At 42.1% G+C, this 288,358-nt stretch overlaps 1 protein-coding gene across 3 annotated transcripts; it reads right to left on the bottom strand.

The window, feature by feature from the left end:
- Positions 1-54,684: 54,684 nt before the first annotated feature.
- Positions 54,685-253,802, bottom strand: WNK2 (WNK lysine deficient protein kinase 2). 3 transcript variants are annotated; one of them, XM_060239813.1, is made up of 29 exons: positions 252,971-253,802; positions 174,454-174,626; positions 172,924-173,144; positions 165,643-165,800; positions 150,745-150,833; positions 150,120-150,339; positions 144,980-145,268; positions 136,648-136,844; positions 134,236-134,388; positions 133,264-133,455; positions 123,266-123,814; positions 118,472-118,765; positions 114,841-114,890; positions 113,286-113,451; positions 113,093-113,209; positions 111,990-112,157; positions 111,842-111,887; positions 109,280-109,396; positions 107,230-108,266; positions 104,772-104,844; positions 102,426-102,481; positions 100,431-101,071; positions 98,529-98,743; positions 82,758-82,973; positions 81,609-81,707; positions 76,332-76,376; positions 73,018-73,271; positions 64,077-64,188; positions 54,685-54,929 (listed from the first exon to the last, which is right to left on the bottom strand). In XM_060239813.1, the coding sequence occupies exons 1-29, from the start codon at positions 253,778-253,780 to the stop codon at positions 54,901-54,903; spliced, it is 6,786 nt and encodes a 2,261-aa protein (XP_060095796.1). In that variant the 5' UTR covers positions 253,781-253,802; the 3' UTR covers positions 54,685-54,900. The 3 variants fall into 3 exon arrangements, with proteins under 3 accessions (XP_060095796.1, XP_060095798.1, XP_060095797.1); XM_060239814.1 differs by lacking the exons at positions 54,685-54,929; positions 64,077-64,188; positions 76,332-76,376 and having other exon boundaries at positions 73,145-73,271; XM_060239815.1 differs by lacking the exons at positions 54,685-54,929; positions 64,077-64,188; positions 76,332-76,376; positions 81,609-81,707; positions 82,758-82,973 and having other exon boundaries at positions 72,727-73,271.
- Between the last annotated feature and the right edge of the window lie 34,556 nt (positions 253,803-288,358).

Raw genomic sequence — 288,358 nt, 5'->3', positions numbered from 1 at the left:
GGTTGTGGGCTGGAGTACCTAGAGTATAGAAGACCTTCATAATGAGATTTTGTGGACATGCCTAAGGATTTGGTCATGGGAATTAAATGTTCGGAATACAGTTTCAAGTCCTCAGTTGGGGATGGCATAAAGGCATCCCCAACAATGTTGTCAGGTGACAGCAAGGACATGTTTTCACCTTCTGAGACCGATTACATTAATTCTTCTGGTACAGACAGAAGGTAAATAGAATTGCCCATGGATAAGTGGCTGGGTGCATATTTATCCTTGGACCTTCAGTGGTCCTGTGGGTTAAAGGCAGGCCAGGGAAATGATATGCATTGGCCCCGTTGGCCTCACAATGGCCACTGTGGTGACTTCATCAATGGAAATGGAAACCAAGATGGTTGTTGAGAAGGTTGATGAGAAAAGATGAATCTATCTGTTAAAAAGTAAATTAGGTGGACAAGAACATCACTATCCAATGTATTTCTCTTTTAGCTGTATTGACACACTCAAACAGGGATATTGGTTGTTTTTCCCATTACATATCTTGAACCATCTCTTACTATATTTTAATGTATTTTTCTTCTAATGACAAACTATATGTATGTTGCATGTTAAAAGGTAAATTAGTTGGATGTGAAAACTTCTGAGATAGAGATTCCTTCCTTTTGGCCCAGGTATAACAATAGTGTCATTAACAGACACTCTCACATTTTGACATACTACTGTTTTGTTGCTTTCACATGCTCATGCTACTCAGATCAAAGGTTTGCTCAATTTGTAAATTTTACTATTCTGTCATTGGATCTTATATTCATACCATTTTACATTCTAAATCACTGCCTACCAGATAATTTTACTATTCTGTCCTCGGATCTTAAATCTGTACCATTTTACATTCTGAGCCATTGCCTACTAGCTATGTGTTGCTTTGTTCACTGTGCCAGATTCCTCATCTGATGAAGTGTGCTTACAGCACACAAAAGCTTATGTTCTGAATAAAACTAAGTTGGTCTTAAAGGTGCTATTGACTCCTATTTTGTTCTACTACTTCAGACCAACATGGCTGCCTACTTGGATTTGTTCTCTATCTCGTCCATCATTCATTCAGGTTCTGCCTTTCATTCCATCACAAGTAATTTTCCCTTACTCCAATTTACAATGTGCATGTTTTCCTTAGCTGCAGATCTTTCCATCCACAAAGCTGGAGCTACTTAAACATTGTAAGGTTGACAGTTTCCCTAAGCATAAAAATGTTTGTGAATATTCTACAATAGCGGTGGCCAACAGTAGCTCTCCAGATGTTTTTTGCCTACAACTCCCATCAGCCCCAGACAGCATGGCCAATGGCTGGGGCTGATGGGAGTTGTAGGCAAAAAACATCTGGAGAGCTACCGTTGGCCAGCCCTGTTCAAACAGCATGACTAACATTCCATGACATCACGTTTCTCAGCAAATCAGTTCAACAAATGATCTGCCTAGGCTCCTTATAATACATTTGTATTATCCTTGAGCCTTTAAAGGCTCCTTCCTTGCTCACATGGGACTTTTCCCCCCTCAGACTACCTTTGGGTGCCAGGAAGGTAGTTTTGTAACCCGTTTGGTTATTTTTAAAAATGGTTGCACGGTCAGTTCAGCACTACTGCTTTATACATTATTTGAATTCTTTTTACTGTGGGCCTCTTTCCTCCATGAAAGCATGAGTTATAATGCTACAAATAAAGGACACACTCACTGTGATAAAATCTTAGAATGAGCTGGCCTTACAGACTACCATTTCTGACATACTGCTTGTTCACTTCTTCATTGGCAATAATCATCTGCTCATAAATCCGGTGACAGGGCTGGATGAACAATTAGGCCAAGTAGGGACTGGCCTATGGGCCCCATGCCTTTAGGGGCTTCGAGCCAGCTTCTCCCCTCGGTTTTCCCCTTGCTTGCAGCCCTCTCAGCCTACATTGGCAGTCAGCAACTGAGTTGCTCTTTGCCTGACTTGCCTGTTGTGGTGATGTTAGTGCCATAGCCAAGTTTGCCTCTCTCTGCCTCTCCCCTGCAGCTTTGTCAAAGGGGCTTTCGAGAAGGTGCCTGCAGACTGCAGTGGGGCTCTGACTCTGAGATGATTTGCAAGGGGGCCTCTGAGATTTTGACTGCCTAGGGGCTTCCACAGGATTTAATCCAGCACTGTCCAGTGACATCTATGGAAAAGTATTTGAAATGCATTTCCCATAGGGATATACATTCAGAAATTGATCATAAACTACAAGAAAACACCTCTATTTTTTAGCACAGGTTTTATATCTATTCCGAATTTTTTTTTTTTAAATGATACCTGGTAATCTCTGGAGATGTTTGAAAATGATTATTCTAGCACTTTTCACAATTGTGCTGAGGCAAGGCAGAGGGAATGGTAGCAAAGGAAAAGTAATTTAACTGACTAGCGTATTCCAGCCTGAAGAGAAAGATGTTCCTGTTGAACAGGATTTTGCCCACTGGCATTTCTTTGCAAAAGTGTCTCCACTGTCCACCAGCCATTGATGGCTTTCTCAGTTCTGTAAGATATAAACAGAAGGGGTTGTATCTTCTGTGGGCATTTGGTGGCTGTGGGGCAGAGGCAGAGGCTGAGGCTAGACAACACATGCCTATGATTAGCAATGTGGCTATAAGACAGAGAAGTTTGGCAGGGTGAGGGGGACAGAATACCTGAGAACTTTAGGCAGAAATATGTTTGTCATTCAAAACCTGAATTATTGCAGTAATAATAGAGAATAAAAACATTTTACTGAGCACACCCTCTCAACATATCTCTAACGTAGGGTTGCCAAGTCCTCTTCATCCCCCAGCGGGGGACAGTCATGCGCGCCCGGAAGTGACATCATCAAAATGGCAGCACCTGTCGCTCTAGGCGTTTTCAGGAAAACTCTATGGTTTTCCCTGGACACTCTAGCCATATGGGAGGTTAAAACTCTATGGCACCTATTGTACCATAGAGTTTTACCTCCCAAATAGCTAGAGCATCCAGGAAAACCATAGAGTTTTCCTGGAAATGTCTAGAGCGGCCCCGCATGGGGTGCTGCCATTTTGATGATGTCATTTCCAGGTGACATCATCATGCCAGTGATGTGGAGGGAGGTTTTCCCCGCCAGCCCAATGTGGGCCAGTGGGTTGAGAACCTCCCGGGTGGGAGATTCCCCGCCTGGATCGGGGGGTTGGCAGCCCTACTCTAACGCCATGAAGTAGGTTTGCTTTGAAATGCGCTTGCTACTGCCCTTCTCCATCGAGGTGACTGCATTCAGAGTTTTTCTAGGCCCCAGAGCACACTCAACTCTGAAAAATATCGTCAGACTAAATTAAAGTGATCCAAAGTAGATGTAGAATACATTTTTCACATCATCAAGTCATTTCAAAGAGTCCCTGTATGTTAGGGGGAAGGGCTTCTACACAAACTGAAGTGCCAATTATTGATCATAACTATTATCCATATTCCAGAGAAGGGTCAGCCAGTAATCACCCTCTGCTGTGCATTGCACAACTGAAGAACTTATTTTAGAGCTTATTTTGGTTTAGCATTTATTCCATGCTTTTGGTCTAGTGTGACAGTGTAACTTCAGCTTGTGGGGCAGAACTTGGAGTGAATCTTGCAATAATTTAAAAGGGTATAAAATATTTTTTAACTTTTCACTTAACATCATATCATGTAAGAAAAACACAGATCTTGGTAACACAATAGAAGTGACATTTTTAAAGTCCAAACAATTAACTTTTCCCTCCTTCACAGCTTGTCACCCCCAAAGTCCATCTGTTTCCTCTTGTTGGTGTTGGTGGTGAACACTGGCACCAGCTTTTACTGGCAAACTGGACATTATCTTAAATGCTAAATAAGGTAAGGTAAGGTAAGGTAAGGTAAGGTAAATTTATTTTTGTATCCCGCCCTCCCCCGCCAAAGGCAGGCTCAGAGCGGCTCACAGACATGGGACAATCATGATTTCAATAAAATACAATCGAGACAAAAGCAGATTAAAATACAATTAAGTTACCGTTATAGATTAAATTAAAATAGATAAAACAGCTGTTATAAGTTAAAAGTTAATAGTTAAGGTGCTACAGTTCACAGTCATGTATAAGATGGCTAGGTGGCTACAAGTCAATTTAGCCGGGTTCTATCTTAAAAGCAAGCTGAAAGAGGATGGTTTTGCAAGCCCTGCGGAACTGATTCAAGTCCCGCAGGGCTCGCACCACCTCTGGGAGTTGATTCCACCATTGGGGGGCCATTGCTGAAAAGGCTTGCTCCCTCGTTGTTTTCAATCTAGCCTCTCTTGGCCCAGGGATTTTAAAAGGTTTTGAGAACTAGATCTCAGTGCTCTCTGGGGAACATATGGGGAGAGGCGGTCCCTAAGGTAGGCAGGTCCTCGGCCATATAGGGCTTTAAAGGTAATAACCAGCACCTTATAGCGAACACGGTACACAACTGGCAGCCAGTGCAGGTCCCGTAGCCCAGGCTGCACGTGTTCCCACCGAGGTAGTCCCACCAACAGCCTGGCTGCCGCGTTCTGCACTACCTGAAGTTTCCGTATTCGGTATAAGGGCAGCCCCATGTAGAGGGCATTACAGTAGTCTAAGATGTTCTACAAAGTTATATATACTATAGTACTTTATGCACAGTAGAATTTTGTTATATGTGGAATTAATCTACTTGATACTGCTTCATTCAACAAAGTTCTGTACAACTTGGAAATTTCAGTAAATTTATCATATGCTTTAAAAAAATGGTCCCAAATGAACTCCCCATTAGATAACACAGCCCTGAAACAATAATTCTAAAATTTACAACTTAGAAGAAAAGTTTCCCTCCCTTGTCAGTCTCCATCCACAAATCATAGTTACCTTAAGCAAGGTATCAAGAGCCTGTGATTAAGGTTCAAGCTCCCCAGCAGGGCACTCTTGCTTCTCTCCTTTGCTTTCCACACAGTTTGCACTAGGGATTGTTTTGGTTTGTTGGCAGCCCTAGGCTTTCGGCACTGTAAGTTGCCTTTTCTACAAGCTAACCCCCCTTTACCTGGGCAGTCACAGTAACTCTACTCCCCCAACCCTTCTTTATATGCCACTCTCTCAGAGAGACAGAGACCTCTTGAACTGAAGTTGGGCCCTTGGAAAGCTGACTGCAAGAAGACTCTTCCCCCTCCTTTGTTTTGCACACTGTGTTAGGGAAGGCGAGAGAAGAAAGCAAAAAGGGGAAGGCTTTTAAGGAAGTGACTTTGGCACAACCCAGTGGGAGGGTGGCTGCTCGTCATCCTCCACCCTCCCTTGTTAATTTGTTGAGGTGCTCATCTTGCCTGGCAGCAGCTGCCTCCACCTCCAATGATGTGCCTAGGTCAAGAGGCATCTGGGGCTCTTCCATCTGGCAATTGCCAGGTCAGCACATGGGCCTTTTTCTCATTGACTGCCTTGGCCCCTTCCCTCTTCCACCTCCCCACATTGTTGTCTGCTGCTTGTTTTGACAGATGCGGCAGAGAGACCGGCAGCAATGCTACTCCTTGTTCAGAGTGGTTGTAAGCAAAGGAGACAGATTGGGGGCCCTCCAATGGAGGGGCCATATAGATGGAAGTTGAAAGGATGGAGTTGGAGTTGAAAGGATGGGGCTGCCCCCCCAGACCCCACTGTAGCAACAGGCCTGGCTTGGTGCCTGGGGAAGACAAGTGGGCAGGAACTGTCTTGAACCTTCAAAACCTCCCATAGGAAGTTTGAAGATAGTTTGTGGGAGACATGATTCTAAACTGAACCACGAATTTGCCTGATTAATGCATGAATTGTGGTTCATGGTTTGGTTCATGCCCATCCCTAGTCTGCAACCTTCTGTGTCTAGTGGCTCCACCCCTTCCTGGCTCAGTCCATTCCTAGCTAGGGGTTACAATTGTCATCACAACATACAGAGCATGGAAAGCAACTTGAGGTATGCCCTTGGATGCCTCATTCTGGCAGTCAAAGCAACAAACTCAGAAGTTGAAACACCTCATTTCCAGACAGCTCCTCCAGCCATCTTTATCTGCTGACACTAATGAGGCAGGTAACATTTGTCTCATATTATACATTGCATTTTGAAGGGGAAGAATTGGAAAGATGTTTCATTTATTGCAAGAGAACTGAAGTGTTTAGGAAGAAGTTTAGGATTAAAATTGTCTTGCAACCTGGATTTTGCTATTGTCTCATGACCATCGGAAGCGATGAGTGAGTTAAGAAATGAAGATTATTGTTTAGTCAGAGAGCTATAACAACTAATTTTTCAAAAGACAAGAAGTCTAACAGTGCCATCCTAATCAGAGTTACACCCTTAGAGTCATAGAATCATAGAGTTGGAAAGGACTTCTAGGGTCATCTAATCCAATCCCCTGCACAATGCAGAAAACTCACATACACCTCCCCCTTCTAAATCCATTTATTGAGGTGGGCTTAGAAAGATGTAATTCTGTTTAGGATTGCATTGTAATGCACACAACATGGAAGTAAATGTAAGCCAGCACAAAAAGCAGATTCCATTGTACAGATACTTGCCAGGAGGATATATATTTTAAAATGCTAGCATCATGCAGACATCTTTTTAGAGAGAGTTGCCATATGTCTAAGGTGATAATCCCCTTGATTATAGGAAAGAACACCCATGTAGCATTAAAACATCACATTTAACTGGGAATGAGATCTCAAGGGCAGGGACAAGCTGAGTTTATCTGGATGAGAATCATAGAGTTGGAAGGGACCTCCAAGATCATCTGGTCCAACCCCCTGCACAATGCAGGAAACTCACAAATACCTCCCACTAAATTCACAGGATCTTCATTGCTGTCAGATGGCCATCTAGCCTCTGTTTAAAAGCCTCCAAGGAAGGAGGGCCCACCACCTCCCAAGGAAGCCTGTTCCACTGAGGAACCACTCTAACGGTCAGGATGTTCTTCCTAATGTTGAGTTGGAAACTCTTTTGATTTAATTTCCACTCACTGGTTCTGGTCTTCCCTTCTGGGGCCATAGAAAACAATTCCACACCATCCTCTATATGCAAGATATGTCTGAACTCATTCTCCCACCCCCCACCCTCAGCCAGGGTTCCATACTTGGTGAGAGCATATGGGATAAATGTACCTGAAAGGAGAGGCTGTGTTGGTAATGAGGCTTTTACACCAGAAGTTTTTTGTATGTTTTCCTACAACTCCCCCTCCCTCCGATTTTTCCCTACCATTATAGCTCTGTAGCAAGTCTATACTGGCTCTTAGCAGTGTGGTCATGCCACTGCAGCAATTCATCAGCCCCCTTTAATTCACACTTGCATTGTTGTACAATGGAATAGTAGTAGTATAATACATCTCATCTTCTGCTGCTTGCAGCACTGTCATTACTTAGTACATGGTGAAACATCTGAATGGTGGAGTTTGCAAAAACTGGTTGCATAGTGTATTGTTGAACTGTTGTCAGAAAAAATGATCAGTGTCTAAACCCTGCTACTACAATCAGTTAGTAGACATTATGCTAATTACCATACCAAGCAGCTTGAAGCTTCGTCTTCTGCATAATCAGTTCAAGAGGTGACATGATATTGGAAATACCACCATGCTCTTTTGCCATAAAGCTCTCCAGGGCAAGAGAAGGCAGTCCCATTGCTCTGCCTGGTTTTTCTGGAGATGCACAGTAAGGGCACCCTGGTATGCCCCATCTGAAGTTGAGGTGCCCCCTTACTGGTAGGTATACCACAGCTGTGATGATTGGATTAACTTCTGTATAAGCCTTTTCTTTGAAATTGTGGAAGATCTCAAGCTACATATAGAGCACTGGCACACAGCCCAAACTCCATACTGAAGATTTGATGATGTGGAATTTGTGATCCATGACATTTACTAGGACCCTCTTGTCTTCTCTCACTTATTCTCTGTCTGCAAATATCTCTACCAGAATCTCTGTGTGCATCTCCTGCTGCTCCATTTCCACCATGTGCTCCCTTCTACACTGCACCATCATAGAATCTTTTTTGCACATGCATTGGCCATCCATGTTGGGGGAGAAAGCTGCTCCAGATGAGGCTGTGCCTGGACATCTGCGGATGGGAAAAGAGAAAGAGTGGTGTGGAAAATAGAATGTTTCATTGATGAAAGACACTGTAAGCTGTATTTGGTGACCCTAATCATCCCACATTGCAAAGGCGCACATACCTCCTCTTGCACCTACCATCAGGCTTGCGGGGGACCTGGAGCAGTCCTCCAAGTGTGTAAACTGGAAAAAGACAACAGTTTCTGAGCAGTTAACAACCTCCAACAAGGAGGAGGCAAGAACACCAGGTCATTAATAATAATAATAATAATAATAATAATAATAATAATAATAATAATAATAATAATAATAATAATAATAATAATAATAATAAACTTTTATTTGTATCCCGCCTTCCCCGCCGAAGCAGGCTCAGGGCGGCTAACAAGACATGGTATCCCACGATTTACATAAAACAATTTTAAAATACAGTTGATACATACATTTAAAAACGGTTACATAAAAGTTAAAACTACAATAAATTAAGGTGCTATGTTCAGTGGATATATTTCGATGGCTAGGTATCGTTTTCAGGGCTCCTTATATGCTTGCATAAAGAGGGTGGTTTTGCAAGCCCTGCAGAACTGACTAAAGTCCCGCAGGGCTCGCACTTCCTCCGGTAATTGATTCCACCAGTGGGGGGCCATTACGGAGAAGGCCTGCTCTCTTGTTACTTTCAGTTTGGCCTCCTTTGGTCCAGGGATCCTTAAAAGGCCTTGGGAGCTAGATCTTAGTGCTCTCTGGGGAACATGTGGGGAGAGCACTACTGTTACTGCTGTTGAGCATACAGAGCAGAAAAGGGAGAGGATTTCCTCCAACTGAGCAAAAACAGGAGAATTGCATCCAGGATTCTTCCCTTCAGCCTGTAGTCAGAAGTTATATGGCTACAGGAACACTGACAGCGAGTGGCTAGAATTTCAGGGACCCCATTAGTCCAAACTTTGAGACATGGGTGGCCTGATAATGTTATAGGTAGTGGTATCAGCAGTGTCATAGGATGAGTCCTTGTGATGTCATATTGAATAGTTGTATTAATAATAGTACTTCCATACATCAATAGGTATATTTCACTGATATGGTATCTGTGTGTAGTTACAATCAGGTGACTGGCAAGAAATTGACTACTGGACTAAAAACTAAGCATAGCAAGGAAATTAATGGGCTAAATGTAATACATAGCTGAGCTTTTCATATTGATAATTGACTGCTGTCCTCAGTTTACCTGTGCAGTAGTTATCACAAATAGGAAAGATATATGGAGGCAAGGTATGTCGAGAAAGCAGTTGTAACCATCAACCTACTTTATCAGCCTCTCTGACTTCAGATTTTCATCTCCTCCCCCTCCACCTAGGAAAAGGACAGTATTTCTCCTCAGTGGGAACCAAAGCAGCTGACATAATTTTCCTCTCCCCCTTTTGATCTGCACAACAACCCTGTGAGGTAGATTAGGCAGAAAGTATGTGGGGGGTCCTGGGTTTGGCAGACCATGCTCTGAAGCGCTGTCACATCATAGTGGCTGTCATAGGGGGGCTGCTGCTGAACAGGAGCAAGTAGCCAGGCCTAGTTCAGTCATGCCAGTCAGATGGCATGAAGTCATCAGAGGATGCTGCCAGGTCTAGGATAGGAAACCTCCCGGTGGAGGTTGAAGATCTCCTGGTATCACAATTGAACTCCATACAACAAATCTTTCTCCCCAACCTGGAGAAAATAACTGCTTTGAGAGTGGGTCCCCAGCTGGGGCTTCTCCCCTCCCCAAAGTGTTGCTTCCAAAGACTCCACCTCAAAATCTCCAGAAGTTTTCCAACCTGGAGCTGGCAACCATAGTCAGGAGTGACTCCAAAGAGTTCTCCCGCAAAGGCCAAGATAGGCCTTGAAAGGAACTCTTCCTCCACCTTTTACTGATAGAACCAAGTTGGTTGGCTAGTAATAGGCACTGAGGGGAAAGCGAAGCAGCTTCCCCAGTGACCCAATCTTAAACACAGGATGCCATATTTGGTGTAGTGGTTTGGTATAGTGGTTAAGTGTGTGGACCCTTATCTGGGAGAAATGAGTTTGATTCCCCACTCCTCCACTTGTAGCTGCTGGAATGGCCTTGGGTCAGCCATAGCTCTCACAGAGCTTGTCCTTGAAAGGGCAGCTTCTGGGAGAGCTCTCTCAGCCCCACCTACCTCACAGGGTGTCTGTTGTGGGGGAGGAAGATAAAGGAGATTGTGAGCCACTCTGAGACTCTGGGATTCAGAATGGAGGGCATGATATAAATTCAATATCATCATAATCTTCTCTCTTTCACTCTCTCCACTCCCCCACACCTAGAACAAAACATCATTGTTGTGTTGCCAAGGGATGCTATTTTTTCCCTATCTCTCTCTGGCTGTTTGGTTCCCTAAAGGATGAGGGGGGGAAGCCTTCAGTTAATTAAGAGAAGGCTTTCTGTGGCTGTGTCCCTACTCCTCCCTCTCTCCCTCAGCCAATCAAGGGAAGGCTTTTTTTAATCTCCTCTGCAAAGCAGTGCCAATCGAAGGAAGGCTTTCTGTGGCAGTTCCCTCCTTCCTCCATCAGCCAATTGAGGGAAGGCTTTCTTTCTCTCCTCTGCGAAGCAATTACTCAATCCTCAGCCAATGAAATGCAACAGACGTTGAGTGGTGGTTGGTGGGCCAATGGTTGATTCACACCCCTCAGCCAATGGGAGACCTGCATTTGGCCACCCCACATGGATTTTATTATAAAGAGGATACTGATTTTTTTTTCCATTCACCCAGACCTTATTTTTCTGTAGTGAGAGGTCATGCAGCTTAAGACTGTCTTGATATTATGACCTGAGCCCTTTGGACTTGTTCAGGTCAGGAAGGAGTTAACTAACTCAACTCCAAGTGTCTTGCAGCTTCCTCTCCCATTCCTTTCCAGGCAATATGGAAAAAACCCTCTGGCTAAAACTTCCACTGTCATAGGCCAGAGTATGTACTGGCTGATGACTCATAGGAAGAGGCAGCTGTGAGCTCCTAACACCAGTGCAGAAGGAGGCAGTTGAGACACCTCCAGGCATCTCCTTTGATGTGCAGGAGGAGCCCCAAGAATTTGAGTCAGCTCACTCACCTTAAGATATATCCCTGACTTCTTTCAGACTTGGAACTTGAATGCTCCACTGCAGATCCTGTTGCTGAAACAAGGATCTCTCTCCTAACTGCCACTCTCAGGCCACTCTAAAACCTGAACCATCTCAGCCGCATGACAGTACTTGCTACCTGGAGGGGAGGGGCCTGTATCTCCACCTCCTTGAAAGAGTATTTAAAGTTTTGTTTCAGTGTCAGCCCTTGCAGGAACATCTATGATACACTGTTGGCTCCAGCTGCGGGAACTTGAACCCTGCCTTCATTACTAGTTCTCATCTCTTCAATAAAAAGGACTGTTGACTTAAAAGTGAAATGGGAATTTATAGGTGAGCCAGTCATAGGGCTGCCAACTAGGGTTGCCAAGTCCCCTGAAGCCTCTGGTGCAGTGATGTCACCCGGAAGTGATGTTATCACACCAGAGACACTGCGCACTGGCCGCTCTAGGCAATTCCAGGAAAATTCTATGGTTTTCCCGAATGCTCTAGTAATTTGGGAGGGGAAAACTCTGTGGTAGCTATTGTTTTAAGTAGCATAGTTTACCTGCTGTACCATAGAGTTTTTCCTCCCAAATTGCTTGAGCATCCGGGAAAACCATAGAGTTTTCCCAGAAATGCCTTGAGCTGATGTGCAGCATTGCTGGCGTGATGACATCACTTCTGGGTGACATCATAGTGCCAGTGACATCAGGGGAGGTTGCCCCTGCCAGCCCAATGTGGGCTGGCGGGTTGGGGACCTCCAGGGTGGGAGAACCCCCACCCGTCCCAGGGGCTTAGTTGCCTTACTGCCAACTCTGGGTTGGGAAATTCCTGGAGATTTTGGGAATGGATCCTGGGAAGGGCAGAATTTAGGGAAGAAGTGGAACTGAGGGTTGTGATGCCATACAGTTTTCCCCTTCCAAAGCAGCCATTTTCTCCAGGGGAATTTATCTCTGTGCCCTGAAGATTGGTTGTAATTCTGGGCACCTGGGTTTTGGCCACAGAGTGTTGGACTAGATGGGCCATTGACCTGATCCAACATGGCTTCTCGTATGTTCTTATGAGATCTTCAGGCCCCACCTGGAGGCTGGCAGCCCTATTTCCCAGCATTACCAACTCACAGGACATTTGTTGTTATGAGAATAAAATGGGGGTTGCGCCACTTACTTGATCTTCCAGGTGGAAGGGCAGGATAAAAACATAGCACAGACATATATTGATGCAAACAATACATCATTGTAGTGCTGTAGCTATAAGACATTTTGGTATAGTAGCAGTCTAGGGGGGAAATGTTTTTTTAAAAATAGCATAGTTTTAAGTAGCATAGTTACCACTAATGCCAGTGATATCAGGCCACCTTTCCCCTCCCTCAGTTTTGTAATTCAGACACCTGCCATTGTCATGCAATTCCATTAAACCTTAGAGAAAGCTAGGGATAATAGCAAGACTGCCCCCTTACACACATACACACACACACAAAGTAGGACAATTGATTTGTAGTCAAGTGTAAATAATGAAGCCATTTCCCAGAGAAATAAAATGTGGTTTCTCTATCTCATTAGGCTGCCAATAGCAGGATATTAAATTGCATTACCAGAGTTTTCATAAACACCCCATGGCAGGGAAACTGTTTTCTTATGTACTTGCTTTTTAATGATCACTTTGTATTCCCAGACATTTCACATGGACAAATGAGTTGTGTTAGGAGGAGACAGTCTCTCGTTGTCATTATTGCTGTCTATGGGCTTTCACTCGGGTGTATGTGAGGGGCATTGACAGTGCAAGTCCTTACCCAGTGAATGTAGGAGCATAAAAACAACAATACTGCCACTATTGGCGCTGCTTATTCCAGAGAGTGACTGGGATTTTTTTAGTGTGCACAATCCTCCTCATGCATACTTCCAATTCTGCTGGCATGTTTGTATTGTACAAAGAATACATTGATATAGCAATAAGTGGACATTTCATACTGAAGGTGGTTGATGCAATGACTAGGATGCTATAACTTGGTGTGTATATATATAAAAATCAGGCCCCAATCACTAAATTTCTTTTTCCTATGTGTCTGCATTTTTGTGTCAGTCTTAGATCACAGCCTTCAAGGGACAATTTATGTACAAGGACATCACTGTCATAATTCTTGTGACTGCCAGTGCTATCCTATGTAGAATTATGCCATTTATTTCAATGGTCTCAGACTGGAGTAACTCTGTTTACAATTGTACTGTATGGTAGTTAGGAAAAGTGCTGCTCCATTACGGTTGGTAATGTTTGTGTACTCCTCTCTTGCAACATTCATTTATCTGTAAGATCAACAGTGCCAGCCTGAACAAGGCTATACACCCTTTTAGAGCCATTGACTTCAATGGATTTAGATAGCTGTAAACTCTGCTTAGGATAGCTCAAATTCTGCCCTTCTGCAAAAACACTTAGGGAAGTTTGCACCATCCAAAAATTTAACTCCTCTAATAGCAGTAATAAAATTAGCAAAATTTATAACAACCAACCTAAATCAACAACAACCAGAATTAAAATCTCACTAGAAACAAAACTTAAAATAATGGCAACAATAAAACCTTGTTATGGTTTAAAAAAAAACACAAAGCAAAGGCAACGAAGCCATGAAAAAAGTTTGGCATAAAGGCAACTAAGAGGACTGGGGAAGGTACACAGGCCCCTGATGCTGTGTGTTGCAGCCTCCCTTCCTCCCTGCCACAGGAGTGGTGGCACAAGGCAAGCAGGGGCAGGAAGGGGAAGATTGGAAGCAACCTCTCGGCGGTCTGGAGGGAATGAGCAGCCAGCTGGATCTCACCAGGGACCTGATCATGTGCGGGCCACTGAATTAGATAGGGGGCACCACCAGTGTTCTTTCTAAGTGGAGTTAGTGTGAGCTAGCTCACAGTTTTTTAGCCTTCAGCTAACATATTTCTGTCTCGACTCAGGAAAGATGGTCCCAAAGCACACTAATTTATGCAGTAGCCGAATTGCTTGTGCACAATTTTAATGCCAGTAGCTCGCAAAGTGGAATTTTTGTTCATAAGACTCCACAGTTTAGAGGTAGCAACTGCCTCCCTCAGCACCCCTCCCCACACACTGGCTATGAGACTAGAAGGTAGCCATTTTTAAGGCCCCACCCCAGAAGAGAAAAATCTTCATAGACTTTAAAAATCCATCAGTGAGAAGGCCAAGGGAGTATGGGAGAGAATAGTTCCAGTACTTAGGGATCAGAGAAGTGATGGCCCTGTCCTATGTGTTCATGAACCTCATACTACAGAAGACTGGCACATGGGAAGGCCATCTCTAGAAGATGTTGGAACTGTGAAGGTTTTGGGTACTCAGATTGCTTGACCTGATCTCAAGCACTTGCATGGTTAAGAATGGGTTAAGAATAGGTCATGTATGTAAGCATGATATCCCTGAAAAGAGCCAATCCCATGCTGAGCTTCCTCCTCAGTGACTTCCTGCATCATTGTGAATCATATACTGCCCTTGCTAAATCATTGTAATTCATATTGAGCTATCAGTGTACACAGTTGAGCCGTGGTGCAGAATGGTAAGCTGCAGTACTGCAGTTTGAGCTCTGCTCACAACCTGAGTTCAATCCCAGTGGAAGCTGGGTTCAGGTAGCCCACTCAAAGTTCACTCAGCCTTCCATCCTTCTGAGGTCAGTAAAAAGAATACCCAGCTTGCTGGAGGTAAACTGTAGATGACTGGGGAAGGCAATGGCAAACCATCCTGTAAAAAGTCTGCCATGAAAATGTCATGATGTGATGTCACCTCATGGGTCAGCAATGACTTGGTGCTTGCACAGGGGACTACCTCTACCTATCAGTGTACACAGTGCTTTTCAGGGAGCAAAAGCAAAAAAGACATCATTTCTGGAGAGAGATTCAAACTTTCTCCTTCAGCCAGGCATTGATATTTTAAACTATTCCCCCTCTCCATGAGTGTCTTACCCCAAATTTTAAATAAGGAGACAGGATATCAAAACAGAGATTGTAGAGAAATGGGAAATACTGTGATACCAAAGGATGAATGTGCACTTTGGTAGGCTTCCTGACAGTATGTGAGAAATTTTAAGGAAGAGGATGCCCAAAGACGGCTCTTCTGGTACACAGTGGAGAGGTGCACATGGAGTGAAGGGAGAAGCTAAGAGACTGGGGCAGGCTGACTGTAAGTTGAACTGTGTAAAGCCCTTCGCCATGCAAGTGATCTAAGTAGGCACCATATCACCAAGGGAAGGAAGCAACAGACATGGCTTGAACTTGCTGTTGCTTCCCAGACCAGGTCCAAAGTATGCTCTTCCTCCCCATTGCTGCCACTGCTATTGGGTTCCAAGGGGCAGCAAAGACTCCCCCACAACTGTCAGAGCTTGAGAGGCAAAAGTGGGTTGCAGCTGGTACGCAGGAGGAGGTGCAGGCTCTTCCTCCTTACTTGGGCAGCTGTCTCCTGTCTCCAAGATAGGCTGTTCTTAAGACAGACAGTGATGGTGTGAATGCAAGGAGGAGGGCACACACATTCTCATGTTTTTCTACTGCTTGAAGCTGGGGTGGGGGGGGGAGGTCAAGCTCAGTCTGAAACTATATCAACTCCACCCAGCAGTATGGGTGGACAAATAGCAGCAGCATGGTAGCAGTCAGTCTTTTGAATATTAAGCCTACGGGCTCAGATAATTAAGGCAGCCTTTGGGTGATTGTACACTTCAGCTGAGTCTTCACCATCCACACATCCTACCTTGTTTACTAGTGAATAGATTTTAATAGGGATAGATTTTTATATATTTATATATTTTAAAGATTATTTAGTGTGTCTTTGTATTTTTTATTGGTGTATTTTAAATGTTAACACTGCTGCATTGGATCTACTCCCCTCACTTCTTCACATGGATGGAAGATTACTGCCAATTCTCCCTTCCCACTGCAGCCTTCCATTTTTTATTTATTTATTTATTTATTTATTTGGGATTTCTATCCCGCCCTTCCCACGAATGGCTCAGGGCGGCTTCCAACAATTAATCAAACTTAAAAGTAAACAATTTCAAATATAAAACAGTTAAATAATTTAAGCAGTTAAAACATTAAAACAGAGTAATTCAGTTTCCTATGAACAGATGGCTGGCCAGTTTCCTCAAGTTGTTATCCTAGCTAAATGTAGGCTAGGTATAGGCTAGCCGGAAGAGGGTCGTCTTACAGGCCCTGCGGAACTGCGCCAAGTCCCGCAGGGCCCTCACCTCTTCCGGCAGCTGATTCCACCATACAGGGGCCATAACGGAGAAAGCCCTTTCCCTGGTGGCTTTCAGACGGGCTTCTTTTGGCCCGGGGATAGTGAGGAGATTTTGTGTTCCTGACCTCAGTGCTCTCTGGGGAACATGTGGGGAGAGACGGTCCTTCAGGTAGGCAGGTCCCAGGCCATATAGGGCTTTAAAGGTAATAACCAGCACCTTGTACCGGACTCGGTATATCACTGGAAGCCAGTGCAGAGTCCGGAGACCCGGCTGGATGTGTTCCCACTTTGGGAGACCCAATAACAGCCGGGCCGCGGCATTCTGCACCAGCTGCAGTTTCCGGGTCCGAGACAAGGGCAGCCCCATGTAGAGGGCGTTGCAGTAGTCCATACCACATCTCACCCATTTTAAGGGTTCCCCCATCTTTGGAGAAGCCTTTTCAAGGGTTGGGGAAGGAGGTACAGCAAGAATGGGGAGGCAGCAAAAATCCATTGTGTTATTGTTTGATTCAAGGCACTGTTGCTCATCACCAAAGCACATTGTCTGCAAAGAAATATATGGAGTAATGATGTAAGGACATGCAGTAAGTTTTATTTCATGTTGGGGAAGTGGAAAACTCATTACAGAGCTGCCATTTTTGGCAGCATCCCTTTGTTTCTTATTATTCTTGGCACTGCATGACCCACAACTTGCGATCTGGACCCATGCCCCTCCTGGCTAATTAAGGCTTGCCAGGAGGAGCTAAGATGTCCTATACGGGACATCATAAATAGATCTCTTTCAGAGGGCTTTTTTCCAACACCCCTGAAAGAGGCAGTGGTCCGCCCTCTCCTGAAAAAGGCTACATCAGACCCGGCCGAATTGGCGCATTACCGACCGGTCTCAAACTTGCCCTTTTTGAGCGAAATTATTGAGAGGGCTGTGGCGCGGCAGTTACAGGACTTTCTGGATGACGCTTCCACGTTAGACCCATGCCAGTCTGGCTTCCACCCAGGCCATGGGACGGAGACAGTCTTGGTCGCCCTCATGGATGACCTCCGGCGACATCTGGATCGAGGCGGCTTGGCGGTACTGCTGCTGCTAGACCTATCGGCTGCGTTTGATATGGTCAATCATTGGCTGCTGACCCGCCGTCTTGCCGATGCAGGAATTAGGGGGCTTGCCTTACAGTGGCTCTCCTCCTTCCTTGAAAGTCGGGGACAAAGCGTGGCAATTGGAGGGGAGCTGTCTCAAAGACACCTACTTAATTGTGGGGTGCCTCAGGGGGCAGTTCTCTCCCCGATGTTGTTTAACATCTATATGCGCCCTCTTGCCCAGATTGCCCGGGAGTATGGGCTGGGCTGTCACCAGTACGCTGATGACACCCAGCTCTATCTACTGATGGATGGCCGGACTGGCGATGTCCCTATAAATCTGGACCGGGCGTTACAAGCCATGGCTGGCTGGCTCAAGCTGAGTGGACTGAAGGTGAATCCAGCGAAGACTGAGGTCCTTTGCGTAGGTCGCGGCAGGCCAGGAGGGGAGATCTCCCTACCAGCCTTTGAAGGTGCATCACTGATACCAGATACCCAGATAAAGAGCTTGGGAGTGCTACTGGAGTCTTCCTTGTCAATGGAAGCCCAGATAGCTGCCACTGCTAAATCCGCCTTTTTCCACCTTAGGAGGGCGAGGCAGTTGGCTCCCTTCTTGGAGCGTAGTGACCTGGCAATTGTGAGCCACGCAACGGTCACCTCGAGGCTAGACTACTGTAATGCCCTCTACATGGGGCTGCCCTTATACCGAACGCAAAAACTGCAGTTAGTGCAGAACGCGGTGGCCAGGCTGTTAGTGGGACTACCTCGGTGGGAACATGTGCAGCCTGGGCTGCGGGAGCTGCACTGGCTGCCGGTTGTATACCGTGTTCGCTATAAGGTGCTGGTTATTACCTTTAAAGCCCTATATGGCCGAGGACCTGCCTACCTTAGGGACCGCCTCTCCCCATATGTTCCCCAGAGAGCACTGAGATCCAGTTCCCAAAACCTTTTAAAAATCCCTGGGCCAAGAGAGGCTAGATTGAAAACAACGAGGGAGCAAGCCTTCTCAACAATGGCCCCCCGATGGTGGAAACAACTTCCAGAGGTGGTGCGAGCCCTGCAGGACCTGAATCAGTTTCGCAGGGCTTGCAAAACCTCCCTCTTTCAGCTCACTTTTAAGATAGAACCCGGCTAAATTGACTTCTATATATGTCTGCGAATTGTAGCACCTTAATTACTAACACATAACGGCTGTCTTATTTAATTTTAACCTAATTTATAAATGTAATTTAATTGTATTTTAATTTGTTTTACTGTATTGATTGTATTTTATTGAAATCATGGTTGTACCATGTCTGTGAGCCGCCCTGAGCCTGCCTTTGGCGGGGGAGGACGGGATACAAAAATAAATTTATTATTAAATTTATTATTATTATATACAGTTTTGTTCTCAGCATGGCTTTTTTTTCTGGAAAAAGAGGTGCTGGAACGCTCAAGAGTAAAATGAAAGAGAAACAGCGGGTGGCCCTCATGAACTTTTAACATTTTTGAGAATTGTGTTTCCACAAAGAGGTTCCAGAACTCCATTCCACCACATTCCCCCAGAAAAAAGCCCTGGTTTTCAGTATGCTTTTTGGAAAATACTTTCTGTTAAAAAGGAGGAATATTATTCAAGCAAGCAACATACAAATGAATGGTGTTGATATAACTGTGGTTATAGATGAATACCTCAGAGGCATATGTATGTATATAATTGCTAATAAGTTGTAGTTGATTTATGGCAACCGCAGCAAGGGGCTTCCAAGGCAAGTGAGAAGCAGAGGTGGTTTACCATGGCCTCTCTCTGCAGAATCTTCTTTGGTGGTCTTCCATCCAAGTACTGATGCTGCTTAGCTTCTGAGAATTGACAGGACTAAGATATACCATCCTGCCTTTTCCCTCCTCAGAGGCATATAGTGGGAAATGCAACTCATAAATTGGTAAGAAGCAACTGAGTGTACATAAGTGTGGGGGGGGAGCAAAATGAGCTTTGGCTCTCTGTTTAAATGCAGATGCCTTTGTTTTGGCCTGATTGGTAACTGACAGGTTAAAGGATGTGGTTTTGAGAGAGAGTTCCCATTTGCAGGAATTCTCTGGTGTTTAGCATTGGTTCCAGGCCACCTGAACAGAATTATTTACTGGGAATTTCTGAATGGGATGGAATTTTAAAAAGGAGGCCATGGCATCATTACTGGGCATCTTGTTGCCGAGGCTTGTGATGTCAGCATTGATTAGTACTCTGCAGCACCCAGGCATTCATGCACAGCCACATCATGCATTCAGATCACCATCCACAGAACAACAAAGACCTTTCATGTCTGATTCTCAGTGGGGCAGTCCCTGGTTTCAATTTTGAATCTAGGATCCTGCAATAACCAGGTGCAGGAGAGAGAGAGAGAGAGAATAGCTCCTATTTATATTGCTATTTGTAACAGTGGCATCAAAGTTTTGGCAGTGGAACTAACGACCCCATTTCCATGCTATAGCTGCAGAGGACTCTGCCAAACACACTTACCTTAGCTTGTTAGGGAGAGAAATTAAACAGGCAGGAAGTGTTTTTCTTTTTTAATTCACAGACCATGAGCAGCAGGGATCCTTAGGGAGACATGGCAGGCATTCAGCAGTGCCTCCAAGGGCAGCTCATCGGCTTCAAAAGCAGTTAGTGAGACCTAGATGCTGTCAGTTCTTTCCTCTCTCCCTAAAAAACAAACAAAAAACCAACCAGTAGATTCTGCCACCAGCACCATAACTCCCAATCTGGTCTGTGATATTTGGGCAAGGAGTTCTGAAGAGCACTGTCACAGTTGGGCATTAGAATGAAGATCCAGTAGCCAAATCCCATACAATATATCAGAGTCCTTTCATAAGACCACCCATGTTCTTGGTCCAACAAATTATTTAGCACCTCTGCGATAGCTTTCAAAGCGATTCTCATTGTACAGGCAGAGGTTTTGTCCAAATGATTGTATGGTACTTCTTCACAATTGGTGCTTAGAAAGCTTAAGGTGGATTCCTGGCCAGATGGAAGTTATTGCTAACTTGCCTGCGAGCAAGTATCACTGACCACCCATTCAGAAATGCTGCAATAAGTCTGTTGGTGTCGCAGATGTCTTTATTGTGCTTGTTACATCAGAATAACATGGATGTTCCTCTGAAATATTGTCTGTTACAATTGATACTCTTTTGATTTTTTTTTATTAAAAATGATCTCTCTCTCCATCTTTCTTGTGCCAATGCCAAAAATTGTCTTCTGTTTGCACAGTTACCTTAAGTGTACTGCCAAACCAGGACATTAAGCATCCTTTAATAGCAACCATCTCTAATTTTCAGCTTCACATTTTAATGTGTAATTAGCAAATGAAATGATTAATTAATTTGCTCTGATTGAAGTGATTTGTTAAGAATTTGATTTTTCCGCCCACAGTGAACGTGGAATGGAAAACTCTGATTGTTGCCAGAGATATATGAGAACAGAATGACAAGGATAAAGGATTGGCCCACGCAGATGTGTTATTTATTGACCGTGGTATCAAATGAGGGTGTGCATCTGTAATATTCATATAATTTGCCATAAGAATGACAATATTCTTCAAAGGAGACAACTCACACATTGAGCTGAGTCATCAAGTGATCAGTGAACATGTTTGTGAGAATCCGCTCTCTGTGGACTGGAGTATAGATCCTTAAACTTAGGAAGTACCTCTAGAAAGCCTGTTGTATTCTTTCATGTATTTACATTAAACTTCAATATACTAGCAAATTCTTAATTTACCAAGAGGGAAGTGGTAGAATAATGAGGCTCGTTCAAACAAACCGGTGTCAAGCATAAGCCTGCTGGCATTAAGCAAGGGCTAAGAGGAGAAATTAGTTGTGGCATTTGACAAGGAGCTACCACCAAAAATAGCAGCCCTGTGCTATGTGACATTCTCCTCATGCCTGTAACTTTACCACATGCTCTAAGGCCAAAGTAGGCAATATGTATGACAGAGACTGGGGTCACCTACCCTGACACAAGGTAACACATAATTTTGGGGAACTAATGTTCTTGAGTGCTCTGGGGCCCAATTCAGCTTGAGAACACAGCATGGCGGGAGGAGAGGCTTCAACCTTTATTGCGGTTTTACTGAGCTGAAGTGGCCATTGGAAAGGGGTATTTTCTTCCAAATCTACCCACTGTAGCACACTGCATCCCACAGCAGTACAAACACCTCCCACCCACCTTTTGTGCTCAGGAAAACAGCTGAAGTATATAGGTTGATCCTAAATGTCCCTACTTATCAGGGTAGTCTCAATTTTCTTGTCCTTTTCCCTAATAAATCGCTCCCTCTATTTATGCCTTTGGTTGCTTTCTGAAAATGTTGACAGTGTGAGACACCGCAGTGACATAATATCCAGTTTGGTGTTGTGGTTAAGTGGTTAAGAGCCAGTTTGGTGTAGTGGTTAAGTGTGCGGACTCTTGTCTGGGAGAACTGGGTTCTATTCCCCACTCCTCCACTTGCACCTGCTGGAATGGCCTTGGGTCAGCCATAGTTCTGGCAGAGGTTGTCCTTGAAAGGGCAGCTGCTGTGAGAGTCCTCTCAGCCCCACCCACCTCACAGGGTGTCTGTTGTGGGGGAGGAAGATAAAAGAGATTGTGAGCGTCTCTGAGATTTGGAATGGAGGGCAGGATATAAATCCAATATCATCATTATCATCCTGGCACATGGGGAATGACAGGTAAGACCTCCAAAAAGGGGGGTGGGAACTAACCTTATACAGGGAATGACATCAGCAAATTGGGATGATTCTGACATTTTCCAATATCCTCCCCCCACCAGCAGCAGGAAGGGGCAGGGGGATGGCCAGCCTAGATCTAATTCTATGTAGGTAGTAGACAGAAGAGAGCTTTCAGCAGTGTGTAATAATGAAGGAAGATCAGGCAGTGATTACCTGGGGCCAAGAGGGCAGAAAGCTAAATGCCACATTAGTGCATATTGGAATGGATATCCCAAACTAGGACACCACTGGAGTTCTGCTGAAAGATATTTGTTCCTGTTGGCACAGTAATTAACACATCAATGGTGCACAAGAGTAGATAAATATTTATTTAGGAATTAACATACTTGATAGGAAAGAGGAGAGGCAGAGATAGATTCCATCTCTAGGTGAGAGAGAATGTAAGACTGAGTTTGGCACATCCAAGAAGGAGGAAATCGCCCTAAGAGTAGCAATCTGGATACAGAAAAGGAATGAGATTTAACACGAGAGCGAAGGTGCTGACCTCATTATCCTAATTGTCTTCTTGCTGCCCTCTGCAAGGTCTTCTTTTCTTCTTTGTACACCAGACATCGCCTTTTCCAACACCCCTTCTCAAGGTCCAGTGTACAAGATTCATCCTCTTATGTAGACTTTCAAACGTTTCTTGAGAAAGTGGCTTGGTGAGTACATCTGCAATCATCTAATCTGTAGGACAGTATCCCAACTCAACAAGCATTTCTTCTTGCATGTTTCTTACTAAGTGATGCTTCACATCCATGTGTTTAGTTCTTGAGTTGATTATCTCTCTGTGCAAGTTTCATGCGCCCTTGCTTGTCTTCAAAAAGTTGTACTGGCTTGGGTTCCTCTATCCCAAAGTCTTGCATTAGTTACAGTATCCATTTCAGTTGTCTGCACACTTCTGCTGCAGTGCAGATACATATTCAGCTTCAGTTGAGGTCACAGCTACAATTTCTTGCTTCCTACTGCTCCAGCTGACTGCTTCACCACCATAGAAGAATAAATCTACACTGGTTGACTTTCTGTCTGTAGTATATCCTGCCCAGTTTGTATCCACTTTAGTTTCAGATGTGCAGTGCCATACAGGTACTTAGCAAGTCTTTTGACTGCATTCCAGTCCCTTTTGCTTGGTGATTCTATCTTTCTGCACAACATGCTCACAGCTCCTATAATATCAGAATGTGTCAAAATGCTTATGTGTTGCTTGTTATCAGGCAGAAGTTCACTGCTTTTTTGATGATTAGTTTGTTTCCATAGGAGTGCTTGCTGGCTTAGCTCCTTTCATATTCATGTAGTCTAGAAACTCTTATGATTTTCTGCTTCCATCTTTCTCTCATTCTGCTTGTATTCCATTGTAGTTGATGTTTCCTGATTCTTTCACTTCTACTTCTTGCTGCAGATGTTGAACTATTTCATCACAGTCTTCCTTGTCTTCGTAACATAAAATCAGGTCATCCACATAAGTCAGAATGTAAGTCCATTTGTTGTCTCTATATCTTGAGTATAGGCATTGTTCAGCCTTGCCTTGCTCAAATCCTTCTTTAGTTAGCATTTGATGAAGCTTCTTATTGCAACATTTTGCAGCCTATTTCAATCCATATATGCTCTTTTGCAGTTTACAAACACATGTCTTTGGATTGTTCAAATCTTGGTGGCTGTTACATGTAAATATCTTCCTTTATTTCTCCATCTAGAAAAGCAGTCTTTATGTACAGATGTTCCACATGCATCTTCCTTGCTGCTGCTGGTATACTCAAGAGCATTGAATTAACAGATTTTTCATAAGTATTCTCATTGAACTGGCCTTTCTCCATGCTTCTGCTTCTTCTGCAGATTTTCTTGCTATGTCTTCCAATGTTGAATACTCAAGTATAGCATCTGCCTTCGTTATTTAAGAAAGTCTTCTTTGTGGTACTCCTTTGTTTGATCTGGTTGACCATCTCACACTTGGTTCTGCAGCCCCTTCTGGTTCTTTAGGCTCCTCAGCTGTGTCATGTGTGTTATTCACAGTGCTCAGATGCACTGTTTCTGTTTGCTGTGCTTCATTTTTCTATGTTGGTGCAGATTCACTGATGTCTACTTTTTCCATAATTTCTTGATTTCTTCCTTTCATCCATGATTGCAGATCTTGATTGTTTCTGTTTCTGGGTTGAGTATTTTCTATTCTTTGCACTCCAGTGCATAGTCTACAAAAATGCTTTCTTCTGCTCTAAGATCCATTTTGGTCAGCTTTTCTTTAAGAATGTAAGTGTAGGCCTTTGATCCAAACACTTTTAGATGATTCAGGCTCAGTTTGTGCCCATACCACAGTTCAAATGGTGAACTGCTTGCACCTTTAGTAGGTGATCTGTTTTGCAGGTAGGTAGCAGCATTGACTGTTTCTCCCCAATACTTGTCTGGTAGCTCTGCCTCAAGGAGCCTACATCTGCAATACTATTCTGCTCTGGAGTATGGAACTGTAAGCTGGTGCTCTATTCCTTGTTCATCCAATAATTCTTCATTTCATGTCCCACACATTCTTCTCCATTATCAGCATGGATTACTAATGGTCAGGCTCTGCTCCTGACCATTGCCACATATGCTTTAAATCAGATGTGTCAAACTCATTTGTTACAAGGACCAGATCATACATAAATGCCATTTGTTTGCCAGTTCTGGGACATAAAGGCAGTCTTGAACAAGGATGTCTTGGCTCTCTCAACTAGGAAGTTTGCATGTTATGGCTTCTGAACCAATACCTTCTGCCATTATAGGCTGTCCATCTGCAACACTTAATGTCTTTCTTTTTTTCATTTAAAGTTTCAAAGAAATCTTTATGAGCATGCAAGCCGGTCATGCAGGCACAGTCCAGATAACCAGTATCAAGGTCCGATGCCAGGTTTTCTGGTGCCCTAGGTCCTGGGGGGGGAGGCCTGCCCCCGTGGTAGTGCAGGTGGCACAGCAAGGGAGGCTCCAAGTGCCTCTGAGTGCTCTCGTCTTCACAAGCAGCTGGGCAGCGTGTGTGCACTACCTTCCAGGCAGGCTTCAAGAAGCATACTGTGCACATGCTACACAGCCACTTTTGCCTTCCCTAGGTCTGTGCTTCTGAAGCACAGACCCAGGGAATGTGAAAGCAGCCAGGTAGCACTTGCACAATGCACTCCATGTAGCCTGTCTTCCCTTGGTACTTCCCCCTAAGTTTACAGGATCAGCACACACAGATGGCCATCCAGCCTATATTTAAAAACCTCTAAAGAAGGAGAGCCCAACATGTCCCGAGGAAGCCTGTTCCACTGAGGAACCACTCTAACAGTAAGGAAATTCTTCCTAATGTTGAGCCGGAAACTCTTTTGATTTAATTTCAACCTGTTGGTTCTGGTCCTACGTTCTGGGGCCACAGAAAACAATTCTGCACCATCCTCTATATGACAGCTCTTGAAGTACTTGAAGATGGTGATCATATCACCTCTCAGCCACCTCCTCTGCAGGCTATACATGCCCAACTCCTTCAACCTTTCCTCATTGGACTTGGTCTCCAGACCCTCACCATATCCGTTGCCCTCCTCTGGACCCATTCCAGCTTGCCTATATCCTTCTTAAAATGTGGTGCCCAAAACTGAACACAATACTCCAAGTGAGTTCTTACTAGAATAGTGATTTGTTCTAAAAATACCATCACTTCGCATGATCTGGATACTATACTTTTGTTAATACAGCCCAAAGTTGCATTTGCCTTTTTAGCCACTGCATCACACTGTTGACTCATGTTCAGCGTATGGTCCACTAAGACTCCTAGATCCTTTTCACACATACTATTGCCAAGACAAGTCTCCCCTTCCTATAACCATGCATTGGATTTTTCCTACCTAAATGTAGAACTTTACATTTATCCCTGTTAAAATTCATTTTATTGGTTTTAGCCCAGTTTTCCAGCCTGTCAAAATCATCCTGTATTCCCTCTATTTCTTCATCCAAATCATTTATAAAGATGTTGAACAAAAAAGTCCCCAGGACAGATCCCTGAGGCACTGTACTTGTCACAATACAAGAACTCGTGGGCATTCGATGAAATTGCTGAGCAGACAGGTTAAAACGGATAAAAGGAAGTACTTCTTCACCCAAAGGGTGATTAACATGTGGAATTCAATGCCACAGGGGAAGGGAGGGAGGTGGTGGCGAGAGTGAGCAGTTTTAAAGGGGAGTTGCTCCCATCCCGTTTCTTTCCATTTTTCTTTGCCTTTCTTTTCTCTTTCCTCCTTTTGTCCCTCCTTTCTTTCACTCCTTCCCTTCCTTTTCCTTCCTTCCTATTTCCTTCATCTTTCTTTTTTCTTTTTTTCTATATTTGTTTCCAACTCTTTCTTTCTTTCTTTCTTTCTTTCTTTCTTTCTTTCTTTCTTTCTTTCTTTCTTTCTTTCTTTCTTTCTTTCTTTCTTTCTTCCTTCCTCTCTCTCTCTGTCAGTTTTTTCCTCTGTCTTTCTCTCTCCTTCCGTCCCTCCCTCCTTCCTTCCTGCTAATCTGAGTAGACCTGGGGGGGGGGGGAGAAGCTTGAAATGCCCTGCCATTTCATGTTTTCCCAGGCTGAGAGCATTTTATATTTTTAGTTTTCTGCTGTGTGGTCCTTGTGCTTTTTCTTAATGTTTTATTTTTAAAATTGCGTTGCAAAATCCCACAATTCTCCTACCTTTTCTAAACAAAATATTGCAAGAGTTTTAGGCTTCTTTGTACATTATTTCCTGTCTTCCAGCTTCACCCCCAAAGTCTCCTGGCTCCACCCCAAAATTTTAGTGGGCCATGAAGGAGAAGTGTAAAAATAACCGGGACACCGGGTGGGGGGGGGTGCGGAGTTTGGGAAACCCTGCTCTATGGCCCAATCGGTGGGAAATAGAGCTCATTCCACGCTTGGCCAAGCCGGTGGCAGCTCAAACAGACCATGGCTGAAAAGGGCGCATGGCTCCTCCCTCGCCGGCACTTCCTGGATGGGCGTGTGACTCCTCCCTCACCGGCACTTCCTGGATGGGCGGGTGACTCCTCCCTTGCTGGCACTTCCTGGATGGGAAGGAAGTGCCGGAGAGGGAAGAGTCATGCGCCCTTTTCAGCCATGGTCTGCTCAAGCGCCGCACCGATTTCCCACCGATCAGGTCATCAGTCGGGGGGGGGGGTGTGGAGGGCTTTACGCAGCATGAAATTGACCTGCCTGCGGTGGGGAAGAGAGGGAGAAGGAGGTGCAGAGGGGCACAACGCCATGGGGGGTGCAATGTGGGGGAGGCAGGGGGTGGCCAAGGGACGGGAGGCCCTGTGGCCTGGCATTGAGGGTTCTGTGGCCTGGTGCTGGGTCGCGACCCTGCTATTGGGAAACCCCACTATGGATCGCATTGTGCAGGCACTGCCTGGCCGCTTTCATCTTCCCCAGGGCTGTGCTTCTGAAGCACAGACCCAGGGAAGGCAAGAGTGGCTGTGCTGCAGTGGTGCGTGCGCTCCTCAGAGTGCACTCCTTGTGAATTTCCTGCATTGTGTAGGGGGTTGGACTAGATGACCCTGGAGGTCCTTTCCAATGCTACAGTTCTATGATTCTAGGTAACTCTTCATTTGTTTACTCCAAATTAGATAATAGTTCTCTGTGAATCTATCATGCTGTGCACCACAGGTCACCATCTCTGTTCAATTGTTCTTGCCTTCTCATGGCGATCTTTCTATCTCTTGTGATCTTTCTACCTTTAATCAGAGATGTGCTTTAACTGGGCTGTAATTCCTGTTTGGCGAGTAATTAACATGGCAACGGTGCAAAACCTGATTAAAGGGGAGATAAAGGTTTATTTAGGAATTAATATACCTGATAGGAAAGAGGAGACACAGAGATAGGTTCCTAACTGCATCTCTAGCTGAGAGAGAGGGTAAAACTGAGTGTGGCACTTCTGAGAAGAGGGGGGAAATTGCCCTGAGAGTAGCAATTTGGAGACAGGCAAGGAATGACACTTAACAGGAGAAAGTGCTGACCTCACTATCCTACCTAATTGTCTTCTTGCTGCCCTCTGCAGGTTCTTCTCTTCTTTGTAGACCAGACATTGTCTTTTCCAACAGCTCCTGCATATATTTAACAGCAAAAGGAAATATTTAATGGCCTGTCAGTCTAAATGAACAGCTTATAATTATGGCACTGACTCATTCTTTTGACATCATCTTGTTTGTTATTGTATTGTATTTATTTCATTTTGAACTAACAGGTACTTCAGAAGCTGCCTAATCAGAGCTATTGCTTTCATGATGCCATATTTTGGGCCTTTCTGAACTTTTGTTGCTTTGATTGAAGAGTTCCAACCTCTGCTGTGAAATATATTACAGGGGAGAGTTTCTCTATTGAGATATCCAGTGTAGTTCCAACACGGATTCTTGTTTTGCACATTTCTTTTTTTTGAGGTGATGGGGCAGGGGGACTATCTCTTGCGTATCATGTGACTGGCCACTATTTCCCCCCAAAGCATGCATGCTTAGAAACCAAACATTTTCACTGGGTGCCTGCCATCAGCAGAACAGTGATAAGAAATTCAACTTGTTTGAAAGCATTGCTTTTCTTCCAGCTCTTCAAAGGGGAATTTTTAGAAGTCTTTGCAATTCCATGAGTAATTGTGAGAACAATCAAATGCTTGACAAAAATTTGGCCCTGGTTGCATACTAACAGCTAGGGTTATCAAGAAGATGATGATGATTTCAAGGTTTGATTTCTTTCTCCTCCCTCCACAAATGTTCATCAATAATTCAGTATTCCAAAAACAAGGGCCTGAAAATAAACCCCTGTTTTTAGTCTTAGCTTATGCACTCACTCTACGAATAAGAAAGCTTAGCAAACTCGCTGGCTTCACATGGAACCCTGCAACCATGACAACAGGAAAGCATTACTGAATCACCATGACAAAGAGCTACAGACAACTGCTGCTGCCACAAAAAAAGCCAGATTTAGCTTATCAAAGTTTGGCACAAGTAGAAAAACAAAATGACAAAAATACATTTTTTTGCTTTCCTTTTTACATTAAAAGCTGGTTGTATCATGATCAACTAAAATTGCATGAAAATAACATTGTATTCTCATGACAGGATTATTTCCTTTCAGAGTGAAAGATACCTATATCTGTATTTAGTGATGTTCTTTTAAACAACTATATTTCCCAGTAATGGTAAACCCCACTGTAAAGTAGCTAGTTTTATTATACACATATTTATCCCTTACAGTCTACATAAGTACTATATATATAAACTAAAAATGGACAAGATGTTCAAAGATGTGTGCAGGGCTTTTTTTGTAGCAGGAGCTCCTTTGCATATTAAGCCACACACCCCTGATGTAGCCAATCCTCCAAGAGCTTACAGGGCTCTTACTACAGGGACTACTGTAAGCTCTTGGAGGATTGGCTACATTAGGGGCATGTGGCCTAATATACAAAAGAGTTCCTGGTACAAAAAAAGCCCTGGGCGTGTGGTTGTTGCTCTCTCTTTACAGCCTCCAATGAAGCCCTGTTTACAACTTACCATGAATGCGTGTACAATCCATGTCCTTTGATTGTTCTTTGTATGTGTACTGAGTAATTCTCATGTTATATTCAGTGCATGTACAAATCAGTTTGAGATTTAAACCCCGTATTTTTCCAGGTACTTGTCCCCAGATTCATTTGTAAAATGAACACGCATTGGCTGTTTCTTACATGCATTCGCTGTAACGTGTGAACAGATCTAAGTTTTCTATTCCATGTGACTGAAATCAGTATGAAACCAGGCAATTCTTTGCAACTCTGTGGTCTTCCACCAGGCTTTGCTCCTTCACACCCAAATCCAGATTCAAACTTGGAAAATCTACTTTTTGTCCAGTGGCAATGACATGTCTTCCTGTAGGCTTCACAATGAGCCAAGGTACTGACATATAACAAGTCTTAATGTCATTCTCAAGAGACATGGTAGACTCTTCAAGGTTCTCTCTTCTAGGCTTGCCAACTTCCAGGTGAATTTATACAAAAATAGACTGTCTTCAAATTACTACTAAGACTCTTTATCTTGCTTCCAAGAGATATTTTCAGAGTCAATAGCAGATTCATACAAAAAATAAGCCCAGCAATATATAATGAATTCCTGTATATTAATATAGTAATACGCTCATCCAGTTCAATAAAGTGCTTGTACAGGGTTTCTTCTTATTTCTTATTAGCGTTAAATCCAGAATCTTGTATAGGACACCTCAAACTGCCTCCAATGTCACTCGCTAGTTGGTCAATCCCTTGTGGAGGGATTGAAAAGTAGTCTATTTATTTATTTATTTATTTATTCCGGGATTTATATCCCGCCCTTCCCACGAGTGGCTCAGGGCGGCTTACAACAAACAATAAGACAATAAATAATTCAATAATAAGACAATTCTCATAAGTTCTGAACCACTCCAGTATATTTTTATTCATACCATGCACAAATCTTCTTATATGGAGAAAAAATATTTGTGCTTGATATGAATATGAATATACTGAAGTGGTTCGGAACTTATGAGAATTGTGGACAACTTTTCAATCCCCCTGAGGACTGAAACATCCTGACCAGCTAGCAAGTGACATCTGCCACTGAAGGCCTGAACTCTTTTCTTATTGGGGTTGCCAACAGATCTGGAGAAAAATGTGCTGCCCCTTTAATAGATGCTTAATGTGTGGAAATGGAAAGTTAAAGCTGTTCATGGCACAGAGATGAGTAACACCACCTGACAAATAACATCAGACATTTTCTCTCCCTTCAGGCAGCCAACAGTCTTGCCTCTCATTCTTTTTATATGGGTTTTCTGTTCCATAGGAGCAGCATACTGTGGGGGTATTTTGAGCTGTAGATGGAAAAGGAAGGTGAAAAATTGTACCCAACAATTACAAAGAATTTCCATCCTTGAAAATTTCTGGGTGATCCAAACTATTTTCAGTTTCTTTCAGAGATTCTCTGATAAAATATTATGAAGGGTTTGTATTTTTACAAAATGTGGGCCTATAAAATGATTCTTCTTTACATGTCCTACACAGTAAGTAGCTGGCTCTGGCACAAAATTTATCCCCCCCCCCCCCAACTTGAACTGAACAAATACTTTCTGCCCACAACACACAGCTGGGCAGCTATGGTTATCTGTTGAAGGATAATACTAGTAATGTCCAGAGCACTGATGCCAGTCCCATGACTCCCACAGTATGTACTGCCTTAACTAGAACTCAGTGTAGCTGACTTTCCCAGTAGCAACCACTTGCTGCCTGCCATCAGGACTGGGGAAATCAGCCTAAGCAGAAAGCAGGAGCAAACAAAATGAATCAATGCCAGAAATACCTGCAGAATAGGGAATAAAAAAGACCACAGCTGCCATCCATACTGATAAAAAGAAAATCAATTAAAAATACTATGCAGACACTAATTACATGTTATGAGCAAAGGTATACAGAGAAGTCACAATGCTGAGTTTTTAAAAAGAAATTTAAAGCATGGGGGATTTTGAGGAGAAAAGAAAAAAGTGAAAAAGTTTTAACTAGGGATGGCCACAAACCTGATTTCTTGACAAACATCACTGGTTTGTGCCCATCCCTATCCAGGCCCCTCCCACTCCCCTCCACATAGTTTCAGGAGTTAGCGGTGAGAAGTAAGAGGGATCCCTTTCACACACACCCTTCCAAGCATTCCCTTTAAACAGCTTTTGCAAGCCATGCATGAGTGAAGTCCGAGTGATGAGTTCCCTAGAAGTGGGGAACTTGCTGCTTGGACTTCTCTTGCACACAGCACCCACTTGCAAGCAAGCAGGCACAGCACACAAGTGACATCCAAGTGATGAGTTCACCCAGAAGTGGTGTACTTACTGCTTGGACTTAACTTGTATGCAGCACCTGCTTGCAAAACACATGTAATGGGAACATTCCCTTTAAATGGCTTTTGCAAGATCTCCCCCCCCCCTCTCCATTCTGCTGGCCTCGAGGAGCTGCTGATCCAGAGAGGAGGGAGGGAGTATCTCAGATCTTACCCCAAATCTCACAAACTGAACAGGCTCAGTAAACAAGAAGGTTCACATGACCTCATTAAACATGACCCAGGACAAATCTCCATTTTCCCAGTTTATGCCCATTCCTAGGTTTAACCCTTTTCCCCATCCCATTTATGCATTCAAAATTATTCCCTTCCCTCATTTCTCCTCCTCAGGGGCACCAAATGCATGTTCATCTAATTGACCTATGCAGAGCTTTTTTTGTAGCAGGAACTCCTTTGCATATTAGGCTCAGGCCTCAGATTCAGTGGGAGCTCACAGGAGCACAGCTCCTGAACCTTTCTGAGAGTTCCACCTCCTCCTTCTGAGAGTTTCACCTCATTGTCCATTGAATAGTGTGTGCAGCTGCATAACAATCCCTGGATGAGCTCCACCACCCATTTTTCTACAAAATGACCCCTGATTAGGCTACAGTCCCCGATGTAGCCAATCCTCCAAGAGGTTACAGTAGGCCCTGTAACAAGAGCCCTATAAGCTCTTGGAGGATTGGCTACATCAGGGGTGTGTGGCCTAATATGCAAAGGAGTTCCTGCTACAAAAAACCCCTGAACCTATGTGGGGAGATGAAAGAAAGCCAGTTCAGGTTGATTTGGGGGTATTGAAAGAAAGGGGGGACGCACCCTTCCTCTGCTGGTTTTTCACACAAGGTCTCCCCAAAGTTACTCTTTATGAACAAAAGAGAACAAACCCAAAATCAACTAATTTGGAAATCTGCAAGGTTTATATGGTTAGCTCCTCAGTCACACTGGAATGTGATATAAACTCCTCCATACTTTCATACCAGGAACAATTCAAAATCTGGGATTAAGATGAAAATTTTGTGGTCTCTTGTCCTCTGAGAAGATAATAACTCTAGTAAGATATCAGCTATCTGGACTCCCCCAGACCACTTATTGGTAAACCACTACCCATTCTACTCATTTAATCCTAAACAGAGTAAAACCCTTTTAAACCCATTTACTTCCATGGATTCAGAAGCATGTGATTCTGTTTAGGATTGTGGATGTGTCAGTCACAATCACCTATTGTCCCAAATCATGTGTGTATTATGAAGCGAAATAAATTTAGTCATCCTGCACAGTCACAGCCAATTCAGAAACTAGGTTTAAGTGCATTTGAAACTGCCTTTCCATTTTTCACATATGAAAAACCTGATACATTTAAAACTGCTTTTGTGTTAGGAAAAGTGCTGAAAATCACATTAACAAGTGGAATGGGTGAATTCAGCCTTACTACTACTCATTTAACTGATGCCCATAATTTTTTCTTGTTTCCTCCAAACTCAGACTGGAACAAACATTAGCATGAAAAAGATGTAATAGAGACCTTGAATTATACAAAAACTAGCACAAAAAAGCACCCTTCAGTGGTGCAGTTTCTGTAAAGTATATTACGCAAGGAAAGCAATGAAAGCAGCCTATTCCTTGCTCTGTTCCTAAAGGTTGACCTGTTCTCTCCAGTGATTCACTTACTCTCTTATACTGCACCAGGTGATATTTATCTCAAGGGTAAACCAGGATCACTTACTCACAAAGAACATGTCCCCTCCCCCCCTCAATCTGAACAAGCAAATAGTCATAAAAATACAGTTGTCATGGGTTACACACTTCTACACTGACCTTTTCCCATTGCTCAGAAGCAAAGTAAAAAGATAAAATTAAAGACGATGAATCTTAGCTGGATTTCTTTTCATATCTGACTGATGAATAAGGATTTACAATGATGTCTGTTTTTCACAGACACATAGATGACTCAATAGAATTGGGGGAAACCTCCTGGTCCAGCCGCATGGATATCCAAAAGTACCTGATTGTGACCGAAATATTTAGATTTAAGTGAAAAGTATTCTTTTGGGGATTTGAAAGGTTTGGTTAGATACTAAAAAGCTAGATGGAGAGATAGAAAATTCTGATTGTTCCCCTCCAATGTATTTGAAAAAGAAGTTAGAGTTAATATTTAAAAAGCTTGATGCTGAAAATGTTGTCTGTTAGCCACAAACAAGACTTTCATTTGGGGAAAGTGAACATTTCTTTCAGATTGTGTGCCAGCTGAATAAACAACAGATTGTGAATCAGGTAATTTTATGCATATATTGTGTTTCTCCCCTAAGACAATTACCTTACATTTATCTTAGTCATCCTAGTTGAAAATAACAGTCTGAAACAGATTCTCATTGAAAAATAGATGCTGTGAACAATTTCTCTGCCTAAAGACTTGACAGCTTACAGATCTATTTAAAATGGTGCATCAGCTAAAGATAGCAGGTATGGCAACCTTTGGGGATGCTGCAGTCATGTTTCACTGTTCCTGCATTGTGGATTGACTACATAGCCATTCTATGTGCTGTAAATATCGGGGTAGATATATGGTTTGCAGGACCTACCGTCTAATGGAAACCTATGTGAAGCTGAGCAATTTAAGTTGATTCATCTGTCATTTAGTACCTGACTGGACTTTGCAAGAACATTTTTTGTGGGGGGTGGTAAGGATACATGACTGGACTGCAGGTAAAGGCTGAGAAAGAGATTTTTTGGCTTTCAGTGGGGTTAGAAGGGTTTCACTCTGCTTAGGATTGCATTAGAACTAGCAGTATCTGGAGAAGTGAGCAGTGACTCATGTAAGCTAATACCCTGCCACAAATTTTGTTAGTCTTTAAGGTGCTACTGCACTGATTTCTGCTTGATTACTACTGTCCCTGTCTGTTGCTTTATCCTGTCAGCAGATACATTTGTAAACACAAAAAGACTATCTTAGTTTTGAAAAAAAAGAAATGTTTGGGGCCAACATGGGACATTCATATATTTTTGTTATTCATATAAATGGCAGAGCAAAGTAAGGTCTTTAAATTTGACTTTCCTGTTCAGCATTCCAAATTCAGATTGTCAAATGGTAATCAGAGTTACTAGAGAAGCTGTTATCTTTTTGTAATACAGTATTTTCTTTGAGAACTGAGACTAGAATGAAAGTTGCAGTCTAAGGCTGCATGTACACATCATTGGCTGTTGAAGTGGTATAGCAATAACAGAGAACAATCCAGTTTGTTCACACAAGAAAACCCAATTTTCAAGTATTGCTTTAACACAATATAATGTAATATCCTACAAGGTATGGTTGGTGTTTAAGGTCAAAACAACATTCTGCATGTCCAGAACAAATCTCCGTCCAATCTGTTTTCAGGGTTTTCTTTTAAAAAACCATTATGTGATAGTTTCCTTGATTGAGTTATAAGAATGAGTGTGTGTTTTCAGGAAACAAATTCAAACACTATTTTGATCTGCATTTTGAATGTCAAGAAAGATCCAAAATAGATTGTGCTGGTTTTTCTCATTATTGCCATTTGGCAATGTCTGATTGTCATGGCTTTTCTCATTATTGCCATTCACAATCTGAATTTTGTCTGATTGTAGTTCCATCATCAGTTATCAAATTGTTAGAAGTCACATATCAGACTTCTTAACCCTCTTGGTGGATAGTGAAGTGTGAAAAGTACACTGGGGAGTCATGACAATCAAGACTATTTGTTATGTCCTGAATTCTAATCACTATGTACAGCACAACGCATGCTACAGAGGAACCCCACTGGTCCCCGGATGTAGCTTGCTAATATGCACCGCCAATCAAGATCTGTGGCAGGAAGTTTAACTGACCAGGATTGGACTGGGCCTCATGGAAGGTTGTTCCGAGACATGTATATAATCAGGACCCGGCCCGCCATTCTCTCTCTTGTGATGTACCAGCTAATAAAGTATGTTGCCTTCAACACATCTCGTCACTGAGTACATTACACTGGCGACGAAGGTGGGATCTAGCTAGGAGGACTCCCCAAGTGGGAAGTCGCTGACCTGGATGGACACGAGGAAGGCATGGAGCCACAAGAAACAGAAGCGCCCGCCGCTGCCATGGCGAACCCGAGTGTAATGATGGGCCATCTTGCTGAGTTCAACCCCGCCAACCCCGAGAGGTGGGAGACCTACACGGAGCGGGTCGAATGCTACCTATGTGCAAACATGATTACCGACGACAGCCGCATGAGGGACGTACTCCTGAGTGTCTGCGGGGAGGCCACCTTCGAGATCGCCAGAGGTCTCTCAGCCCCTGCGAAGCTCACCGAGAGAACGTACGGGGAGATCGTCAGACTCCTCACTGGGCATTTCTTGCCCCAGCCTTCCATCATCGCCCACTGATTCCTCTTCCACAAGAGAGATCAAGGGCCCGGAGAAACAGCTGCTACCTGGCCGCTCTCCACCAGATCGCAAGGAACTGCAGTAAAGACAAGCGGGAGGAAGCCTTGAGAGACCGATTCGTATGGGGCCTCCGAGACGAAAGGCTGCAGCAAAAGCTCTTTGCAAAGGAGGAGCTCACCCTTCAACAAGCTTTCAATGAAGCAATCGCATTTGAAAGAACCACCAAAGCATACAACAACCCGCGAGGAGAAGTCCACCAGGAAGAGATGGCGCCCGGCGACCCAGAGGACAAAGAGGCCTTCCAGCTCCGCCGCCAACAAGGAATGGGCCCGAGAGCACCCACGCGGCAATGAGCCACAGAGAGACTGACCAACAGCAAGTGTGCCAGCTGTGGCGACCCCCACGAGAGACGGGACTGCCCCTATCGCAACATGGACTGCAGGAACTGCGGGAAGGTGGGCCACATAACGCGGGCTTGCTGGGCTAAGGCAACTCGCAGACGCCAGGCCGCTCACCATGACTTGACCGATGTTCATACAACAGCATCGACCAGCCTGCAGGTAATGAACTTGCCCCTCACTGCCCCCGAAAAAGTTAGACTGTCGGTCCTAATCGAGGGAGCTCCATGCAAAAATGGAGGTGGACTCAGGCTCCTCCGTAGCTATAATTTCGGAGGAGACCTTAAGAAAACTGTGCCCCTGTTGCCGGCTCCAATTGAGACCGGCTGATTTTATACTGCGGGACTTTCAGAAAAACCCCGTGCACATTTTGGGCTGAGCCACGGTACAGGTAGAGAGGAAGAACTTCAGGGGGCCACTGGACATTCTGGTGGTTAAGCGCCAGCTCACCACATTACTGGGGCTGGCCTGGTTTAGACCACTAGGTATTCAATTAGTGGGAGTGCATCAGATGCAAACGAATATCTTCAAGAACGTGTGCTGGGAATTCCCTGAAGTTTTTGATGGGGAGTTACAAGGGGCCGCCCATCACCTTACCTCTCGATCCCCTCATTAGATCGATCAGACTGAAGGCCAGGCGAGTTCCATTCGCTCTAAAACCTAAAATAGAAGCGGAGCCGGACCGACTCATGGCCCAGGGAGTGCTGGAATCGGTATCCTATGCTGCCTGGGAAACACCCATAGTCAACCCAGTGAAGCCGAACGGGGATGTGCGAATATGCGCTGACTACAAGTGCACTATCAATAAAGCGCTACAGGACAACCCATACCCCGTCCCAGTGGTCAGCCACATCCTGGCAGCCCTAGCGGGTTCCAAGGTTTTTGGAAAACTAGACCTGGCCCAGGCATACCAGCAACTCCCGGTAGACGCCAAGACAGCAGAGGCTTAAACCATTGTGACCCACAGGGGAGCTTTTCGGGTGCGGCGGTTGCAATTTGGGGTTAGTATAGCTCCGGGGATCTTTCAGAGCATAATGGACTCTCTTCTCAAAGGGACCCCCGGAGTGCAACCGTTCTTTGACAACGTTCTGATCGCGACCCTGGACACGGAGGAGTTCAGCAGCCGCCTGAGAGAGGTGCTCCGCCGCTTCCAGATGGCGGGCCTGAAAGCAAAAAAGGAAAAGTGTTCACTAGGGGTGCCGAGGGTGGAGTTCTTGGGGTTTGCGGTAGACGCCGAGGGAATCCACCCGACAGAGGACAAGATCAGGGTGATAGTCCACGCCCCGCCCCCCACGTGCAAAAGTGGAGCTACAAAGTTTCTTGGGATTATTAAATTTTTACCATTCGTTTTTGCCCCACAACGCGGCCATCGCAGAACCCCTCCACAGGCTGCTCGATAAACACGCCCCGTGGGTCTGGAGGAAGCAGCAGGCTGCCACTTTTCAGGCAGTCAAAGACCTCCTTGTTTCCAATACGGTGCTCCACCATTTTGATGAAGCCCTATCATTGATTTTGGTGTGCAATGCTTCCCCGTACGGGGTGGGTGCAGTCCTGGGGCACCAACTTCCAGACGGGAGGGAGGTTCCTGTGGCATATTATTCATGGACCCTGACCACCGCAGAGCGCAACTACGCTCAGATGGACAAGGAGGCCTTGGCAATTGTGGCGGGTGTGCATAAATTCAACAACTACCTGTATGGGAGGCGCTTCGCGATCGCCACAGATCACAAGCCACTCCTGGGCCTCCTCGCCCCAGACCGCCAGACCCCGCAAATTGTATCACAGCGAGTCCTGAGGTGGAACCAGTTCCTAAACTCATATACATATGCCCTGGTTTACCGCCTGGGCAAGACCATGGGACACGCTGATGCCCTCAGCCGCCTGCCATTACCCTTGACGGACACAGATCCTGCCCCTGCCCACCATGTGATGCTTATGGAGACTCTGCCCGAGCGCCCCCTTCATGCCGCTGAGGTGGCTTGGGCCACGGGGAGGGACCGTATACTCGCACGTGTTTTGGACTGGGTGGGAAGGGGATGGCCCGAGGGCAAACTGGACCCAGAGACGAGCTGTCCACACACAAGGGGTGCATACTCTGGGGTAGCAGGGTGGTGGTCCCCCCCTCACTGTGGAAACAAGTGTTAGAGGCTTTACATGAAACACACCCGGGAATAGTGCAGATGAAGGCCTTGGCATGCAGTTAGGTATGGTGGCCGGGTATGGATGACGAGATAGAGGGGTGGGTGAGAAGGTGCCAACCCTGCCAAGAGTCCCAGCCTGATCCACCTAGTGCCCCCGTCCACCGCTGGGAGTCCAACAGGAGGCCGTGGTCCCGGCTTCACTTAGATTTTGCGGGGCCATACCAGGGCCAGATATTCTTCATCTTGGTCAATGCATAAACCAAGTGGTTAGAGGTGATCCCCGTAGCTTCCACCTCCACAGCAGCAGTGGTCCGAGCCTTGCAAAGGGTCTTTTGCACACACGGAATCCCGATACCCTGGTCACGGACAATGGGACCGCTTTCACCTCCCAGGAATTCCGGGATTTCTTGAATAGATATCTCATTCAACACATTAGGTCGGCCCCCTTCCATCCGACCACCAACGGCCAGGCTGAGCGCATGGTGCGCACCACCAAAGAGGCCCTGGGGCGTATTGTACAGGGCGATTGGGACCACCGCCTGACAGCCTTCCTATTTGACAACCGAATCACCCCCAACCCCGTCACCGGGTCAAGCCCTGCCGAATTACTAATGGGGAGGAAACTGATCATGAGGTTAGATAGGGTACATCCCGACCGGGCCACTGACCTCCGCAGTTCCCCCGAAACCAGGGAAGCCGCCAGGGGGTTCTTCCCAGGGGACCCGGTGTACGCTAAGAACTTCGCAAGCGGCCTGGAGTGGTTAGCCGCCCGGGTGCTGCGCATGACAGGGTCCTGCTCATACGCGGTCTCGACAGAGGCGGGCCAGGTTCTCAGGAGGCATATTGATCAGTTGCACCGTCACACTTTGCCAGAGGAACCGACCGCCACGGGGGGCGGGGGAAGCAGGGAAGAACTGACAGCAACACCCCCGGAAAATACCCTGCCCATGCCGGCCGCACCGACTGCACGGGCGGAAGAGTACCACAGCGGCGGAAGCGACCCCACCAGAGAAGAGACTCTGGATGAGCAAAAAGCAACGGCCAATCAGTGTCCGGCAACACCTCAACAAGGGGAAATCACCGCCCCGCCAGCCGCAGCGGCCGCACCGACTCCCCAAGCAACCCCGAGGAGTTCGACCAGGGAACGCCGGTCACCGGCGTACTTGAAAGACTATGTGTCCTGAACTAGGGGGGGAGGAGTGTTATGTCCTGCATTCTAATCACTATGTACAGCACAGCTCACGCTACAGAGGTGACCAGTGGAACCCCACTGGTCCCCGGATGTAGCTCGCTAATACGCACCGCCAATCAAGATCTGTGGTGGGAAGTTTAACTGACCAGGATTGGACCTGGCCTCATGGAGGGTTGTTCCGGGGCATGTATATAATCGGGACCCGGCCCGCCATTCTCTTTATTGTGATGTACCTGCTAATAAAGTATGTTGCCTTCAACACGTCTCGTCACTGAGTACATTACACTATTGTTACCAAGCTAAAAAGAGTAGATTGAATAGATTATTCCCTACCTCCTCCATCTCTAAAAACCATTTTTGTACCAAATATTTTCTCTGAAAGTGAGAGAATTTTGCAAGCAAAACATACTCCAGTGTGAGATGGTGCAGGAATAAGGGAGCATCAAGTAGAATCCAAACTATTGCTGGCTTGCATTGGTGGCTTGCATTGATGAAGGGGGACACAGCCACTCACAACTAAAAAAAATGTTTCTTAAAAATATGTCACTGTATGCTATGAAATTCCAAGCTGGCAGCGTAAGCTGTGTGTGTATATATAAACATCATCACCTGGAATCTTAATCCTACATAAAAGTTGACATAAATCCTTACAGGATCAATTCCCAGACTGGTTCTTGCTTGATCTGTTTAAGGGAAAGTCTGTAGCCTGTTCAAGCAGAATCATCTGGTGAAAGTAGACCAGGGTGAGAAGCAACAAAAACAGTTGTTGTTGTTCAGTCGCACAGTTGAGTCCAACTCTTTGCGACCCCATGGACAAAGTCACGCCAGGCCCTCCTGTCTTCCACCATCCTCCGAAGTCTGCTCAAATTCATGTTTCTTACATCAGTAACACTGTCCAGCCATCTCATCTTTTGCTGTCCCCTTCTTCTTTTTCCTTCTGTCTTTCCTAGCATCAGGATCTTCTCCAGGGAGTGCTCCCTTCTCATTTGGTGGCCAAAGTATTTGAGCTTCAGCTTCAGCATTTTACCTTGCCCCCCCAAGTCGGAATAAAGAGATGGACACAATTACATTGGTGAAACTATGGGCCACTTTATTAAATAACACAGCAACGGCAAGGGCAACCGAACTGCGACCAGGTCAGGGCCAGGGGTCTCCACAGACTGCTCCCCTGCCTTTTTAAGCAGACGAGAGACCCGGCCCCCCAGCCGGAGCTGTGTGCCACAGCTCCCGCCAGGCAGGCCCAGCAGGGAGGCTCGCACCGGAGGGCCCAGACACCAGACGCGAGTCTCAGCGAAAGGCACCCATCCAATCGAGTTTCCAGGACAGTCTGCATTCACACACCTCGGGCCACACCCAAAGGTTGATCGTGCCAGACCCCTAACTCCCCAAAATGGGGAGGCTAACAGGTCCTCCCCAGGCCGCATGGTGCCATGAACCCCGTAAAACCTGCCACAACTAAGGCCAAGTCTCTACTTAGGGCTTAGCACCCACCGAAAGGCACAAAGCCAACACAAGCCCTTGCCGCAGATCCCTCAGGAAAAGCATATTACCCTTTTCCGAGAGATGCACCCCATCCCCTCAGTAGAGGTCAGGACATTCCCTAGAAATATCCGGATGGGGCAAATAGTGGCCCAAACCACCCTCCAAAACCTTGCGAATCTCCTTATTCGCTCTGTAACGAGCCCTCTCTAACCCTGCTGGATTCCAAGCACAGCGCCACACCAAGTGCGGAATCATGGACGACCACACTATAATGGTACCAGGACATCTGTTCCTTATGTACTTGAAATCATCTCGGGCTTGCAAGATCAACGCCTTGCCTTTAATCAGCCTGAGATCATTCCCTCCCAGGTGAACAATTAATACCTGTGGAGGAGGGCCCACACACCCATGAAATAAAAGGGGAAGCAAGCCAGGCCACTGAAGACCCCTGCGCCCCCGCCATTCAACTGTAACATATTTGCTGAGCCCCAGCTGGGAGCCAACAGCAGTTCTCCGAGCTTGATGTGCCGCCCAAAACACATAACTGTGCCCGCAGATGAGAACTCTGCTTCTCCGGCCAGGAACAACAGCATCTAAAAGGAAAAAACAGACAAGTTATAAAACCCAAACTTTAAACTACCCCAGCTCCTAATAAACTACTAGCGGAGCAAAGGGCGAATATAAGCTTTGTAAGCCTGAGACCGCCAACGGCCAAGGCGCTGAATGGACGAAGTAGGATAACCCAAGACAGCAGCCGTAGAGGCCGCGGCGATTCTAAAGGAATGTGTACCAAACCTCACTCCAGACAACCCTAACAAGGCTAAAGCCCTGGACGTTATGGCCCAAAATTGATGTTTTGTCAGAGGTCTGCCTCCAAAATGACAAAACAACAACCCTTCGCAGCCTCCCCGCACAGCCAAATAGTCAACCAATGTGGAAACTGGGCAAAGCTCCAACTCCGAACATGGACCCAACTCCAGCACAGTGCCCATGCCCGCTTGATCTGTTTTGGATCGCCGGATAGTAAGAACCGCCTTACCCCCCGACAACTTAATATCTCTCAGTAACAACGCCCTACCTGAAACATCACTCTTGGAGCTTCCCACCAATTCACTAACCCTCAGCGCCCCAAAAAAGGCCACCAAAGAGGCTGCGTGAAACAAAACTGCCTCGAAATGAGACACACAAACTGCGCTCCAAACCCCCTTCAAACCCCGAAGAATCACAGGAGACATAGGGGTCTTAGTATCAGGCTTAGGCCCAACCTCCCTGGACCACCCTTCCAGCATCTTTTGAATACGAAAATCTGCTGTCTCCTCCCTATACCCTAAGGCTTTGCTAGCAAAGGCCAGCGCAGACATGCGTCCCCTGATTGATTGCACTGCCAGTCCCTTACCTCTCAAGGAAACACAATAATGGAGCAACTGCTCCACTGGGAGGGGCCAAACAATGCAATACCCTACCTCAGCCCTAAAGTCCTCAAACTTCCGAACAGCACGTTCATAAGACTTCCTGGTGCTAGGTGCAATGGCTAAGCCTATCGCTCTGCAGGCCTCGACTCTCCAATCAGCCATAGCTCCTGGGGCATTGGCGCCACATCCAGATCGGCGTCTGGGGCCAGCTGATGAAACCTCTCCATCTGTTTGCGAGAGAGAGCGTCAGCCACCCCATTATTCACCCCAGGCACATGCTTGGCCAAAAACAAAATGTTAAGCCGCAGGCAACGCAGAGTGAAGGCCCTCTCCAACCTCATAACCCGTTGCGATTTGGACGAAAGGGAATTAATAACATGAACAACAGCCATGTTATCGCACCAAAATGAACTGTGCGATTGACCATATCGCTCCCCCACAGCCAAACTGCAACCAAAATAGGAAAAAATTCCAAAAACGTGAGATCCCGGCTCAAACCAGCCTGGAACCATGACTCCGGCCACACCTCCATGCACCAGTGTCCAGTGAAGTAGACCCCAAAACCTAATGACCCAGTAGCATCGGACATGACCTGAAGCTCCGCCTCAAGCCTCATGTCCTCCCTCCAAAAAGAAATCCCATTGAAGGATTCCAAAAACTCCTGCCACATCCGCAGATCATCCCTCATGCTGTTGGTAACCCTGGTCCTGTGCTGTGGCAAGCGAAGGCCCGCCATAGCATCACAGAACCTGCGAAGAAAAGGCCTACCCGGGGCAACCACTTTGCAGGCAAAGTTAAGATGCCCAACCAACTGCTGTAGCTCAAGCAGCATAACCTTCTTTTTGCAGAGGAAAGAACTAATCCTTTCCCTCAAGTCCTGCACCTTCTGCCAAGGAATCCTAGATGACTGCTCTAAAGTATCCAGCTTGATCCCCAAAAACACAAGGCAATGTGCCGGGCCCTCTGTTTTTTCCTCAGCCAACGGCACACCCAACTCAGCGGCCAACTCAATAAAGCCAGCTAACAACTGAGCGCAGCATCCAGAACCAGCAGGGCCCACAAACAGGTAGTCGTCCAAATAATTAACGACATCCTGTAAACCCACTTTCTCGCACACAGCCCATTCCAAAAAGGTGCTGAAACACTCGAAAGTGGCACATTATACAGAGCAACCCATAGGCAGTGCCCTGTCCATGTAAAATTGCCTTGCAAACGAGAAGCCCAAAAGCTCAAAATCATCCAGGTGGACACGGAGGAGGTGAAATGCAGATTTGATATCGCATTTTGCCAACTCAGCCCCCTGACCACAGCGTCAAACGATGCCCATGGCCTGATCAAATGAGGTGTACCGAACGGAGCATAGCTCCTCAGGTATGCCATCATTAGCAGAGGAACCCCTGGGATAAGAAAGATGGTGAATCAAATGAAAATCACCTGGTGCCTTCTTCGGCACCACCCCCAATGGGGAAACCCTAAAATTAACCACAGGAGGACTAGCAAAGGGGCCCAAAATCCTGCCCTCCGCCAACTCCTTAGCAATTTTAGCCTCAACTATGTGCTCTAAACCTTTAACTGAACTAAGGTTCCTGGACCAAGCTGGTACCTGAGGACCTTGAAAAGGAATTCTAAAACCCAACAAAAAACGTTTAACAAATATAAACTCTCCTCCCTACATGGGTACCTGCGAAGCCACTCCTCAAGAGGACCCATCCTTATCGGGCTGGGGCCCTTTTCCAGTTTGAGAAGAGCCCCCTCCTCTTTTCTGACCCTTGCACGGCCAGACTCTTGGACAGTTATTGAACGAGTGCGGGCCAGAGCACAGGGGGCATTCATGCTTGAACTGGCAAGCTTTACGACTGCATGCCCCCTGGGACCCAAACTCCCAGCAAAGCAAGCGGGGTTGAACCGCCTGCCCCGCAGAGCTGTGGGAGGATACTGAAGCACCGGAAGGAGAAGAGGAACCCTTAGATACAAGGTGACCACTGTCGGATAGGTCCCCCAAATTGGGCCGTGCAGGTGACATCACCTGCAGCCACAACTGTTGGTGAATCCGATCCCATGGGAGTGAAGGGTACAAAGCGGCCCTCATCCTGAACTCCTGGTCATATTGGATCCAGGCTGGGCCGCTGAACATCGTATACCCCTTGTATATGATGTCCATATATTGAATTAAAGCGGCGGACCGCCAGGGCTGCGCACGCACAATCACTCTCGCATATATAAAAAACCCCGGAAGCCAATTGGCCCAGGTCCGATCAACCTTCCTCTTCCTAAGCTTCTCCTTCTCTTTATCGTCCAGTTCCTCCTTGTCCTTCTTCTCCAATTCTCTAAATAAAAGGGAGAATACGTCCACATATTCCCCTTTTAGGATTTTCTCCCTTGTGGCAGGCAGCAGGTGATCGCCCAAAGGTAAGGCAATCACACCAAAAGGCGTAGCACCAAAGGGGACCGCCCCATAAGGAGATGGGAAACCCCAGCCGCCAGGCCAAGCCATTGCTGACCCCTGCTGCCCTACCCCAGGCCAATGTCCCAATGGACCGCAGTGACCCTGCGGCCACATCCAATTGCTCGGCTGCTCTAATCCTAAAGTTGAAGAAGCCCCTGACGGAGCACCAGCCCCACTAGGGCCAGCAGACCCCCAAGCCCCCCCAAGGCCACACAGGCTCAGTGTGAAGCAATGAGCCATCCCCAGACTTACCGGAAGGTAAAGCAGGCACCAATGCTGACCCGGCACCAACCGCACTGGACGACGGGCCAGCACCAACATCCGAGCCCCACAGCTCCTCCAGCAGCAGCTGCAGATCTGCCTTCTAAAAGAGACAAGCGGGTCAGTATATCTGCCTGCAAAGCCCGCTTAGAAACCCGCCCCTTCTTGGGCATCTGAGAAGGTGGAAACCCCGATGCCCGCTCCAATGCCTGCAGTTGCTGAAAAATGACTGCGTTAACTTCATCGTCCCCCTCCTCATCAGAAGATGAGGGAGGCAGCGGATGCTTCGGTGGCAGCTTAGGGGCCTTAGGGGCAGGCTGCTTCCCCTTTGATTTTCCAGTACCTTTACGGCCTGACATACTTGCTAAAGAGCACAGCACGAATCCAAATCAAAAGGGGGAATGGACTACTGTAAGGCAGCTAGCCCCTACAAGCCAAAAGGCCAGTCACCAAAACCCCCAAATCCTTTAATAGCTTAACAAGACAAAAAAAGGGGGGAAGGGCCAAAGCCTGCCTCTAAAATGTCCACCACCCCACAGCACTCTAAAATGGCCGCCGCTGCACCACCACAGAAAATGGCCGCCAAAGAGCAAGGTTTAATGAAGAAGAAGCGAGTCCAAAATGGCTGCCAAGCACCAGAGAGAAGCAAAAGCACAACCACCCCAGTGCCTATGACAAATGGCCGACTATCAAAATGGCCGACCCACCCTGCTAGTCACCTCAGCCATGCTCCAATAGCCACCTAACAACACTGACAGTATACAGGTCCCCAAACACAATGATCTGCACCCCCCAAAAAAGGGGGAGGCAAAGAAGCTCTGGCAACCAGGGGCCCTTAAAAAAGAAGCCTCCCACTGCCCAAATGGCACCCCTGTAAAGCAGACGAAACGTGAAGAGAGAAAATGCACGAGGGCACACAAGAACAGCCCTCGTGTAATACAATGCAGCAAACAAAAGACATCCCACGACGCTCCACGCTTCCCACTGCTACGATCCACGCTGCCCCAGCCTCCCGGCCCACACAAACCCGTTCGAACCAAGAGCATGCAAGCACGCTCCCTGCAGTCCAAACATGCCGAGAGGACTGTGAAGCCGGGGAACGGAGGCTTCAATAGCAGCGTTGAAGCCCCGCCCCCTCCAGATGCGCCCGAAAGCGCGCCGAAGAGTCCGCTCTCCCTCCGGGGGGGGCAAAATCTCCCCTGCAGCCACACCGCGATGTAGCGGGCTGCCGGAGGTTCTGTTCCAGTAAACAGTCTGGGTTGATTTCCCTTAGGACTGACTGATTTGATCTTCTTGCAGACCAAGGGACTCTCAAGAGTCTTCTCCAGCACCAAAGCTCAAAAGCATCTATTCTTCTGCGCTCGGCCTTCCTTATGGTCCAGCTCTCACAGCCATACATGTCTCTACTTTTTATTATATTGCCCAGGTTCACCATAGCTGTCCTCCCAAGGAGCAAACGTCTTTTAATTTCATGGCTACAGTCACCATCTGCAGTGATCTTGGATCCTAGAAATGTGACATTTGTCACTACTTCCATGTCTTCCCCTTCTATTTGCCAAGGTGTGATGGGGCCAGATGCCATGATCTTAGTTTTTTTGATGTTGAGTTTCAAGCCTTCTTTTGTGCTCTCGTCTTTCACCCTCAACAAGAGGTTCTTTAGGTCCTCCTAACTTTCTGCCTTTAGAGTAGTGTCATCTGCATATCTGAGGTTGTTGATGTTTTTCCCAGCAATCTTAATTCTGGCTTGTGCTTCATCCAGGTCAGCATTCTGCATGATGTACTCTGCATATAAATTAAATAAGCAGGGTGACAATATACATCCTTGTCGAACTCCTTTTCCTATTCTAAACCAATCAGTTGTTCCATATCCCGTTCTGACAGTTGCTTCATGACCTTTATACAGGTTTCTCAGGAGACATGTGAGGTGGTCTGGTATTCCCATCTCTTTAAGGACTTGCCACAGTTTGTTGTGATCCACACAATCAAAGGCTTTAGCGTAGTCAATGAAGCAAAAATAGACGTTTTTCTGATACACCTGTGCTTTCTCCATAATCCATCGAATGCTGGCAATTTGATCTCTAGTTCCTCTAACTCTCTGAAACCGAGCTTGAACTTCTGGTAGTTCCCGATCGACATACTGCTGAAGCCTAGCTTGTAGGATCTTTAACATGACCTTGCTGGCATGTGAAATGAGTGCAATGGTGCAATAGTTTGAACATTCCTTGGCATTATCCTTCTTTGGGATTGGAATATAAATTGATCTTTTCCAATCATGTGGCCACTGTTGCATTTTCCAAATTTGTTGACATTACGTGTGCATCACTTTAACAGCATCATCTTTTAGGATTTTGAATAGCTCAACTTGGATACCATCATCTCCGCTTGCTTTCTTGTTAGTAATGCTTTCTAAAGCCCATTTGACTTCACACTCCAGGATGTCTGGCTCAAGGTCATCGATTTCACTGTCATGGTTGTCTGGGACACTGAGATCCTTCTTGTATAATTCTTCTGTGTATTCTTGCCACCTCTTCCTGATCTCTTCTGCTTCTGTTACGTCCCTACCATTTTTGTTCTTTATCATGGTCATTTTTGCATGAAACGTTCCCTTGATTTCTCCAATTTTCTTGAATAGATCTCTTGTCCTTCCCATTCTATTATTTTCCTCTATTGCTTTGCATTGTTTCTTTAGGAAGGCCTCCTTATCTCTCTTTGCTGTTCTCTGGAAATCTGCATTCAGTTGGGTGAATCTTTCCTTTTCACCTTTGCCTTTCACTTTTCTTCTTTCCTCAGCTATTTGTAAAGCCTCATCAGACATCCACTTTGCTTTCTTGCATTTCTTTTTTTGGGGGGGATGGTGCTGATTGCTGCCTTCTGTACAATGTCATGAACCTCCTTCCATAGTTCTTCCTACAAAAACAGTAGGACCTTACAAATTGAAGGAAATGAAGGCTCAAACACAGAACAAAAAAAGAAAAAAGCCAAACCAAAGTATCTTTCTAGCTGGTACCTGAGCTTTTGGGGGTGAAAAGGGAAGGGAAATTTCTTTACTGGGTCTAATCGCTAGGTAGCTGCAAGGAGGTCTACAGTGGTATCTCGTTGAAAACAGTACTGGAACAATAGAGCCAAGTAGTCAGCCAAGTTGGTCTGAAGTAGTAGAACAAAATAGGAGTCAAGTTTCACCTTTAAGACCAACTTAGTTTTATTCAGAATGTAAGCTTTCATGTGCTCTCTAAGCACACTTCATCAGACGAGGAATCCAGTACAGTGAGTAAAGCCACACATAGCTGGTAGTCAGTGACATGCTGAGCCACTGACTACCAGCTATGTGTGGCTTTGCTCACTGTACCAGATTCCTCGTCTGATGAAGTGTGCTTAGAGAGCACATGAAAGCTTACATTCTGAATAAAACTAAGTTGGTCTTAAGAGTGCAACTTGACTCCTATTTTGTTCTAGTACTGGAACAAGTAAAGCAAGATATTCCAGATAAGACATTGAATCTAAGGTAGGTAGTAATCATGTGGGGTTTTTTTTGTTTGTTTGTGAATTAAACGTGACTGAAGTTCTCAAGGTGGAAATGAAAAAAAAAAAAAACGTGTATCGGTGTCCAGTTTGTAAAGTGTTCTTTTTCACCTGGCTGAACTTTTGTTACATTTTCCAACAAATTCAAAGAGAGCTAATTCAGGAACTGTATTTATAAGCAGCACCATATCTTGGGTTTCTTCATCTCCCAAATTGCAGACCCACTGAAAACCTGTCAATTGTGTTTGTACTGATACCATGGGCAGTTGTGCCTATTTGACAAAAACTTCACAACACTTATCCCTACTTCACCATATCCTTGAAACAGAAGCTGAATGCATTTTTTGCCTCCGTCTTCACTGTGGAAGATGAGAAGTGTTTGGAAGGGGTGTTTAAAGACCTGAGTCGGATTGAGGTGACAAGAAAGGAGGTCCTACAACTGATTGATGAATTAAAAACTAATAAGTCACCAGGTCCGGATGGCATACATCCAAGGGTTCTGAAAGAATTCAAAGGTGAACTTCTGGATCTCCTGACAAAAATATGTAATCTTTCATTGAAATCTGCCTCTGTTCCTGAGGACTGGAAGGTAGCAAATGTCACCCCCATCTTTAAAAAGGGTTCCAGAGGAGATCAGGGCAACTACAGGCCAGTCAGTCTGACTTCAATACCAGGAAAGTTGGTAGAAACCATTATCAAGGACAGAATGAGTAGGCACATTGATGAACACAAGCTATTTAGGAAGACTCAGCATGAGCTCTGTAAGGGAAGATCTTACCTCACTAACCTGTTACAGTTCTTTGAGGGGTGAACAAACATGTTAGACAAAGTGGACCAAATAGATGTTGTTTACCTTGACTTCCAGAATGCTTTTGATAAAATTCCTCATCAAAGGCTCCTTAGTAAGCTCGAGGGTCATGCAGTAAAAGGACAGGTCCTCTTGTGGATCAAAAACTGGCTAATTAATAGGAAGCAGAGAGTGAGTATAAATGGGCAGTCTTCGCAGTAGAGGATGGTAAGCAGTTGGTGCCGCAAGGCTCAGTACTGGGTCCCATGCTCTTTAACTTGTTCATTAATGATTTTGAGTTGGGAGTAGGCAATGAAGTGGCCAAGTTTGCAGAGGACACTAAATTTTTCAGGGTGGTGAGAACTAGAGAGGATTGTGAGGCACTCCAAAGGGATCTGTTGAGGCTGCGTGAGTGGGCGTCAACATGGCAGATGAGGTTCAATGTGGCCAAGTGCAAAGTAATGCACATTGGGGCCAAAAATCCCAGCTACAAATACAAGCTGATGGAGTGTGAAATGGCAGAGACTGATCAAGAGAGAGATCTTGGGGTCATGGTAGATAACTCACTGAAAATGTCAAGATAGTGTGTGGTTCCAATAAAAAAGGCCAACGCCATGCTGGGAATTATTAGGAAGGGAATTTAAAACAAATCAGCCAGTATCATAATGCCCCTGTATAAATTGATGGTGCGGTCTCATTTGGAATAGTGTACAATTTTGGTCATCACACCTCAAAAAGAATATTATAGCACTGGAAAAAGTCCAGAAAAGGGCAACTAGAATGATTATAGGTTTGGAACACTTTCCCTATGAAGAAAGGTTAAAACGCTTGGGGCTCTTTAACCTGGAGAAACGTCGACTGCGTGGTGACATGATAGAAGTTTACAAGATTATGCTTGAGATGGAGAAAGTAGAGAAAGAAGTACTTTCCCTTTCTCACAATACAAGAACTCGTGGGCATTCAATGAAATTGCTGAGCAGTCGGGTTAGAACGGATAAAAGGAAGTACTTCTTCACCCAAATATGTGGAATTCACTGACACAGGAGGTGGTGGCAGCTACAAAGAAGCCAGGCTATGTATATACAAAGAAGCCAGGCTATGTATAACGAGATCCAGGGCTTTTTCAGTGGCAGCACCAGAACTCTGGAACACCCTCCCATAAGCTATAAGGGCCCTGCGGGATTTGTCTGCGTTCCGCAGGGCCTGTAAGACCGAATTGTTCAAACAGGTTTTTGCGGTTTGATTGAAACAAGGCTGCCACCGGACATCCTACAGAATGCTGGCGATCTTGGTCGAGAAGTCAATACCGCCTATACTGGACTGAAATAGCGCTATAGAATGGTTTTAAAGATAATATATGTAAATTATGGTTTTATATGTTTTATTGGATTAATTGTTTTTATAATGTTGTAAGCCGCCCTGAGTCCGCTTGCGGAGAGGGCGGGATATAAATGGGAAGTAATAAATAAATAATAAATAAATAAATAAACAAGCATAGACAGCTTCAAGAGGGGATTGGATAAAAATATGGAGCAGAGGTCCATCAGTGGCTATTAGCCACAGTATATTATTGGAACTGTCTGGGCAGTGATGCTCTATATTCTTGGTGCTTGGGGGGATGCAAAGTGGAAGGGCTTCTAGACCCACTTGTGAACCTTCTGATGGCACTTGGGTTTGTTTTGTTTTTTTGGCCACTGTGTGACGCAGAGTGTTAGACTGGATGGGCCATTGACCTGATCCAACATGGCTTCTCTTATGTTGTTAACAGAAGAAGTCCCTGTATAATTGATCACACACACCTAGAGGATTATTTTAAAAAACAAAAATAACACTGGGGAATGTTTAACAGCAACATGACTGTGGCTTCCTGTAGGCATTATGGCAAACCTCTGTTCACAGCTGGGGCACCATGTGTAGAAGGGCCTCCTGGAACAGTAGCTCTTCCAGAGCAACTGTATCACAGTGATGCTGGTTTTGTTTTTGAAGACACTTCACTGCACAGATTGTAAAATTTGAAACATAGGATGGAGAACACCACCAAGGTATTCTCCTTGTTTGATCTTTGTGTGTGTGTGTGTGTGGGAAAGTAACTTATGACCAAGAGAGAGTTTTTAGATAATACTTGTACCCTTGTTAGCAAAGTATAAAATAGAACTTCTTCCCAAACATCCAGGTGCTCATATAGACCTCAGTCTCAGATTGATGAGATAAATGTATTTCTGAGGAATAATTCCAGCGGCTAAATCTTTCACATAATGTTGCTGAGGTAAATTTACATGATGGTGATGCATCAACTTGGATTGTTTCCCTGTGGAAGTTTTGCTCTAGTGCGGCAGCCAAACTGGGTCAGTTTTCCTTTGAGCATTTACATGTTGCCATCTCCCAAGTATTCACTTTCCAAGTCTTCCCCTGTCTTGTTCTGAACTTTCTGAATCCTGATTTCATACAATCTTTTGAAAAGACTGAAGTGCATTTGCAATCTGTGTGCCTGGGAAAGAGCACACTTTGGAAAATCCCGTCCACATTGGCAGGTCTTTTTTTGTAGCAGAAACTCCTTTGCATATTAGGCCATGCACCCCTGATGTAGCCAATCCTCCAGGAGCTTACAGTAGACCCTGTACTAAGAGCCCTGTAAGCTCTTGGAGGATTGGCTACATCAGGGGTGTGTGGCCTAATATACAAAGGAGTTCCTGCTACAAAAAAAGCCCTGCACATTGGCATCATTTCCTTGTCTCTGTGACAACCATTGTGCTCACCCCCTGTGCTGGCTTTTTATGGCCATCTAAAAAGAACCAGTAATGATAGAATGCTATAGAATTATAATGTCATAACTATCTACTGCCACAATGTACTTCTGAATTCCTATTTTTTTAAAAAAGTCTCTAGCAACTTTCTGTTGTGGAGATGTAACTTTTTCCCTTTAAATCTCTGCAAAAAAACCCTACAGGTTTCTTTTCTTAAATGAAAGCTGAGAATTAAGAGGAATGGGTGGACTGCAGCAATAGATACTGTTATAGTGCTACAGTACAACAGCAATTAGCATTTTTAAAAAGCCTCCCCAAGCCCTCTAGTGCTGCAGCAGGGAATAACTAAAGGAGAACTGGAATCTGAGGAAAATGTAAACAAAATTCCTTTGTGGACATAGTTGTCAATATGAGTGCCTCTGCATTTTCAGTTGTAATGTGGAGGAAATAGAGAATCCTCACCATGTGGATGATGCCTTTCTCATCATATAGCTCTTTAAAAAATCATATAAACTGATATGTTAGTATTGCAACACACTTTCTCCCTGGTTCAGTACACATTTCAATGAGTTTCCTGTTCAAGACTAAGCCTTATCACAAGCCAATAAACGTTGGTTTATACTCACTGGCTGGTATCCGGACTGGCATTTTTGTGGATGCAAGGATTTCTGCCCACTTCTGTTCTCCTGTGGGAGCTCAGAATGTCCCATGAAATGCTGTTTCTTAAGGGACATCACAAAAATATCTGGGAAAGCAGTTTGGACTGCTATGAGAAGGAGGTGGAAAAATCACACTACATGGGTGGAAGTCTTTGAGTGCAATAACACAAGAGATTTAGTGCAGCAGTATCCCAGCTCTGAAAAAGCTGGATCTCTTTTATCTGTACCCCGGCATCACAAAGCCCCCATCCTGCTGCTTGGGAAAGGCCAGGCCACATATGCACAAGAGGAGCATTCAGACTGCTCATGTGCATGCCGAGTGGGTGCAGCATGTGCCCAGCCATTCAGGCAGCCTGGAAATGAGCCCTATATACAGTTGGAGGTTAGCTACTAGGAAGTTCATGGTAGCTATTTAATCTGGCCCCAGCCTGTCCTTAGACAAGAAGAAGACTGCAGATTTATACCCGCTCTTCTCTCTGAATCAGAGACTCAGAGCGGCTTACAGTCTTCTATATCTTCTGCCCCCACAACAGACACCCTGTGATGTGGGTGGGGCTGAGAGGGCTCTCACAGCAGCTGCCCTTTCAAGGACAACTCCTGCGACAGCTATGGCTAACCCAAGGCCATTCCAGCAGGTGCAAGTGGAGGAGTGGGTTCTCCCAGATAAGAGTCTGCACACTTAACCACTACACCAAACTGGCTCTCCAGGTATGTATGGGTGGGACACAGGAAGCAGATGTGCCTGTGAGATCAAGCACATTAAATCTGGATGAGAGGCCTGGCTAGGTCGGGCCAAATCTCTTGTGTGATCACATCCCTTGTGTCTGCACAAACTAGTCTGGATTGAAACCAAAGCCACATAGTCCAAATAGTTATGTGAATCAGCTATCTTCTATATAAGATAATAATCAAAAGAATAGCCTACTGGGTGACCTTGGGCCAGTCACAATTAGGGTTTCCAGACCCCCTGGTGGAGGCAGGAGTCCCTCACTGACAGCACCCCCCTGCTACCAATCAGCTGGCCAGCCTGAAAAATAATAATTATTTGTTCAAACAAGATCTGTCTGAATCAGAAAAATGGGGGAGTAGCTTACTCAGTTTATATCATATTTTAAACTGAGAGCTATTTTGTGTCAAGGGAACTACAGCTTGCAAAACTAGAACAGCTAATGTAGAATTAGAACATGGTTAATCAGGCCATATACCATAATGACGTAAAATTCTTAACATGAAATCTTAACTCCTAAGATAAAAATGGAAACATTTAGGAAGAAAAGCCTTTCCCTCAAAATAATTATAGTTTATTTCTTTTTTGCATATTGTTTCTGTTTACAACTATAAATTAAAAAAAGCTTAGAAAGAAGTTACAAAATTATGCTGAGTGGGTCAGAATAGCCCATGGTCTCTCACACATGACATCATTTCACAGCTTCTTTCTCTTCCTCAGCTGAAGTACAATCTTGCCGTTGACCCTATCTCCCAACTTGGCCACATATCATTTGGTAGCACTCTCTTCCTCAGAATCTAAAAAAAAAAAAAAAATTAAAATTAAAATCAAAACCATGTATGGGAACAGATCTGAATAGATTAAATGCAAAGATTTCTTATCTCAGTGCCCTGTTCATTATTAGTATTTCATTACCTTAAAAAAATAAATAGAAACTCAGACTCCACATAACAATGGCATTCATTTTTGCCATGCCTTTTAAAAAGCAAACCAGAGGTTCCCCTGCAAAGCCATTCATTTTAGGCATAACACTCACTAAGCAAACAGAACTTTATTTTCTATCTGTCTTAGATAGAAGGGATGATCAACCCTCCTCCCCCACAACCCTGATGGATGATAAATGGGCATGGAGCATTCGCAGGCGATATAGATGTGTGCACATATGACAATGTGTGAACAACAGTCAGAACTGGTTCAAAACAAGGAAATAAGTAGAAGCAAAGTATGAATTGCTCCAAGGGCTGGGAAGACCCATGCTATATAATCAGGAGGAATCTCCACAATGCTTAAATAGCTCAACAGCCCTTAGAAGGGTCCTGGAAGCCATAGGTTAGACAATGCTGGTTTCTAACTGTGGACAAATTGGTAACCTTCTGGTGGTAGGAGTGATAATATGGGGCCAGAAAGAAATTATATACTTGGTGAGATAATAGGAATCTCATTTCCTTGAGCCCCTTGAGAAAGTAAATAATTAACAGTGAATCTTAAGCAGAGTTATACCCTTTTGAATTGGATAGACTCAGGAGGGTGTAACCCCTGCTTAGGCCTGCTCTGACCCATAATTAATTGCAAAGCAAGACACATATCAGAGTGAGACACATGACATGGGAAGCTGCCTTCTACTGAATCAAGCTACTGATCCACAAAGAGTAGTATTGTCTATTCAGACTGGCAGTAGCTCTCCAAGGTCTCCAGCAGAGGTCTTTCACATCACTTCCTACACAATGTTTTTAACTGAAGATACCCAGAATTGAACTGTGGACTCTCTGCATGGCAAACAGATGCTTTACCATTCATGGCTGCCATTAGTCTTTTCCAAGGGAAAACAATTCCATGTATTGCCCTTCATATCTGACAAAGGGAACTTTGACTCTCAAAAACTTACACCCTGAAAATCTTGTTGGTCTTCAAGGTGCTACTGCACTCAAATCTTTTTCATATATCACCTTAGCACACTACTTGCAGCAACCAAAATCCAGCTGTAATAGCACAATATTATTTCATATGTGATGGAAGTAGGTGAGGAAATAACCACAGTTCAGACAGTTAGTCTGATAAGCATACTTGAAATTGCAGCATTGGCTGCTTTTTTAATTAAGAGAAAACCATCTCTGCAGTCTCTAAAGATTAAAAAAACATCATCATATAAATGTCATGAAATTGTGTCTGCATGAGTGGTCTATCATTAACAATATCTATGAGAGCCCAGTACCACTTACCATAGTTCGGAAGACCATCTGAACTCATTGTTTGGCAAACCCTATACAAGATGCCTACAGCCTGATAATAGTTATTTAATTGGTCTTGATATACTTCAAGGGCATACAGTCATGATTTTTCTCATGGCTGCACGATAACAGAACTGCACAGTAAGAAATGGACAGGATCCAACCCATAGGACATTAGATGAAGGTGCCAAAATACTCTCAACATGCTCACACAGTCAAAGCATAGATTAACACAAAAGCAAATATACTTTTCCCCACTGCCAAATCATGCTATATAATTTACAGGTATAAATTATGAATGTCCAACTTTTTAAAGAGACATTAATCAATTTTTAGTCTGTATCCCTAAGGCATGCATTTTGGTAATTAGATCTGCAAGCATGTACTTTGTGTGTGTGCATGTGTGTGTACATGCATATGCTATGTGGTAAGCATTTTAGTATATTGTTAACAGAAAGGACCTTTTCTTCTACACTGCAAGATCTTCAGAGTGATGGTCTGGAGAGAAACTAAAAACACACTGTAAACAAACAAGGTTCTTCTACTAGTGTCAGGTATACACATTTCCATCATGTTTCCCCTTAAGTGGAGCATGATGCACATAAGCCTTTCCCCTTGCAGCACTTGCCTTTCTTTTTTTGCCTGTAGTAACATTTCCTAGCAGTTGATTCATTTGCCATAAGAATGCTAGTTCTATGTCACTGCTCAACCAGTACTAAGGTGGCCTATGATAGCAAGCAAAATAAATCAGGTGATCAAGAAAAAGTGGTTTCCTCAAGTATAGCAAATTCTCTGAATTGCAAGCCAATCTGTTGTTTGTTTTCTGCATAGCATCTTAAGATACAGCTTGTGCAGGTCTCCTGCTGGGAGGTGCTTAGGCATCGTCTTCAGCTGTAGCTCATAGATATCATGAGGCAAGAAGGGAGTAATGAACAGTTCCCCTCTTCATCTGTTACACTGGAGCCATGACAAGTTTGTGTACCTTTGACATCCACTTTTGCAATCCTCCATAATGTTTACATCCACCCTGGAACATCATTAACTATCAGTGAAGTGGAGCATAATTAATAATCACTCCTGCACATGCTTATTTTGCAGGGCAGATTCCCCCACCCCATGAGAATCACTTGTAGTTGGAACAAAAACAATATCCACACATAATAATGAGAAACTGAAGCCTTTTTTAAAAGTATAAATATTGTAAAACATTTACAAGTAGTTTAGAGAGGCAAGATTCACAAGAGCCACATAAATTCAAAACACTTTTTATTTTCAATCACAACTTTCATTTTAAAGCTTTTGTTTTTTACTTTTCATAGTTGCAGAAGTGCATTTTTAAAAACTGTGTGGGGGTCAGGAATCATAAAAAGAAATCCAAACTGAACAGCTCAGTCATACCATTGCCAACTAGAAATCTGTAAGATGCTCTGGGAAGAATTTCAAAAATTTTCAAGGTAGGGATAATTGAATGTTTGTCTCCCAAAGAAGATCTGTTGAGGTGTTTTGTGTGCAAAATGTCCTTCAAAATCCATCCTAAAATCCATCCCATCAGGTTTTTCCCCCATTGGCTATTGAAATACTCAGCATCATATTTAGTCGGAATATTTTATGATGGCAACCAATAAAGGTTTGCATAGTGAATGTAATGCTGTCACAGCACCTTGATGCCAACAGATTTGACTTGATGATATAAAAATCAAGTTCAGAATGAGGACAATGCTTCCTGCAGTCCTTTCTGAGGATAACATAGCGAATGTACAGAGGAAACTGTGTAAATGCCCACAGAGTCAATTCACAGAGAAGCTAGTGCTTTCTACCTCTCTCTGAGCGAATATTTTTACCCCTCTTTGCAGACCCTTGTGAAATTGCTCAACATTTTGGCAAACCTCACCCCCCAAAACCTTCCCCTTACAGACCAGCCATACCACAAGGGCTCTTAAACCCTTTTGAGTGACAAATTCAGTTCTACTATGTAAAGTGATTTAGGAGTTTACAGCTCTTGATGCATTTATTTGCCTGGCATTAGAGTAGATTCTCTACCAATGTTATCTAAGAGACAGTGAGGTTATTCAGAAGCATTGCTCTTTGAAACTTCAGTGCACACATCAAAAAAGGCATATGCTGACATTCTTGAAAGCTGACAAGACTTTTGGACCTCCATATCAAGCATGAGCCAATCATTAGTAACAATGTGCTCAGCAAAATGGATTTAAAGCTTTCCCCTCTTCAGCAGATGTCTTTTGGGGGAAATGTTATTGTCATAGTCATGACTAAGGGTGCAGCACAGCTTCAGTTTTAACATGTTGGAAATGCTGACCAGTTTGTGCTGTGATGATTTAAAACACATATACAGAAACTTACATTTCATTGTAAAAGTAGTTCAGTTTTCAAAACCAAAACCAACTACCATTAAATACTAATAATTAGACCAATTAAGGTTTTCCTTTGGGACTAGTTTCAAGAGGGTAGTTGTGTTGGTTTGCAGTAAAACATTTAGATTAGAGTCCAGCAGTGTCTGACAAGGGGATTTTGACTCTTGAAAGTTTATCCTTGTAAAATCTTGTTGGTTTCCAAGGTGGTCTACTGGAATTGAATCTAGGCCTTTGGGACTGGTGAGAAATATTACACTTTTATTAGCCTGATTGGGAACCTCTGATGATGGAGCAAAGCTGGATGCAGTAAGTTATTTGTAGCTGGATCTGAATTCAAAATAACTGAAGAGAGTGGTTGACAAGAAAGCTCCTTCTTTTAGATTGATTTATAGGGATGCAAGACTCCAGGTGGGACCTGGAGATCCCTTGGAATTTCAGTTCAACTTCAGACTACAGAGATCAGTTCTCTGGAGAAAATGGATGCTTTAGAGGGTGGACTCTACAGCAATGTACCCATTGAGGTCCTCCCCAGACTCCATCCCCAAATCTCCAGGAGTCTTTCATCCTGGAAATGGCAACTCTAGTTATTACCTAGGGCACTCATAGGCCAATGACTGGATTGCTGGAATGTACTCTTCACAGGGCTTTTTTTCTGGGAAAAGAGATGTTGGGAATCTCAAAAGGGAATGAAGGAGAAAGACACAGATGCTCCTCGTTAACTTTTAAACATTTTTTGTTCTCAAAGCTTTTTGTTTCTACAAAGAGGTTCCAGAATTCCATTCTACCACATTCTCCCAGAAAAAGACCCCTGACTCTTAATGTAACTGCCCTTGGTAACTGAGTGTACTTGGTGCTCAGTCCTTGGGAGAAGCTTGGAGCACATCACAGTACCTTTGTTTAACTTGTCACAATTTAGCTTAGGTGTCTGAATAAGTAAGACACTTTAAAATATGCTTTCTCCCATACATTATCATGATCTGAAAAATCAACCAACTGATAATTAATAATCCTATGTCTGTTATGTGTGGAGATGTGAAAGCATAGGAAAATTCTGGAAAAATTGGGAAGGGGAAAACATTTTCCACAGGTATTTTCTTTTTTCAAGTTTCCAATGGAGAATCTCATGAGGGAATGGTTTTAGTGGCTGGGTGTTAATATTTTTCATGCTGCTTGATCTCTTAGAATTTTTTCTTCCTAGAAACTTAAGATGAGACAATCTACAGCACTAGATAATTACAATTCCTATATGATGTAGGTTTGCATCACTCTCAATTTTTTTTGCCTGGTTCTTTAGCATGTGGGAAAAAAACAACGTAAAATGTTTTTAAAATACCTAGCAGTAAGTTGTATGTGCCTCAAGAAGGTTGTTTCATTTCCTAAAGAAATCAAAAGTTTAGACTGGATAATAAAATAGGTATGACACAAATGTCACCCCCCCATTCCCAATTTCCGTTTTCTTATCAAAACAGGAGGGCAACTCTGTGGAAATATTACATCTCTGGGATAAATTCAAATTGTAGAGAAATTTTAAAATGATAAAATACAATCTATGAGTGAACTCCTCACCAATTATATAGGCACTGGCTAAAATACCGGATAGAAACCACACACCAGTTCCTGTCCCAGTGGATTATAACAACGCTCTAACTACATTTATATAGGTAGAGACTTTCCTCTGCTAAGGGAAGAAGGAAACAAATTCAGTATATCTCTTTTAAAAGCCAGTATCAAGACCTGGAACCTTATTCTAAAAGCCAAAACAGAATTGATAAAGATAATACACTTGTAAAAGGCAGCAGAAGCAACAGACCAGATTCAGACTTGGCACATGTATAGTAATATAGAGCATGTTTTATTCAGGACTCCTGAACCATAAATGTCAGTGTCATTCCATTAGTACTGAAGTGCATGAGACAAGAAATAGTTTGGCTACCTTGATATAAAATGCTGAATTACTATAAATCCTTTATGGAGCCTTCTGTTGACATTTTCTTGTTGCTGCCACCATTACTGCTTAACCATTCCAGCTGCAAGGTGAGAAATAAGCCCTTCCACTTTAATAAATAAACTGCATTAGCAAGTAATCAATGGAAAGGATAAAGGATTGAATTTATATTTTAGAGTTAAAAGAAAAATGCACTTTGTTCTAGGTGTTGTGATAAACAAATAAGACTGATATGAAGGCTTTCTTGTAAGGTTACGTTTTCCCTGGTGATGGATATGGTTGCCAACCTCCAGGTAGGGCTTGGAGATCTTCCAAAATTACAGCTAATCTCCAGATGACAGACATCAAAATTTCCCTGGGAAAAATGGCTGCACATGACATTATACCCCACTGAGCTCCCTTCCTTCCCTGAGCTCTACCCCCAAAATCTCTAAACTGACAACCCTAGTGGCACACTCTATCACTGGAAACCTGCTCACATCCATGATGGTGTCTCCGTTGGACTTAGTACTAAAACTTTTCTGTTTGAATTTCATTTGCAGTTAATCCAAAAGAGAGGTGGAAAGACTATGAATGCTATTTCATCCTGTTGTCAATTTCTTTCATGTAGTGACATTTTTATATTGGTTTAAATTGTTACCCGTCCTAAAGTTTCATCCTAAAGAATAAAAAGCAACAAAACCAAATCCCACATCCTTAAATTAAGTGTAGCAATTGGTTTGTTTGTGAGCAATTCTTTTCTAAGAGAGATCCTGAGACCCACAGCTACTAATCAAGCAATATGGTTTGAATTTCATCTACAAGCAAGGAATGATACTCTGTGATCCCAGACTTCATTTCTTCATTCAAAACCAGTCCATGATTTCTTTATTCCTCCCTCCAGCATTCCTCCAGCTAGCCCCTATAGCATTTAACACCTTGGTTAAAATATTGGTCTGTTGATTGTTCACAGAATCTTTATCACTAGTGCTGTGAAAACCTGTAATCACAGAAATGCTTTTTGTGTATCCCAGTATTTTTAACTAGAGTCAATAATGGCTGTAGTGCCTTTAGTTAGGAAATACTGTCAACAGGGTTGACAACTTACCATGTGATATGCCAAATGTTTCTGTAAAAGAAATGTGCATGCAGTACCTCTATACTTGACAAATGATTTCATACTTCAACACACGAAACCCTGGTAAACTGGGAATCCATTACTATGACCGAAGTGCATATGAAAATGTTTGCCCTTTTAACTGGGGACAAATGGCAATGCCTCACTTTTAAACATTAGCTGAAGTTTGAAAGTCTGGGGAACCAGACATATAGTATCTGAGAATCTCAGCAACACACTGTTTTTTCTTGCAATTTTTTTCAAGCAAAATTTTTTTATTTTTCTTCTCTTTAATATATACAGACTCTTGGGTATGAAAGGGGTAAGTGCCACTGTCAGTATACAAATGGGCAATAGCAACAACTTGTAGTTCAGTGCAAGCCAAGGTGGGAGCAGTGCGAACAGATTTTCCATGTTTTACTCATAAAGCACACATACATGAAATCTAAAATAAAGTCTCAAATGAAAGAAAAATGCATGTTACAGAGAACAGAAATCTCTTACTACAGTTAAGTACTTTGCCCAAGCAGAGGACCCTGCATTGTGTTCTGCAAAGTTCAATTTTAACCAAATTAATGAACTATAAGCAAAATGGTACCAACAAAATATTTCAGTCCTTAATGCTCAAAGTACAACAGACTATATAATTCACAGCTCAACAGCTCTGCCTCTTCAGAAGACAGATCAAAGATATCATGAGAGAGAGAGAAAGAGAAGCAGCAGCGTGCCTTCATTAGTCTGTTGTCATAGTTTTGTCAGTTGTGCCATTATGTTTGTAACTTTTTCTCCTAAGTAAATTGAGAGTTACCACTCTGCAAATCACTCTTAGCAGTTACCTTTCACCTGTAGAATTATAGGTGATGATATAGTTTCTGTGCACAGTAAGGAAGACATTCCCTCCCTGCAAAGCACAAGTCACTAGCTATAGTGAAAACTGAGCTAAGATGTAAAGGCGGGGGGGTGTGTGTGTGTGTGTGTGTGGAATCAAGTGTAGCTAAATATCAAAACTACTTCTTGCTGTGTTTAAAAAGAAAAAAGAAGGGATGGTTGAAAAGAAAACTCCACATTTTAATTCTGGTTCAGAAGTCTGTAAGCACTTCAGTGACAAGTATTGTTCTGAACTAAGACCACTCATGGGACAAAGGCAGAGTACGTGCAAGGAAAATTCTGTACTTCACACAATTCTTTTAAGAACTTTGGGATTGGCTCTCCTATAACCAAGATTCTGGTTAGGTTTACTTCACATATGAAACATGCATGGACTTGTAATGCAACTTAATTACACTAATCTATTTAGAATAGAACAAACCTTACTGTTGAACAAGAGGGGAAACACTGCCTACCATTTTGCTATTTTACAGGAAAATATAAGTTCTTATATGCAATAGCTTTTCCAGAAAGACTGCATAACAAATTGCACTGCCCAAAGCTATTATCTGCATACATAATATACAATTTACTTTTAGGCTCCTATAAATACTCCTTTTTTAAAAAAAAAAAATCAAATCACTCATTTTATTACTTTTCATTCAAATAAAAGAAGACTTTGATCAGTAACCCCTCTTGTAAACACTGCAGCCACCAATTAGAATAAAAGCACTTACAGGAGAAAATAGAATAAAATTTCTTAAGAGTCCCAAATGTAAACTTTCAATTATATACACATATATTTATATATTGCAAATTAAAAATTTAATCTCACATAAGCAGACTGTAAATAATATACACCTGTCTGATTTTTTTTAACACCTTTCCAGATGAACCTGAAAAGCTTAAATTCAAGGCACTATACTCCTGCCGGATTAATACAGTCATCTAACCATCAATTCAAGTAAATGTATTTTAAAGGTTGCCGTTTCAAACACCAGAACACAATGACGGAGAAGCAAGTATTGCCATAACAACAAACTTATTTGTGTGAAATCATTTCACAGTGATTGCCTGATGCAGCTCATGGCTGTGTGCACTAGCAGGCCTGAACTGGCTGCCAACAGGTAAACAAGAGACTGCTTATGGGCTCAAACACTCGACACAATCATTCTCAGGCATTAAGAAGCAACAAGGCTAGGTTATTCTCAAATGAGGGCCTGATGGGCTGACAACAGATTGCTGCACTGGCATTGGAAAGAGTGGCAAGCCGTTTTTTTCCAGAGCCAGACAATGTGCCATGCTCTGACCTCCCACAATTCCAGGCTGTGCTGTCAGGCCTGACCACTGCACTCCAAAAACTGGTGTAGGGAAAAGTCCTCCATATTGACAAAGAGGCATCACAAAAGGTTTTACTGTGCCAGAAAGGGTAGTACCTGGCATAGGCACTGGTATAGATGATGAAACTCCAGGAGTTAATGCAGCTGGCACTGGGCAAGACACTGGAACAATGCACTTGTCCCCCATTCCTGTTCTGACTGAATTAACCTACAAAAACAAACATAAAAAAGCGCAGCTATTAAGCTTGTACTCTCCTAACAGTGCAATACTCTATTGCTTTATAGTAAGGTCCATTTTCAAATCAACAGTGTCATGCTCTAGTTTATTCTGAGGGTATGTGCTGGTCTTGCTCCCTCCAGTGGCTGAGATTGTGAATGAGGTGGTACCATTAAACTCTTCTATTTGCATATAATTTATTATTCTAATTCAAATCCCTCCAGATTCATTTGAATAGTAGGGGATAAATTTCCTGGCCACTCCACTTTCACCACATAGCTATACTAGTCTATAGACATAGGCAACAAATAAACTGCATTCCTTCAAAACAAAACAAGGAAGTTCTTTCTCCTATTCCATCCCCTTTGACATCAAGCAGGAAATTCTGTTTGCCTGTGCACATTGTAAGCAGTTTTGAGCAGAAGCCAGGCAGCCTATAATATGCTGGTCTGTAGACATGGACATTTTCACTATTTGTGCAAAAAAAACCCCAAACCCATTGTCCTTTAGCAATCTCCCCACATAATTGTTGTAGACATTAGAACACATATACACAAAAGGGGTTACACCAAGCAGTTAAGCTTCATTGCTAATTGAAAATACCTACACATTACAGAACTGGAGAAGGGAGCAGGCAAGCTTTCTTTTCTGAACATTGACTTCCTGGGAATTATGTTCTTAATAATAGACCCACTACCACAAAAGCAATTATTTTACAAGAGGGCTGTCTGGTCCCCACATGGCAGGTTTTAATTTCACATATAATTTACAGCTTCTGGCAGTGATTCTGTTAAGTCAGCACATTCTCTTGAATGATGTTTCTTTTGGGCAAATCCCACTGTCTAGAAGATCAGGGCTGAATTGATATTGAATTGAATTACATCCAAGAAATTAAGTATGGCATTTTAAAGGTAAAAAATGTACACAAGTTTAAGTTAGACTGCCTAAGAAGTTTAAAAAAAAAAGTCTCCATCATGTTTGTATATCTGAGGAATTCTGATCTCTGATATATTGGCTGAAAAAGACCACTAAATTATTCGGGTTCCAAGAATATCTTCTAAATATAATTTTAAAAAAACAACAACCTGGCAGGATGAATCACTTCATTAATAATATTCACAATAACAAGTTTCTTTGCAACATTTTTTGTTCTTCATTCCATAATTCATTCCTTAACAGAAGAAAGATGCTTAACAGAAGAAATAGTTAAAGGGAAAGCAGTATATAACAGAAGAAAGATGCAAACATAATGGAATACACAATTGTAATGGGCACACTAGCTCTAGAGACCTACAGTAGCTATGAAAGCACCGCCAATGGTTTCCACAAATTCTCCTGAGACATTTGATAAATGCTTGCAGAGCAGAGTTGGATCACCTATACCTCTAGTGGCCACTTGAGTATTTTCGTTATTCAGAGAATTATTCAGGAACTGGAAGTCTATGATGGAGGTGTCTGTGTGGGGGAGACAACCTGATCTCACAGGTAAAATCACTGTCAGCTAGCAATAAGGGATTCCCAGTTGCAGAGCACAAGCCCCTGTAAGCATGAAGAACATTGGGGGGAGAACGCTAAACATGAAGGGCAAATAATGTTTAAAAACAGATAACAACAATAGTCTTTTGCCCTTCCAGAACATTCAAGAAGAAGCAACACAATAACATGTATGCTATCCAGTTGTTTTTCTCAGTTAACTATTGACTGGGGCATTAAATTCATAGTCGAAAAAGAAATGTAACACAACAGTGTAGAATATCTCTGACTGCCAGAGCTTTTGAAGTTGATTTCCATTTCTTTGGAAGTAGCATGTTTCTACATTTGGCAAGCATTTAGCATAAATAAAATTGCTTTATGGACTAGATTTGGCTCAGGATCCTCTAAATGAGCATCATTCACCAAAGATCCTGCAATTTTTGTGCTTCCATAGTAGCTAATACTATCAACCTAATTGGCTGCTATTGTTCTACATATTAAACATTATTGAGGAAATAGTGAGGCTATCTTTCCTACATCTCCTACTTACTTAGGTGTTTACAAACAATGTACTTGCCAGCAATCTGAAATTGAATTTTTGTGCTTAAACATGCTTATGCATAAGTGTGCTTAAAGATCAGGGCTTGTATAACCTTCATATTTATTCTTGATGACCTCCCACAACCTCAATTCTGAACAACAAACCTATACATTCTCCCAGTCTCAGTGATGGATTACAGTCCAGTATGTGGGAATTATTACATGTATGTGTGAATCAGCATTTTCTCATGAACCATTTTGCTAGCCCTGGTAGGAAAGGTACTGCAATTAAACTTAAGAGGAGGCAAAGGTCATAGGTTGGATGTAGGACTGATCACTTTAAATCAATTTCCACCCACTGGTACAGAATAAGAAAAATCATTGGTCAATCTGCCATGCTCTTATGCTACCTGCCAATATACTAAACTTCTATCATCTCGTACTAATAAGTATAATTCTAACTCTTACCAGTAAGTAAACTAAACTTCAATCTCAGAACTAGCTTGAGTCATAGGAAAGGACAAAAACAGTTGAAGAGAAAGATAGTAGAGCCAGCCAAGGCATAGGAAAAGCAGCAGCAAACAAAGGTTAAGGGAACGGAGAAAGAAAGAGAATATGCCATGAAGGGGGCAAGGAAAGAGGATTAAACTGTGAACTAAACCGTACACTATATATATGCTACTGTTTCCATGTATTTATTTAAATGTTTTTATCTTGCTTTTCCCCTACACTGGGGATTCAAAACTGCTTACAAAGTAAAATCCACGTAAATAGTAAAAACTAAAACAAAAATATATGACACCAGGGCTTTTTTTGAGCAGCAATGCAATTCTGACTGGCTGGGTGTCGGGGGTGTAGCCTAATATGCAAATGAGTTCCTGCTGGGCTTTTTCTACAAACAAAAAAGCCCTGTGTGACACAATAAGCCTCCCCAGTCAAACTTAAAACAAGTGATGAACAAGGACATACTGGGCTGATACTGGTTCCACTGAACAGCTCACTTTTGATCATGGGTTAAAAACCATGGGTTAAAAACACTGTTTGCCCACCAAGGTCGGAATAAAGAGACGGACACAATGCATTGGAATAAAATTGGGCCACTTTATTAACTCGCAACATGAACAGCAAGGGCACCCCACCAGCGGCCTGGCCAGGGCTAGGGGTCACCGCGACCGCTCCCCTGCCATTAACGGGCGAGAGACCCAGCCCCCCAGCCAGAGCTGAGCGACTCAGCTCCCTCCAGGCAGGCCCAGCAGGGAGGCCCGCACCAGAGGGCCCAAACCCAGACGCACATCTCGGCAGAAAGGCACCCTCTAGCCGAGCCTCCTGGACAGTCTGCATTCTCCAAACCCCAAGGTCGATCATGCCAGACCCCAAAATTCCCCAAAAGGGGGATGCTTCACAGTCCTCCCCTAGCCGCATAGTGTCCTAAACCCCTAAAACCTGCCAACTAAAGTGACCACCTATTTAAAGGCACCTTCCCCAAGCCAATTCCTCAATCCACTGCACTGCTATGCAGGGTAGGCGAAAAACACACCCCAGTACCAGCCAATCAACCGGGGCATAAAAAATTCCTACCCGGCTCCTCAAATGAGGCAACCAGCAATGCCTACATAACAGACAGGGCGGGTGGGAGGGCCGATCGCCGAGGGACTGACAAGGAACGAGGAGCTAGCCGACAACGCGGCTAAACCCCGCCCCCAGCAAAGCGCGCCCAAACGGGTGAACTCCGTCCCTTCCCTCCCTGGTGGGCAAACAGATCCAAGCAGCCTAGCAGCTACGCTGCAGGCTGCAGGATCAAGATTTTGAGCCAAACATTGTATCTATTAACTTTCTACTAAAACCTAACTCATTTCCTGATGAACTGTTATCTTCTATTTCGATATATCTGAGGAAGTCTGCAGGCACACAACAGCTCATACCTTGAATAAACCTATGTTGGTCTTAAAAGTGCCGCTGGACTGTTGCTTCAGACCAACATGGTTGCCCACCTAGATCTATCAAGTTTCCTGACTGTAATAGGCATGATTCTATAGGCATGAATGAAACAGAAGGATTCTTTTGTTGCCAAAGCTTTGCATCTATTTCTGCTATGGGGTCACAGATTCTGGAGATCTTCAAGATCCTCTTGTAGTTCTTTTTTCCTTTTTTGTGGGGGAGGGAAAAGATACCTTTCACAATTTTCTTTTTAGAATCTGAAATTATATTTGATAGAGAGATTCTGCTCATTTGAACCTTCTTGATTCTGCTGTTTAATGATGTTAGCATCCTTCTGTGCTTGTTTTTGACTTGTCTAATATATGATATACATTCCATTGGAACTCAGTTTTTAATAATTATCCCTCAAAATGATTTCTATCTAATCCTCCCAACCAAAGTCTTGTTAATATCTTAGATATTCTCCATCTTGGGAAAATGTGTAACTCAATGTCAGACCCTTTGTCATTTGTGGGTTCCAGGAACCAACTGTGGTTGTCTGCAGGGTTGGCGGTGACATCCATGCCAGCTACAATAAGAACATTTCATCAATATATCAAGACTCCTTGGTGTATATAACAATATGTATCACTTTTTATGTAAAAAAAATCACCACACCTTCCTTTGCATTTCTTTTGAAAACCATTACTTCCTTAATTACCTGCACAATCAATTATTAAAATTCTGAAGGAGTTAAATCTGTAATCCTATGCACACTGACTTGGGACCAAATTCCATTAAAACAGCTATGACTGAGTGAATAGTTCTGAATGAATATGCCTAGGTTGATACAGTAAATGTGTTCATATCAATGGAAATCAGGGCTTTTTTTGTATCAGGAACTCCTTTGCATATTAGGCCACGCAGCCCTCATGTGGCCAATCCTCCAAGGGCTTTCAGTTCTTAGTACAGGTCCTGCTGTAAGCTCCAGGAGGATTGGCTACATCAGGGTGTGTGTGGCCTATTATGCAAAGGAGTTCCTGATACAAAAAAAGCCCTGGTGGAAATTAAGTGCTGAAATGATCTGTTAACTAAATTCTAATCCAGTGAGAGATCTGTATTTGTAAACAACCTTCAACATGTTACTGATGCAGATTTGAATGCACATCGAATTACACATTTCATCAGCCTCACAATGCTTAATTGAGTCCTGCTACATTGACTGGCTATATCTTTTGTTGACAGCAGGGATGCAGTATCTGCATCCCAAGCTCTCCAGTTGTTATACAACACTACTGCTGATTAGCCCATAATGTCAGCTAGATCAGGGTCCGTAATAAAAGATCAGGGTCTGTATTAAAATAGTAATTAAAGTACTGTCATAACATACTTTACTAAGTCTTCAGCATGTGATTCTTCTCTACTTTTCACTTGCCTTACGTTTCCTATGTCATATTACAGCTAGTATGACCATAAGAATCTAATAGTGGCCATACTGGATAACATCAATGGTCTATTTAATCCAACATCCTGCTTCACCCAGTGGCCTGCCAGTCACACCCCCTGAGGAGACTTACAATCATGGTATGGAATCCAAAGCCCTTCTGTTGTCGCCCCCAGTGCTAGTATTCAGGATCCAGTTAGTCCTCAGGACTAACTGTCACTGATAGGCCTGACTTTCATGCATTTGTATAAACCCATTTTAAAGGCATCTAAATTAGTACCCATTACTATATATCCTGGGGCAGTGAATTACACAAGTTTATAGCTGAATGGTAACCCACTTTCTCTCTTGTACTCTGAAGAGGACTATGATGAATGTCCAGTGGTACTTGAACATTATGGTACACTGTTCACTAAAAGCAACAGACATAAAATGTTCACTGAAGCAAGTGCAGACTTTACTCCCTCTTATTTTTAATTTATTTTCATCCTGCACCCACACAAAAATTCTTGCTTCTCAGCCAACTAGCTAGAGTCAAGCTCAAACAGATGCTTCATTCTACTATTCCCAGTATAACATATCACCTACTTGTCACTGAAACAAGACTACGCCCTTTATGTCGACTTCAGCATTTCTTCCTAACTCATTCTTTTTCCCTGTCTCCATTTCACACCTTATGGACTCTGACCAAATCATTGCAACACATGTCATAGGAGAAAAAAATAAAACATAGTTGTACAATATACTGGTTACAACCTTTCAAAGACAAGTTCTTCCATTTGATTAACTGTTATACATAGTATAAGGCAATATGCTATGTTAGGATATAGTTAGGAAACTATATCTACAGATCATTTGTAAACTATATGCAAAGTTTACAAATGATAAGCTGACATGGTACTGCTTATCTCCATTACAGTTTAAAATTATATTCCATGCACATTTCATGATGTGTTAAAAAAAAGATAAAATGGCCACCCTTGTAGATGATTGGCTTCAAAATGGAAATAAATTTATGTTAGCCATTCATGTTTCAGGACCAAACAGACATCATGTTATGTGGTACACTGTAGAATTGTCTATGCTAAAAAAGCAAATAGAACAGAGCAAACGAATTACTGTAGGCAACTGATCCAAGAGGAGATACCAGTTTTCTCCAGTATTAGATATGAAATTTTGTCTTAGAAGAAGGATGACAATAAGAACAACAGAACCTTGAATAAAATTAACCAGGATGAGCAGAGCAGATTGCATACTGTATGGCAAAAAAGGGAGAGTTACTATATTCCCACATGAACAGTATGCAATCACCTTTCAAAATTAAAGGTTTGTTTGTGAATCATCATGTATTAATATATACAGTAAGCATTTACAAAATGTAATACAAATAATAATATGGTGCCTAGCTTCTATGGTCTTTTCTTCTCTCTGGAAAGGCAATGAGTCTCTTAGGACTTGCAGAAGCTCAGCACCTGTTTTTATCCAAGGACATTTGATCCTGCTTCCTGCATTTTACTGTCCAATTTAATGGAAAGAAAAGATATTGTTGAGTCAGAATCTTCACTGCTTTGCAGCCCCTTCCTGCTCTACATGTGCTTCTGGATTAATCCTTTAACTGCATATATTTAGGAGCTCAAGCATTATAACAAGATTTTAATCAGCTGTACAGTTCTGGGGAAAATACTCAAATTGTATATAGGAAGTGAGTGCTGATTTGTAATAAATATTTATCCAGCTAACCTAAAGTGTATTAGAAGTACAATTTTGCAGGTAAGACACCTGCATGTAACCATTTGCAGACAGAATGGTAACCTGCCTAAGAAATAAGACCTAAGATTCAGAAAATGTATCTATCTAGTTGCCAAGGTAATCACCCATACTTCATTGCATTCTTTCTCTTGTTCTCCCATAACATGAAGTTGAATCTGGCTTTCACATATGGAACTCAGATTGAAGAAGTGATCTCAGCTGCTTTCCTCTTCTCTTTCTAGCTCCCTATACAACTGAAAAACTGCTCTAGAAGGATGGAGGACCGTTGCAAACAATGTGGGGTATGGTGCAGAGGGGGAAATGGGCAGAAGTTCTTTATTTTCTGGGAGGGGAAGGGCATTCCCACCAACTTAGTACTTCCCACTTCAGTTGGCCCCTGCCACATCCCACAGTTAAGGTCCGTTCCATGAGCTTTACTGCAATCTAACAATTTTTAAAAAATGTTATCACAATCCTATGAAAACAGCTACTATTAAACATATTTTAATAAAAATATTGTGATAATCAGCTACAATATTAATAAGAAAGTTTGTAGGTGTTACCAACCAATATTTTACAATGGTTTTATTACAGGCAGACACCTACACAGATGCATCCCCAGGTTTTTCCCCGAGTTCTAACTTTGTGCTTTCATTATTAGAACTTCGTTTACTACTTATTTTCAGTCTTTGTAGAATAAAAGTAAAACAGCAGTAATTCAATATGGAATCCTAACATCTAAGAAAGCACCAAGAAATAAAATCCAGTGACAAGTGAAATTTTGTGTAATATAATTCCCCTGTAGAATGGTGTTAGCTTCTATTTTCTGTTTGTCACCTATACTTGCATGTGGATCCAGGATATCTAGTAAGCTTTGCAGGGATATTTTCAAACATGCACAGTACTCTGTAGAAAAGAGCTGCCAATTCGCTTCAGTGACAAAAGAGGCTCCTCACTGCATGAACATAGCATGTATATATGGAATATTCAACATACTGGTAGAAAATGGAGGCAGCCCTGCTTGCTAATAACTGTGGGTGTACATTGTGGGGAGGGCCATAGGAACGCAAGTTTGTATTTGCATACTCTTATTTATCAACATGTACTCCATGTACCCTGGCTGAAGATAATCAACCTTGGAAATGGGTGGTGGTGGTGATGACAGAGGATCCATCTTTCATTTTTACCACACTGGCATCTATCAATTAGGCTTTCTGCTGGGAAATATATATCCATAATATAAATATTTAAAAAAAGAAAACTCCATCTTTCCCTTTTAAAAGGCAGATCACTGGCACAGCCTTTAGCAGAAGAACCTGCAAGCTGATGCTACCAAGCCTGTATTCCAGCAAAGTACTGGATATAGATTTTAATAATTTATATAAAATAACAGAAACTTCAGCAAAGTTGTTTAAATTTTTTTTAAAGACAAGCAACCTTTGATTACCAGTGAGTGTATTGCTGCATTTCCACTATTAAGTCACAATTCTTCATTTGTAAAAAACTTTTATGCTGAAATATACATTGTCAAGACCAAGTCCAGGGAGACAAAAAATAAGCTATTTTAGCAGTTATTGAAGTGAAATGGATATTTATATGGAGTATGCTCTTTTAAGCTTAGGTCCTCCAAACACCAGCTCTGCAATGGCTTTCAGACACAAACCAAAATGTAATGCTCTTCAAGGAGTGCCACTTACTCCACACATCTCATTCTGTGTCTGCATCGGATTAGCTTTAGGCTCCATGTCTTGCCGTTTTTGGTTCTGCTTCAGTTGATTTAAAGATGGTTTTGCTTGTACAGCTCCCACTGTTTTGCTTGTCCATTGATCCACCAACTTGTGGAGATCATCTGTGAAAGTTCCTTTCTTGTTGTTACTATTGTTTGCTTGTACCTGTAGTGTTGTTTGCGGTAGAGGGTCTGGACATGCTACAAGACTGTTTGTTGAAGATCCTAAGATATCACAAAAAGAAAAGAATCAAAAGCATGTCAATACTGGCACCCTATATTTTTCTCTGGGTTATATTCACTCTTTCATAAAATTTCAAAATCTCAGCTGCTGGTTTTCCTTCCAACTACTTCTTCCAAAGAACAGTTTTGCTCCAAAAATAGCCTAAGAAATTACACTTGCAGTTATTCTATTGATGATATGTATATAAAAATAGATTCACTAATTATGGGGAATTTTTTTTTAAATTACACTGAAAGTGCACAGTTTTTATGAATCTCTCACAAGAGTAAATATTGGACAAAGGCTCTATACAAAATGGAACATTAAAAAATTGATAGGAAATTAAATCCAGATATCCTTAAGATGTCCCTGGCATGCATCTTGGAAACAATGCTGGGAAGCCTTGTTTAGTACTTGGATGGCAGACCACCAAATAAGTCCAGGGTTGCAAGGAAGGAAGGGTTGCTAGAGAAGCAGGAAATTCAAAACCACCTCTGAACATCTCTTGCCTTGAAAACCCTAAGGGGTCACCATAAGTCAGTCTCAGCTGTGATAGCACTTTGCAGCAGGACCGGATCTACATGTTTTTTCAGGTGGGGGCAAAATTAAAAAATGACACCCCCTTATGAGCCATTCTATCTTATGGAATGGACTCCATACTGAATTTGGTGCCCCCCCTCCATCAGTGCCCAGGGAAAGCACCCCCCTCTGCCCCTCCCTAGATCCAGCCCTGCTTTACAGATACTTAATCCTTAACATGCATTAGGAGTCTTATGGCACCTTGAAATAACATATTTTTATTGCAGCATAAGCTTTTATGGACTATAACTTACTTCCTTAGATATATGCAAGAGGCCTGATTGCTCTGGAGAGCATTATAACTGAGTGAAAGAGATCCTGGAGAAATGCTGACAGTAAGGGCAGACAATATTGGACTGACTTCATAAAATAACTTCAGAAGTTCACCGTAGACTAACATGGCTACCACTCTGAATTTGCTATTCCAGGTGGAATGGCTGTTAGGGCTAAATGTTATATTTGTACTATGCAATCTCAGTATTGGCTTTAATGTTTGAAGTTAATGAAATTCTAGTGCACTTTCTTGGGAGTAAGCCCATTTGCTAATATGAAACTTACTTCTGAGTAGTTGCTTAGGATTTTAGTTCTGATGTCTGGGAATTATAGATCTCTCAATGAGCTCCCCTATTCTCTCTAGAGTACTAGAAGAACACCAGCTTTGTTTACTGTATTGTTTAGTTTAATTTATTGCAAAACTTTTCTGTGCCACCTTTCTACCCAAAGCAGTGAACGTCAAACATTGAAAACATGTTAAATTATATGTTGATAGCCACCCTCAGCCTGTTCACTGGGAGGGTGGGATACAAATAGAAATAAGTGAATTAAACAAACAAATGAACAAACAAATAAATAAATAAACAAACACAATAATTCAATAAAACCTATAATTACACAGAACACCAAAAACCAGGAAGGAGACCAATAACAGTTATCAGGTGTATGCCAAACAGAATAAAAAAGTTTTCACCCATTGGCAGAAGACAATAGAGGTAGACGAATAATCCCGGGAAGGGAGTTCCAAAGTTTTGATACCATGACCCAATGTTAACCATCTGGCCTTGGATGGCAGGGGCAACCAAAACAAAGGCTCCAAAGATGACTGGAATGGTCATTATGTGTATGAGGCGCCAAATACAGGATCAGGGCAGCAAAACTGTAGCTTTTTTTTTTTTGTATGCTCAATTTAGATAAAAGCTAAATTTTGTATGTGCCATTCTTGCCACCACAGCAAAAACATTTGGGAGACATCCACATTCGTCTGATCTCAGTGAACTCCCAGATGCTTCCATGAATTTGAAATGCAGTTTAAGGAAATTACATGACTATTTAAGCATTTTATTTGATGTTTAAGGAAATGTTTATGGAGAAATACCAAAAGACACCTGGAATTAATAATAAATTATATTTAATATCTAATGTAGCTTAACTGTGCCCTCACTTGGATAGCCCAGACTATCTCATCAAAGCTTGGAAGCTAAGTAGGATCAGCCCTGGCTAGTAATTGACTCAACTGGGAGGCCACCAAGGAAGTCAAGGATTGCTATGTAAAGGCAGGTAAAGATAAACCACCTCTGAATGCCTCTTTCCTTGAAAGTGCTATGAGGTTTCTATAAGTTGTCTGTGACTTGATGGCAAAAAAAAAAGCATGACTATGTGAGTACTTAGCACACTTATATTCTGAATCAAGGACAGCTGATATGAAAGAAATTACTCAGAATATATTTTGCTCATAGCAATAAAATCAGTATTCACCACAAACTGACATACAGATTCTAATACCAGAGTTAAAAGAATCTGGGGGAAAATATTTTTGAATTTTTTCAAGAACATTTAACTACTAAGCCCAAAGACCAAGATTTGGAGCAAAAAAGTTCATAGCTGTTGCTAAATTATATTATGATGAGCCAATGTATTAATTTCTGCTGCTGTGACTTTTCAAAGAAAGTGATGTGCAATATGAGTACATCTACTGGTGCTTTTCTCTCTATGCATAGAACACTCATACATTCTCTTACAAACTTTTGTGCTCAGTTTACTCTCTTGAAAAATGAACCAGTGAAATGATGTGCTATTCTCAAGGATTAAATCTCAACAACTGTTCAGAAATTCAAACATCTCAATAGGTGTAAGAAAGTGTTAAGCTATATTACTCAACAGCAGCAAAACAGCAATGTAAAGAAGCAGTGTTAATAATAATAATAATAAATTAGATAAGCACACTCCTCAGCTTTGTCTCATAAACACACAGGTACACTCTGAAAAAAGTACAGTGGTCTTGCAACATGCATGCATCTCAGAGCATCACCCGCATGCAAATCTAGCAATAAGATATTAACTATTAATTCATACACAGCCTGTATTTAATGCCAGTATGGATGCAATGTCTATTGTTTAAATAAACCACTAGATTATATTTAAAATAAAGCAGCCCATGCTTAGAAAGAAACATTAGAAAGCCAAAAAAAAAAGAGAGGGATAGTTACTACTACTGTGATCTTTGCCTAGACATAGTCGTTTCAGGGTGGACCCTACAAAGTAAAATGATACAAGACATACAAAGTTAGGCAAGACTAAAAGGGGAGGGGGAAGTCTGATGGAAAATCTTCGGAATTTTTAAACAATGAGAAGTAATCAGTTGGCAAAAAGGAACAGACAGAAAGTCAGCAGTTCAGCATGAAGACAAAAAATTACTGGGCAGCTCAAAACTGGAATAAATTTGCTGCTATCAAAATAAATGATTTGCAGTTTTTAATTTGGGACCTTCAATAAATACTGAGATGTGTTTTAAAAATCATACTACTTCCAAGTGTTTTGATTCCTATTTTATTTGTGTTGCTATCTATATTGAACTATGTTTATCTTGTTAGTAATTAATAGCAATAATAATTTCAGGAACAAACTAGCTTTACTATTAAATACCAGTTGCTTGAAGAGCTTCTCCAAAGTGTATTTTATAAACTGAAAAACACCCATTTATTTGCATGCCTGTGTTGCTAATTTATAAGCTTCAGTGACTGAAAATACAAAACACTGACCCTTCTATATTATCTTCAAGCAAGTTGATTAGTCAGATGCCAATATAAATTACAGTAAGTGGCATATTGAGTCACTTGTATGAAACATTCAAATTTCATTCATAAGTTCATTTGTATCTTTTCTTTAAAAGTTCCATGTGCAAACAAACAGTATGAGATTTGAATCTATTTTTTTTAAATCCTGAAAACAAAAATAATCTTCCAAGTATTGATAGTTAAAAAACAAGACTAAAATCTATGACGTGTGTGAATTACAATGCAATTGTAAAGACATTTTGTCATTAAGCCTCACTGAATACTCCTGAGTAAGCTTCTGAGTAGGCCTGTTTAGAATTGCTGTTTTAACTTAGGTTTGTTACTTCCTGATGAATCTGGATTCTAAACACCCCCTGCAGGCATCACCTCACCATCCCCTGAAGCTATAAATTAAAGCCCTTCATTACATATTTTTCTCAGTGATACAAAAATTGAGCATCTTGAAGTAGTCTAAACAAAAAGGAGTAGCAGATTCCATCTGCTTGTGTCCACAAACAAGACATTTTGTTTATTGCCTGAAAAACTTCAACCAGGCAACAGATTACTGCAAGTGCTTAAAGGAAATTTAGAAATGAAACATGTCAGTTGATATGGCATGTAAAATGGGCCTACAAATGTCCCAGGGATACAATAAAAACCCATTTTTTTATCCTCTAAGGTTAATAAAATATTAAATTATTATAAAATAGCCGATAGCTACTTAATACCAGAAACAATTTTGATAAAGAGAACAGCTTCCATGCCTGCTTAGACTTCACCCTTTATTCACCAAATACCCTCCCCTGGAAAGAACAGAATTTTTTGATAATGTGAGGGAGTTATGATTAAACATATGTTGTGAAGCTTAGATCAGATATAAAGTTCTTCTCACAGTGATAGAGGTTTGGGAGGAATATTTCATATTTTGGTTAAGGGTGTTCCAAATGGGACTTAACCACTTTATAGGCTTCTCTAACAAAAAACAGATTACAAATATTTCATATATTTTAAAGTAAATTAAATACACAAATAATTTAGATTTAAAGCTTCTGAAAGGAATGCCTGAGACACATTTTAAATGTATTAGTACTATATTAGTACTATGTGTGTGTATATATATATATATATTTGGCCGCTGTGTGACACAGAATGTTGGACTGGATGGGCCATTGGCCTGATCTAACATGGCTTCTCTTATGTTCTTATGTTCTTATATTAAACTGAATTATCATTTAAAAAAATCAAAAGCACTCTGATATTAACAGACTTTTATCAGATAACCAATGGTTACTCAAACTCCTATTGTTAGAAATTTTGCTAGATATAATGGTATTTCAATGTATCATCGGGGTGCTGCTGTAACTCAGTGGCTCAGTGCTTTGTATGCAGAAGGTCCCAAATTCAGTCCTTGGCATGTCTATAAAAGGACCAGGTAGCAGGTGATTTAAAAGACCTCTGCCTGGAGAACTGCTGCCAGTCAGAGTTGACAATACTGAACTTAACCCAGGATCTGACTCAGTAGAAGTCAGCTTCATGTATTCATGCGCACTTTGCTCCCACTTTAAAAGGCTGCTTATGAAACTTCTTGTGCACAGCATCTCATTCTTTTCAGATACACGTATTACCACAGAGAGCTCAGTTCTCCTTAGTTGTTCAGCTATTAACCATATTTTATCCCACTCAAAAGCAAAGGATGAGACAACCAGTTAGCTCACACTTCAGGTTTTGAACTTTTTTTCTGATTTTTATATACAAAAATGTTTCAGGGATACTGATATATGGAAGGTCCAGGTACCAGAGTTTTGTAAATCATAAATTTTAAAAAGGGGGAAGCTGCCCCAGACAGTGGTGCTGAATACTGGATAGGAAACAGTTCTCATTGGAGAAGGGATTCAGTCTCAGATAACTAGTTGAGACTTCAGGAAAAAACAAATTCTATGTAAGGTTACATTTTTTATGTCAATGTGAAGATATTGTAATGATCACTTCACTGTCTGGTGCGCCATAGGCAACAAAATCTGGTTAAGTACACTGGCTAGATGGCTTGAGAAACTGGACAATTTTATAAAATTATCAAATGTAACATCTGCCAGGAGAAAAATTTATTAAGAGATTTCAAAGTTTTGTAGTATATACCGCTAAAATCAGCCCCTTTTACTAAATTTTCAATCCAAATTACAGCATATTCAATTAACTTAGATTTTCTTTACATCACACAGTTCTCTTTGTCCTTTCATCAAAATCTATGGAGGGACAGGAAGTGTTAGAGCAATGTCTGGTAAAAATGGATGACTGGATGAGTTTTTTTTTTTTTTTTTAATGATGGTTAATCCCTACAGATGGAAGTGTGATGGCTGAGAATAAGGCTGATTTACAAACTGGGGCTATCCCAGTATTGGGTTAGAAAGATCAGGTGAGCAGCTTGGGAATACTTCTGGAACACCTTTTACAAATTTAGGTTAGTTTATCAGCTGTGATCTTTCCAGTCACACATGCCTTAGTAGCATCCACACTTGACTACTTTAATGTGCTCTATGCAGGGCTGCCACTGACAATGGTTCAGAAATTTCAGTTGGTCCAAAATGCCCATATGAAGTCAGTGCTTGACCATCCATCTTGTCTTCCAGTCTTTTCCAGGTTCAATGCCAGGGGCTGTTATTGACCTTTAAAGCGCTAAATGGTTTAGGCACATGGTACCTGAAGGACCACTACTAGCCTGAAACTTAAGTCAGCCCAGGCCAGGAAGCAGTCTTCTAGAACAAGCTTTAGCAGAGGTTCAGCTTGTGGGGACTCAGGAGAAGACTTTTTCAGTTTTGCCTCCTAACTTCAAAATGGAACAAAGTACAACTTCAATGCCACATCAGGATAAAATGGAGGAGAGGAGAACAATGTAAGCTACTTTGGATCCTCAGTGAGGAGACAAGAAATAAATGAAGTACATAAACTCCTCCCTTTGGAGTTGATACTTCCCTAGAGGCCTTTCAGATGGGTTGAAAGGCTAACCAAACTATTTTGTTGAAAGTATCCTTACTTCAAAATGTTGTCACAGTTATATTGCCTAGGAGACAAGCACCAAGAATTGGAAGACTTATATGAGCAGTTGAGCTACCTAATTTAAATAATGGGAAAGTTTCACATAATAACTTTGTATGTCCTCTGTTTCCTTTAATACATATTGCTATGGATCTAAAAAAGACAATGGCATTAGATGAAAACAGCAAATAAAGAAAACTATTCTGATACTGATGGTATAAAAAAGGTGACAGTCACACCAGACTGTAAATAAGAATTATATCCTAGTGCATTATCTCTGCATTTATAGATTAATGTTGAAGTAATATAATGAGTAATGCAATGAATATAATGAGTTCCATATTCTAAAACACATACCTATTAGTTCTCACCTCCCTTTGTAATTAGACTTTAGTGGAGTTTGAAAATTAGAAAAGCATTATTTAGAAATCAAGAAGGATGTATTGAAAGTAGTCTTGTGCCTTTGATCTGTACCACCTCAATAATGATAAAAATGTATAGGTCCAATGGGAAAAGTTTGATATAAATGAAAATGAATATTAAATTAGCTGAATGTTTAAGAGAACATTAGCTCTATTTTGGCACTGTATATAAGCATGCCCTAGACTACCTTGTCAGTACAATATAACTTATTAAAATATGTTTGATACATAGTATAAATATCCATTTTTTAAGAATACCTATGAGGTTTGGTTGAACTGCCAATTAGTGTTATAATACAATTCAGAAAAAGGTTATTTACTATTAGTTTCACCACTGTTTGAAATCAACCTAGACATGATACCAATAATCATTTCTAGAATGTCGTAAATTCTAGTTTAATTTTTTTTTCTGTGCTTTGATGAACTGCTTGTTGACTTCAACTCTTGAGGTCACATGAGGTCACAAGAAAAATAAACTGAGTAAAGTGCTCCAGCTAGGTGAGTTTACAGTAAAAGCCATACTGCACTTTATAGCAGATTAACCAGAAAAGTTTCATTTAACAAAATTCACTTGAACTAAGGCAAAGGGTATAATGATGAGGAGAAAATACTGCCTAGGATATTAAAGAACTAGCAGGAGCATTTCTCAGCATTTCCACATGCAAGGGATAGGAGAAAATAACAATAATAAAATAAATAATAATAATAAGTGGATATAAACAGTACTGTATATTGTTTGAATACAGCCCTTGTGCAGATGTTATACCCTTCAGTGACCTTCTAGATTTGTATCAGCTTGCTACATGCATGTCTTCATAGTCCAAACATGTGTGAAAGAGACCATTCGTCTACAGAAGGTTGGATTTCTTTTTGATATCGCTGGAACCGGGACAGCAGACATGTATAATTGCCACATTATAAATTAAAACGTAAAATCACATAAAAATACGTCCAGGATAAAGTTTAATACAAAGCTATAGAATAAATGATGAGATCTTCCACACATGCTTTTGGTACCCAGGCATGAGCCAAAAGCAGTGCACAAAAGCTTTCTGAATGAAACAAAACAAAATAAAAAAATAACGAGTGCCAATGATGATTAACTTCAAAAAAGAGGGAAGGGAAATAAAAGAGATTATTTAGAAAAAAGAGGGCAATCCTGCTGACCATGTTAGGTATATGTGAAAATGAGTTTTGAAAAAGGGAGATAAAAGAAAGATGGGTTGTGATAAAATACAAAAGAACAAATACAAACAGATGGACAAAGACACAGGTCCACTGAGGAATCTGGTACGAGGTTTGCTACTAGATTTATAGGTCACTCTCTCAGACGTTTGGTGGAAAACCGTCCAGCCTGCAAATGAATATAAAGGGAAGAAAACAAAGACACATAAAGTACAAATAGCTGAGATCAGTCGTCACCATCAGTCATATCAGCTTTGTTAGTTTATCATCCACATCCTTGCCAAAGTGGAGCAAGTTCATTGGCTATATGCAAAAGGATGCAAAACACAAGCAGCAGAAGAAAACAGATACTTTATAGAATTAGTTTGGGAGGACATGCAGAACTGAGTAAGGTATTTCTTTTTAATCATCATTACACTTCTGCAACAGATGTTGCTGTCCTATTATAATGAATCTTTGAAGCATCAAAAAGTACCAGCAATATAAGCTATATAAAAACATCCCCAAAACACAACTCTTGTAAAGCAAGAAAACAACGTAAAACTATCTTGCATGGTGGTGGACGATTATCTGCTTTATCTCTCTCTCTCTCTCTCTCTCTATATATATATATATATATAGAGAGAGAGAGAGAGAGAGTAGGCCACTAAAGCATTATAAATAGTAGGCCACTAAAGCATTATAAAACCAAAGCCTTATCAGTGGCAAAAGGTTGAAACTAGGGAGTATGAACCAAGAGAAAAATGCCATTTCCCCCCTGATATTAAACATCTTAAATCTGCCAAGGGGCCCCAATTTCCCCTCAAAACGTGTCATTCCCTGATAGCAATTACTTTAAGAATATGAATTTAAGATGTATAAAGCCTTCTTCTTTATGAATACTCTGCTCACTTTCCTAATAGTGATTTTCAGAATGACTTTCTCAGTTGCACTCAGACTTCCTGCAACTGTCTCTAACAACTTGCCAGTATATCACTGGAATTATCTCCGTAATTTCTATTGCATCCTTTGCCATTCTTACACGTTCATCCTTTCAACAGTTCTACAAAGCAGGTTAGTCTGAAATAAGCAGTGTGCCTCATGGCTGAGCAAATAACTGAACCTCCATCTCCCATAGATCCAAATTTAACACTTGACCATATTCATTTTCAGTGCTAAAATATTAAGTTACTAATTTCAGCATAGAATACAAATGATGGTCCTGAAAATACAGAATCACCTTGGCCAGAATTTCCATGGACATCACCTCCTTCAGTGGCTAATCCAGAACAGATGTCAGTGGACAAGGAGGCCTTGACAGAGCAGGGCTGCTGTGTCTGAACTGACTTTCCAAGTATGGCTGATGTGGATGAAGTTAGTGCAGTTGCTTCAGTAGAACCAGTCTGAGCTTTAGCATTTTCTTTAGCCAGTGTGTCTTTGCAGTCTGATACACTGCCTAAAAAGGAACACATAAAAATCACCATATGCCAATAGTGAAAGATGTGGTGCAACTATCAGCTCCAACTTTCTGAAGCACTGGATGACATCAACAAGTCTATGAACAACTCCATTGTTGAAATACATACACACAACCAACCGCAGACACCAAATCAGCTGTTCAGTATATGCAAGCACTACTGCCAATATGAAATGAAACACCAACACTAGCAAAAGATTTATAGTATACAGCCTTAGAGTACTTAGAGAGATTCAGCTGTCTGCTCAACAAAAGGAGGATGAGATCTACTTTAGGGCAATGATATAAGACTTGTGAAATTTTTGAAATTTGTTTTTGAACAGTTCATGTCTAATTGTCCATACCATATCCAAAAAAGCAGTTGCAGAAAGAAGGTTGCCTTTTTAATTTTGCAGAGGGCTGCCATTTGAGAAACACAAGTTCAAAACCCCAATATGCTGAGCACATATACTGTAGGTACAGATATTACAGGCACTGGATTCTGTGAATGGATTGGATCTAACCCTTCTATGAATATAGCATGTTTGCAGAAGGGATTTTTCCCACATCCCCATGCACCACTGAAAAGCCACTCCTGAGAACTGTAAGACCATTGGAATGCATCTCAACTCTCAGTCTCAACTACAGGAGAATGGAGGAATAGTAACACATTAACTTCTGCAACCTTTTCATGTATTTAAGACCTTGAGGGAAGAGTTTTCTGCCAATATCCTTTCCTTTCAGTTCCTTTTGCCATGTTCCACACTGCTTCCTTGATCTTCAAGAGTAGCTTTTCATAGATGCAGAGCAGCATATTGGAAAGGTAAAGCCAGCAGTTTCTCAGAAAGGTTGGATCCAAAACAATGCCTTTTAAGAATCATAGATCTGAGAGAGTTCTTTGAAGTCCTATCCTACCCATATTTATGAAGAAGAAAGTCTGAGTAAAATTGAACACTCCCAAGTACAGAATCAGTGTCTTTCCTGCCCTCCTGCCTTAAACCAAATCTAACAGATAATCATCTGGACTTGTCTTTAAAAAAATCTCCACGAAGAGAGACACCACATTTTTTTTGGTATAAGGTCATTTTATTTTCCAATAATCTGAATGAGCACTTTTACAAGAAAGAAGGACTATATAAAAGAAAGAAATAGAATTGCACTTTGGTTCTGACAGAACAGTCAGAACACCTCACCAATATTGCTCCATCTTGAGTAGAAATATCAAAGACATTATTTCAGGAAAACTATGCAGTTGGAAGAAACATAAAGGTATCAAATAGAATGATGTAGAATCCTGATGCTGAAATGGATCATATGCATAAATGTGTCCTCTCTGATTTTAAAATTATCCAAAGCTTACATAGGAATTAATGGAGAAGAATTTGCAGTACTAAATATAAATTTCACTATCTTTTATTCTTTTGATTCAGGTGAGGTAGCCATGTTGGTCTGAAGTAGCAGAACAAAGCTTCAGCCCAGTGGTACCTTTAAGACCAACCAAGTTTGCACATGAAAGCTTATATGATAAATACAACTTTGTTGAACTTAAAGGTGCCAGTGGATTCAAACTTTGTTTTATTTTTTTGGTGAGCAAGGTGTATCAGATGAATACTTCTCACCTATCAACTTTGATGTACCATGCACAGAAAGAAAGCATGTCATGGAATTTACCCCTTCGAGAAACAAGTTTCAATGTCAAGTAAATTCAAGAGCCCATAAAGCTGTCACAGAATACTCTAAGTAATCCATCTTATTTTTCTCCTGTCTCCAAGAAACCAATGGCTGAATTCCTGGCCCACTCCTTCTTTTCGCAGACTAGGAAGCAATTTACAATGAGACTTTAGCAAGTGTTCTCAATGATCCAGAAATCACTCAGCTTGTTTCGCAAAGTCTTACTGTGCATTCTTCATTTGCTGGTATTTAGCAACCTCAAATAGACATGAATGTCTCATTGGATATTTCCAACTCTTGACTGCATAGATAATTGTCAATATACTTTTATTTTTTCTTAATCCCTTCGCCTTTGCAACAAAAGCGATACTTAGCTTGCATGTTTTAGACAATCTCAAACCAGGATTTTTATTTCATAGCTCCTTTCTTGGATCCAGGTATGTGCTCACTCAGCCTTCCTTGCCTTTCACGTCCTAAAAGACTTCTTGTTTTCAACTTCCTACTAGCTTCAAACCCCACTTTGGGCTAACGTTTACTTTCCACAGATCTTGACTTAATTCTTCTACTTTTTCTTCTCAGAAAGTGATCTTCTAGTCCATCCTTTGCCCTGGAGACCAAATATCATGTTTATTTCTTCTATTCCAACTGATTGTTTGCCTTTACACTAGCCTGAATCTGAACTATACTTTTTATAAACCTTCAACAATTTACTCTCATTATTTCTGCTTTTTCTTTCCATCAAAACATTTGTCCCAGTCTTACCTCCCATTCCTCCCTTTAACCATAACTTGTATCTTCTGTTACAGAATGACCCCTGTGACTATCTCCAAAGAAATCTAAGATTTTGGTGACCTTGTTAAAAATGTTAATGAATTTATGAAGCAGGAAGAGGGGATAAATTAAATAACCAAACCTTGCATGACCATTTAAGACAGGGGTGTTGAACTCATTTGTTATGAGGGCTGGCTCTGACATAAATGTGACTTTGCCGGGCTAGGCCATGTGTGTCATAAAATGTAAGGCTTGGTAACAGAGATATTCCATTGGAGCCCCATATTAGGAGGGGTGTGTGTTAAAACTAATATTTCTCTGCAAAACTGGAGTTCCTTGAGTTTGTAGAACTCTATATTTACCTGTGGTTTGTCCCAAACCTCCCCTCTGCCCTTAAAAAAAATGCCTGCCTAAAATGGAAAGATTGGGAATATTGGAAGTTGGCAATGCAATTTTTAAAATAAAACATCAAGATAAAGCATGAGGATCACAGCAAAAACTAAAAATGCTCTGAGCCTAGGACCCTGAGGAAACATGAATGACTGAGTATTGACAGCTTCTCCTCCCCCCCCCCCCTACACACACACACTCAGAATGGGAATGGCTCTTTTGGTTTTCAGGGTTTTTTATAGGATGGTTTGAGATAATAGTTTGGGTTGTCCTCTTCAGCAGTTGTTATGCTATTCCAATCCAGCCCCACATTAGGATGGTGTATGTGTTAAAAGCAATACTGACATTCCTGGAGTTTGTAGAACTCTATAGTTTAACTGTGGTTTGTCCTAAACCTTCCCTCCCCACCCTTAAAAGATGTTTGCCTAAAATGGAAAGGTAGAGGAATACTGGAATTTGGCAATGCAATTTTTAAAAATAAAACACCAAGAAGAATCCCAAGGATCACAGCAGAAACTAAAAATATAACTTAGAAGTATAAATGCTCTGAGCCTAGGACCCAGGACCTCAGAGCCTAGGTTTGCTTGTTCCCAAACCTCCTCCTCCCTTAAAAGATGCCTGACTAAAATGGAAAGGTGGGAAACTAGAGGGATTTGGCAATGCAATTTTAAAAATAAAACAAGAAGAAGCACAAGGATCACAGCAGTAGGACACCCTGGAGTCCCTACCTGTGAGTAGGACAATGAAGGCTGGGAGTGGTGGATGGGAGGCAGAGATGAATACACTCTGATAAGCCCCACCTTCTGCTCCCTGCACTCAGAGGCAGCCCTTCCTACACTCCAGGTCAGTGTGGGCTCAGAAGGGTGAGCACAGGCAGGGGTGGGGGAGAAGACAACCCCAATCATGGGCCAGATTGAAGCCCTGGGTGGCCCAGTTCTGCCCTGTGAATCATAGGTTTTTGACACCCCTGATTTAAGCAATGAACCAATAACTTGTTATAGTTTTATAGAGCAGGGGTGGCCAACGGTAGCTCTCCAGATGTTTTTTGCCTACAACTCCCATCAGCCCCAGGCATTGGCCATGCTGGCTGGGGCTGATGGGAGTTGTAGGCAAAAAACATCTGGAGAGCTACCGTTGGCCACCCCTGTTATAGAGCAACAGAAAGGGATGAGTGAATTACAAAAGACGGAAATATGTGGGAACATAGCAACCCAAGCTGCTTAAACAATGGGCTATTTAAAATCATATACAGCATAGAAGGCTGTGGAAATCTCTCTTCTCACAAGACAATTTCTGTATACAATGAATAATCTTTGTAAACAGGAAGGGGGAAACCAGGGGTGTCGAATTCATTTGTTATGAGGGCTGGATCTGACATAAATGAGACCTAGTTGGGCTGGGCAATGAGTGTCATAAAATGTAATGCCAGGTAGCAGGGATATAAACTTTATAAAGGACACAAACACAATTAAAGATTTTTTTAAAAACTTAAAACATGTTTAAAACATCAGCATTTGTTGGTCTTAATGGTGCTTTCTTTGTATCTCTTCTGTGTGATCCAGGGAGCTGGGCAAAGAAAGCTAAGGCTCTTTCCTTCCTTCCCAAGGGAACCAGGAGGGGGAGAATCCTCAGGCAATAGAAGAAAGAGAGGCTTAACTCTAGTTCTGCTGTGTGATTAAGAGACCCTGGCAAAGCAAGCTGTGATGCAGAAGGGAGCAAGACAGGGGGAGAAGGAAGCAGATGGCAGCCAGTTGCTCGGGGGCCTAATAGGAGCTTTCTGGGGACCTCATTTGGCCCCCAGGCCACATGTTTGACACCCCCGCTGTATGCTCATCAGAGATGGGAACAAACAAAAAAATGACCCAGGCCAGTTTGTTTAATTACATTATTCCAAACCCAAAAGCCCATATGTGGGAAAGGGTGGAATATCAATTAATTAAAATAAATGAATGAATAAAAACTAAACCACTTTTTTTCTATGGAGGTACAGGTGATTTGGTTTTGTGGATCATTCTCCAGATAGCCTAGCACAATTCAATCAGTTTCTAGCCAGTGCTGGGAGTGGACTTGTGGAGAGCCCCAGAAACACCCAAAGCAGTTGTCCATAGACTGATTGGTAGCTCTGGCAGCCAGCCACTGAGCTCCCATTCTGCTCTATGGAAGCAGATTATATACCAGTAAAATACCACACTGTGGCTCAGCTGCTTTCACTTTGCAGCACAAAGAGAGAAGAGTTAGTTGTCATGACAGCAGAAAAAGATTTGTTTGCCGTGTGGCAGATTTAGTGGAGGCTTTTTCCCCTACACAGTGGGACAATTTTTTTTAACATCTCTCTGGCTGGGAAGGTGTTCCATGCTGTGATTTCAGGGACTGAACCTGAAACCGCTCACTCCCTTCCCCCTGGGGCTCACTGGCTAAAAGTAAGCTTTGCCGGCTTGGCAGCCCGCGCCTGCGCGTTTTTTTCCCTTTAAATTCCAGTGCCCTCTTCTTCTTCAAAGCCAAAAAGACTTGCTGCTGCACTTTTTCTCTTGTGAATTTGACTATTACTGGTCTCGGAGATCCTCCTGACCTTCTAGATCTAAGCCTATGGACTCTCTCGACCTGGTCAGCATTAATCATAACACCTGTTTGCTGTTCTGAGAGCCAATTTATTATCCCGTCTTCCAAGTGTCGTGAGTCAATGTCTTCTGAAATACCATGAATGATAAGGTTTGCCCTTCTTGCTCTGTCGGAGAGGCTTTTAATCTGCCCCTTTAAATAAACTATTTCCTTCTGATTTGTTGACGCTGCCTTATCAGCTTTGTTGGCCAGCTGCCTAATATCTTGCAGATCCTTGTTTATCCAGCTAACTTCATTTTTAATTTCAGCAACAGTCTCCTCTATTTTGTTCTGAGAATGCATCATTAAAGCTTGAAACTGTGCTATCTGTTCGGAAAGCTGTTTCACTGTAGTGGCAGCCATTTTAACGGTGCTAATCACTGCCTCCGGTTCTTATCTGTTTTCCAAAATACTCCCTTTTTCTCAGTGCTAGCTGTCTTCTGAGCACGCCTTTAACTTCTTTGACTCTCTAGCTTCACTGCCAAATATTATGACCCCAAAACTTCAATATTTACTTATCTTTCAGTCCTAATCTCTTTTCTTGTCCGGAGAGGGGCGAGCCGAGGCTGCTACTCTTCAGAGCGTGCACATTCCACCGCCGCGCCTGCGCGTTTTGTTAAGAGACAAAATGTGCAGGTGCGAGCTGCGAAGCCAGCTAAGCTTACTTTTAGCTGGCGAACAGGGGGGAGGGAGCAAGTGAGTGGCATGCCGCTGCTTTTAGCGGCAGCAGGAAGGTGAACAGAGTGCCTGGGGGCGGGATGCAGAGGGGCGGGAGGGGGCTAGCAGCAGTGGGAAGGGGTGTGAGAGGCAAGCTAAGCACTTGCCTGGGGCACCGGGGGGGCAGAGCCCAATTTGCCGTACCCCTGCCTCTTGGCGCCCTAGGCAACTGCCTAGTTTGCCTAGTGGGAGGGCCGGCCCTGATTCTTTGCCAAACTTGGAGGGAAAGTGGAGGAGAGCCTGCTGAAAACTTTCTTTGAGTTTGGTGTAGTATTTAGAACAAGATGTAATGATTGTCACTCTCACACTTGAAGGGAGGCAGATGGGCATCATAAAGTTAACTTTCCCATAATTAGAAAAGATTCTTTACGTACATATCTCCTATTTTGACACTTTTATTGTGTCAAATGTAATTTCCCCTTAATTGGATCCATACAGCTGTTGACCCTGTGTGCTTGGCTTGTCCCTGCTTTGTCTCAAAATGTCTACATCCTGTTATAGGCTAATTCATTTTTTTCCAGTCCTGTCTATAAATCTGAATGCTTTTCTCCCATTTAATTGTTACACATGAAAGCTCATACCTTGAATAAAACTTTGTTGGTTTAAAAGGTGCTACGGGACTCTTACTTTATCATTAAAGGCTGTTCTACCACCACCCCTAAACCAAATGAATCACAAACCAACATGAACCACCATTTCCCAGTTCATGCCCATCTTTCATGCCCATGTATTGTGTAATGTGGGAAATGCCACAGATATCTATTTTGCTAGAATCAGATTTGCTAAGATCATATTTGGAAGTCACTGCTTGCTGTGGATTGCAAAGAAACGATCATCATGGTAAAATACTTGTTAATATTATACATAATATTGTACTTCAGTATTCAGATTTAATTTCTAACATACATGTATATTCTATTTAGTAAAAACATTGCATATGAAGCCCTGATTTAAAATTAGAGCTCAAAAAGAGTGTAATACCATAAAATATGATATCTTGAGTTTAACAGCTATTGCTTTCAACCCATAAAAAAGCATATTAAAAATATTTGCATTTCATTACAACCCTCCTTCCTTACATATTCACACTGAAGTTAAGACCTCAACCCTAATTTAAACAGTTTAAACTTTGCCTTATTTATAGATCACCTTGTATGAAACAAACTACAGTACAGTCTTCACCAAAAATAGACCAGTAGCTAAAATTAAAATATAGGTTAAAGATTCTTTCTTCAAATAATTCTGTTATTTATAAGGTTTGTCAGAAGGAGGCATCTGTGGGACACAGCTTTATTTGGGAAGGCCACAAGCATGCTTAAGTAACATCCTTCAAGTTTAACACACAGCTAGACCTGACAGAAAAGAAGAAAAAAGGACAGAAGAGTACCAACATACCAGTCTTGTCAAGCATGCGGTTTCAATGACAACTCGAGTTTGATACAAAACTACATTTATTGATAGACTGATACTTTCAGTGTAACAGATTCTTGAGAGTGATGCTAAAGATACATTGATACAATACTTTTAAGGCTTACTTCAAAAGGATTCCAAAAGATGGGGGCGAGGGATGCGCTCTCACACATAAACTATCATAAATGTTTACATTCTCATGGGCGTTATCAGGACTTCGTCCTTGCTTTCACCAGATGTGTCACACTCCCTAACAGGAATGTATGGGAAGGTACTGATTACTCTTTCTCAAGTTAGTTTCATTTCTCTCTACTTCTACTTTGCAAGCAATAAAGTAAAAAGGGGGAGGGGGAAAGAATAACAGAGCTAACAGACTTTGGTCCTCCATGATATTTCACAGACCAGCTTTATGGAGGACCCTAAAACAATCAATTACCAATGGAATTTTACCATGCTTGACATACTGCCCCCCTTAACATCAACGTCGGGGTTTTTGAGGGAATGCTTTATAAAACTTTTTTACCAAATCAGGGGCTAAGACATTTTGTTCTGCTACCCATTCATTTTGGCTGGCCGGGAAATGTTTCCACTTAATCAGATAGTACAACACTCCACGTTTCATTTTAGCATCTAAAATTTCTTGTACTTCATGATGACTCTGATTCCCAATCTGGATAGGTTGTGGAGCTGGTGGTCAAGGGTGCTAAGGAGTACCACCCAGGTCTCTTCACAAAAGACTGCAATGGAAGATGGTGTATTTTACTAAACATCTTGGGTAACTCCAGTTCTACTGTCACTTTATTGATTACCCTTTTGATTTTGAATGGACCCAGAAATCTATAAGCCAGCTTCTTTGAAGGCTGATTCAGCGGAAGGTTTTTTGTTGAATCACAGAATCACCCACTTTGAAGTCCCACACGGACACATGGGATTTATCATATTGTTTCTTATAAGCTTCCTTGGCCAGTTCTAGATTCTCTTGGATCCCCTTCCAGCTGCCCTACAATTTGCCCCATCATTGCTCGAAAGAGGTGGGGTCCCAGGCTCGCTCTCCCCCCAGCAACAATGGGACAGGCTTGCCTTCGTATCCATTTACAATCTGAAATGGGGAAGCTTTGGTTGAGCTATGCACACTGTTGTTGTAACTATATTCAGCAAACGGCAAGAGGTCCACCCAATTAGACTGTTGGTGGTTCACATAACACCGTAAATACTGCTCTAAAAGCGCGTTCACCCGTCCGTCTGTGGATGGTACGCTGAGCTCAACCCCTGTTCTATACCCATCAGTTTGCAAAACTCCCACCAGAAGTTGGCAACGAACTGTGGGCCTCTGTCACTAATGATCTTATCAGGGAATGAGTGGAGTTTCACAATATGGTGGAAAAACAAATAAGCTAGCCTCTTAGCGGATGGCAATTGCGCACAAGGAATGAAGTGCGCCCGTTTGGAAAAGGTGTCCACTACTACCAGAATTATGGTCTTCCCTTGCGAAACTGTAGTTCGACTATGAAATCCATTGATGCTACAGACCAAGGGACGTGTGGCTGTTTCTAGAGGCTTCAACAACCCAGGTGGCTTTCCCCCTCTTATCTTAGCCATTAAGCAAATAGGGCAAGAAGCCACGAACTCAGAAATGTACTTTTTCATAGATAGCCACCAGAACTGCCTGTTAATTAGGTGCAGTGTCTTCACATACCCAAAGTGCCCAGCCAACTTGTTGGAATGGCAAAACTGCAGGACCTCTGAGCGGAGGCTCTTAGGGACGTAGGGTTTGCCATCTTTATACCAGAACCCATCCTCTCCCTTTTGTACTTCACTCGGGCGGTCTTCCCCTTCCTTTTTGGTCTCGGTGGCTAGTCATTTCTCCCCCCACTTCTCCGTCTGATGATTTTGCCTTGCTTTGGACCGTGTGGTTACCATGGCGGCTACTTGAGAGGGGGAGATCAGGGAGTCCACTACCTCCTCTTTCTGGCTATTGTGCTGAGGGAGGCACAAAAGGGCGTCTGCCAAGACATTTTTTGTCCCCGGGATGTGCTTCAGTACGAAATCGAATTTAGAGAAATACCCCACCCACCTAATTTGCTTTTCAGTGAGTTTATGGCGGCTGGAGAGCACCTCCAAATTTTTGTGATCCATCCAAATTTCAAATGGCAGTTTGGTGCTTTCCAGCCAGGACCTCCATGTTTTTAAAGCATAGGTCACAGCAAAAGCCTCTTTATCCCACACCGACCAATTTCTCTGTTCCTGGAAAAATTTCTTAGAAATATAGGCACAGGGTTTCAGCCTCCCCTCCTCATCCCTTTGCATGAGGATGGCTCCGACAGTGATGTCGGAAGCATCACATTGCACAATGAAAGGCTTTAATTCATTGGGGTGGCTTAAGACTGGCTCGCTTGTGAACAGCCTTTTGAGCTTATTGAACGCTTCCTGACATTTCGGCGTCCAATTTAGCTTCGCTCCCGGTTTTTGGGAGTCTGGACCCTTCCCCTTTGTTTTCAATAACTCAGTGAGAGGCAACATTATTTGGGCAAACCCTGGTATGAAGGTACGGTAAAAATTTGCGAACCCGAGGAATGATTGGAGCTGTCTGTGTGTCCTCAGGGGAGCCCAATCTAATACCGCTTGAACCTTACTTGGGTCCATAGCCAACCCCTACCCGGATACCCTGAAACCCAAATAGTCGAGTTCGGTTTTGTGGAACTCACATTTTGACAACTTAGCATACAACTTATGCTTTAGCAGTGTGCTGAGGACCTCCCTCACTAGTTTCACATGCGATTGGAGGTCTTGTGAATAGATAATTATGTCATCCAGGTACACCACCACCCCTTTAAACAAATATTCTCTCAGCACTTCATTGATAAAGTTCATAAACACTCCCAGCGCTCCTTGTAACCCAAATGGGCATCACTAGGTACTCAAATTGTCCCATTGGTGTATTGAACGCCATTTTCCACTCGTCCCCCTCTTTGATGCGCACCCTGAAATATGCATCTCTCAAGTCCAGCTTAGTAAAGATCTTCCCCTCCGACACAGTACTGAGTAAGACCTTGATGAGGGGCATTGGATATGCATTGGAAGTGGAAATCCCATTGATCCCGAAAAAATCAGTACAAAGTCTAAGCGAGCCGTCCTTCTTTTTCCTAAAGAGGACAGGGGCTGCATGGGGGGCTGTGGCGGGTCGTATAAAGCCTCTCTTCAAGTTCTTATCTAGGAATTTCCTCAGTTCCACCTTTTCAGCCCACCCCATTGAGTACAGCTTTGCCTTAGGCAGGGTCTGCCCCGTGATCAATTCAATGGCACAGTCCGTGTCCCTATGGGGCGGGAGTTCATCAGCTCCCTGTTCACTGAACACCCCCCCTTAAGTCTCGATAAGCCTTAGGGATCATCTGGACTTCCTCCATTGTCAAGCAAACCTTCTCATTTTGGGGCGGCGGATTGGGCCCCCACTCCTTATTCCAATGATGGGCTTGACACCTCGTATCATTGAACTCTATCGTCTGGTCTCCCCATCGAATGTCTGGCTGGTGCTTGGCTAGCCATCTTACTCCCAAAACTACATCGTAAGAGGAGGATGGGGCTATTACAAAAGCCTCCTGGTCCCAGTGGTCTTTAATGCCCACCGGTTCTAATTGAGTTTCTAACACGCATGGCTCCCCCCTCATCACTGACCCTTCAAACTGGTTTGCTCAAACTGGATGGGATGCGGCAAAGCCGTCATGGGAAGCTCCAACGTGTCCACCAGTTTAGGGGTCATTATGTCTCTCGTGCACCCCGAGTCAATCAAGGCTTTCACCTGCATGAATCTCTTGAGTCTGCTGTTTAACAAAATTACTGGCACAAAATATAGCGACCCCGTTATTCTCAGCCTGAGTGGTGCCAGTTTGTCGGTGACCTGCTGACTGGCACCATTTAGAGCAGGTCGTCCTCATTTCCTGCCAGCTCATCCTCCCAGGACATCTCACTCAGCTCATCCATGACGATGGTCTCCTCGTCAGGCATCGAGCTTACGGCTGCGCTGCTCTTCGCCGCATCTTTAGGGCAGCTGGTTTGCATCTTTGGAGTTGGAGTACTTGTCTTGGTGGTGGTGGAGGACGTTGGCCTAGAGGGGGTTAGAGCAGCCACTGGCCAAGTGGTTCGGGTCCCCGCAACGAAAACACTTGCGAATTGCCGAGGACTTCCCAGCTCCTCCCCCCACCTGGGTCTTCTTCACCTCTGTCTTCACCCCTGGTTTCTGGTCACGGCCCATCTTGCCGCTCTGCTGCTGGCGCTGCATGGCCACTCTCTTCATGTTGGTCTCTACCTCTCCTGCCAGCTGTATCCAGCCCACCAGGGTGGTTGGCCTCACTTGCTGAAGAGCTCGATCCAAGACAATAGCATTCAGCCCCCGGGTGAAATGCTTGATCTTCATCAGCTCACTGCACCCCCTCACTTTAGCCGCGTTGGTGCAGAACTCGGCCGCATACACAGATCGACTTAGAGCCTTGTTGTATGTCCCTCAGGGCGGCTAATGCATGGGTCTCCTGTAGGGGGTCCTCATACTGGGCCAGCAAGGCTTGGAGGAAAGTGGCCACGTCATCCAGTTCTGGGGTCATGGCCTCGTACAAACTCACGTACCATCTTTTCGCGGCCCCCTTCAGCTTCGATCCCAAATAGTCCACACGACCAAATTCGTCAGGGAAGGTGTTCCCCCAATAATGCATGCAGCTATTGGCATGGATCGTTAAGTACTCCACCTCTTCAGGGTCCCCGTCAAAGGTGGCCTCCAACTTCCTTCCTTGACCACCTTCTTGAGGGGCCGGGGGTGCCACTGGCTGCGCCCGGGGCAGTATTGTCGAGGGTCTAGCCACAGGCGGTTGCAGGGCTCTTCTCTGGTCAGTCGTCATCAGAATCCGGTCTACTTGCCTGTTGAATTCTTTGGCCATCATGGCGGTCATCGCTTGCATCTCATCCTGCAACCCCTTGGCGACCTCTTCGACTTCCTTTCTTACCATTGTTCAGAATTCTCGGGCAATCTCGTCTTCCTCCTCCCTCAGGTCCATTATCTCGTGGGTCCCAGCCGCTTCCATCTCTGCCAGAGGTGGATCAATTCCTGCACCGGTCGCTGCTGCGCTCCTCTCCTCTCCAGGCTCGGCCGCCTCGCCCTCTCCGTTGGCCATCTTCACCCAGAGCATGTGCCTGGTTAGGATGGCATCTGTGCGCACTGGTGCGTCATCCATCGTGGTGGTGGAAGTACGCGGTTGCCACTGGTGCGGGGTGACCAAGAGTTGTTGAATATGGAGAGGGGAGCCCTTCCCAGCGACTCTCCAGCAATCCAGCACGTGCCACGGCTGTGTTGGTGCTCTTGCCCCTTCCTCAGGTTCTGGAAGTCACTGGAATCTTTTCAGCCATTGGGTTATAAAGTTGCCAGGGCGGTTAAACTTCTTATAGGATCACTCTCAAAATGTCAAGCATGCGGTTTCAATGACAAGTCGAGTTTGATACAAAACTACATTTATTGATAGACTGATACTTTCAGTGTAACAGATTCTTGAGAGTGATGCTAAAGATACATTGATACAATACTTTTAAGGCTTACTTCAAAAGGATTCCAAAAGGTGGGGGTGAGGGATGCACTCTCACACATAAACTATCATAAATGTTTACATTCTCATGGGCGTTATCAGGACTTCGTCCTTGCTTTCACCAGATGTGTCACACTCCCTAACTGGAATGTATGGGAAGATACTGATTACTCTTTCTCAAGTTAGTTTCGTTTCTCTCTACTTCTACTTTGCAAGCAATAAAATAAAAAGGGGGAGGGGGAAAGAATAACAGAGCTAACAGACCTTGGTCCTTCATGATATTTCACAGACCAGCTTTATGGAGGACCCTAAAACAATCAATTACCAATGGAATTTTACCATGCTTGACAAGTCTTATCTGACCTTGAACTATGTCTTACTGTCCTACTGCATTTCTACTATGTTTCTAGGTAACAATAGAGAAGTATGAGGTTATTATAGGCCAAACTGGATTTATCTGATCAAGGTAGACACATGCGTATTGAATTTCTTGCATAGCCACACTGTTTAACCAATGGACTAATGCCAGGCTGGCAAAGTGTATCAGTAGTGTGTAGCTAGCTCTCGCAATGAAATTAGGAAGGAGGTTGAAGCCAGTTGGTATGTGTATATGATAACATGTGTCAGTGTGTCATCAAAGGTATAAAAAATTGTAATCATTTTGAAAAATTTAAGAGCAGCTTGTAATGGGCAGTTTTGTACAATACATCTGACTCCCAAGGGAAGCATACATGCTAGGTCAATCTGAGGAGTGGAAACACAATGTATGTATTGAATCTCTGTTGTTAGCCGCCCTGAGCCTGCTCCGGCGGGGAGGGCGGGATATAAATAAAATGTGATGATGATGATGAAACAGCCTATGTGGCTAGCATTAATTGAAATAGCTCTTGTTGTATCCAAGGTAGGTTAGACAAGGGACTGAAGCCCTGTGGCAGAATTCCTTTTGGGAACTTAGGATTTAAATACTTTCCACACATAAAGTGTACAAATTTATTATACAAAACAAACTGATTTCATTTTATTAATTAATAAATAAACATTATAAATATGGAGAAATGTATTTATTACCTGCTTCTCTGCCTTAACATATTCCAAGCCATTTTGGGAAACAAGGTCTTCTTTTCCTGGTAATGGTCCAACATACTGCAGTATGTCAAGGTGAGGCAAATATGGAGGAACTGCTCAACCAGGGGTGTCAAACTCATTTGTTACGAGGGCCAGATCTGACATAAATGAGACCTTGCCGGGCCTGGCCATGTCGGGCCGGACCATGTGTGTTTCTATTAAGATTATGTAGCAGAGATATAAACTTTATAAAGGATACAGACAAACCTAAAAATAAAACATGCTTAAAGCATTAGCGCTTGTTGGTCTTAAAGGTGCTTTCATTGTATTTCTTCTATGGGATCCTGGGAACTAGGCAAAGGAAACTCTGACTCTTTCCTTCCTTCCCCGGGTAACAGAGACTTGGCTCAGTAGCTCTGCTGTGCGATTGAGAGAATCTGGCAAAGCAAGCTCTGCCTCCCCCCCTTCCTCCCCAAGGGAGGAGCCTCATCTAATGGAGAAAATAGAGGTTTGGCTCTGTAGCTCCTGTGTGATTGACAAAGCCTGGCAAAGCAAGCTGTGATAGGAGCAAGAGAGAGGGAGGAGGAAGCAGATGACAGCCAGTTGCTTGGGGACCTGATAGCCCTCTAGGGGCCTGATTCCGCCCCCGGGCCGCATGTTTGACACCCCTGTGCTAAACCATATGTGAACTGTGCTCCTTGTAAAAAATAAAGCTGTAATGAGGGTGAGGCTACAAATGAGATGAGATGTGCTGTAATTCTGATACTGGCATATACCCTGAAATATCAGTAGCACTACTGTTTTTCAAATATTTGGGTGGATCCATATGGATAGCCATGTTGGTCTAAAGCAACTGGACAAAGTTAGAGTCCTGTAGCACCTTTAAGACCAACAAAGTTTATTTTAGGATGCGAGCTTTTATGTGCATTCACACTTTGTCAAACAGGATGGGCAAGTCTGATACTTTGATTCCGTCCTGTTTGACAAAGTGTGCATGCGCACACAAAAGCTCACATCCTGAATAAAACGCTGTTGGTCTTAAAGGTGCTATTGGACTCTAACTTTGTCACAAATATTTGGATGCACTGATGTAGTGTTGTTGAATGTGTTAACATTAGATGAATGTATTAATTTAAATTATCAGGAAAATGAAGTATAACCAGATCGACCCTAAAGGTTTGTCTCTCTAAGATCTTGGTAAAATAATGTAACTGTAAAACACAGAGAGAGATCTTTTCTCAGAAAATAATCAACAAGTTAAGTCATCATGAGAAGACATTCTGAGAATGATCCTCAAAAAAATTAAAGCAGAAGGATAAGCACTGGTGAAATTACCTATAGAAGAGAGTTTTATATCTGCTGAACGTACTTGTATGAGATGTTGTTGTTTTGAGCTGTTGAAGTACAGGGTTTAATAATTTTCCAGTTTTTAATTTATTCTTGCTGGTTCTCCTTCGACGGCCACTTGGTGGAGCAGAATGAAGGAATCCCACATTAGGTGGCAGGGGTTTTCCCAGACGAATGTACAGAGCTTCTATTTCTCTCTTTTGTTGAGTTTGGAGCTCAGCAATTTCTTTCAAATGTCTGAGAAATAAAAATGTTTGGTATGCATCAATTTTATGTACTAGCTGAGTAAAGTACATGAATTTGTTAGCAAGTGTCAGATGGATAGATATATATTTCATTTTTATTTTATTAATTCAATTTCTAGCCCACCCTTCCCATCAAAACAGGTTCAAGGTGGGTTACAATATAACAGATCATACAATAACCATGTCTAAAATCTAAAATTACATAAGTTTAAAACTACAGCAAACACATTAAGATGGCATGGTCTGTTCCAAGTTTTAGTAAATCAGGTCTGATCAGTGGATTTCCAGGTTGTCAGAGTCAAAGAACCAAGAAATTTCAAAGCAGTTTGTGTGAATAGTTGGAACAGGAAACTTGAGCAAGAGGGTCTGATCATACTGCACATCCACTGCCTCAACTTAAAGCCTGGCAGAACAACTCCATTTTACAGGCCCTGATCTCTGGAGAGCTGATTCCACCAGATCAGTGCCAGGGCCCAAAAGACCCTGGCCTTGGCAAAGGTTAGCCTGACATCTTTTGAGCTGGAGATTACCAGACAGACAGACATATATAATATTCTCTTGGTATATACAGTCAATTGTTTTCATTTGCTTTATATAACTGACATATAATAAACTCTAGGTTAAGCACATTTTTAATAGGGATCCAGCTATAAGGCATTACCTGGGCTAAGCTACCAGTTTATACCAAGTTTTTAATTATTTGATATCAGGAGTATTTTGTATTTTGCGCAAAAGCTGTATTGTAGCACATTGTGACATCTATAAAAATGGTGAATTTTATTACTCCCAGATACAAAAACTCACTCTTGACATAGCCAGCTTCAAGAAGGGGTTGGATAAACATATGGAGCAGAGGTCCATCAGTAGCTATTAGCCACAGCGTATTGTTGGAACTCTCTGTCTGAGGCAAGTGATGCTCTGTATTCTTGGTATTTGGGAGGAGCAACAGGGTGAGGGCTTCTGGCATCCTGGCACCACTGATGGACCTCCTGATGGCATTTTTTTTTTGCCACTGTGTGACACAGAGTGTTGGACTGAATGGGCCATTGGCCCTATCCAACATGGCTTCTCTTATGTTCTCATGAATGAATTCAGCCATAGTAAAAATATGACAAATGATCCAAAACAGTATGCAGATGAACCTGGCTATTCTTTTTGTGATCTACAAGGAAAGACAAGGAAAAACATGATATACAAGGAAAGATATACATTTCCTTGTATATCACTTGGCCACTTAAGCTATATGAATTTTGACACAGAAAGGTGGGATATAATTATTTTAGGGTGAAGATGAAGGCTTTATTTATCTTAGATCATGTCACACAGTCCAAGTAGCAAACTTTTTTTTCTGAGATTTATCACTTCACACTGTGTGTTGGCTCCCAGGATTAAATATTTCCCCAACATCTTGTTCCTGGTATGCAGGCAATGTTTTTTTAAATGGAGGAACATTCAATCATTTGAGTCCCCGTCAATAAGTGAATGCAAAGTTGAACAATTCAGACACAGATTTCTACTTCAGAGGGACATTTTTATGCTTGTAAAGTCTTACCATTCTTGTGATAAATGTGCACATAAAGAGAGAAAAAAGCATAAACCCTCTAAAATACAGCTGGGAATGTTGCATAAACGTAAAGGGAAAAAAGTATCCCCCATACTCTGATGTCAATGAAACATACTTTTCTCTAAGGTTCTGTAATTCTTTCTTCATGTCTGCATCTTCAAACTCTGAATCATTGTCACTGCTTACATATGATGACTGAGAGTGGAAAGAAGTTACATTGATAGTTGGGATTTTTGTTCCATGGCCATTAGGGGAATCAAGGCCTTGTGAATGTGACTTTCCAGATTTTTGCAGAAAAGATGAGGCTTTTTTTGTATATTCATTTCCTGCACTACTGCTTTGAGGTGACTGTGGAGGAGCAGCTGGTTTCTTTTGAAGAGACTCATCTCCAGTATCACTAGAATCATGACTGCAAAGGACATCAATAGAGGATGCTGTCTGCGCTCGCCAAAAACATTTCTTCATATCAGGACTAGAAGGCTGATCATCCAGATAAACATCTGGTGGTGCAGAGTACCTCAAGAAATGCAAGGATGGTAAAGTTAACTCATCCTGTGTGCTGATCACTGAAAATCTCCCAATAGTTTTTGCTGGTGTACTATTATGTGTTTCTGCCTGATTTCCACAAAAGCTGGAGTCTACAGAGTCATCTCTTTGAGATTTATTCTGCTCTTCTTCAAGTAATGTTACCACCTTTGCTTTCCCATTCATTTTACAAGCTTCTTTCTGGTCATTTAGATTTGATAAAAGAGCAACCTAAAACAAGAAAAAAAGAAGTCAGTATCTGGAGAACAACCACCATAATATTTGTTCTGGAAAGAGTTAAGAGTAGACATCGGCACAAACCAAACCCACAAATTGTGCATGAATTGGGCCGATTTGTGCTTTGTTCCAAACTGGTCTGGATCTTGGCGCTTTGTTGGTTCATTTTTGCAGTTCATTGTCCCAGACAGCCTGGCACTGATTCAATCAATTCCAAGCAATGCTGGGAGCAAATCATGGAGCTGTCATTCTGTAGCACAGAGTTGTAAGAGCTGACTGAGCTTTCTTGGGGGCGCCTGCTTTTGGGGACTATAACTTGGACATTCCAAATCCAATCTTTGTCAAACTTGGAGGGTGTGTGGAGGAGAGCCTGCTGAAGACTTCTGGTGAGTTTTACATCTCCTGAACCAAACAAACCAATGAAACACAAACTGAGTCAGAAATCAAGTGAATCTAGAGCGTGCAGCCTGCAGCGTAGCTGCTAGGCTGCTTTCGCTCCGTTTGCCTCCCTGGAAGGAGGAGGAGTTCGCCCGTTTGGGCGCGCAATTGGAGGGGCGGAGCATAGCCGTGTTAATGGCTAGCTCTATGCTCCCCCTTTGACGGTGATCGGCCCTCCCGCCCACCCTGTATGTTATGTAGGCTTTGCTGGTTGCCTCATTTGAGGAGCCGGGTAGGAATTTTTTACGCTCCGGCTGTTTGGCTGTTGCTGGGGTGTGTTTTTTGCCTATCCTGCATAGCATTACAGTGGATTGTGGAATTGGCTTAGGGATGGTGCCTTTAAATAGGTGGTCACTTTAATTTGCAGGTTTTTGGGGTTTAGGACACTATGCGGCTGGGGGAGGACTGCGAAGCATCCCCCTTTTGGGGAATTTGGGGTCTGGCATGATCAACCTTGGGTTTGGAGACCCAGGTTTGGAGAATGCAGACTGTCCAGGAAGCTTGGCTAAAGGGTGCCTTTCTGGTGAGACGTGCATCTGGGTTTGGGCCCTCTGGTGCGGGTCTCCCTGCTGGGCCTGCCTGGAGGGAGCTGAGTTGCTCAGCTCTGGCTGGGAGTCTGGGTCTCTCGCCCGTTAATGGCAGAGGAGCGATCGCGGTGACCCCTAGCCCTGGCCAGGCTGCTGTTGGGGTGCCCTTGCTGTTTATTCTGTTAAGTTAATAAAGTGGCCCAATTTTATTCCAATGTATTGTGTCCGACTCTTTATTCCGACCTTGGGGGGCAATCACGAAATGATGCACAACTCTAATTAACAGTGACCTCCATTAGTGCAAACCACTCTGAAGAATTAGATACATTTATTTATTTATAGAAACAAAAAAAGTAAAACTGTAAATTGTAAGTTTGCAATACCTGAGGGTGTCCTGATGTCAGGGCAACAGAATTTGAAGTTATGTATGGAGCTTGGCCTGTTTGATCAATTGGAAACAAATTTACATATGCATCTTGTAATAAAAATTTCAAAACAAAGCAACAGTTAACAAAATCAATCTTCACTTAATAAAATTGTATGGACTCTTTACAGGTTACAATCCTGGTACCCTGGGTGTGTGCAGGATAATAGTTCATATCTATATGAGTTAAATGTAAATTAAGATGGCAAATGCAATACCTGAGAAGTATTCAGTCATTCAGGGCAATGACCCATGCTTGAATGAAAAGAAGAGACCATTTATCTGTCCTACTGTGCATGTTCTATCCTCCTAGCCTGATGAATGTCCATACACAGATGTCTTATAGCATCATCCCAAGAACAGTTTCCTGGTAATTAGTCCCATTGAATAAACCTACAGGATTCTGTTTTATTTTACATATGAAATTTCATATGTAGGGTTTGGGTTTGCCAAGAAACTACTGAAAGGGAGATTTGTAGCATCACAGAAAAATCTGGAGATACCAAAAGGACAATATAGGGTGTGAAAATCCTCAACTCTGGATACAACATTATTATTATTTATTAAAGCATCCGTGAATGAAAACCAAAGCATTCTAAATGGGTGTATGATAACCATTCGAGAATGGTAAGCGCTAATGTAATTGGCAGTTAAAGAAAGTAAGTTGCCCCATCACAGATATTCTTCAGAATTAATGGACTATTCCATTTTAATAATACTGTGTGTGGGTGATGGGTATGATTCAAATATTCAATAAACTATTTTAATAACTATAAAATAACAAATGAATACTTCCAGTTGCTTGGGGTTACACCCAAAATGGAATTTCTTCTTTCAAAGGCACAAAATGTCTAAAAAAAATCCATCTAATGTTAAACCAACTTTCCAACATATTTCAAGTGAATTACAGTGAAAAAATATTTTTAATAATTGGGTAAGTACAATGCCCAACAAACGTAGAAATAAAAACTCCTCCCATTATGAAGTTTACTAAACATTTGTTAAACAACAATGTATTTCAAGTTGTGGATGGGAAGCTATTTCCAGATTTTTCAAAATTTAATTTAGTAGCTAAATGGTCTTTTATATTTCAGTGGACTGTATGTGCATAAAATCCAATGCATTCAGGCACAAATCACACAAAAAGAAGTGATCTTGTTAGCCTATCATGTGCTATTAGAGAACAACAAACAGAACTCAAATGTGTCATAATTTGCATCTCATCATTAAAATTCAAGTTTATCATTATTTATTTATTTGTGAATTGCCAATCCTTGTTATTGCAGGGCTCTGGGTGATGTACAGTAACATTAAAAACATTTGCCAGATAAAAACAATAAAAAGAATTTTATACATGAGAACAATGGCAAATACTAATACATCAATTATCCAAATTACAGATTGCCGTCCACTTCATGGGCAGGAGGGAAGGGAGTGATGAGAATATGAAAAACAGAGGAGGGTGCTAGCCAAGATGGAAACCATCACTGTCCTCAACCAAAAGCCTGGCGGAACATCTCACAGGCCCTATGTAATTGCTTAAAGTGCCACAGGGCCCTGATGGAATCTAGTAGTGTATTCCACCAGGTCAGAGCCAGGACCAAAAAGGCCCTAGCCCTAGTTGAGGACAACCAGATGTCTTTAGGGCTGAGGAACACCAGTAGGTTGCTGTCTGAAGACGTCCTCCTGGGGACATAATGGAGGAGATGATTCCATAGATATGTTGGTCCCTGACCACTCAAAACCTTATAGGTCAATATCAAACATTGAACTTGACTCAGTATTCCACTGGGAGCCAGTGTAGCTGGTGCAGCACTGGTGGCCATTCAATAACAGATATAGCTGGGTGTCATCAGCATATTGAAATTCTGTACCAGCTGGGAGTGCATATGCATTTATTTTGTATATATGTGCTGTTGAGTCACAACCAACTTATGGCAACCCCAGCAAGGGGCTTTCAAGGAAAGTGAGATGCAACAGAGGTTTGCCAGCACCTTCCTTGGCAGAGTCTTCCTTGGTGGTCCACCATATGAGTACTGACTTTGCTTGCTTCCAAGATCTGATGAGATTGGGCTATATCACACCATTCCAAGTATTCATGTTTTACATTATGAATTTGACATTCTGCAAAAGCTGCCAGATTATCCATTAGAAGCTGACACTCCCAACCACATATACTTTTAGATTTTCTGAAGACAAGATCTAGTAAACAATCTCACAATTGGTGCCGATCTGTGATGCCTGCTGGTCAGAAGGATACCTATTTAACATGAATAAACATCAGAGTTCTTGTATGCTTTATTACCTGCTCTGTTTGTTGACTCATGACTGTTTTCTGAAGGATGGATGCTGGTGCAAATATCTTCTGGTTTTTTCACCTTTAGGCCAAAGGACCAAAATATCAGTTAACTTTTCAAATATATCAACCAGAAAGTTTGACCTTATTTTATATATTATTCTATAATAAAAAACTATACATCAGTAAATTTCCATTTTTACTATTCTGAGTCCTTATTTTTCATATATATAGCAGAAGCTGCACATTCCCAAGTGGTTTAAGGGCAATCTTTTTAGAAATAAGCTTTACATTAGGGTATTTAGAGACTAGCAGAATAATTCCAATAGAAATCTGCAAGTTTCACAGAAATTGAGTCCCCAGATTCAGGGAACTGGGAATCATTAATAGAATATTCACTCCCCATGTTTGGGGTACACACCTGAAGAACAAAAGTTAAGTATTTCATGCCATTGTGGCCAGTGCGAGGTGCCACACAGAGCTGGTGATATTCCTGATCATAACATGGTTAATGGATACCTTGTCCCAAGTCTCTCACTTTGCTGATATGAATTTCCTTCACTATTCCACTACTCACCTTAACTATAGGCAAGGACACCATTTTAGACTTTGTGTGTGGGAGAAAGAATGGAGACAAGTTTTGGATTTTAAAGCCATGGGTGGTATTTGTGAAGATTCCTATCAAGCCTAAACTAATTTTGGTGTTTTAATAACATAAAATACATCAAATTTCTAATTTTTTAATCAGAAAAACTTTAAAAATCCTCTGATTTAATACTGTATAGTTTGAATGAGTAATACTGTGTCTTTAAAAGTATTTAACTCACTTCATAAGAAAAAAATAAGTTTTTTTCCGTGTTCCTTAAAAATGTTCTATTTTTTCCATTAGAAAAAATTTTTAAGCATAAGATATGTATATGTGGTATATATCTCAGCAATAATCAGATGTAGTTTGAAACACAATATGCCCTCATTAAATTGCAGCCCTGATTTTGATCTGTAGTGATCATATTTAGGGGGTCATCTCTTTATTTATGGGACTAACTACAGATAGAATACTTTTAATTTACCCTAGTAACTGAAAATAATGTATTTCACTTTGTAAGATTGAGCACAACATATAACAAGAGGGTAACAGTCTAAACTGTTCTTGATTCTTAGATTCCCAGCTCTGATGAAATGATGTCTGGAGGCAGTTTTGGCATACTTGAGGACTGACAAATGAAACCTATTCCTCACAAAATGGAAGTGTTGCTGTTGGGAGGCAAGGTCTGATCCAGGAACTGGGATAGCTCTTGTTCTGGGAAAATGTTACACACATCCTAGAGAAACAGGTTCAAAGCTTGGGGGACACTGGCCTCCTGTTGGATAAGCAGGCTGCAGTGATGGCCAGAGGTGTCATTTTGCAGTTTTGGCTAGTGAGCCAACTGCAGTCCTTCCTTGGCAGAAAAGATCCTGCCACTGTGTAATATGCCAGGTAACATCTAGATTAGCCACTGCAACGTGATTTACATGGGACTGTCCTTGAAGAGTGTTCAGAACCAACATTTGGTATAAAATGCTGCAGCCAGAATTGTAATTGGTGGGTCATAAGAAGAAGAAGAAGATATTGGATTTCTATCCCGCCCTCCACTCCGAAGAGTCTCAGAGCGGCTCACAATCTCCTTTACCTTCCTCCCCCACAACAGACACCCTGTGAGGTGGGTGGGGCTGAGAGGGCTCTCACAGCAGCTGCCCATTCAAGGACAACCTCTGCCAGAGCTATGGCTGACCCAAGGCCATGCCAGCAGGTGCAAGTGGAGGTGTGGGGAATCAAACCCGGTTCTCCCAGATAAGAGTCCGCACACTTAACCACTACACCAAACTGGCTCTCCTGATAAGGACCATATCACTCCAGTCTTGTTCCACCTATGCTGGCTGCCAATTTGTTTCTAGGCCTAATTAAAGACTCAATTGACTTTTAAAGCCTTATATGATTTGGGGTCAGCATACCTTAAGGATCACCTACGGTCATACAAACCTATCCTCTTCAGGGACTGTACTTTGGGTGCCCCCTCTGTCTGAAGCTAGACAGGAGAAAGGGCGTTTCCAGCTGTGGTGCCAAAACTCTCAAAATTACTCCCCAGGCATATTCATATGTCTTCTGCCAGCTGGTAAAGTATTTTTTTATTGTTCAATGACTCAAACTAACCTTCTTTTCTGTTGGTGTTTTTATGTTTTATTTAACTGCTTTAGATATTTTATATACCTTTTAAATCTGCATTTTAAATATTATTTTGATTATGCTCTGTCTTGGGGACCTTAAGCACAGTGGGAAAGCAAGGTACAAATGTTTTAAATAAATAAAATAAACAATGCCCACTATCTGCAGTTTCTTTTAAAAAACACTCTCCAGACAAAGTTGCTATTGCAAAGCATGAACAAGCTAACTTGCCAGAGCAGGAGAAAATGGTACTTCAGAAGTTACAGTGGGTGTAGACTGGTCCTCAGCAGTATTAACATCCATGCCAGTGCATGGGACTTTACTGCTTAGTTCTTTCAAATCCAGGACAAGTGTGGCCAAAGGCGCCAGATTAAATTCACCATCCCCCTGGTCTAAAGGGACAAAGTTGTCTGGTGTTGCTGCTGATGCAGAAGATGTTGGAACATACTCTTGGTAGAGAAGGTTACGCAGTTTCTCATCCAGACTTTTAATGGTGTTGTCAGCAAAATCAACCCTAGGTGGTCCTTCACCATCTGACTCCACTGCACAGGGTGGTTGGGGTGCACTGACGGCAAGGCCAGTGCTTGGAATAGACTGTGCTTGGGTTGGCATTATGTGCAGCTGGGATGAAGATACTGAAGCATGGGGAGGACTAGAAAGCTGAGGTGCTGCCACAATCAGAGGATCAGGAACAGCCGACACAGGAATAATTTGGCCTCTGAAAGAATGTTGAATTAGACTGCTATCTAACAAATGGGGGATTTGTGTTGGAGGCTGCTGTTCCAAAATAGTAGCATCAGAGACAACAGGGACTGGGCAGACTTCTGCTGCCTGTGCAGGAATAGTCTGTATCAGTTTTGGCAGGCCAGCAGTGCAACATTCAGCTTCTGCATCAGGGACACCCATGTTTTCATCTACTTGCTGGAGTGCCTGCACTGAGGTTTTTAGAGGAAGTTGAGCCTCAAAATGATCCTCAGTTGAAGTTGCCATATGGGAAGGACTGCTAGGCTGACTGCATAAAGCAGACTGTAGTGGAGGGCATTCTGCTTGCCCTATATTTTCAGCAGCCTGTTCTGGAGCAAATGGCGTTGTTGCTGGGAGAGATGCTGCTGCTGTTTCTGCCTGGCCCTGTGACAGGGAAGATGACACAGCGGCAGAGACTTGTGTCAGAGGAGAAGGAGGAGGTGTTCCTCTGGGGCTTTCATAGGCACTCCTTTGACTACAAAGCTGTTGATAAGCTAGGTTATTCTGTTTGTCTGTCACTGTACAGCTTTGCTGCTGATCATCCAGTTGCTCTAGATCTACAAACAAAAAGAGAGACAGGAGAACTCTAAATTTGGAGAATGACACTTTTCTTTGTGAGATCCAGCTGTTGAGAGATAAATATTGAATAACAATACATAGCAGAAAGATTCTATCCATTATTGTAGCCAATACCCTCTTTTAATCTGAAAACAATTAAAAACAAAGCAGGCTGTGATCCTTCTATCCAAATAAATAAAAGGAATGCTCATATTTTGATTTCTATCTGCATATTCAAATGAAATGTGACCCTAAAGAAAGACTATTTTCATTGACTGCGACAGCTTTATCTAGCAATTTCTAATGGGAAATGTACTGCACTTTATTGGCCATTAGCAGTAATCATGCACTGCCCCATTTCAGCCAGCTGGAAAATTGAGATTAATAATAAGGTGCTCTCAGTGTTACGTGGGTCTCTAAAATTCATTTAGGTAGCAAGGACTTCAATTAGTTTTACATCTGTAAAACAGAAAAGGGATCAATTTCAATATCCATAAATGTGTATTCTTTGGAGCAAGGTTTCTTTGCTAATTTGACTCACATTAGTTCTCACAACAGTATTGCCTTCCCCTAGCTTTTCTAATCATCCTGAGTAACAGATGACTAAATGTCCTTTTTTCCTGGAAAGATAATTGCTCTTTTAAAGGCAAGGAAGAGAGAGACATATTTCTACATGTCTTATTTCCATAAATATTGACGGTAGCCTGACAGATGCTTAATGACATAAAAGAAATGTGCCCAGAATGGCCAGAGATTAGAATCTTGGATACAGTTGCATATACTTTGACTGGTAAAAAGTTTAGTTTTAAAGGAACTCTTACTATATCTTTTATCTTCCTCTCAAGTGTTCCTTTCCAAAAAGATACACTGAAAAGTTTGTTGTTAATGTGCAGAGTTTTTATTGTACATTGTTCTTTTTGTGTAAAGCACCTTTGAGCTATTTGGTGAAGAAGGACCAAATGTTAAAAATCTATTATCTGTCCTTAATAAATCTGATAGAGATCACAAGTACCTGGAGCTTCAGCCTGTTTTGTAGGTTTGGGAACTGGCGGAGAGATTTCTGGCATTTCTACAGCAGGATTCTCAACAACAGGGCAAATAATAAACCAACGTTTTCCTGTATGTAGAACTATTTATAAAAGATAAACAAAAGGTTAATTTTTTCAACGTTTGGCAGCTATATATATTTACTTCAATTAATTATATCAAAGCTCCTCCACATGAAGCCTGTTGGGTGACCACAGGGCAGTCACAGTTCTCTCATAACCCTCTCAGCCCCAAGTACACCTCACAAAATGACCGTTATGGAGAGAGGAAGGGAAGGCAATTGTAAGCTGCATTGTGACTCTTTAGGCTAGAGAAAAGGAGTATGAAAGTCAAGTATTCTTCTTCTACTAAATTCTTAATTTATTTATCAAATTTATATCCCACTTCCTTGCTCCTGAGTGGGACTTGAGGTAGGTAACAATACTTGATAAAACAGTACACAATATACAATAAGTGAACTTTTAAAAATATAAAACAATTAAAAGTCTATCCCAGTTAAAATCTAGCCACTATTAACCAGAGCAGGATGCATGGATGGTGAAGACACAACTGGAGCATAATTTATCAACTGCCTGCTGGATCACCATCACCCAAAGGCCACCCAAAAAGAGCAGACTTGCATGCCCTCAGGAAACTAGAGAGGTCCCAAAAGCATGCACCTCTTGAGGCAGCCGTTTCCACAGGATGGGGCCACTACCAAGAAGGTCCTCATCCCTTGCTGACACAAGGTGAACACTAGTTTGTGGACAAGGGTCCTTCAGTAAATTCTGAGATGATGTTTAGAGAAAATGAGGAAGAACAGGCTGGGAGAGGCAGTCCCAAAGATATAAGGATTCCAGGGCATTTATGTATGTAACATGCATACATACGTACGTATGTACGTATTTATTTATTAATTATTTTAGTTTTCTATCACCGTCTTTCAAAAAATGGGCTCAGGGAGGTCAAATCAATAAAATTTACATAAATATAAAACAGCTAACTAAAACAGCCAAATGCAAAATCTAAAATTTTTAGAAGTGAAAAGTATGACAATGGCCAGGTCAAAAATCTTGGCTGGCACAGACAAATAGCAGCGATCAAAGGCAATACCTGCTCAACTAAGACTCACAATGAACCTGCATGTGGCAGGGAGGCCATGTTGATGTTTAAATGATGCCCACTGCCTCAACTAAAGGCCTAACAAAACACAAGGCACCACAGTCTCCAAACTGGACACAAGCAATGAAAAGACCATGCAATTCACAACAAACACATATATAAGTATATTACAGTGTAGAACAGTAAAACAATATAGATAAAGTACAGTCCATGAATGATGAAAAACCTTTTCAGTCCAAAAATAGGATTTGTACAAATATAGTCCCATAGAGAGTGCTTTCCTCCTCCTTTCTTCCACTAGCCAATGGGACTTCTCTTGAACAAGAGACAAGCTTCTGAGCAGGAGAAAAGGACCTATTTATTCAGTCTAATCTGTTCCTGCTAACATGAATTAAGGAATATGTAGAAAGATCCAAGTGGGCAGCCATGTTGGTCTGAAGCAGTTGAACAAAGCAGGAGTCAAGCTGCACCATTAAGACCAACCAAGTTTTATGCACGAAAGCTTACATTCTAAATAAAACTTGGTTGGTCTTAAAAGGTGCAACTTGACTCCTGCTTTAAGGAATATGTAGTTCTCAATTTTTTTTTCTTGGCTGTTAACACATCCTAAAATTAAGCCAAGGGCTGTTTCAGTAATCTGCAACATCCGAACAGGCTCGGAAGCTGCCATGGCGACTCAAGGAAATACAATCTTCTTTTCTTCTTGACTTATTTACTGAGATTATTTTTTTAAAAAACCCAAAACAATGTTTCCTAAAGTTCTTATTTACAGTGGATAGTTACAGCATGAAGCATTCATTGCAGGGAGAAGTACCCCTTCTGTAAGCCCTATCAGCTACAATGTTTAAAGGCAAAGAGAAACAAAAGCAGTAGAGGAGAGGGCTAGTGAGTCTCCCTCAGAGCAGATCTTCTCTGCCTTTGGAGGTTTTTTTGGAGGGGAGGGCAGAATTCTCAATCAGAATCAGTCTATTCCAAAGTGTGATGCATGGGTTTTGTAATCCCTCAGAAATCTTTGTATATTTCTAAAATTGAAACAATTATTTCTGTTATACAAGCAACTTAATCCTGCATGTTTATTATTAAGTTCCTTGCAGCTTACTATCAGGTAAGGAGCACAGTCTGGTTAATGAAACACACATATCAGCATCTGTACTTTTAAGTGGCTTAGGACCAAGTATGAAGCCACACCCAACTTATTTTCTGGCAGGAGTGTAAAGCCAAATAGTCACACTCTTCTAACTCTATATCAATGTGTTAGCATTTTATATATTGTACCGGTAGTAGATGGAAGACTTGCCCATGTGACACTAAAGTAGTTTAAAGCTTTGCATCTATGTTTCTTCCAGTGGCTAGCTGCTGGGTTGACAGATTACACATTTACAGGTTGTGATGACATTGTATATACTTCATGGAAAATATTTTTTACCATTCTGTTGATACACTGGCATTCTTGCTTGGGATTGCCCATTTTCCTGGTTAAAACAAAAGAGACTTTCAGTTCTCTATCCAACATTTATATTAGAAATATATGTGTCACTTCCTAATTTTTTCAAAGAACTCCACAAAATCAATACCTCATTGATTTTCAGCCTGAAAGCATCTTGCTGAGGGCTTGTTCCCTGATCTGAGCTTCGTTCTCCTTCTGTATCTTCACTAAGCATATCTTCTGCTTTGTCAATAATCTCTTTTAGTTGCTCAATAAATATTTCTTTCTCAGTTGGTAATATAAATTCATTTTCTACCTAGATGAATATGCAAAAAATATGTCTCTGTTTCATAGTTCTTTTGTGGCTTCAGTTAACGGTAATACGTATTTGTTCTCTTTTTAAACAACATTCAGTTGACGAGTGAAAAATTTGTATCTTTAAAATAACACAATAAAATATTTTTTACATAAGATTATGAGTAAATGGCATCTGGCACCTCTAAAATTGCACTACATGTGGCCCAATGCCTCAACTTGTGTTGAAAAACCTGCCTATCCGTTTTCCATTGTTGGTAGCACTGACTGAAAAACTTACAATTCTTGGGGAAAGTATTAATTCAGATGCAAAACATTACAGTCTATAAGACTGTATTAAAAACAGTTTTATCTTTTGCTAACAAATATTTCTGTGCAAGACAACTTGAAATCATTCATAACAATTATAACAACAGGGCTTCCCTAAGGAAGCTGAAAATGAATACTCCACTGTGCAATAAGCCTTTCAGAATATGCAAGAAAGGACTTAATGAGTCATTAGGAACTTTCAGATTGCCCTGCTTTTGTTTGAGCCTTTGATGATATCATGTGAATTAAAACTTTTTTCTGGGGGGAGTAATATAGTAGTAAGAGGCATTAATCATTCCGTGACCTTCTAGAACTAGACATACAGATGCAATTCATGGCTATTGGTTTGCAGAAAGGTCAGTGTGGTTTTATCATTCTACAGGCAAGCCACAGCAGTAGCTCATTCACAGAAATTGAATAAACCTTTGCTACCTTGTGCCAGCACTTGGGATATTCAGAAAAAGGATACCAAACAAAAATTATTCTGCACCTCAGTAGTTCCCTTCTAGATGAGCAGAAAATGTATTTCCTCATACATTTGTATGAATATGATAGTTATGTCAATTCATTTTGTGAAAACGAACTCTTTGTGATATCTTGAAAGTTCCAAGCCAAGCAAGGTCTTACCATGTACGTAGCAATTTCTTCTGGAGCATCACCATCTAAATCAAACTTAAATGTGACCATTTTGTGATTGTGTGTTTCAAGCTGACATTCTACCATCTTGTCCCCTGTGTTGCATACCTACAAAAAGGAACAACAATTATTTCTTAATATTATCAGAGATAACTTAATCCAAGATAAAAGAGAGTTGACTTACATTTAAAATTGTTAGTTTGGGCCTGTTGGTCTTTTCCTGCCGTGAACGAGTACGTGTTGATTTTTTGTGTTTTTTTGAAGGTTTAACCTCTTGCTTTCCACTTCCACTTGTTCCTTCAAAGCTGTCACTCATCTCTTTACCAGATGCAACATCGGCATTCATATAGCTTTGCAGCAAGGAGCGAAAAAAGAAATTTGCATCAAGACAAGACAAAAAGTACTAACATAGGGCAGCCCTGTTTTAATCATTGCTCCTCCCAGCACCTTACCATGTAGGTGCTCATGTTATGCTGAACACTACCAGCCTATATGTGGTTTATGACTTGTTGCCAATGATGTGGGTCGTGGTTTCTGTTAATTCTGTAATTATGATATTATTTCGTTTGGATCTGGTTTGTTTAATGTTTTTCTAAGGTGTTTTAAAGTTGTAAGCCGCCCAGAGCCCACTTGCGGGATAGGGCAGGGTATAAATTGAAAAGTTAAATTAAATTAAAATCACTGACAAATCCATTAGTACAGTTAGTCTTGAACTCTTTGTATCAGGACCCATTTCTAACCTTATTGTAAATTTTGGGGCCACTCCTAAATATTATTGCATGCTACTTCAATCCATCCCCAGCACAAAACACAGGAAACTTACATCTTTTAACACTGAACATGTTTGTTTATGTTACATTTCTTATGTTTTGTGTTCATAAATACAGTGTTAATGTACAGCAGGCTGTATTCTTGGCTAATGGTTCCCTAGATCTGCTACCTAGCCTCCCACTGTCTTTACTCTCATCTCAACCTGTTTTTCCTGGCAACCCACCTATGTGAAAGTTGCAGTCTACTTTTGAGTCTTAATTCACAGTTTGCATATAAGTTCCATGCAAGATAAAATCAAAAATCAAATGGAGGCTGTATTTTTAAATATCATTGACATTGCTAGATCTATTTTTAATCAATTTTTCTAAACTCAGTACTTCATTTAATTTCTTCAGAGCCTATTGAGTAGCAATACTTACATGATACTAGTCTCATAGCATGAAATCAAGCTGGTCTACCACAAATAGTTACAGCCTGCACTAGAAGTGAGAACAGTCATGATCCTCAGAGCACTGTCAATCTCGAAGGCATGTGCTTTGGAGACCAGTATCTTTGAAACCACTAAACAGTTTTTCCACTAGAAGTTGTTGTGTAGATGTGCAAACTGTTCTTCAAGGTTTAAGGCTTGTAAAAAGGTAAAGGTAGTCCCTTGTGCAAGCACCAGTTGTTTTCTGGAGTGATGTTGCTTTCACAACGTTTTCACAGCAGACTTTTTACAGAGTGGTTTGCCACTGCCTCCCCCAGTCATCTGCACTTTCTCCCCAGCAAGCTGGGTTCTTATTTTACCTCGGAAGGATGGAAGGCTGAGTCAGCCTAGAGCTGGCTACCTGAACCAGTTTCTGCTGGGATTGAACTCAGGTCGTGAGTAGAGGGCTCCGATTGCAGTACTGCAGCTTTACCACTCTGCGCTATGGGGCTCTTAACTTTAAGGCTGGTATGATACTATAAAACAGAAATAGAATGTATACCTTTCACAGCTCTGGGATAATGTTTGTTGCTTCTCCAGTACTGCATGCTCCTAAAACATAAAGAAAAAACCATAATAGAGATGTATTGCAACATTAACATCTCTGTACAAAATAAATGGGTCACTTTGTACATGCCATGGGCACAAATGAGAAAAAGCCACTCTTAATTCCTATTTATTTTATAAACAAGCTTTAAATATTTGCTTAAACAGCCCATTGAAATGAACAGTATATAAAAATATCTGTCAAATTAATCGAGATGCTTTTAAATTGGAAACTATTCTGAAAGAAAGTTTTTGTAATGTGTTAACCCTTTCAAAGTTTAGGTAGTTTCTAGAATTTTTACAGCCTTTATTTGAAAGGCTATATTAAACAGTGACTTAATGTCCTGGTATTTAAACATTTTGACTTAATTGTTCTGACATTTTAACCACACTGTAACCAATATTAAATTTCATCTTTATTTGCAAATACCAACATAAATGTCCATAGGTACAGCTTGATCATTAATATTTATTTGCAAATGTTTCCATAATTACAAAGAAATATAGGTAAATAATGTGATAAGATCCGGTATATCAGAAAGATGACATAAGTTATCTATGATACTACTGTTCAATAGTGAGTTATCCATGCATAAGTAACAATGCATTTTGTTCCTTAAAACAATCATGTTCATTGTAATTTATATTATTCATACAAAAAAATTGCACACATCAAATCCAAAATTAATATGGAAATCAATACATTTACACTGATGTAACATTGTACAAGATTTCTTAGTAAACAAAAAGACTATAAGAAAATGAGTAAAAGGAACATCAGAATATGCTCAAATTTCCTGTGCTAATGCCTTATAAATTTTAGCAATGTCCTGTAAAACCCATTAAATTACATTTCCAAGCTATTTAAAAAAAAACACCTTTAAAAAAGATTTTCCCCCCATTCAGGTATCCTGCCACTATCAATAAGAAGTCATTCAAAATTACAATTATTCTGTCCTTTCAATACATAGCATATATAATTTTAGCTTCTACCAGAAAATTGATCAGAAACACATTCTTTTGCAGTGATCTCTTGTACAAACATCAGTAGACATCTTATTGAATAATCTTTATAAACAAATTCTCAATAGGTTATAATGATCAACGAGATTCACCAAACAAAGACCATTACAAGTTCATACCCAGCAACCAAATATATTAACCTTATTCTGGTTTTCTGGAGTTATTATATATCATCGGTAAATTAAATAATGTGAAATCTTCTGATATTTGTAGTACTGTTCCATTCATGATCTGAAAATCCATACCCATTATGCAATTCCACTGTTGCTTTTACTAAATCAACCCACATTAATGCTAATGTTATAATATGCCAGTTATAATAAACCTGTGTCAATATCTTTTTTTTAACCTTCTAACAAAGAAGTTCCTAGTCTGGGAATATTTCTCAAATTATAAATAGGTGTTGAAACATCCCAGCTTGAAAATCTCTTCCCATTGAGGAAAATACTGAGGAGAAAATCTGAGATATCTCTTACTTTAACTAAAGGGTTAATATTTATTATTTGCAAACTATCTACTATATTTTTATCATGTCCTACCACCAGTGAATTCAGGTTGTATATAGAGATTCAATGTCATTCAGTTTTTCCTCATATCATTGCCAGGTAGGTTTAGTTGACAGTACATGGCCCAAGGTTATCTCATTAATGTAATGAGTGAATGGGGAACTGGAGTTTCTTAATTTAAGTATGATCTTCTAGTATGATACTAACCACACCACACTGGCTCATATACTAAGATATAATTGTGTTTAAAAATCTCTGAAATGAACATTCTTATTAAATTCAGAGTGCAATTGAGCTGACTTAAAGGGGAAGAGGCTTAGAACTATGTTTTCCCTATAAAGTGAGATGTAATAAATCACATGGTATCTTCCTTCTTCTATCAGATTATAACAGACTTTCTATGGCAACCAGATATTTTGCAATTGTGATTTTAATGACGACAAAAATACAAGCCATTAATCTATTTACCTAAGAAAAAACTGATAAGAAAAAACTGAAATGGGAACAGTTTTTGGTTTAATTTACATAGCTCGATTTTAACATTTACAGAACAACATTCAGCAGTGCATAGTGATAGTTAAAATATCAATCTACTAACAGCCAAATCAGCCCAATCTTTGTATACTTAAATTCGGTGACTGGAGCTGTGAACTGGCAAGACAGCTCTTTCTATAAAGCTGAAAAGCACCCTAGGTTTGCAGAAAAAATGTGAAATCTAAAAAAACTCCAAACCCTTTGGGTGTTTTTTTTTTTTTAAAAAAACCCTAAAAATGATAAAAGTAGCACCTGTAGCTTTAAGCTACAGATTCCCTCAGTGACTATTGCTGGCACCCACAATATTTCAAACTTGGTTCTGTCAGTAAAAGGCAGGAGGAAGGGGCAGTAATATTTCTGGGTCTATTCTGGCATTTGAGAGAGAACTCCTTGAGGCCAGGCCTGACTAGGGTTGCCAGTTCCAGGCTGGGAAATTCCTGACCATTTTATGGTAGAGCATGAAGATGACTGGGGAAGGCAAAGGCAAACCACCCCGTAAAAAGTCTGCCAAGAAAACGTCCTGGTGTGATGTCACCCCATGGGTTGGTAATGACACAGTGCTTGCACAGGGGACTACCTTTTACCTTTATGAAGAAAGCAGGGTTTGGGGAGGGGAGGCCTCAGACAAATATGGCATAAACTCTACCCTACAAAGCAGGTGCCTCCTGCAAGTCCTTGCGGGTTCCCATTTGTTTTATATATTAACTGCGTTGGAAATCCACTATGTTCATAGAATAAAGAATCCAAAAAGATAAATCATCTTACATTCATTGGCTCCCTCTTTCCCTTACTTATTTAACTAGGTACACATATATGCACACATCTCGAGAATACAATTTCTGCTAAAAAACTATTTTTTACATATGTGGAACCTTACACTACAAAGCATATGGGAGACTAGTATTGTGCAGTATTGCACTCATCTTTGTACTAATTATGCTGCTCACATAATCAAATTATCTTTTGGCTTCTAGAGTCCTCCCCTGCAGGAAATTGCTAGGCATATGTTCTCTGAAGCCATTGCCCCAGTTGAACAGATCATGTGGTGCCATGGTCAATAAGCAATACCTAAAGGGCCAGATATTAGCCAAAGGCCTGCAAAACCTCAATTTTAAAATACTAATGATTAAGTATTATTATTATTATTATTCATTACATTGTTGAGGATGAAAACAGAAAACAACTTTGTTGAAAGGAAGACACTTATAAGGCTGTGGTAAGAATAAATATAAGAAACAGATTCTGGGTTATTCAGAATTATTTGTATTACATGTACATGAGATACAGTTATTACGGATTCACAGAAGTGAGCAGTGACTCTTGAAAGCTCAAACCCTACCAAAAATGTTGTTAGTCTTGAAGGTGCTACTGGACTTTTGCTCTTTTCTAATACTACAAATTCATAGAATCTGAACTAACCTGTCTGAGACACTAGTACAAGATTATGGTAATAGCACTGTATCACCAAATGTTCTCTTAGTTATCAGAAACAATGATGAGTTATTAAGAAACAAATAGTTCTACCTCTTGAGAAGATTCTGGGATAACTGGGCATACAGCTGGACCCTGGCCCAGTGGCTGATTATTATCTGGCTGAGACTGCAGATAACCAGTAGGCTGGAGAGGCAGACCTTGATCTATAGGCATTGCTGCATTTGCTGTAGCAAGGATGTTTTGTGCAAGACCTTCCGGACCAATGCAGGGAGGCAATGATTCAGGTTGTAATTGCAAAGGTGGTGACATAACTGCAGAAGGCTGCAGTGGCAATGCAGGCACCTGGGCTCCAGAATCCACAGCATACTGAGGATGTCCAATGATCTGTTATAACATAGACTCCTGTTATTAATTCTGTTATGATATTAATCACTCATATGATTATGGCGATAAGATAAAAGCACCTTGTTAATGAAAGCCCTCAGTACATTCTAATGAAAAAATATTTCAGTGCTGTTTGTGTTTAGAAGAGCAGGAAGGCCCAATTCACTCAAGTAATGGTTGTCCTGAGGGCTTGAAATGCAACCATGTGTTGCAAGCTATTCATGTGCAACAACCCAGCATGATGAACAGTACTGTGGTGTGCTGTACAAATTCTCAGATTGAGATGGCAAGTTGGCTTAATCTCTGAAATAATGCCTATCACTCATTGGAGGGGCTACAGCTCAATAGCAGAGCATGAGCTTGGCATGCAGAAGGTCCCAGGTTCAGTCCCAGCATCTCCAGCGAAAAGAATCAGGTTATAGGGGATATGAAAAGACCTCTGTGTGGCTCTACTCACTGTACCGGATTCCTCATCTGATGAAGTGTGCTTAGAGCACACAAAAGCTTATGTTCTGAATAAAACTAAGTTGGTCTTAAAGGTGCTACTTGACTCCTATTTTGTTCTACTACTTCAGACCAACACGTCTGCCTACTTAGACCTTGCCAGTGACAGAAGACAATAGTGCCCTTGATAGAACAATGGTGTGATTCAGTATAAGGCAGTTTCATGCATTCAGCAAACACTTAGTGGCTTTTTTTATACATATTCTACTGCCCACACACCTGAATCTCTCTGTGATAAACAATTTCCTTACCACTTGACAGGATGACAGAGGTGATATAATACAAATGAAAGAGCCAGCTTACCCTGGAATTGTTTGGTTGTAAATAAGCACTAAATTTAGTTGCATTTCAAACCTATACAAGCCATCATTGTTTCTGTGAATTAGGACCAAGAAGAAATTAAATTCCAATGCTCAAACTCTGGATGTCGGACCTTTTATACGATGGAATTTTTGTGCTATAATTAACAAATGTTTTATACCTTCACATATTGTTCATGCAATATTTCTCTGTGATTTAGAGATTATATTTAAATCTTGTTAAAATAATAAAAATCCAATGATGCCTACTTCACAAAGTTTGTGTTGAAGAATGCTTGAAGGTCTGTAATATGGTTTCAAATCAGAAGAATACTTTACATTCTGAAACTTGGGTTCCTGTCAACATCTACATTTCAATCAGTTAGAACCCACATGTTTCTCCCCCAATTACTGGAGTCATTTGGGAGCAAAAGCTGGAATCTACATAACTACAGGAAACAAACAGCTCAAAGTATTTGTGTTAAAGGAAGATCCACTAACAACCCCATTTTTAATAATGTTCTACATCAAACAAACTACAGGTTTACAAAAAAGATTTAATTCACAATACAATACTCTGGACACATCATTATTTTCTTCTTAGGTAGAGAATTTAGAAGTATGTATATTTTAAAAAATATTGATTCAAGCTTTACCTGAGGGAGAAGGTGAAGCAGGGATGGGATGCAGAAGGCAGACAGAAATAGGAGGCAGCAACAAAAGAAAGTGTGGAAGACAAAGAGAGACACTTTTAGTATTGATAATCATACGTGTGTTTTGTGTGTGTGTTGCACCTAGAAAATAATCAGATATGATAAAATAGAAAAAAAGGTATATTCTCAGAAATTTGCAGAAAATAGCATTTGAGGGTTTTTTTTAAAGTTAAGCCATTTAAAGTAATGTTATCAGTGCTACAAAGATGCTACCAGGATACAATAAAATCATTTTTTAAAAAAAGATACATCCTTGCAAGGATTACAAGGATACAAAGGCTGTTTCACAATTTCTGCTCACTGCAGAAAGATTAAGATCATCTGAGTTTCTAACACTTATTTTAAAACACAATAGTTAATGCAGCAAACAACTATTTTCCAATTAGAAGAGAACATCTAACTGGGCTAAGGTACACTAGAAAGTCTATTTTTTACCTTCTCTGCCAATTCCTAAAAGGACAATATAATATGTTTTTAAAAAATCTTCAAGATAATGCTCCTCACAGGCAGCAATCCTATATTTTCTTCTAGTGGTGACGTGACTAGCAAAATCCCAGTGTTAAAGGGGGTTAAATAAGGTTGCGTACTGGGCCCGCATCTTTTTAATTTATTTTTAACTGACCTGGTACAATTTTTGAACCATATTAATGGTCATCCACCTAAACTAGCAGGCTGAGCGGTCCCCTTATTACTTTATGCCGATGATACTACCATCCTCTCTTGCACAAGTGTGGGCTGCAAAGGTATTTGAATGCCTTCTATGACTGCTGTAATTGTAATTCACTCTCTATCAATTATGCCAAATCTAAAGTAGTTGTCTTTTCAAATTGCTGCCGCCCACAGAGATGGTTTATTGGCAACTCAACAATTGAGCAAATAAAATTTTTTTAATTCTTGGGGATCACTTTTAATCACAAGTTAAGCTGGGTTTCACATTGTAACAACACCGTCAACTTGGCTAAATGTTTGGCTGCTCAAATTAAACAGTTTTTCTTTGCAAGGGGCAACCAATTAGTTTCAGCAGCAATTAAGGTGTTCAAAGCTAAAACACTAGCCCAAATTCTCTATGGTATCCCTATATGGATCTCAGCATTTACCAGGAAAGTGGAGGGCATTCAAGCCTCATTCTTTAGACAAATTCTTGGTAAGCCAAAATGTGTGTCCTATTTTGCTCTCTGCTCTGAAGTGGGTCAGTCTTTGGTGGAGACAAAAGCCTGGATTGCAGTGCTTAAATTCTGGCTCAAAATTCACTTTAGAATAGATCCTAACAGACTTCTTGATTGTATGAAAAGAGACCCATATATTTCATCCTGGACAGCAGTGCTTATGTCCAAACTTAACCAGTTGGGGATAGAGGTTGATGCTTTTTTTACTTCTGATGAGTCATATATCTTCAGATGTATTAAACTGAGACTGCGGGAGTTGGAAGAAACGAAACTATGGCAAACATACCCTTATATTTGCTCCCCAGCTTCCTTAGGTCTTTATGCTTTCTGCGGCAAAATGCCCCATTATCTATCAGACTTAACCATTCCAAGTCATGGCAGGGCATTTATGTTGGCTAGACTAAATGCGTTTCCTTCCAAAGTTTTACAAGGGAGATATCAAGTCCCTTTAGGCGACAGACTCTGTTCCTGTGGAGCAAATATTCCCGATTCAATTCAGCATATATTGCTTGATAGTTCCTTTTATCATAATCCCCATAAAGGTTTATTTTGCAAGCTTTCTTTCTCCCCAGATTTGTCTTATTCTGCCACCCTGTTATTATTTATTGAACAATACTGAGGGGGAGGTTAGCGAGGCTGTGGCAAAATTTTTGGCTGACATCCTTAAATTTAAATCTGACCATGTATGAATGCATCTGTAAGCTCAGTTTCATTTTGATTTTATCTCCAATGTTTAAATTTTTATATTCTTTGTATTTTTATTTGCAACTGTTATGCCATTAAAGGTTTGGTATGGCAGCAATCCTAGGCAGGTCTACTGAGAAGTCAGTCTCATTTTAATAAGTGGGGCTTACTCCCAGGAAAATGTTCTTAGGACTGCAGCTATAATGTAGCACTGGTATCTTCCAAGAATAAATCACAAATCTGAGTGATAGAGATATTTCACTGTTTGATATTTGACATGCTTAGAGGGCTAAAGGGACTGGGTCAACTACATGAAAACCAATGGAAATAATATCATTGGTTCAATGGGATTCAGGGATTGCAAATTCTTTGCAAACAATATCTTTGTACCAAATATATGGCTGATGACAGAAATTTAGACACAGTAAAGTCAGAGATACAGAAAAATAGGTTGAAATGGAATGTTATGTTAAGAAGGTGAACAATATGATAAAAATGCCATGGCTTCTTATAAAAATTCTCCTTTTTAGCAAGCCATTCTTGAGTAGTCTTCATATGCTCTATTTCTGCTCAAATCATACTTAATTTTGTATTGCATTATAAAGCTGGTTCATTAATGAATGCCTATGCATATCCATTTACAAAGACTAAAATGGTCTGAATATCAAATGTGTGCTTCAGGCCCTGTCTTGAAATCTGTAACTAATGACAATGCAGAATTTGCTTTTTAATATTATATAGAAACCCTCAATAATTTTGAAATTATTCATAGGAAGGATTTATTCCTTGTTGACCTCTGCATTAAAATATTTTTATGCACACATAATAATTATATGTGCTTAATTACAACTTTTTAATTTGATACTATAGAAATACCACATAAGAAGACAATGGACTATGTTGTACTTAAGTTGTACTTAAATTTGCAATGTTTCACTTCACATTTCAGGAACGTGTTTATTTTCCAGGTTTTAATTTTCTAGTTTTAAACTCCATGGGGCAAAAAAAAAAAAATAAAGCAAAAAATGTTTAAAAGCATGTTTGTATTTATAATGGAACATACTTATAGAACCACCACTTGGAGTAATACTCCTGTATTCTAGATCCAAGAAAATCCAATGTCAAACAGATTACCTGATTACCAGCCCCAGATGCAGACATAGTCTGTTCTGAAGGATGAATTATGCTTGGCTGAAGTGACTGAGGAAGTGGAGGCAGCTGCTGCTGCTGCTGTGAAACTGCTTGCATGTTCTGAGTGTGATGGGGAGAAGAAAGAACTTCATTCTGAATTATCTGCTGGAAAGTAGCCTGATATATTTGCTGTTGCGATAGCTGGGCTACTGCATGATGTTTTGGCAATGCTGACACTCCTGAGGGAGCGACAGCGAGTAATGATACTGGAGCAGATGGCATATTTGGCACAATTGTTTGGCAGGGCAATATTAAGGAAGCCACAGTAGTATGAGGGAGGTTGATTGCTTGCATGGGGAGGGCAGGAGAACTGGATGTCAGTGGCAGAGCAGGGTTCATGGGAAGGCTCGGTAAAATCACAGCTGGAGGAAAATACTGAGAAGGAGCAGGTATAGGGGGAACATTTGCAGCAGGCATATCAGATAGGTTTGGAGGATGGGTGTCAAGTCCTGCCAGAGGAGTAACTGCAGGAATGACAGGAAACTGAGGAATCTGAAAAAAAATATAATATTATATGAGTTGCAAGTGTTAATGGATGGCACCAAGTTAATTTCATTTGTCCTATTAGCAAAATGAGAATGATTAACTGTGACTTCCATCCATTTTTACGAGCCTGTATAAAAGCAAACAATCTTGTTTAAAAAACCTAATGCAGTAGTTCACTTCAAAGCAACTGTACTTTTTAAAATCTGAGAACTTGAAAATCATTGTAAAGGAAAGTTATTAATCATGCAATAATACACTAATAATAATTAATTCTAGGTACCTGAATTTAAGACATTTTAGATACTTGTTTTACACATCTATCAGAAAGAGGTTGCAGCTCATGCCCCAGATCAAGCATTCTGTAAGCTCTTCATTGTGCACATGGAACTCCTGTATGAGCAAGCTACTCTCTTCAGTGAAGTTCCATGTATGCAAAAGGATGCCCATGCAAAACTATCCCCCTCCATTACTTGTACATGCAGAAGCATTGTATCCATTTTTCAAGGATGCAAATTTTGCTTACATGCAGTTTAGGCTTTGCCACAGACTGATTTAATGCATGTTTCTCAAACCTGAGGTAGGAACAAGTTTGGAAGTTGTACTAGTAACAGTTTCATAAATGGTTATTTATTGATTTCATTTACAGCCCACCTTTCTCAATGATTCTGGATTACAGAGTCATTAGAAAAAAATGGTTGTAATGAAGAGTTGAGGGCCTGATTACTGAGGTTGGAGTTATGGTTGCTAACTACAGATTGGGAAATTCCTGGAGATTTGGGGCAGTGTTTGGGGAGGGCAGGGAGTTCAGTGAGTACAGAATAAGAAGATAAGAACATAAGAGAAGCCATGTTGGATCAGGCCAATGGCCCATTTAGTCCAACACTCTGTGTCACACAGTGGCCAAAATTTTTTATATATATATACCATGGGATACCATGGAGTTCACCCTCCAAAGCTGCCACTTCAGCAAGGAAAACTGATTTCTGTAGTCTGGAGACCTATTGTAATTCTAAAAGAACTTCAGGTCCCACATGGAGGTTTGCCATCTAGTTGGAGCTGATGTACTATGAGAAACAGAGGAGAGCAAAAAAGACTATGGTGTGCATTCAGATCTACCAGAGCCATATATATACACCTGAAAAATACCTTATCAAGTATATTTTAACATCCCAAAAGTATCTGGAATTTTTTCAGGAAGACCAGGAAAAAAATCCGCCCCAATCCCAGCTATATCCAGGAATTAGCAGGAAGATCAGCAAAGCTTGAAAAACAGCTGACCCAGTAGGGAGAAGTCTCCTTGCCATCTTGGTTCAGGCTCTCTTGTGCAGTCCCATTTAAAGGGACTGTACAAGAGACTCCACAACAGTTGAGTGGTGGGGAGCAGTCTTCCCACTGGCTCAGCTTTGGGCTCTCTTGTTAGTTATTTGTTTATTCTGTGCCCTCCCCACAAGCAGGCTCAGGTGGATCACAGAGTAGGTTATTAGGTCATTCGGCTCATCACAATGGATAAATACATTAATAGAGTAAAATTCTATTTAAAACACGTCCCATTGTTTTTTAAAGAAACTGCAGAAGAAAGCCGGAAAAGCTGTTCAGCTGTTTTTTGTGGCTTTGCCACTGCTTCCCCTCCCCCCTCATTTTTTTTCTTGGGTCTATTGGACCTGAAAAATTCAGAATTTCTGAAAAATCCCAGATCTGAATACTTTACCAATAATTGGGATCTGGGATTTTTCAGGAATCCTGAATTTTTTGGGGGTGGTGGGTCCAATAGACCTGAACTAAAAAATACTAAGAAAAAAATCTGCACACAACTAGAGAAGACAGCCTGCAGGGATCCAAGCAGTGCAGGGACTGGACAGCCTTGCAAGCATATCCAAGTAGGTTTTAAAATAAGAGGTTTACTAACTTCAGAAGGTGGGACATGATTTCATAAAAGTTTGAGAAACATTTAAATAATGTAACAAGCTTCCTTGATGAATTCAGTGCATGCAAGGGAGACACTATACAAAAACCAAGTATCAGCTTATACATATTTATTGCACACTATTTAGAAGAATACAGATATGTGTGACACTGTTCAGCATTAAAACAGCTTTTAGCAAATTCTCATTTAATGAATATATTTCCATATTATATACTGAACACGTTTCTACTGAATATGTTTCTACAGAAGTTTCTATTGAAGGTATCAGTTTTATATAATATAAACTGACATATATATGAATATTCAGCATAAAAAAATTTTAAGTTCTGAAACCTATTTGCCTTATTTCATCTATACATTTTACTACATGCTAACTTCTGTTATAAACGTGGCACTTCATTTTAAATAAATCTTGCACTATAGAATAAAGCTGTAGTCCCCATAGTTATGTTACATCCTGCAACAACAGCAAATTAAGAAGATATTAACAAGAATATACAGAGACTGCTGCTTGAGTCATCACCTGTGGTGACTAACAGTTGCTTGTAGGACAGAAACAGATCTCTCATCCAGTATTCAATCACACATTGAATGCTCCAGGATCTATGGCAGGGATGGCCAAACTTGCTTCACATGAAAGCCACATAGAATAAACATCAGATGTTTGAGAGCCAGAAGGAAGAAAGGAAAGAAGATGGCTGACTTGGCTTGGTGAAGTAATTTAAAGAGAGAAATGCCTTCTCCAAGCTGGCTGACTGGGTGGTGGGGGCTTTGAGAGCCACACAATATGTGTGAAAGAGCCACATGTGGCTCCTGAGCCACAGTTTGTCCACCCCTGGTCTATAGCAAGTTTTTGGGTTTTCAAAGCTCTAAAAGAACTAGGCCTCTACTATTGCACATTCCATGTTCCACCCTCAATCATTCTCTTTCCAGTCTCCTTCCCCCACAGCCAATCACTGCAGCGAAGCAATAGACCCATTTTAGGGTGAGCAGTGAGATTTATTATTTCTGTTGGTTGTATGCCTGTATGGATTTTTTTTCTGCACATGTTCTGCTCCCCCTAACTTCAATCTTTCCTTGCAGAGAAACAGCTGGGAAAGATTGACACCATCACTAGGGAGTAAAACACATGCAGAAAAGGGGGGAAATGATGCAGTATGGCCACACAACTGCTGAAACAACATGTATGGAAAAACCCTAAGATTAATGAGTGAACATAAACTTTAAGATAGCCAGTCAACTAGCATTTCAGGAGGCAAGACTTGCTAAGGAAGAGGAGAATGTGCTCTAATATGATCCAATATGAACTTGAGGAGCAAGCAGGGTTGCCATGCAATCAGTGGAAGTCCAGGGGATGGGGACATGGTAGGGTGCTGCTGTTGACGATGGTTACCTTTGGGGGGGGGGGAAGGATGTGACATCAGTCTTCTCTAGGAAACACCAGAAAACTATGGTAAAACCATGAGTTTTAACAAGATTCCCAGAGACAACTGACCACTTCTGGTTTTTCTCCCTTAAAGTGACCTCATGCCATTCCCTATGGTAATTTTATTTTTTTTCTCCTGCCAGCCACTGATGAGCTAGTAAGCAATGGCTACAGGATGTGGGAGATCAACCACCTCCAGCAGGCATATGGCAACCCTCGGAGCAAGTAGATTCACTGTGTTTATATATGCTACTGTTAGCCATGATCAAAGAATCAGAATGTAAAGAGACCTCTAAAAGATATGTATGATATATTTGCTTCTTTCATTGTCCTGGGTTCTGCACTACCTTTCTCTATTTCTGGGGAAAAGAAAGAAAATTAGGTTGACAAGAATGGATGATGATTTTCTGCTACCATTGTTAGTCCTACTGGCATCTAATTTTAATTGCCATCCTTCTATTAACACACTAGCACAGGAACATTAGTATATTTATCACTGGCTGTAGATCCATAGAAAGTCTGTATTATATAAAGTGTTTTGACGAGTGCATTTATGATTGCTCTTCCAGCTTCAGTTGCTATATAAAGTTCTGGAGATACCACACATATGAGGGTATATGTCAGTGTTGGGAAAGAGGATGTTGAAAAAAGCTGCAGGAATAATATATCAGATCCCAGCATTTGTTCTGATGTGAGGGTATGAATGACAAATAGCAGTTTAAATTCATGACACAGAATGCACCAGTCTAATGACTACCTATATCAGGTAACGAACATAATATCTGATAAAACTATTCAATAAGTACACTAAGAGGTATTATGAAGATACACAGTGAGTAGTTCATCTACATGCTGGTAAAAATGTATTCAGGCAGGTGGACTTAGAAAGAAATAAAATTAATAAGCTTGGACCTCATGGTAAATTTCCATTTCAAGTAAGAGAACAGAACTGGTTGTTCTTTCAATTTATTAATTATACTATTTTGGAATAGATTCTGACTTGGTACTATTTTGCATGCTTAATCACTGCCCACCGGCTACATGTAACTCTACTCACTGCACCCCATTCCATTGTCTGATGAAGTGTGCATGAACATGAAAGCTTACATTCTGAATAAAACTTAATTGGTCTTAAAAGTGCTAATGGACACCAACTTTGTTCTATTGCTTCAGACTAACATGGCTGCCCACCTGGATCCATTTAAAGTAAGGATTGCCATCAGCAGAACAGGACTTCCTCACCCTGTCTACTGCTGTAGCTCAAAATGGCTCTCCTAAAGTTGCTCTTCAGAAACAGAGAACCCCAGGGGAGAATCATATAGGGCAGGGGTGGCCAATGGTAGCTCTCCAGATGTTTTTTGCCTACAACTCCCATCAGCCCCAGCCATTGGCCATGCTGGCTGGGGCTGATGGGAGTTGTAGGAAAAAAAACATCTGGAGAGCTATCGTTGGCCACTCCTGATATAGGGAGTTATAAGTCTGTTGTGGGAGCGCAGAATTAGTAGAAAACTGCCCTCTCTTTCCATTAGCAGAAATGTGTTCACACTTTCTGAATGAAACAAAATTCATTTGGACATTACAAAGGGCAGAACTGATGACAGATATGTAGATTTAATAAAACAAAGAGCACAACAATCTCATCAGGTCCAGACACTTCCCCCCAGTTTGTTTAGGCATCTTCTATTCTGAGACAATCCATTCTATATTACTATAGAGCCTGAAAAAGATGCCATCCATCTACAACACAGTTCAGATAAGAACTCTTCTCCTACAAGCCAAAGAAAAGAATCCAATGAGGAGGTCACTGCTGCTTCCCTTATTCTCTAGCCTTCTGTAAACACACCCATCCTCAATGGACTTGAAGGAACAGTGTTGGGAACAAATTGGAAGTCTGAAGCAGAAGGGAGGAGTTGACAAAAAAACCCTCCCTCTCCTCCCCCACAGACTTAAATCATTCATAGTTGGAAGAATGGCTGCTGAGCATCCAAGCTAATATTTCTACTGCTGTACAAAAGGAACAATAAAAGAACTAGAAGAGGAAATAGGGAAGACATAGGTGATGGATATAAATAAGAGCTCAAGGGGAAAAGAGAGACATTCTGAAGAATGCACACCATGCAAATTATTTGTAATCCATTGATTCCATCATAATTAAATTAGTATGCATAAAGACGATTCAGGCTAGTTAAAAAGTAATGCTGAACTTGCAGAAATAAATAAGATAGTTTCCTCAAAGAGGCATAAACATTATTTTCCTTTGTTTGGATTTCTCTGCCTTTCTTCCTATATTCAGGATTTATATATTGCTTTGCTTCTTCCTATGACTAGATTCTCTTTCCCCTGTTCTGCACCTTGGTTCCTTATTTCATTTTCTTCTGGAAATGCACACATTTAAAAAATGTATTGCTGGCACCTTAAATACTAGTAATACAATCCTATAATTTAAGACTGGACTAATGCCACATAAAAATGTCCTGTAAAGCATATAATCAGTGGGGCTAAAAAGTAATGTAATTTTAAAATGGATAAAATGAAGTACTTCTTCACCCAAAGGGTGATTAGCATGTGGAATTCACTGCCATAGGAGGTGGTGGTGGCTACAAGCATAGCCAGCTTCAAGAGGGGATTGGATAAAAATATGGAGCAGAGGTTCATCAGTGGCTATTAGCCACAGTGTGTGTGTGTATTTATATATTTTGGCCACTGTGTGATACAGAGTGTTGGACTGGATGGGCCATTGGCCTGATCCAACATGGCTTCTCTTATGTTTTTATTAATTTAAATAACAATTAATCAGTATTTAGGTGCTACAAAACTCTTCTTTACTATTGTTTAACCTGGCTATTGTGACAAAAAAATACCATGTCCCCAAACTGTAGCCATCTAGTGGTTAAAAAATACTGCCTGCAAAGCTAACTGTAATGGTATTTAGATTCAAGTGGATAGCTGTGTTGGTCTGAAGCAAAAGAACAGAAGTTTGAGTCTAGTGGCACCTTTAAAACTGACAAAGTTTAATTCAGGTATAAGCTTTTGCATGCATGCATACTTTATTAGGTACTCATAGCCCTTAGCAATGGGTATCCGATAAAGTCTGCATGCATATGAAAGCTTATACCTAGAATTAAACATTGTTGGTTTTAAACATGCTACTGGACTCAAACTTTGTTGTAATGCTATTTGCAGCCCAAGCATTTGCCTGTGTGGTTGGGTGTGGCTCAAACTCTAGCTGGTACAGATTGATCGCTATGTGGAACTAGGTACAGCATGCATATTATTCTAATCCTGCAGTCACTCAATTGGTTACTGATTAGTTTCTGGGTTCAGTTCAAAGCCCATCTTCAGGACCACCTCTCCTCATATCATTGCAATAGTTTCCTTTATTTGAGTGAAGCCTTCTGAAGGTGCTACCCTGCAAAGCAACAGCTGCTCACACTGAATCATTCTTTGTTATGGCCTCCACCAGGTAGAATGGCCAGCATGACATGGTCAGGAAGGCTGTCATGCTCTTACCATCCCACAAGATTAATTAAAATGCAATTATTCAAGACAGCATTTTCTAGAATAAAGCTGTGGTAATATATGTGGAATTTTAGGCAGTTTTCACTGGTCTGTTCATTTTATAAATTATACTGTTTCATCGTATTGCTCTGCAGTCTAGCTTTATTGCAATGTTTGCTACATTTTATTTATTTATTTATTTTGGTAAATTTATATTCCGCCCTTTCCCAGACGGACTCAGGGCAGATTACATCCAGATATGTCTTATACAGTTCTACTGGATGCATTAATACCATTTTAATGCTTTTATTTCTAGATATAATCCAGCTTTACTCCACTGTTGGCTGTATGCAAAATGATCTTTTGAATTGTTTTTAATTGAAGGCTGACTATAAATGAGGTAAATAACAATTTACATGCTACACATTGTAGATTTAAAAAATAGGGACAGTACAATAAATTGTTGATGACAGGTATTTGTAACTCTTGTGTTTGTGCCTAAGCAGTCAGGAAAAAAATGTTACTATTGCCACCATTTGTCCTTTGCTTGAATAGTACAGAAAATATGGGGCTTAACATTTTTGAAAAGAAACACTATGTCAGCAGAATGGGTACTTTTGCAGGATTTCCTAGGGCTATAGATGTCATTTTAAAAGAGCTGAGCCATTGCTAAGGACTATGGGTATCAGAACTTTTAAAGGATTGTGTGTTGGTACTCATGAGATGAAGTTACTTTCATCTTTGGTTATTACTGAATTTGGTTGTCTCCTGAAGAGTGAGGAACCTGTCCTTGCTGCTTTCATCAATGAATGGCCAAGCTGAAATCCCTACTGGGGTGTATGCTTTTCCTTCCCTAGCACCTTTGCTGAGATGTCTTCCTGTGTGAGTGGTGTTTAGATTACCTGATAACCACTGCATCCTAAGACAACTAAGCAGGGCTTTTTTTTGTAGAAAAAGCTCAGCAGGATCTCATCTGCATATTATGTCACACCCCCTGACATCACCATTGTTTCACACAGGGCTTTTTTTGTAGAAAAAGCTCAGCAGGAGTTCATTTGCATATCAAGCCACACCCCCTGATATCAAGCCAGCCGGAACTGCGTTCCCGTGCGTTCCTGCTCAAGAAAAGCCCTGCAACTAATTAACAAGTGGAAAGAATATACAAACTTTATAAAGCGAGTACACAGTCTATGCATCTAAGAAGGGTATAAGAAATGCATCTATTCTCACCTGCTTGACCTGCTTTTCTTGTACACACATTCATGCAAACTTTTGCATGTATTAACTTCTGCATATACACATTCTCTTACTGTAATAAGGAAACTTGCAAAATGCAGGGCATTCAGTCATGCACTCCTATGCGCATACAAATTGTATTCTCAGGATATGCTATGATGCATGTGGGGATAAGCTGGCATACACAAGGCATGATTTCATTATTCCCATACATGTTACACACTTTGTAATGTGTGTAGTATCATATTAAGTCTTTGAAGAGTAGCTTGTGTTTGGCAAAGTTCCTAGTTTTTCATGTTTTTTATTTCTGAATAAATGAACTGGTACTACATTAATGGGAAAGCAGCTGTCCAGAGATATAAATGGGAGTTCCAGCCAATAGAACCAGCAGAAAGAACTTAACTCTTTGAATCTTTAATAGCAATAAAACAGTACATTGCTTTTAAAATATTCCTAAAGGCCTAATCCTTCTCTCTTAGATATTTTTCTGTTTTAATTTTTTTGGGAAAGAGTATCAATTTCCAGATGAGGAGTTGTGTTAATCTGTTGCAGACAGACACAAAGAAGTCATATGGCACCTTTGACTAATAGATTTAATTTATAAGCGTTTCTTAATAAATGCATGTATTATGACATGAGATTGTGATTCTAGACTTTTAAAATTCTAATGTGTTTGTTACCGAACATCCCATTTTGTTGACTGTATGACTGACTCAATATTTGTAAATCACCTTGAGACTGTGTGAAAGGCAGGCTATAAATTATATATATATATATATATATATATATATGAAATATAATGCCAGATATATGAAAAACCTATGTGTGAGTATGATATATGTAACCGGCGTCGGAAGTACATTCTAATCTACAGTAGTTTATGCCATAATAAATAAGTCTTTAAGGTGCCACAATATTCTTTTTTTGTTTTGTATCAACCTGCTGTACTTCATAAAATAAATACATATACTTACTTCTTTTACTAATGCCTTATCAATAACTGTATAACCTTTGAAGTTTTAATGTATTTTATGGGCATGAAAGGAGGGGATCTCGGATATCCCCCTGCCCTTTTCCTGCCCCTCGTAGACCATGCTCACATCCAACTTCTCTCAACAAAATCCTGAATGTAGCTTCTCTGATGCGGGGGAGGGGTAGCTTCTCTGATGGGATGCTTTGTTATTTTAAGTACTAACATGAATAAATTACTACTATTATACATTTCTGGAGCATTAATAACTTAAACATTCATAGAAGCTACATAAGAACTGCAAATTATAATCATATAATCTGTTAGCAATGAAGTGCTACCAATATGAAATATTCTGCAACAAAATGAAAAATATTGTATGAATTCTCAGATTAATTTACCTGACCAGGCTGGACTTGCTGAAGTGGCTGCACAGGGGGAATCTGCAGAGGAGCAAGTGATGCACTGGTAGCTGCCACCTGAGAAGTAGGGGGTTGGTACTGGGGCAACAGATGAGGTGCAAGCTGCTGCACTGCACAGATGGGCTGGCTGGCTAGGACCTGCTGTAGGGGAGCTGGAGGCAGGATAGATTGCTGATAAAAGAAAAAAAGAAACACACATAAGTCCCCCAAGAGGCTAATATATGCCATCAATATGCACTATAAAAAAACACTTTTTCAAAGTACTGGGAAACTCATAACACTAGTTTACCAAATACGTATAATGGCAACAGCAAAAAGCATATGCATGGTCTACAACCCCATCTCACCCTTTGGAAAGATACTGTCTGTGTCACAGTGACAGAGGTGGCTATGTGTGTGAGAATGCTGTCGTTCCGGGCACAGAACCATATAGCGCCATCCCTTTTGCTCACTGATTCTCTCTGCACTATCCACATAGGCTGAATTAGAGCACAGAGCCAGAGGGAAAGAAAAGAAAGGACAAATAATTGCAATGGGGTTCTTTGTAGCTGAAGTCACCTTTGCTTTCCACTCATTGTGGGTGTTTTGCACCATCTGCATTCATCTTAGAGTATGTGACCTGGCACTTGCTTCACCAGCAGTGAAGGTGAGCAGAATGGAAGCATGAGAAAAAGAACAGAGGTATATGATCAAGTGACTGAGAAGCCTGATGGGAGATAATCTGCACTAGTAGTGATGCTAGCCCCCCCTCCTCCCATCAGAGAAGCTACATTCAGGAACTGATATGAAGAAACCTAGAAGATTTAAGAAGAAAAGAAAAGCCTAGTAACCTTTTTCTAGGAAGGTTCCCTCACTCAGCTGATATGTTATAATGCACAAGCAAGTCTGAAATGCAAGTAAATGCCTCAATATTAATTCGGTATCTTCCCCTAAAGGCAGAGAAGTTCTCACCTGCTGGCTTGCTAACACAGGCTGAGGTTGTCTCATCTGTGCGGGGGCAACTGTGGTGGAATGGACAGCAGGGAATGGGATTGCTGGTTCTTGGTAATGTTGTGGTCGCTGAGACACAACAGCAGGTGGAGCCTGAACCACTGGAAGCCCAGACTGAAGGAAAGAAAAACCATTACTTTACAAAAACTATGTCCTACAAACGTTCCCAGCTATAAGGAATAGTAAGTTCTGTTCAGAGGATCGTTTTTCCAAAGGCAATAATACAGCTGTTCAAGAAGTGATGTCTGCTTTAATCAAAACAGTTTGAATTAATGGAGTGGATCTTTCACTATGGTAAGTAACAACAACAAACAGATTTGTTTTGCCATCCTAGCATGTGGGAAGTATAGAATATCCCAGGAAAACAAGCATGGGGTTCATGACTGCGGGGATTGAGAAAAGCAGCTGGAGACCTCAAGACCTGAGCTGCATCCCTGTGGAAATACAGAATATACTTAAAGCAACCCCAGGAAACAACAATACATTTCTAGTACACATCTGCCCTGGAGCCACCATCTGCAAACACAGCAAATGTTTTCCACAGAAACTTTGCACTTTGATTCATAATTGAGCATCCAAAAGAATCTGGCAGCCCACAGCTGGAATCTACCATCTGCACTTTTGTTTTTTTAAAACAGCTTTCATTCATGCAAACTCTAAACAACTCAGTTCACAACCACTGTGTACCCCATTGTCTTCCCTGAAGTATTTAATCCTACCATTTAGACTATTAGAAGCAAACAGGACAATGATCTTATGGACATTAAAGGAGATCACAGATATCCCCCTGCCCTTTTCCTGTCCCTCTTGGCCATACCCACATCCAGCTTGTTCTGCCCACTCTGTTGCTTCCACCATTTATCAGTGTGTCCCTCATTGTTTTACATTTCAGATTTTTTTTAAAAAAAAAGTAATACGAATCTAGCATTATGTGACTATTGCTAGTCTCAGATCACTGTTAAAAAATGACGCCCATCTTGGCTCCACTTTCCTGCCGCCCAGTTTAAACTGGATGGTGGGAGGAGACAGCACAGAGTTGCACCTGTGGAGAGTCATCAACTCTGCACACAGACAAGACAGGTGGCTAGGTTCTGTTCCCAGGTTTATAAAGAATGCAAAAAGTGAGACAAATAGGCCAAACTGTAAATCTTTTAACACATTTTAAAGTGACTTTTTAAAAGGTTTAAAGGGTTAAATAATAGTTATATTCTTTTTTACTGTTATAAACCTCATCAAATCTTAATATGTAGACTCTTTGTGGGACTTTTTACAAGGTACTTTTAGGGTTGTTCTAAATGACTTACATGTTTTGGTCAATGACTGTATTAATAAACTGACTGACTTTGGAGCTTCTACAACAGAAATGCTTTTGCTTCTCTGTGAAATATTACACCCAAAGAAAGTACCACAACAAAGAACTGAACAGATGCCTGGCCTTTAGCAGAGCTGGAATAAATATCTGACCTCCAAGGTTCTTGAAAAATGCAAGAACAATAGTATATGGCTACACAACAAGCAGGAAACCACAACAAATGAAATAATAATTCACACAACTATGTGGATGAATTTCCATCTAGTCACAGAAAAACTAACCAACTGAGTTGGGTTAAATATAATGCAATGTTACTATTTTCCTTGATATACTGGAAGAAATCTAATATTCTGTAACACATACTGTAGATTTTAATCTGCCTTGAATAGGGCTTTGAGGAGACAGCATAGAAATATTCCAAATAAACAAATATAGGCTGGGTCCAGGCGGGCAGCTTCAGGCACACCAGAAGTGTCTCAAATCAGGCTGATTCAAAATGGAGTGGCCGAATCCCAATCAGATGCTCCTGCACAACTCACCCATTTCCCACACGGGAGACACTTTGGCGTGGTAGGACAGATGTTGCACACTATTCCCTTGGCGTGGTTTGGGTTTCTTTTTTTTCATACATTTTTAGTGACCATGCGCATATGTGCTCATGCACCAGTGATTGCCTAGAATGGATTGGCGGGTTCACACCTTGCTTGTGCGCTCCCATGTTGAAATGCCTGGAAAGCCAGATGATGTGGGGTAGACAAATTTGAAAAGTGGTAGCTTTTTGAGCTGACTCAGAGACACTGGAGGACAGGGTGAGTACCGGAGCCAAATGGGCGGCAGCTATGCATGTTTGAACTTGTTTTTCTAATCCATCTGCGAGCTGTCTATGTGTCATTTTAAACTGCCTATCTGGACCCAAATATACATATGCATTTTAATAATACCACTACTAATACTAGAAGAAGTGCACACCCATTATCTAGAATCTAAAACAGATTTATTTTTAAAAGGTCAGATGTGAGGATCCAGAAATGCTAAAATGTTAGAAAAATCATTATACTTACTACTGAAGGCTGGTGGTAGGGTCCCAGCTGCTGAAGACCAGGTGGCAATCCCTGGTTTTCACTGAGAGGTGGGCTGTAAACCCTCTGAATAGCAGGAGGTATTGCGTCGGGCATAGATGAGTAGATGACACTTTGCTGGCTGCTCTGGGAGTCGGAATACACGGTGGATCCCTGACCGCTGTCAAATGTGCTATCAGCTGAAAAATGATTTAAAAAAATACAAAAAAAATATTTTTAAAAAATTTAATTTTTTTTTAAAATACATTTTTAAAAGTGATTCCTCTTCTATTTTAATACTACCTCTCAGACAAGGCTTCCAATGATGGCAGGGAACATCATCAACAACAAAAAGACCCATCAGAACATCATAAAAATCACACAGAGACACAAATAAATAATTCTCCTCAAAGCATGGATGAATGAGAACTTTTTAGCCTGACTCTAAAATTGAGAAAGCTGGAGGTTTCCAGTGGATATCTGCAAAGTTATTCCATAATCAAGGTGCCACGATAGAAGCTACCAACAGAAACCAAACCTGCAATAGGTCCTTAAAATAAAACTTCAATCCCAAATTTTAACAGTAAGTTTACCATCAAAAAGAGCCCCGTGGTGCAGAGTGTTAAAGCTGCAGTACTGCAGTCCTAAGCTCTGCTCACAACCTGAGTTCGATCCCAGCAAAAACTGGTTCAGGTAGCCGGCTCAAGGTTGACTCAGCCTTCCATCCTTCCAAGGTTGGTAAAATGAGTACCCAGCTTGCTGTAAGGAAAGCATAGATGACTGGGGAAGGCAATGGCAAACCACCTTGTAAAAAGTCTACTGTAAAACGTTGTGAAAGCAACGTCACCCCAGAGTCGGAAATGACTGGTGCTTGCAAGGGGACCTTTTCTTTCCTTACCATCAAATCTGCAACACTGTGGAAAAGAGACAACTAAAAAGAGAGACAACTAAAAAGATTATAACTAGTAAAGCAGGTAAAATAATATCTAGGAACACTAGGTGTTAATATTAGGGGTGTGTGTTTGGATTTACCTGAACCAAAAATAAACTGTGTTGCAGGAGAAGCCAGCCCCAGGATCTGTGTGCGATGGGGAGATAGTTCCTTGTGGCAGGCAGATCCTAGCTGGGATGGCTTCTCCTTCTCCTGCAGCCTGGTTTTAAACCACGCTGCAGGAGACACCAGCCCCAAGTATATTTCAGCTTCCCAAATGTATCAGGGATTTTGCAAGATAACTGAAAAAAATTCTCCCCCCCCCAGCAATCCCAGATATATTTTGAGATTACTGCTATATCTGAAAAGAGTGGAGAGGCAGTAGCAGATTGCTCCCATCTCTCAGCTGTTTGTTGGGTTTCTACTGCAGTCCCTTTAAAATTTAAAGGGGCTGCAGAAGACAGCCCAAGGATCAGTTGTGTTGAGGAGGCACACTGTTCCCGCTGGCTCAACTTAGGGATGGCTTCTCATGTAGTCTTGGTTTAAACCGGCCTACAAGAAAAACCAGCCCCAAGATCTGCTGTTTCTCGGGTAACAATGTGCTAGCTGCGGCACAGCAGATCCTGGGGCTAGCTTGTCTTATAGCCCAATTTAAACCAGGCTGCACAAGAAGCCATCCCAGCTAGGATCTGTGTGCTGTGGGGAACAATCTCCCTTCTGCATGCAGATCTTGGGGCTGGCTTCTCCTGCAGCGTGGTTTAAAACCAGGCTGCAGGAGAAGCCATCCCAGCTAGGATCTGCCTGCCACAAGGAACTATCTCCCCATCGCACACAGATCCTGGGGCTGGCTTCTCCTGCAACACAGTTTAAATCAGGAGAAGCCAAGCTAGCCCCAGGATCAGGTTGGCTGCTTTTTTTTTAACCAGTATTTTTCTTTGTGGGTCTAATGGACCCTCCATAATTCAGGATTTCTAAAGAATCCCAGATCCAAATACCACACCAGTATTGGGATCTGGAATTTTTTTTGGACTAATTTTTGTGTGTCTCATTGACCCAAACTGAAAAATACCAGATTAAAAAAAAAATCAGATTCCTAGTTAATATACTGGCTAAAAGACTATGAAAGCATTCCTAGGCAGGTCTATTTTTATTCAATGAATTTTATTCACTTTTTATTTTATGAGTCTTACTCTCAGAAAGAGTTCTTATGATTGCAATCTCAGGCAGCAGTTAGGAATTCACCTCTTCATATCTTGCCTGTACCAAGTATTTCACATTGGCCTTAAACAAATTGCTTTTTCTTGATAACCCATAGGGAAAGAGCCAACGTGGCATAGCAGTGGCATGTGGCAAGGACTTTCGATACCCAGGTTTGAATCCCCACTCTATCATAGAAGCTTGCTTCGATGAGCCCATTCTAAGCTTGTTGGCTTCCATGAACTTAGAAGGGTATAACTCTGTTACAAGGGCACTGGGATTGTGCCATTGTAATGTTATCTAGTAAGATTTACAGTGGAGCTTTTAAAGCAGATATTTATAGATCCATTCCAAAGCCATGTTCATGCTGAGACTGCCAGTCCTTTTCTATGAAGGTCAATACTTTGAATGAGCATGGGGATTTGTTAATCGGTGCATAGCATTCCTTTTGCTCATAAGAGAAAGTGAGGAAGCGTATGCATTTCAGAGCCACCAGAATGCGGTTTATGGGAAAGATAGCAGATATTATTATTTCAGTTCATATTAGCAGATATTATTTCAGTTTACTAATGTTTTTATGGTGTAACCCTGTAGATACTAGAAGTTAGAGGTGACACGCAATACCAAAAAAGGTCACTGAAATAATTTAAATGGTAAGTGTTACGACTTCTGTGCTGTCTTAGTAAGTACAGTACTTTGTTCTGTTGCTTATTAATTTTGTATTAAATTAAGAATTAAAAATTCAAATTACACTGACTCTTCTGTTATAATAAAGCCTAATGTAAATAATAGACAATTTATTTGGAACAGGCTGACTGTAATAACCATCACATAAATACTCTCAGTTCTTTATATACCTCCCCCAAAACACTTCAACTGTAAAGCAAGTAAGAAAATGAAATGGTATAATACAATCATACACTGACCCACAAGATCATTTACAATCTGGATAACAATTCTGCCATTTTGTAACTGACTTCTTATAAAGAAGATGTCTAATTAATCTGATGGAAAAGAAGCAACTTCATCAAATGGAAACAAAGATTATATGTAAAGGTTATCTTTAATATTTATTTTTCATCTATTTATTCTATTAATGTTGGCTTTTCTTGCTGAAATTCAAGATAGATTACACAGTATAAGTCAAATACAATCAACAGGATGAGAAACCCAGCGAACAGTGCAATACGGTTTGGACTCCAGGAATCTGAAGACTGACAGAAACCTAAAACAGGGCTGAAATAAATGTGAAACAAAACATAAGTGGTTTTGTTTTTGTTTTTTTGTTTAAGTGTTGAAATATGATACATTAAATGGTGTAGACTAGGGTTGGCACAAACTGGGGGAAATAGTGGTTTGTTTCATTTCATGATTCATTTGATCTCTGACCTGGTTTGTTGCTCATTTGGTTTGGGAGGTGTAAAACTCACTGAGAGTCCAAGTTTGTCAAAGACTGGAATTGGAGTGTCCAAGTTATAGCCCCCCCAAAGCAGGTGTCGCCCGGAAAGCTCACCTTCTTCTTTCAGAGCTGCCGATCAACTGCTATGAGTGTTTCTAGGGCTCCCAGAAGCCCACCCCAGCATTGCTTAGGAATTGATTGAATCAGCTCCAGACATTCTGGGAAAATGAACTGCAAAAATGAACCAAAAGAAGCACAAAGGACAAAACCAGTTTGGAATGAACCGCAAATCGGCCCAATTCATGCATGAATCACGATTCATAGTCTGGTTTGTGCCCATATCTAGCATAGATACTACATAGAGCATACCCACAGTCCCTATCCTTTCACTCATGCAGCTTGCTAAACCATTTCACTATAGCGCGGTCCTACTTACCTGTGCAAGAAAGTTCTTGAATAATTCTGTTTTGCATAGTTTGTGGAATGCCAGGAGAATGGGAGCCTTCCTCACTTCCTCAGACAGGCCATGCCATAAGGTGGAGGTTACAACAGAGAATGCACAAGTACTGGCAGTTGTTGATTTTTCCCATTTATCCACACTTATTACTTGTACCATGAAAAAGGCCTTAATGCCTAATATACAAACTGCATATTAAGGATTAAATGCTAACAGAATTAAGATGCAAGTACTATTCTGTTTTGCGTTCAGGGACACAAAATCTACTGTCCATCCCTGGACCAAAGGAGGTCAGGTTATGCTCTACAAGGGCTAGGGCCTTCTTGGTGGCAGCACCAGGAATGTGGAATGCCCTCCCGGAAGCTATAAGGGCCCTGCAGGATCTTTCTACCTTACACAGGGCCTGCAAGACAGAACTGTTCCAACAGGCATTTAACATCTGACCCGGGAGACTGCCACCCCACATCTCTAAAGAGCTATGATTACTGTATGATCACCATCACCATCAGGAAAAGAATCCACCTCTACTGAAGACAGCACCATAGAATGTTTTTTAGAATGTTTTAATTGTAATGGTATTTTATTGGTTTTTAAACTGTAAATGTAGATATTTGAATTGACTGTTAGCCACCCTGAATCCGCTTGCGGAGAGGGCAGGATAGAAATTTAATGTAAATAAATAAACAAATATAATAAAATAGATGGGTAATCTCTCTCTCTTTCCCTCTCATAGTCTCTCACAAACACACTAATAAACAAAAACAAAATCTTCTGTTAGGAGTTGAGCCAGGTTTTATAAATATATTTCTAATTTAACATGCTCGCTCCTAGATATCACAGATTCAAGCCAAGCACAACCCACAACCAATACATTTATAAGAACCCAATTAATTTTCTTTCTATATTTGGAAGAAAACTAAACAACAGCCATCTCCAGCTTGTCTGTGTTTTAAGTTAAACCCTGAATGTTTAGTAATGCAGGAAAGTTTATTGCATAGGTAAATTTCCCATCTCATTATAGGAAGCATTTGCAACCACAAAGGAAAAAAAAAGAGTAACTATACAAAGTTAAAGCAGCAATTGGAAGCCAAGACTCAGTTTTTATGGCTCATCAGTTGTATAGAGATACTAAATTATTAATCTACATTTCTGCCTTCTCTGAATATCACAGGCAGCATAAAGGAAATTATAGGGCTTTTAGCTAGAAAAATATCGTGCAAATATTCAAACTGTACGCTACTTAAACAGCTATACATCAAGTATAGCAAGAAAATATGAACTTGTTTTTAAACATGTATTTATCCTTTAGTCATAAAACTGAAGCCATGGTAGCAAATCCTAGCATCCTGATTTGTTGCAGTCACTGGGACTGTACTGTACCAACTATTGGTTGACACTCTATCTGTCACCACTTCCCACTACTATTGGGTAGCCTCTCTGTCATCCGCCCACTGCAGCCTTCCACACATTCTTGCAGGATTGGATCACAATCCATCTCTGCCATGCCATTGGCTGATTCTGCTCTCCCATGCCGACTGCCAGCCCCATCAGGCAAGAACTCCACCAGAAGGCCACTGACCTCTGAGGGAGACAGTTCGCTGCTGGGGGCCTACTGATCACTACAGCCTGTCCTCAGGGCTCTATCTTCCTTCTTATTTTTCTTTCTCTCTCTCCCCCTCTTTTTTCTACCTCCCCCTTCTGTTCTTTCCCTCATTCTTTCTCGGTGTCTCTTTCAGACTTTTTATTTCATTCTGTCTGTTTACCTTCCTCCCTTTAATCCACTCAAACAGTACCAGTTACATCTCTTCAACTGACAAGGAATGTTGATTCACAGCAGGGAGGGGCCACTTCAATACCAGCAGATAAACAGAGGAAGCAAAAGGGAGGCTTGCAGTGGCGTTCTTCACAGTGTCAGCTGCTTAATGCTATCAGCCATTTCCTCCCAGGGAACCACTGTTGCCAACCTCCAGGTGCTTGGTCCCCCCCCCACACACACTGTGAAGAAAGACTGTCCTTTTTCCATGTAGAGGCTGCAGGGTTGCCAACTTCAGGTTCAGAAAATCAGATGGCAGAGATCACCTCCCTTTCAGGTGTGAGGGGGAATAAATGCCTTCACTTGGGTGGGTGGGAAGACAGCAAGCATGGGGAGGGTACTCACCCAGAAGCTTTTAGTGGTACCTTTCCAAGTTGGTGGGAAATTCCTAAGATATCACTATAGGCCTCTGAGTGAGAGGCCTTTCCTCCTGGGAACCACTGTTGCCAATCTCCAGGTGAGGGCTGGAGATCACTCAGAATTAGAATTGCTCTGCAGATGTCAGAGATCAGCTCCCCTTAAGGGAGTAAATGCCCTCAAATGGGTGGGTGGGAAGACAAGAAGGCTGGGGGGGCACTCGCCCAGAGGTCTTTAGTGTAAACTGCTTTGGTCCTCCCCCACACTGGGTCCTCCCCCCTCTATGAAGAAAGACTGTCATTTTCCTGTATAGAGGCTGCAGAGAGGGGGGAGGCGATGGAAACCTGAAGTCAGAGGGGCAAATAAATGAAAGAAGATAGGTTGCCAACTCCAGTTTAGGAAATTCCTGGAGATTTAAGGGGTGTGGCCTGGAGAGGGTGGGGTTTGAGGAGTGATAGCACCTCAGACAATGCCATTTCCTCCTAGGGAACCACTGGAGATCACTCAGATTTACAATTGCTCTCTAGCTGGCAGAGATCAGCTCCCCTTGAGGTGGGAGGGGAGTCAATACCTTCACTTGGGTGGGTGGGAAGACAGCAAGGATGGCGAGCACTTGCCCAGAGCCTCCTTCTAGAGTCCATCGTATTTTTCTTCACAACAGACCTTACTCCTAGTGTTTTATAAACAGCAAAAGTTAAAAAAAATAGTAAAATTAATATTACATAGATAAAAATTTTAATTGGCTTAGTGCCAAGAAGCATGTAATGTTCACAACTTGTATTTGTCAGAATATTAGCCAACAGCTGCTTTAAATATGTAGTACTTTAAAAATGGCAGAAATTAAATATTATCTAATGTACTTTTGGCTAGAAGCATATCACCCCAACACATTTTGGTTCCATTCAGAAACGGGAATGTTGGAATCGGACATGGAGGGGGAGTGTGGTTTTTATCACAGTTTCACAAACTACTTTGTTTGAAAGCTCCAGTTAATGTGCTATTTACCTTCTTTTCCTACCATAAGCAAAATCCAGATTCTTTATTGATTCCCCTTGCATTGCTCAGATACTTGCAAAGCCTCACTATGCATGCAGCCCACCCTATATTTGCTGGTTGCAAAAAAAAAAAAAAAAAACCCAGTCAGGGAAAAGGCAAAGAAGCCTTTGATAACTCAGCCCTCCTTCACACTATTAGTTAAGATCATCAGCCATCGTGCCCCCTTCCATCTTCCACTTCACAGTACTTAAACCTTTTACTCTTAAACAAAATACAGATTTTTCACAGCATTCGTCTTTCTTTTTTCTTTCTTGCCATTCCCCTGCATCACTTAACATTATTTTATTTCAGAAATAAAAAATTTAAACCCTTCAGGAAAAAACCTTCGGGCAAATCATGCCCCAAGTCACTTGTTTACATGCTCCCTCTGTTGGGATATAAAAGGGGATCAGGAACACACATTATGGGAAAGAAGGAGGCTTGTGAACAACCATTTAAGATGGCTTGTAACACTCATTTTTAATGCACTGAGGGTTTGATACTGATCAGACCCTCAGCATGGTGCTCATTTCCCACAGTAACTTTTCAAATGCTGAAACAATTGTGGCGGGCAATTTCACAAGAAGTCCAAAGCAGAACTTTTTATCTTTGCATAATCTGTAGTCAGGTTCTCAGTGCCAGGGTTACCTTATAGATGGCTACAAGCTTATCTGATGTAATTTTAAATAGCTTTAACAATTTAACTTTTAATTTTTTTCTTTTACGTGTTTTTTAAATCTGTTGTCCTGACCTAGATAGTCCAGACTAGATCGATCTTGTTAGATCTCAGAAACTAAGCAGCATCGGCCCTTGTTAGTAATTAAATGAGAAACCACTAATGAAGTACAAAGTAGCTACACAGAGGCAGGCTATGGTAAACCACCTCTGAACATCTCTTGCCTTGAAAATCTTAAGGGCTTGCCATAAATCAGCTGTGAACTAATGGCACGTTCCACCACCCAACTCTATTATCCACCTTGGGTCTTAGTTATCTGGGAGAAAGGCAGGCTTTATAAATGTTCTGAATGAACGAACGAATAAACGAACAAATGAACGAATGAATGAACGAATGAATCATTGATTGTAGTCTCATTTACTTCGGCAATTAGAAATATTGACAGGAAGCAACACATGTACAAGACTTACATGCAAGTGAAGTAACGCTTGTGGGTAGATTCTGCTGAGAAAGGTGCTGGTCAGCTTCAGGTTCTTCTGGTTCTGACAAGATGTGGTGACCAGTGTGTGAAAGGTATGTAACCTGAACCTGTTGTGCTTGTGTAGCCTTCTGCTTTTCTGAACAGTCAGAATCCCGACGATCCTCTGATTGTAATATAGGCCAAATCCTCTCTCTTCTCCACAGTATTAATGCTACTCTATCACGTATTGACTTTGCAACTATTTTGACATCACTCTCATGAAAAAATCCAGCATCAACCTAAAATAAAAACAATTAAATAGGTGTTCAGGCATGAATCCATATTACATATGAATGCATAAATATATATGCATTGTAGAAGCTTAGAATGGGTTTGAAATAATATATACAGGATAGAACAAAACCATGGATACAACAAAAAATTAACTACTGTCACCAGTATAGAAACAAGCAATACAGCATGTGCAGAAAATTACAAACATTGGCAAACAATGAAAGTTTATATAAGTTGTTGTTTTATGTCTTCACCAGATTCATAAGAAACTGCAAGGCCAAAAACACTCCAATGTGTAACAAAACTGCTGCTGCATCTCCCTACAAATCCCCCGCCTGAAGCAGAGGAAAGTAACCCCAAAGGTAGGTCACAAAATTAGGTTTGTATCTTCCTATGTGGGTTGGCATCTGTATTTTCTCAACCTCTGCTACCAGAATCATAAAAGCAGAAAAGAAATAGTGGAAATAACCACCTTGCTTCTGAAGACTTAAATGCTATTGTCTTCAGAACTTCATGGCTGATCCATGCTAGTAAGCACAGATGTTGGTCCTACTTCAAAAAATTTGGCAATCACCCGCCTAAGGGCAAGGAAGGCTGCATTACTGCCTGAGTGGTAACTGCTTCTCTTATATAAATGTGATGATTGCATAGAAATGTCATGGTGCATTTCATGGTCTTTCTTAAGAACCTTCTGTGCAATTACTGTAATGGAAGCTGCTTGAAAAAAAGCCTTGAAAAAATTCATATGAAGGCACCGTTCTCTTTCTTAATTTATACTTCTGTTAGGCTTCCCAACCCCCGCCCCCGCCCTGGCAGGGGACCTCCAAATTTGCAGCCTCCTCCCCCGCTCTCCAAAAATCCAGAAGTGGGGGGGGGGGGGGGAGAGAACATGCGTGTAGGCATCATGTCGTCATAGAGCTCCTGCAGGTTTAGAAACCTGCAAACAGTTTTTAAAATGTGTGCCCCTTTAAGGCAGCACAGGAAACAGGAAGGGCTTCATGGGAAAGGGTCAGTAACAGTTTCCATGGAGAACGGCCCCTCCCTTTATTTTGCTTTCGTTTTCACAGCAAGCAGTTCTGCTGGAAGAAGACCAAGTAAGTATTTGTGTGTGTGAGAGAGGGAGGGGCAGGGGATTCCCTGGTATGGAGGCCCTCCCCCCCTTTAGAAAGTGTGGGGGGGAGGGAAATGTCTACTGGGTACTCTATTATTCCCTATGGAGAACGATTCCCATAGGGAAAAATAGGGAATTGATCCGTGGGGGATCTGGGGGGCTATTTTTTGAGGTAGAGGCACCAAATTTTTAGTATAGCATCTAGTGCCTCTCCCCAAAATACCCCCCAAGTTTCAAAACGATTGGACCAGGGGGTCCAATTCTATGAGCCCCAAAAGATGGTGCCCCTATCCTTAATTATTTCCTATGGAAGAAAGGCATTTAAAAAGGTGTGCTGTCCCTTTAAATGTGATGGCCAAAACTCCCTTGGAGTTCAATTATGCTTGTCACACCCTTGTTCCTGGCTCCACCCCCAAAGTCTCTTGGCTCCGCCTCCAAAGTCCCCAGATTTTTCTTTAATTGGACTTGGCAACCCTAACTTCTGTATACATTTGAATGTGGCCAATGTCTCTAGGATTGATTCCTGGTTAATTGACAGGGAATCTGAAGCTTAAAAGTTCAGTTCTTATAAGATTCTTCTGTCACTGCAGTAATATTATGCCAGACTTAAGGATAACACAATGTAAATTCTTTTACTAGGCCATGTTACATATCAGCTGAATGTCAGCAATAGAATGGATTTTTTTTCCATATGCATACAAAGAAAATAAATGTTGGGGATATATTTTAGCAGGCAAAGCATTACTATTAGAAATCAGGTTCAATAGTACTGCCAAAAAATTAAAGCTGAATCCAGTTGTCATTTTCTAGTAGTGCAAGGGCGCTTCCGCTAGTGGAAGAATATAATTTTTCAAGATTGTGACTGCCATTGCAAAACCCCAAATCATGCCCCAAGGGTGCTGGTTGAGGAGCTGTAGTGCATTATAGCAGGTGGATGAAGACAGGAAAATTCTATTCCTCAGGTACAGCTCTTTTCACAGATTGCTGGACACAACCCATGTAGCTTAATGGTAAAACTAGATTATAGGGAATTTCCAGGAATGGCTTGGAAATGCCACACTGTTTTACCACTGGAATCCCCTCTGCAGGAGCTCAGTTCTGCTTGGGACCATAACATAGTGGGAAGACTCCCACTCCCTCTCCCTCTCCCAGTTTTCAAGAACCCAATCATCCTGGGGCTTGAGCTCTTGAAAAGAGCATGGAGGACGAGGGAGGGGGGAAGGGAGAGCGAGGGAGAGAGAGAGAGAGATCCCATGCTTTGGATCAAGGCCAGTGTCATTTGAGAGAGACTCATCCATGAAATGGCAGCAACGTCCCCAAGAACATTATGGGCGTTTTTGCACTGACCTTCAAGTGGCGCGACCACCCTTTTCACACCGGAGGATCTGCGCGGATTTCGCACAAGAAGCGCTGGAGCACCCAAAAGAGCCGGCGACTTCCATCGCAAAAGCCGCTCAAACGTTTTCCTGCTTCTTGGCGGTTTCCGTTTGAGCGGGTTTCGTGACGGAAGTCGCCAGCTCTTTTGGGTGCTCCGGCGCTTCTTGTGCGAAATCCGCGCAGATCCTCCGGTGTGAAGAGGGTGGTCGCGCCACTTGAAGGTCAGTGCGAAAACGCCCTATATGATTTCGTTGGCCCTAAGAAACTTAGAACAAACAGAAAAAAGTTAAGCCACTCAAAGCTGTGTCTTATGTTACTTCTTCCAAAACAGTATACCTTGAATATTCATGATGGAAGAAAGGCAGGATATGAATGTAATTCGTAAATATCTTACACTGAAAACACATTCAAACAGCCTTTCGTATATTTTAGAATGCACACAATTCTCTTTACATGGGCATTATAATGTAACATGTGACTAAGCCATTACTGTTAAGATAGAAATGTAGATGGAAATTTTAGATGTTCCCCCCTTAAGTAGATTTTGAAAAACCTGAGGTAGTGTTTTGTTATGAATCTTGGGAATGGGGAGGGGGTTATGGAGATATATTCATCTTTAGAATACAGAGATCTATTTCATGTATAATACAAATCAGCATGACAAAATTTGTACTAAAGACATGTCTAATAAGCAGGACTAGCACCAAACCTTGCACATCTTTATTTCTAACTTTATACTAAGTATAACTTTGCACTATATACCCTTGGGTATCTCACTTTCACTTCAGGAAAAAAGAAAAATGTACAGATGCTAGCAATCCTAGCTCTTTACACACTTTAGAACGTGACATCAAAGTTTTAAATGCAGATAAGCTATCTTCTGTTTTTAAAAGAGACAAAATTTAAAGGTAGAGTACAATAGACTTTCATCAGCAGAATGTGACTTCCTTACTTCCCTATTCCTGCTGTATCCCAAAATTCTCATTGTAGTACTGCTTCTAGCAGTATTACAGAAAAGAGCAAAAGTCCAATAGCACCTTAAAGACTAACAAAATCTGTGGTAGGATATGAGCTGTATCTGAAGAAGTGAGCAGTGACTCACGAAAGCTCATACCCTACCATAAATATTGTTAGTCTTTAAGGTACTGCTGGACTCTTACTCTTTTCTGCTTCTATAGTCAGACTAACACAGCTACTCATTTTGATCTTCTTCTAGGAGACAGGGGTCTTCCAAGAACATCATGAGGAGGGAGTCAGAGGTTTGCAACAGGAGAGAGAACTGACAAAATTCCACCTCCTCCCATTTTATCAAGAGAAATTTCTGCTGGCTCCAACCAGAATTTATTTGCTTGTTTATCTATTTAGATTTATATCCTGCCCTTCCTGCAAGCAAGCTAAGGGCAGGTTCCATCAAATGTACAGTTAAAATCACATTTAAAATGCACAGATTAAAACATTTAAAATTCAACATGGTAATCAGTGCCTCAACATAGATCGTCAACAGATGCAGACAGTCATTTCAGGGCCCTAGGGGAAGGCCAAATATTAAGGGGACACTCGTTGCCTCAACTAAAGGCCAGGAGGAAGAGCTCCATTTAACAGGCCTGTGGAACTGTAACTCAGGGCCCTGATGATCCCTGACAGAAGTTCATTCCTCCTGGCAGGGTCCAGGGCTGAAAAAGCCCTGGCCCTAGTTAAGACAAGCTGGATGTCCCTGGGGATGGGGACCACCAGGAGATGTTTGTTCCCTGATCGTAGGGCCTTGCAGGGCTCATATGGGGAGAAGCAGTTCCCAAAATATGCTGGCCCCTGGCCCTACAGGGCTTGAAAACAGTCGTGCCTTTCTAAGTCCATTTAGAGAGCCAGTTTGGTGTAGAGAGCCAGTTTGGTGTAGTGGTTAAGTGTGCAGTCTCTTATCTGGAAGAACTGGGTTTGATTCCCCACTTCTCCACTTGCGGCTGCTGGAATGGCCTTGGGTCAATCATAGCTCTCACAAGAGTTGTCCTTGAAGGAGCAGCTTCTGCGAGAGCTCTCTCAGCCCCACCCTCTCACAGGGTGTTTGTTGTGGGGGGAAGAAGATAGATTATAAACCACTCTGAGATTCTGATTCAGAGAGAACAGTGGGGTATAAATCTGCGGTCTTCTTCTTACTACAATGCACTTAGAAGGGTGTAACTGTCCTTAGGACTTCAACAGACTTAAAATGGTACAAACTCTGCTTCAAATTTCACTGTTAATTTTTCACATTAGCTTTCCAAAATACCCTATGATTACCCTTCTGAATGCAATTTACTTTACCAGATTGGTTCCTGGTTTCTTTTCAGATCTATGTACAACTTATCTATCTCTCTGGAGAAGTTTATTTTACCATTTCTTGTGCAACATCATCAGGAGTTTCCTTCTCCAGATCAAAAGTAAACTCAATGGCTCCATTATCTTTGGGTTTTCCTTTCAGCTTCTTAGGATCTTCTACCCAGAGTCTTAAGGCAATAGAGGATTTCCTACCATCGTCTTCTTCTGCAAGTTCCACTCTTACCCCAGTATCTTCAGCAAAAAAGGCATGGCTTAGTAAATCTTTAATTTCATATCTACAATAGGGAAAAATTGCATAAACTCATTAAAGAAATGCAAAATTTTAAGATGATTTCTGCTTGCATATCTTGTAAAAGAAGAGTGGTCTTTATAGGGTATTTGTCTTACATGCTCACTACTTCAAAAACTAAAGGATAATGACATGAAAAGAGAAATGTCCATTCCTATGCTCTTTCAGTAATCCTTTCACATTTTAGTGATTATTATTAGTGATCCTCTATGGGAATCTGTGCTCTCTGATCTTCTGAACCATAATAGCAACACTGGATCTGAAATAATGACACATCATTCCTAAAAGATGTTAACTAAACTAGATGCTCTCCTGCTTCTGTGACTTTAAAATCCGCTCTCTTCATCATACTATGTTTTAAATACAAAAGAATTTGTCACTTGAAACAAACCTTTCTTCTTTATTTTTGCAAATACACTCTCCAATTATCTCCTTAATTTCAGGATCAGTAACCTTATCAAAACTTGCTGGCTTGACACCCTGAAAAGAAAAACACAAAATCTTAATAAACTTCTCTTGCTGTTTTTTTTCCTAAACATGTCTACTCAGAAACAGATCTCAGTTCTGCAGTAATTACTTACTACAGACGTGCATATTAAAACTTTTTTCTCCCCGTCATAAGAACGAGGCAGACACAAAGACAAGGTAAATAAGGGCAACTTTTATTAATGCAACAAATTCCAAATGGAATTTGACAGTGCAGGGTGGCAAGGCCAGGTGTCATCTTTGACACCTCCTTGCCACATTGGTTATGCCACCCTGTTCCTGGCATGAGACATGATATCTAGCTCAGACCAGGCCAGCATAGCAAGCAGACTATGCCACATACCTCCAACCCCCAAGCTGCACAGCTTAAGAGGCAGCACTGTCCAGGGCATTCCCACAGGAAGTCTGCATTCTCAGCCCTGAACCATGCTACCAAAAGTTGATCCTGACAGACCCCTTCCCCCAAAAATATGAGGGCACAAGCTGGTGCTCCCCAATCAGCTTCTCCTTCCCTTGCACTATCCTGGCCAAGTGTCCAACCTATTTAACAGGCACCACCAAACCAATAAACTGAAAACCGCTGCTGACAGTATAGGGTAGGCAAAAACATCCCCCAACTGGCCAATCAGGGAGGGGCAAAAATTCCTACCCAGCCCCCAAAGGTGAAGCCAACACTGTTCACAAGGTGGGAAAGTTTGCTGAACATGTGGCACGGTGGAGCATCCCTATAAGCATTCAGCTTTCCCCCCAGAATACCAAATAGCGTAGCACTACACCTGCCTGTCCTCCATTCCGTGGTGGCAAAGATGGCTCCCAGCTGCCACTGGAGTGTTCAGCAGCAAGGTAGAACTGGATTTTCTTCATTTTAGGTTCATTTTTGTTAAATTTTATGTTTTAAATATACTTCAATATTAAAGCTATCGTATTGGGTCCAGTGATCCACATTTCTTTTGCAAGCAGCTCTACCACTAGGAAAATTGATTCCCAGGACACACATGGTGTAACAGCTAGTAGGGATGCGCACATGAAAAATAAGCAACAGTATTTTTAGGAGTCGGATTTCTGGAAGGGCATAAATACTGATATTCAATGGTATTGCTGTCCCCCAGTACCATTTCAAGATTCAGGTTTGTTTGTTTTTCCTGGGATTTCAGAATTATTTGGGATCCATTATTTGGAGGAAGTGGCTGTATTGACTGTTTTCAACTGAATGACATTAAAATTATAGGGAGCTTGCGCTGTCTGCCCAGTAAAGAGCCCCAGAGTTTCAAGCAAATTGGACCAAGGGATCCAATTCTATGAGTTCCTAAATAAGTTGCTGACAGCCATCCAATTTGCAGAGGAAAGTGTCCCACCCCACAAAAGAGGGAAGGAAGGAAAAAGAGCCAGCTGACTCATAGTTCTGGCATTATTACTTATAGGGTACTCTGGAACCATAATCATGATTTTTCTACCAAATACTTGCCAAAACTGCAGGAGAGCTAGTGCTGGCTGTCCACAAAGAGCACCCTAGTTTCAAGCAAAAAAGACTAAGGGGGCCAATTCTGTGGGTCTCCAAACAAGATGCCCCCCAGCCATTCCAGCTGCAATAGGGGAAGGGGGGGGAGAAGGAGGGAGGTAACAAGAAGCCAGCCAGACTCATAGCTCTGCCAGGCTCTGTGATTGGCTTTCATGGCCGAAGCCACCTTCCCCAGGACCATGCCTGGGAAATTCAGAGAATCAAAGAAAAACAAGACACTGCTGCTGCTGCTGAACATGAAAAACTACAATTTGTTTTTGTGTGTGTGTGGGGGGGGGGGGGTTGTCCTTTACATAATGCCTAAGAATCTTGGATTTGTGTAACAGTTCCAGAAAGTCACAGTAACAATCCAAAACAGCAATTTTTCCTGTATATTTTCCATTCAGTTTGTAGTGAAGAAGGGGAAGTGGGAAAAATCAATCACTCATTGTTCTTCTGTCACCAGGGCTGCCCTGACAGAAGAGGCAGCCAGAGCTATGTAATGGGGGCACCTAAAATTTTAGGAATTCAGGAAACTCAGACCTAAGTCAGAAATGAATTCACAGTCTGCTGCAGAAAAAAGGGAAGATTTCCAGCTGAAAACCATTTATAAAGGGGATTTGCTAAGTCACAGGTCAGTACTGAAAAGAGCCAGCTGCTGAGTGGCCCTCTGTTAAATACTCAAAAGCAAGAGAAGAGAATTTAAGAAACATGTTAAGGTGACAATAAGATTAGCCAACTCAGTGTACTGAAGGGGAGAAAAAACTTTGGTTTTTTGCACACATGTAACCCATTCATTTGCAGTATGATCTGCATTTTACAGTAAGTAGTTCAGGTCCTTTGCTTCTCAAGGAATGCTTCAACACATTTTTGCTAAGAATATACTCTGAACAATCCCACTTTTATGATGCTTCTTGAGCGGTTCTCCTGTAGTATTTGCCCTGACTCAACTCCTGAATCTTAGTAAGAGTAGATATATCCATCAGAAGTACCACCTGGACTATTAATCCTGTAATCTGCTTCCCACCCAATAACAATTTTTTTTTAAAAAAGATCTTTTTTGCAGTATGTTTTGGCCAAAAACATCAGGAATCTCATCAGTTCAAAACGTTTGGAATACTGTGTACAATTCTAGTCACCACACCTCAAAAAAGGTTTTATAGCATTGAAAAAAGTCCAGAAAATGGCAACTAGAATGATTAAAGGGTTGGAACACTTTCCCTAAGAAGAAAGGTTAAAATGCTTGAGGTGCTTTAGCTTCGAGAAACATCAACAGAAGGGTGACATGATAGAGGTTTACAAGATTATGTATGGGACAGAAAAGGTAGAGAAAGAAGTACTTTTCTCCCTTTCTCACAATGCAAGAACCTGTGGACATTCGATGAAATTTCTGAGTAGTTGGGTTAGAATGGATAAAAGGAAGTACTTCTTCACCCAAAGGGTGATTAACACATGGAATTCACTGCTACAGGAGGTGATGGTGACTGCAAGCATAGACAGTTTCAAGAGGGAATTGGATAAACATATGGAGCAGAGGTCCATCAGTGGCTATTAGTCACAACGTTTTGTTGGAACTCTCTGTCTGGGGTAGTGATGTTCTGTATTCTTGGTGCTTGGAGGGACAACAGTGGGAGGATTTCTAAGTGGTAGGTAGGCTTGCCACCTGTTCCCTTCAAATTCTTTCCCCTTATTTATTTCACAAATGCTCATGGAAAAGAAAAGTTGTGGAAAACCTGTACACAGCAACTTGAATATGCTACAACGATAGTATTTTCTAATGAAATACACATCAAAACTAATAATGTTCTGAGATATGTAAAATATCATTTGCTTATGGTCTTGCAATGTGTTCTAGTCAAATTTCATTTGCCATGTAGACCAATATGAAACAATTCATTTCACTTCTGTCATCCTCCTTTTTTCTCATCAGTAATTTTGCCAACTACCCAATAGTCCAACTGGATATTTTACTAATTCTCTGAAGGCAGACTACCCAGCAAAAGTACACATTGGGAGTTCCAATAACAACATTTCAGTGTTAGCTGATATTGGCTCATATACTTAATGTATTTATAGTTTTATTGATTTTAGAAATATATTCCATAAATTTATTTTGCTTGTTTTAACAATCAACTTAGATTTATTTTGTTGAGATTTCATTTGTGTTCCTTTTCATTCTTTTCATTTGGTCTGTTTTAAAAGCTAAACAAGCCCTGCAGAAATTTAATCAGTATTTGAGGCAATACATGTAAATAAGGGTATGCTACATGGATTTCATTCAGCACATCAAAAAAATAGTTTCTAAAAATCTCTGTGGTCCCCTACAGTAAACTATGTAACATTATAGTTATGCTTCAGTTTCACCACCGTTTTGAATTCATCAGAATAATCCCATATTCTTGGTCATCTACTGTTATAGCTGACAGAACAGTTCAGAAAACTACACTGAAGGTCTTTGGGGTAAAAAGGTGGGAAAGAACTATCCAAGTGTGAAATATTTAAGATTAATAATAGCCTGATCCAACAGTTTAGAAAGCAGTGGTTCCTTGTGAAATGGGCTTTTGTGCACAAGTAACATGATCTGTTAAATCAGAACTGGTGCCTTCTGCATTCTCACTGTACCCCACATGTAAGCAAAGTGTGCAACAACATAAACAGCTTTGATAACCAAGCTAGAGGAATTCATATAATATCACATGTCTTTTACTAAAAGCCTGACTTTACCAAACATCTACACTTCTTCATTAAAGAACATTTAATTCTATATCCAGACTTCAGAGCATTAAATTTTCCACTGTGGATAGACTTAAAGGTTTTGAAAGCATACTTTGTTTCATGCAGATTTAATCATTTAATGAAAGAGATCCATTCTAGGTTTCTTACAAAGAACATTAATAGGAATCTGGCCTGACTGTAAGAAAACAGTGTTGACAAAACACACTCAAAAAGGCAAATATTTTGGTGTATGAAAGGGAAATAGTAATTATAATTATTAGTATTTATGTTGTACTTTTCCCTAATAGCTTCAAACATTTACATAAAATGTCTCAGTAATTCTTTCAATAGCTCTCTAAGTCAAGCAAATATTATTACTCTCATATTAGTGATCTGACTGAGTACATGGATGTTACACATCAGACAAGTTAACATTCTTCTAACTTTCTGAAATGGCCAAACTAAAGGGAAGGATCCAATATTTCACATCTAAATCAGGGAGAGGGGAGGTCTGTTTTTAATAAAAACAGAAAATGCCTGTGATGGGAGCTAAAAACCTGCTCCTTCTCCTACCTTGCCTTACTATGGTCTACTGCAGGGGTGTCAAACATATGGTCCACAGGCCAGAACCAGCCCCTGCAGGGCTTGTATCTGACCTGCAAGCAACTGGGTTCCCTCCTGCTTCCTTCTCCTGTACTGCTGCAGCATCCCGGCTTGCTTTTGCCCAGCTTCCTTTGCTGCTTCCTTCCAAACCAAGCCTCCCTTCCCTTCATTGGCTGCGACCTCTTCCTTTGGGAGGAAGGGAGGAGGAGGTAAAGAACATGAGAGAGCCCCACCCGGGACAGAGAGCAAAGTCTGAATCCCATGGCTCATTCAAGACCAGCAATGTTTTATTTCAAGTATAAGTTTTTGTACACAACTTATTCAGAGGGTGGGAAGGAGGGTAGATGAATTCTTCTGACTAGCACAATTTATACCAAGATCATCATGCTCTGTGTTTTCTTTGAGGCTTAATATCTCTGTCTTTCACACATACGCACAAATGCATGTATATGAAAAGGAAATGGAATGTTGCGATAAGGGTAAAGGAGAATTTAAAAGAAATTATTTTGGCTTATTCTGAAAAAAAAAAAATAGAATAAAATTCTCTGTGCCTATTTGGGATTTTATTTTCTTTCAAAAAATCCCTGATTAGGAATTGGAACACTTAGATTGGATTCCATTGTTTAATAATAGAATTCCATTGGATTCCATTGTTTAATAATGAAAGCAGATGGCTAAGTATTTTAAAATACATTTAGGGTTCCATATATTCCAATTCTACATGTTTCTCTTTTTTCCTTCCCTCGCGGGCTACCTTTCTTCAGTCCCTCCTTGCTTTTTTAACTGTTTCATTATCATCATTAGCACTTGAGTGGATTTTGCCCAATCTGAAATCTACACATTATTTCACTTGGAGAGATCCCCCTCTACAGTTTAAACAGATGACGAAGTAAAAAATAAACCTAACAGTACAGCTTGCAAGCTTTATTAATGGAAAGGAGCAAGAGTCCAGCAGCACCTAACAAAATTTGTGACAGGGCATGAGTGTTTGTGAGTTATTGCTCACTTCTTCAGAATGTGAGTCCATTGGTCCTTGTATCTTGAAGAATAGGATTTCAGATACTGAATTACAACAGCAGGTGTTGGTAATGAGACAGGAAACCTGGGTCTCAATTCAGCTTTGGAAGATGCACTGAGCTTCATTATCAATTGCAATTCAGCAGTATCTCTCTTTCTAATCTCACTCTGAAATTCCTTTGTAAGAAAATGCTACCCTAAGGTCAGCAATGTCCTAGAAGGTTAAATGTTCCCCTACTGGTTTTTGTACATTGTGGTTTCTAATGTCAGACTTATGTCCGTTTATTCTTTGCATCCTCCTGAACCAAACAAAGACCTAGGTATCTTGAGTTTCAAACAATTTTTATTAGTAACATATGGCAATATATTCAATTTCTTATATCATTAATAACTACTTTTTTAAATCCCATATATTACTTTCTACCTCCCCTCCCCCCTTTACTTGACCCCCGCCGGTGTACTAAATTCAAAACATCATTTTAAAAGGTACCCCTAATTAATAAGAACCAAAGTTCATATCTTCCCCCCACTTATACTTAATCATTATCAAAGATTGTCCAATGTCCTTTTATTTTCCATTCTTTTTCTACGTATCTTCTGAACTTCTTCCACTCCATCTTAAATACTTCTAAATCATGGTCTCTTAAAGTTCCTGTTAACTTATCCATTTCACTCCATGTCATAACTTTAACAATCCAATCCCATTTCTCTGGTATTTTTTCTTGCTTCCACAACTGTGCATACAATGTCCTAGCAGCTGACAGCAAGTAACAGACTAAAGTTCTTTCGTCTTTTGGAAATTTTTCCATTTGTAATCCTAACAGAAAACTCTCTGCAACTTTGTTAAATTCATATTCCAAGTTCTTAGAAATCTCTTGCTGAATCATCTGCCAAAACATTTTAGCTCTTTCACAAGTCCACCACATATGGTAGAAAGAACCTTCATGCTTTTTACATTTCCAATATCTGTCTGGCAACTTGTTATTCATCTGCCAATTTTTTAGGAGTTATATACCATCTGTACATCATTTTAAAACAATTTTCTTTGATATTCTGGCATGTTGAGAGTTTCATAGAGTTCTTCCACAAATATTCCCAAGTTTCCATCTATATTTCTTTATTTACATTAACTGCCCATTTAATCATTTGAGATTTTACCACTTCATCTTCTGTAGACCACTGTAAAAGTAATTTATATACTTTTGAAATTAATTTATCATTGTCTCCAAGCAGAACTTTTTCCATTTCTGTTTGCTCCTTCCTTATTCCTTCAGTTTTGATATCATTCTCCACCAAGCTCTTTATTTGTTGCATTTGAAACCAATCATATTTATTATTCAACTCTTCAGCAGTTTTCAGTTCTATTTTGCCACTTTGTATTTTTAACAGTTGACTATATGACAACCATTTTTCTTCCCCTATCTCAGCTGTTTTTTTTATTATTTCCGCCGGTACTATCCATAACAGTCTTCTCTCATCTTCATACTTCTTATATTTCATCCATGTAGTTAACAAATTATTTCTTATATAATGGTGAGAGAAAAAAATGTCCATCTTCTTTTTTCCATAATACAAATATGCGTGCCAGCCAAATTTATTTCCGTGACCTTCCAACACTAAAAGTTTTCTGTTTAACAGCGTTATCCATTCTTTTATCCACACTAAGCAAACTGTTTCCTGATATAATCTTAAATTCGGTAGTTGAAATCCACCTCTCTCTTTTGCATCTGTCAAAATTTTCATTTTAATCCTTGGTTTCTTCCTGGCCCACACAAATTCTGAATTTTTTCTTCGCCATTTATCAAATTGTTTACTATCCTTCACAATAGGAATAGTTTGAAACAAATACATTATTCTTGGTAGAATATTTATTTTATTTGCAGCTATTCTACCCAACAATGACAAATTTAGCTTGTTCCATTTTAACATGTCTTCATCCATTTTATGCATTAACTTCTCATAATTATTTTTGAACAGATCAAAAGTAGCAGCATTATTCTTTGCAGATGCAGAGAAAGCATTTGACAATTTAAACTGGGACTTTATGTTTGCAGTAATGGAAAAAATGGAGCTGGGAGAAAGCTTTATAAGAATGATAAAAGCAATATATTTTGAACAGATAACAATATTCATTATCTCCACCCCCAGATATTTTACCTTGGAGTTGATTTCGCAGCCCGTTAGTTTCTGCAATTCTTGTTGTTTATTTATCTGCATATTTTAACACAGAATTTTTTATTTTTTTCTATTAATACAAAGTCCTGACAACTCCCCATATTCTTGTATTTTAGCTAACAACAAAGGTGTAATTTGTATGGGGTTTTCATTTATAAACATTATATCATCAGCAAAAGCTCTGTATATGTAAGTAAATCCTTTTATTCTTAATCCTTCTATATCTTTTTCTTCTTGTATCTGCATCAATAATATTTCAAGAGTCATTATAAACAACAATGGTGAAAGTGGACAACCTTGTCTAGTACCTTTGCTGATTTTCATATCTTCTGTAAGATCTGCATTTATACATAACCTTGCACTTTGTTCAGAATATATTGCTTTTAGCATTCTTAAAAAGCTTTCTCCCAGCTCCAATTTTTCCATTACTGCAAACATAAAGTCCCAGTTTAAATTGTCAAATGCTTTCTCTGCATTTGCAAAGAATAATGCTACTTCTTTTTCTGGATGTCTTTCATAATATGCTACAATATTTACAACAGTTCTAATATTGTCTCTTATTTGCCTTTTGAGAAGGAAAACCTGCTTGATCTTCCTTTATAAAATTTATCAAATGCTGTTTAAGCTGTTCTGCCAGTATTCTTGCATAAATTTTATAGTCATTATTTAATAGCAAAATAGGTCTATAATTTTTTACATTCGTGACATCTCTATCTTCCTTAGGTATTAATGAAATAACAGCTTCCTTCCATGTGTTTGGTATTTTCCCTTTCATTCTTATCGTATTCATCAACTTCTGCAACTTTGGTATTAATTCCTCTTTGAAGATTTTAAAATTTTAGTTGTATATCCATCTGGCCCAGGTGCTTTTCCATTTTTCATTGCGTTGATCGCTGCTTCAATTTCTATTTTTTCAATTGGATCATTCAAAACTTTTCGCATATTTTCAGTTAAGGGCTCTATTTTTACCTTTTGTAAATATTCATCCATCTTCTCCTTCTTTATTTTAACACCTTTAAATAATTTGGCATAATACTTAAAAAATTCTCTTTTTATTCCCTCTTGGGCAACCACTTCTCTTCCATCTACCACAATTTTATTAATAATTTTACTTTCCCTCTTTTTTTTCAATTGCCAAGCCAAATACTTTCCCGATTTATTTGCTCCCTCAAAGGTTTTCTGCTGCAATCTTTTCAAACTCCATTCCACTTCTTTATTTAACAAATGTCTCATTTGAGTTTGTAATATTGTAATTTCCCTTATAATTTTCTTTTTCCCTGGCCTTTTTCTCAACTCCCCTTCTTTTTTCTTTATCTCATTTTGAATGTCCAACATCTGTTTCTCTTTTACTCTTTTGTCCTTATTATTCAAAGTAATGAACATTCCTCTCATTACTGCTTTATAAGCATCCCAGACCGTCTGGAAATCTATGTCCTCTTTGTCATTCATTTGGAAAAAGGCTTTAGTTTCATTTTCTAGGTATGTCACTGTTTCTTTATTCTGTAGCAAATTTTCATTCAATCTCCATCTTCTCAACTTCTTGGACAATTTTGTAATCCACATTATTGGGTTATGGTAAGCCCCAATTTTAGGTAAAATCTCTATTTTCCTTGTTATAAGACCTAAATCTTTAGTTCCCCACAACATGTCAATTCTAGAAAAAGTTTTATGTCTTGCTGAAAAAAAAGTATAGTCCCGAACTTCAGGGTTAAATTTCCTCCATATATCTTCTAGATTTTCTTGTTTAACCAATTCAAAAAAAGACTTTGGCAGTTTTTATTCTTTACTATTGTTTTTTTCCCCTCCAGACCTGTCCAATGAGTTCTTAACTGTTCCATTAAAATCTCCCATTATCAAAACTTGATCATAAGTCAGTTCATCAAGCTGTTTTATAATGTCTTTTAAAAAAGCATCCTTTGCATCATTAGGCGCAAACAGTCCCAACAGCGTTTTCTTTCCATTTAATATTGTTTCTACTGCTACAAATCTCCCATCTTTATCTTTAAACACTAATTTTGGCTCCAATTCTTGTTTAATATAAAAAATCACTCCCCTTTTCTTCTGTTCAGCCAATGAAAAAAGTTCTAGTCCCAATTGTTTATTACATAAAATTTGTAATTCTTTTAATATGCACTTCTTGTAAACAAATTATATTACAGTTTTGTTTCTTAATCCAATAAAATGTTGCCCTTCTTTTTTGTGGTGAATTTAGTCCATTTACATTCCAAGACAATAATTTGTAATCCATCATGATGCGAATTCTTTATTTTCTTCATAAAATCTATGCATTTCCTGTGCATTTGTAATTGTGATTCTTTTCCCCTGAAGTTCGAAGCTCAGACCTTCAGGTATTATCCATCTAAATATGTTTTATTATTTATCACTTGCCTTGGCAACTCCTTCATAATTCTTACTCTACTGCCTCCCACTATCAATGTCTTTTCAAAATTTTTATTCATGATCCTTCCCACCATTTCCTTTGTCATAAATCTTATAACAACATCTCTTGGTAAGTTGTTTTTCTTGGCATAAAGTGAATTCTTGGCATAAAGTGGCATAAACTGAAAAGTGGCAAGGCAGCAGGAGTTGATGGAATTCCACCAGAGATCTGGAAGCATGGGGGCACAGTACTACATAGCTCACTTCACAAAGTACTTGTCACCTGCTGGGAACAAGGCAAATTACCACAGGACTTTCGCGATGCAATCATCATCACCCTATACAAGAACAAAGGGGAAAAGTCAGACTGCTCCAACTACCGGGGGATAACCCTGCTCTCCATCGCAGGCAAAATCCTTGCCAGAATACTCCTGAACAGACTGGTGCCCACCATTGCAGAAGAACTCCTCCCAGAAAGCCAGTGCGGCTTCAGAGCTAACAGGAGCACCACCGACATGGTATTTGTTCTCAAGCAGCTCCAAGAGAAATGCAGGGAACAGAACAAGGCTCTGTATGTGACTTTTGTCGACCTTACCAAAGCCTTCGATACCGTTAACAGGAAAGGCCTGTGGCAAATCTTGGAACGTTTAGGATGTCCCCCAAGGTTCCTCAGCATGATCATCCAGCTACACGAAGACCAGCGAGGCCAAGTCAGACACTGCAACGACCTCTCGGAGCCCTTCCCAATAGGCACAGGTGTAAAGCAAGGCTGCGTTCTCGCACCAACTCTCTTTACGATCTTCTTTAGCATGATGCTTCAAAGAGCCGCAGTAGATCTAGATGATGACAATGGTGTCTACATCCGCTATCGCACCGATGGCAGCCTGTTCAACCTGAGGCGACTAAAGGCCCACTCCAAGACGATGGAAAAACTCATTCAAGAGCTACTGTTTGCTGATGATGCTGCACTCGTCTCGCACTCGGTATCAGCTCTGCAGCATATGACGTCCTGCTTTGCAGAGGCTGCCAAGCTATTCGGCCTAGAAGTTAGTCTGAAGAAGACAGAAGTTCTCCACCAGCCTGCACCCCAGGAAGATTATCACCCTCCCTGCATCACTGTGGGTGAATCAGTTCTGAAAACAGTCCAGCAGTTCAGCTACCTGGGGTGCATCATCTCCTCAGATGCCAAGATCGATAAGGAGATTGACAACAGGCTGGCAAAGGCAAACCGTGCATTTGGCCGACTGCACAAAAGAGTGTGGAGCAACAAGCATCTGAAAAAAGGCACAAAGATCAATGTTTACAAAGCGGTTGTGATTACAACCCTCATCTACGGCTCCGAATCGTGGGTTTTATACCGTCATCACCTGCGACTCCTAGAGCGCTTTCATCAGTGCTGCCTTCGCACCATCCTCAACATCCACTGGAGTGACTTTGTGACCAACACTGAAGTCCTCAAGCGGGCGGAGGTTACCAGTATCGAGGCACTGCTGCTGAAGACGCAGCTGCGCTGGGCAGGGCATATTTCTAGGATGGAAAACCACCGCCTTCCCAAGATTGCCCTGTATGGCGAACTCTCCACCAGCCATCGAAATAGAGGGGCACCAAAGAAGAGGTACAAGGACTCCTTGAAGAAATCCCTTGGCACCTGTCACATCAACCATCACCAGTGGTCTGACCTAGCCTCAGATCGCAAAGCATGGAGACATACCATCCACCAGGCTGTCTCTTCCTTTGAGAACGCACGCATAGCTGGTCTTGAGGACAAAAGGAGATTGAGGAAGAATCGCACTGCTACAGCACCAATCCTAAATCAGACTTTTCCCTGCAGCCACTGTGGCCGGACCTGCCTGTCCCGCATTGGTCTTGTCAGCCACCAGCGAGCCTGCAGCAGACGTGGACTATTGCACCCTTCTTAAATCTTCGTTCGCGAAGCCAAGCCGAGAGAGGGGGGAAAGTGAATTCACTCTAAACATATAGTCATACATGTTTTTAGTCTCTTCAGGATCTTCCTCTAATAATTCTGCAATTATTTTTATTATATATACTTTTAGATCACCATCTTCCTTTTCGGGTACTCCTCTCAGATGTATCTGAGTCTCCATCAGTTTGCAGTCATGGATTGTCACTTTTTCTTGCATTTTCAACAAGGTGGAATCATATACTTTCATTCTGCCTTCTATCTCCTGCACTTTCTTAGATGTTTACTCAGTTTCCTTTCTGAGATCCTCCATATATTTTTTAATCTCTTCAATAATTTCTTTTTTTGATTCAGTTATCATCTCTCTCATACTTCTCATCATTCTGGCCTCCATTGCTTCTAATTGGTCCTGCATTTTGTCTAATGAAGTAGCCCTTGTACAGGGTTGCTTGTGTTCTGACATTTAAAAAACAGCGAAAATTTAGACCTCCCCAAATTCAAATTCAAGTATCAGATTCAAAAGAATAGGATTTGCCTTTTATAATAAGCCTAATTCCGCCGTCCTCCAAGCTCCCAAAATCAAGATATTTATTTTTAAAGTCTTTAAATGTTTCAAAATGGCGGCCGTGACTTTTTTGCTGCTCCTTACAATTTTTTTCCCTTTTAAAAACTTCTAAAGTCCACACACATAATATGTCCAATAATACTTATCTTCTTGTCGTCTTCTGAGTTAATTCTAACAATTTTTAATGTCCCGAACACTTTAAAAACCTTATTTTAATTTTGACCTCCAAGCAATGGTCGCCGCTATTTCTCAATGGTGTTATATTCCTAGAGTAGGTTTTCCATCCACTACTTCCTGGTTTACTTGCCACAAAGTCTCATTCACACTAGTAAGGAGATCTCACAATACTTGTCGTACTTCCTGTTTTGCTTGAATATGCTGAAGGTCAGTGACGATAGTGCTCTTTTTTCAAAACTGCAAGTAGACCAAACAATAAATTCCTTTCCACTTTTTAGCACTGTCCTTTATATTTACAAAGTCCAAATTTCACCTCTTTTTCCCGTCTTCTTCCAAGCTTTCTAGATTTTCATTTCCCACCTTTTAAATTTACTCCATTAAATTGTAAATAGTCCCGGAGTGAAAGATAGTAATCTGTACCTTCTCTTTCAATTATCCAAGTTCCCACCGGTCTTGCGTAGCTTTAGATGTTTAGCAATGTCCAAGAAGGTTAGGATTCTGTCAAGCTTATGTCAAATAAATGACTCTGAAAACTTCTGCAGATGATGAAAATGCAACTCTTCCCAGAGACCCCTCCCCCCGGGACTCCCTTTTAGCCAAGGTAAATCTCCTCAAAGTTTCCTGTGCATATCTTGGACTAATCTCTGACTGAGAAAAGTAGGCAGTAGGCATTAATTTGCCTTCCACTATCCCAAACAGAAGTTCCAGCCTGCTCCCGTTATGAGAAGCAGCTCAGCTCGACATTTTCCTCCCCCAGAAGTTTTCTAGGTTTCTTGTCTCATTACCAATGCTGGTATCTTAATGCCTACTACCCCTCTGTATATCACGCCTAATTCAATCAAGTCTGCTGTTGTCATTCATCTGCTATTGCCATTCAACATCTGAAATCACTATTATAAAGTTTATCTTTCAAGTACCTTGTATTACATTTTATGGTATGCATGGCCCAGCTTGACAAAGTGATATTTATGTTATATCTGGCCTCATAACAAATGAGTCTACTGCATTCATCACTATTCTTCCAGCTTGGTTCCAGGCACTGATTGGCCATTACGGCCACTGGGAAAAATCCTCATGGGTCAATGGCCTAAGTGGCTCCTCCTGAAGATCTTCCTAAGCCTCTCCAGCACTCTCTGTAAGATGATGGCACCAGTTAGGCTGAAGACCAGAAGGCAAAGGCCAGCACAGTGCCCAATTTTGTTGTGGTTTGTTGTTCCCTCTCTGGGCTTGGTGCTTCCAGTTCATCCTTGCCCAACTGTATTGGTGATTGCTCCCAGCTGCACCAACTGAAACTGACAGCTGCTGAGGCCATAAAAATTACTGTAATTCCATAACAAGACAATCATTGCAATGCTTTTTCCAGCAGATAGATAGTATGGCATGTCCATAATGGAATACATCTTTCATGCCTTCTCCTTCTGGCTACAGGCCCAGTTCCCCCAAAATCCACTCCTAAACTTTGGGTGGCTCTTGAGTCTCTACATGTGCTGCTTATACAAGGAAGGGATTCAGAATAATGCTCAAAAGTATACCTTGCAATCATGCATAAAATTCACCTTAAAGGAAATTTATTAAGGAATATTTTTGCTTACAGTATACAATTTAAATTAAATGGGTTGTTTCAATTAGGATAGAAGAAAAAGACATTAGCTTATTAAAGACTGTCCTCAACAATATTTGTATTATATTAAAATATTTAAACCATTAACAAAAAATAATAGAAGAAAAAAGTCTATATTCAAAAATAACTTACACAAGTTACTTTTCTATAAATTTGAGCAGCATTCTGGCATTCTGAATATGGATATTCTGAGGTAGCCATTTCCAACATACACATTCCAAAAGCATATACATCCACTGATTCATCATAGTGCTCTTCATACATTTCTGGAGCCATAAATTCTGGAGTACCTATGCAAACAAACAGTACAAAGACATTGGCTTAGAAAATGGACTTGTAATGATGTAGTAAAGACCTCTGCTTTCATGTAAATGGATATTTTGAAAAGACAGAAGCTACAAAGGCAAATCTGAGTGGTGGAAATATGAAACCAAAGAAAGCTTTGAAATTTAAGTTTTGGTTAACAGAACAGGAAGACTGAGTTTGATCCAACAACATCCTTTCATGCATAGAAAGTGCTTTCCACTCAACCAAAGAGAAGAAGAAAAGTTGGTTTTTATATTCTGCTTTCGCTACCTGAAAGGGTCTCAATGTGGCTTACAAATCACCTTCCCTCAACAGACACCCTGAGAGAGCTCTGAGAGAATTGTGACCGACCAAAAGTCACCCAACAAGCCTCATGTGGAGGAGAGGGGAATCAAACCTGGTTCTCCAGATTAAAGTCTGCCACTTGAGTCTTAACCACTACACCACACTGGCTCTTCTTGGTCATGACACCAAACTCTAGAGCTCTCTCAACCTGAGATACTTGTCTTAACCCTTCCATCACTGTCTTCCACCACTAGTGGAAGACCTTTTTCTTTTGTTTGGCATTCTCTTAATGACCTCTCCTTCCTGCTCTATGTTCTACTTACTGATTTTTATACTGTGTGATATTTTTATATTGTGTGGCTTTAACTCATTTTATGATGTCTTTTATACTGTTCTGCATTTAATTGCTTGCTGCCTTGGTAGTTCTGTTTGAGTCAAAAAACAGGACATAAATTTTGTAAATAAATAAATATTAGTGGATCAAATGACTTTGGTTTCTTACATTTAACTTGTGTGCACTTTAAGCCCAATTACAGCAAATCAAGAGAGTGTGTTTACAAAAGGCATTTAAAAGGAATAAGTACAGTTTGGTGTAGTGGTTAAGTGTGCGGACTCTTATCTGGGAGAACCGGGTTTGATTCCCCACTCCTCCACTTGCACCTGCTAGCATGGCCTTGGGTCAGCCATAGCTCTGGCAGAGGTTGTCCTTGATAGGGCAGCTGCTGTGAGAGCCCTCTCCAGCCCCACCCACCTCACAGGGGTCTGTTGTGGGGGAGGAAGGTAAAGGAGATTGTGAGCCGCTCTGAGACTCTTTGGAGTGGAGGGCGGGATATAAATCCAATATCATCTTCTTCTTCTACACAAAGAATTAGTATGTCCAATCTCAATACAGTACATTAATTCCTATGACTGAAACAGTTAATCTTGATTATAAGATTCTAAAACCATAGCACCATGCCACATCTCCCACCCCCATGATAAGTTAGCTGAAGGACTACTAAAAGGATGTATTCATTTACTGACATACACCTGAGTCATTGTGGAAAGCCTGAAGAGATACTTCTAAGACTACATCAAAACTTTTGCATGCAGGTTATTTACAATCCCTGCATAATTTTCCTTAATATACAAAGAAGTGAAGCCACAAAAGGAACAGAAAACACATTAGTACAGAAGAAACCCAATTCACAGAGATCAGAGGGGCTTGATAATTCAATGCAATAGTCTTGTAGAATAGGCAGTTATAGAACAATACACTCCTCTTTGGAAGCATGCAGCCTGTCAACAATAGTAAAGTGTCTATGAAGTGTCAAGGACACTGCAACACAAAGAACATCAGGCAAATTGTAAAACATGATGCAAATTGTATTTAGCATGTGGAAAATCTAATGAGGGTTTATCGTACTTCATTTAATGACACAGGGAGCTGAAGTAGCTATTCATGCAACTTTCTTCAAAATAGAAATCATATGTGCACATACACAAAATATGCCTTAAAATTCTTTTTATGCATAACTCTAGAAAAAGAGGTAAGAAAAACTAAGAAATCAATAATTTTGATGGATGGCCAAAGGTCCTGCCCCTTTCTCTCAGCAATCCCCTCTATATCTGTTTAGTGTGTGGACACAGCAGCTAACAGCCAATAAGGAACCATGCAAGGCTGAAGAAGCCAGATTGGGGGCTGAAAAAGAAAACTGATTAAACTGTCAGTTTTGAGTCAGAGTTTGAGCCTACAGAGTGTGAAACTTACTGATTCCTGTTGCAAGAGACTTTATAAGGACCAGACTCTAGGTGAAAGCAGGCTTTAAAAGTACATGTTTTGAGATAGGGTTTGTATGTCTAGGGTATTAAGATGAAGATGTCTCAGGAGTCTCCATAAGCCTCAGAGCCTGGCTTTTGAATAAAGCAAATTAACATAGTGAATTCTTTAGGAAATTATGGTTGCACTTACCTGTAACTGTTGTTCATCAATGTCTTTTGTGCAGACACACATTGAGATTGCACCCACATAGGCGTACCACAGAACGTTAATTTTAAGCCTAAAATTTTCCAGAACTGTGGTGGTCCATCCCAGAGGCAATTGTGCATGCATGGGTTTTCTTGCCAAAACTCCAATCTACCTCCAGCAGACTGCTTCCCATTCCCTCAGTTCCCACTGAGCTACTGTCAACTCCAAAGTTACACAAAGAAAATGTATGCAACAGACAATATTTATAGAGACCGTACAGTGGGGCAGGAGGAAGGGAATGTGTGTCTGCAAAGAAGACATCAATGATCAACAGTTACAGATAAATCCAACAATGTTTTCATTGTCCATCTTCATGTGTAACCTCTCACTTATGAAGGTGGTGTGATGATCTCAGGTGAACAACAAATGCAGGACCGCCTTTCCCACTTCTGCATCTCTCCTCGGTTACAGGTCTAATCCACAGTGTTGAACAAAAGTCTCCTCTGAAGACCATGTAGCTGACTTGCAGATATCTGCCAAAGGAATATTGTAGTAAAAGGCTACTGAGAAGCCCTTAGACCTAGTTGAGTGGGCCCTGACTTGTAGTGGATACAGGAGCCCTGCAAATGTATATGACGTGAAAGTAGCAGAGACTGCCAACTGGACAGTGGTTGTGCTGAAGAAACTTTGCCTCCTTGGGTCCCAACAACTGATGAAAAGTCTCCTATCTTTCCTAAATTATTTAGTTATGTTGAGGTAATAAAGAAGTGCTCTTCTGAGGTGGAATGTGTGTAATATTTTCTCAGCCTGAGAGATGGGATTTGGGAAGAACATGGGAAGGCATATCTCCTGTGCTGAATGGAATTTGCTCACTACCTTAACTACGAACCTAGGACAGGGATGTAATGCCACCTTTTCATTAAAAACTTTAAGTTACGGTGGGTATATCTCACCCAATCTCCTTATTGAGGTGTTGGCTGCCAGGAATGCTGCCTTCCAGGATAAATGGGCTGAAGAACATGAAGACAATGGCACAAAAGGGGTCTTCATCAAGGATATTAATATTTATTTATTTAATTTTTAACCCACCCTCACCACAAGTGGGCACAAGGTTGGTAACAGCACAGATGTTAAAACAATCAGCATTTAACAATCAAAACATAATTATAAAACAATTTAACTAGATTATACAGAGTTCCCCATTTAATAACAGCTTCAAGATGGCAAGCATAAAGTTTTCAGGTCTGGGCCCCACAGTTGCCATAAATAGATAATACCAACAACAGGGACCATTGCCGAGTCACAAAAGGGACTAGAGGGAACATATTAGATAAACCCTTTAAGAAGCACTGAGCCAGTTTGTCTGTGAAAACAAAGTGACTTTTGATTTTAAAATGGAAAATGGATACAGCTGCTAAATGAACTTTTACTAAAGAGACTGACAGTACTGAGTGAACCAGTGACAGTAGATATTCAAAAAATTAACAGTAACTGCCAAGAAAATGCGCAGTGCCCTTGGTGAATGATCCAGTTTTGTAACTGAGACCATTTCCTGCAATATGAGGACCTTGAAGAAAATTTTCTGGCCTGTAAGTACCTCCCTTGAGAAGCCCTGGTTCAGAGTTTTAACCTCCAGGCTGTTAAATGCAAATTTTCCACATCCAGATGCCACGGGGGACCTTGTGTTGAAGTCTGTGACCTATTGAGGGAATATGTGGCTCCCCTTGGTCAGGTGCAAGAGCTCCAGGAGACAAATCCATCTATTCCAGAAGGGTGCAATGGGCATACGCTGGTGTGGCCCGCCTACATCTTTACTAGCACTCTCCATACCAAAGAGAAGGAGGGAAAGCATAGAATAGGGGCCCCAACCATGTCACCTGAAAAGCATTTCCCAGGGAACCTGAGCCACTCCCTTTCGGGTGCAAAATTCTGGAGCTTGAGTGGATGCTTGCATCACAAAAGTCCACTTAAGGGATCCCCCTTTTCGGGAATATAGGCAGGATGTACTTGGGATGTATCATCCAATCATAAGTGTCCTTGAAACATCTGCTGAGCCTGTTGGCTTCTGTATTCCTCACACCCACTATATGTATGCTCAAGGGATTGCTTGAAGTGTGACAGTGGCTTCCCACAACTCCTGTGCCTCTCTGCAGATAATTCTAGTGCACTGATGTGAAGGTGCTGATCTGAGGACGACCGTTTCCCTTGGACTTCATGACCTAATGCATCCCCCAGCCTAAGCATGAGGAGGCATCAGCAGTGACTGTTACCTTGGATGTCCAAACTCTAAAACTTGTCCTGAGAAATCAGTTACTGTCTCAGGACTACCAGAGTTATGAGTGCACTATGCTTCTCGGAATTGAGGAACAAGTGTTTGGTGTGTGCCAATTACAATAACATCTGAGGAACCACAATTGCAATTCCCTCAAAAAGAGTCTAGTGAAGGGAACCACCACTGTAGCTGTAGCCAACAGCCCCAGGAAATGTTGGATTGATTGTACAGGTTGAAATCTCTTTCCTTGTACCCTTGCTAGCATTCCTTTTATCTTTATTGCCCTCTCTCTGGGTAAAAAAAATTCTGTATGGAATCCAGAAGTGTTCCAATAAATTGGACTATCTCAGTAGGCTCAAAGTGCGATTTCTTTCAGTTCAGAAGTAACCCTAGACTCTTACAAGTGGTGACTAATACAAGTGTTGGACTAGTACTTCTTTGCCTTGAGAGACTAGTAACCAGTTATCTAGTACAGAAAAATTGCGCATCCTTGGATGCGCAGATAAGCCATTGCCATGCACTTTCTAGGGGCAATGGCTAAGCCAAATGGAAGGTATTTCCAGTACGTGAGGTCTAGGACAGCAAACCACATATTTTCTGAAACGTCAAAAAAATCATCCTAAACTTTGGTATGCATAGGTATTAGTATGCATTTAGCCCTCTCAGGTCAAGGATAGTCCTGAGATCCCCATCTTTGTTGTTCACAACAAAGAAACAAGATCAAAATCCTATAGCATGTTGGCCTTCTGATTCCTCCTTTATAGCTCCTTTAGCTAAAAGGTCTGACAACTGAGCTACCAGCTCCAGAAACTGGTTGTTCCTGGCATATAACCCACATGACAGGGCTGGTTGATCCAGAAACTCCATTTTATAACCATGCTTAACAACTGACAAAACCCACATATATCTGAACAAATGACAACTTTGAATAAACTGTCAAACAATTATTAAACAGTAACTATTGGGGGGGGGGGGTTAGTCATAATTTGGGTGTTGATTGTTATTGCTGTTGCCCTGAATCTGTTGATGGGATGTATAATAGTGTGTGGAACCCCTGCATCTGTTATAAGAAGAACTCTTTCACCATGTGGAAGGTTGCAGTGTTTGGAGATATGACTTGCTGATGAATTATTTTTATTATCTATTAAACTTTGATAAAGCTCCAGTGAAACAAGGTTGGAGAATGGTACAATTCGTAAGCTGAGCCTGGACTTTGCGGAATCATAATGGACTGTGTAATTGACATTTCTGGAGATGGGCATTTCCACATTACTTGGAATGGAGGGCAGTCGCTAAAATATGGGACAGGCTCCCTTTATGTAAAGTGTAATTGTCAACATTTTGAGTTACCCGTTCCTCATATGTGCATTCTGTTTATATATATATATATATATATATATATATATATATATATAAATGTTATAGAAGTTTACTTCGAGATGTTTTATAAATAACAGTATTGTAAAACATGGGTTTGAGATCTTGTTCTGTACAGAGGCTGTGTGCCTTTGCTTTTACATAATTCACAAAGGCAGCAGTGATGCAAATGGGCAAGGGAGGAGTAGGAGCCGCACAGGAATCAATACTGTGATCTGCAGAGTGGGCAGGATAACAGGCAGGGGAGGAGAATCGAGCCAGCATGGTGGGAGGATGGAACCTCCGTGCAAGTCTCATGGGTCCCTGGCTTGTTACAATATAAGTATGTTGGTTCCTATAAAAAGACACCATTTATCAGTCCAATCATTTGGGGAAAGTGTGAAATCTTTCTGTTCAATAACAAATACTAGTCACCTTAGTCTCTTTGTGGCTGAAGTAAATAGAAGAATGCATTGTAATTTGGTTATGAAATATTAAGAAATTAGGAAATATGAAACATAGTACTAACAAGAGCATTGTGAACTTAAGTGACACTATGACAGAACTTGTTCTCAAAAGATAATTTCTAGCTTGCACACTTATACATTTAGCAAGCTGCAAAAATCATGCTGCAGAAAGGACTACTTCATATTTATAATATGAAGACAGAATTTACAAAATGAAGACACTGGGTTTAATCCAATGAACTGTGGATGAAAAGAGTTCACAGAACAGCTCTCTGCTGCTTCTCCATACAGTCTCTTAAATGCTGCTTCTGAAGGCAGTGGGACCTGAAGAACAGTATGAGATGCAGCATGCGGGGAGGGGAGGGGACACAAGAAGAAGGGAGAATGGGGAAACACTGCTTTCCCTAACAAACGTTCAAGGTCCATTAATAAAAGAGCTTGCACTAGAAGGGATGGCAATGATTTCTGATTTCTTTTAAAATGGCATCTCTATGATGTATCTTGTTCTATTGCCAAATTAGGGGTTTGGGGAGATTGCAGAGAGCTGGAGGGGGCCTCATAGTTACTACGATATAACCCCAAAGTTTTAAATGCAATAAAGCAATATATTTTTACTCCAACATACATTCTATTGAAATTGCAATATGTTAAAAGTTTTAAAACTCCACTGTTGATGCATCTATGTCACAGTGTTTTCTAGACTTTAAAAAATACAGAAATTTTAAGGGAAACAATTCTTATGAAACACAATGAGAGGGATAACTATGAAATAGGCTTACCTATGACACTTTTGGCAAACGAAGCTCTTTTGAGAGTTGCCAGACCTAAGTCACCAATCTTCACAGAGCCAGTTGGTCCAGTAATAAAAATATTGTCACATTTTAAGTCTCTATGAATGATTGGTGGTGTTCTGGTGTGCAGAAAAAGGAGACCCTTAAGGATTTGCCGGCACCAGCTACGAAGGACTTTTGGTTTCATCACTTTAAATCTCTTCAGATAACTGAAGTAGAAACACAGCAGACAGAATAAATGCTACGTTGGGTATTTCAGACAAAAGACAATGGTCTGAGAACACAGTATTTAAAAATCACCTGCTTCTATATACTCCTGTCCATCATTTAAGATAATTTGAAATCTCTGCATGTCCATCCATCTTTTAAAGTGAGTTTGGTAGCTATCAGGGATATAGTCTTCTTTGTGGTAGCCGCTCAATTCTGGACTGCCCTTCCTGTCCAGGGGTGGCCAACGGTATCTCTCCAGATATCTTTTGCCTACAACTCCCATCAGCCCTAGCCATTGGACATGCTGGCTGGAGCTGATGGGAGTTGTAGGCAAAAAAATATCTGGAGAGATACTGTTGGCCACCCTTGCATAGACTTTCCATAGCATCTAATCTGTTTAATTTCAAAGCCAGGTGAAAATGGTTTTTATTTCCAAGGCTTCTCATTTGTTACTTCTTGTTTTTTTTTTGTCTCTGCAAACTGATTGATTAGTTTTGACTTGATATCAAATATATCAAAATTTAGCAATTACAATGCAGGCCTGTACATTTCAAATATTCAAGGTATTCACCTATTCACGTGCTTAAGTAAAATATACAGTACATTCTCAAAGAGTAGTTAAAAGTTTGTTCTGTCTGTGCCACATAACACTAAGTAGTTAATTCAGGTTAACAGAATATGTCTACTATGTTGAGTAAACTAAACTGTTCTCTCCTTGCTATCTCTGGCTGTGATCACACACACACTAAATAATACACTCTCAGTCCACTTTCCAAGTGGATTTTACTGTGTGAACTGGAAAAATTCAGTTGGAAAGTGAATTGAAAGTGCATTATTTAATGTGTGTGATTACAGCCTCAGTGAAGCATTATTTTACTATGACAATAGCAAACTGTATGAAAGATGAACTCATAGATTCAAAGTGTCATGTACAGAACAAAAGAAGAGAGGAAACAAGGACATGACTGCTAGTAGTTATGTAACAAAACAAACTATGAGATAAGGGCAATTAAATTATCCCTATCGCCTAATCAAGTTCAAAACCAGGCAGATATTAGAAAGGCAATGGATGAAAAGCAAGTGATTTGTCTTTTTTTCTGGAAAAAGAAGTGCCCAAACTCTCAAAAGGGAAATGAAGGGAAAACACACAGGTGCCCATCATCATGAATATTTAAACATTATTTTAGAATTTTGTTTCCAGAAAGAGGTTCCAGAACTCCATTACATCACATTCCCCCAGAAAAAAAGCCCTGGTCTTAATACATTTTATCATTAAGGTGAACTTTACCATTTGTCCACTAAACTTACGTTTTCAAAGTTCCAGAGGTCATCAATTCTGTAACCAGCACAATGCATTTCTTTCCCTTTAAACATGATTCCCAAAAGTCATAAAACCTAACAATGTTCGGGTGCTGAAGACCTTTCAACATCTCTGCTTCTTCTTTAAACCTCTGCCTCTCCGCTTTTGTCAGCTTTCTGTCCTGCAATTTAAAATATACCCTTTGTTAGCAACTGGCTGGAGGAAACTGGTCTTGACACAAATATGCCACTGAAAAATAGAAGGAAGGCATTGTTGCTTTTGCAAGCTGGGAGTAAAATAAACACCTCCACCTCCCTGCATCCCACAAAATACACTTCAGGGAATTCAGTTTCCCTAAAACTAATTCTGAAACCACAACAGGGTCACTGATGAGGATGAACTGGCAACACTTCAGTGACTGAGAGTAAATGCCTTCTGCTTGCACAGTAGGGCCTTCAACCCTATGAGATTATCGTCACATTTTTTTTTAGAAATTACTACAGTTTAAAATAGCACTATAAACCCTCTAGTTTGATGTAAGAGCAAAATTAAAATAATAAAAGAGGTCCAATTCTATGAGCCCCAAAAGATGGTGCCCCTATCCTTCATTATTTCCTATGGAAGAAAGACATTTGAAAAGGTGTGCTGCCCCTTTAAATGTGATGGCCAGAACTCCCTTGGAGTTCAATTATGCTTGTCACACCCTTGTTTCTGGCTCCACCCCGAATGTCTCCTGGCTCCACCCCCAAAGTCCCCAGATATTTCTTGAATTGGACTTGGCAACCCTGTCACTGATCAATGGGTCACAAGCAGACCAATTCAGTAATTCAAAGATACAGAATAATACAATCCAATAATATAAAAGATAACCAAATAACCAGAGATTCTAAATACAAAATATAAAATACATCCTTAAGGGAAAAGGTCATTAAAAACTATAGATAAACATTTTGCCATAGCAAGGGTTACACTTGGATCAGTATCAGCCAAAAGTTTTACTTCTTGTTCCGAGACACATCCCCACTTCTGAATGCATTCTGTGATTCATTTGTCTCTGGCAAATTCATGTTCTTTACAGTCAATGAAAAGGTGCCAAATAGTATCCCCTGATTTACAGTCACAATATCGTTCTGAGAAGGGAATCCCTAGGAATCCCTAGGAACCTGCCTGCTAACTCTTCTGGTGGTAAAACATTTAATCTAGCCTTAGTAAAGTGTTCTATATTTGGGGACAGTTAAAAATTTGCAGTATGCAGACAGAGACCTTGGAATAAGGAAACCCAAATAGTACAAGGAGCTTACCCTACGAACTTTAAACTTGGTGCTCCATTTATCAAAGTGTGACACTCTAGATTTGATCAGTATACATGCAGAGGAGTATTCCATTTGATTTAAAGTCCCCAAAGACTAACTCAGTCTGTAATCTATCATCAACTTATTTTTGCCAAGAACTCTGAAAACTGTCTCTAACAAGTAAATGTAAATAGCTCTCCTCTGAGGAATATTGGCCAGCGGTGGGCAGGAACCTATGAAATCAGGGGATCCCTCACTTTCACTTGGGGGCTGGCAACTCTAGGTTTAGGGAAGGAATTTGGTAGGGTATAATGTTATGCAGTACATGTTCCAAAGTACTGGCTTTATCCAGGAAAAGTGGAATAAATGTTTTAAATAAATAAGTGATATAGGTTGTATTCACTTGGAAATCAGTTGTATTTCCTGAAGATCTCCAGAGCCCATCAGGAGATTGGCAATCATGAGAAAAAGCAGATGGCTGCTCACATGCTTTCTTTTGTTAGGTGAAGGGAAAGGCAGCACGAGATAAAGTTTGCTCATTGAGATCAGGCAACCTGGATCCTTGACCAGTATGGTGCTTTCCTCACCAATGACCTGGACAAAACAACAGTTTGTAAGTATTGTTGTACCACTGTCCCAATTCTGCATGGATGTTTTCAGTTTTGTTATGACTGGTTATACAGGGCCCTACAGAAACTGGGAGCTTAGGAGATGGTTGAGAAGTGGGAAACAGATCCCAGAAACAGGGAAGCTAAGGAACAGGAAGCTCAGAGTCATGTGGCTGAAAGAACAGCTAACCAAATAATGTTCTGAGAAATACAACCAAAATGGAAACATAGATGAAGAAGAAAGAGGTCTGATGAAAAGGTAAGGAGGTAGAAAGGGACAAATTAGGTGAAGAAATGTAATCTCAAAAGGAAATTCAGCTATTTTTGGCTTCCACTATTGTGGGCAACAAGGGCTATGAAGCAGGTATAGCTGGGGTCAGGGCAGAATTTCATACATTTATTTGTATTAGACAGAAAATATTTTGACTGAAGGCTTATAGTCTTAAACTAATGTTTTGTGTATACATAACATATGGTCTTGTGTTAAAGCAGTTATCAGTGTAGTTTATATCAAGTCTGAAAGTCATGATTCAACAGAACAATTTTCATTAAAGAGTTGACTTTGTAGCACAATTGCTTAAAGAGGAGCTAAATCTAATATCTGGAAACAAACATGGTAAGAAACAAAGTATTTTTATAAGTTTATATCTCAGGAGATCTTTGTCATAACCAACAAGATATCTGCTTGAGATTCTGTACAGCTGGGTTCAAAACAGCAGTCAAGATCAACAATATTGATCCCCGGGCCACTTACATGACTCAATAAAAATATAGCCCACATATATTTATACAAATCCAGTTATCTCCTCCTCATTGAGTTTCTTAATCACTGGGATGATACTCTGGATCAGTATTTAACCTAACCACCTCAATCTGTCTTCTAAGATAAAAATCCTATTAAGAGGCAGAATTGTATAACAGATATTTTAAGACCTTTTTGACTGATCAATGAAAAACGCTAAATGAAATACCTTCTCGTTATCTTAGGGGCAGTATATTTATGTTGTGCAAAATGACTGTTCAGCAATAACCACACAGAGAATTTTCAGGGCCTTACATCTTATAGAAAGAAAGACTGGCATTCTGATTCTAAAAAAGCTCATATCACCTGCAGTGCGAAATACCTACCTGTAAACTAAGGTTTTTTCAAATGGCTCAAATGTGCCTCTAATATAGTTATCAATGGGTTTTGGATTTTTTATCTGCATACATGCTATAGGCATACTATAATATGAAACTTCGTATATTTTATAATTTTGCCTTTGAGGGGAAGAAATGTCTAGTCACCACTCAAAGGCTATTAGGCCACTGAGCATTTCAGAGTTTGGGGGGGGGGGGTTCAGTGTGATGGTCCATAGATGAGGTATCATGGTTATTGTGCCATATTTTAACTTTCTAGATTTCATTGAGCAGGATCAGAACAAAAACTCATGCCAGGGTTGCCTAGATCTTCATGGCGATCTTCACAATCAAGACAGCTGTTTGCTTTTGGGGGGTATATCCCTTATTATGAGCAAGGCTAGATTGCTGTTGTTTGTGCGCACAGCATCATTACTAATGACAAGATGTCACCAACCACAATGACTGCAGGCAGTAATGAGGCCCTCCCCCACAGCTCTTGTTTCAGATAACACACATATTTTGGCAATGCTTCAGTACCCAGGGTGGATTTGATTTAAATCAAATTGATATAAATCACGATTTAAATCACTAGTCAGTAAGACTTGATTTAAATCATAGTTTTTTACATAGACTCATGTTTTTTGGTATAACCTTAATATTCACAATTAGATGAAGATTTCATTTTTAGAATATTACTTTTCAGTTATATAAAAATACTGATTTGTAATACTATTAGAAACACATTATAGATAGGTAGAGGAACTTTATTAATATATTCCCAAACTGGGTCTCTTTTACGGCCTGCTGCCATTATAGGTTTTCTCCTCCAGGGAAAGAATAATGTGATAAACCTCGGGTTATACATACAAAAGATCCAAAGTCTTGTGGAGGATTCTGCACAAAAAGTTTCACTTTCATTTTTACTGCTTGCCCCTCCCTCGTCACACTTAAAGTTACTTCTTGTGCAGATTTATTCCACTCCAAGCAATCTTTTTGTATTCATTGAACTTTTTGAAACTTAGCACTTGAGAGGTTGATTCTGCATACATAGGTTTGTAGATCAATGAGATTAAGGTCTTTTTCTCCACTCTGTTCATTTTATAACATTTTTGCTGTGTAGAAGAGGCATGTGATCTCTGCAGACACAAATTACACTTTTGAGAACTGCAAAACCAAGCATCTGTGTTCTGTGATAATATCTTGTAGACAGAGAAACTATCCAGTAATCTTACAGAAACCTCTGGAAGAGCATGACATTATAAATGGATTAATGGAATTCATTACCAAAAAATGTAAACATTTCATGAATATATAGCCTTATGCTTCAGAATTAAAAACTAATCTTTATTTCATGATGGAATAACCTTTGGATGATATTTTCCTCAAAAAGCATTTTATTTTTTAAAAATCCAATTTAAATTAAAAAATCCAATTTAAATTTAAAAAATACGATTTTTTAATTTATTATTTTTTAAAATCATTGATTTTTATCCACCCTGTCAGTACCCTATACTGGGAAGCCCGCAGGAGCTTTTCTAGCCCTTTGCTTCCCTAAGGTATAGCTCATAGAAGCAGCAGTTTTTACAGTAAAAAGATTTCAGAATAAATAAAAGAAACAATAAATTAAGAAAACAGTGAAAGAAGACCAGTAAGACAGAATGCACCCTAAATGTCTTTCCTATTTCTCTTCATAAAAATATTTTTAAAAAACATTTACCAAAATTATGCAAAAACAATGACCAAGTCCTGTAAGAACATTTTGAAAACCATAATTATAAGTAATCACAAAAACTATCAGAAGGGTATATGTGGCAGGATGAATAAAATGCTGTTTCAGGTTGTGATTTCTCAGTCATAGAATGTAATATTTATAGATGACTTTTGGCCTTATGTTAGCAAAGATTCATATTCCTATTATGTAAACACCCTAAAGGGAAAATGTATCATTTAAGATGCCAAACACAAAGCTTTTTAAGAGGGCTTAATACTTCATCTCTTGTATGACATAACACAACTCACCAAGCCAACATAAACACAAAATATAAGCCAACATCACCACAAACTATAACCTTCGTGTTTCTAATATATACTCAAAAACCACACTGGCTGCACCAAATATTTTGCTTGATAAAGGCTGTAAGATACAAATATTAGGATGCTTTACATTTATAATCCAAGAAGTGTTACACTGCCTGTTAGAATAAATCAGAATCATAGTTCTCAGTTCATTTATTGTAATTAGCCATTGGCTTTTACAAGTCTACAAAAATCTCAAGGAAAAGCAAAGAAATCATAGTTAATATCACTAATATATACAGTTTATCCTTCTGCACACCAAATGAATCATTTGGTCACTGACTTGCAGAAGGAATGAGCAGGGAAAGAGCTGGAAATTTTGCATAAGAACTACATTCTATAACCTCAATTATTATAACTCAGTAAAGAATGCAAGAGGTAAGCATTTTCACTAAACTATCTGCATTATAGTGTTTGTTATATTTGCAATCATTTCCAAGGGAAGAGCTGAGTAAGACACAGAGAGAAAACATCATTCAGGAATGGTCTGGAGCCTTCTGAAAAGGAAAATGTAGAGGGGGAAGCAGCACTGGCAATAGGCACTACATGTATTTTGTCTGTAATGTACTGGGATCGTCACAGTAAGAGACCAGAGTCGGAGAGTGATTTCAGCAAGCTTTACTTCAGGAACACACACACACAGACTGAGCTCTGTTCAAACTTCCTGCTTCTTTATACAATTCTTCCCCCCTTCTGATTGGTCCTTAACTATCTACATGGATTGGCTATTTACAGGGCCCTAAGGGCCTATCAGGGTACAGTATGAGCCTGGATGTTGATTGGCTACTTATGTTTCAATCCTTCCCCTGATTGGGCATGCTTAGGCCTTCTCTGGAACCCTGGTGTGGAGTTCAAGCTCTGGCTTGTTCGGCTTCCCTCCAAAAGTAACAGTTCCCTCCAAAAGTAACAGTTCTCCCATTTGAGCCTAGGACACAACATTGTCCATTTAGTTAAACCAGAGTTTGTCAGTGATTAGAATGCTAGATTATGACCCATGAATTCTGTGTTCAAATCCCGTCAACTAACTGCAGTCCTAAGGACATTTTCCTGGGTCCTGGGAGTAAACTGCATTGAACAGATGAGTAGGATTTTGAGCAAACCCAATCAGGACTACTCTCAAAGTAACCTTTGTACAGTCATACTCTTTAATCCTAACTGATTTTACAGGTTTGTGATGAGGATAAGCAGGTTTGGGCACCACATATACCTGAGCTCCCAGGTGAAGGGTAGCATAAAAACCTTTAAAAAATTAGACATGTGTCTCCAATCCACTTGTGATGGGTTATAATAAAAAAACAGGGTATTTAAGTGAATTTGGCTCAGCTCAATTGCATTTCTTGACATCCATCACTTCATAGTATTTCATCCAATATTTTTATCATTAGAAGATTAATAGCTTGCCCAGTATTCACTCCTGATTAAAACAGAACAGATGGACAGAGGGATAAATCCATTCTAAATCATTCTGGTGGCTGCAGCACCAGCCTGGCTTTTGTTTTAGCTCACTGGCTAATGCTACCTTAGAAAGTTTTTACACTGATCTTTATGCTCCCCCCTCAAAAATAAAATAAAAAATCCAGATCCACCTTTTTTTAGATTATTGCTCATCAAGCAACTGGCTCTCTATATAAGTTCTTCATTGCTTTAAATGCAAAAGATGTTTGCATCACCAACCCCAATGTTATATCTCTTATTGCCAATTTAAGTTTCCAAATCCCCCAAGTTTTATATATATAAAGTTTATACTAAAATTATATATATAGGACTGAGAGGAGAAATTTTAGTATCTCTCGGCTTGGCTTCGCGAACGAAGATTTAAGAAGGGTGCAATAGTCCACGTTTGCTGCAGGCTCGCTGGTGGCTGACAAGACCAATGTGGGACAGGCAGGTCCGGCCACAGCGGCTGCAGGGAAAAGTCTGATTTAGGGTTGGTCCTGTAGCAGTGCGATTCGCAATTTTAGTATAAACTGGACTTAATGCATGGTGAGCATGAAGCAATTTCCAAATTTATGGCTACTCTTCTTCCCCAGAAGTATTTTTCCATGTATTCGCAAACCTACATACGAGGCCACAGAATGAAGCGATGTGAATCAATCCATTGTTTTATAATAACTTTTCCTATGTTTGTGAGATGTCTAGGGTAAGTTAGTCAATTGTTCTGCTACCATGATTATCAAACAACTATTCCATTCAGTTTGGTGTAGTGTTTTAAGTGTATGGACTCTTATCTGGGAGAACCAAGTTTGATTCCCCACTCCTCCACTTCCACCTGTGGGAATGGCCTTGGGTTAGCTATAGCTCTGGCAGAGGTTGTCCTTGAAATGGCAGTTGCTGTGAGAGTCCTCTCAGCCCCACCCACGTCACAAGGTGTCTGTTGTGGGGGGAGAAGTTATAGGAGATTGCAAGCCACTCTGAGTCTCTGATTCAGAGAGAAGGGCAGGGTATAAATCTGCAATTCTTCTTTTCTTTCTTCTTGAAAGGGCAGCTGCTGTAAGAGCTCTCTCAGCCCCACGTACCTCACAAGGTGTCTGTTGGGGGGAGGGGAGGGTAAAGGAGATTTTGACTGCTCTGAGATTCAGAGTGTAGGGCAGGATTTCGTCCCAACTGCCTGCAGCCTCACTATAAGGATGGAGGGACACATTTGCCACCCTTGGGGGAAGAGAGGAAGATTGACAGCCCAATGGGCTTGTGCTTGGGGGCGGGGTTGGCTGCTGCAGCAGCGCACCTTCCCCGCTCGTGCCAGTCCCTGTCTGCGATCGGTCTAGGCAGGAGAGCTTTTAGCTTGCTCCTGCTTAGATCTTATCGGTTTCAGTTGTTTTTTAGACGTTCCTTAAGCAAAGATTAGGTGGCTGGGCAGGAGCATTTTTGCTTGCTGGCTCTGGTCTTGTAAGTTCCCCTTTTCTTCCAGCTTTCGGACGTTTTAAGAAAGATCAGGGGCTGATCGAGTTGTTGATAAGGCAGGGCGTGTCAGTTTCTTTTGGCTTCCCAGCATTCAGGCTTTTCAGTAGAGATCAGGTCGCTGATAAAGCCTGTGAGCTTGATTTTAATTGCAGCGTGTTGCCAAGGATCGGGGCTGCTGTTAGGTCAATGGTGAACGCAAGGACGTGGATTGGCGTATCTCCATTATACGGCCGGTTTAACTCTCCCTCCCTCTCCCCCCCCCTTTTTAAAAAGGTGTTTCTTGGGTTAGGCTTTTTGCTAGCATGGAGTACAAACTCCTCTGGGAGTTGGGTATGGGGGCAGTATTGTGGAAGCCACTTTTTCCCTTGTTGGTATTGGATCAGGTAGTGGGTGATGTGAAAGGCCTCTACCAAAAACTATTTTGGGGGGTAATTTAGCTATAGTGTTGCAGCAGCCATTTTTATGTCCCCTTTGTGGCTGTCTTTTTGAATCAGAGGGCAGCCATTTTGGGAGCTGTGGAGAAGGGGCCATTTTGGCTGCAGCTTTGCTTTTGTCCCTGGGGGTTTTCTTGCTGAAGAAGGTGGCAGCCATTTTAGGTGCTGTGCAGGAACGGCCATTTTAGTGGAATTTTTGGCATTTTTTTGCTCTTAGTAGTGCAGTTAACAGCACAAGCTTTGCACCTGTGTGTGCATGAGAGCTTGTAGATGCTGCAATGCCAGCTACCTCACTCATGTCATCATCTATTCTCTGTTTCACCTGGCTATGGAGAGGAGCAGACTTGACAGTAGCCTGGCAAAGTCTTTCCTGTCAAAGCAGCAGAGATAGTGCAACATGCTGCAGAGTGAGCTGCCACACAAATGTGCGCCCATCACTTTAGCTAGCTGGTTCTACCTCCAGGTTTCAGCCCACTATCCTGCAAATCTTCATGTTCGTGCAAAGTTAGCCATGTTCCTCAGTCCAGGAAGTGCTACTCAACCCCAAAGGGAAGCTCTCCAAACCAAATGGGCATGCCCTTCCTCCACTGCTCCAGTCTGAGCCCTGACACTTGCAATCTTTGGCTACAAACAAGGCGGTAACCTAGTGGCACCGGTTGGGGGGGGGGGGGAGAGAAGCAATGTTGCTGCAATGGCATGATGGCACTTCCAGCAAATACCCAAAATTGACATCAAGTCACCAGCATTATGTCAATGTGACACTCTAGCATCCTTTAGCATCACACTGACATAACATCTGGCAACTTGGAAAGGTATATCCTTGCATTCATGCAGAAAGCTTTTCCTTTTCCTTGGTCATTGTGTTGCTTTCTGCTGCTTGCAAGCATGGGCTGGAATAGCTGCTTTAAAAGAAAGGCTTCTCTGGTTTTCTACCTTGCAATCTCTCACACCATAGTTAGGACTGCTGTTCCTCATGGCCATTCCTTACTATTGTTGGCCTTCTTGCTACACCGCACCTGACACTAGCTGTCCTATGGCAGTTGGAAGATGCGTGTCCAGCACGCTGAGGAAGATCCAACAACCTAAGCATTTTCCAACAGAAATCCTATGTGTTCTTACATGGGAGTAATTTCCATTGAAATAGGGTTTACTTCTGAGTAGGCCTTTTAAATATTGCACTGTACACATTTTTACTGAATGTGCTACACTTGTGTTGCTGCAGGGGACCAACTGCTGCCATCCTCTGGACAGCTGGTACAGTGACCCAAGTGGCCCCTCAGGGCAGCAGCCCAAAAGGAACGTTCCTGGTAACTTCCATGTCCAATCCGCCCCTGCATCAAAACCTTATAAGTCCATTGATACCAATTGATATAATTATTATGGATGGTTTGCATTATTGATTTCTTTCAGAGAAATACAAAGGGAAGATATTTTACTCATCTATTTCATGCATATTTGTGATCAAAAGTAAAGAATACCATGTGTATTCTTATGGAAATGAGCATACAAAAATGACGACACTGAAATGCTGTCAAAAATATTGTAACACAGAAGTGTTGTCATAAGCTGAAAAAGCAGAAAACTACCTATACTGAAGACACCCTGATGTTAAAAGTGAAAGAGGCAGGACAGGTCACCTGGGAAGAACTTTATATCCAAGCTGAAAAAAAGATCTATTTTAAATAATGCAGTACCTGCCCTTAATTTTGTCCCATTCTGAGTCACATGTTAAAAAACCCCTAAAGCATGTGCCAAACATAACTGTGGTTCACTTACTGTCCTGGAGATAACTTCACTATATACAACACCTATTCTCAATGTCATGACATAAGTTTACTTATGGAATGAGGTTCCTCACCTATGATAAATGAAGAACAATAAATGAGCCAAATACTATAGCTTTCTTAAAATAGATTTGGCCTTGAGCACTGGCTGTTTCATCTGTATTATGTAATCCAGATCACCAAACATGTTTACAGCTCATATAAATCAGGAATTCCTTTCTTCTCAGGAAAAGAAATCTTATTCAACACTAAGATCAAGCCATTTTTGTTTGTATGTTATGTGTACTGTTCCCAATAATGCCATTATATCCCACTAACTGATAAAGCAGATATTTTTACAATGTTGGGAGGGGGGGGGAGAAAAATCACAGTAATGTATACACATCTCCATACTTACAGGAGGTATCTCATATTTACATCTCCATATTTACCTCTTCAAATGTTATAATCTTCACTGCGGGACATGTAGCGGGACAAATATGCTATTACATACGGGACAAATATGCTATTACATACAATGAGTGTCAGCCTCAAAAATGGTAATATAGAAATGGTTTTCCAGTCCAGAACATTTCTACCACTCATCAGATTTCATTGTGATATCCTAAAATACATTATTTCTTTCCTCTAGGTCACAATGAAGAGAAACAAAACAGCATGGAGAATGGGAAATAGCAATTGAACTACATAAAAATTACTGAGATCAGATGCCCATGCCAAAGGAAACCTGATCCCCATTTTGTTTTGATCATAATTTGTTTGGCAGATTGTGAGTAGAACCTTCAAACCAAGGGAAAATGTTTGGTTTTCTTAAGTACTTGAAATTAGATTTTTAAAAAAATCTGCCCATGATCATTCTCACACTGTTTTCCTTGCTTCCACCATCTATTATCTTTGTATATATTAAAAATTAATGCAATTAAAGGATGTTTCAGTCCCACTTGAGTAAGATCTGTGGTTTGTCTCACTGTTCTAGACTAGTACATTTTGGCAAGCTGACTCTATGTTCATTGATTCTGGATTGCAAAACCTTTGTACTTAGGTGTTTGCTAAATCAATGTTCATCAGGTATGGACTGCAAATACAGTGACCTATGGCAGTGACCTTTCCCTATCTGTTCTCCCAATGTTTCTTTGGATGTTCTTCAGAGTGGGTGGGAAGGTACTATTTTGTCTGTCTGACTTTCTTAAGCTGCCCATCTTGCCTCCCTGCCTGTTTGGCTGTATTAATTGGACTGACATGTTCTGAACATGTCAACATGATGAATGGCACTGACTGTGCAGGTGCAAAAGCAGCACATCCACTCCAGTGTAGTTGGTTTAAAATGGTACACAACCTGCCCACAAGGATCTTGAGGGATACATGTTGACAGTATGCATCAACTGTGGCTACGTGGCTGAATACTGCCAACTGCACAGACAAAAAACTATCAAAATACTGTTCATGTTCATTTTAAGTTGAGAGCACATTTCTGAGGTGATGATATAGGTGTACAGTTCAATATAAGAACAAGTTCAAACCACAGTCACATTTTTTGCAAGTTTGCAGTACGCTTGGCTAAGACTGATTAGCACAGCACAGAAGACTGTTGACAACTCCCTGCTAAAGCTGCACAGATATCATAAAATATGTCAAAAAAGCATTATACCTAAAAGTATCCAGCATAGGTGTGTATCTTGTTCTTAGTAATAAAAACATGCCATGCGATATTTGTCATTCCAGATGTAGAATCAATTGTATGGTTTACTTTGGCAGCTAACAACAAATAGGCTGTCATTTTTTTAAACAAAGAACTCTGAATCTGATAGAGCTCTTTAATCATCTCCACTCCCTTTCTATTCACTTTATATTTTTCTGATATGCTTTTCACAAGCTTTTCTTCTAATAGTATGTCAAAATTTGTTTCTTCCTGTTTGCTTGGAAATGTTCCATAGCTATCAAGTAACACCTATTTTATAATAAAATCTGTGTTTGCACTTAGAAAACTCCAATTTATTTAAGCTGTTCTGACTCAGATTTACACTTCACATTGAAGTTCAGTGTGCTTCCAGAGGCCTGATAACTTCCATATGACCCACCTCCCCCATCCTCAGTCCCAAACCTTACACGGCGCCAGAAAGTATGGATCCTAGTAATGAGACCAGTAGATGAGCACTTGCAGCAGGAACCTTTCTATCTGAAGATAGTAGAGTCCATTGGGATGGCTATTTTGATCACTTTCCCCCCCACACAGACGCGGATTACATTCTCAGTAGATGTGGCTGGCAGCATCTTATTTATTTACATTTATGCCACTATCAAGGAGTTCCAGGACTAGGGTTGCCAGTAGGCATGGGCATGAACTGAACCATGAATCATGATTCGTGCATGTATTAGGTCAATTTGTGGTTCATTTGAACCATTTTGGGAGTAAGTGCCTCTCACTAACCCTCCCCAAATCTGAAACTCCCATGGAGTTTTGTTAAGATTCAGGAAGGGTTTGTTCCTTCCTTCCAAGCATTGGCTTCTTTAGGCACCCACAGAGTACCTGGAGAAGCTGATCCAAGGAGGAAAGGCAATTTAAACTGCCTCCCTCAGAGTCCCAGCTGAGCCGGCAGAGAGAGGTCTCCTTACCAGCTCAGCTGTTGTGTGGGCTCAGCTGGGCTGTTTGGTTTCTAATAGTCAGCCCAGGAGAGCCAGTGAGCAGAGATGTCCCCTCCGGCTCAGTTGTGGTCCTGGCTCAGCTGGGCTTTCCAGTTTCCATCAGGCAGCCCAGCTGAGCCTGTGGGGAAATGTCCCCCCAATCTTTATTTGTTTCCCAGCCTGCCTGCCATGTCTGTCTGTCTGTCTGTCTGTCTGTCTATCGATCTAATATCCCACCTTCCAAAGCAGCCATTTTCTTGAAAGGGGTATATATGATAACCACTGGATGAAACTCTCACACCAAGTATGCAAATATGTGTTTTTTAGTGAAAACTAAATAAAAACAGAACTAAGGAACACTGAATACTCAATACTTGAAATTTTCCCACAAAGTCTCTCAACAGTCTTTTAAGAATGATGGCCTCTTCAAAGCAGACTTAGCGAAGACGTGGGTGTCTTTAATGTCTTAGTGTTCCACTCGTGATGTTACAGAGAGAATAAGGAACCACTTTTGAAAGGAATCCTGATGGTTTCGCTTATCAGTTCTTCCTCAGCCTCTTTCTCCCGACGCTACACAGAGCTGTTATCATATAACATTAAATAAATATTTGTGTGATAAAGCAACTATTCATCAATGCTAGAGCAATGATGCACGCTTACCCGCAGCTCTATTCTTTACAACATGGATCAACACATGCTCTGATCTGCTACCAGCTCTTGCCTTTCCATTCTACGATGCTCATTAAATTACAAAGAGGTGCATATTCTTAAAAGAGATACAGTTCCAAACTCATATATTATACTACAGACAATGGCAAAACAGCACTCTTTTTTACAATGTGAACAATATGTGTTCTCATTAAACTTAACGGTGCTAGACATTCCTGTACTAACAGATTTCACAGAATAAACTGTATGTGAACATATGAACATATGAAGCTGCCTTATACTGATTCAGACCTTTTGGTCCATCAAAGTCAGTATTGTCTTCTCAGACTGGCAGCGGCTCTCCAGGGTCTCAAGCTGAGGTTTTTCACACATATTTGCCTGGACCCTTTTTTGGAGATGCCAGGGATTGAACCTGGGACCTTCTGCTTCCCAAGCAGATGCTCTACCACTGAGCCACTGTCCCTCCCATTGAAAACCTGGTGGTACTGACCGCTCATTTCCCTGATGCCGTTACAAAAGGCTCTCTTACTAATAATCATTCTAACTCTAAACCCAGACTTAACCAAAAGGGCAAGGACACTAATGCTATGTTAAAGGCTACCTCTTATAAAAATGGTAAAAAAATCTGGATTTAATAGTTTTATTGGATTTCCAGGTACAGAGTATAGGGGAGGGGAGGGGAAGGGAAGGGAAGGGAGAAGGGTACTTGAATATAAAATGTTTTCATAATATATCTACTTATATAATGCTCAATTCATATCATCATTAGTATCTAAAATCTTATAATATTCACTGCAAACAGCTCTTCTCATTTAATAATATAATACAATAGTCCTTAATATCTCTTGAAGCTGATACTAAGAAGAATATAATCATGTAAGGCAAAAAATTTCATAAATTACTTAATTGACTTGTTTTGGAAGTTTATATATCACAACCTAGCCAATTATATAATGGTTCCCAAATTTTCTTAGTTTCACAGAGATTGTCATCTCTCAGTCTGGCTGATAAAGTATCTATTTCTGCAAATTCTATGAGCTTAGATATTAGTTCCTCTTTTCTTGGTATTTCTTGAAGTTTCCAGTATTTGGCGTATATTATTCTAGCTGCAGTCACGGTATGTATTTCGTCTGTCTGGAGTAATCTTCTGGTAGTATATTTAATAAAAAGAGCTCTGGTTGGAATCTAACTTGTGTTTTCAGAATATTTTGTAGTAGCTTCCAATAAGTTTTGGTTCTGTCACATAACCACGAGATATGGTAAAAAGTTCCAGTTGCATTTTTGCATTTCCAGCATTTGTTTGACATATTATGATACATTTTTGCTAGTTTGTCTAGAGTTAAGTGCCATCTATAAAACATAAGAACATAAGAGAAGCCATGTTAGATCAGGCCAAAGGCCCATCCAGTCCAACATTCTGTGTCACAAAGCGGCCAAATATATATATATAAATACAAACACGCACACACACACTGTGGCTAATAGCCACTGATGGACCTCTGCTCCATATTTTTATCGAACCCCCTCTTGAAGGTGGCCATGCTTGTGGCCGCCACCACCTCCTGTGGCAGTGAATTCCACATGTTAATCACCCTTTAGGTGAAGAAGTACTTCCTTTTATCTGTTTTAACCTGTCTGCTCAGCAATTTCATCGAATGCCCACGAGTTCTTGTATTGTGAGAAAGGGAGAAAAGTACTTCTTTCTCTACTTTCTCCATCCCATGCATTATCTTGTAAACCTCTATCATGTCACCCCTCAGTCGACGTTTCTCCAAGCTAAAGAGCCCTAAGCGTTTCAACCTTTCTTCATAGGGAAGGTGTTCCAGCCCTTTAATCATTCTAGTTACCCTTTTCTGAACTTTCTCCAATGCTATAATATCCTTTTTGAGGTGCGGCGACCAGAACTGCACACAGTACTCCAAATGAGACCGCACCATCGATTTATACAGCGGCATTATGATACTGGCTGATTTGTTTTCAATTCCCTTCCTAATAATTCCCAGCATGGCGTTGGCCTTTTCTATTGCAAACGCAAACTGTCTTGACATTTTCAGTGAATTATCTACAACGACCCCAAGATCTCTCTCATGGTCAGTCTCTGCCAGTTCACACCCCATCAACTTGTATTTGTAGCTGGGATTCTTGGCCCCAATGTGCATTACTTTGCACTTGGCCACATTGAACCGCATCTGCCACGCTGACGCCCACTCACCCAGCCTCAACAGATCCCTTTGGAGTTCCTCACAATCCTCTCTGGTTATCACCACCCTGAACAATTTAGTATCATCCGCAAATTTGGCCACTTCACTGCTCACTCCCAACTCTAAATCATTTATGAACAAGTTAAAGAGCATGGGACCCAGTACCGAGCCCTGCGGCACCCCACTGCTTACCGTCCTCCACTGCGAAGACTGCCCATTTATACTCTCTGCTTCCTATTACTCAGCCAGTTTTTGATCCACAAGAGGACCTGTCCTTTTACTCCATGACTCTCAAGCTTTCTAAGGAGCCTTTGATGAGGAACTTTATCAAAAGCTTTCTGGAAGTCAAGGTAAACAACATCTATCGGGTCTCCTTTGTCCACATGTTTGTTCACCCCCTCAAAGAAATGTAACAGGTTAGTGAGGCAAGATCTTCCCTTGCAGAACCCATGCTGAGACTTCCTCAATAACCCGTGTTCATCAATGTGCCTACTCATTCTGTCCTTGATAATGGTTTCTACCAACTTTCCCGGTATCGAAGTCAGACTAACTGGCCTGTAATTTCCCAGATCTCCTCTGGAACCCTTTTTAAAGATGGGGGTGACATTTGCTACCTTCCAGTCCTCAGGAACAGAGGCAGATTTCAATGAAAGATTACAGATTTTTGTTAGAAGATCCACAAGTTCAACTTTGAGTTCTTTCAGAACTCTCGGATGTATGCCATCCGGACCCAGTGACTTATTAGTTTTTAATTTGTCTATTAGTTGTAGGACCTCCTCTTTTGTCACCTCAATCTGACTCAGGTCTTTCAACACCCCTTCCAATATTAGTGGTTCTGGGGCGGGCAAACACTTCTCATCTTCCACGGTGAAGACAGAGGCAAAGAATGCATTCAGCTTCTCAGCCATTTCCCCATCCTCCTTCAGTAATCCTTTTACCCCATGGTCATCCAAGGGCCCCACTGCTTCCCTGGCTGGTTTCCTACTTCTAATATATTTGAAGAAATTTTTATTGTTGGTCTTTATGTTTTTTGCAATATGCTCCTCATAGTCCCTTTTTGCCTGCCTGAGCACAGTCTTGCATTTGATTTGCCACTGCCTGTGTTCCCTTTCATTAATCTCACTTGGACTGGTTTTCCACCACTTAAAGGAGTCCTTCTTACCTTTTACAGCTTCCATTACTTTGTTTGTTCACCATGCTGGCCGCTTCTTATACCTGTTTGTGCCTTTCCTAACTTGTGGTATGTATTTTATCTGAGCTTCTAGGATTATAGTTTTAAATAGTCTCCAAGCTTCCCCAAGGGTTTTGACCGCATTTACCATTCCTTTCAGTTTCCTCCTCACATGCCTCCTCATCTCAGAGAATTTACCCCTTTTAAAGTTAAATATGGTTGTGGCAATCTTTTTGGGCAACTCCCTATTTATACAAACGGTGAAATCAATAACATTATGATCACTGTTCCCAAGCGGCGCAATCACTTTTACATCTCTCACCAAGTCTTGGGCATGTCTCTGTATAATGGAATGTTACTGTTAGCCGCCCTGAGCCTGCCCCGGCGGGGAGGGCGGGATATAAATAAAATTATCTAATCTAATCTAATCTAATCTAATTACTTAGGACCAGATCCAGGATCGCCCCACCCCTGGTAGGTTCTGAGACCATCTGCTCCATAGCACAGTCATTGAGAGCATCAAGAAACTCAATCTCTTTCTCTCGACCAGAACACATATTGACCCAATCAATCTGTGGGTAGTTAAAATCACCTATTACGACACAGTTTTTACATTTAGCCGCTATCTTTAATCCTTCCATCATATTATAATCGTCCTCTTTCTTTTGATTTGGTGGGCGATAACAAACTCCCATAGTTAAATTTCCTTTTGGGCCCTCTATTTCAACCCAAAGCATTTCTAAAAGTGAATCTAATTCTCTGACCTCAGTCTTACTGGACCGTATATCCTCTCTGACATACAGAGCCACCCCACCTCCAACCCTTCCGTCCCTATCCTTCCGATATAACTTATATCCAGGAATCACCGTGTCCCACTGATTCTCCTCATTCCACCAAGTTTCTGAAATTCCCACAATGTCTATGTTTTCTCCCAACACTAAACATTCCAATTCACCAATTTTACTTCGGACACTTCTAGCATTTGCATACAAACATCTATAATTTCCCAGGCAAGCTAGACCCACCACCTCCCTCCTGCCGCCTCGAGACTCTAGCAGACAGTCCATACTGTTTGTCACCATCACAGTGGACAACTCTGATCTGTTACCCGGTAGAAAAATAGAAGCCAACCCTTCATCTCTTTGAGACGAGTCCTCCCGAACCAGAAACATTCCATCTCCTGTCGGCTTTCCCCCAAGACTTAGTTTAAAAACTGCTCTGCCACCTTTTTGATTTTGAGTGCCAGCAGCCTGGTTCCATCCGGAGACAAGTGGAGACCGTCTCTTTTGTACAGCTCCTGCTTGTTCCAGAAAGCATCCCACTGCCTAACAAACTTATTATTTATTTATTATTTATTTATTACTTTACATTTATATCTCGCCCTCTCCGCAAGCGGACTCAGGGCGGCTTACAGTATCATAAAAACAATCAATTCCATAAAACATATAAAACCATAAAACATTTATCAAGTTAAAAACTAGTACGCTATCTCAATCTAGTCTGGCGGTATTGGGTTCTGACTATAACCGCCAGCTTCTGTAGGATGTCCGGTGGCAGCCCATTTTCAGTCAACCAGAAAGGCCTGCCTAAACAGTTCGGTCTTACAGGCCCTGCGGAACGCCGACAAATCCCGCAGGGCCCTTATAGCTTCTGGGAGGGTGTTCCAGAGTTCTGGTGCTGCCACCGAGAAGGCCCTAGATCTTGTTGCGGATAGCCTGGCTTCTTTTGGGCCAGGGGCAGACAGCAGATTTTTTGTCCCTGATCGCAGTGCTCTCTGGGGGATATATGGGGAAAGGCGGTCCCGTAGATAGGCAGGTCCCTGACCATAAAGGGCTTTAAAGGTTAATACCAACACCTTGAAGCGAACTCGGAACACAACAGGCAACCAGTGCAGCTCTCTCAGCACTGGCCGAATGTGCTCCCGTCATGGTAGCCCCATTAACAGCCGTGCCGCAGCGTTCTGCACTAGTTGTAGTCTCCGGGTTAGCGTCAGGGGTAGCCCCATGTAGAGAGCATTACAGTGATCTATTCTTGAGGTGACCGTAGCATGGATTACCATCGCTAGGTCGCTGCGGTCCAGGTAAGGGGCCAGCTGCCGTGCTTGCCGAAGATGGAAAAAGGCAGATCTAACAGTGGCTGCCACCTGAGCCTCCATTGTAAGGGAGGACTCGAGGAGCACGCCTAAGCTCTTGACCTTGGGGACCGGTATTAGTGGCACCCCGTCAAGGGCCGGCAGCTGGATCTCTCTCCCCGGACCGCCCCGACCCAGGTAGAGAACCTCCGTCTTCGTCGGATTCAAGTTCAGCCGACTCAGTCTGAGCCAGGAGGCCACGGCTTGTAATGCCAGGTCTAGATTTTCCAGGGTACAGTCAGACTGGCCACCCATCATTAGGTAGAGCTGGGTGTCATCCGCATATTGATGGCAACCCAGTCCATACCTCCTGACTATCTGGGCAAAGGGGCGCATATAGATATTAAATAACATCGGGGATAGGACCGCTCCCTGCGGCACCCCGCAACTAAGGGGGTGCCTCTGGGATGCTTCCTCCCCTATCACCACCCTTTGTCCCCGATCTTGGAGAAAGGAAGTCAGCCACTGCAAGGCAGATCCCTGTATCCCCACATCGGTGAGGCGGTCAGTCAGTAGCTGGTGGTCAACCGTGTCAAAAGCGGCTGACAGATCTAGTAACAGCAGCACTGCAGAACCGCCCTGATCCAGATGTCGCATAAGATCATCCATGAGGGCGACCAGAACTGTCTCCGTCCCGTGACCTGGCCGAAAGCCGGACTGGAATGGATCCAGTGCGGAAGTGTCCTCCAGGAATCCCTGCAGCTGAGTCGCCACCGCCCGCTCTATGACCTTACCCAGGAAGGGAAGGTTTGACACCGGCCGATAGTTCGCCAATGTGGCCGGGTCTGCTGATAGTTTTTTTAAGAGGGGACGGACCACTGCCTCTTTAAGAGGTGTGGGAAAGATCCCTTCAATCAGGGACCTATTGATGATGTCCTGTAGTGGTTCACGTAGCCACGTTTGGCTAGCCTTTATAAGCCAAGACGGGCACGGATCTAACCTACAGGTCGTAGGGCGTACAGCTGCAAGGGTCCTGTCGACTTCCTCCAGACTGAGTGGACTGAAAGAATCCAGAATTGAACTAGAAGACGTGCTCGGTGCCCCAAGTTCATCTACTGTATTAATTATGGCGGGTAGGTCGTGTCGGAGTGACGAGACCTTATCTGCGAAATAGCTCGCAAAAGCCTCACAGCCTATTTCCAATTCTCTACTATTTTGTTTGCCCTGCGGCAGTTCTGTTAATGACCGAATTATACTAAACAATTGTGCTGGGCGCGAGGTCGCAGATGCGATTCTGGATGCAAAGTATTCCTTCTTTGCAGTCCGAATAGCCATCTCATAGGCCCTCATAAATGACCTATATGATGTTCTCGTAGCTTCGTCACGAGCGCGACGCCATTGTCTCTCTAGCCGTCTTAATCGTCGTTTCATCGATCGCATCTCCGGGGTATACCACGGGGCGGATCGTGATCGAGGATGAAGAGGACGTCTGGGGGCGATTTCGTCGATGGCCTCGGAGAACCAGTTGTTCCAGGTCTCCACCAGCCCATCCAACGAGTCGCCGGTAGGCCAAGGGTCCCGCATAGCCATCTGAAGCCGCAATGGGTCCATCTGACTACGCGGGCGAGCCAAAATCTGCTCACCGCCTAAACGGGACAGAGGTGGTATGTCCACACGGGCCTTCAGGACCTGGTGGTCAGACCATGGCACTGCCTCAGCAGATATCTGACCCATTGTTACTCCCGCCGCGAAGATCAGGTCTAGTGTGTGCCCAGCCTGGTGTGTGGGCGCTGTTACATATTGGGAAAGTCCCAGTGCTGCCATGGAAAGCACTAGGTCCGTCGCACGAGTGGAAGCTGCGTCCTCGGCATGGACATTGAAGTCACCCAGGACTATAAGTCGAGGATGCTCCAATGCCCAGCCTGTTACAGCCTCCATCAAGGACGGCAGGGCACTGGCTGGTGCGTTAGGCGGACGGTACACCAGCCAGATTGCCAAACTCTCCCCAACATCCCACTCCAGGCCCACACACTCCACGCCCTTGATCTCCGGCGGCGGAAGCGTCCTGAAGGAGCAATCCTCCCGCATGAAAAAGGCCACCCCTCCCCCCCGCCCGCTAGTCCGGGCCTGGTGGAGGACGGAGAACCCAGGCGGGGCTACTTGGGAGAGAGCAACTGTCTCCCCCTCCCGCACCCAGGTCTCCGTCACGCAGGCCAGGTCCATGTCCTGCCTGGTGAAAAATTCTTGCAGGACTGAGGTTTTATTATTTATGGACCTGGCGTTGCACATCACCAGGGACGGAGGCGAGTGTCTCCACTTGGCCGTCCCACTTGCCATCCTTGGGATGGGATACAGGCTGGAAGGGGGGCGAGCCCTCTTGTGTCTCGTACTCCTTCCGTTCACATTCTGCCTGTTCCCACCGCTGTACTTTCCCCTCCCCAGGAGCACTGGAATCCCCTGGCCTGACATCACTTATCACGATTTTCCGAAAGCTGGGTCTCTGTCTTAAGTCAGCAACCACACAACGTGTTCTGTTCATTTGCCCACTCTACCTCAAAATTTCTAACCACTACTAGTCATCTCTGCCAATTAAATAATAATAATTTTAATAATAATTAATTTTTTTTATTTTTTTTATTTTTATTTTTCACCCCCTCCCCCTACTCTCTACTAATTAATTGATCACCCCCTCCCCCTACCCTCTTCTAATTAATTGGCCACTGTCCCACCTCAATTTAGTGGATAATAATCCCTTAAGGTCAAATAAAACTATTCAATCAAATTTTATATCAATTTAAGACCCAAAAATAACCCTAATTAATAGGTGGGGTGGGCTGCTGGTTGCAGCTGGTAGTTTGTTTGTTGGGAGGTTAAAGTGCTGGTATGCTGCAATTCATCCAATGCTGAATAATTTTGGCACTGAGTGTTCTTGGTCTCTTTGCAAGGAGAGTTCTCAGTCTCTTTAAGGCGTAGGGTGGCAGGTTTTAAAGTGCTGGAGTATTACAGTTCTTACAGTGTTAGCTAGTTTTGACCTTAGGTGTCCTCGGTCTCTTCAAGGTGCAGGAGGCAGATTTAAAATGCTAATATGCTGCAATTCTTAAAGTGCTGGATAGTATACTGCAGTTCTTAAGGCGCTCTTTAAAATGTCAGTGCAGAAAGAAAGTACAATATGTTGTAAATCATTGAGTACTGGCCAGTTATTTAACATACTTAAACCCTTAACTTAAACCCTTCCTTAAACCCTTAACTTAAACCCTTAACTTAAACCCTTCCTCCTTACACCAGCGTCTCATCCACACATTGAGACTTCTAATTTGCGCCTGTCTCTCCTGCCCTGCACGTGGAACAGGCAGCACTTCCGAGAAGGCCACCTTGGAGGTTCTGGCCTTAAGTCTCCAACCTAGCAGCCTAAATTTCTCCTCCAGGACCTCACGACTGCATTTCCCCACATCGTTGGTGCCAACATGCACCACGACCACAGGCTCCTCCCCAGCACTGTCTATCAGCCTATCTACTACACGCGTAATGTCCGCTACCTTCGCACCAGGCAGGCAAGTCACAATACGGTCAATACGCAGTTTTGCCACCCAGCTGTCTACTTGCCTAAGGATCGAATCACCAACTACCAAGAGCCCCCCTCTCCCCCTGCCCAGGGATGGTTCCTTGGCGCGAAAGGATACCCGCTCACCAACCGAAGAAGAGGTCCCTTCTGAGGGCGCATTCCCCTTATCCTCAGCAAGGTGCCCTGTTCCCTCTCGACCCTCACGCTCTCTGGCAGCAACGGGGCTGCCACGTTCAGAGTGGGGCTTATCTAATACGCCCCCGAGAGTCTTCCCCAATTGCCTAACTGACCGTATGAAATATACAGTCCTCCTTAAATGCTGTTGTTTACGTAGCTCCCCTTCTGGAAGGTCAACTTACCTTACTGGGAGAACAAGGAAATCAGGGATCTGGGTTCCTAGTCCTTAGGAAGCCCCTAGGGAAAGAGCCACAGGCCAAGAGCCCTTTAACTCGCGCCTTTCGCAAGGCGCAGCTTAAAATGCAAAGAGGGTGGAGCAGACCACTCCTAAACAATCATCAACAATCACTCTCAATCACTTTCACCTTTAGCCCACTCACCCAAACATACAGCAGTTCCCCAGCTATCACAACTCAGCCTTTTCAGCAGTCACACAAGCCTCAGAATGAAGTCTTTCAAAACTCAGAAATTCTCAGCAACTTCTTATCTGTATTTTCTTTTAAGTTCATTGATCTGGTCATTTTTATATTACATTTCCACATTTTCTCGCAAACTTCTACATGTATATTATGATCCAAATTTTGGGCCCACTTGACCATGCAATCTTTAGCTATCTCATTTTGCATCTTTAAGTTTAAAAGAAGATTATAACATTTTGTTATTAGCTTTGTTTCTGGTCCAAACACTATCTTGTCAAAAGGTGATTTGTCTTCAGCAAAGCCTATCATTTTATCTTTTGCAAATTTAGATTTGATTTGTAGCTTTGTCCACCAATCTAGTATAATCTCTTGTTAGCTTAATTCCTCATTTGTCTTTAATTCTAAGTCAGCAAGAAGAGAGTCATATCTCCATGTTTTTTGGAAGTCCACCAAGTTCAGTTGTGTAAATGCTTCTATGGAAGATACGCACTTTGGAATTTGTTTGTATATTTGGGGGTTTAACCAGCACCAGATCTGAAGTAAAGAGCTTATGTCGTGATTTTTAAAACTTTTGTAGCTTTCTGGTTTCACATACCAAAGTAACGCATGCCCTCCCCAGTTCAGATTCGCACCTTCCAATAGTAATAAACTGTTCTCTCATAACAGAATCCAGTCTTGCAGCCAAACCAGGGTAGTTGCCCTATAATAAGTTTGCCAGTCCGGGAGGGCCGAACCTCCTCTTTCTTTGGAGTCCTGTAGCACCTTGAGCCTTACTCTTGGTTTTTTATTTTGCCATATGAATTTGGACACCAGACTATTCAACTTCTGAAAAAAAGGCCTAGAAAGTTTAACTGGGATCATTTGGAAGAATTCTTGGTAGAATATTAATCTTGATTGTTGCAATTCTTCCCAATAGAGAAATTTGTAAATCTTTCCAGTTCTCTAAATCAGCTTTTATTTCCTTCAACAGTTTATCGTAATTTTCCGTTTTAATTGATCTGCATTTTGGAGAAATTTGAATGCCCAGATAACTTACTTTTGACTCCCATTTAAAGCGTGATTTCTCTTCAAAGTCTTGAATCTGCCTTTATGTCATGTTCTTGGATATAAACTTTGTTTTTTCATAGTTTATCTTCAAACCCGCTACTTCACCATACGTTTCAAATTTTTCTTTCATAGCCGCCACCGAGGATAATGGGTCTTCTAACACCAATGCCAAAGCAAGTAATTTATAGCCTTCACCTCTAATCCTTAGCCCTTTAATAGTTGTTTCTTTTCTCATCTGGATACTTAGTATTTCCAAAACTAAAATTAACAGCAACGGGGATAGAGGGCAACCTTGTCTTGTCCCTTTCTTGATCTTAATAGGGTCAGATGAATCACCATTCACAATAATTCTTGCTATTTGCTTCGCATATATTGCTCGGATTTGTCTAATAAAAGTTTCTCCACATTCCAACACTCCTAGTTGGCATAGCATAAAGTCCCAGTTTACATTAACAAATCTTTTTCTGCGTCCAAAAAAATTATTGTAATTTGTTTGTCTGGATGTTGTTGATAATATTCTAAGACATTCAAAATCATTCTTACATTTCTTCTCATTGTCTTCTCGGGAGAAAGGCAGACTGATCTTGGTGTATTACTTCTTGGAGAACTCTTTTCATACATTAGGCTAGAATGGTTGCAAATATTTTGTAATCCCCATTCAACAAAGAGATAGGTCAGTAGTTTTTCACCTCTCTGGGTTCAGTTCTTTCTTTGGGAATTAATGAAATGGTTGCTTCTCGCCATGTATCTGGTATTACCCCCTTTTCGCTTATACACTCCAGTAATTGTTTGTATGGTAATGATAATACTTCCTTAAATTTCTTATAATATTCAGCTGGAATTCCATCTGGGCCAGGTGTCTTCCTATTTTTTTTTTGCATATCTATCACCGCTCCTATTTCCTGCATAGTTTTAGGATCATTTAGAATATGTTTTTGGTCTTCCATAAGTAGAGTCAAGTTCTGTTGGTTAAAGTATTCCTCTTGAAGAGATCCTGGGACCTCTTTTCTTTTATATAGTTTTTCGTTAAAAGTTATGATATCCTTAATATCACCTCTACTAAAACATTCCTTTTCTTGTGCATTCTGCAATGATCTTATTACCTTTTCTTCTTTTTCTTTTCACAGTTTATAGGCCAGCCATCTCCCTGGTTTATTTGCATTCTCAAAAAGATTTAATTTAGCATAGCGCAGTTTCTTTTCAACTTCCTCCATTAGTAATAGATTGATCTGGTGTTGAGTATTTTGAACCTTCTCTCTTAACCTCAGCTCTTGCGGTTGGTTTTTTAATTGAATCTCTTTATCTTCAATTCTTTCAAAAGGTCCTGATATCTTTTCTTCTTTTCCTTGTTTTGTCTTGCTAGATATCTAACAGCAATACCTCTAATACTTGTATCCCACAGCATTTCGATGCTAATTTCAGGTTGTATATTTTGTTTAAAAAAATTCTTCAAAAAAAGGGGGGAAAAGGGGGGGGGGAGAAAAAAAAAGAAAAAAAAGGGAAAAAAGAAGTAAAGCAAAAACCACTCTTCAGAATGGTCTGGTCACTGCAATTGCAGCCAACTCCAAACCATCCCTTATCTCAGTTCAGACTTCTCAAATTCCATCGAGTAAAGTTGATTTTTCTGCTTGCTGGGCCATTGTCCCCATTGTATAGATCGAAGTCACTTAAATCCCAATAAATCAGCCTCCAGACTCTCTCAAATAAGGTCACCATCAGCCATTGTTTACATGAAGCATGTAAGATTAACAGACCAGTTACCTCATCCACCGCATCTATTCCAGACTCCCTTCTGCTCTGCTGTTAATCCGAACAAGCTTAATAAACTTGAAGGTTTTGTCTAGAATGTTTGCCACCTTATCTCATGTTCCACTTTATAATATCTAACCGTTGTAATCCTGTGGAGTTAGTTGGAAAGCCACTTCTTCGGGGAGGGGTGCTTGAGAACTTCTCCCCCCCCTTTCTTTCAGCCACCAGTACATGCTGAATCCCAGCCTTTCGTCTTACCTCGGAGGAATTCAGCTTAGATTTATAGCAGGCATGCAGCAATAAAGCAATAAAGATATCCAGATTGTAATTCTTTACTTTTAAGTAGAAGTTCGTTTACACATCGTTTTCAAATCCCGGAGGCTCTGACTGAGTTGCCAAAATGGCAATTGTGTGTTTCGGCACACAGAAGGTTGGAATGTCTCGAGGCCAGTTGCCACCAGTTCTCCAAACTTTCTAACAAAAAACTCCCCCCGCCTGGTGTCCATAGGTGGAACAGGAATCCGCCCCCGCCCCCAAAAAACCACACAATTCGAGTGGTCGTCAGAGAGCACCCTAACGACTAACCCGAACTTGTCATGCCACTTCCAGTCTCCTCAAAATGGTAAAAAATCTATTGGCAAATTCATATCCTTGGGTGCAATAGTTTGTAACCTATATATCCAGATACTTTCTCATTGTAACAGTACCTTTTCAATATTTTCTTTAACATAAGGCCGGTATTTAAATAAAGCAAAAAATCTCAAGTCCTTTACTAAATGTCCACTTTCAGAGAGTTGTTGAAACATAGGCGTTTCAGGCACTTGCCTCTTCAAACACGCCCTATGTCCCAAAACCCTAACTTTAAATGCACGTGTGGTTTTAATGACGTAATAAATACCACATTTGGATAAAGCTACATACGCTATTTTGAGTTGCAGTAAGCATAAAAAATTAAGAATTATTCTTTTTCCAAAATTCTAACTTTAAGTGCATGTGTAGTTTTACTGATGTAATAAATACCATAAAGCTGGATGGACTCTTGTCACCCTAGCATTAAGTTTTCGTTTAATAGAGATCCTGACACCATTGTGTTTTTGGACACGGTGGTGTATCGCACTGCTAATAATACTCTAGCTATTAAGAACCATAGAAAGGCGGTGGCTAAGAATGGGTATTTACATTATGACTCTTTCCATCCTCCCGTTTTGCGCAATAATATACCCTATGGGCAATTCTTACGCATGAAACGAAACAGCATCTCAGTCACTGAGTATAAAAAATTGTGTAATCAACTGACAGTGCAGTTTAAGGAACGGGGTTATCCAGAAACAGTCATCAAAGGGGCGGAGACGAGGGCTGCCAAACAAGAACGTTCCCTTATGCTTCAGCGTTCGAACAAACAGAATGGAGAGGCTAGGGAAAATCAAAGATTATTTTGTTCATTACAATATACTCTGAAGGCATTAGCGATTAAAAATATCATTTTGCGCCATTGGGGTATTGTTTCCAGCATTGCAGGATGTGCCTCCCCACCTATAATTGGTTTCCGTAGATCTAGGAATCTAAGGGACTATTTGGTGCATACAGATTTGAATACTGCACAGACGTCTTCTCAATTGCCCCCTGGTCATTTCCGTTGCAAGGGTTGCAAAGCGTGCAAGTACTCTCTACAAATAAAAGAGTATGTGGATCCTAGATCCCAGACAACCATTAAATTGACAGGTTTCACTAATTGTGACTCTAAAGGGGTCATCTATGCCCTGGTCTGTGGAGATTGCTCTAAAATGTACATAGGATGTTCCCGTAGGGCGATTAAGACACGTGTTTTGGAACACATCTCAAGGGTTCGCCATCAAGTTCCTGGTGTTCCTCTCCTTCAACATTTTACTGAGACTGATCATAACTTAGAAGCCTTAAAATTCTTTGTGATTCAGAAAATTGGTGCAAGTAGAGGTGGTGATTTACAAAGGACCATGTTACAAAAAGAGGCACGGTGGATACATCGTTTAAACACTATTGAACCCTCTGGCCTTAATCAACACAATGATTTCTCTAGTTATATATAATGTATTTTGTTTCTTGGGTATGTTGGTAGATTGTGGTGTGGTCTCCTTTAAATGGTTGAGTAACAACAGCTGTGTCCGTCCTTTTTTAAAAAAGCCATGGGCTCTGGCAGCCCAAGCCGCAAATTAAGATACCTAAATGGGCGTTTGAGAAAGAACTTGGCTGGAGTTTTCAGGTTGTTTTACCAACTGTATCTGTATGTTTTTGTTAAGATCTCTTTGGTTTAGGGTGGTTTTTATCGGTCACTTTTGTTGTTTGCAGTTTGACTTACGAGGAAGCTGCAGGAGCAGCGGAACGCAATCAAATCCGGGGTTTGCGTGAAGGTTAGAATTTGTCCTTCAGAAGTCAACAAACAACGGAGGGACTCCTGCGGAACATTATTTTTGAGTCTTTGTACTCATTTTGGAAAACTCTGTGACTGTGTGGGGTCCTCCTTGGAGTATTGTTTTGAGACTGTTGTTTTCTATTTATACTGTATGAATGTATGCCCACTGTTGTGGGCTGTTCATTTCATTATAATAGAACTTTATATACACCAGTTAAGAGTGTTTGTTTGTGCACAATATTTTGTATTTTTGTATTTCATATATTGTGCTGCCACTGCTCTTTTACAAGGACAGACAAGGCACAAAACAGGAGAAAAACTGCAACCAGGTGGTAATCAAGATGCCTAATTGCAAGTAAATTTGCTCTCAAGTAGGTACATCAGTTTGCAAGTTACATATTAGCATGCCCTGAAGGACAGGGAATAAGGAGTCTCACAGTATCTATCCAAATATTTCACAGCTATACTGTGGAAATGTTACAATGTACTGTGACAAAAGTTAGAATGTACTGTGTTTTCCTCTGACAAAAATAAAGCATTGGATCCCTAATAAGCTTACAAGGTGAAATGCTTCAAACCAGCTGGTTTGAAATATATTTGATATGTAATTTGAAGAATTATACAACTTTAAAGTATTTCAAATCAGAACACAGGTAATAGTTAATTAGGAGCACTATTAACCTTTTGAACATGCACCATAACACGTTGAGGGTGTTTGTATGCGTCAGCGAAGCTGAGAGTGATCAATTCAATTCACTTACCTTTATTGGCATTAAAGGAGAGATAAAAGAAAAAAAAATAGATGTACACACATAGCATACAGAGCAATAGATTGTCAAGAGGCTCATATTCACTCAAAGTGGAATGGTCACAACTGTGACAACAAACTATGGTGCATCTGCCCCTTTCAGGGATCAAAGGCCACATCAGGAGAAGAGAATTCCAGACAATTCCAATTGTGATGGGGTGGAGAAATCCTTGAAGAAGGATTGGGTAGCAACAGTAGTGAAAGTGGTGAAGCATCTTTCATAAAAAGCAGCCCTTACAATTCAGCTAACAATGGTTAGTACTGTGCAGAACAAGGAAATAGTAAACTACCTCTGATCATAAAGAAATGATAAGAACAATACACTGAAGAACAATGCAGAAGAGATTAATGGATTACAGATTCCTTCAAAGAAGAAACTTCTGAAGAACCTACAATTTTAGAAAGTGAAGTGAAAGCTTCTTTCAAAGCAATTGAGAGAAACAAATCACCAGGAATAGATGCAATATCAATAGAGCAATTTGTAGCCATAAAAAAGAGTCAATCAAAAGCCTGACAAGTCTATGCCAACAAATAAGGAAAACAAAACAATGGCCTGCAGACTAGAAATGCTCAATCTACTTTCCAATTGGCTGGGTGGGTGAGTGGAGGGAGGAAAGGAGCCATCAAAGACTGCATCAACTATTGGACCATCACATGCGAGTAAAGTGATGCTCAAAATCTACAACAAAGACTGTTACCATATATGAATGAGAAATGCCAGATGTTCAAGCTATAATCAGAAAAGAAAGATGCACTAGAGATCATATTACACATTTATATTTGTTACTGAACCATACAAGAGAATTTCAGAAGAAAATCAACTTGTGTTTCATAGATTACAGCAAAGCTTTTAACTGTGTGGATCGTGAAAAGCTATGGTTGTTTTTGAAAAAACAGGCGTGCAACAACATCTGATTAGAATCATAGAATTGGAAGGGACCTCCACAGTCATCTAATCCAGGGGTGGCCAACAGTAGCTCTCCAGATATTTTTTGCCTACAACTCCCATCAGCCCCAGCCAGCATGGCCAAAGGCTGGGGCTGATGGGAGTTGAAGGCAAAAACATCTGGAGAGCTATCGTTGGCCACCCCTGATCTAGTCCAACCCCCTGCACAATGCATGAAACTCACAAATACCTCCCCCTAAATTCGCAGGATCTTCATTGCTGTCAGATGGCTATCTAGCCTCTGTTTAAAAACCTCCAAGGAAGGAGAGCTCAGCACCTCCCGAGGAAGCCTGTTCCACTGAGGAACCGCTCTAACGGTCAGGACGTTCTTTCTAATGTTGAGCTGGAAACTCTTTTGATTTAATTTCAACCCATTGGTTCTGGTCCTACCTTCTGGGGCCACAGAAAACAATTCCACACCATCCTCTAGATCAAGCGTGGCCAACGGTAGCTCTCCAGATGTTTTTGCCTACAACTCCCATCAGCCCCAGCCAGCATGGCCAATGGCTGGGGCTGATGGAAGTTGTAGGCAAAAAAAATCTGGAGAGCTACCGTTGGCCATCCCTGCTCTAGATGACAGCCCTTCAAGCACTTGTTTTGATGTGCAACCTATAATCTGGACAAGAGACTACTATTAGGACAGAATATGGAGAAACAGAGTAGTTTCCAAATGGCAAAGTTGGCAATAAGGCTGATTTTTATTTCCCTATATGAAGAACAACTTGAAATATGCAAAAGTTACCACATTACTGGCAGAAAACAGTGAAGTCTTGAAACAACCCCGATGTTAAAGCTGACCAGGGCTTTTTTTGTAGCAGGAACTCCTTTGCATATTAGGCTACACTCCCCTGATGTAGCCAATCCTCCAAGAGCTTTCAGGGCTCTTCTTACAGGGCCTACTGTAAGCTCTTGGAGGACTGGCTACATCAGGGGTGTGTAGCCTAATATGCAAAGGAATTCCTGCTACAACTAAAGCCCTGAAACTGACAGTGGCAAAGCAGGATTACAGCTGAACATCAAAAAGTAATGACTCATGAGGAATTATACAACTTTCAAGTTGACAGTGAATAAACTGAAATTGTTAAAGATTTTCTATTTCTTGGCTCCATCATCAACCAAAAGGGAGACTGCAACCAAGAAATCAGATCCTTATGTGGAAGGATGTGCTGCTGGTGAACAAGATCAAAATACTTCATACCACAGTATTCCACATTATTAAATATGGGTGTGGACATTGGACAAAGAAAGTAGACAGGAAGAAAGTAGATTTCTTTGAAATGTGGTGTTAGAGGAAAGATTTACAGCTACAATGGGTTGCCAAAAAGACAAATTAGTGGATTCAAATCTAGCCTGAACTCTTCCTTGAAGCAAAATGACCAAGCTGAGGCTATTATACTTTGGTCACATTATGAGAGAAAAGAGTCACTGGAAAAATCAATAATACTAGAAAGAGTTGAAGGCAACAGGAAGGAGAGAGACCAAACATAAGATGGGATTGACTTGATCAAGGAAGCAATGGCCCTCAATTTGCAAGATTTGGGCAAGGCTATTAACAATAGAACATTTTAGAAGCCATTAATTCATAGGGTGATTCAAGGGCACATTAACCTTGTATTAGGTTCCTTTTGCCATACTTAGTAACAAAGTCACATGTCAGAAAATCAGACTTGCCAGATGTGAAATGTATGAGACTATACAAGCATTCGATGGTGCTCTAAAAAGTCACGGTGAGTACCAGCACTTGAAACAAAGACATGAACACAGAACACTGATGTTAGTAGTATAACTAAAATACCATTCACCTAATTTATGTGATTGTTTATAGTTAAAACAAATAGCAGCATATAAAATATGTCCTTATTTAGCTTAACTCTACCATCAGACTTCATGGATAATGATAAAATTAAAGCTGCTGCTAACAACAAATTACTCTCCAGAGAAATACAGTATGGGAATGATTTATGCATTTGTTAGAGTACCAAGCTCACTCTTTGATTACACAAGACAGAGACAAAGAAGCCCATTTTTGGTTAAAGGAACATTGTCAAGGTTCAGTGGTCTGAATTTGTCACAACCACCAAGCATTGTACAGGGTTTTTTCATGCTGGGAATGACATCCCATCAAGCCAGTCATATTGAAAACAGAAGTGTTTAGAAGTTAAAATCAGGGGCAAATTGCAAGACAGAAACTAGGGAATCAAACAACTACTCCAGGTTCATCATGTACATTTCAACAGGCTTAGCCTGGAATAACTGTGCATATAGGGTTGTATTTCTGACTCATGAAAACTTATGCTAAAATAAACTTGATTAGTTCAAGGTGTCAGCTGAGTTTTGTTTTACTTTTGCTACAAAGCTACTCTTTTGAAAGTACAGAATTGTGTTACAAATTATGCAGTATTATCTGTTTATCACAGTGGTACTGACTCCATGTCTCATGGAGAGCCATATCCACAATTACCAGTAACACACAAAGTTTGAGGATGACACTAAATTGTTCAGGGTGGTGAGAACAAAGGAGGATTGTGAGGCACTCCAAAGGGATCTGTCTGTGGGTTTTGAGTTGGGTGTCAATAAAGTGATTATATTTCACATTCATAAGACAGAAGCTACATATTAATATACATATTTGGTACCATGTATTTCTCTCCAATGACAACCTTCAATGGCTTAGAACAGGGGTGCCAAACATGCAACCCAGGGGCCAAATCAGGCCTCTGAGCAAGTGGCTGTCATCTGCTTCCTTCTCGCTGTCTCTTGCTTCCTTCTGCATCACAGCTTGCTTTGCAAGACTTGCTCAATCACACAGGAGCTACAGAGCAAAACCTCTATTTTCTCCATTGGCTGAGGCTCCTTGAGGAGGAAGGGGGGGAGGCTGAGCTTGCTTTGCCAGGCTCTCTCAATTACCCAACATATCTACTGAGCCAAGTCTCTCTTTCTTCTATTGGCTGAGGCTGCTTCCTCTCCTGGTCCTGAGGAAGGAATGAAAGAGCCAGAGCTTCCTTTGCCCAGTTCCCTGGATTCCATGGTAGAAATACAAAGAATGCACCTTTAAGACCAACACATGCTAATGTTTTAAGCATGTTTTATAGTTTAATTTAAAAAAAAAAACTTTAATTGTGTTTGTCTGTGTCCTTTGTAAAGCTTCTATCTCTGCTACCCAATTTTATATAGGAACACACATGGCCTGGTCCAACATGACCCAGCCCAACAACGTCTCATTTATGTCAGATTCGACCCTCATGAGTTTGACACCCCTGGTTTACACTGTTCTTCCATCCTCCATTTTACCCTCACAACAAAAACCCTGTGATATAGTTAGGCTGAGACAGAGTGCCTGATTCAAGGTCAACCTGCATGCTCCATAGCAGAGTAGGGATTTCCAGATCTTATTTCAGCACTAACCACTGCACCACACTGGATTTCATATGGTTCAGTTTTGTCTCTTTTTGCAGGCATCCAAACTGTCCATATTGATCTAACTCCAAAATTTCAGCTAGTACAAAATGTGGCATCTGGGAGCAAATATATGGTTGATTAGCTAAAGAGGAAAGAGGTCTTCCTTTCCCATCCAGGATTCGCTTATTTGCACTGGAAGCATTTCTTTAAATCATGTGTAAAATTAACTCATGATATTATGGAGCATGGTAACAGAATGAATATCATTCTGGATAAGCACACATATACCGTATACATCACATACAGGGAAAACCAAAACCAATCTCTCTTATTAACTATTACTATCCTGAGCAGCAAAAACAGCATATTTGAGGAAAGCAGAAATGTAACTTATTTTTGCCTGCCCTAAATTTTAAAAAATTGTGAATAAATTTGTGATTCTGAGGCTCCCTAAGAGGGGCAACCACATATTTAACTCCAATGGTTCTTTATCAAGAGAAATAGTTCAGAAGGTGAAACATACATATTGAACAAACTGCATGAATAAGCCCTCTAAAATGATGGTAATAAAATGCAAAATGGATCAGAAATGCAATAATTATGTAGATTGGCATTTTGGCAGGTGATTGTCATGCAAGTACAAGAAAGAGAAAGATGGATATGATGTTCCTTTATGCTCAGCAGATGGTGGAGGAAGCAGGAAAAGGCTAACTTCCTACAGCTCAGAAGACAAGATGAATTAATGTTGTTATATTAAAAGAAGAGCTGAAGATATTTCAGTTTGGTGATAAACTTTTAATAATTTTGAGCAAAAACAGGAACACTTTCTGTAAACCATACAAATCTACCCCTCAATACACACAATCAGCAATTTTAACAAGCCTTAGGTATGTTTATGTGGGGATAGATGCTCCTTCTCATTAGAATGCCTATTCAAATATGTAGCCCCTTGAAAGAAATTAACCACATAAGAACACCACTTGTTTTCAGTGCAAGGCTGAATATATAACCAAATATGGATGTCTATACTGCATCATTTAAAATACAATGTGATTTTGCATATGCATCCCAATTGGTGGGGAGGGGAGGTTCATGTCTCCTGTTGCCAAAAAATGAGCAGATCAAAAGAACATGGGTTACAAGTAAACTTATAAGCGTGAAAGAGGAAACAAACCTCAGGGAGGGGAATCAAAAAAATTTCAACTTTCAAAGCAAAAAAAATTAAATATAACAGATCTGGCACACCAGTATCTTCAACAGCAAAAAGAACCCTAGATTAAGATTTTAGAAAAAACTGTAGCAAAGTCTCAAAATATTTCCAGCAGATGAATTCTATGAAGTATAACGAGGAAAAATGCTGATTGGTTGGACTGGACTATCCTCAGGAGCAGTGTTCCTTCTAAGCTGAGTTAGCGTGAGCTAGCTCACAGATTTTTAGCCTCAAACTCACACATTTTTGTCTTAGCTCAGGAAGGATGACCCCAGAGCACACTAATTTATGTAGTAATTTATGTAGTAGCTCACAACTTTAATGCCAGCAGCTCACAATGTTAATGCCAGTAGCTCATGAAGTAGAATTTTTGCTCACAAGACTCTGCAGCTTAGAGGGAACATTGCTCAGGAGACTCAATCTGAAACTTAACTCAGGGATACTGTAACTGCAGTATCCCTGCGGGACCTTCCTACATTCCGCAGGGCCTGTAAGACTGAATTGTTTCGACAGGCCTTCGATGCTTAAACTGAGAGAGAGCTGCCACCTGACATCAGCTAGAGTTCCCAGTGACCAACCGTCTGAAAAGCAGAACCACCAACATAGTAATGGTACAGCACCATGGAATAGTTTTTAAATTTTAATTGTATTAATGTTTTATAGATTTTATTGACTTATTGTTTTAATTGTGTAAACGACTGTTGTAAGCCGCCCTGAGTCCTCTTGCAGAGAGGGCGGGATAAAAGTCTAATGTAAATAAATAAATAAACTGCATACACAATCCACCTACCTCCACAAACAGCAATATAGCTACACAGGACAGGACTATCTCCTCTCCTACCTGTAACACCTGTAACACCATAACTTTATAAGCACAGTCATGGATGAGGGCACATGGGAAATGAATTTAGCCTGTACTTACTCTAGAAATGTGCCTGTAGAATGAAGCTCGTATTAGTTAAGAGAAAACACTGCTTTGATAGGTTTAAACTTATGCCTTACTGCAGTTCATATTACAAAGATGCCACCCTCCTCCTGGCAATGAATGAGGGAAGGGGAGCAGGAATCAGGTGGTGGTGGCAGTCTACCCCCAAAAGCTCTGAATCCCATTTAACAGGGAGTTGGGGAACAGTGAGGGACTCCAGATAGGACAAGTGAGGGTGGCCTGTCAGGCACTGGGGCAGAAACATCACAAGTACAGCTTCCTTTTCGCAACTGGTAAAAGGTAGAATAGTGGGAAGAATTCATATGCTGAAGGGGAGTCATTATCCAAGAGTAAAACATTGCATGAGAGACTGCAAACTGAAAAATTTACATTTATAGCAATGCCTTACAACAACACTTTAGCTAAATCAATATCATTGTGCATAAAATACTGACAGGGCTGAGTGAGAGACGATCTGCAAAGAGAAGCCAGTGAGTTCATAATTTGAAATGGAGCTGGAAACTTCCCTGTTCATGTCTCTGAGCCGCTATGTTGTACTGACTTTTCACAGGCTTTCAGTGATGTTAGTTTATTTTATGCCCAGTAGGGACTCTCCAAAAAAAGATGTAGAAATGCAGAAAATAAATCAGTTAATTTTTGTGAAAGAAACTACCCTACACTTATAAATCAGGCATATGCATTCTCTGATATACCTGCTTTATCTAAGGGAAATCAATCCTGTTTCCTGAAAGGTCAGATGCTGAAGTTGAAGCTCAAATACTTTGGCCAACAAATGAGAAGGGAGCACTCACTGGAGAAGACCCAGATGCTGGGAAAGACAGAAGGCAAAAGAAGAAGGGGATGGAAAAAGATGAGATGGCTGGACAGCGTTACTGATGTAATTAACATGAATTTGAGTGGACTTCAGAGGATGGTGGAAGACAGGAGGGCCTGGCGTGACTTGGTCCACAGAGTCACAAAGAGTCAGACTTGACTGTGCGATTGAACAACAAAGACTGTTTATTACACTTCCTTCCACACTGTCTAAGGTTGCTGTTTGTCTTTTGATCGGTTCAAAATTCTGCTTGGTGTAAACTATACTGTCAAAATTTAGTCTGGTGATGCCACTTCTTTATACTAACACTGCTTATGAAAAATCCTCTGTGTAACTTCATAGATCCTATTGCTTGACATATTGAGCCATGCTGGGATGGAAAGCACTACCTTTCATCTCAAACATTCTGCCATAACTTCAAGCAATCAGGTGAAGCACACACATACTCACCTTCCTTAGTATTTATTTATTTTATTAGGTTTATATCCCACCCTATCCTAAAAAGGGCTCAGGGTAACTTACAAGAATTGGATATAAACAGTAACAAAGCCATGTTAAAGTTAAAAGACTCAAAAACCTATGCTAAGCTCATAAACAATAAAAATGATGGCAATAAACCAGAATAAAACTTAATGATTCCTGTGGGATGACTCGTCATGTTTCCGGAAAGTAATTCTATTGGCAGTAGTTCTGTGGGGCAGGGGAGGCCAAGATGGACCAAACGCTCGCATACTCCCATTAGCCCTCATTAATTAAGGGCTAAACATACTCCCACTAGCCCTCATTAATCGAATCTTGTTATTTCTCATGCTTGGATAGGAAAATGTGCCAAGGGAGATCACCACAGATCACTTTGCAGTGGAAGGCAATGGCAAACCACCTCTGCTTAATAACTTGCCTTGAAAACCCTATGGTGTTGCCATAAACTTGCTGCAAGCTGACAGCACTTTACATATACACATGTTTCTGGATTAAGGTAAGATCCATCAGCCCTCTCGAGTTTTGTAATGGCTGTGAGTAAAGAAGGTAAATCAAAGGCAGGACTTTTTTGTAAGGACTAATATGCAAATGAGCTCCTTCTGGGCTTTTTCTATTAAAAAAAAAACCCTGGTCAAAGTGATTATTTGCATTCCAAATACATCCCTTGGAACTGGGCAGGATGGGAACACAGATAGGCCCAGTGTAGATTTTAACCATGTTAAATAGATCCTCTTTGTAGATTACCTTTGTTATTGTTTTGGGCATTTCTCTCTGGAGATTCTGGAATCAGTTCAGAAGTCTAAAGTACAGACTCAATCTCCAGTCCCTATTTCTTGCTTAACGGTGAAATATACTGGCTACTGCAAAGGAGGCAGGAGTACAAATACTGTCACACACTCCACTGTCTTGTGATTATGTCAACAGACTTAACCTTTTACCAGTCACTATTCAACATAAATTCTGTACTGATACAAAACACAATGAAATTAGTGTCAACAAAACATTTCCTAAATATGGAGCAGCCAATGATAGCATGTTCAAATAGCTAAATCAGAAAAGAGCACAATGGACTGCATTCTATTATTGACATTTTACCCTCCTACACATACCCCATTTTAATTGTGTTGAGAAATTCACATCTTTATCCCACAGCTCCATATGGCACTGTTCATATGACATTTTAATAACATCAGCTGAACTATTGCCTTCTTGATATCCACTTCTAATTTGATGGCAATAATAAATAAAACTAAGCAAGGGGGCTAATCTGATCAAAAAGTTTCACGCTACTCAATTGTGCTTTTCTTTAAAAATCCTTATGCATTTTTTCACAAATTTAGATTGTCGGCACTAAACTAGTCAATACATTAAAGCAAGGAGTAAATGTGATTTTATTTTAGTACTGTGGCTACTAGAGCCAAAATTAATGATCAGTTTATATCAGTAAAAGGAAGGGAATATTGATTATTGCAATATGAAGTAGGAAGAGTACTATGAAAATCTAAAGACATTTAACATTCAGCATGTGATAAAAAAAATGTACTTGTACATCTACCTGTGTCTAATCAGCTTTAGACTACACAACTGGCTTTTGAAAAGTAGTCATAGCAAATGAAAATCTTAGCTAGCAAACCATATAGACAAACTGTGGCCAGGAGCACTGCCTGGGAGTATCCTACAAGAATAGAGGGGTTCCCCAGCCTTGAAATCAAAATGGATGCTTGTCAGAAACATGCCAAGTGAAGCCATTCTCTGAAAAGAATCAGAGAAACACATCTCAGTCCGTTCTGGTTACAACATAGGTATTCTCCTGGCCTGGCCTCTCCCCCCCTCCCAAAGGAATGCACAGACAAAAAGGTTCACAGGTAAAGTATTGCTCATCTCCTAATCCCGGGCTAGCTGTTAATGGCACATATTCTTGACTTGAGTTTTGTTATTAATCCAGGTTTCTGTGTTACCCTGTTTTTTAATAGAGTTTCAGGTTGGGTTAGAGGTCTGTATATTATTTCTTATATTAATGGAGATTCCAGTAAATGCTTCAATTATAAATGTGTGTACCATTAAATTTTTTGATTTAATTTTGTTTCTAACTGCAATTTTGTTAGTACTTTTCCTTTGTCCAATAATTGTTCTATTATCGCCATGTTTGATTCTGACCATGACAGAAAATCTGTTTTGCCCTGCCCCGGAGTAAACCAGGTCTGATTGGTGATGGGTGCTATTTTTGACATTTCTAGAGTTAATCTTAATTTATGTTTTATCCAAATTCATAATGCATTTCCCAAGAAGGCATTATTGAAGCCAAATTTTTAATATTTGGATTCCACAAGCAATCATATAAAGTGCATGGTGCAATATTTTTAGTTTCTATATTCACCCATTCTGGAGGTTGCTAGTCTGTTGTTGCTTTCAGTATTTGTGATAAAGTAGTGGCTTAATAATAAAGTTTTTAAATTAGAATAATCTATTCTATACCATTTTGTGAGGTTGTTATAAAGGTGGAAAAATTCTATTTTTTTTTAAGACCATAAGAATTTATTGAGACCTCTTTGCCATTTTTAAAAATAACTATTCAAGATTGGGATAGGAAGTGATCTAAACAAAAATAAATATTTTGGTAACAGATAACATTTTATCAGATTAAACCTCTCATTTCATGTCAATAGTTTTCCATTTGTTGTTTTATCTCTTGATTAACCCTTTGGTAATTATGCAAGAATAAGTCTTTGTGGTGTTTTGGTAAGTAGATGCCTAGGTGGCACCATGGATTTTCTGTGTAAGGAAATTTGATTCCTTGAGAATGACTTCTAGCTGTCGTGTTTCTAAATTTATCGGGTGTAATATGGATTTTTCAGAATTAAATATTAAAGCAGAGATCTTGCTAATTTGAGCTATGCTTTCCTTTTATCGATATATTGGGTTATGTTGTAGATATGATGACATCATCTGTATATAAAGCAATTTTTAATGTGTTAGTACCAATTTTTATGCCTGGAATGGGAAGCATGAACTTCATGGAAGGTATGGGAAGTTCCGGGAGGGTTCATGGGAGGAACATTCCCCCAAACCTCTGGTTTAGGAACATGCCATTTCATGGTTCAGTTTGTGCCCCCCCCTATTTCCACCCTTTATCCAGATCCAGATAAAGAATTACGGAGAACATAAAAGTCAGCATACTCTTTGTGGTCATTTTGGTTGGCCTTAATAAATGCTGGTTTCTCAGTCTTTCTCTAGACTACCATGGTTATTTAAAACATCTATTGGAAAGCCTAGTAATTTTCTGCTTCTTAACTGAAGCCAGTTTTATTTAGTTCCATAACAAGTAGCTCTTTGTGCGTGTTTCAGTGTATGCACATTACAAAGATTTTTACAACAGAAACACAACATTTATGAACTATACAACTTTTCCAGTATAAAGTCATATCTTTCTGTTCTTAGCTAAACATTATAATGTAAGACATTGCTGAGACAACATAATACAAATAAACCAGTTTATCTACCAAAAATTTGAAGGTAGTAGCAAGGAGCATTACAATTAAGTGTGCATAAACTGCCTTAACATTACATTAGCATTATGTTTTTATATTATTGTGTAAGAAAAGAGTGTTCTTAAGAAATATGAAAACCCTCTTAACATGCCAAGTATTTACTGACTTTCAATAAACACCAGCAATAGAGGAAATGCCTACTTAGTTTGTTATTCATAAGTCCTTGTTGCAAGTGCCAATTTCACTTTTCTATGCCTTCCTGTATTTTAGGAAATTCCCCGAAAATATTTCCAGCATCTTAAAGACTGCTGTGCAAATCTGCTTTTATTCATTTACCACATAGCAATTATTAGTAAATGGTACATCATGTGTTTCTTATTTACCTAATTTATATCCCTCCTTTCTCTCCAATGGGGACCACACAGAAGTAAACGTTCTCAATTTTATAATTTTTATTGATTTTAACTACAAAGGGGAAAAGCAAGAGCAAAGATACATAAAAAGGGGGAAAGGGCATTTACAGAGTGGGAAGAACAGAAACAGAGAAAAGTACAAATATATCAATTATAATTCTACCTCCAAATAAAATACCCAGATCATTCTACCTGCAAGTATGAAGTTCTCCATATATTTTACCATCCTTGTCTTATATTATAGAAAATTTTTACTAAACTAATACTAGCAATATAAATCTAAACAATTCTTCTTAAACACAAATAAGTATATAAAAAAATTCAAAGCCATCTCAACATAAATTTCGCTTAACCATGTTAAAAGCACAGACTAATTTGTTGGTTTAACAATATCCTTATTAAAATAAGCACATAAAAATCATATCTTTATTCTTAACAAATTAAAAAGATATAACATAATTTGTCTCAGTATAAACAGTTTCTCCAAAGGAACATTTTAAAAACAAATCTACCAGATTACAAAATAATTGTGCTATCTGCCTTTTTTAACAATTAATCCAATTCTTATATCAATATGAGCAATTTCACCAAATAAATTTACTAAGAATAAATCTGCTATGTAAAAATAAATGTGTTGTCTGCACTCTTTAATATTGATTCAAATTTGCTGTATATTTAACTAAAATTTTAACAACACCCTTCTTTCCTTAGGATCTCCCTTGGGCTTTTAAAATCACAAATCAATTCATTATTAATAATTCCATATTTGTTTACCCACAAGGAAAACCAGAACTCAGGAATCCTTCTTCCCAAAATTTAAAAACTTTTGGATTTCTTTAGTTTCTATATCCATATTACGCCAGAGAAAACCAACTTTGTGTAACCCAGACATCACCGCCTTTTAAAATCACATGTCAGTTCTTATTGAGAGTTCCATATCCAACTATCCACAAAGAGGGGAAAAGTTCAAGAGTCCTTCTTCCTGAAAGATTTTCACATCTTAATTTGCTGGCCGAGATGCACCTTCTCTCTTCTCAATGTGGCCGGCCCTCTCGATATTGGGAAGAAGAATTCTGCGCCATTTCTTCCTCTCAGCATGACTTCACTCAATCTTGATTTCCAGTCTTGTTTTGTAACTGCGCCCAATAACTTCTTCCCAATATCGAGAGGGCAGGCCACATTGAGAAGAAAGAAGGTGCATCTCGGCCATAAGGATCCATCTTGATTTTCTTTTGTTCGTTTCAGAACGGATCACTTTCCCATTCTAATTCTGCAGACGTCACCAGAATCTCTTTAGCACTCAGCTCACGTAGATTTGAAAGTTTGCTAGCTTTCAGCATAAAAGCTCCCATTTGCTTTCTAATCATCTGCATTCATGAGCCAAGATCCTGTTTCAGAGAAGTAATATTGTATAATATATCTTTTTAATAAGATATTTTGCTTGGCAGTGCCATTTTTCTCTGTCAGCAAACTCAGTCTCTTAACTTAAGTTGAAAAGTAGCTTAAAGATCCTGTTAAATCGTCATTCCAAATCAGCTCCAGCTGAGATTTCAAATGTTATCATCTCAATTGCAGCCAGAAGACAGGACTGATCTCTCTAGAATATATTTCATTTATGTTCAGATCATATCGCAGTCAAATAATAGTCTCTTTAACATATGTCCAATTATAATCAGAGTCTAAAATAGGTGATTTTAACTACCCGCAGATTGATTGGGTCAATGTGTGTTCTGGTCAAGAGAAAGAGATTTAGTTTCTTAATGGTCTCAATGACTGTGCTATGGAGCAGATGGTCTCAGAACCTACCAGGGGTGGGGCGATCCTGGATTTGGTCCCAAGTAATGCCCAAGACTTGGTGAGAGATGTAAAAGTGATCGCACCGCTTGGGAGCAGTGACCATAACGTTATTGATTTCACCATTTGTATAAATAGAAAGTTGCCCCAAAAGACCAGCACAACCACGTTTAACTTTAAAAGGGGTAAATTCTCTGAGATGATGAGGCATGTGAAGAGGAAACTGAAAGGAAAGGTAAATACAGTCAAAACCCTTGGGGAAGCTTGGAGGCTATTTAAAACTACAATCCTAGAAGATCAGATAAAATATATACCACAAGTCAGGAAAGGCACAAACAGGTATAAGAAAAGGCCTGCATGGTTAACAAACAAAGTAATGGAAGCTGTAAAAGGTAAGGAGGACTGCTTTAAGCGGTGGAAAGCTAGTCCAAGTGAGATTAATAAAAGGGAACGCAGGCTGTGGCAAATCAAATGCAAGACTATGATCAGGCAAGCAAAAAGAGACTATGAGGAGCATATTGCAAAAAACATAAAGACCAACAATAAAATTTTCTTCAAATATATTAGAAGCAGGAAACCAGCCAGGGAGGCAGTGGGGCCCTTGGATGACCAAGGGGTAAAAGGATTACTTAAAGAGGATAGGGAAATGGCTGAGAAGCGAAATGCATTTTTTGCCTCAGTCTTCCCTGTGGAAGACGAGAAGTGTTTGCCTGCTCCAGAACCACTAATTTTGGAAGGGGTGTTGAAAGACCCGAGTCAGATTGAGGTGACAAGAGAGGAGGTCCTACAACTGATAGATGAATTAAAAACTTTCTTAGGCATGAAATAAGAAAATCTTTATTAAGGGTGTGGCTTGAGATCAGGAGTAAGTATGTATATACTCCTTTATGATTATCGCCTATAGAAGCCTCCACTCATCCGAACCTCTTTAGGTGGGAGAGTACTAATGCGTACAGAAATTTATTGGATAACCAAAATAACTTGAAATCGGAGGAAATTGGTAAACTGGATTGGTGGCTGCAATACCAAATTGTGAGGAGGAAACTGAAAGGAAAGGTAAATACGGTCAAAACCCTTGGGGAAGCTTGGAGACTATTTAAAACTATAATCCTAGAAGCTCAGATAAAATACATACCACAAGTTAGGAAAGGCACAAACAGGTATAAGAAGAGGCCAGCATGGTTAACAAACAAAGTAATGGAAGCTGTAAAAGGTAAGAAGGACTCCTTTAAGCGGTGGAAAACCAGTCCAAGTGAGATTAATAAAAGGGAACACAGGCAGTGGCAAATCAAATGCAAGACTATGATCAGGCAGGCAAAAAGGGACTATGAGGAGCATATTGCAAAAAACACAAAGACCAACAATAAAAATTTCTTCAAATATATTAGAAGTAGGAAACCAGCCAGGGAAGCAGTGGGGCCCTTGGATGACCATGGGGTAAAAGGATTACTGAAGGAGGATGGGGAAATGGCTGAGAAGCTGAATGCATTTTTTGCCTCCGTCTTCACCGTGGAAGATGAGAAGTGTTTGCCCGCCCCAGAACCACTAATATTGGAAGGGGTGTTGAAAGACCTGAGTCAGATTGAGGTGACAAAAGAGGAGGTCCTACAACTAATAGACAAATTAAAAACTAATAAGTCACCGGGTCCGGATGGCATACATCCGAGAGTTCTGAAAGAACTCAAAGTTGAACTTGTGGATCTTCTAACAAAAATCTGTAATCTTTCATTGAAATCTGCCTCCGTTCCTGAGGACTGGAAGGTAGCAAATGTCACCCCCATCTTTAAAAAGGGTTCCAGAGGAGATCCGGGAAATTATAGGCCAGTCAGTCTGACTTCAATACCGGGAAAGTTGGTAGAAACCATTATCAAGGACAGAATGAGTAGGCACATTGATGAACACGGGTTATTGAGGAAGACTCAGCATGGGTTCTGCAAGGGAACATCTTGCCTCACTAACCTGTTACATTTCTTTGAGGGGGTGAACAAACATGTGGACAAAGGAGACCCAATAGATGTTGTTTACCTTGACTTCCAGAAAGCTTTTGATAAAGTTCCTCATCAAAGGCTCCTTAGAAAGCTTGAGAGTCATGGAGTAAAAGGACAGGTCCTCTTGTGGATCAAAAACTGGCTGAGTAATAGGAAGCAAAGAGTGAGTATAAATGGGCAGTCTTCGCAGTGGAGGACGGTAAGCAGTGGGGTGCCGCAGGGCTCGGTACTGGGTCCCATCCTCTTTAACTTGTTCATAAATGATTTAGAGTTGGGAGTGAGCAGTGAAGTGGCCAAATTTGCGGATGACACTAAATTGTTCAGGGTGGTGAGAACCAGAGAGGATTGTGAGGAACTCCAAAGGGATCTGTTGAGGCTGGGTGAGTGGGCGTCAACGTGGCAGATGAGGTTCAATGTGGCCAATTGCAAAGTAATGCACATTGGGGCCAAGAATCCCAGCTACAAATACAAGTTGATGGGGTGTGAACTGGCAGAGACAGACCAAGAGAGAGATCTTGGGGTCATGGTAGATAATTCACTGAAAATGTCAAGACAGTGTGCGTTTGCAATAAAAAAGGCCAACGCCATGCTGGGAATTATTAGGAAGGGAATTGAAAACAAATCAGCCAGTATCATAATGCCTCTGTATAAATCGATAGTGCGGTCTCATTTGGAGTACTGTGTGCAGTTCTGGTCGCCGCACCTCAAAAAGGATATTATAGCATTGGAGAAAGTTCAGAAAAGGGCAACTAAAATGATTAAAGGGCTGGAACACCTTCCCTATGAAGAAAGGTTGAAACGCTTAGGGCTCTTTAGCTTGGAGAAACGTCGACTGAGGGGTGACATGATAGAAGTTTACAAGATAATGCATGGGATGGAGAAAGTAGAGAAAGAAGTACTTTTCTCCCTTTCTCACAATACAAGAACTCGTGGGCATTCGATGAAATTGCTGAGCAGACAGGTTAAAATGGATAAAAGGAAGTACTTCTTCACCCAAAGGGTGATTAACATGTGGAATTCACTGCCACAGGAGGTGGTGTCGTCCACAAGCATAGCCACCTTCAAGAAGGGGTTAGATGAAAATATGGAGCAGAGGTCCATCAGTGTGTGTGTGTGTGTGTGTGTGTGTGTGTGTGTGTGTGTGTGTGTATATATATATATATATATATATATATATATATATATATATTTGGCCGCTGTGTGACACAGAATGTTGGACTGGATGGGCCATTGGCCTGATCTAACATGGCTTCTCTTATGTTCTTATGTTCTTAAATTAAGACAAAATATCAAATAGATAAAGAAAAAGGTTTCCCGAAAAAATCAAATTTAAATGAGTTGGACCGACTACTGCAAACAATCCAAAAACTCATCTCTAATGTATATAAATGGCTGCTAAAAGATAAAATGCAAGGTGAAGTAGTGAAAGAAGCCTGGATAAATTGGGTAAAAGACTTTGGCTATAATATAGAACTAGAAGAATGGGATAAAATATGGGAAAAAAATCTTAAACTGACAAGATCTGCAGCCTATAAAGAGAACTTATATAAGATGGTGTATCGTTGGTACCTTACCCCGGCACGGCTAGCAAAGATTTACGCAGATTATACCAACCAATGTTGGAAGTGTAAAAAAAGCAAAGGTTCTATGTACCACATTTGGTGGCAATGCGATCATGCCAAAAAATACTGGGCTTTGGTTAGTATATGAATTCAAAAAATTCTTAAAATAAACTTATTGCATACTCCAGAACTGTACCTTTTGGGTATTTGTAGAAACAATCTTCCTAAGGCCACCAACAAAGTATTATTGTATATTGTCACTATAGCAAGAATCCTTTATGCTAAATATTGGAAGACACCCCAAATACCAAATAGGGAAGAATTTATTGTAAAACTTTTGGAAGCCGCAGAGATGGACACGTTGACCACAAGACTACAAGAGGGTAATATGCAAAAATGTAATGAGACATGGAATCCAGTTTATCTTTGGGTGAAAGGTAAAGGTTTAGAGTTGGAGTAATAGACCCCGAACGCTCCTTGCACGAGTGAGGAGTTTGTAATGTGATTGTTATTAGGTGGGATGGTGGTGGGTGTTTTTGTGCTTGTTGCTCATGTTATTTATGTTATTTTGTGGATTGTTATGTTTTATTTTGTTTTTTCTTTGTATCATCATGTTGTTATTTGTAATAAACTTGCTTTGAAACTTAAAAAAAAAAAGACGAATTAAAAACTAATAAATCACCAGGTCCGGATGGGATACGTCCAAGAGTTCTGAAAGAACTCAAAATTGAACTCGTGGATCTTCTGACAAAAATCTGTAATCTTTCATTGAAATCTGCCTCCGTTCCTGAGGACTGGAAGGTAGCAAATGTCACCCCCATCTTTAAAAAGCGTTCTAGAGGAGATCCGGGAAATTACAGGCCAGTCAGTTTGACTTCAATACCAGGAAAGTTGGTAGAAACCATTATCAAGGACAGAATGAGTAGGCACATTGATGAACACGGGTTATTGAGGAAGACTCAGCATGGGTTCTGTAAGGGAAGATCTTGCCTCACTAACCTGTTACATTTCTTTAAGGGGGTGAACAAACATGTGGACAAAGGAGACCCAATAGATGCTGTTTACCTTGACTTCCAGAAAGCTTTTGACAAAGTTCCTCATCAAAGGCTCCTTAGAAAGCTCGAGAGTCATGGAGTAAACGGACAGGTCCTCTTGTGGATCAAAAACTGGCTGAGTAATAGGAAGCAGAGAGTGAGTATAAATGGGCAGTCTTCACAGTGGAGGACAATAAGCAGAGGGGTGCCGCAGGGCTCAGTACTGGGTCCCATCCTCTTTAACTTGTTCATAAATGATTTGGAGTTGGGAGTGATGAGTGAAGTGGCCAAGTTTGCAGAGGACACTAAATTGTTCAGGGTACTGATAACCAGAGAGGATTGTGAGGCACTCCAAAAGGATCTGTTGAGGCTGGGTGAGTGGGCGTCAACGTGGCAGATGAGGTTCATTGTGGCCAAGTGCAAAGTAATGCACATTGGGACCAAGAATCTCAGCTACAAATACAAGTTGATGGGGTGTGAACTGGCAGAGACTGACCTAGAGAGAGATCTTGGAGTCGTGGTAGATATCTCACTGAAAATGTCAAGACAGTGTGCGATTGCAATAAAAAAGGCCAACGCCATGCTGGGAATTATTAGGAAGGGAATTAAAAACAAATCAGCCAGTATCATAATGCCCCTGTATAAATCGATGGTGTGGTTTCATTTGGAATACTGAGTGCAATTCTGGTCACTGCACCTCAAAAAGGATATTATAGCATTGGCAAAAGTCCAGAAAAGGGCAACTAGAATGATTAAAGGGTTGGAACACTTTCCCTATGAAGAAAGGTTAAAACTCTTGGGGCTCTTTAGCTTGGAGAAACGTCGACTGCGGGGTGACATGATAGAGATTTACAAGATAATGCATGGGATTAAGAAAGTAGAGAAAGAAGTACTTTTCTCCCTTTCTCACAATACAAGAACTTGTGGGCATTCGATGATATTGCTAAGCAGTCATGTTAAAACGGATAAAAGGAAGTACTTCTTCACCCAAAGGGTGATTAACATGCGGAATTCACTGCCACAGGAGGTGGTAGTGGCTACAAGCATAGACCATACATATATTTTTGGCCACTGTGTGACACAGAGTGTTGGACAGGATGGGCCATTGGCCTGATCCAGCATGGTTTCTCTTATGTTCTTTTGAGTCGATTTAAGTATTTGTATTCAATCCAATTTAAGTAATTACTGATACTTAAGATTGCTCTTTGACTTTTCGAGGCCTCATTCACAGGAGAAGTAGGCATATAATCAGCCTCTATCCCTTCCTTTGAGCTAGTTGCTCATTGTTATTTAAAACGACCCATTAGCCAGTGGTATTGAAAGCTCACTTACTTGCCAAGTAGAATTGCCACGCTAGAAGTAGAAAGGCGATACATCAAAAGCGTGTGCCAGCTATCATGGCAGCAGCGCCTCGGGACATGCAAGAAGCACAGGAGCAGTCGCCGCTGTATCCCTAGGTTCCTGCAAAAGTACCATGCTAAAGAAAACCCCCTCCAGGGTCTTCCTATGGGGGCGCCACATCTTTGACACCCCTCCAACTGCCTGATTCAAAGGACGATCTGCGGACACCCCTGAAGTCAAGATGATGTAACCCAGAAACCGTAAACATCATTCTCCATTCCCCATTCTTATCCTCAGAACAACCCTATGAGGTAGATTAGACTGAGTCTATGTGGGATGGCCCAAGCAAGCTTCCATGGCAGAGAGGGGATTCAAACCTGGGTCTCCTAGATCCTAGTCCTGACACTCTTAAGTACAACACCACACTGGCTTTTAAGCAGTAGAAATATCTTGTGAAGGTTTTTCTTCACATTCACTGAGGAAGGCTTATTATTATTTCCTCTGTTTAAACAAAGAGTGATTCCGCACTCACGTCGGTCCGAGACAGGCTTCCGTTTTGGGACGGAGCAAGCTGGCAATTTCGCACCAGTTGCTCCGTGCTGGCATTTTGCGTGGGGCAAACCCTCAATTTGTCCCACTGCAGTGTAAACCTGAAAAAACAAAATGCCAGCACGGTGCAACTGGTGTGAAATCGCCAGCTTGCTCCGCCCCAAAACGGAAGCCCGCCCCAGACCAACATGAGTGTGGAATCACCCAAAAACAGAGCAAATAACACAAAATCCAAGTATCAGGCAGCAAATGCATTCAGGTTACTGTTTCTATAGAACAGCTTTGTATGGCACAAACAGCATTCAGTTCAAAAATTAATCTTTCATTTCCTAATGCATAAGATTTTTTGCTCCCTGAAAATGAACAGAATTCAATAAAATACATTCCCGATCACATCTCTACATTAAGAAAACATCAACATCAGATGCAAGCATTCCAGCAATCCAAAACTTAAGGAAGCCATGTCAATTACTTTTCCATCACCATAAACATTAAGTATACACTGACCTAATTTCTCCCTATCTCCTATGGCTGCAACTAGGAATTGGCACAGTCCAGCAAAAAACCCCAGTCCATATAGGTCCGGGGTCCAGGGGATTCACAGACACCCCAGACCACAGACCCCACTGTTTTTATGGACCAGACCATGGTCCATTTGGTCTGTTCATCCACTTCTGCGTGGATGAAGTCAACACTTTTAAAATTGTAAATAGCCTTTGCAAAGCCACAAGGTGCACAAGTGAAGGCTGAGCAGTGAGTTGACCTACGTCTGGATACTCCTTTTGAAGAAGCCTTTTTTTTTACAAAAATGGCTTTTGCAAAGGTGGGCGGCATGCAAGTGAACTTCACAGAAAACAGGCAGAGAGCAACAGCGACAAACTCTCGACAGAATTGCTTCCAACTGAGATGCCACTTGGTACAAAATCCAACAAGCAGGGCCTACGTGCGTGTTTCTTTTTTCAAAAAAACCCAAACTTTTTTGATCTCTTTGCAACATGCCTGAAATTCTACGGCTGACCCCTTTTTTTGTTCCCCTGCTGATGAAGAAAAAACCTTCAAATGAGTATATAAATTAGGATTATGTTTGCAGTTTCTCAGCAAGAAGTGGTTGAACTCACCTCTCAACCTTCACTTTCATGCTGCACAATTTGCAAAGCCAGGCAGTGTGCAACTGAAGGCCAAGCAGTGAGTTCACCAACCAGAAAGTAGGTGAAGTCACTGCTTGGCCTTCACTCACACGCTGTGCGGCTTTTGCAAGTCCTGGCCCCACATGGATCCATGGACTTCCTAGGATAGTCCATGGAAGTCCATGTCAGTGGCTGCATGGACTGAGCTCACAGACCACCAACTGGGACGTAGTCTGTGGAAAAATTTGATGTCAAGCTCTCTGCCCAGACCTGGACCACCATCCGTCATTGCAACTGCATATGCCCATACATGTGGGTTCAATTCCCCATACAGTCTTAAACACAATACTACTCAACTTCCAAATTCAGTGACTATGTCTAACTCAGAAAATATTTGGGGACTTGGGGTAGAGCCAGGAGACTTTCATATTCCCTAAAATAAATAAGTAAAAATACAGCAGTGCAATTCCCCTGAATACACTCTTCATTTCCTCATTCTCAAGCAGCCGCAAGTAAAACAAACAGAAGGTCTGGCCTGCTTTCACAGCTACTGGGAGCAGCCATGTTGTTCTGCCAGCTCATCCCATCTTCATTCAGCCTGGTTCCTAGATTTAAAGGCACAGACACATCATCTAAAAGCAAGCCTTTCCAAACATCTTCTTAAGCCTTCTGAAGTGGAAAGGCACATGGTGGCTGTGGGGGCGGAGCTTCCCCCCCACCAGCCAGCTGACTGGGGGTAGGAAAGAGCCTGCAAAACCAGGAGATCCTCCACTGGGACCTGGGGATTCCAAATCAAAAATACACTGCTTTCAGGCACAACTACAAAGCAATAAGAGTAATTCAGTGATAGCCAGTCATACACAACAAAACACTAATTCCAAATATACATTCCTAATTATGGATACACAGATTCCAGAAATGAATTCCAAGCATATTAACAAATATATTGACAACGGTGGGTTGATCCAAAGTGCACCATTTCAAACCTTCATCAGGTCCAAGATGAATGGATAAATATATAGTCTTGGTATCACTTTGAAATGGGACCTTTAACCTGGACTCCAGAGAGCTTATAATCACTTTTGGAGTGGGGCCAAAGCAGGCTCCAAAGAGCTTGTAAACTTATAAACAAGAACACGTTTTTGTATGGGAACCACCACAAACATTCACACATAAGGTAAAGGAGATTGTGAGCCGCTCTGAGACTCTTTGGAGTGGAGGGCGGGATATAAATCCAATATCTTCTTCTTCTTCTTCTTCTTCTTCTTCATAGCCAAAACCTACACTAATTACACAGGGAAAGATTCTCCTCAATTACTTATCGTTGCGCCTGAAAGCAGTGTATTTTTTATTTGGATTCTCCACACTGCAGTCCATTGTTTTGACTACTTACCTTCAGGACCTACTGGCAAGCCTATCAGTGACCCATTTGTAAAATAAACCAGGAATTAACTACCTCTTGAAAGGGTTCAAGAAACAACATGCAATCAGGACACAGTGGTCATTTCATTTACAGAACCCTTGGAATACTACTGGCAGCCAGGAGTAAGCAGAATGCAGTGCCTATACCTCTACCAGTGCCACTTGACTTGGACCTTTTAGTGGCTACACTGATTAGTGTCAGCTTACTTATTGCTAGTCCAACCCTGTATGTGATACAAATTTATCACTGAGTATAACTTGTTACACTGAGTGCAGGGGAAAAAATGGGGGGGGGGGAGAATTGGACATTAGCCATGTTAAAGGCATTTTCAAATATTGCAGAATACAGAAGAACTCCAGGTACTTTATTCAGGAGGGTATCTGAGAAATCTGTCATGCATATAACTCCTGCAGAATAGTGCCAAGGTTTTTGCGCAACATAGTCCCTGACTGCTCTTGTTTCATGTCTGCTTCAGGTTCTTTTACCTGAAGGAAACTAGTCACTTGTGGGAACACTGATTAAAAGCATCAAGAATTGAACTTATACAAATTAGTTGATAAACTTGCTTCAATTTACATGGCTTTTCATTTTTGAGGGGGGGGGGATCCATAAAAAGCAAAATGGAAACTTATAAGCAAACAAAGTTTAGAATACATGTTCTTAGAGAACGCTGCAAAAATACATTATTTTTTTCAAAGATACACTGAACTCAGAGCTGTGTCTTCACCATGACTTTACAAGAACGCTGAATGTGGTTATTGGGCACAGAGGGCAGATTCTAAGCATTTATAGTTTCCAAGATAGAACTACCCAGGCCTCAAAGCGGGAGCTCACAGGAACACAGTTCCTGAACCTTTCTGAGAGTTCCACCTCCTCCTTCTCACCTTGTCAATCCCTGGATGAGCTCCACCACCTATTTTTCTACAAAACGACCCCTGGAACTACCTACTGAATTTTAGAATACTGTAGAGAATATTTCCTAAAGATAAGCAACTTTGCACAACTCTTTACCTCTCTCTTATGAGTAACAGAACCAAATAAACACTGGTATCCCACCATTCTAACTTTGCATTTAAAGAAGGATGTAAATCTGCTTAGAATAGCACTGTAAATCATTGGGGGGGAGGGTGGGGGACGACCCTGCTTGGTTTATCTGTATCATGGAATGCAATGTTATTGGTATGACATCTACATAGCAAAGGTGCAAAATTTTATTTTTTAGCTATAAATTATACACAGACCTGATAATACCAATCGGGAAAAACAGGGAGTTTTCTGTATAATAATAATGAGACTAATTTTTACTGTAATGTTTGACTGCATTCCCTAATTCACCATACACTCCAGTACTGAGACATGTTAACAATATGCAAAGATCATTCTTTTAATGACTTCACTAAAATCGAGTTTCTTCTGTTACTGCATGGCAACACTGAGTCTAAATGATACTAACTGCCCAAACTGCCACACATTATTTTTACTGTAATCTTACCATTGATACATCTTCTTTTCAGATTTTTTCCCCTATATGCAAGCACATCTATAATTATGGGTTTAATGAAAGCTGAAGAATTTAAACTTTATTTGTAACCACAATAATCAGTATTATTTCATGGACACACAAATACAACCTGTCATACAAGTATCAATATTGTCTATGGTGGGTGCGCAATTCCTGCCCCACCCCCTCAGTATTTAGTCTCTCCACCAGCTCAGCTGTTTTGGACTCTCTTGTGCACAAGGCTGTCTGATCTGAGCCAGCGATCAGACTGTTCCCCACCAGCTCAGCAGTTTTACAGGCTGTCTTCTGCAGTCCCTTTAAATGCACCCTATTAAAGAAGAAAGTCTGAAAAAACAGCTGAGTGGCTGGTGCAATCAGCTCTAGCAGCTCAGCTGTTTTTTTTTTTTTTTTTTGAGGGCTTTGCCAATCTTCCTAGCAATTCCTGAATATATCCGGGATTTCCCCACCCCCACCCCAGTTTTCTCCAAAAACTCCAGACTCTTTTGGAAAGCCAAAATATATCTGGAAAATACTGATAAGGTATTTTCGGCTCATGCAGATCCAAATGCACAACTTTACTGTGTACTCTAACTGGCAGCAGCTCTCCTGAGTCAAAGATCCCCAGATCATTCACATCTCCAATTTTCAGCTTCCTGTCAGTTAATGCCCACTTTTTTCCTATTCTGTTTCTGATAGTTCCTTGATCTCCATGAGCAGAATTTTGGATTCAATAAGCAATAGTGGGAGAGAGAGGCAGAAACATCCCATATTATTAGCTTCATGACACTCACGATTTCTTGAATAAATGCAAGTATTTCCCAAATTTTTATACACCTAGTTAAGCTAATGTTTATTTTCAGTGGTAAAGATATTTGACTTTGGCTGGATCATGTCTTATTACATTGTAGAAAGTTCATACTTTGTCCTGAATTGATCAAAAGAACTGGCACCATCTCCATGCTCCATTGCAGGGAGTTTAAACAGAGGCTTGCACAGAGAGCAACGGTCAGAGACCGCAGTCCAGGTCCTTCTGGGTTATTGCTTCTGGTGCCCTGCTTGGAACTCTTGAACAATTTCCCAGACCTGTGGGTTCTCAAGGCTGGATGCACACCTTGTAAAAATGTATAAAGGTTTATTAAATTATTAAAACAATAGCTTAGCAACAAGAAAACAAAGAAGCTAGCTTTTCTAATACACCTTGGTATTAGATGGGAAATGAGCCCCGTGGTGCAGAGTTGTAAGCTGCAGTACTGCAATCCAAAGCTCCGCTTACACCCTGAGTTCGACCCCAAGTTCGAAGCCAGGTTCAGGTAGCCAGCTCAAGGTTGACTCAGCCTGCCATCTTTCCAAGGTCGGTAAAATGAGTGTCCAGATTGTGGGGGGAAAGTGCAGATGACTGGGGAAGGCAATTGCAAACCATCCCATAAAAAGTCTGTCATGAAAACACTGTGATGCAATGTCACCCCAGAGTCAGAAATGACTGCTGCTTGCACTTTTTTTATTAGATGGGAAATCTTTTGCAACATAAAATCCACACATGTTGCAATCCATCATGATGAAATATAGCATATATATGCATAATAGCATGGCATTATCATGACTCTCTCTGGTCTGTACTCTTATTATAGCTTTCTACCCCATGGTATCAGGTGGTCTCTCTGGTTCAATCAGGATTCTTCTGAGATTTCCAAAGGATGTTGGCAACTGCTTCTAATTCCCCCCTCCTATTCAGTTACACAACTGAGCTCAGGTTCTTAGGACTGGGTCTAATTACTAAATTCTTGTAGCCAGCCTTGAAGGAGATAGTTGCAGGAAGGTTCAAATCACCTGCAAGCAGACTAGGCCTTCTAATATTCACATTAACTGTTGAGAGAAATTAGGGTCCTTTGTCTCAAAGCAACCAAGCTAAGAACTGGGCCACCTGCCCATTTTCCAAATGTTTTAATGCTATACATATTTCATTCTCTACATTATTCATCTGGCATCTGCTTCTTTTTATTAAGATTTGACTTTAATAATTTGCTATAAGGACAGAAACAGTCCATAGCTCTTTTTTAAAATTGCTGAAACTACAGTTTTCATATACTTAAAAACACTCACAAGTCAATATAACTAAATAAAACATTTCATAATACAATTCTCAACAATTTAAGATACAATAACAGCACTGCTCAAGAAACTAGATCATACTATGCCATTACTACGCCAACAACACTAACGAATAACAGAAATTTTGGCCTATTTCAAACTTCTACAAGTTTCCAAATCCATAACAGAAACATTTTCTAATATGCATAAGCAGTCAAAAAAATTCTGATTAATGCAGGTCAATATGCTGTTGTCCACATCCAAGGCACTTTTGTCTAATATCTCATCCATCACATGTTCCATCTTCATGCTAGGTTTCCTCCTACCCTTTTATTTTTCCATTTCTTCTCCTTTCCAAAATTATCTCTGATTCCTACCACCCTGTCCACTGCTTTTGTATTCTGCCCTGTCTCTGAGCTCCGTCTTCAGCTCCTCTGTAGACACAGTTGATTTACATGGAAATAATATTCCAAATTTTATTTTCCTTATTTCAAGCTGCAGAATTGTCTACAATTTTAGCAATGTATGGCTCAGTTTCTGTTTGCATTCTGCTCTTATTAAAATTGTTGTTTTTGTATCTGATTCATGTCAATAAATATTAAACAACTATCTTTGTATACTTCAATTTCCATTTCTCTTTCAGTTTCTGTTCAGAATGATGACCACGATTTATTCTTTTATTTCCTGGATACCTTTTCAGGCATTTATCTATTTCCTTTTCCTGGACATCTTTTCAGGCATCACCTACTGCCAGATCTTCTCACTGGAGATGCATGCCAAGCAGATGAATACAAATTGCTGTTTGCCACAGACTATTTCTATATTTCTCACACACATACACGCACGCGTTTGTATGCACATATATTTAAATCAATAGCAAAAACAAGCTGCAAAAGCAAGCTAGGTAACTGTAGTAATAATATTTCTTAGGCACTTTCAAAACAATGTATAATAAATAAAATATACAATAATTAAAACCAGAGACATGCCATGTCTTCATACATGAAAGTTAATAATAGACAAAGGAAAACAGCAGTAAGATTAATGGAGATGATTCCTCTAATGAATAAAGAGCACAGAAACCAAATATGCCAATGCACAGAGCAGAAAGCAAAATATGGACGGAATGAGAAGCAAGAAAAACTAAAGTTGAAAATTTTCAAATAGACAGAAGTAGAATACTGTGGAGGTGATATAAATACACTCAAAGCTTCATACATTATAAAATATCAAAATACAGAGTATTAAAATATAATCCTGTAGCCTGCTACAACCAGGGAAACACTTTGCAAATAAAGTCTCTTGCACTTGTTCCAAATGCTTCTACGTTACTAGTGACAGGATCAGATGCTCTCCAGGTACCAATTTGTCCAGATGTGTTGGATACTTTTAAGTTTGTCCAGATTGAGGATTCTTCAAACATTAAGATAATGGCTTGTATAACCCTTGCCCCTCATGGCTGCTTAAATTTGCTTGGGGGGGGGGGGGGGACAAGGGGGAAGCAGGTAGTCTGGATCCAGGAGACAGTAAATGTCTCCCTGAGAGAGGGGGGGTCACCCCTGCCTTGAAGTGGAAAGTGGTATATCCACTCCTAAATAAACTTACTCTGGACCCTAAAGGGTTGAACAATGACCATCCAGTCTCCAATGTACCATCCCTCAGCAAGGTGATGAAATGACTGATGGCTGGGCATCTTCAGAGATTACTGAATGAAGCAGATTGTTTGGATCTTTTCCAATCTAGTTTCAGGCCTGAGTATGGGACAAAAATAGCCTTGGTCACTCTGGTGGATGACCTGTGCTGGTGGATTGACAGGTGGAGTGTTCTGTGGTGGTTCTGATCCTACCTTGGATGTAGTTTCAAAGTGCTGTGCTGCGGGACTACTGCTCTGCCCCTTGGCCTCTAGCCTACAGATTTCATGAGGTTCCTTTTGTGTACATTGCAACATATATGCAACACATCTAAATCTATATAAAGCTGCTGTAAGAGGTCATCCAAAGATCTGAGTTGAGTTGTACCAATATACAGATGACACTCAATTCAATCTCACACTTCCAGCAGATCCCAAGGAAAGCGTGAACGGGTGCTTAGAGCCAGTTTTGGAACAGATGAGGGATAACTAACAAACTTACTCAATCACAACAAGATGGAAATGCTGTCAGTCTGGGGAAGATCTGACCCAGAAAATAAGCTATCCCATGTTCTGGACTAGGTTTCACCACCCCTAAAGAAGCACAGTTTCATAGCATTGGGATTAGGGGTGTGCATTCAGCTAAATCAGAGCAAAAAAAAATCCAAAAAATATCTTATTGGTATTTTCCAGTTATTCTTTCAGCCAAATATAGATTGGGGTTGAATTTCAGCTATCTGAAATGGCCAAACCTGAAAAATATCAAAAATATTTGGGATTTTTGTTTGATCCTCCGGATAGTTGAAGTTAAAGAGCATTTAAAGGGATTGCAGTCCCTTGCAGTCCCTCTAAATGCCTTCTGGAGGAATGCTGCTTGGAGAAGGTGTTTAAAGAGGTGTCCCTTTAAATGCCTTCAGAGTTCACTTGCAGTTTGGAGAAAGTATTAAAGGGAACGCAATCCCCATAAGCACTTTTTTCCTCTACTGCAACCAATGGAGGATAGCGACACCTTCTTTTGGGGCCCACAAATTGGCCCCCTCATCCAGTCCTTTTGAAACTTAAGGAGGTATTAAGAAGAGGCACTAGCAGTTACAGCTAATACAGAATCCTGCAGTCAGAGTGGTGACTGAAGGAGGTAGTAAGGCCTATATCACTGCAGTCTTGTTTCATTTACACAGGCTTCCAATTTGTTTCTGGGCCCTATTCCAGCTGCTGGAAATGATTTCTGAAGTCTTATTCAGCTTGAGGCCAGCATACCCTAAGGACCATTTTCTCCCATATGAACTTTCCCATGAATAAATATCTCAGGTTTGTACACAAAAATGGGATACAAATGTAGCAACAGGCATCAGTCCTGCCTCCTATTTTCCAGCCATTCAAAAGCATAGAGTGAATATGCCTAGGCAAAACAAAAATACTGCTTTGGATTCTATAAACCAGAAGAGAAAAGTGTTCATGGAAGTGGATTCTGTGACCAAAAAAAGGGCTATGCTAAGAGACCAGGTAACACTCGTTGGAAACAGGAGGTTGAAGTAAGGCAAGGAAAGACCTTTTTCCCTCTTCTTCCATTTAACGGCAACTGATCCATAGAATTCAACCCATTAATAAGGACTGGCATGAACCAAATCACAAAGCAAAATCTGTCACAAATTTTGTCCTGTTTGTGGTTTGCATACAAAGCTTGTGACCAGTCTACTGTCACAAGCTTTCATTAACTTTTAAAGTAGTTCATGGTGGGTTTTGATAAGAGCAGAAAGCGGAGTCCCTTTATACCCCTGCTTTCTGTTTCCCATGAAAGCCACAAAAACAGCTAAGCAGTGGTGAGCAGCCTTCTCCTTGCAGCTCATCTGTTTTTTGGGCTCTCTGCAAATCTTGTTTGAAGGGACTTTTCAATGGGGTTTGTGGGGTCATGAACTAGTTCGATTCAATTCATGGTTCAACCACAACCATGAACTGACACAAATACCATTTTTCCAATTCATGCCCATCTATACCCAGTAAGCTTTTGCTTTATTCCAGTTAGAGCCTATGTAATTCAGAAAACCTTATCGGGGAAAAATTGGTATCTTAATCTTTTTAAATTTTCCATTTATCTGCTTTGTAAGAGATTTGCTAACAATCTTGAATTGTGTATTTACATAAGAAATCATTAGTCAGTTATCAGTTATAAAAACAAAATCATATATGTGAAGTCAAACATATTAATAAGTCATAGACAGTGTTCCCTCCAAGCTGAGTTAGTGTGAGATAACTCACCATTTTTTAGCCTCAGCTCACACATTTTTCTCTTAGTTCAGGAAAAATGGCCCCAGAGCAAACTAATTTATGCAGTAGCTCACAACTTTAATTTATTTATTTATTTATTTTATGACTTCTATCCCGCCCTTCCCAACAAGTGGCTCAGGGCGGCTTACAATCACAGAAATCGAACATAAATAGACGTTAAACATAGAGCATTTAAATTAAACATTAAGCCATTTAAAACATAGAACCATTTAAACAATTAAAACATTTAAAACATTGGGGGCAGCAACATCCAGTATAACTACGCTCAGTTTCTTGTACCAGCTAGTCATAGGCCAGCCGGAAGAGGGTTGTCTTACAGGCACTGCGGAACTGGGCGAGGTCCCACAGGGCCCTCACCTCTTCCGGCAGCTGGTTCCACCAGGAGGGGGCCATAATAGAGAAGGCCCAGTCCCTTGGCGATTTTAAGCGGGCTTCCTTTGGCCCGGGGATATCTAGGAGATTTTGAGTTCCCGATCTCAGTACTCTCTAGGGAACATGCGGGGAGAGACGGTCCTTCAGGTAGGCAGGTCCTAGGCCATATAGGGCTTTAAAGGTGATAACCAGCACCTTGTACCGGACACGGTAAGCTATCGGCAGCCAGTGCAGGTCCCGGAGCCCTGGCCGGATGTGCTCCCTTCTTGGGAGCCCTAACAACAGCCGGGCTGCGGCAGTAACGCATGAAGTAATGACAGTAACGCATGAAGTAGAATTTTTGCTTACAAGACTCCACAGCTTATTGGGAGTATTGGTTATAGAATACCTTTAAAACAAAATAAAACAAAACCCTGGCATACATTCTTGTTATATAGCTGTGCATTTCCTACTGTACAGGCAGAGCAAGTCCAGTAGAACCTATTTCCATCTGTTAGTCTTGCCCAACCCAGAGAAATTTATAGGAAAGACAGGCAGGCATTGTAGACACTTGCTTTTCCTGCTACAACTGAAGCCCCCCCCCCCCACACACACACACACAAGTGGATTCTCCAAGTATTTTCTTCACCAAAGCCTCTCTCTTCTAGCCCCATACTCCATAAAGAGCTCTGGCTTGTACAAGCACAGATGGAATGGGACCCAGGTTATAGGATGGGGGAGACTTGTCTTAGCAGTAGTATGCGCAAAAAGGATCTAGGGGTCTTAGTGGATCATACTCTGAACATGAGTCAACAATGTGATATGATGGCTAAAATGGCAAATGCAATTTTGGGCTGTATCAACAGAAGTATAGTGTCCAGATCACGTGATGTGATGGTATCACTTTACTCTGCTCTGGTAAGACTTCACCTGGAGTATTGTGTTCAGTTTTGGGGACCACATTTTAAGAAGGATATAGACAAGCTAGAACGGGTCCAGAGGAGGGCGACGAAGATAGTGAGGGGTCTGGAGATCAAGTCTGGGGATGTTTAGCCTAGAGAGGCTGGGGATGTTTAGCCTGGAGAGGAGGCGGCTGAGAGGTGATTTGATCACCATCTTCAAGTACTTGAAGAGCTGTCATATAGAGGATGGTGTGGAATTGTTTTCTGTGGCCCCAGAAGGTAAGACCAGAACCAACAGGTTGAAATTAAATCAAAAGAGTATTCGGCTCAACATTAGGAAGAACTTCCTCACAGTTAGAGCGATTCCTCAATGGAACAGACTTCTTCGGGAGGTCGTGGGCTCTCCTTCCTTGGAGGTTTTTAAACAGAGGCTAGATTACCATCTGACAGCAATGAGGATCCTGTGAATTTAGGGGTAGGTGTTTGTAAGTTTCCTGCATTGTGCAGGGGGTTGGACTAGATGACCCTGTAGGTCCCGTCCAACTCTATGATTCCTATCTGGCCTTGTCCAAACACAGCTTCATTTTCTTCCAAAAGTAAAAGCTTGAACTTCAGTAGACCCATTTCTGACATGTTTTCTTAGTGTTTCCATAATACATGAAAAGAAGTAGGAAGGCCCACCTGAATCCCACCCATTTCAAGCATGGTTCATTCCAGTATGGTCTTTAACATGCATGGTAAGAGCAAATTTAATTCTTACTGAAGAACTAGGCAAAAAGTACTAACACATTTTACTTATAATCTCTAAGTAAATATCTAACTTCAAAAAGAAAAACTGAGAATTAAGGCCTTGAATGTTTTGGGGGGCTCTAGTCACACAAGTCTCTTTTATGCTGAAGTCCTGTCATGCTTCAGAAGAAAATATAAACATGATTCAAAGTATTTATCTACCCTAGATATGATTCTACAATTTAAAGCATACATTCAGCAGTCACAATAGTTGTATAAGAATTATTTAAGATTAAGATTGTAATTCAGAAAACCTTATCAGGGGAAAAATTGGTATCTTAATATTTTTAAATTTTCCATTTATCTTCCTAGACTAGCTCAGTATTTTTAACCTTCATACTTACTTTAATTAAAAGAGCTATTTGTTAAATAAAGAAGTTGTTTCATTATTTTAAGGAGTCCAAAGACAAACATCTAGAACTAAACTAAATGTTATGTATTGAGTGCTGTTACAGAATGTTTTGTCTAAGCTTGAGGAACTCTCCCATTACTCTCCAGGATCCTGATGCCTGCATTCCGATCAGCTGTTCTCTTGGAACTGGCCAGGCGGGGTGCAAGGCAATTTTCTAGGAAATGCAAATGAAGGATCCTGGAGACCCAATTGGGATTGGCTGCTGCTTGCCAGTGGGGCGTGCTTAATCACTTCCAAACTGTATATAGTTCACCATGCTGCCTATGTTTACTTGTGACTGTTCTTGCTAATAAACAAGCTGTGTTGAGGTAAGAGCTGTTTGAACTCACTAGTTAACACTGACGACAAAGGTGGGATCCTTGCTTGGGTAGGCAGCCCCAAGAACTGAGCTGAATCACTTCACCAGTAAGGAATTGTTGCCTCGACATCTGGCATGTAGTCACCCTGTTGTTCCAGTGTGACAGTCAGCATGGCTACCAAGGGCCACATCGAGCCATTCATTCCAACAGCAGAAGACTGGGACTTGTACATTACTCAATTCAAGTTCTACTTCATGGCCAATGAGGTCACCGATGCCAAGAAGAAGGTGGCTACCTTCTTCAGTGTCTATGAGCAGCCTCTCTCCGACGCTGCTTGAGCTCTCATCAGCTCTACTGAAAGACACATCCTTTGATTTAATCATTAAGGCTCAAAACCCATTTCTTGCCTCAACCATCAGAGATTACTTGCCGTCACACCTTCTACAAGCGGAACCAGGCGCAAGGTGAATCAGTGACAGTGTTCATAATGGCCCTTCAGCAAGTGGCCTGACACTGCAATTTCACTGAGCTAGAAATTGCCTTTCAGGACTGTCTGCTATGCAGCCTATGGGATGAAAAACTACAATGGTGGTTATTCACTTAAAAAGTCTTGACTTTCAAAGTGGTCCTCAAGGAGGCTATTGCCGCTGAAGCTGTCAACGAGTCCACTCATGAGGTTTGACAATTGTGCAGTCTGGTGCTGACCCCCAAGGCCGAGGCTGTTCACCAAGAAAGCCTGGAAGAAGAGTCAGGGGAAGATGAGGTCTTACCCACATGGGTTGTTTGGTGCAAACACAAAGACCTGCAGGCATCCATTGGGATGCCAGCCATGGGGGCTCCCATCTCCGGAAGTCTTGCCAATTCCAAGATGCCCAATGTAGAGAATCCAGGAAACCCAGGCACATCACTCATGCTTGTCATGAAAAACCTCAAGACTATGTGCAACCTGCATCTCCTCATTCACAGCCTGCAATCTTGGCGGCAATCTAGGTCAAAAGAGTGCCACACTGTCTCACAGTGTTCATGCCTAGTCACCAATGCCCGTGGTGGTACAGCTTCAACCACGCAGCAAGATCAAGGTGATGGTAAGCATTGAAAGTGTGCCCTGTGAGATGGAGGTGGACTCTGATTCGGCACTCTCCATTATCTCCAGGGACACCTTCCATCACGTTTGCCCACAGAAGTTGGATCAACACCTTGAACCATTCAGCGTCCATCTGACAGATTTCCAAGGATGATGAGTTCCAGTGGGAGGTATTGGAACATTCCACATCCGCTACAAAGACTTCAGCGGTCCATTGAACCTCATCATAGTCAGAGGCTGCTGCACTAGCTTACTTGGACTTGACTGGTTCAAGGCATTGGGAATTCACATTATGGGTGTCCAACAAATCATCCAGTCCCTTTTTGAGACTGTTCTGAACTCATAGCTATTTTTGATACTTCCTTGGGACAATACACAAGCCCTCCAGTGTCATTTGACTCAACGTAACCGACTCAAGGCACCTGTCCGACTCAAGGCACATCAGGTGCCATTTGCCTTGAAAGCTAAAATCAAGGAACAACCGATCACCCAAGGCATCCTGGAACCAGTGTCCCACTTACGCTGGGAAACTCCAATTATGACCCCACTCAAGGCTAACAGGGCTGTCTGCATCTGTGCTGATGGCAACTGCATGATGAACAAGGCACTTCAGCAGTACATGTATCCTGTTCCAATGGTGAGTCATCTGCTGGCATCACTGTCCGGCTGGAAGATCTTTGCCAAACTCAACCTGGCACAGGTGTACCAGCAACTTCCCATAGACAACGCCACTGCAGAAGCCCAAACCATCATCACCCACCAAGGCACCTTCAAGGTGAAGCAACAGCAGTTCAGGGTTGGCACAGCTCTCGGCATCTTCCAAACTTTGATGGAAGGACTACTGAAAGGAATTTTGGGGGTTATTCCCTATTTTGACTATGTGATGATCTCTGGGGGTTCTGCTGCAGAGCAGTCTGAACAGCTCTGAGAGGTTATCCACAGATTGCAACATGCTGGCCAGAAGGTAGAGAGAGAAAAATGTCAATTTGGGGTTCTGTAGGCTGAGTTCCTAGGGTTACTCATTGACACAGCTGGCACTCACCCAATGGCCACCAAATCCACAGCATGCTTCTACTTAGTTCGAAGAAGGAATTCCAGTCATTCCTAGGTCTGCTGAACTTCTACCATTCCTTTCTGCCGCAAAAGGATCACATGCTGAGTCTCTGCACAGGCTGCTAGAAACTAAGAGTCTCTGGGTCTGGGGCCCTAAAGAAAACACGGCTTTCACCGCTGTCAAAAACTTGCTATCATCTGATGGAATGCTGACACATTTTGATGAGCTAAAACCATTTGTCCTTGCTTGTGATGCATTACCATATGGAATAGGTACCATACTGAGTCACTGACTGTCTGATAGGCAGGAAGTCCCCATTGCTTACTACTCCAGAACTCTGTCCTCATCCAAACAAAACTACACACACAGACGTTCTTGCTATTGTAACTTGGGTCAAGAAATTTCATGATTATGTATATGGCAGACACGTCAACATCATAACCACAAACCACTCTTAGTACTGTTTGCGTCTGCTATAGATGATGCGCTGGTCCGTATTCCTGTCAGTCTATGAATACACTCTTCACTACTGATCTGGTAAGACTTTGGGACATGTCGAGGCCCTCAGCCACCTGCCTTTGCCTGACGTAGCCACCAATTCTTCTCTAGCTCACAGCACCATGCTGTTTGAAGATCGTCCTCAACTGCCTCTCCATGTCTCCGATCCGGCTACCCACACAGCCAAAGATCACACCTTGTCAAGGGTTCTGAATTGGGTGTGGAGAGGGTGGTAGACAGACTATTTTGATGCTGAATTCCAGCCCTTCAGTTCCTGCCAACATGAACTGTTAGTGCACAAGGGGTGCCTGCTCTGAGGAAACCACATTGTCATTCCACCCAAGCTGAAAAAGCAGGTACTCGAGGTACTACATGTCGGTCATTCAGGCACCATTCGTATGAAAGCTTTGGCCTGCACCTATATGTGACGGCCAAGGTTGGACAAGACTATTGAAGAGTGGGTCCAGTCATGGGAGACAATGTGCACACTGTGGTCAAGGGTCCACATTGACTTTGCAAGTCCCTTCCAGGGACAAGTTTTCCTACTCTAAGTGGCTGGAAGTCGTTCCAGTGTCCACAATGACTTCTGCAGTTGTCATCTACTCATTATGGCATCTGTTTAAAACTCATGGCCTGCCAGATGCTATTGTATCAGATAATGGGGCACAGTTTACATCAGTGGAGTACCAGTGCTTCCTGGCTGGCAATGTGATCTGGCACATCACCACAGCCCCTTTCCACCCATCCACAAATGGGCAGGCAGAGCAGATGGTGCGAACGATGAAAGAGTCACTCAGCAGGATCATCCAGGGAGACTGGCACTTGAGACTGGCCAATTTCCTTCTACAACCATACACAAATGCTCAGTCATAAAAGCTGAAAATGTAAAAAATCTATTGCAAGATGAAAAATAGTACAGGAAATTTATACACTATTGAAAATGGGTTGCAATTAAACCCCCATATACAGATTCCTTGCAGACTCAGCAAATTTCATCAAAGCAACAATGACCTTCTAGCAAACTTTAACTGTTTTAGGGAACTCCAGTTCTTTTTTCAGATGATGAAATGAAGATGATGAACTTTCTCCAACAATCCCCACACGCTAGATTGCAGCAACAGAGAAGCTAGCAAACCAAGCCTTTTCCCAGATGGCTTCTTCAGGCATGTGCACTTTTGGGGTACATTTCTTCAAATTACAGTCACTTTGAGCCATGCAAAATGCTGAGCATTTTAGCACGCCAGCAATTTGCATGACTCAAAGTGCATGACGGCTTGGTTTGCTAGGTCCTCTGTCGCAGCAATCTAGCATGTGGGGATCATTGGAGACTCACCACCACCCTCCTGGATAAACTGCACCAAGGAGAAAGGAGGTGGCGAGCAGCAGGTTTTCATAGTGGCTGAAGAAGCAGCAGCAGGGGGAAGCAGCAGCAGGGCTGTATTATGAGAGGAGGCAGAGTGGTTGCTGAGCCAGTGGGATGTGGTGATCATAGACACGGGCAATGAGCTGAAAAGCTTCTACTACGAGCTTTACTGCCTCAGCAAGCACATGGGGACCCTGCACTGCCTAGTGTTGTGCCCCAGAGGTGCTCCAACCAGCCTCCCTTGGAGCCACCAGACTTGCGCAACTGCTGGGACTGGCCTCTCTTCACGACACCTGAGGACCTCTCCAAGTCGCTTCCCCAGTCTGGGATTTGTGCCGCCCTCTTTGTGCATCATCTGCCTTCGTCAACAAGGCTACACGCTCCCAACCCCCCCCCCCCCCAAGCTGCCAGTTCCCTCCACAAGCTCAAGGAGGCAGTGAAAGCGACAGAGAGAGAGCAGGGAAGAGAAAGCAATAGAGAGAGAGAGAGAGCACAAGAAGAGGCAGCAGCAGCAAAAGCGACAGAGAGAATGAGCAGGGGAGAGAGTGACAGTGAGCGAGATAGAGAAAGCGAAAGAATGCAAGAGAGAGCGAGCCAGGGCCCAGCAGCTGGCCGCTGGAAGAAGCAGCCAAGCCCCCATGACCCCCCCAAAAAGTTTTTATCCAGACTAGGCACCACTGATAGACTTGGACTCTGGGCCACAAGTGGCTACTCTTGCCAATGGACCTATTGCAGAGGACTCTGTGGCTTAATTGCTGGCAGCTCCTGCACCCACAAAGAACATTGCAGGTCAGAGCTCAGAGCCAGCCATGGCCTCCACTCCTCCCTGCGAAGTGAACCCCATGCCCAATATGGCACTCATGGAAGAGCTGCAGCGCTCACAGCAGGTACAGGCTCATCCCAGATACTTGTGGGACTATGCATGTGGCTAAATTAGTCCTAACTCAAGGGGGAGGGGTGTTACGTATTGAGTGTTGTTATATAATGTTTTAATCTGAGCTTGAACACCATGCTTAATATTCTCAAGATTCCTTGAAGTAATATTTTATAACCTGCTAAAGCAGAAAATACTGAACAGTACTTAGGATCTAGATTTAGGCTGTTCACTTTGATAGTGCCCTCACAACAATTGATTTCAAAGGAACTTTCCATTATTTTCCAACTCAGCAAGGACTGAGATCCTCCATTTGCAGGGTTCAAAAAACTAACATATTACTACTTGATTTCATTACATATTAACCTACTTCTCATGCTCACATCAATCACTTTACCAAAATGGCTATAACATTAAGTATGCTTACTTACAACTAATTAAGAGTCCCTACACTGCATTTTATGCCTCTTCTCCCTACCTAACCCGCCCCCCCACAATATAATTATACACATCTAAGCAATGGTATACCTCTACATTTTAATCTCCATATTCACTAGAGACCAGAATATTTATGTTATGGAATCCAAGACAGAAGCTGTGCTTGACAGAGAAAATAAAATGATTGTGGTTGTGCCTTTGGTTCCAATATGGAAGGCAGAATTTTCCAAGGTGTTTACAGTATTTCCCTCTCTCCTCTCCCACCTTCACCCCACCCCCCACCCTGCATATAAATCTTTGGCAAACAAGACAGTTATAATGCTGCAACAGCTTATCTAGTAACCTTAAATGTATCTTGCCTAGGTCAGCAGCTGAAACACCTGAAATCTCTGATATAGATATCACCACTTCCAGTTTTATTGACCCCCAAGTTCTTGTTCCTGTAGTTCTTCCCCATCTCCAGTCTGCCAGTACTTCATGCCCAAAGACCCTGATTTTTAACTGTGACCAGAAATGTGCTGCAAATGACTGGTACTGCTGTTGTCCATGCCTTTCAAAATGCTTCCCTCTACAAATTTCAGGGACGATGAGCACAAAACGGCAAAAAGTGAGCAACTCCTAGCAACGGATCTCATCATTTGCAAACAAAACTTCTGCTACAACTGAATGTTTCTGTCAAATTAGCATTACCAGGTGTCATCTTTTTAATTTTTTGTGTGTTCATCCTCTTTTAGGCTCTTTAAAAAAAATTAAAATGTCCTCTTTTGGGTTGGAAGATTAGGCATATTCCTAATTTGTAGTGATTATCATAGTTTAAATAGCAGTTAGTCGTAGTGACCTCTTGTTTGAAGTAGTCAGTTGGGAAATATGTCCTCTTTTTTCTTCTTCTTCAAAATATGGTAACCCTATAGTCAATTACTTATTTAGGATATTTTAGCACACCTTTCTCCCCACAAAGAACTCAAAGCACGTCACAACAATATTTTAAACCAGAAATTATGCATCTGTCACCTTAGACCACTACAAAATAGTTTCCTGGATGCTAGCTTAGCTAGTGCAGCTTTGCAATACACCAAGAATCTCTACCATCTAGATTTATCTGCTACATTGGACTTTTAAAAGACCTGCTGAAAATTGAGAGATTCCAGGGGTCTGGTTATCCCTGGGGCCCATGGACCTCATCAATTTATTGGATTTTTTTTTTATTTTAGCAAAGACTGAGTAGTGCAAAGGGAGGCACAAAGGAAAGCAAAGTGATGGCTCAGTTATTTGATACACAGTTGTCAATTTTCCTCCAAAATGTTCAGGGCATCATAGGTCACAATTAAGAGCAGAAATGCAGGCAGTATTCCTCATGCTCCCCTCCAAATGAAATAGCCTCCTCTATGTAACAGAAGGGAAGTCAGCATGATTTTTAAAAGAACTGGCAACAGAGCATATTCTACCAAGAAAAAGCTTAAAACAGTTTGCAAGACACATAGAATGTTCCAGCTATTCTAAATAAAGATACAAATGCCAGCCAGAGGAGTACTGCTACTGAAATTACATAACTCCAATGTACATAAACACCATCTTTGTAAAATGTTGCTGGCCACTTGTTTCTTTCAAATGGATCCTTGGAAATGTATTCTGACACAATGAATTCAAACCCTGTTTTTGTTTAAACTACTTTTACTGAAAGCCATTTTATTAAGTACACTTCTTAAGGCACACATTGTTGTTGTTATCTCTTTATTTATATTCCACCCATTCCCCATAGGGGCTCAGAGCGGAGCACAACATGAATAATAAAATCACAATAAAATCAACATAACATTAAAACAGCAAAACAGTAAAAACCAATTACAATATTCAGTCCAAAAGAATAGTTCAGCAGGACCAGATGGCATAACAATACAATGCAGCAAAACAGCACAGTAGGGGAGGCCAACCGATCTAGTGAATAGATGCCCGCTGCCTCACCCAAAAGCCTGGCACAATAGCTCCATTTTACAGACCCTACGAAAGGCTAGCAAGCCAGGTAGGGCCCGGATCTCCATAGGGAGAAATTTTTCTTAGCGGACTTCAAAGCCTTCTCATGGACTTTCATAAGCGTTCTATAAGAGGTTCTGGACTCTTCATCATGACCAAACTGCAACACTCGCTCTAACCGTCTAAGCTGTCGTTTCATCCTTAGCAGATCCAAGGAGTACCAGGGCGCCACCATGGCACGACAGCAAAGAGGACGCCGGGGGCGATGTCGTCGATGGCAGTGGAGATCCGGGAATACCAGTCCTCCACAAGCTCATCGAACGACCCACCAGGGGGCATCGAATCCTGCAAGGCCTCCTGGAAGTGCTCTGGATCCATTTGGCTCCGTGGGCAAGCATAAATCTGCTCTCTGCCTAAATGGGGGTGGGGTTGCAGGTCCAGCCGGACTTTCAAGGCATAGTGGTCTGACCATGGAACAGCATCTGCTGCTACCAGATCTATCAATATCCCTGCCCCGAACATCAGATCCAGCGTGTGTCTGGCCCGGTGTGTGGGAGTCAATACAATCTGGCTGAGTCCCAGCATCTCCATGGATGACACCAGGTCCTGAGCCTGCAAGGATGCCGCGTCATCAACATGGACATTGAAATCCCTCAGAACTAAAAGTCTGGGGAAGTTCAATGCCCAGGTGGAAGCCGTGTCCAGCAGGGCAGGCAGGCTCTCTGGTGGTGCGCTAGGCGGTTGGTACACCACCCAGATTGCCAGACTCTCTTTGGCTTCCCACACCAGACCAGTACACTCTATGCCAATGATGTTCAGATCAGGGAGCACCCTGAAAGAAAAAGAGTCTCGGATGAGCACAGCAACTCCACCAGCAACTGGTGGAGGACGGCAAACCTGGGCGGGGAAAGCTGGTTCAAGGCAACAGTTTCACCCTCCCGTACCCAGGTCTCCATCACACATGCAAGGTCCACTTGATGCTCTATGATGAAATCTCGCTGCATAGCGGTGTTATTATTAATGGACCTGGCATTAATCAACACCTGTGAAGGAGATGGGTAATTCATCTTAGCCCCACAATCAACATGCCTTGGGATGGGACATAGGTTGGAGGGAGTCCAAGGATTTCCATATCTCTGGTTCCCTTGTCTTTGTAGCCTATGGATACGTATATGTATGACATCCATATGCTTAGCAGAAAACTGGCGTTGTACATTCCATTATCCACTGGTCACACTTAATCATGGCACCAACTTCCCTATAGCTTGTTTTTGTTCAATTCCTGTAGCACATATATTGCAAGAAATGGCAACGCAAATAATTACATGGTGTCTTGCCAACCAGTTATCATCTGGCCAGATGGGTGTGTGATATCTCTATCCATCAAAAAGCTGTCTTTCACAGCAACCCAGGAGTTCCTAGCCTAAACATTATTTTATGAAAAATTTAATTTCCTTCAAGCTTCATTTTTATACAATAATTCCAGCCAGTACAAAATTACAGCAGTAAATATTCAGTTATTCCAAGAAGATAACACAGGAGGACCTATGAGGCAGTAGCGATGGCTACAAAGAAATGTTACTACTCTGCTACTATAGCATCAGGTAATTCACAGCCATCCTGATTGTTCAGGGTAGCTCAACAAATGCTGACGCCAAAAACTCAGCCTTTATTGTCTCAGGAAGAGACAATTAGTTCTGATACTTTTGCCAAGTTTTATACTGAGAATACGTCTTGATCTAGATGTCAGGTTCAACGCAGGCAAAACAGAAGAACATTCTAATACACCACCTGGTCTATTTATGGATCGTTTGACCCAGTTTCCATGATGGATGTCAACAAGATCCTGAGATCTGTGAAGGTCACTACTTGTATTCTGGATCTTTGCCCATCCTGGCTGCTAAAATCATGTAAAGACCACGTAAACAAAGCCTTAGGATCTATTATAAATCAGTCACAAACTCAGGACATCTTCTGTCAGCCACTACTTTTAAAAACACTATCCCTAAAGAAAAACAATGTGGCCTATTATTGCCTGGTCTCTAACCTGCCATTTCTGGGAAAAGTGAATGAGAAAACAGTAGCAGATCAACTTCACGTCTCCTTGGATAACTCATCTCCTTTAGACCAAGGGTGTCAAACGTGTGGCCTGGGAGCCAAGATCAGGCCCCAGAGAGCTCCTATCAGGCCCATGAGCAAGTCTGCTTCCTTCTCCCTCTCTTGCTTCCTTCTGCATCACAGTTTGTTTTGCCAAACTTCCTCAATCGCACAGGAACTGCAGAGCAAAATCATGTAAGAAAGGGTGGTGTGGGCTTCTCCAGGGGTTAATGAGGGCTGCTGGGGGCATGGCAAAGCTCCTGGTGGCTGGCTGGTTGGCCGCTCTCCTAATCCAGGGATTGTTATGCAGCTGCACCTCCTATTCAATGGACAAGGAAGGTGGGGAGGAACAGGGGGAACCCTCAGAAAGGTTCAAGAGTTGTGCTCCTCTGAGTTCCTGCTGAATCTGAAGAATCTGAATCTGCTAAAGTGCAAACCCATTGCACAAACCCCCTTTCCCTCCTGCCTCCTCCCTAGTGTACCGAGGTAAAATTAATCTCGAACATTAAACCATTATGGCTCTTCCAGACACACATCAGGTACCCATTCCCTCCTTTTGTTTCAAACTGGGAAGCCATTCAAAACATCCAGGAAACCCCTCAGTTATTGTTCACTCAATCATATTCCTGGAGGGAGCACCAACCCTTCAAACAGTACAAAACATGAAAACTTGGCCCCTTTTGCAATCTGTGGGCAGCTCGGCACCTCTGCTACTCTAAGTAATAAGCCTCTGTGACATGACACGCCGGCCATGCATGTCCCTATCTTCAATTTCTATATGGACTTCTGCAAACCTGGACAGGTAATATTGCTTTGTAATTTCCCCTCAAAATCTTTATTTTGAACTCCTTATCTCCTAGTCTCTTGATTGTGTGTATTTTGATTGCTTAAATGTGATTATATTCCTACAGAAGCTCAGATAAAATACATACCACAAGTTAGGAAAGGCACAAACAGGTATAAGAAAAGGCCTGCATGGTTAACAAACAAAGTAATGGAAGCTGTAAAAGGTATGAAGGACTCCTTTAAGCGGTGGAAAACCAGTCCAAGTGAGATTAGTAAAAGGGAACACAGGCTGTGGCAAATCAAATGCAAGACTGTGATCAGGCAGGCAAAAAGGGACTATGAGGAGCATATTGCAAAAAACAAAGTCCAACAATAAAAATTTCTTCAAACATATTAGAAGGAGGAAACCAGCCAGGGAGGCAGTGGGGCCCTTGGATGACCATGGGGTAAAAAGGAAGGATAGGGAAAGGGCTGAGAAGCTAAATGAATTTTTTGCCTCCGTCTTCACTGTGGAAGACGAGAACTTTTTCCCACCCCTGAATCACTAATTTTGGAACGGGTGTTGAAAGACCTGAGTCAGATTGAGGTGACAAAAGAGGAGGTCCTACAACTGATAGACAAATTAAAAACTAATAAGTCACCGGGTCCGGATGGCATACATCCGAGAGTTCTGAAAGAACTCCAAGTTGAACTTGTGGATCTTCTAACAAAAATCTCTAATCTTTCATTGAAATCTTCCTCCATTCCTGAGGACTGGAAGGTAGCAAATGTCACCCCCATCTTTAAAAAGGGTTCCAGAGGAGATCCAGGAAATTACAGGCCAGTCAGTCTGACTTCGATACCGGGAAAGTTGGTAGAAACCATTATCAAGGACAGAATGAGTAGGCACATTGATGACCACGGGTTATTGAGGAAGACTCAGCATGGGTTCTGCAAGGGAAGATCTTGCCTCACTAACCTGTTACATTTCTTTGAGGGGGTGAACAAACATGTGGACAAAGGAGACCCGATAGATGTTGTTTACCTTGACTTCCAGAAAGCTTTTGATAAAGTTCCTCATCAAAGGCTCCTTAGAAAGCTTGAGAGTCATGGAGTAAAAGGACAGGTCCTCTTGTGGATCAAAAACTGGCTGAGTAATAGGAAGCAGAGAGTGAGTATAAATGGGCTGTCTTCGCAGTGGAGGACGGTAAGCAGTGGGGTGCCGCAGGGCTCGGTACTGGGTCCCATCCTCTTTAACTTGTTCATAAATGATTTAGAGTTGGGAGTGAGCAGTGAAGTGGCCAAGTTTGCGGATGACACTAAATTGTTCAGGGTGGTGAGAACCAGAGAGGATTGTGAGGAACTCCAAAGGGATCTGTTGAGGCTGGATGAGTGGGCGTCAGCGTGGCAGATGCGGTTCAATGTGGCCAAGTGCAAAGTAATGCACATTGCGGCCAAGACTCCCAGCTACAAATACAAGTTGATGGGGTGTGAACTGGCAGAGGCTGACCAAGAGAGAGATCTTGGGCTCGTGGTAGATAACTCACTGAAAATGTCAAGACAGTGTGCGTTTGCAATAAAAAAGGCCAACGCCATGCTGGGAATTAGGAAGGGAATTGAAAACAAATCAGCCAGTATCATAATGCCCCTGTATAAATCGATGGTGCGGTCTCATTTGGAGTACTGTGTGCAGTTCTGGTCGCCGCACCTCATAAAGGATATTATAGTATTGGAGAAAGTCCAGAAAAGGGCAACTAGAATGATTAAAGGGCTGGAGCACTTTCCCTATGAAGAAAGGTTGAAACGCTTGGGACTCTTTAGCTTCAAGAAACGTCGACTGCGGGGTGACATGATAGAGGTTTACAAGATAATGCATGGAATGGAGAAAGTAGAGAAAGAAGTACTTTTCTCCCTTTCTCACAATACAAGAACTCGTGGGCATTCGATGAAATTGCTGAGCAGACAGGTTAAAATGGATAAAAGGAAGTACTTCTTCACCCAAAGGGTGATTAACATGTGGAATTCACTGCCACAGGAGGTGGTGGCGGCCACAAGTATAGCCACCTTCAAGAGGGGTTTAGATAAAAATATGGAGCACAGGTCCATCAGTGGCTATTAGCCACAGTGTGTGTGTATATATAAAATTTTTGGCCACTGTGTGACACAGAGTGTTGGACTGGATGGGCCATTGGCCTGATCTAACATGGCTTCTCTTATGTTCTTACATATTTTTCTAAGTAAACAATTTAAACATTTTTAAATCTGGAGTCTTCTTTCTGACACCTGACCTTCATATTATTTGTAAGAGAACCCGCTCCAAAATAGCTCTACATATGGTCTATCTCTTGCTTATTCCCCTATCAAAAGAGCAGACCCAAAAATTTCTAGTAACAGTGCCTCTCCCTCCTCGTCCCCTGGACAAGGGAAAGTGCCAGAGCTTCCTTTGGTCAGTTCCCTCCATCACACAAGAGAGATACAAAGCACCTTTAAGGCCAACAAAGTTTTGTGTTTTAACAGTTTATTGATAGCATATGGTTACGAAACTTAATTGTTTTTTAATTATTTCAGTACTAACCCATATGGCATTTCAATCCCCCCTCCCTCCAATGTTGACTTCCCCGAGGTTATAGATTCAAGTTCAATACCAAAGGTACTACTAACTGATCAAAATTCAATATATATATATATTTTTCTTTTTTCTTTTTTCAATAATGCTAAAAAATTGTCCAATGTCTTTTTACATTCCACTCTTTCTCCATATATCCTTTAAATTTCCTCCACTCCTTTTCGAATATCTCCAAATCATAGTCTCTTAGTGTTCTAGTTAGTTTGTCCATTTCACTCCACAATAAAACTTTCATAGTCCAGTCCCATTTTTCCGGGAGGCCAACAAAGTTTTATTCAAGCTTTTTGCTGCAAGAGAGAGAGCGCTCTCCTGAGTGCAACAGGATTTGCCTCCCCCTTTTCACTGTATTCATGCCTTCATGATCCAGTCTTTCTCAGCAGGAAACCAATGTGAACCATTTTAAGGAATAACAACAAGCCAGTGAGGTGCATTAGAGGGGGTGTCCAGACAAAATTCACCCAACACATTTCCTTTGTAGACTGGGGATTTTTAAACTAGGCTTCCCAGAGAAGTAGGCTGATACTGAACACTATATATTGCTGTCTCACTTTCCTTGCACTGCCTCATAGGAGTCATAGTTATTTCTCTAGGGAAGACTACAGTTTTGTAGACAAACCCATAGCCCTCAGCAGAGCTTTTTTGTTGTTGTTGAAAAAGCCCAGCAGGAACTCCTTTGCATATTAAGCCCACCCCCTGATGCCAAGCCAGCTGGAATTGCATTCCTGTGTGTTGCTGCTCAAAAACACCCCCAGCCCTCAGTCCATATCACGGTGCCTTCACATTTTCTTGACCAGCACATAAAGCAACTTATGTACAAAAGCTGACAATGCCCAGCCATTTCATGTTTTCCTCTGAGTCTTTTTTGTCTGTATCCTTTATAAAGTTTGCTACCTGGCATTTTTTTTTCACACACACGTGGCCTGGCCTGACAAGGTCTCATTTATGTTGGATCTTGCCCTCATAACAAACGAGTTTGACACCCCTGCTCCAGACCCTTTTCAGTCTGGTTTCAGGGAGGGTTATGGAACAGAAACAGCTCTGTTAACTTTAGTTGATCTCCATATGAGTGCAGACAAATGCCACACCTCTTTGTTTCTCTTATTGGACTTATATGTAGCCTTCAATACAGTAGATTATCTGTTGAGGCACTTGGAGACAGAACTAGGTATCAGGGAAACTGGTTCAAATAATTTGTCATGGATCAGCTTCAAAGAGTTGCTAAAGGAAACCAGTTATCATCAGTTTGGTACCTATCTGTGGAGTTCCACAAGGTGCAGTTCTACCCCCTCTCTGCCTTTCAGTCTCTTTGTAAAGTCTTTAGGGTAAGTCATTCATCACTTTTTTATGAAATTAACATCATAATGACTAACTGCATTTCTATATATCCTTATCCAAGTCTCCCGGTGATGCAGTAGGGGCTCTAAAAGGCTTTCTTCCCATTCAGCCTAGCCTGAAATATGGCCCTTTACTACGTTGTGGCTGATTTGGCCATCTGGATCCATGCAATAGTAACATCGGGACTAGACTACTGTAATATACTGGACATTGGTCTCCTCTCAAAATCAATTTGGAAACTCCAGTTGGTGCAGAACATTATAGCTCAGTTATTATTGGGAGCTAGATGGAGAATGCTACAGTCACTCCACTGGCTGCCCATCAGTCACGAGGCTCAATTTAAGGTATTGATCATCACAAAGAAAGCCCTACATGCCCTTGGACAGTCATATCTGTGGGAGTGCCTCTTCCCCTATGCACTACCACAACAGCTTTGCTCATCTGAGCAAGGTCTTCTGCAAGTGTCAACATGCAAATTGGGAAAGTCAACAACTGCCCATATAATGTGGTTTCTACACTGGGGCCCCAGCCTTATGTAATGGCTTGCCTAATGAGATCAGGAAGGCTCCCAGTCACCTGGCATTCTGTAAACTATGCAAAACCAAATTATTCAAGGCTTTTCTATGCAGCCAATGCACAGTTCTAGTTGCCCTGTTCCAAAGAAGGCAACATTGAAAAACTATAGGAAGTACATATGAAGCAACCAAAATAAAAAAAAAGTTGAAAAACAATTTTTAAATTAAATAAACATCATAATACAGTGAGCTTGTATTAAAGGTGTCATAACTGGAATACTTGCTAAAACAAATCAGATAGGTATAATTGCCTCTCCTTTTCAAGTATAACCAAAGAACTGATTCAGAATGTAGCTCTTTTTCCACAATACAATCTGCTTCTATTACAAACTGACGTGCTAAAGTCTGCTGTTATTCCTTAATTCCTCCCAATGCCTTCAATAGGTCTGCATCTTAATTTACCTAATTTTAATGATGCAGCACATTATACTTTTGGCTTTATAGACCTGTGTAAACTCAAGCAATATAGTTCAAGATTTTTATTTTATTTTTTTAAAACAAAGATTATTTCTAATCCGAAGAAAACCTTACCAGCGGTACATTTACAATTTGCATTACAAGTGCACTGTGTGACACGAAAACAGCTTACAGTAAATGATAAGGAAAGTATACATCTAGTCATGACCCAAACATGCTGGAATGAAAAGTATGCATTATTTATTTCCAGCAAACTTTGCAAAGGTATTTGAAGCATCTATTCCATTCTGCCCACTACCCATTGTTCCAGGCATCATGAGGACTGATTCTACTTTTTAAAAATACTGGCGGCACAAATTCAAAGGCAAACACTTGGACTGATTCATATCATGGCATTTAATGTAAAATGCCTAAAATGATCTATGTAACAAAACCTAGACATGCAAAATAACAGTGATGGGTTTAAAACTGGGCCTACTATAAATAAAAACAGACCCAAAGGACTCTTCCAATTAATGGACTTAGTAGGGTGTAAAACTCTATTCAAGACTGCATTATTAAAAACAAAAGCAAGAGACAAAAAATCCCTTGTCAACACTGGCTCATACAGTTTACATAACATTTAACAAAATAAATAGCCTTCATCTCATGGCTATGAAACTTCAAAAATATGGCATTCAGACAAAGATTAAACAGATGACCTGTGAAAGATTAAACAGATTAATTTCCTTTATAAATCACATAACAAAACTTTTTAAAACAGCAAAATGTCTAATTTAGAAAGTTCCGTAATTTACTTGAACCTTTTACATAAAGCAAAAGTTTATGAAGTTTCAGTTTCCCAGTACATTTGGAATGTTTTAAAAAGTTATTTTGCTATACAAAGGCTGGAACTCTAAATGCTGTTACTAGGTTATAAATCCTACTCAACTCTACGATATCTGCAACCTACATCAGATTGCACTGCCCTATATAGCATATTCTGTCACTAACATAAGGTGATCTGCCATTGTAAAAAAAAAAGAGAGATGCCTGGCAATTTAATACTAACAACTGTATGAGATTAAGGGTGAATTTTAAAACAAAAAAATAAATTGAATTGTCTTGCTATGATTCATTTCAAGGTTATTCTGGAAAAAATGGTTCTCTCTAGACACAGCCATTCTAAAGTACAAGACAGAGATGGTCTCAAAAAATGGATATGATCCAACCCTGTGGGATTTCTCTGAGACATTTACTTAGAATATACACAGTGTGGACACTTGATCTTTTTTGTTTTCTGTTATAAAACATCATTAGTTTACACTTGAAGCACTATCTCCACGGTAAGGCCCAGGACTGAGAGGGTTAATCCTAGGGGGAGTGAGTATGCATATGATGGGGGGGAAGGGTCAGAGCCAATGAAAATACTGAGCTATACTTAGGCGGGGTAGGATAAGCTATGGTGAGTATTACAAAGCTTTTATAGATGACAGATGCACTTCGTTCTTAGCAGCTAGGACATTAAGCATGCCCCCCCCCCACAACATCCACAGAGTTGCTGAAGCAGCTTACCTGAAGTTCACACCAAGCCACTTCCACCCAGGTCTCAGTGTCTAATCCCTTGTAGACTGTTTTGAAAGATCCTCTTCCAAGCTCTATATCAAACTTTAAAAACCTGCCATCTGGGGAGGTGGCCACAGCTTTCATATCGGCTTCCTCCTCCTCTTCCTCTGTCTCCTCTTTCTTAGACTTGCTCTGCTCTTTGGAAGGTTCTGGCAGCTCTTTCTTCTCCACATCCTTGCTGCTCTGCTTCTGCTGGCCGCTGGCCGGGAGGGTTTCAGGGACAGCATCCTGGTCCTGGGGGATTACCTCTTCCCCCAGCCCCTTCTCTTCCACTACTCGCTGGCCTGCTTTTACTCTCTCAGCAATTATCCTTCTGGTTTTGGAGAAGAGAATGATCTTCTTCTGCTGCTCTGGTTCCGAGGGCTCAAAGGTGGGCTCCTCCTGGTCGGAGTCCACCACACTCCTCCGCAGGAAGCGCAGATGGACTAGTTTGGGATCCTTGGCATAAGGCAGGCGGGGGGCCGCGGCTTTGCCTCCTCTTGGCATTACAGCAGGGTCCTTGTCCGCCTGGCTGCCGGCGCTTGGTCCATCAATATTCATGCCTTTTCCACCAGCAGGAGCCGGAGCTGCGGCTGCTGCAGCACCAGCAGCTGGAACCTGGCCGCTACCTCCGCCTGCTTTCCGCGGAGTTGCCGATTTGGCATAGCCCCCAGTTTCCATTACAGCCGAGCGACCAGCAGCCGCTGGAGAGGATGATGGTAGTGCTGGTGGTGCCGCCGGCGACGCTGTCTTTCCTTTGAGGGACTCATCACGGTCCATCCTCGTGCGGAAACTCAGTCGAGTCACCTGCCGGGCAAAACAAAAAGCGAAAGAGTACAGAGGCTGACACCGCCCGGCTCGGAGCACGGCGGCGACCACCTACAGCAGGCGGAGGGCCACTCTGCCCCGCCACGCGCACACACACACCCCCTCCCCGCGCTGTGCCACACCACCGGTTTTCCTCTGAACTGGAGCCCGCCGTCAGAGGTCTCCCGTCCCAAGCATGCCTTCCAGGGGCGGAGCGTTAAAATAAAAGGCCTCCTTCTTCCCCAAGGGAGAGAAGAATTGAGGGCGGGGGAGCTTTGCCACCAGGGATCCTTCGTCTTCTCTTCCAACTCCTTTCCAAGGATCGGCAGCGAGCAGTCCCTTCTAAGGAACGGAGGCGGGGAATCTTCGACTGCAGCGACAGGGACCGCAAGCCGCCGCCTCCCTCCGTGTAATTACGAGGAGCCCATCTCGACCGTCACCTAAAGGCCAGCAGCCGTCGCCTTCGACCCCAAAGCCCTTCAAAAAACCAAAGCTCCTTCCCTTCAGCGCCCCCTCCCCTTCTACACTCTGAAGCCCTTCGGCAGGGGTGTTTCTGAATTCACCGGAGGCTTTTGCTCCTCCGCCGCCCCCTCACCGCGCCAGAGGCTGCCGCTCACCCCATTTCCACGCGCCGAGGACTTCCGCCTCCCCCGCCCCCTTTGCCCACTTCAGTCATACTGCAGCTCCTCAATGGAAAGCCATATTGAGGCTGAGAAACGGAGGGTGGGACTGAAGCGCCGGCAGACCGCGCTAATCAAGCTGGGGCGAGGCGCAGCTCCCCGGAGCTCTGCCTCCAACGAGAAGGCTTTAGCCCCCCTGGCCAATGCGCGCCTGGCAAACGACACGCGAGGTATCTGCAGCCGCAGCCAGGCAGGCTGACTTGGAGACACACATGGGGCCGCCTCCCTTCTTAGCCTACCGAGACGAAGCCGGCCAAGTGTACTGGAGCCTTTGCAGCCTGCTAAAGGCAACCGCGAGAAGGGTGGCACGGCTGCACCCTGCGGAGGAGGGGGCGAGCGAGCAGCGGGCTCAGGTGCTCTCCTTGCACAATGCAGCCGCCTCACCTGCAGCCCGGGCAGCGGGGAGGCCCCCAGATCCCTGGCAGCCCCGGCGACCTACCTGAAGGCGAGGAGGCACCCATCTTCAGAGTCAGCCAAGGAGGCTGGGGGCAGCGGGGTGGTAGAGCAGCAGGGCAACTCTTCCGTCTCCTAGCATGTAGCCTCCCCTCCCCCCACAGCGCAGTCTATTTGGCTAACAGGCTCTGCAGCACCCGCCTCCTCACAAGCGCCGCGCTTCGCTATGCTAAAGAACCGCTCCGTCCGTCCGTCAGCCCTGCCTGGCTCCTCTTCCCTCAGCCCCGGCGGCCACTCGCATTGTCCAAAAGGCGAACACAGGATACCACAGCACAGACTGCGAGGAAAATAGTCCACCCCCGGCAGAGAGCGCGCCTTCTTCCCACTGACCACCTGCGCCGCCGCTTCAGCCGGCCCTTCCCCTCCCGCGCCCTCGCTGCTGGCTCTCTTCTCTAGCTCTGTCCCCCTTGATGCTTTTGTCAATGGCAATCGCTCTCTAATGAGCGCCCCATTTAACTGACAGGCCGGGTGCCAGGGGCGTCTACAAACAGCCAATGAGAGGGGGGCTGGGGGAGGTGGCCCCTTCATAGATCCGCCCAGTACTGCTGGGGGATGGGGAGAGCGGTAGCTCCCCCTCCTCGATTGCTTGCAGGGCACCGCGCCCGATTTCGCCGTCGCCTTTGGGCTCTTTATCGCCGTGCAGCGCTGAGGCTTACAATGCCTCTGCTCTCTTCGCTTATGTCTAAGTGATATTGTTATGATAAGCTTGGGCTAAGGTTTGCGCATGCCTTATATGAGAGCCGCAGCCTATTATGACCCTTGCCCTTCCCTATAATAAAAAGGGGGGGGGGGTATTTAAGCCGCCTAAGAGGAAACTGCGTCGGAAGCTTTCAAGAAACTGATCGAAATAGCCACCACGGAAGGAGGCAGAGTTCGTCTCCCGAGAGAAAGAGTGGGGGGAGGGGGCAGGGAATAGAAAGACATGGGGGGGGGGGGGGGAGAGAGCAAATGAGGGCAGGTCGGAGGAAGTCTTTTTGCTCTTCCTGAAGGCAGCTGTAACCTGCTGCGAGGCTTCTACTGCCTGATGCAAGCAAGCGCCGGTTCTCCTCTGGGGACCTTGTTAGGCAGCAGCGCCTTATTTACAGTCTTCTTGGCAGAACCTTTTCTTCCTAATAAATCTTTTAAAACCACCTGCTGCTTCTCCGGATTTTTTTTTTTAAATTAATCTGCACTTGGTTGGTTACACGTGGAGGTTTTTTTTGTTTTGTTTTAAATGAATTAGTACTCAATGACTGCCGTTGTAGGACACGTTCTCTGTGTGTGAGCGTGCATGAGAGCTCGTCCAACTGAGAGAAAACAAGTTTTCAGTAGACCGGTTTTTACGCCTGTAGGGACACCACTTCTCTAGGGAGTTAATTGAGGGTTAACTACTGTGAACAACAGAAGACCCTACCCACCCCTCTACACTAAATTTTTAACAATAGCTCAGTCAGCGATTGATTCATGTGCTTTTAGGGCCATAGGTGAAATGGAGGATGTCAGACTAGATGTTGGAGACTAAAGGGGAAATTTGCAGCCTACACAATATAAAATGTATTGAATGGGATTTCTCTACAGTAAACAAACTGGACAAAAGCCGGTGTGCAATGTGCACATCCCCCAGTGAGCTTCTCTCAGTACTGGTGGGTTCAGTGAAAAGCCTGATTTTAGTCATATTGCTGTTACTATGATTGTGAACATGGCTTTGGATGCCATCTGTTGGGCAAAAAACCAACAATGGTACCGTATATAAGTTTAAAATAGACAAAAATAATTAACAATGATGACAACTATATGGAAACTGATATGTTTAAAATTAGGATTGAGACAGATACTATTCCTGAGGAAAAACCCTAAGTGAGGATGTCTGAAATGTAAAATGAAATAAACGTAACATTCCATTGCACAACAATATACCTAGTTCTCAATGTGCTTTCCCCATCTATGGATTTAAATTAATATTTAAATATGAAGATTATGGCCATTGGATCTTTCTACAAACCTGAGAAAAGTGCAAGGTTTGCAGAAAGATTTTAAATCTTAAAAAAACAAACAACAAAACACCCACTGGGGGTTAACCCCTCTCCAATGATAAAAGGAGTGCCTGTAGATGCCCCTGATAGCTGCTGCTAGACAACCTCAACAATACTGGCAGCCTTCAAGGAGAGGTCAGAGGCCTTTCCAAGGCTGCTTGGAAAGGCTGATGTGAGTCCCACACACACACAAGTCCTTGCTGGTTCCCCACTGTGCAGTTGCGCACAAATTAGCTGGCGCTTTTTTTGCCTTTGAGGGAGGAGTCATTGATTAACATGGTTGCTAACACACAACTTGCACGTCTCACCAAGGTCCATCTGCTAGCTACTGTCAACAGTAGCCAGCCCACAAAAGCCAGTGTAGCCTTTAGATTTTCAGAATAGGATCTGGGAGACAGGTTCAAATTCCCACATTGCTAAGGAAGCACACTGCGTGGCCTTGAAACAGTTACACTCAGCCTTAACCTACCAGATAAAAGGTAGTTTGATGGACGGGTGGGAAAGAGAGGAGGAAGGAAGGAAAGGTGAGGATAAGGAGGCTACCAGGAGGAGGGGAAAAGTAATACTGCAGGAAGAGGATACAGAGGAAAGTGAATCCTCCCTCCATAAGTCCCTGGTTGTTCCCCAGAAGCCCTCTGGGGATTGCCTCTGGGGTGGGTCTAGACCAACACCCTCTACACACTGTTTCCTGCCTGGAAGAGGGGGATGAGCTGGCTCATCCTATTGTCTCTTCTGCCAGATCTATTGGCTTTTCTTAAGAGGTAGCCCAGGTGCTTCTGCAATGCCATGGGCTAATTCCTCCCCCCCACACACACACTTGTCTGTGAGCTCAAAAAATAAACTTCTAAAATCTGCTTGCCAACTCTCCAAGAGGCAAGGCATTTCTCCACATCTCCCCCTCCCAAGATTCTAGTGGAGGGACACTCTTTTGCAGAAGGGTATTCTGCAGCAGAATCCAAACAAGTCTGTTACAAGAAAGTTGCAAGTTACATAGTACCAGGGTCAGCCCTATGGCGCATGGTGCCCCAGGCAGCCTAGGTGTCCACTGTGCCACCGCTCACGCTGCCCCCCCCCATACCCTTCCCTCTCTGCACACCTCCTCCCTCTCTTCCTCATAATTTTAATGCCTGGGAACACTCCCAGGCTCTTTAAAGGCCGCCTCTCCCACCGATCAGCTGGATTCCCACGTGATCCATGAAGGAAATGGGGAGGAAGCAGCTGGCTCACTTGTCCTTCCTGCTGCCACTGCCCCTGCGCTGATTATGAGGGCCAGCATAGGAGCTGCATGCCTCTTGTGCAGTTTTACCCGCCAATCAGCTGATCGCCAGGGGGGGCAGCCTTTAAAGAACATGGGGAGCACGGCGCTTCACTGCACGTTTCTGGACATTAAAATTGTGAGGAAGGGAGGGAGGGGGGGGACAAATAGAATCATAGAGTTGGAAGGGACCTCCAGGGTCATCTAGTCAAACCCCCTGCACAATTTAGGACATTCACAAATACCTCCCCCTAAATTCACAGGATCTTCATTGCTGTCAGATGGCCATCTAGCCTCTGTTTAAAAACCTCCAAGAAAGGAGGGCCCACTACCTCCCGAGGAAGCCTGTTCTACTGAGGAATCACTCTGTCAGGAAGTTCTTCCTAATGTTGAGCCAGAAACTCTTTTGATTTAATTTGAACCCACTGGTTCTGGTCCTACCTTCTGGGGTCACAGAATACAATTCCGCACCCTCCTCTATAGCAGGGTTTCCCAAACTTTTCTTTCCCATGGCCCAGTTATTTTTACACTTCTCCTTCATGGCCCACTAAAATTTGGAGGTGGGGCCAAGAGACTTTGGGGGTGGAGCTGGAAGACAGGAATTATGTCATTTCCTGTGGTGTCAAGGGCCAAGTGATGTCACTTCCAGGGCATTCTCCCAAACCTGCCTCTTCTTCAGAAGTAACTTCATTTTCAGAAAAATCTCTCCGAAACTTATGCTGAGCCAAAATGCGGGTGGAAAGTGGGCGGTCCTCTCTTTCCACTCCCACACCTGCATGCACCTATCTGTTTGTGTGTTCTTCTCCAGCTTGCAAGCACTCCTAATGCCCATGTTCAATTGCTTGCACCACCTACACACCCCTTCCTCAACAGCACTAGCCAGTGTATGCAGTTGGGAGTGCTGTTGCCATTGCCATCAGGAATGACAGCACTGTGTATCACCCACACTGAGCCCTGGCAGCTGCTCCACCTCAAAATATGCTGAAACATTTAGTAGGCCCTTCCTTCAGCTGCTGCTACTAGAACCCTGACTCAAGCTATAACCAAGCTTGCTTCGTTTCAAAAAAATCTTTCGACAGCTATTTTTCATACTTTTCTTTGGCTGAAACACTGGGAAATTACTGTGAAAGGTAGCAGAGAATTGTACTGAAATGAATAAATTAATCTCCAGTTATATGAAGTTCATACAAGCTTTTCTGTAGTTATCCCCAAAAGGATATTTATGAGGAGCCTGCAGATTTTTACTGGCTGTGTTTTCCATGCCTTTATAAGCAACCTGTTTTGCAGATATTTAGCCAGTGAACTTCTTTTATTCTTTTTAATATCTACAGGAGGAGTTTAATTTTGGTGTCAGACAGCTGTTAAAAGCAGGACCAGTAAAATGGTGCCAAGTTCATAGTACCATCACTTCCAGTGCTGTTGAAATATACAGCAGTAATCTCCAATAATCTCTTTCTGCCCCACACCCCTCACTCTTACTCTCTCACACAGAAATCTAATAGAAAGACCAGCTGGCTACAACTGGGGGTGCCAGCTTTTCATTGGCAGAGCTCCTTTGTCTGCCAGTATGATGAACAAAAAAGTTTCATCCAGTAAAAATGGAAGGAAGGAAGGAAGGAAGGAAGGAAGGAAGGAAGGAAGGAAGGAAGGAGAGAAAGAGAGAAAGAGAGAAAGAGAGAAAGAGAGAAAGAGAGAAAGAGAGAAAGAGAGAAAGAAAGAAAGAAAGAAAGAAAGAAAGAAAGAAAGAAAGAAAGAAAGAAAGAAAGAAAGAAAGAAAGAAAGAAAGAAAGAAAGAAAGAAAGAAAGAAAGAAAGAAAGAAAGAAGAGGAAATGAAGATTTGGAAAGAAAGAACATAAGAGGAACTATGTTGGATCAGGCCAGTGGACTATCCAGTCCAAAATTCTGTCATACAATGCCCTAAAAGCACCAGAATGTCCACCAATGGGGCCAGGGCATTAGAAGCCCTCCCACTGTTGCTTCCCCCCCTCCCAGCACCAAGAATACAGACAGAGCATCTCTTGCAGGGAAAGAAAGAAGGGGGGGGGGAGAAAAAAGCCTTTCTCACCATCAGATGACCCCAGTCAGCAACAATTCTGCCCAGGGGTCATTTGGTAAAAAAAAAAAATAGCTACTGGAATGCCCACTCCCTGTCCCTCCCGGCTGAAAAAAAACCACACACCGTTCTTTGTCGCCCAGGCCTCCCGGGGAAATCTCCCCAAAAGAGCATACTGCAAGGCACATGAAAGCTCATACCGTGAAGAACACTACATGGGTCTAAAGTGCCAGTGGACTCCAGCTTTTCTCTTAAACACTGGGAGGTGGGGAGAAGGAAGGAGAGGCAACCCAGCTCCTCTCTGCACAACACAGAGATGGGGGAAGGAAGGAAGCCAAACAGAGCTCAGGCTTTGCAGCCTGTGTCAGTCTTCAAGGCTAGCTTTTCTCTGCACAACAGAGAGACAGGGGAAGGAAGGAAGCAGAGCAGAGGTCATGCTTTGCTGGGGGCAGGGCTAGCTTTGGCTTTTCTTGTGACCCCATAGTAAGGCTTCCATGGCCCAGTAACGGGTCACGACCCTGCAAATGGGAGACATTGCTCTATAGGACAGTTCTTCAAGTACTTGAAGATGGTGATCATAACACCTCTCAGCCGCCTCCTCTCCAGGCTAAACATCCCCAGCTCCTTCAACCTTTCCTCACAGGATTTGGTCTCCAGACCCCTCACCATCTCCGTCGCTCTCCTCTGGACCCCTTCCAGCTTGTCTATATACTTCTTAAAATGTGGTGCCCAAAACTGAACACAATACTCTAAGTGAAGTCTTACCAGAGCAGACCTGTTCCCTGGTTGACATTTAGCATTCTTGCTAAATGCTCCCCATGCAGACCCCAGTCCCTGCAAAAAGCTTTGATGTAATCCATGTCAGTAGGGTTGCCAGCCTCCAGGTGGTGGCTAGAGATCTCCTGTTATTACAACTCATCTCCAAGTGACAGAGGTCCATTCTTCTGGAGAAAATGGCCGCTTTGGAAGTTGGACTCTATGACATTACGTTTCAAACCCCACCCTCCCCAGGCTCCACCCCTCAAATATTCAGGTATTTCCCAATCCAGAGCTGGCAGCCCTACATTAGCCTCTGCCAGTTTTGACCCTCCACTCCAAGAGTTATCTGCTAGCTCCAGAAATAATGCACTGGCATTTCTAAATCCAAAATGTCACACAATCTCAGGCAAACTGTCTGGAGTGAGGAAGGCAGATTTAACTCTGGCCTCTTCCTTCAAGTCCCGTTGCCAACATTCTTTACCATCAGCTCTGTAAGAGGGTCACCCAACTGGCAAGTGGGGCCCTGCATCCACTTCCAGCACAGCCAAATCTGTTCCCCCTGGTTTCTTCCTGGAGCCCACCTCTTGCTGATGCACAACTGAAAAACTTCTTTCTCTGGTTTGAAAACACTATTTTCCTAGCCACTCCAGCTTCCCTTGCTGCAACAGTTTAGAAAACTGGGCCAAGACAAGCTTCCACTTGGCTCTTCAATTCCTCCTTGTCCTATCACACTCTGCACTGCCATTTCCCTGTCAAGATCTGTTTTTTTCCCACCTGTTCACATGAACATCCTTGATCATGCCCCCTAACCTTCCCATGGAGACAGAACACTTGACACTGCCTATCCAGTCCACAAGCACATGAGGCCCCTCCCATGTATCTAGCAGCTTGCCAGTGCATGAAGGCTGAAAAACAACCACTTGATCACCTAGTCAGATCACCAAGTCAGAGACCTGGCTGTTTTATCATGCCAGCTGCTGTGATTCACTTTGGCCTTTGACAGATCCTCTCTAACACTCACCATTTCCAGCTGCTCTGTAAAACACAAGGCACAACTCATCATTGACTCCTTAGCCTCAGAAATCATTTATTTTCACTTGTCCCTGCCGAAGTCCAGCAGCCCCCTACCAGTTTTCCCAAACTTTCCCAAGTTAACTTGTAAAAAGATGTCTCAAGAGCCCCCTTTCATTGGGAACATCAATGAGGAGAACTACAGGAAGGGTTCTGAACATTTATGTTAGAATATCTTTATAACTTCATCTTCAGCCTCTTCTTATCAAATTCTATTTACAAGCATTGGCACTGCTATGTGATTTGGTTGGTCCTAGCCCTGACCTAGATAGTCCAGGCTAGCCCAATCTTGGCAGATCATGGAAACTAAGCAAGGTCAGCCCACCCCTAGCTAGCATTTTGATGGGAGACCTCTAAGGAATACCAGAGTTGTAACACGAATGTGGACTGTAGCAAACCGCCTTTGAATGTTTATTACCTCAAAAACCTTTTGTGGTAGGGTTACCACCTCCTAGAGATTTGGGCGGTGGGGGGGCAGTGGAGCCTGAATAGGGCAGGTTTGGGCCATAATGCCAAAGAGTCCAACTTCCAAAGCAGCCATTTGTTCCAGATAAACTGATCACAGTTGTCTGGAGATCAGTTGTGATAGCAGGAGATCTCCAGCCAACACCTGGAGGCTGACAACCGTACTTTATGGTAACCATAAGTCAGCTGTGATTTGATGGAACTTTCCACCACTACCAATAATAGGTATTGTGTGGACTATTTGGGGGGTTTTACTTTTGGACTGGCATAACTGCTGACAACTTGTTTCTACAAGCAATGTGAAACTTATGATGTAATATTTAGGCCACACTTCCATGCCTCTTCCTGTCTGATGAGCATCTTGCTAGCTAAACTATGGGACTGAAATTCAGAACCTGCTTAGGTCACCATCACTGACAAACTCATTCAAATCTCTTTTAGTGGAATTAAAGTTTTTTCTTACATCTATTGTCACTGGGCTTCACCCACCCATCCGCATCTAACTAATTCAGGATAAAAGACATTTTTTATTTGATTGTGTATCTATTTGGCTTCAAGAAACTGCAGCTAGAAGGCAAAACCCTAGTCAGTGCAATCCTAAGCAGAAGTATATCCCTTCCAAGCTCGTTGATAGCAATGAATTAATTTAGTTTGGTCTGTATTCTGTTTAGGATTGCATTGCATGTAGATTAGCTGTTCACATGCTTTTAAAAAAAACATACACTAGGTAAAAGCCACAGATAAAGTTGTTTGTCTTTGTGTATTCTTTCCCCCACCTGCTCTTCTGAGAAAGAAGATAGCATCACCCCTTCACCTTAGAAATACTGCTTTGTGAAAAGGGGATCAATAGTAGAGAAGTGGTGGAACAAACGATTATTTCACCCTTTCCCTTTCTACTATTTCCTTGCCGCAAATCCCTGACCCCCTCCCCCTGTGGGATTTTAAGTGCTTTCCCCCAAGTATGGAACAGGTTAAGCACCCTCCCCTCTACCATTTCTCTCCTCTCAATAGCTTTTCTTTTTAAAGAAGAATTGGGACCAATAGCTGTGTCTTAATGCCAGCCCAAAGGACTGTTCCTCTTGGCAATTTGTTGTGCTCCACATTTCAACCATTTCATATAGTATTTGCAGATGAAAATGCTAAGTGGTGGATAGGTATGTCAGCAAGCCAATGGGGCAAGGGGAGATAACTAATCATTACTGTACTAGATGGTGGAGAAAAGAGAAACTCTCTGCAAACTGAGGATGCACCTCAGACCTACCTGAGACAGCACAGAGGAGTATGGGCTGCACCTTACTTCTCACACAGAACCAGCTGTACCAGAGAAAGGGTATGAGCCTGATTCCTGTGCTGCTTTTGCAGTGCCATTGTAAGCAGAGTCTCCTTCTAACTCGATAATACTTGGGAAGCTTAGGATGGCACTGAAAGTGCACTAAGTGTCCTCTAAATCGTGCTTCCACTCTCTGATACTTGGCCTACAAAGTGGCAAGACCAAGTAAACCACATGGGTTGGGTTGGTCCTGCCACTATCCCACTACTAAAATTGCTACCAAAGTCTGCTGAACAGATCCCTAGTAATCTAATAAGAGCTATTACTGAACATACATTGGGCTATCATGTTTCTTTCCTACTCTTTGCCAACAGTTTATATAAAGTAGCATCACCAACAAGCTGAGCTGGAACTTTGGAAGTGGTAGGTAGGTTGTTTTTTTTCTCAGCATGCATTGTGGAACCTTCTGTTGCTGAATACTTTAGGGTTTATTTAGCCTGTTGCCACAAGCAAAATGGGACTGTGAGAAGGAAAAGGTCTTTGCCTATAAAAGCAGCATTCAGAATAAGGCAAAAAAAAAAAGAGATGTTAATAATAAATAAACTCTTTTTTCCAGGTTCATGTTTAAAAGAATACAACATTCTCTTCCTAAAAGGAAATAATGAAAATGACAAGTGTATGTGTGTGTATTAGAATAAAGCGGAGATGAGGAAAACCATGTATACTGTCTTGAGCTCACTGGCAGAAGTTGGAATAAAAAGAGAATCAAAAAGTGTTTTTTCAGACATTTATCCATATGTTCACTAAATATGCTAGGAGGCAGTGGAATTGGGCCTGCTGCCTTAGTGAAATTGGGGCATCAGCCAAATGTCTGAAATGAGTGCATGGTGCACAAAAATATGTGTACACAGCTTCTCCGTGTGATTAGGAACACAGGATCCTGATTCCATACAGCAGGGTGTACATGCACGCTTGGCATGCATAGGGGCTCAGAGCAGACATTTGGCTATACGTGCAGATTCATGGATCTGGAAGAGCACGGGAGGGCAATACCACTTCCTTTAATGCCACACAGCATGAAGAGAGCTAAACTGAATGATTATGTATAACCAGTTGCAATTCTGTGGTCATTCATAATTTGAGCACCCAAGAACGATTCTCTTCTCTGAAAGTGCTTGCTGTTCTAACACCTTCTAATTTTGAAATTTCATTTCTAAAGTGCTCTGTGCATATTTCTGTTTTCTACAGAAACTAGAAACAGCTTATATAAGATGCTAAAATGTTTTTAAAAGTAATATCACTCCTTGCTAAAATTAATTTCAGTCTGATGGATGAATAATACAATATTACATATAGAATTTCTCCACTGAAGGTCTTGCTTGTGGTATTATACATCATAGAGAAGTGCTTGGGTTTATCAAAATAGTCTACATTTCCCTGCAAATGCCCCCCAATCCCCAGCTGTTATTAGTTTTTCCCACACCAGTTTCTGAAACCAAAAGCAAGCCTGGCAAGGAAGGAAACAGACTTCAAAGATCATGTATTTCCACTGTATGTAGTCCTCAAAGTCTGTTCCTCTCCTTGTCATGTGTGCTTTTATAAATCAAAAGTATAATAATAAAATTTTTTTATTTATATCCCGCCCTCCCCGCCGAAGCGGGCTCAGGGCGGCTAACAACATATTCATATAATTATACAAAGGTTTAAAATCACATTAGTCTTAAAACATTCCAATTTAAAACGAATACAAATACAAATAGATTTCAGGTGCTAATTCTGTTCATAAAATAATGGTGATAGAAGTCACCTAACATCAGTCGCTTAGCCGGCAAAGGCCATCCTAAAAAGGGTCTTGCAGGCCCTGCGGAACTGGTCAAGGCTCTGCAGGGCTAGCACTTCTTCCAGGAGCTGGTTCCATAGGTGTGGAGCTGCGATAGAGAAGGCCTGTGTGCGAGTATTTTGTAGTTTTGCCTCCTTTGGTCCGGGGATAGCCAGCTGGTTCTTCCCTGCTGACCTCAGTGCTCTCTGGGGTTCGTATGGGGAAAGATGGTCCCTCAGGTAGGCAGGTCCTCGGCCATATAGGGCTTTAAAGGTAATAACCAGCACTTTGTAATGAACCCGGTAAGTAACTGGCAGCCAGTGCAGTCTGCGTAGCCCCGACTGTATGTGCTCCCACTTCGGGAGCCCCAGAAACAGCCTAGCTGCCGCGTTCTGCACCAGCTGCAACCTCCGGGTTCAGCACAGAGGCAGCCTCATGTAGAGGGCATTACAGTAATCCAATCTTGAGGTGACTGTTGCATGGATCATTGTTGCTAGGTCCCAGCGCTCCAGGAAGGGAGCCAACTGCCTTGCCCGCTTCAGGTGAAAAAACGCCGACTTGGCAGTTGCTGCTATCTGGGCCTCCATTGATAATGAAGGCTCCAGCAGAACTCCCAAGTTCTTGACCCGGTGCGCCGCTTTCAGCGGCACACCATCAAAAACCGGGAGAGGTATTTCTCTCCCTAGGGCGCCACGGCCCACGCAAAGGACCTCTGTCTTCGTTGGGTTCAGCTTCAGCCCACTCAGCCTAAGCCAAGTTGCCACGGCCTGCAATGCCAGGTCCAGATTCCCTGGAATGCAGTCAGGCTGGCCATCCATTAGCAGATAGAGCTGGGTGTCATCTGCATATTGACACCCAAGCCCATACCTCCGGGCAATCTGGGCAAGGGGGCATATAGATGTTAAATAACATCGGGGAGAAAACTGCTCCCTGCGGCACCCTACAATCTAGTGTGTGCCTCTGAGACAGCTCACACCTGATTGCCACCCTTTGTCCCCGTCCCTTGAGGAAGGAGGAAAGCCATTGTAGGGCTAGCCCCCTAACCCCTATGTTGGCGAGGCGGCGGGTCAGTAGCTGATGGTCAACCGTATTGAATGCGGCCGACAGATCTAATAACATCAGCACCGCCACGTCGCCTCGATCCAGATGCTGCTGGAGGTCATCTACCAAGGCGACCAGCACTGTCTCCGTCCCATGACCTGGGCGAAAGCTGGACTGGCAAGGGTCTAGGATGGAAGCATCATCCAGAAAACCCTGCAACTGCAATGCCACTGCCCTCTCAATAATTTTACCAAGGAACGGTAAATTAGAGATCAGTCGGTAATTTGCCAATTCGGTAATTTGTACTTTTTTTCAGGAGGGAGTGGACCATAGCCTCTTTCAAGGGTTTTGGAAAGCACCCCTCAGAGAGGGATCTATTTATGATGGCCCGTAAAGGACATCTAAGTTCCCTTTGGCAAGGTTTAATCAGCCAAGAGGGGCAAGGGTCCAAATCACAAGTTGTTGGGCGTGCAGAAGAGAGAATTCCGTCAACTTCCTCCAGGCTGAGTGGGTCGAAGCGATCCAGAACGAAATCGGAAGACAGGCACGGAGCCTCAAGTTCCTGTACTGTATCCAATGTGATAGGCAGGTCCTGGCGGAGTGACGTGATTTTATCTGCAAAATATTTCGCTAAAGCCTTACAGCCTATCTCTAATTCTCTCACATTTGGTCTGCCTTGAAGCAGTGCAGTAAGATTTCCAATTATTCTAAACAATTGTGCTGGGTGAGAATTTGCAGATGCAATCCTGGCCACCAAGTAAGCTTTCTTCGCAGCCTTGACTGCCATCTCATAAGACCTCATAAACATTCTTTAGGATGTTCTCGTCGCTTCGTCACGAGTATGCCGCCACTGCCTCTCTAGTCGTCTGAGCCCTTGTTTCAGCTGGCGTAACTCTAAGGTGTACCATGGAGCCAGCCTCACACGGGGGCGCAGAGGACGTCGAGGTGAGATCTCGTTGATTGCCCTGGATAGCCAGTTTTCCCAGGCCTCCACCAGTCATCAAGGGAATCTCCAAGGGGCCAGGGATCCCGCAGGGCCATTTGGAACCGTTCTGGGTCCATTAGGCTCCCCGGACAAGCCAAAATAGGCTCTCCGCCCATACAGGGTTGAGGCGGCATCTCCATACGGGCCTTGAGAGCTAGGTGATCCTACCATGGTACCGCTTCTACCGCGATATCATTCACCAAAATCCTGGATGCAAAGATCAGGTCTAACGTGTGTCCAGCCTGATGCATGGGTGTCGTAACAAATTGAGAGAGCCCTAGAGTCGCCACGGACGACACCAGATCCATCGCCTGGTTGGAGGCCGTGTCATCAGCATGGACGTTGAAATCACCCAGGACCATAAGCCCTGGGTACTCCAATGCCCAGCCTGCCACCGCCTCCATCAGGGATGGTAAGGCGCTGGCTGGTGCGTTAGGCGGACGGTAAACCAGCCAGATCTCCGACATCCCACACTAGACCAGCACATTCAATACCCTCGATCGTTGGGGCTGGGAGAGCCCGGAAGGAGTAACCCTCCCGTATGAATAACTTTGATCTGATTGGTAGTTCCTCTAAGTGTACTCCCCTCCACTTCTATATTATCTTAGCAAATGTGGATTGGAAATTGGCATTTAAAGGTGTAATTCTCCTCTAGGCCAACAGAAAAGGTAAAACATTTTGAAACGGGATACCATGAAGAGTGATGTCATGGTGAAAGCATTTCAGCAGTTTCTATGTGCCCTTTCTGAACTTAATTTTGTTCCTGTCTTTTTAATAGGGTTGCCAAGTTTAGCTCAAAAAATACCTGGAGACTTTGGGGATGGGGCCAGGAGACTTTCCCATTCCCTAAAATAAATAAATAAAAATACAGCAGTGCAGTTCTCCTGAATACAATCTTCATTACCTCACCCCTCAGCAACTGACTGCACTTTCACTCTCTCTCTCTCTCTCTCTCACACACACACACACAGAGAAAGCTTTCTCTCACGCACGCTCTCTCTCTCACACACACTTCCACTCTCTCTCTCTCTTTCTCTCTCACACACACACAAACACAAAGCAGCCAAAAGAAACACAGTTTGAAAGCATACACTTTGTGGTCTCACTGGGGCAATTTACTCACCATGGGAGTTGTTGAATGCTGTATACTCAACCAAGTTTTTCAGACTAACACAGGGAAACCAGAAGGTCTATTTTACTGTGAAAATGACTTCTGAAGGGACTGTAAAACAAACAGAGGAACTGGGCTGCTTCCCTTTCCTTTCCCACCACAGTCATGTTGTTCTGCAGGCTTGCCCCACCCCATCCTCATTCAGCCTGTTTCTGGAGATTTAGAGGAACACACACCTTCAAAAAGCAAGCCTTTCCCAAGTGTCTTCTAAGCCTTCGGAGGTAGACAGGCACATGGGGGCTGTGGGAGTGGGGCTTCCCCCCACTGGCTGGCTATCTGGGGGCAGGAAGGAGCCTGCTAAACTGGGGGATTCCCCATTGGGACTTGGGGATTGGCAAGTCTACTTTTTAATTAACATTAATTTTAATAGTCTGTAATATTTTTATGTGGTCCATCTATTTTTGGTATGTAACACAAAATTATATTTTTATAGATCCCCCCGTTGAAGCCTGCATGGCCAAACACATAGAGCAGGGGTGGCCAATGGTAGCTCTCCAGATGTTTTTTGCCTACAACTCACATCAGCCCCAGCCAGCATATCTGATGACTGGTGCTGATGGGAGTTGTAGGCAAAAAAATCTGGAGAGCTACCATTGGCCACCCCTGACATAGGGGCTTTGGATGATAAAAACCTATCACCTGGAATTTTTTGCCTATTTTGTTTGCTTACCCTACAATAATACCTACAACTTTTACGGACTAATGGGCAACATCCAGCCAGCTTTTCCAACTCACCTAATTCTCCTCCTTTCTACAATTCCCATCCCACATGATTTTTCCCCATGAAGGTTCCATGATCCCCAGCCTAGCCTCTTCGGTAATCAAAGGAAACTTCCTTTTCCCTTTTTCAGCAGCAGAAAAGCCAGCTGGGTCTGACTCCGGGTTTGTTGGAGAGAAGGAAAACCAAACCTCTTTTTGACTCTTCCCCTCCAGTGGCTAAAGTTTGCTTTGGAAGGTTTTGGAGAATCAGTGAGATATAATGCCATACAGTCTACCCACAAAAATTTTCTTCCGGGGAACTGATCTAAATCAACTGGAAATCACTTGTAATTCCAGGAAATCTCCAGGCCCAATCTGGAGGCTGGCAACTCTATCAGTGACCTATTTTATGAGTCATTAATACAAATATGTGTAATCATAATATGATGCATCTAAAACATCAAAATGTAAACATATACAATGATGTTGAGTATCAATTGGTAAGACCATCAATCATAAAAACAAACAAGAATTTCAACTATGGGAATAATAAACATATTAACAATGTAAATACATATGCAACAACATTGAGGGTTAATGATGAGACTGTCAATTATAGCAATAATTAGCAGACAGAATACCAGCCAAAATGTGTTTCAGTCAAAATGCTTCCTGAATGATGGAACCATGAATCATAATTTATGAGCACAGCCTTGTTAAGCAAAAGCAAAGTATCAAAACAGACTAGGCACAGATTATTTGAATAAACTGAAATAATCTATGAAAAACATGTGAATGTGGTTTTAATAACACTCATAAAATGAAATCAAGCTCTTTGCAATAATCATGTCATTTCTAATCTTAGTAACATATTTGCTTTTATTATTTTACCTTCCCACATTGAAGCTTGATGTTCTTCCAGTAGCTTTTCTACTGGTTTGTTAAGAAAGTTAGCACATTTTAAAACATGTTTTGGTTTTTGGTATGTAAACCTGACTGGGGTACACCTTGAAAGTCAAATCACAACTATGGTACATCATAGTTTACAATGACCAGTAAAGATTCTGCAGCACACACCATGACATAAACACTCCCACTCTTTTGACTAGAGAGAGAGCGAGGGAGGGAGGAATTGGGCTGCAAATCACACTGTGGATTGCAGAAGGGAGTGATATTCAATGTGATCCCTTCCCCCTCTCAAAGAGCTTGCCAAAAGAGGAGGAGGAATCATGTATTAGATTTAGTATCTTAAAAATGACACCTCAAAAAAAGAGTAATTTATTTGGTTTGTTTGCGTGCCCCCACAGAAGATCACCAAAATAAGGATCCTTTTCACAGGAGGCACAAGATCTCGCGAAATGCTCATGTCAGCTCATCCCAAGTTATGGCTCTGATCATTCAAATGCAATTAATATTCATACTGTTAATCACAGGAGTGGTCGTCTTTGTTTTTGTGTACACCTCAGCTAACATTTTTAGACAAATATTTATGTGTATCAGAGTAAAATATCCTGGGATGGATGGTCAGGTCTTCCAGGGAGGAGATGAACTGGCCAATGGTTAACAGATAGATCTGGGTGTCATCTGCATACTGATGACATCCCAGCCCAAACCTCTGGGCAATCTGGGCAAGGGGGTGCATGTAGAAGTTAAATAACATTGAGGAGAGGACTGCCCCTTGTGGCACACCACACACAAGTGGGTGCCGTCGAGACAGTTCCTCCCCAAGAGGAGAGCCACTGTAAGGCCAACCCTTGTATCCCAGCATTGGCAAGGTGGTGGGTCAGCAACTGGTGATCGACTGTGTCAAACATGGCCAATAGATCTAAAAGCATCAGTATCACTGAGCCACCTCTATCCAGATGCCTCTGGAGGTCATCTGTGAGAGCGACCAGAACCATCTCCGTCCCATGACCTGGGCAGAAACCAGATTGGAAAGGGTTTAGCATGGAAGCATCATCCAGAAAGCTCTGTAACTGCACCACAACCGCCCTCTCAATTATGTTGCCCAAGAAAGGCAAGTTTGACACCGGTCGATAGTTTAGCAATGCAGCCTGGTCCAAAGATGGTTTCTTTAGAAGGGGGAGGACTACTGCCTTTTTAAGAGGCTAAGGGAAGGTCCCTTCAGATAGGGACCGGTTGACAATTTCCCTCAGGGGAACTCGTAGTTCACTCTGGTGAGCCTTTATAAGCCAGGATGGACATGGGTCCAGACTACAAGGAGTTGGGTGTACAGTAGAGAGCATTCTGTCAACTTCTTCCAGACTGAGTGGAGTGAAATAATCCAAAATCTGACTAGAAGATGTGGATGGAGCCTTGAGTTCATTTACTGTCTCAAGTGTGGCCAGGAGGTAGCGGCGGAGTGACAAGACCAAATCCGCATTTTATCACCTTAGACGAATAAGGCAGTTGCCGCATACTTGGGCGCAATGACTTGGCAACAGCGATCCATGCAACGATCACCTCGAGAATTGACTACTGTAACGCCCTCTACATAGGGCTGCCCTTGATTCAAATTTGGAGGCTGCAGCTGGTGCAAAATGCAACAGCCAGGTTGTTAATGGAACTACCTGTACGGGTGCACATTCAACCTGTGCTGGAAACATTGCACTGGCTGCCTGTGGCATTCCAAATTCGCTTCAGGGTGCTGGTTATAACCTTTAAAGCCCTATATGGCCTGGGACCTGCCTACCATCGGGACTGCCTCTCCCCATGTGTGCCCCAGAGAGCACTTCATTCGGAGTCCCAACATCTCCTCAAGATCCTCAGACTGAACGAGGCTCGACTGTCTACCACCAGAGCCAGAGCATTTTCAGTAATAGCCCTGCTCTGTGAAATGCCTTACCTGAAAACATCAGGGCCCTGCGGGACCTGCTGCAGTTCCATAGGGCCTGTAAAACCGAGTTATTTTAACTTGCCTTTAGAGGCTGAAGGGAGGTAGCTATTTCCCCACGGCACTGATAATCCCACTGAACCACCATAAGTGAAGCAAGATCATTCAGAGCAATTAGAAATGCACATCTTGGTCTTAAATGATTGTAAACTGTATTGGTTAATTTTATTGTGTAATCTGCTTTTAATGTTTTATATGGTTAAGTTGCTGTTGTTAGCCGCCCTGAGCCCACCAGGGGAGGACGGGATATAAATTTGATAAAATAAATAAATAAATTTATCATGATAACCTAATTCAATCCTTATATCTGTATTCCCACCAACCCCTCCCCCAGAAGGGCTACAAATCCTCTTTATTTTATTTCTTATTTGGAATAGAAGATTAGTGTAGTAGATTTTATTGTAACGTAATGAATAGCAGAATGTAATGTAATTTGGAATGGCTGATTGGAAGGTATTTCTCTGGTCTGAGGACAGAAGAGATACACTGCACAGCCAATCACCCCACCTCAAAGAAGAGGATGGTGTAAGGATGCCTCCAAGCTGGAGAAGAGATGGATGGATCACGATAGCAGGGTCTCAGTTAATTACCCTCAGCAGTCCACACTTAAGAAGGGTACATCTGCCCATCTATCTCTGATTGTGATAGACAGTACTGACCATACAATGGCAGAGGGATAAGCAAGAGTTTAGTCAGAGTCCTAGAGCATCACATCTGCATCATGCTGATACTTTGATGTCATTTTTGTGTATTCGCTGGAAGTGATGTCACACCTGTTTTTTGAACATTTTTTACCCTGCTGGCACTTGGCAGGCTGACAGGCAATGGATGGAGTGGCTGGGATGTCTTCCTTCCACTGAAGTTAGAGACCAGGTCTCCCTATTGATAAACTGGCTGAGATCAGTAAAAGGCAGCTTTGTGTGTTCAGTGAGAACAGAGAGAACAATCTGCTCACTTTTATAAAGCACTAAAACACTGTGGGAGAATTGTTGTCTGGTACAGAAACCAATGATGCCCTTCACTGGCTTCCATTTTGACAGATCTAGTGTCTCTGAATACTAGGATTATTTTTATAGACTTATTAACCAAGAAACGTTATGGTAAATATAGAATTAAGACCCAATTAAGCACTGAGCTTTCTGACTGACAGTCCATAAAACTCTGCAGAGGCCTAAATATTTTCTTTTTGTTACACTAAAGAAAACCATCTGGAAGTTGATGGTTTTTCTCATGGTATGAAATCTCTGAGCAGCTAAAATGTTATCTTTTCTCATTCATCTGTTAACTGACCAGACAAAATTATTATGAAGAAAAGTTAAATGCATAACAAAAGGCAAAATATTATGCTCAGATTAAAATAATTATGGAAAACAATGCAAGCTATTTTTCTTTTTTGGGTATATTACTTGTCTAAATATCTGTCAAGAATGACAAAAATGTCCCTACCCCAGGAAACTAAAGCTATTTCAATATTGTAGGGGAAAGTTGAGATAAATGCTTTTTAATATGAAGTTTCCATAGCAATTCATGTTCTCTGCTTGTAGTTTATGCAAAGTTTTGCTGATGATGCCAATGTTATATGAAAAACTATAATTCAAGGCATAGTTAGTGCAATTTATTTCTCATATTCTGTTTTCACTACATAGAGAACAATGGGCTTCCTTTGGATGTGCTTCACATTTTAATCTTTTGTCTTTCTAACCAAAAATTTGAAATGAAACACTGTACTCACCTTTCTTAGCAGGTGCTCACTGTACTGCAGGTGTTCCTCCTTCCTTGAACTTAATATTTAGCCTGGGGGTATTGCTAGACCCAGGCCTCCTGTTGGATAAACAGGTGGTAGTGGTGGCCATGGGTAACTTTCACTAGCTGCAGCTGTTGCTAAGCAGGAAAGATTTTGCCACTGGCGCATGCATTGGTAACACTAAATTTAGATTACTTTTCTACACTTTATGTGGGTCTACCTTTGAAGAATATCCAGAAGCTACAGTTAGTACAGGATGCTATGGCCAGAATGCTTTCTGGAGTGAATCATAGGGATCATATCACTCCAGTCTCTACATGGTCTCCCAATTTGCTTCCAGGAACAATTCAAAGTGCTAATGTTGACCTTTAAAGCCCTATATGACTTGAGGCCAACATAGCTGAAGAATAGCCTACTCCCATCCACTCTCATAATCTTTGGAAGCCCTGCTTCAGTTATCTCTGCTATTTAAGGCGAAACACATGGCAACTGGAGAAAGGTCCTTCTTGGTTGTGGCACCGCTTCACTTGGCTGAAGACATGTAATTCCTATAAAGATGTCATAATTTGTTCACTTTGCTCTTTAATAGTGCTACATTTAATCTTCCAGAAGGTTGTAGTTTATTACAATGGTTTCCTATTTGTTCATGGCTATATTAAGCAAAGATAAGTAGTATTTTCCCTCTTTCAGATGAGAACTAAAAACAGTGCTTTCTACATATCTTGAGGATGGAATTTATTAGATGGATTCACACCCTGATCTGGAACAATTCTGTTCCCTTGTCATGCCTTTCAACAGAACAAAAGAATCACCACAAACTAGAATAGATTTGACAATTTGATACTAAAATCCAATATATTATCAAAGATAGGTGCAAATGGAATTAATTTACAAAACAGTATACCACATAGGTATTCATAGGTACACACATCCCAATAGAATTTGGGATATAAAGGGACAAGCAAACATAATATTGAAAATATATTTATTTATTTATTTATTTATTTATTCGGGATTTGTATCCCGCCCTTCCCACAAGTGGCTCAGGGCGGCTTCCAACAATAACAATTTAACAATTTAAATATAAACAATTAAATACTTCACATTTAAACATTAAAACCAATACATTTCAATTCATAAAAACAATGCAGCTTAAAACCAATAACATATCATTTTATATAAACAGATGGCAGGCCAGTTACGTCAGGTTCCATCCCGGCTAGGTGTAGGCTAGCCGGAAGAGGGTCGTCTTACAGGCCCTGCGGAATTGAACCAAGTCCCGCAGGGCCCTCACCTCTTCCGGCAGCTGATTCCACCAAGTGGGGGCCATAACGGAAAAAGCCCTGTCTCGAGTGACTTTCAGGCGGGCTTCTTTTGGCCCGGGGATAGAGAGGAGATTTTGTGTTCCTGACCTCAGTGCTCTCTGGGGAACGTATGGGGAGAGACGGTCCCTCAGGTAGGCAGGTCCCAGGCCATATAGGGCTTTAAAGGTAATAACCAGCACCTTGTACCGGACTCGATACATCACTGGAAGCCAGTGCAGAGTCCGAAGACCCGGCCGAATGTGTCCCCACTTTGGGAGACCCAATAACAGCCGGGCCGCGGCATTCTGCACCAGCTGCAGCTTTCGAGTCCGGGACAGGGGCAGCCCCATGTAGAGGGCATTGCAGTAGTCCAACCTCGAGGTGACCGTAGCATGGATCACTGTTGCTAGGTCGTCGCGCTCCAGGAAGGGGGCCAGCTGCCTTGCCCGCCTAAGATGAAAAAATGCGGACTTGGCAGCGGCTGCTATCTGAGCCTCCATCTTTAAGGAAGGCTCCAACAGCACCCCCAAGCTCCTGACTCTGTCCGCCGCCATCAGCGGCGCAACGTCAAAAGCTGGCAGGGGGATCCCCCCCCCCCCGGGCCGCGGCGACCCAAGCAAAGGACCTCTGTCTTCGTAGGATTTAGCTTCAGCCCACTATATAGCAATGTGTAGAGTCCAATACATTGAAGTGAAGGTTTAAACTGAAAACAAGTGTCCACTGTCCTTCCTGTTTAAAAATAGGTTTTCTTCAGATATATTAGAAAGTTGATATGTTGTCAGTGCATGTATAGATTACAGTCAGCCTTGGCAATGTACATGTAGTGTATTGGCAGCTATATGCGCCATGCGCGGAGGCGACTGGGCAGTCCCAGGCGCCTCCAGCGCGGGGCGCGAAATCCCCCGCCAATCACCAGCTGCAGCGGGAAGTTTAACAGGTCGGGATTGGCCTGACCTGTCCAGTAGGCTGTACTGGGGAGTGTACATAAGCGGGTCCCGGCCCGCATGTTCTCTCTCTTGCAACGTGCTTCCAATAAAGAATGTTGCCCTACTCGCGTCTCCAGACTGAGTACGTTACACTGGCGACGAAGGTGGGATTCTAGCCTCATCGGCTACGTAGGAGACCAAGGGCACCACCTGGCCACGACCGCCGCCGCAGCCACCATGGCCAACCAGGGCGGAACCACCGGTCACGTCGAGCCGTTCGACCCCGCGAATCCAGAGGCCTGGGAGTCCTACCTGGAACAGGTCGAATGCTACCTGAGGGCCAACAAAGTCACGGAGGACAGCATGAAGAGGGACGTTCTCCTGAGTGTCTGCGGGGCGGCCACATTCGAGATCGCCAAAGGTCTCTCGGTCCCCGCCCGCCTCAAGGAGAAGTCCTTCGCGGAGATCAGCAGACTCCTCACAGGCCACTTCTTTCCTCAGCCGTCGCGGGTGGTCCGCCGGTTCCTGTTCCACAAAAGGGACCAGGCTGCAGGCGAATCGGCCACCGACTACTTGGCGGCCCTCCGCAGGATCGCCGGAAACTGCAACTTCCCCCAGCTGGAAGACACCCTGGCCGATCGCTTCACGTGGGGCCTCCGCGACGAGAGGCTCCAGCAGAAGCTCTTCGCCAAGGAAGAGCTCACCCTCCAGAGAGCTTTCAACGAAGCAGTGGCGTTCGAGAGGACCTCTAGGACCTTTCCCAAGGCCCGGACAGATGCCGTCCACCACGAGGAGCTGGACCACGATCGCCCGGAGGAGGGAGAAGCTCACCAGCTGCGTCGCCCCGCCAGACCACCCAACAGAGCAGCCCAACGCCCCCGAGCGCCCGATCGACCACCAGCGTCGGAGAGGGCCCCTGCCACCAAGTGCGCCAGCTGCGCGACCCCCATGACCGGAGAGACTGCCAGTACCGGACCTGGGACTGCTGGAGCTGCGGGAAGACCGGCCACATCGCCAGGGCTTGCCAAGCCAAGCCCAACTGCCGGAGGCCGACCACGCATCATGAGTCGGCGGAGTTTCACTCCACAGACTCCATGTCCCTTCAGGTACTGAACTTGCCCCTCGCCACCCCCGACAAAATTAAAATGGCGGTCCTCATCGAAGGGAACCCCTGCCAAATGGAGGTGGACTCAGGTTCCTCCATTTCCATTATAGCAGAGGAGACCCTGAGGAAATTGTGCCCCCGCCAGCGGCTTCAACTAAGGCCGGCGGACTTCATACTCCGGGACTTTCAGAAGAATCCGGTGCAAATCGCGGGGTGGGCGCAAGTGCAAGTCGAGCGGGGGTCCTTCTATGGCCCGCTGGACATCCTGGTGGTAAAGCGCCAGCTTACCACCCTGCTAGGACTGGCGTGGTTCAAACCCTTGGGGATCCGTTTGGAGGGGGTGGGGCAAACCCTAACGCCCAGAGGGTTCGGCGAGATATGCCAAGAGTTCCCTGACGTATTCGATGGCTCCCTAGGGAGCTACAAAGGGCCGGCCATCTCCCTACCATTAAACCCCACGGTCAGGCCGATTCGGCTCAAGTCGAGGAGGGTCCTGTTCGCCTTGAAGCCAAAAATAGAGGCCGAACTAGACCGCCTCACGGCCCAGGGAGTCCTGGAGCCAGTGGACTACGCCACCTGGGAGACCCCCATCATAACCCCAATCAAGCCAAACGGGGAGGTGCGGATCTGTGCAGACTATAAATGCACGATAAACAAGGCACTGCAGGATAACCCCTACCCAGTGCCGGTGGTGAGCCACGTCTTGGCTGCCCTCACGGGGTCCAAAATCTTCGGGAAGCTGGATCTGGCACAGGCCTACCAACAGCTCCCGGTAGACAATAAGACGGCCGAGGCCCAAACGATTGTGACACACAGGGGGGCCTTCCGGGTGAGGAGGCTACAGTTCGGGGTAAGCGTCGCTCCGGGGATCTTCCAGAGTATAATGGACGCTCTCCTGAAAGGGATCACCGGAGTCCAGCCATTCTTCGATGACGTTTTAGTCGCCGTCCCGGACCCCGAAGAGTTCGGCAACCGCCTACGGGAGGTGCTCCACCGGTTCCAGGCAGCGGGGCTCAAGGTTAAGAGGGAGAAATGCTTGTTGGGGGTCCCACGGGTGGAGTTCCTGGGGTTCGCCGTAGATGCAGCAGGAATCCACCCAACGGAAGAAAAGACCCGAGCCATCGTGCAAGCCCCGGCCCCCACCTGCAAAGCGGAGCTACAAAGCTTTTTTGGGGTGCTTAACTTCTACCATTCATTCCTCTCCCACAAGGCAGCCCTTGCAGAGCCCCTTCACCGGCTGTTGGATAAAAAAGCCCCTTGGGTTTGGGGCAAACGACAAGCCGCCGCGTTTCAGGCGGTCAAGGACGTTCTGGTGTCCAATGCGGTGCTCCACCATTTTGACGAGGGCCTCCCCATCATCCTGGCCTGTGATGCATCGCCTTATGGGGTGGGAGTGGTCCTGGGGCACCAACTCCCGGACGGGAGGGAGGTACCGGTAGCGTATTACTCCCGCACACTGACTCCGGCCGAGCGCAATTACGCGCAGATAGATAAGGAGGCTCTGGCAATCGTGGCGGGGGTCCACAAGTTCCATGAATACCTGTATGGCCGGAGGTTCACTATTGCTACAGACCACAAGCCCCTCCTAGGTCTGTTGGCCCCAGACCGGCAAACCCCCCAAATTCTATCACAGCGTGTGTTGAGGTGGAACCAATTCCTCAACTCATACACTTACACACTGGTCCACCGAGCCGGCAAAGCTATGGGTCACGCGGACGCACTCAGCCGGCTGCCACTTCCTGAAGTAGGTCCAGACCCGGCCCCCGCACACCAGGTAATGCTAATGGAGGGCCTCCCGGAGCAGCCCCTCCACGCTGAGGAGGTCGCCAAGGCCACCCAAAAACACAAAACGCTGGCACGGGTGCTCGACTAGGTGGTGAGGGGCTGGCCAGAAGGGAACATGGGGGAAGAAGTCAAGCCGTATAAGACCAGGAGGGAGGAACTAGCAGCCCACAAAGGGCGCCTATTATGGGGAAGCAGGGTGGTGGTCCCGCCCCCGCTGCAAAAGCGTGTTCTGGAATCCTTACATGAGACCCATCCCGGCATAGTCCGAATGAAGGCGTTAGCCAGGAGCTACGTCTGGTGGCCGGGGATGGACGGGGAGATTGAGAGCTGGGTCCATAGGTGCCAGACATGTCAAGAGACGCGGCCCAAGCCTCCCAGCGCCCCCGCCACACGGTGGGAGTCCCCCAGGAAGCCATGGTCGCGACTCCACCTCGACTTCGCGGGGCCATTCCAGGGGCAGATCTTCATGATAATCGTGGATGCCTACACCAAATGGCTGGAGGTCATTCCTGTAGGGTCCACCTCGTCTGCCGCCGCAGTCCGAGCGCTGCGCAGGGTCTTATGCACACACGGTATCCCGGACACCATAGTCTCGGATAACGGGGCCGTGTTCACCTCGGCGGACTTCCAGGCGTTCCTCCAGAGATATCTGATTAGGCACATAAGGTCTGCCTCCTTCCACCCGGCCACCAACGGCCAGGCAGAGCGGATGGTCCGCACAACCAAAGAAGCCCTGAGCCGAATCGTGCAGGGCGACTGGGACCACAGGTTAGCCGCATTCCTTTTCGATAATAGGGTCACCCCCAACCCGGTCACAGGGGTCAGTCCGGCATAGCTCCTCATGGGGCGCAAGCTCATAACCCGCCTAGACAGACTACACCCCGACAGGGCCCCAGACACCCGTGGAAGTCCCGAGGTCCGGGACGCTGCCAGGGGTTTCTTCGCGGGCGACCTGGTATATGCCCGGAACTATGCCAGGGGGCCCGAATGGGTGGCGGGCCGGGTGCTACGAGTAACGGGGTCCCGCCACTACGATATATCAACAGAGGGGGGGCAGGTATTACGGTGGCACATAGACCAGTTACGCCACCGCACGCTACCGGAGGAACCTGTGGACACTGAAGAGGCGAGACCCGGGGAGGAGCCAACCGAGGGCCGACCTGAGGACACGGCCCCAACACCGGCTTCACCGCCGCACGTAGCGCCGGGACCGACAGAGACCGAGAGACCGACGGAACCAGACCCGCAGCCTCCGGCCACACCACGGCCCACCAACGCACCAGCAGCGGAAGCCGCGCCGCCTCTACCGGACCTCCCCAGAAGGTCCACCAGGGAGTGCCGACCTCCCGCGTACCTTATGGACTATGTTCATTAACCAGGGGGGGAGGGGTGTAGTGTTTCGGCAGCTATACGCGCCATGCGCGGAGGCGACTGGGCGGTCCCAGGCGCCTCTAGCGCGGGGCGCGAAATCCCCCGCCAATCACCAGCTGCGGCGGGAAGTTTAACAGGTCAGGATTGGCCTGACCTGTCCAGTAGGCTGTACCGGGGAGTGTACATAAGCGGGACCCGGCCCGCATGTTCTCTCTCTTGCAACGTGCTCCCAATAAAGAATGTTGCCCTACTCGCGTCTCCAGACTGAGTACGTTACAGTACAGATGCTTACAAGCTTTTTTGGTCAAAATATCCAAATCTTAACAAGAAAATCACCACTCAAAATATAGACAAAAAAACACAACCTTCGTACTCTTACAGAGTTGGTAAAGCTTTTTCAATGATATCCTTCTTGACTGGTCTTCCAGAGGAGATAAGGAGGATATATTCCCTTCAGAAAAACTTGCAATACATTATTATTTGTCGAATGCCCAGAATGTCCAGGTGTTTCTTGAGATTTCTAGGCACTACTCTGAGGGCTCCAATAGCAACTGGCATGATAGTAACCTTTTCCCAGAAGCTCTAACTCTATTAATAGACACTTCCAGATATTTTTACTATAATCTTTGTTCACTATGTCTTTCAAATATTGTCCATGCTAGCCGTGCCAGATTAAACCCTGTGGAGGCCCCTAGGCAGTTGAAATCTTTGGGGCCCCCTTGCAAATTATCTCAAGAGTTGGAGCACCCACCCCATTGCCCGTGGCCCCTGCTGCAGCCTGCAGGCACCGGTGGCTAAAAAGGCAAATGCAATAGTGGGTTGTATCAATAGAAGTATAGTGTCCAGATCATGTGAAGTGATGGCATTGTTTTCCTCTGCTCTGGTAAGACCTCACCTGGAGTATTGTGTTCAGTTTTGGGCACCGCATTTTAAGAAAGATATAGACAAGCTGGAACGGTCCAGGGGAGGCAACGAAGATGGTGAGGGGTCTGGAGATCAAGTCCTATGAGGAAAGGTTGAAGGAGCTGGGCATGTTTAGCCTGGAGAGGAGGCGGCTAAGAGATGAAAGGATCTCCATCTTCAAGTACTTGAAGGGCTGTCATATAGAGGATGGTGCGGAATTGTTTTCGGTAGCCCCAGAAGTTAGGACCAGAACCAATAGGTTGAAATTAAATCAAAAATGTTTCTGGCTCAGCATTAAGAAGAACTTCCTGACAGCAGTTCCTCAGTAGAACGGGCTTCCTTGGGAGGTGGTGGGTTTTTAAAAACCTTGGAGTTTTTTAAACAGAAGCTGGATGGCCATTTGACAGCAACGCGGATCCTGTGAATTTAGGGGGAGGTATTTGTGAATGTCCTGCATTGTGCAGGGGGTTGAACTAGATGACCTTGGAGGTCCCTGCCAACTTTATGACTCTATGGCTGGTAAGGACTGGGAAAGTTATTTTAAAATTTACCATATGCTACATATATGAGAATATCCTTACATTTCATGTTGAAGATGAATAGTTAGCACATAGTGACTAACACAGAACAGAATTCACAATATCTGGCATGCACTGAAAAGTAAGTGTGGATGAGGGTGCATTTTGTGACTCGTTAACTACCCTGATTGCAACTACAAATAGAAATAACCTTCAACAGATATGCATCCTATTTAAAGGTAAGTTGCATACATATTTTATAGGAAGGAGGTGCTCTAAAACTGCATTGGTTCTCATATTGGTATGGGCCACATGTGCCCCATTTCTTGTAAAAGATGCCTCATATTCAAATGAGAGTATTCTATGTACTACAGGGTACTTTCTATTTGTATTTTAAAACATTTATATCCTACCTTTCCTCCTAACGCAATCAGTAACATATTTCTAAAGACATCTTACATAAAACCTGTCAGGTGTCAAAACACACACTCAAAAACTTCATTTAAAATGTCCACAGAAACAAAACAATTCTTCATCAGTGAACCTCAAAAGCTCACACATTTTTGTATCATCCATTTACTTAAGTTCTATCCCATCTTTCTCCCCAGTAAAGACCCGAAGCAGCTTACATTATTCTTCTCTTCTTCATTTTATCCTTACAACAATCCTGTGAAGTAGGTTAGGCTGAGAATGTGTGTGTAACTGGGCCAAGCCAATGTCACCCAGCAAGCTTCCATGGCAGAGCGGAGATTGGAACCCAGGCCTCCCAGAACCTAGCCTGACACTCTTAACTATTACTCCACACTTGCAGTAAATAAAAATAAACAAAGGAGGGAAGAATGCACAAAGACAGGCAGTGCTGTCAGCTCCCATGGAGAATATGTGCATTGATGATGCCAGACTTCCTGGGAGTAAGTCCCATTGAATAGACCAGAGTAGGATTCTGAGTAGACCTGCTTAAGACCCAGAGTCACTGTCAGCTTAACCTACCTTCACAAGTTGCGAAGATAAAAATAAAGGAGGAGAGAACAATGTTGTGAGCCAGTTTGAATCCCCACTGGGGAGAAAGGGCTCCCCTAAGTTTCCTTTTTTTATGCTGTGAGGGAGCCCGCAGCTGCCAAAGAGAAGGAAGTGGAGGGAGGGGTCCAGGATGGAGAAAGCAGCCAGCTTTTCCTCCCCACAACATATGAAAAGAACCTGCTACTGGTCGCTGGGTCCTAGTGCTCCTCCGACATCTTTCCGTCTCTCCACGCCTTTCCAAACAAGCGCCCAGTCCACCTCCCCTCCCCCCCACCACATGCACACAAAGGAACGCATGCTGGGACGGAAGGAGGTCACTGGGCGCTGTTGCAGGGGCGGCAAGCAGCTCTACTCGGATGGAGGAAGAGGCACCAGGAACATCCCTGCTATGAAAACTGGGAGGAGGGGGGAGCTGGCCTGGGGCCCCCAAAGACCAGGAGCCCATAGGCAATTGCCTAGTTTGCCTAATTGTTGATCCGGCTCTGCATGCTAGCACTTTTATTTCCAGTTATTAACATGAGTTTTGATTTCAGTCTTTTTGTAACCTTTGGTTCCTGAAACCTTAAATAAGTTTTGACATGGACACTTCAACTAGAAGCTTCTCTGCTTTTCTTTTCTTCATAACAACAATAATAATGTGAAATTAAGAATATAGTATAACAGATGGGAAATTTCTGGTAATATCTCATATGTATTTTATCTTAACACTGGGATTTTATATTTGCAACAATTAACAGTACAAACAGAAATACTAGTCAGCAGCACCAAGAGTATAGTATCATGTACAATCAGCAGTTCACTGAGGTTTTTGCAGGGGTCTGTACAAGAAGTAACAAAGTTGCCTTTGAGGGGTCACCTGCTTAGCAAGTCAGCAATAAGGATTCCCAACAACACAGCCAGTAAGATCACGTGTTTAAAATAAAAGCCTTCTATGATAAGATGGATGGAAATCTCTCTCCACCATATACTGTAGGACCAAGTCTTAAATAGAGTTACATCCTTCTAAGTCCATTGACTTCAATGGACCTAGAAAGATGAAACTCCACTTACAATGGCACTGCAGTTCTTGCAGAATTTGAAATTATTGCCAGCATCCAAAAGACTTTTTTGCTATTTCACATCAAAACTTGTTTTGATACCACACATGTGGTATGGCATCACAGATGTGCCTTTATGCCATGTGAGATGCTTTCTCATTTCCTGGTTTTTCATTCTTTAATTCACAGCATCATTTATATTTAAAATTATATTAGAAGTTGAGCTAATTTTCTTATTATGCTCAGAAAGCAATAACTGCAGAGGACACCACCAAGTAATTTTTTGCAGCTAGGACATTGTTGCTTTGTCAGGGAAAGGGGACTTTAAAGTGAACATTTCTTTGGATCACATTCTTGAATTATTTCAATTTTATTATTTTTGTTAGAGAAATAAAATAAAGGCATGCATGCACAATGGTTTTATTTTGTTACTTGAATTACAGATATACCACCCATTATAATTTGTGAACACTGAACCATTATTTTGAACTGCTTAACCATTGTGCTCATAAGCTTGTTCTTTGTTTTAAACTACATAGAGATTTGATTAATGAGCAAAACTTAGAAAATTTCTGTAACTATAATGCACTAGAGTTTCTACAGATTTGGGACATTTGTAACAATGGGTTGTTGTCAGCCCTCCACAGTCATCTGCACACCCCTCCCAGAGGGAATGTACGTGTTACAAATGTAACAACATGAGCATGTCCTATGAGGCAAGCACAAAAAATGGAGAGCAATCGCTATGTTTTGTGTCTCACAATGGAGCCACCGTCAGGATGGGACGTAGGCTGGAAGGGGGTCGAGCACTGTAATGTCTCGGTCTCCTTCCCTTATAATTCTGCCTAGTCCCACCGTCATACCTTCCCCTCCCCAGGAGTACTGGAATCCCCAGGCCAGTCATCTCCTGTTAGTGTCCACCGAGACCAATGAGATGGTTGAAGCTGCCCCCTCCTCAGCCCTCCTCTTCTCAGTCGATCTATCTACAAAACTAATCTGCCGATCAATCTAATAGTTATTTAACTAAAAGCCCCACCCCAAATCTTCCCATAAAATCATTAGCTAAAATTTAATTAATTTAGTTCTACAAGCTCCTTAATTATGAAAACCCTCCCAATAAATACTCTTCCCTAATTAATTTGCCACAGTTAAAAATTTTTCTCAGTTTAGCTAATAATCAGCAATCTAATTTAAATAACCAACAAGTCAACCACAATCCATATTATTAGTAAATTGGCAGTTTTAGATCTGCTGGGGTAAGGGTTAGAACAGGGGATATAAACAGGCTGAATAAAGTGTGATAGTTTTAAAGTGTTGGCGCCTATAAAGTGCATTGTTCTTATTCTTGTTTTGTCCTTGTCTTTGGGTGTGCCGGTATCCATATGGAACCCATTCTTTGGGGCAGCAGTTGTGAGGTAGTTGAGAGCGTTCTTGTGCCGGGCTATCCAGCCATCTGGCAGGCCTAGGCAGCCTTCTGCGCAACCTCGGGGGCCCAGGGGGGTGTGAGCCTCCCTGCACCCCTTTCGTAACACAGCCGCCGCCCTCAGGGACCCTGGAAATCTCAGGCGTCTTACCAGCCTGTCAACGACTCAGCCCTTCAGATGTTTCACCAGTCCCTTCAAGCCACTCGCCCCGGTTCGCCGTTTGCTCACAGTCGCTCACACACATGGGGGGCAAGGGGAATGGGTGGGAGATCCGAGGCAGTCGTCCCATCCCCCTCCCAAGCTCAGTCGTCACCCGCACTGCTCTGCACAGCTCATCCGGTATCGCTGCTACCGATGCCAACACTGCTGCCAGACCCCCGCTGATATCCTCCGACCCATGACTCGACTCTCCAGCCTCGGTCACACCCAACACAAGGCTCACAGCCGGCTCGCACCTCCCGCAGCTTAGCGCAGCCCGCTGCAGACCACGCTGCCTGCCGCTGCTCTCCGCTCTGGCCCGGCACCACTGATGACGTTTGAGATGTTTTTGAGGGAAAGGTGGGGTGAAAACATTCAAAAATTTCCCTTCACCCCCCTCAGCCGCATATCATTCAGCCTAGGAACTAGGAACATGTAGCATAGCTTGTGCGGTGATAAAAGCTGTTAATTCGAGGAGCGCTGACGCTAGGACTCCAAACAGAGCAGGTGGCTGCCTAGGGCAGGAACTTGGCCACAGGGCAGGTGGTTCAGCTCCTGAAGGCAGCTATGCCTATATCCTACCTCAGTGCCAGACTCTGTTGGCCTCACTCTGTTGTGGTCAGAAAGGTGTGCTGCTTGGGTATGCAGGTGCTCGGATGAGATCTTCCAAGCACTTGAAAAGCAATGGAAAAGCTCGGATGAGATCTTCCAAGCATTTCCAAGCAATGGAAAAGCTCCTGGGCCAGATGGATATACAGCTAAATATTTTAAAACTTTTAATGACGAATTAATACCAAAATAGCAGAAGTTGATGAATATAATAATAAACGGGAAAGTACCAAATACATGGAAAGAAGCTGTTATTTCGTTGATACCTAAAGAAGATAGAGATGCCACGAATGTAAAAAATTACAGACCAATTTCGTTATTAAATAATGACTATAAAATATTTACAAGAATCTTGGCAGAACTGCTTAAACAACATTTGATAAATTTTATAAAGGAAGATCAAGCAGGGTTTCTTCCCAAAAGACAAATAAGAGACAATATTAGGACTGTTGTAAATATTGAAGAATATTATGAAATACATCCAGAAAAAGAAGTAGCATTATTCTTTGCAGATGCAGAGAAAGCATTTGACAATTTAAGCTGGGACTTTATGTTCGCGGTAATGGAAAAAATGGAGTTGGGAGAAAGTTTTATAAGAATGATGAAAGCAATATACTCCGAACAAAGGGCAAGGTTGTGTGTTAATGCAGATCTTACAGAAGAAATGAAAATTAGCAAAGGTACTAGACAAGGTTGTCCGCTTTCACCACTGTTGTTAATAATAATAATAATAATAATAATAATAATAATAATAATAATAATAATAATAATAATAATAATAATAATAATAATACTTTTTATTTGTATCCCGCCCTCCCCACCAGGGCAGGCTTAGGGCTGCTCACAACATATGAATATAATATACAATAAAAGCATACATAATAAATACAGTTACAATTATAAAATCAGCATTAAAACATTAGCAACTTACATTAAAATTAACATTGTGGTGCTATAACTTAGGTCTTTAGTAAAATTCAGTGACTAAAATATGTCCAGCGAGACTTTCTTGACTTGGCATTAGGTGAAGGCTATTTTGAAGAGGTAGGTCTTGCAGGCCCTGTGGAATTGGTCTAAACATCACAGGGCCCATACCTCCTCCGGGAGTTGATTCCACAGCAGTGGGGCTGCAATGGAGAAGGCCCGATCCCGGGTGGTCTTCAATCTGGCCTCTCTTGGCCCAGGGATATTCAGCTGGTTCTTTCCAGCTGACCTCAGCGCTCTCTGGGGTTCATATGGGGAGAGACGGTCCCTCAAGTAGGCAGGTCCTTGGCCATATAGGGCTTTAAAGGTGATAACCAGCACTTTGTAACGGACTCGGTACACCACTGGCAGCCAGTGCAGTCCGCGTAGACCCGGCTGTATGTGCTCCCATCTTGGGAGCCCTAGCAGCAGCCTAGCTGCCACGTTCTGCACCAGCTGCAGCCGCCGAGTTCGGCACAAGGACAGCTCCATGTAGAGGGCGTTACAGTAGTCCAGTCTCAAGGTGACCGTAGTGTGGATCCCCTTTGCTAGGTCCCAGCGCTCCAGGAAGGGGGCCAACTGCTTCACCCGTCAAAGATGAAAGAACGTGGACTTGGCAGTGGCTGCTATCTGTGCCTCCATTGATAGTAAAGGCTCCAGAAGAACCCCCAAGCTCTTGACCCTGTGGGCCGCTTTCAGCAGCACACCGTCAAAAACCGGAAGGGGGATTTCCCTTCCCGGGGCACCACGGCCCAAGCAAAGGACCTCTGTCTTCGTTGGATTCAACTTCAGCCCACTCAGCCTGAGCCAACCTGCCACGGCCTGCAATGCTAGGTCCAGGTTTTCTGGGACGCAGTCAGGTCGGCCATCCATTAGTAGATAGAGCTGGGTGTCATCTGCATATTGGTGGCACCCAAGCTCAAACCTCCGAGCAATCTGGGCAAGGGGGCACATGTAGATGTTAAACAACATCGGAGAGAGAACTGCTCCTTGTGGCACACCACACACTAGTGGGTG

Source organism: Heteronotia binoei, chromosome 5 (assembly GCF_032191835.1).
Source record: "Heteronotia binoei isolate CCM8104 ecotype False Entrance Well chromosome 5, APGP_CSIRO_Hbin_v1, whole genome shotgun sequence".
Taxonomy (NCBI): Eukaryota; Metazoa; Chordata; class Lepidosauria; order Squamata; family Gekkonidae; genus Heteronotia; species Heteronotia binoei.
Note: the sequence above shows the minus strand (reverse complement) of the source record. Positions and strands in the feature narration are given on the sequence as shown.

Coding starts and splice junctions, on each gene's coding strand:
- WNK2 (XM_060239813.1), bottom strand. CDS start 253,780: ATGGACCGTGATGAGTCCCTCAAAGGAAAGACAGCGTCGCCGGCGGCA. Junction 150,340..150,744: donor TGCAAAAATAAAGAAGAAAG/GTTTGTTTCAAG, acceptor TCCCTATTGTAG/ATATGAAATTAAAGATTTAC. Junction 104,845..107,229: donor AGGACCAGTCTACACCCACT/GTAACTTCTGAA, acceptor TTTGGCCTAAAG/GTGAAAAAACCAGAAGATAT.